General features: G+C 42.8%; 7 protein-coding genes and 1 long non-coding RNA gene across 21 annotated transcripts; 1 reads left to right on the top strand and 7 right to left on the bottom strand.

The window, feature by feature from the left end:
- Positions 1-11,579: 11,579 nt before the first annotated feature.
- Positions 11,580-25,684, bottom strand: RNF138 (ring finger protein 138). 3 transcript variants are annotated; one of them, XM_054985521.1, is made up of 8 exons: positions 25,611-25,684; positions 22,886-23,012; positions 21,497-21,662; positions 20,546-20,661; positions 18,012-18,083; positions 16,044-16,149; positions 13,457-13,564; positions 11,580-12,391 (listed from the first exon to the last, which is right to left on the bottom strand). In XM_054985521.1, exons 2-8 carry the CDS (start codon positions 22,990-22,992, stop codon positions 12,323-12,325), a joined length of 744 nt encoding a protein of 247 aa, XP_054841496.1. In that variant the 5' UTR covers positions 22,993-23,012; positions 25,611-25,684; the 3' UTR covers positions 11,580-12,322. The 3 variants fall into 3 exon arrangements, with proteins under 3 accessions (XP_054841496.1, XP_054841494.1, XP_054841495.1); XM_054985519.1 differs by lacking the exon at positions 25,611-25,684 and adding an exon at positions 24,848-24,963; XM_054985520.1 differs by lacking the exon at positions 25,611-25,684 and adding an exon at positions 24,848-24,963 and having other exon boundaries at positions 18,012-18,077.
- A 4,418-nt stretch (positions 25,685-30,102) lies between these two features.
- On the bottom strand, positions 30,103-43,011 carry RNF125 (ring finger protein 125). Its single transcript, XM_054985876.1, has 6 exons — positions 42,815-43,011; positions 36,939-37,092; positions 35,852-35,946; positions 34,878-34,968; positions 32,411-32,518; positions 30,103-30,201 (listed from the first exon to the last, which is right to left on the bottom strand). Exons 1-6 carry the CDS (start codon positions 43,009-43,011, stop codon positions 30,103-30,105), a joined length of 744 nt encoding a protein of 247 aa, XP_054841851.1.
- Positions 43,012-47,769: 4,758 nt separating this feature from the next.
- LOC129333053 (uncharacterized) lies at positions 47,770-55,943 on the bottom strand. 2 transcript variants are annotated; one of them, XR_008597388.1, is made up of 4 exons: positions 55,747-55,943; positions 55,262-55,351; positions 52,945-53,036; positions 47,770-48,474 (listed from the first exon to the last, which is right to left on the bottom strand). It is a non-coding gene; the product is annotated as an uncharacterized LOC129333053 (long non-coding RNA). The 2 variants fall into 2 exon arrangements; XR_008597387.1 differs by lacking the exon at positions 47,770-48,474 and having other exon boundaries at positions 51,487-53,036.
- An 89-nt stretch (positions 55,944-56,032) lies between these two features.
- Positions 56,033-150,643, top strand: TRAPPC8 (trafficking protein particle complex subunit 8). Of its 9 annotated transcripts, none has more exons than XM_054984369.1 (32): positions 56,033-56,431; positions 58,955-59,149; positions 63,629-63,712; positions 69,283-69,372; positions 70,070-70,244; positions 72,601-72,754; positions 76,748-76,838; positions 78,651-78,904; positions 87,902-88,017; positions 89,650-89,800; positions 90,285-90,385; positions 91,389-91,494; positions 92,340-92,360; positions 93,124-93,255; positions 97,804-98,028; positions 102,969-103,077; positions 113,294-113,488; positions 113,623-113,753; positions 114,043-114,117; positions 118,059-118,185; positions 119,891-120,048; positions 120,558-120,997; positions 123,307-123,454; positions 129,755-129,851; positions 133,485-133,553; positions 133,640-133,680; positions 134,876-135,061; positions 136,865-136,966; positions 138,117-138,164; positions 145,744-145,889; positions 147,264-147,353; positions 149,644-150,643. In XM_054984369.1, exons 1-32 carry the CDS (start codon positions 56,275-56,277, stop codon positions 149,876-149,878), a joined length of 4,449 nt encoding a protein of 1,482 aa, XP_054840344.1. In that variant the 5' UTR covers positions 56,033-56,274; the 3' UTR covers positions 149,879-150,643. The 9 variants fall into 9 exon arrangements, with proteins under 9 accessions (XP_054840344.1, XP_054840343.1, XP_054840346.1 ...); XM_054984368.1 differs by having other exon boundaries at positions 78,648-78,904; XM_054984371.1 differs by lacking the exon at positions 92,340-92,360.
- A 15,734-nt stretch (positions 150,644-166,377) lies between these two features.
- Positions 166,378-168,765, bottom strand: LOC129333943 (cation channel sperm-associated auxiliary subunit delta-like). The gene has a single exon (XM_054985874.1). It carries the CDS (start codon positions 168,763-168,765, stop codon positions 166,378-166,380), a length of 2,388 nt encoding a protein of 795 aa, XP_054841849.1.
- Positions 168,766-177,343: 8,578 nt separating this feature from the next.
- On the bottom strand, positions 177,344-179,647 carry LOC129333113 (cation channel sperm-associated auxiliary subunit delta-like). Its single transcript, XM_054984530.1, has one exon. It carries the CDS (start codon positions 179,645-179,647, stop codon positions 177,344-177,346), a length of 2,304 nt encoding a protein of 767 aa, XP_054840505.1.
- Positions 179,648-196,681: 17,034 nt separating this feature from the next.
- TTR (transthyretin) lies at positions 196,682-225,404 on the bottom strand. Of its 2 annotated transcripts, none has more exons than XM_054985466.1 (4): positions 225,304-225,404; positions 200,767-200,906; positions 198,629-198,764; positions 196,682-196,899 (listed from the first exon to the last, which is right to left on the bottom strand). In XM_054985466.1, the coding sequence occupies exons 1-4, from the start codon at positions 225,304-225,306 to the stop codon at positions 196,792-196,794; spliced, it is 387 nt and encodes a 128-aa protein (XP_054841441.1). In that variant the 5' UTR covers positions 225,307-225,404; the 3' UTR covers positions 196,682-196,791. The 2 variants fall into 2 exon arrangements, with proteins under 2 accessions (XP_054841441.1, XP_054841440.1); XM_054985465.1 differs by lacking the exon at positions 225,304-225,404 and adding an exon at positions 202,118-202,241.
- An 11,577-nt stretch (positions 225,405-236,981) lies between these two features.
- On the bottom strand, positions 236,982-283,540 carry DSG2 (desmoglein 2). 2 transcript variants are annotated; one of them, XM_054984728.1, is made up of 15 exons: positions 283,379-283,540; positions 273,623-273,658; positions 272,377-272,505; positions 270,760-270,921; positions 270,436-270,580; positions 258,892-259,058; positions 257,678-257,812; positions 257,365-257,550; positions 255,220-255,482; positions 247,601-247,743; positions 246,096-246,323; positions 245,099-245,329; positions 243,240-243,367; positions 242,245-242,607; positions 236,982-240,042 (listed from the first exon to the last, which is right to left on the bottom strand). In XM_054984728.1, exons 1-15 carry the CDS (start codon positions 283,427-283,429, stop codon positions 239,107-239,109), a joined length of 3,303 nt encoding a protein of 1,100 aa, XP_054840703.1. In that variant the 5' UTR covers positions 283,430-283,540; the 3' UTR covers positions 236,982-239,106. The 2 variants fall into 2 exon arrangements, with proteins under 2 accessions (XP_054840703.1, XP_054840704.1); XM_054984729.1 differs by lacking the exons at positions 270,760-270,921; positions 272,377-272,505; positions 273,623-273,658; positions 283,379-283,540 and having other exon boundaries at positions 270,440-270,516.
- Positions 283,541-288,358: the final 4,818 nt, after the last annotated feature.

The raw sequence follows: 288,358 nt of genomic DNA, 5'->3' as shown, positions 1-288,358 counted from the left end.
TATGCTTCCAGCGTCAGTGGTCCCATGCTGCCTCCTAAAGATTAAGGTGGGTCCTGAGTAGACATGGGCATGAACAGCATTACGAACAGAAAAAACAAACAGGCCGCCCGGCTGCTCATGAACGGGCTGTTCGGGAGGCACCATTCCAGCCGAACAGGTGGTCGGCGTGAAGCCTCGTTCGTTGCGCTCGGCCGCTGTTTGGGAATCCGGACACTCAGGCGCCTTCAATCAATTGCCTCGGCAATGGAGGGGGGGGGAGTGCCTGAACTCTCCCTCTGTCTCCCTGGACACCCCAATCAAAGCCCAACTTAGCTTGATGGGCAGGTCTTCCTTCCAAGCGTGGAGCTGCAAATTGGTAACAAATGGTAACATGGGAGCAGACACCAGGGGAGGAGGGAGTGGGGAGGGGGTGTTCTGTGGCCATGGGAACTCCAATCTCATCCCTGCAAACCCTGTTAGGCAGTTCTGACTGCCAACCACAGACCTCCTGCATTTCTTAATCAGACCTATGCTTATAAAAGGGCACTGCGCTCCTGGTTTCACTTTCAGCAAGCAGTGGAGTGGGAGTGAACTGTTATAGCCTTTTGGGAGAGAGACAGGGAGAGTGCATTGGAGCTGGGCTTTTTTCTGTGTGCGGTGGGTGGTTCCTCTGGTTCCAGGGCTGCTGCCAGGCCCTGGAGCCAAGTTCAGTGAGCACCTTGGCTGAGGGCTCACCCTGATTATTACTGCCAGATCTGGTCAGGTCTCTGGAAATGCTGGGCTAGGGATCTAGCCCCAGCCTCTGGTTCCAGGGCTGCTGCCAGGCCCTGGGGCCATGCTCAGTGGGCACCTCGGCTGAGGGCTCACTATTATTAGTACTAGTGCCTGATCTGGTCAGGTCTCTGGGAGTGCTGGGCTAGGGCTCTAACCTCAGCCTCCGGTTCCAGGGCTGCTGCCAGGCCTGGGGCCAAGCTCAGTGGGCATCTTGGCTGAGGGCTCACATTATTATCAGTGCCTGATCTGGTGGTCATACTTGTGGGTGTGCTGGGCTAGGGCTGTAGCCTCAGCCTCTGGTTCCAGGGCTGCTGCCAGGCCGTGGGGCCAAGCTCAGTGGGCACCTCAACTGAGGGCCCACAGTGTTCTCTCCTTTTCTGTCCTCCTTTTCTGTCCTCCTTAATTCTAGTTTGGTGGCACAATGAGTCTTCCTGTTGTGGTGGCTGCCACGGGTGGTTGTGGGGTGAAGTGCAAATGCAGTCCTCCTGGTTTACTTCTGGAATGCAGTACTTGGTGTGGCTCAGGGGCAGCAGAGAGTACTCCCTCTCCCCTAGATTCACCTGTGGGGGCTGTAGAGGAGGCCAAAGGTCTTTCCGCTGGGGGGAGAGGATCTCTCTCAACATTTTGAGGAGGAGGTGGGTGACGGATCCCTGGAGGAATGGTTTGTGTTTTATGAAACAGTCCCCCCGTCCCCATCCCAAACTCTCAGTGGTGTCCTTGCCTGCCATCCACACCTGACTCTGTCGTCCGTGGCCAGCTCCACAGAGCAGCCTATAACTGTTCGTCTTCCTTCCCCTGGGACAGTCAGTGGTCCACGTTTCAATGCCTCCATATGGAGGCACTTTTGGGCCCTTCCTAATGACCCCTGTGTGGTGCGGTGCCATGCCTGTGATGTCCTGGTGCGCAGCAGCAAAAACCCGAAGCACCTGTTGTCGACGGCCCTGACTCGGCACCTGAAGATGCACCACTCGAGCCTATGGTATCCGTCCTCGCCCAGTGAAACATCCATTGGGGGGAGAAAGGGGGCAACCAGCTCTTCTGAGCGGGGATCAGTGGGAGGGTCACCAGAATCCACCCCAAGAAAGAATCCTTGCCCTGAGGTTGACGCTGGTGGGAGCGGAGCGCTCAGGCAGGCCACGCTTGCGGAGGTTGTCCCCTAGGAGTCTGGGACAGCGCCGCTTACAATGGCGAGGTTGAGGGCTCAGGAGGCGGGCCTTCACATCTTGGCAGAGACGATTGCCCTACATGGATTTCCCATATCCATCGTGGAGTCCATGGGGTTCTGCCGGCTACTAAAGCATCTAGCCCCTTGATTCTCCATGCCGTCGCCGTGCACCCTTGCCCGTCAGGTCCTGCGGATATCTTGAATGAGGGCTGGCACATTTGGGTCAGGTTTAGCCAGGCCCACTCCAAATGCTAACAGGCTTCTGAGGCCTTCCTAGGCCTTCCTGGCACAGCCAGGTCATCATGATACCTCCTTTCTGCGAAGGCAGGAAAGTGGGTGATGCTAGCGGCAGCCTCCTTTGAGCACTTGCGCAACAGCTCAGGAGCTGTTGCACATGTAGTTGAGCCTCATGGTGCCCCTATCCATTGCAAACACTGTGCCATCTGAGCAGGGGGGGAATGGGTCAGTCAACTCATGTCCTTCCTGCAAAGGCAGGAAGGTGGCTGATGTCAGCTGCTGCTGCTGTCCCGTTTCTGTCTCTCCCTCTCTGGAACCACTCTGATCCATCCAAGCAATGTCCCCTGTCCTATCCATCCCCTCTCCTGTCCTGCCCATCCTCTTCTTTCCACGAAGGCAGGACGGCGGGTCATGTCAGCCGCCGCTTCACAAGGGACTATCCTGTTACTGCTCCCTCCTTGGTCATGAGGGACAGCTCGGTTGCACAGCCGATTGTACTGTATAGGGATACAGTCGGTTGCACAGCATGGCAGCTCCCCTGTCAACGGGACTGACTGGACCCCTTTGAGCTGGGTAGGAATGTGTCCTGCGACTCCCGTCCTTTCTGCAAAGGCAGGAAGGTGGGCGATGGCAGCTGCTGCCGCTGCCCTGTTTCTTCCTCTTCCTCTCTGGGATCACTCCAACCCCTCCCAACTACCTCTTGCTTGGGAGCTTTCCAGTTTCTGGTCCATACCTTTCCCTCTCAGGTACTGCCACGAGTCCCTTCCCCACCACTTGCACCACCCCATACCCTCCTTTCCATGACAGCATGGAGGTGGGTGATGCCAGCAGCCACTGATTCGGTGTCTTCGAGGCCCTGTCGCAGGATCTTCCAGGTTCGGCTCATTGCCACAGCCAGAACCCCTTGGCCCCCCTCTCCTACCCTGACCACTTCATCTTCCCTCTTTCCTCCTCTCCGTATTGCCACAAGTGCGTTCCCTACCACTTGCACCACCCCATCCCCTCCTTTCCATGATGGCAGGGAGGAGGTTGATGCCAGCAGCCACTGATGGATCGGGATTTTCCAGGCCCACTAGCAGGATCTTCCAGGTGTGGCTCGTCGCTGCAGCCAGAATCCTTTGGTCTCCCTCTACGTAACCACTCAGTGGCCACAGTCATCAACCACCTTGCTGCATAAGCGGATAGTCTGTCTGCCTCTGATCCGGAAGCCTGGCGGGCAGGCACATGGGGGGTGCTGCCAGTGAGCAGCCAGAACCCATGCCCTCTGAGGAGAGGCAGCATGCCACCGCCTCCCTGCGCCTGCTAGGCCTGGCAGACGCAGTCTTCAACCACCTTTCTGCATAAGTGGATAATCTGTCTGCCTCCAACCCGGAGGCCTGGAGGGCGGGCACATGGGGGGTGCGCTGGCAAGCTGCCAGACCCCCCGCCCCCTGAGGGGAGGCGGCATGCCACTGCCTCCCCTCATCTGCCAGGCCCGGCAGCCGCAATCATCAACCACCTTGCTGCATAAGCGGATAGTCTGTCTGCCTCCAACCCGGAGGCCTGGAGGGCGGGCACGTGGGGGGTGCCGCTGGCGAGTGGCCAGACCCCCCACCCCCTGAGGGGAGGTGGCATGCCACCACCTCCCCACACCCACCAGGCCCGGCAGCTGCAGTCATCCACCACCTTGCTGCATAAGCGGATATTCTGTCCGCCTCCAACCCGGAGGCCTGGAGGGCAGGCACATGGGGGGTGCCACCGGCGAGTGGCCAGACCCCCCACCCCCTGAGAGGAGATGGCACGCCACCACCTCCCTGTGCCCACCAGGCCCAGCAGCCGCAGTCATCAACCACCTTACTGTGTAAGCAGATAAGTATCTGCCCGTACGTAGGCCTGGTGGGTAGGCACATGGGGTTGCTGCTGGCCAGCAGTCAGACCCCCTGCCCTTGAGAGGGGAGGCGGCCCACCTTCAGGTCTACCGCATGGGGCCAAAGTGAACTGGATTGGAGAGGGTGGCTCCGTTTGTATTGAGAGAGAGTTTCCTGGGGGTGTTGAATTTGGTAACGTATAACTCCAAGATCCATCCTGCAATCTTGACCAAACTTGGATGATGGCTGGAGAAGAGCCTGCTGCATATTACCTGTGAATATGGGCTCTCTAAGTGCTAAGGGGGCCGCTCTGGCGCTGACGAACACTGAACACGTTCAGTAATGGGACACTTTCAGTTCTGGTCGGCTGTTCGTGTTCGTCGTCGGGAACGAACACTGAATAGACTGTTCGGGCTTTTCCCCCCATTCGTGCCCATGTCTAGTCCTGAGTCTTGAAAGGTTGAAAACCGCTGATCTAGATGACCATAGCACATTGCTTTCATCCTTCAAGTAGTCCCACAACAACAGCTTGTATTTCACAACAGCACAAGTGGTTTCAGTCGTTTTGATAAGATCAAATGCAGAAAGTGTTTCTTGCTGACCTAATCTGTGACTTGGGAGCTCTTGTGTGGAGTCCCATAGCAGTCTATGTTATTGTTGTGTTGGTTAACATCTATATGAGACCACTGCCTGAGAGAGTCCAAAGGTTTGGAGATGGCTTTCATTGATATGCTCATGACAGTACAGAATGAGGCAGCATGCATATTAGTAAAGATAAACCATTTATGCACAGAGGTGGTGGTGGAGGAGGAAAGTGCTATCAAGTCATAGCTGACTTATGGCAACCTCGTCTGGGGTTTTCAAGGGCAAGAGACTATCAGAGGTGGTTTGCCATTGCCTGCCTCTGCAACACTGGTCTTTGTTGGAGGTCTACCATCCAATTGCTAACCACGGCTGATCATACTTAGCTTCCAAGGTCTGATAAGATTGGGCTTGCCAGGGCTATCCAGACCAGGGCTTTAGATATATTACCCCAAGTTTAAAATGTGGTGGCCATTCGGTGCCTAGAGATGTGAAGCTCTAGTGGGGGAGGGGCAGAAAGTAGCGGGGGAGGTGTTTTCTGGTTTTTTTTCCCAAGGACTTAAAAAAAATTCTGATGAAAAAAATTGAGACATTTTGAGGTGCACTGGATAAAAAAAACCAGTGTTTTCCCCTCCTTTTGTAATGAGCAAAATGGAATACAAAGCTTTACTCAAAATACGTAGTATGGAAATTTTAAGCGCAGATTATACAAGTTTTTTGTTAAATTTTCAAACATAAAATTTGAGTGCCCATCGTGGTATAATGCTCTGAGTGTTGGACTAGACACACTCAGAGCAGGACACCCAGGTTTTGATTCCCCGCTGGCCATCGAAGCTTGATAGCTGAACTTGTGCAGCCTACAGTACCTCAGATTGTTGTGAGCATAAAGCAGAGGAGAAAAGAATAAGGCAAGCCACTTTGCATCCCCCCCCACCCCCCACCCCCGGCCGGGGGGAAAGGCAGGGTATAACTGATGTAAATAAATACACAGAGGTGTCCTGAATTCATAAAACAGGCAGGCTATAGTTTGTAGCAGCACTTCATCTTCTCAGAATAAGCTAGCTGACAATTAAAGAAGCAGCATACCTGACTGGAGGAAACTTTTAAGTACGTATGATAACCAGGGTGGCAAGCTGCTCTTAGGGTGTTTCTGGATGTACAACTAAACAGGAATATAATCATAGATCAATGAAGTAAATAGTCCTCTAATGAAGAAACAACCAAACAATTCACAGTTGCCAAGGAGTTTTCAAAAATTCTATTGTTGCTTATTATCATTTACTACATTTATTGTACCTTCATCTTATTCCAAAAAAAAAATCAATCCCTTATTACTGTCTCCTAGCAGGTTTGAAATATGTTCAGCAGTAAAGTCCACATTGAGCCCTCCTACTTGGTCTGTATTGTCTTTTTAGAGTAAAAGCCAAATAATTTGGCAGAAAAGTTACAAGGGCAACCAATAACCTTTTTCAATCAATTTCTTTCATATTAACAAATTCAAAGAAATAAATGAGACCATAAAACTGAAAATGGAAATATAGGCACAGGTAAGCCATGCAATCAGTTTAGCGCAGATAGCTAAAAGTCTGCTCATAAAACCAATCACATGGAATGGAATGAAATACAAATGCTGTATCAGGGCACTTTTAGATTAATCATTGCCATATATTACAAATTACCTTCTTTTTCAAATACCAGCTACTTTGTAGTAAATATGCAAGATCAGAAAATCATAGGGTTGAAAGGGACATCCAGGGTCATCTAGTCCAACCCCAATATAAGTAGTTTTGATAATCCCCCACCTCAAAATGATTCTGCTGATCGCACTGCTCTTGAACTTGGCACAACAAGCCATATCTTCTGTAAGAGCCATTACAGTGCTTAGCAATGGCAAGGGGGAGGGGCAATGGTTAGTACCAGGAAGAACTCCAGGAGCACCCATTTAACTACACACAATATCCTTAATGCTACAGGTGTGATCTTAATAGAACGTATGAAACATACACACACAGCTTGTCACTGTAATGCTATAGAGATTCCCATGTCAATCCAGATTCACCAGTTTACCTCACAAGATGGACAAGTCTGGAAATCTTGCTGTGCAGCCTAACAGCTGCAATTTCAAGGGTCATGTGGGATAACAGGCCAGCACAGGAGTCCTTGTGGAAGTCAGGGTATTTCCAGCATGCTGACTTGGAGAGCTGTCCCAGCCATACATCCTCCCAATTCCGTTGTACACAACTCAATCCTACAATTCTATCTTGCATTCAGTAACACTGGCTGTTCTCACTGTGTAGCATTCTAGCAGTATCTAGCATCATGACAATGTTTGGGAGAAAGATGCCAGCCTCCAGGTGGGGCCTGGGGATCTCCTGGAATTACAACTAATTTCCAGACGACAAATCAGTTCCCCTGGAGAAACTGGCTGCTTTGGAGGGTGGGCTGTATGGCAAGATGCCCTGCTGAGGTCCTTCCCCTTCCAAACCGCAGCCTCCTCAAGGCTCTACCCCCAAATCTCCAGAATTTTCCAACCCGGAGCTGGCAATCCTAATTTGTGAAGATGATGAGACTGGACATGCAAAACAACAAAGAGATTTGGATATGCTAGCACCAGCTGGGTATGCACCATGGATAGAAAAGGCTAGCAATGTTTATCATCATTTCTAATTTGCCTCTGATGTTAGATGTATATTTATCTAGTTATGTGGACTTGCTGGGCAGAGGTAGTCATGAGGCCAAGGCAGCCACCCCAGGCCCCACTCTGAGCAGGGCCCTGTGCTGTTGGCGAGAGGAGAGCACCAGGAGCTACCAGCTGCCACCCTAGCTACCTGCACTGCCCATTACTTCACCTCCTGGCTCCCATGCTGCACTGCTTGCTCCTTACCTTTTGTAGTGCTTGCAGGAGAGGGGCAGGCAGTGGAAACCCCTTCCCATGGCACAGAGGCAACATGCAGGGAGGCAATCAGTTGGGTAGTGGGGTGGGGAGGCCTCTGGCCTCCAAATCCTGTCTTCAGCCTCAGAGTCACCATGGCAAGAGGCAGCTGGTGGGGGGTGGGATGGGGAAACAGATGAGCCAGTGTGCAGTATGCTGCTGTAGGCAATCAGTTGGACAGTGGGAAATTCTGATTACCCTCTTTACCACTGCAAGAGACACAGCCAGAGGTGGGTGTGAAAGCCAAGGCAACAGCCTTCTTGCCTATGGGATTCCTCCAGCTTATTGCCCACTGGCCACCTCCATCTGCTTCCCAAACTGACCCAGCCTTCTTTGACTTTTGGATGCTGCTGGAGCTTTGCCTACTTGTCCTCTCAAACAAACATCAGCCCATGCACTTTGTTTTTTCAGCAGCTCACTCTGGAGACCGAGTGACTTCACTCCGTTTGCAGCCCTGTTTTAATTTCCTCACTGCAGGTTCCACTGTTACTACCCATCAGGCAAGCTCTGCTTCTACAGCAGATGAAACCATAGCAGAAAGTCAAAACTGAGAGGAGGAGCCTCTGAGGGACTCCCCTGCCTTGTTCTCTTCAAAGGAAAGGGCGTGGGAATCCCAGCTAGCTGCTTTTAGTAATACCTGAGGTGTGAGGTGGCAACGTGGCAGGGAATCAGTTGGGCAGTGGGAGGCAGGAACTGGCACAGGGAGGGATGCAAGCACCCACCCACCCCCACTACCAGTGCACACACTCTTTTGCTGCTCCTGTGACACAACAAAGGCTGGCAGGGGTCCCATCCTTGACTTTTGCCCAGGCCCCCAGAATCACTAAGATCATCCCTAGTGTTGCACATTAATCAACCTTGACAAAACTTTCCATTTATTACATAAACACATTTACACGAATTATGCCTTTCTAGCTGACATGTTTATATAAAAGAAAACTAACCAGTTAGAAGACTTGCACAACAAGTTAGATGACAAAATGGCTCGTTATTTTAAAAATATTTTAAAGACGTTTCTTTAAAAGACCCTGTTACCCTCTAGTGGTAGAAAGGTATTATAACTACCAGGTTCTGGTTATGAAAATCATGGAAAGAGAATGCAATCACCCAATTGCTTAGAATCAAAACTTTCAAAAATAAAGTTTTCTGGTGTGCTGGCCTATGAGACCCACTTGTAAAAGGTTATTACCAGAAAACAACCACGTGAAAACTTAAAATGTTTCTTTGGCTGAATTTTAGCAACATGATCACCACTAAGTCACTAAGTCCTTATGGAATTTACCATTTTCCAGGGTCCAATCCTATGATTTTAAAGGAAAATCAGAAGTTTATTTCTTTATTCCAACCTTACTTTTGCCAGCCAATAAGTACACAGTGTTCTAATTAAAAACTGTATTTAAAGGTAATCTAACTAACTGTGATAAAATATGAAAGATGCACAAACCCCATTGGTATAAAAGCTATTAAAAATAATTAAGTATACATGACATTCCTATTCTACTTAAACATGAGAATTAAATCAAATTTTAAGGCTCTTACCCAAGCATATTTTTACACCCTCACTGAATCCAGATGTGAGCAGTTAATAACAAGGCGTGTGTATGTGTGAAAAACCACATTCCTGCTGAATTGTGTTTCATGATGTTCCTCTGAGCATACAAATGATACTACAGGATTAATGTACATGCTAAATTACCAATTACAGTGTCAGTATTCTGTTCCCTGGGATTTATGCTGGCAGACCATTGACTATTCATAAAAAAGTTACTTCAGAACTGGTTAGTGCTAGCTGAATAAACTTCTCAAGGACACTAACTGTGCATCAGAAAAGTTGGAACGAAAAATGCCTGTTTGGATTTGTTACAGGAAGTTATAAGCAGATTCAATGAGCCATTGCTAATGCTGGCTAATTTATGCTAACTAATGAAGCGAAGCCTATAAAAATACATTCTACATACCATAGATAATTTAAATTCCACAACTATGGGGATCAAGGAAATCACATCAGTCAACAACCCACTCAGTACCTTTGTATAGTAACCAAATTTGATTTAGATCCTTACAATGGATTTTGCAGTAAATGACCTTCATGACTTTAGAAAGGAATTAGATAGGTAGGAATTCTCCTGTTATACAGGTGATTCTGGGATCTAGGGACAACACAGCAGAAGCTGCTTGAATTCCCAGATTCGTAAGCAGGGAGAAGTGCAATGTTTGCCTCCATTCCTACCCCTCAGTCTGTAACACTGCTTGTTTGTAAGCCATCAAATGCAAGCAAAACTTTTGTTCAGTAAAGGCTAGTGGCAGCTGCCTTGTTACCCAGGAGTCAGGTGATTACAATATTTAGCAATGAGTCAGCAATATCATTGGTGAAAACTACATTTTGGAAAGGCAGACCGATTACCACAATCCTAGTTACTGCCAAGATCTGCATTTAACTATGACTAGTAAACATCCCTGTGGGTTACAGCTATGCCAAGTCACTCTCCCTTTCCTATGACCTCTTTGCCTTTGACTTAGTCCCATGATAAGACTTTCTTCTCTATTCCAAATGTAGCTGATGGGGCTGTTTTTTGGAGAACACCGTGTGTGTGTGTGTGTTAATATCTTCCCTCCCATGTTGTTTTCCTGCTGAAAATATCTGAGCCACTATTTTACTTCAACAAACATCCCCAGAAGTTTCATTTGGGAAAAAAAAAGTCTTTTAAAATTATCTTGGAACTAAATGCAACATTTAGTTCAGCTGTAATCCGCCCAGGAAGAGGAGTCCTAACTAGAGATGGGCACGAAACGAACCACAGAACAAAATTCCATATGGAATGGCTGGTTCGTTTGCACCAAAATGTGTTCCGTGGGAATATGTTTTCTGAAACAAATTTTTCCAGCCGTTCCGTGGGTTCAGAGTTTCACAGACCCCGCACCGGTTTCAGCCCAACGGCTAAACCCAGTGCAGGGTCTGTGAAACTGACAGCCCATTTCTCCTGCTGCCCAGGCTGCCTGTTTCACAGACCCCGCGCTGTGGGTCTGTAAAGCAGACGTCCCGGGCAGCAGGAGAAACTGGTTACTTTAAAGATTTCCTGCACATTGACAAGTTGCACATCAAAGACGTAGGTAGACTAGAACCTTTCTCCTTGACTTCTAGCCTTGTGTATGCAGTGAGAGTTCATTTTAGGGGATCATTTAACCATGCAATCCCCACTTATAGTTTGAAACTAGGAAAAAGGTTACTAGTACTACTTCATTCTGCCACATGTCCCCTTGCACACAGCTGAGCAGTGATTGCGCCATGATATGGAGACTTTAAAAGCACATTCTGCAATCACAAGGCACAGGCTGCCTGTCTATGTAAGGTGGTTATTAGCTGCCCACAGCTCCATCATCCCAGAGTGTGCTCACATCATAATCTTTAATTTGTTCATCAACATGAGTGCCTGCAGGTACTACCTCACAGGCAAGCACCCACAAATACAGCAAGGACACCTGCACTTCCTAAGGCACATATGTAGAATGAGGATAAGTTTGCACATATGAAATGGACAGCCCGGGCAGCAGGAGAAATGGGCTGTCAGTTTCACAGACCCAGCGCCGGGTCTGTGAAACTGATAGCCCTGTTCTCCGGCTGGCCAGGAAGCAGTTGAAAGGAGTTGTCTGTTTCAAACGCCCTGCACCGGCTTCAGCAGCCGGTGCAGGGCGGTTGAAATGCCATGGAACAACGAACCACAAACTGGGAAAAGGTCAGAAGTTCGTGGTTCGAGGTTCTGTGGAATACTACAAACCACGAATTATGTGGTTCGGATTTTTTTGGTTTGTGCCCATCTCTAGTCCTACCAATATTAACTAACACAATTCTTTTAGCTGAGGCTACAGTTAGTCAGTACCCAAATACACACTCCTAGTTTCTCACCTTAAAACAAGGCTGTTACATCCCATGCAGGATAACATACGGAGGAAAAATATTAAGTAATTCACATTACTATTCAACACAGTAGATTGGGGAAATGGTTCCCAAAGATAAAACAGCTTAAACAATATCTTATTTATTTACATTGTATGATGCCTTATAACACCTTTGTTACTTACTTGTGAATACAAACCTACCTTAAAATCTAGAATTTACTTAAATAACAGCATTGAATAACAAGTATTATAACTATAGTTGTGACATCAGAATGATTCTTGCCTCTAAAACAAGTAAAATTTCTTCGCTTCCAGCTATGTACTGCAAGTAGAAATTTCTAATTATTATAAAGCCTATCTTGCCTTCTAAAATCAGAGTAACTTTTTATTTACCTAAGGCGTTAATATTCAACAACACAGGAATTAAGTAACGGAGAAGAATACAAGCAATTATCTTTACACATATACAAATTACTTTTCTCCCATACCTGCCCAATGCAATTCTACAAAGAACTGTGTACAAAACAGACACTTTCTCTAATTCTTTGCATTCCAATAACAATTCCAGATCTTACTCCAATGTAACCAAAAACATTTTCTAGAGTATATTCTATAACAAACCTTTAAAAAAGCAAAAAAGAAGAAGCTCTAAACAGCTTGATACCAATGGCAGTCGTATTTTTGTCCAAGTATTTGTGCTATTTCTACCATTTCAAAGGAAAAACATTCTATACTAAACTGTAACATTAAAATGCCCCTTGTTGTGTTTGTTTAATTAAAAAGCATTTAAAATGAATTTAAAGAAATAATAACCACTGTCCAATGGGATACAGAACTCCCTTTTATTAACTTTTAGACCACTGAAGCAGCTTCCCCTTCCCAGCAGACAGCAGTGACAACTTAGAGACTTCAAAGGTTCACTTGACAAGATTCTTCAATGGCATTTTGAAACAGAGTTTCCTCATCCAGCTGAAGATTCTAAACATAATAAAATATTTTGTTAGAAACAACACTTCTGAAATTAAAACTGTTTCACTGAATGTAATGTGTTCTTTGCATTGATAAATAAATGGATTCTAGTGTAAACATTTACATAACACATGGCTAACATTTTTTTGTAAGTAATTTCTGTATGCCTTACAAAACAGATCTTTCTTCTATGTCAGTTTCTTTTGAGATCTTTCCCCTTTGACTCCAATCTTTAATCTATTCCTCAGTACTAATTTGCCTCTTTGCTTTTTAACCTGCTGTATTTTTCCTGACAGATATTTATTTGCTTTTATATTATTTACATTATGCCACTTTCTTACTTCTGCTGCTGCCTGGCTCTATGGTGTAAGCATGTTAGTAAATACTAAAAGTGAGGATATGATCGTTTAGTGAGTGGGAGAGAGGATGTTATGTCCAAACAACTAGCAGAGAACCTAGGAAGTGAAAGATTCAAGTACATCCTGGACTCAAGCTCCAACCAATTAACTTTAACTGCAGAAAGATTTCAAGACCAAAACATTTTGGGTACATGCGGCATGTTTAGGATGGAGAGATTTTTTTTCCCAGAAAGAAGGTGGCATGAAAGAGAGATCTCTGCTTGCTGCAGTATTGTTGCAAAAGCCTGTTATCAGAGGACAATGGAACAAAAGAAATGTGTGTGGGGAACAATCACTCTTCTGCTGTCTCTTACTGCTACCGACACTGGCTAGTTCCTCTTAACTGTGGGAAGAACTATTCTACATATAAAAAAGCAGCAATTTCCTTGTGATGAAAAGTATCTAGTTTATCATGATTACTCTATACTGAAGGTTACTCTATACTGAAGCTATTCTTCAGGTACCTTTCTAGCCTTTCTGCAAAAGCTAGCTAGAAATGAGATTCCGCAACTCACTAATGCAAATGGTAGAACTTTTAAGACACGCAGCCAACTATACCTAGAAGACTGCAGAACATCCATGCATCAAAATTAGCCAAGGATAAAAAGAGGCCTATTTCAGTCTTTCAAAGAAGGAAATTATATCATTTAAAAAGCAAGAACAGAATGTTTCTTACTGTAAAATCCCCATAGTCAACTTGATGCCTTTGATTTAAGTGACTAACAAAATCTCTTGTGACCTGAGTAGGATCTCCCCACGGAAGAGATACACAAATTGGACAGATCTAAAAAGAAAAAGAAAATCAAATCTAACGGATACAAGCTAAATGAAATTCTGATTGGATTCTTATTCACTATTATCATATAATATAAAGGATTTATCATATAATCTATAAATAATTAAATGTTGTATAAATGTTACAATTTTCCATAAAATAAGCTTAAGTAGAAATGCTATGAAACTGAAGAGAGGCTAATAGAAAATATAACATTTACAAAGAAGTAATTACATCCAACTTTCTCTACAAGGCTTGAATCCATACTAACTCTTCCAAGAGCACAAGTCTTTGCACCTACAACATGATTTTCCTACCTTCCCCCTTCCCAGGGCAGCCCAAATCCCCCCACCCCCAAATTTGGCTGCTACAGTACTATTCTGAGAATGCAAGAACTTGTGCTCATGGAAATGCTAGTATGGATCCAACGAAGCTATGCATTTACTATTTCAGTTTCTAAACAAAATACTACTTGTTTCTTTGCGCCATAAGTGTGAGCATTCTTTTTATAAAACTAGCCAAGTAATATGACATATTAGGCAAATAAAGTAAAAACAAAATGAATTTCTCGCTCTAAACGTATCCACTTTAGCAAAACAGGATGTCAACTGAAAACACTGTCCAGTCAAAGCTAAACACTAAGTGCATAACTCTTCCACTGAATTCAATGTTGCTTTATCAGGGCTGTATTCCAAACCAAGCGTGTATCCTTTCGGGAAAGGGAGCTGACTTGGGCATGATAGATTTCTTTCCTCTATTTATCTTTTGAGGCAAACTAGATTCATCTACACATTACAGAGCCCTCACGTTTGTTGGCGAACAATGTAAGGACTTTGTAACATGTGCAGTGGGAGTTTTTCTGTTAAATACTACAAGCCCTTAGGAGACGATCCAGCTGCTTCTTCAACAGTACCCATCATTTTTTTCCTACCTCATTTGACTCTGTAGTTAAGGGCAGATGGAGTGAGCCCTGGAAACTATGCCACTTGTTTTTAGGAAAGTTTACTCTTTACTCAGGTCTGTACTTCAAGATCTAAAAATTCTAAAAACTAATGCTGCCTTCAGCTCTAAAATTGTTCCTCCCATAAATTCAGATGATGTGAATAACTGCGCTGAAATCATCCTTCACCAGAGGCTTAAAACTTCAGCATTTGCACTGCTTCATACCAAAATTATGGTATTCACAGGATCCAGGAGTTAGTAATAGCATCCTGTAGAGGTCTGTTAAATGTGAATTGTACCAAACCCTTGAGACAACTCAGGGCCCTATTAGTTCCTGTCAAACTTCTTGGGAAAAGGGTCTCCATTAGGGGTGTGCACCCAAAAAAGATTTGGGATTCAGGAATTCGGAACGACCCGAATCCTGAAGCAGCTTCGGGAAAGCAGTGGGGTGTTTGAAAGCAACACTTTTTTCACCACTTGCAAGTGGCAAGAAGTGTTGCTTTTAAACTTCCCGCCTTGCCGCTTCCCCCCCACCCCGATGGGAGGAGGAGAAGGGAACCCTCCTCCCCTTCCCATCAGGGGGAAAAATTGGTGGGGCAGGAAGTTTGAAAGCAAGCAGCACTTTTCTTGCTAATTTCAATGCAAACAGCTAGAAAAGTGTTGCAGGAACCCTCCTTCTCCTCCCACTGGGGGGAAAAAGCGGTGGGGCGAGAAGTTTGAAAGCAAGCAGCACTTTTGCAATGCAAACAGCTAGAAAAGTGCTGTGAGTGCGGCTGCTGCCGCTTTACCCAAAGCTTCTCAAAGCGATACAAATTGCTTTGGAAAGCTTTCCTTTGGGATTCCCAAATCGGCTCAGCAATGCTGGGGCCAATCGGAGAATCCCAAATCTTTCCAAATTGGGCCCGATTCGGGTTAAAAACCCAAACTGTAAACCCGAAGTGCACATCCCTAGTCTCCATTGCTACTTTCCCCCAATGCTTTAGGGAGTGTAAAGGTCTAGCTTCTTCTGTGAATCTGCCTATGTCTGAGGATATTCTGGCCTATTCATTGGAGAGCAACACAACAAATGACCTCCTGCTCAAAGGGGGCAAAATGAAGATCTGACATGAACTGTAGGCCTCACTCTAGGTAGGACATTTGGTTATGTCAGATCCCATTTCTATATTTGCATCTAGATGCCTTTTGCTGTCCATCTTTCAGTAAAGTTGGATTATCATGTGTTTGATGTGCTAAATTCAAGCCAATATGTTGTCTGCATTAACTCTGTTTCAAAAGTTTGGCCTCTTGGTCTTGGAAATTGGTTGGAAAGTCCCGCTTTCCAGGAAAAGGCTTTTAGCCCTGGCTGCCCAGTTTCAGAAGAGAGACCTAACCCAATTAAGACCATCTTCTTACCTATGACAACAACAGAAAATCATCAAGAAAGAGATTTTCTCCAACTCTCCACATATTTGAATTAAGAGTATTTTAAAAAGCAACCTCATATTGTGGAAATATGCTGTGATAAAACATTTACAAAGATTAAACTTGTATATACATATATACTCACTACTGCATCTATTTGATAAAGATGGCTGCTGTTGCAATGATCCAATAAGCGCTGCCTTGTGAAATTGGTTTCTTGACACAAAGGGCATTTGAATGTGGGCTGTCCACTGGAAAAAAAATTAACAAGACCCACATGGATGAAAAACAAGGGACTGGATTTATATTCTATTTGTTTTAAAAAGTGAGAAGAGTTGTCATTTACAAATACACAGGCAGAAATTGCAAAATAAGGTTACTACGTTAACTTCCAAGATCCACGAAGCAGTACATACATAAGCTTGGGCCCAGCAATGAATAAACAGAGACTTAAATAGACTTAGTTCAGTTCTGCTTGCACAAGATCTCATGCACCACCTGCTGTATTCATCTCTATATATTACAGTGCCCATAAACTGGCTGCAGAAAATTCTGGCATGCTCCAATGGTCAAGATTTTAGAACCTAGACCAATCAGGAACTTCAATGCACTTGGGAAGGTGGGGGGAACTGAAAAGGAGCTTTGTTTCTCTGTGCAAGTCCCATTCATCCATTTGCTCCAGCTGGGGTGGTGATAGTAGAAAGAAAGTCATTTACTTCCAAATTTAAGGAAGGCATTCACAGAACTAAGATTCAAACAGATGTCTACAGCATATCTTGAGGGCAGGCATCAACATAACCCTATTAAAGATGGACTGTATTTATGTCAAAATGGTTGTGTTGAAGATTACTGCTGAGTTCTTGAGCATTAACTGTTGTGTTTTCTGTCCATCACTGTGAATGTTACTGCTGAGTTTTTGTGCATGGATTGCTACTGTCAATATCCTTATACATGGTTTACTCTTTTTTTGTGCATTACTTTCATTGTCTCTGTACAACACTGCTTTCATGCTCAGCACACCTTTTTCTCTTCTCCAGTCAGAGGTTTTTCCTTCTGTTTTTTGTTTTTGAAAATTTAACTTCATTACTTATTGAATTTCCTATTGTATGATTCCCCAAGAGGGGCTTTTTTGTCTTTTTATCTTCCTCAGTACACTGGTTGGTCATCAAAGAATGTAATTGTTTATCTGCTGTCTGGTAAAGATAAAAATATCTCTTATAGGGTTGCATCAAAGAAAAGTCAAGCAAGGTATGTGGGGAAAGAGGTCTAAAATTCTGTTTTTATTTTAATGTATGCAGTGTCTTTAAATGTGTGTATGTGTGTGTGTGTATGCATGCATGTACACACGACTCCTGTTTGGATGTGGAGTATTGTACTGCTCAATCTGCAGAAGGACAGAATTGTGGTCAAGAAAGTAAGGCAAAGGGCAGCAGCAGGGAACCTATGCTGTAAGCAAACACAAAGTGTTAAAACTCTGTTCTGTACTGTCGCAGTGGCCTTAACTACAACTTCTTTGCTTTTTGGAGCATGACTAAGTTTCTTGGTAAAGCCACAGAATTATATCAATCCTCTATATTGGGGAAATGACCTTTCTATAAGAAACACAACAGCACTCCTGTGAAACACAAAAAACTCACAATCTCTTAAAACTCCTGACTGTATTATGCAATACCTTCAAGTAAGGGGTTCCAGTGCTCAAATAGGTTGAGAACCATTATTTTCCAAACATTTTGGATGCTTAAATACATGCCTTCCATGCCTGAAACATACAGTAATAGAAACCTATACAGAGATGAAGCAAATCACGGATGCTAGAACAAATCTGAGGGTGGGATGTGGAGGGATGAAAAAAAGGATTCTGTTCTCAAAAGATTTCCTACCTATATGGAAAAATCCCCAATGCTGAAATAAATGAAGAAATATTTGCCCATACACAGCTGTATATATACGTATCAAAGGCTATGCACACACATCAGAGCCACCGGACCAGTTATGTTTTCAAATCTTTTCGAATGAACATAAACGTTTCCTTCATCCACTCCTCCTCCTCCCCCCCTAGTCATAGAACCAATATCTCAATCCAAATAATTATTGTCTTCGAAGATTATCCTACCTTGCATCTTCTTCAGGAACTTGTTGATTAGAATTTTCTCCAATTTCCGAAATAGAAGACTCACTTCTAAAACTTCACATAAAAGGTGCTAGTTTATTGTTACAGAAGTGCTAAAATCCTATACAGTGTTATAAACAGTAAGCCCTACTAAATCCTGTGGGACTCGCTTTTGAATAAACATTATTAGAATAAGACCTACAAAAATGTTTGTTCTTCTTGTATTATAAAGAATCTCACAGTTGATTCTGTGAGATTGCTTTCAAGAAGTCCTGGGCAAGGCATGTGCATGTGATTGCATTTAAAGGAACAGAACTGTAAACAAAGCCACACCTGGGAACAGCTGGTAGCAACTCCTCCAATCCCAACAGCACTTTTCCAGATGGTATAATCACAAGAATCTATAGCACTGTGCCATGCAATTCACATTCTTATTTCTCCATTTGTCTGTGTGCACAGTTATAGGATGGGGCTGCTTGAATGGATGGGAAAATATCTGTGCAAAGCCACAATAAAATCTGAAATAACTGAAACATCATATGTGACCCGGGGGGAAAGGCCTTTACAATTTATAGAACTGACATCTAGCTTGCAGAAACAACCTAAATAATGTTCTGGAAGATTGAAATGTCCAGCTGGGTTTTGAGTATTGTGATTTTTAATGTCAGATTTATTCTTTTGCACAGAGGCTGACCTGTCTGTCCACTTTAGAGAGTGAAAGGGCACTGCTAACATTTGATAGCATATATAACATTGGAAGATGAACAAATGAATGACCCTGAGATGGTACAACTGGTGTTGTTGAGATATAAATGCGCCATAGAAAAAGCCTCTCTTTGTCAAATAGATTTTGTTTGGAGGTAGCATTTTTCTTGAGGGGGAGTTGCCGATTTGAGGTCATCTATGATAAGATTAGTTTTGGAGCTGCCCTTTCAGGCATTTTCTACATTACTGAAAGCAAGGCAGAAAAGGACTATTTATCTATAAGGACAGAAATCTTCCCTAACATTCACTAAAGTAGGCACGTATCAGTCTGATAAGAAGAGCACTGTATTTGAAAAGACAATGGTTGAGACAACTCTAAGGTGGGGGAAAAACCCCTACACCCACAATGAAAAATGAATGAAAAATATATTTTTCGAATACTCAGACAATTATGCGCCAAATATACATCAAAATGTAACTGCATCCAATGACTATTTACAAGAAAACATAAATAGAAAAAATACATGAGGTATGGTAAACATCATAAAAAACAGTTCCAGATCACAAAATCATTGGATTCATTTACATTTTGATGTATATTTGGTGCATAATTGTCTAACTTTTCTAAAAATAATTTTTCATTCATTCTTCACTGTTTGTGGGTGTAGGTTTTTGTTTCTCTTTGTGTAATACTTTTCATAGGTGTTTGAAGGGATACCTTTTACTTTCCTTTAAGACAACTCTAAGACACATTTTGCAGAATGTGTCTGGTCAGGACTGTTATCCTCCTATGAAAAACTCAAGAGTCCATCTTTAATTTCTAGCTATCTGGGGTAACAAATGTAATTAAAAAAGAATTCTCCATCACAGTTTCAAAGCAAAATAATTTGCCCAAAACACATTACTGAAACTATGATAGAAGTGGGAATTAAATCCATGCTGTCCAGATTTATGTATTTATGTCTGTTCCAATCCAAAACCCAGATTTATTTATTTATGTCAATTCCAAATAAATGCACTCAAAAGTCAGATTTGTAAACCAACATGTATATACTTGGAAGTAAATCACATGGAACCCTGTGAGACTTCTGATTAATGGTCAGTAGGATCTATGTATTAAAAACTCTGAGTTCCAAAGTCTAAATAGAGAGATTGAGAACTTACTCTAATGCAGTTCTAGCAAGATCTCAATTGAAGCATATGTAATCTATTTTTGGTGTCATAATTAAACCATCTTATTATGTTTACATTTCAAGACAACCTAAGCTACTGAACCTGCTTCTCCATGCTATTAGCTGTTTCTAAAGCAGACAATCATGTATCTAATTCTGAACCTGTGTGGACATAAAAAGCCAGAGAACGGGACCAGGTTCAGATATGAGGATCTTCTGCAGATCTCAGGGACCCCCCAGATTTGCAGAAAATTCTGAAAAAAATGAAGGGGGGTTTAAATCCCACCCCCAAGAGAGGAAAGTTGTCTGTGCTTGTGTAGATGACACAAGGAAATGTCCCCTTCAGGGTTGCTGTGCAGCAGGTGGGAGAAGCAAAACCACCACGTGTCAGGCAAGGGGTGGCAACTAGACATGTGTCAGGTAAAGGGGGGGGGACTAGAGGAGAGCTGTACCTATCACTGAATGAGCCAGGCAGTTGTTGGAAGCAGCTTTTCTGGTTGGCAGGCTAGCTGGCAAGTGGACAGCCCAGCAAGGGAGTGGGAGGGCATGAAAAGGATGTGATCCCCCCACCCAAATTTCATGTGTCTCTGCATGTGTATAAAAGTTTGAGATTTTTTAAAAAGACACAAATTTATGAAGATACTTGCAAACATAAATTACCTGTTTCCTGTTGAATCTTCTGATAACTCTAAGTTTGGGATTAAAGAAGAAACGCCATATTCATCTTGATACTTCTTACATGATTTATAATGCTGTCTCATACGAGAGAATCTTATCTGTGAATAAAGAGATTTTAAAAGGCAACAGGAGAGGTCACATTTCTATATTTTCAGTTAAAGGGCCTCAGGTAATAGCTCTTAAAGATCTTTCTCTGCAAGACTCCAAAAACTACCGCCAGCATGAGAGTTTATGTTTTTGCTGCCAGTTCAAACAGTTTGGTGTTTTAAATAAATACAATATTAAGAAAAATAAACCAATGATCTTACTTGCTATAAAGTAAATTCACATGTTAATCTAGAAAAAAAACCACTTCCATGAACAGAAAAAAATAGAAAATAAAAGAGAAAAATGCAGGATTGTGTCAATTAGTTGATGTAAGATTCTACAAAATGTATTATGTTACATCACATCCCAGCTAGGACGTAGCGCACAAACTGCTCTAATTCTTTTCATCACAATGTTTTTGCTGAGCTTAGTTCAAGGAAAGTATTATAGTATTTTATGACTTGACCGTCAAACAACACAAGGGAGGATGGCTAAAGTTAAAGTATGTAAGATTTGGTTGCTATTTGTACAGTGCATGATTACTTAACTGCAGTCAAGTCATTCAAAATATAAAATGGAAAAATAGATCTGGATATGGAAAAATGGCTGCAAGACTGTTTCTGCCCCCAAATAATGGTTTTAATTTGCATAAGTTCCCTGATAAGTCATGGCCACAACAAAAGGCACTGTACCTATACACAATACAGTCTTTGTTACGTAGAGCCAGAGTCTGCTGTCTCTCAAGAGCTTCATAATGCAAAAAACTAGTTGCATATAATGACACAATACCACCTGTCTGCCAAGAAAAATGATTTTTGCACACTTAGAACTATTCAACCACTCCACCTGTTTGTCACAGCATCTACAGCTCCCCACCAATTTCTTCATGTTGTTTTCAACATCTAAGGCTCTGTTAGGACGTGCTTTTTCTTTTCTGGTCACAATTCCTCGGCATAACGGACAGTGTGTTCCACCTTCTTTCATAGCCATTAAGAAACATTTTCTGCAAAACCTGAACCCAAATATAAATCAGTATATAAAAGAGAAAAAGTGTGCTTTTTCTTCCAATTCTGGAATTATAGTGCATTCTGCCACACTCCATAAATCATATACATATAAAATAACAAGCTGTCAAATTTCTCTGTAAGCAGTTATCACTTTCTTACACTAACTTTTAAGTAAAATTAGGCTCAGTAAATCTGGTGTAACTTGAATGTTGATCAACATAAATATTTTAAGTTATACTGCTTAGTGGCTGGGAATTATGGCATGAATTTACAATAACCTGAGCTTTTAAAAATAAATATACATACTTTGTATGTGGTTGTGTGTGTGTATTCGTGCGTGTATACACACTCACACTTTGTAATCAGATGAATTATCAGATGAATTATTGTAATCAGATATAATGCAGATCTAAGAGAGTTCAAATCAGCATTTTTATATGCATGTGGATCTCTTATGTTGTAATACACATCATAGACAAAACAAAACCTAAAACCACAAATTCTTATGGCAGTACATAATAAATCTTTTTGGATGAAACTAAAAATTACTCTGTTGTATGGGTTCACAATTGGTTTTATGTTTTTTTAACCGCTGTTTTATGTTTATCTTAATTTAATTGCTGAGGATGCAACTTTAACAAGTCAACTGGCATGGGGTACAGAGGTTTCTTAACCCACTCCTCTCACACAATTTTTAAAGTGAAAATCACCCCCCCACACGCTGCCTTTTTGGTTTGTTTTTTCCTTATAAGTTTAAGAAGTCCTCCTATCCCTGCCCCAGTATTTTGATTCAATTTGCTGCCTTGGAGGAATATAGCATGTAGTTCTGCTTTATCCTTAACCAGAGCTCAACAAATCCCAGGCGCCAGGTCACCATGACACCTAAAATTTAATTGTGCCTAGTATTTTCAGCAATGATTTTATTGTCTCTCAGAAATTCTCATTGGAAGTACAAAAGGTTGGATCCAACCAATTTTTCTGCTGGCGAAACAGAGAGGAAAGATTCCTTCAACCATCAAAAGAGCTATGTTTTGTTTCATAGGACCTAAATGAACAAAAGTCACTGGGAGTGGGAGCTGTAATAAGGAGAAGAATTGGACATGATTGAGCAAAAAGCTGACTAGATCAAACATTAACTGCCAGGATAACAGCTAAGCTGTGAACCTCCTGGAAATGCAGGCTGCATGCCAAGAGCAGAGGAAAACTTGAGACATGGGTAGATACCTACACATGCTGACAAATGGAAATTCTCACTGGTGTTTTAAACACATCTTGGCAGACAGGGCAGTAATAATCATCTTCATTGAAACAAATTGTGGCAGGTTCTTCATTCATGGCAGCAAATAACAGTCTTTCTGAAAGAACAATGAAAGAAAAATATACAATTATGCTATAGGCATAAGCCTATGTATGGTCCTTCCATATGTAATTGTTTTAACATTTCATTTTGTTCATTTTCCTTTTATTACTATTTACACTTTAGAAGCACCAAGAAAGAATTTTGAGTGATTATGGTATGGAAGAATTTTTAAAGTATGAATATGAATTTGGGACACACACTGCTCCTATTCTTTGAAAAACTGCAGTTTTCTCAGGATTTTACATATGGACAGGGCCAGCGCCAGAGGTTTCAGCGCCTGTGGTGGCGGGCGCGCACGCGCCCCACGGGAGGCGTGATGACGTCATCGCAGATGTCATCACGCACCACAGGGGGGCTGGGCTGCGCGTGGACCACCGAGCACAGAAGCTGCGGGCTGCTGCTGGAGCAGCGCGTGGAGGCTGCTCCGTGCGCTGCCCCAGCAGCAGCTCACAGCTTCTGCGCTCGGCCGGGGCGGAGGAGTGCGCAGTGGAGCTGAGGTGGCTGGCTGCAGCAGTAGCTGTAGCCAGCCAGGCAGCCCTGTGCCGCCGCCGCCACATGCCCCAGCCGAGTGCAGAAGCTGCGGGCTGCTGCTGTAGCGGCGCGCGGAGGCTGCTCCGTGCGCCGCCCCAGCAGCAGCTCACAGCTTCTGCGCCTGGCTGGGGCGGAGGAGCGCGCAGCTGAGCTGGCGTGGCTGGCTACAGCTGCTGCTGCAGCCAGCCAGCCAGCCAGCTCCGTGCTGCCGCCGCCGCGCGCCCCCGCTGGGCGCAGAAGCCGCGAGCCGCTGCTCGAGCGGCGCACAGAGGCTGTGCCCAGCTGAGGTGTGTGGCGGCGGCGGCAGCAAGGGTATGGCTGGCTGGCTGGCTGCAGCAGTAGCTACAGGCGGTCCTGTCATGCCAGCTTCGCTGCGCGCGCCTCTGCCCCCAACACCCCCTCCAGCGCCCCTCCAGTGCCCGAGGCCACCGCCTACCTGGCCTCCATGGGCGCGCCGCCGGCCCTGCATATGGAGTGTGATGGTCCTAAAAATAAGATTAAAAGAACTGAAAGTAGCAAGTGGAAGTTTAATTAATGCATCATAAAAAGATTGGATGCTGATAATCTTGCCCCGTTTGTCCTCACATCCACCCCATGACTGAAATTGCCAATGGAACTGCTCTGGATTCTGTTCATAATGGACACTAGTTATATTCATTAAGGTACAGGGCCTTTTTCTATGCTGACACTGTACCTCTGTAACACCCTCCCTTCAAAAATAAACAATAATCTCATGGCACTTTAAAGAGGAACAACCTTTCATTCTACCATGTTTATGGACATACCGAGCCTATGAAGATAATAAGTTGTTAACAGGGCCACTTGTCTCAAGAAACCCACCTGTCCCTTTCTTCTTAATGTTTCTTATACTTTTTTTACTGTGTTAGGCCTTTGTAGGCTATGCATTTTACAGATGTTTGCTGAAATTTCATGAGCTCCTTATTTTTTGTTTTCACGTATTTTCAAGACAGTTTTATTGTTGGCGTTGTTTTGCTTTTTAAATTGAAAGGCAGTACATAATAAAAGTAATTCCATCACGATACCGACGGGGCAGCACAGCCACGGCTTGTGCAACGCGCACAACGAAAAGGATCTGAGGGTTGAGGAAGAGAAAGCGCTCCTTTGCTTACGGTACCCGCCAAAGCGCAGTCACACCTTCGAAGTCCGTTGAAGCCAATGGCCGGTTTTAAATCCGTTTTACAACGGCAGCGTTAATTCTTCCCTACTTCGCGGAGTCCCAGAGACTCCGAAATATTCTCGCTTTTTGCCTGAAGGTTCCGCTAGGAGGCAAGATACTACCTGTTGCAAGAAAGGGAGATTCGCTGGCAACCGGGCCGAGATCTTCAGGGCTCTCCCGTGTGGGGGCTGGCAACCCCCCACCATTCTCCATGCGGCTGTAGGGCCGCCGCCTTAGCGGCCTCCCTCCAGCCCGCGGGGGCGGGTCGCCCGGGCAACAGCTCCTCGCCTTGGCGGGAATTGTTAGTGAACAAGAGTGACGCCTCCTCCCCAAAGCCGCTTCTCGCCCTCCCTCTCATAACCGCGCTGGTAGTGCGAGACGGCGAGAGCTTAGGTGAACCCCAAACAATTCAAGTCCTACTTCTCGGCACAGACCGGGGCAGTTACAGTTCTCGTCGGACCCTGCTGAGATTTCAGGCCGCTTTGTGGGAAACTTGCACATACATTCTGCAAGCATTTTGTTTATGGAACTTTCACTGGCCTGTACCCTAAAGTCCCTCCTAAGCAGACGAAATGGTTCCGACGCCTGTCAAACCAGAACTATTCACGAAGCCTACAATTAAATCAAGAGTCTCTCAAAAGCCGTAGGGCTCTTTTCTTCAAACTCAGTTTTATTGGCTATGCTTTGTAAGAACGAAGGCACTGAAAATAACCGACAACCGTTATTTTAAAATATCAGCATATTTAAAGCAATCCCGCAGTCCTGGGGTTTTTGAAAAAGTGACACCCAACCTATTTCAAGAAAAATAAAACTATTTCCTTATCCTTTTGATCCCGTCACCCAAATAATTCTTCACATGAACAAGTCCCCCCCCCCCCCTTTTACCTCGGGGATCTGTTCTTTGGCGGCTCTACATCAGTGTCAAAAAGAGAGGCCGTGCTTAGCAGAAGCGAGACCGGTGTTCAGATGAACCAGGTACGCTGCTCGGGAAAACACTCTGCTAGGGGGAAAAAAACCAGGCAGTCGTCCGCCTTGTAATTTCTGGACGTGGCGTGGAGCATTGTGACTGCCCTCTAACGGCTACTGGCATGACACAATAAAATGTAAACTTGCGATGCAAGGAGAAAGGGAGGCTGTTAAACTGATGGATTCCTAATCAAAGCTTGGCTGCCTTCAGCGCATCGATAAAGGTATTTAACTCCTACAAGGCAAATCCTGGCGGGAGAACACCAGGCCTCGCCTGGAGGCTGGCAACCCTAGGGTAGCACAGTAGTCACAACGTGATTAGCGGCGCAAAATTACGGCCTATTACCTACCGGCCCATTCATCTATGTACACTACTAAATAAAACTTGAATTCTTCAAGGCACTTTATGTTTCTGATGGCTACTGCAACTGTTCCTTCCTCAAATCCTAGTCTGATGAGATAATGGAAGAATCACATCCTCACATTCCAACTTTTACACAGTTGTTTAATGTAGGAGTGTTTGTATATGAGGTAATACTTCATGTCCATTGAGTATTAGGTGCAAAAACTTAGTTTCCACACCTTCTAGTAATAAGTATGCCTTAGGTCATGTATATTACTGTATTCTTGGAGTTTCAGAAGTATTGTGAACATTTGAGGGTTCTCGTTCACACCCTTTCTGAAAATAGACTTTAAAACATCTCCCTTTCGGACTTCTGGGTAGGGTGGAAATCTCTTTCCCTATCTGGAGAGTTTAAGTCTAGATGATCACATTTTTCTAGTAATGCAGGTATCTCAGGATCCCTTTAAATCTTACCTTAGCCCTATGGTAACCACCTTTGTGATTGACTGCAGAATGACTTGGATAAAGTTTAAACGATCCTACCACGTGGGTCTGCCCACTGAACCAATACTTTCCCTGGATGCCCAGTTAGTCAGCAGGAACCAAGTGACTGGCCCCACCCATGAGTCTTAAGCCATTCCAATAATTAAGAGCAACTTATGCGGGGGAGGGGGGACAGGTAACTTACCTTAACAGTTGTTCTTCAAATTGTCATCTGTCCATTTACACTGATGGATTTCCCACACTATAGAATTATGCTGTGAGCTGGCTAGTAAGCACACACACACACCCCTCCGAAGTTCAGGGTTCTTTCAACCATAGCAATGACTGCTTCATCAGCTTTCATTACAGGAGGTTCACTGCTGGAACTATGCAGGGCAGTTGCCTAGTCCCAACAGTCTGCTTTGTTAAGCATTATACCCTTGATCTCTGGACTAGAACTGATGCATCATTAGAGCTAGTAAGGCATGAACTACCCCCCCTCCTAGAGAGACAGTTTTAGACTATATATGCCTAGAGGGGGAAGGGAATTATGCCTTCTCACTCAGTTACTCTAAAAAACAGTACACTGCAAATTCAAAGTACCCTGTTGCAGAAAAGGTGGCTGGGTTGTGTGAATGTGCTAGTTGGTTTAGCCAATAGAACAAAATCAGAGACTGGCGCTGAGCAGTTGAGGAAGAGGCTGGTTGCTGGGGAACTTGATAAAATCGTCTGTGCTCTTAACACCTTGAATAAGGGCTGTATTTTTTAAGTTGAAGACTGAAGACTGGGTTCCAGTTTGTTCCTTTAATCAAGAGGACTGTATTGAAAGACTGGTGCTTGATGGACTTTACTCACCCCGAAGTAGTATCAAGCAACCACCAGTTACTTGACTGAATTCTAATACATCCTTTGAACATTTTTGTTCTATGTTACACCTATGTGTTTAGTTATAAAAATCTATGTGGATTTGTCTGACTACTGAAACGCTTTGACTTAAAGACATTTCTTAACTTACATTTCTCTTGCAAATTTGGTTCCTAATTTATCCCCATAGAACCTATACAGAAAGAGGTTATAAATGCACAGAAGGCTACATCTCCCCCCTGCCCCCAAATAAGTTAAAGGTAAGTCTCCATGCATCATACTGATGGATACAGACTAGCGAGCTGATGTATCTGGAGGTGGATTCCTTTTTTTGTTGTTGTTGATGAAATAGTGAAGAACAGCAAGTCCAAAGGTAGAATGCTGGGTTGAAGCAGCCACTCTGTATCACTCTGGAATCAGAATTCCTCCTCTACAGGTCAATAAAGTGGCCACTGCTCTTCTGGAATGAGCCCAGATCCTCTGCAGAGGTGGCTTATACCAGTTTGTAGCAAATCCAGCAGTGTGTAATACAGAAGCCACAAAGAAATAAAAGTGGCTTCCATGCCATTAGGATAACATGTACCAAACAACCACATATACCAAATTTCATGTGTCGCAGTTATGTGAAAGTATCCTACTCATTTTTGTGTCCTCAAATGTGAATGACACAGTCAGTCATACTCAAGCCTCTTATAAAAATAATATATTTTCTATTATTTCACCATTTCAGACATCTGTGTACAAATCTGCACTTTAATCCTTACAAAATATATTTACAGTTAAAGGTGTTTTGAAAAATAGTATACAGTATTTATTATATATATGTCATATTAGTTTGCTGTCCTACCACGATGTGATATTACAGTTTGTATTAGATCTGGATCTGAGATACCGGTATTCAAATCCCAATGCATCTTTGGGTGACCTTAAGCCAGTTATTCTCTCAATCTCATCTACTAATCAGGGTTATAAGGACAAGGGAACCATGTATGCTCTTCTGAGATCCTAAAGAGACAGTGTAGGATAAATGTTCGAGGTGACATTTAGTTACAGCCTAGAACAAAGTGAAAAGACATTGTCAACATTATGTTAGCTCTTAAGTATTATTTTAACTGCTTCAATGATGGCTTTTCCTTACTGACAATGTTGACCAGATCTTCCAAATGCTACCAATAAAATATAAAGGCGCAAGTTATTTTACTGAAGTCACCATGACTATACAGTTATTTAGTTTTGTTCCCCACCCCCAAATTCTAGTCAGTGATACCACATTTTCAAAAGTAAATAATTGCTTGCTCTCTGTCTTTGGTATTGCAACATTTTAAAGATCTCGAAGACTCTGGCCTGTTCTTAGAAAATGCAGTCACAAGATGCTCTGAGCTTTGGTCATGGTTGTAAATTTAGATGAAGGGTTTGTTAGTAACTTTTGCTACAAGAGAAACCTAAAAGAATTATTTTTCAGAATGGTTTCAGAGAATTTAGTTCTTAAAATAACATTTATTAGGTAAGGCAAATTTTTAATTTTGATGGTTAGTTTGAACTTTCAAGATAAATCTTTTTGATGGCTAATGTTACAGTTATTGGTAAATGAATCTAAACATTCATTATTGTGGAAAATTTGGGCATTAATTATAGTTTTATAATGATAACAGAGGATACCTGTAAAATATAACTCGCATCATAAACCACTAAACGGTATCAAGTATCAAAATATAGAAAATAAATATTAAATGTATAGCCAAACTGTAGTAACAGCAGAACTGCATAAATATATTAACTGCCTGCCTTTTTATGGAATTGATGGAACATTGTTGTCATTAGTGTATGTGGTAGCCAATCCTCACTGAGATCTTATTCTTTTAGTCTTTGCTTGGACATCAGATGGGAATACTGACATTCCAGCTAAGATCCTCTGAACAGTTTTAATGACATATTATTATCTACAAATGAAATGAATGCATTCAGATGCACTTGAGTAGTCTCAGTGCAGTGATCTCTTCATAGTAGTTGTGAAGCTGTGCCATTTGCTTTCCTGTCTAGATGCTGGTTCTTAGCAGTGCATCACTGTGAGGAGGACCCTTGGATGTATGCAGCCTCAGCATGTCAATTAAGATTGCCAGATCCCTACACCTCCCCAATTGGGGGGGGGGGGGGTAAGAGACCTGGCACTTAGCGAGAGTCTTCTTCATGCACATGGTCCCTTGATTACGTCACTTACAGGAAGTGATGTCATCATGCCAGCTATGGGCATGCTCCCACTCTTTGTGTGGGGCCAAAATTTGGCTTGTTTAGGGCCAGTTTTGGCCCTAGCAAAGCGCAGGAGCACACTCACGGCCAACGTGATGATGTCACTTCAGGAAGTGATGTCATCATGCCCCGCTGGGAGTGCACTTGGTGTGCACTTCTCCAGGTTGCCTGTCAGTGGCAGATGATCGTCAGGGAGTTTGCTACCTCCTCCTACAATCCTACAATCCTCCTACAATCAGCAGGCAACAGGGCAAACCCTGGGAGACTGGCTGCTGCTGATGGGCAACTAGGAATCCTAATGTCAACAGCCTACCAAAATTACTTCTACTGTGGTTATAAAGGGAAAAAAATCAATTATGCCATGCCAAAATATAATCTGGTATTCCAGAAACTAAAGTATACTTCTAAAGGAGAGCAGTATTGAACAACCAAGATTTTAATTCACAACATTTGGCACGTATTCCAATACTTTCGTTAGGATTGTGCAGTATTTGCATTATTCACATGAACATACTCTATAAAGGATCGGTCTAGAACTCTTTCAATGAGGGCTTCTTCTACTATAGTTATATCCTAAAACAATAAGAAAAAAATAAGTCAGACATACTGGTAAAAGAAATTAAAATCACATTAAAGCTGTAAAAGTAGTCCTATTCGTTGGTAGTAATAACAGTCCTTATTACTTAGCAGCACCCCACCACCACAAACATCAGTCTCAGATCTTAAAGGTTAAATATGCTTGATTTTTAACAAACATGTGAATTAAGTTCTCTTTGCAGTGTTATTTACAGAGAAAGAGAAGCCATATTGGAATGCAAGCCCTGATCATCAGGGTGTGTATGTTAATAAAAAGAAGCAGGATGCTATGGGAATGCTTACTCCTACAGTCTGGAACTCTAATGGCCCTTAAATGAGTAAAAGGAAGACCTGATTTAATGTGATGATGGCTAAGGAAAAAAACACTTCCCTAGGACTTTGCAGGGGCTCACGATCTTGTTTAAACTGTGCTGCGACTTGTGCAAAGCACAAGTATGCATAGTTAACTGCAAAAGCTACAGACAGTTTAAGGTTACAGGCAGTTTAAACAGGATGGATAACCCATGCAAAGTCACATGTGAGATGATTTTTGCTTCTCTGGCCTCATGCTTAAATTGGGCCTTCGTAGGAGCGATGAGGGATTATGGTCTCCCTGGGCTTTCCCAGGTTCTTCATTTGCCCTGAGAAATTTTCACTGGGCAATTTCCACTAGCACAGCTGCAAGATATCCAGAGTAGTCTTCTGTGTTGCCAGCAATGATCATGTAATGTCAGTTCATCAGATCATTTTCCATCTTTAAAAGTGTTATCTATTGAACCCAAAGCAATCAATTTAATTGATCATTAGGAACTTAGCTATGTACAGAAGGAGGCATACATCTTTCCTCATGTCCCAGCCAGCTGGGATCCATCCAAGGTGGGCTGCAGAAATACTTCCTCTGTGCCCCACCTTGGATCATGCCAGCAGTGGCAGTATGGGAGGTGGCAACTCAAGGTGGCCCAGTAGCTTGAGTCAGCATTGGGGCCAAGAAAGACAGATACAGAAAAGGTTTCACTTATAAAGCATTATAGCCTTATTAATATATTCATGTAAGTTAGAAAACAAAACAATTGCAATCCATTTAGTATCTTAGGTAAATCTATTACATGTCAATCATCACTACAAGCCAAGCTCGCCAAGCAACTTCTTGGGAGTGGCATTGTGGGAGGAGATGGCAAGTGTAGTTTGTGCCTATCGTTGCTTTCTGTACCAGTGCCACTGCCAGCTCAAGTCCAATGTGAGTTGTGGAGGTGCTTCCTCTACACACTGTGCTGTAGCCTGCCAGAGAACAGTTGAAGGAGACTTGAATCCACATCTGTGGAGAGTATATTAACTCCAGAGCTCCTCCCAGTCATACTACAGTGCTCCTTCCATTGTACAATGCTGAGTTCACTTTGGCCCTCCCCCTTTGTGTATTCTGTGAATGGGCAGCTGCAGCCTGATGAGGAGGAGAGAGAGGTACCATATGGTACCATGCACTTTTTGACTGCCTCCATCTTTCTGTCATGGGGGTGTCAGCAACATGTTTTGCCATTATTGGTGGCTTACAGTTGATTTATTATGAACTCCAGTGCAATTGCTATGATCTCTGTACCTTGTTGGGGGAATTTATGTCATATACTATCTCTGTGCAGAGTAGGCATAGGATGTTGGCTAGTCGTGCTACTGAGGCAGTGATATTGGTGTCTTAGACTAGATTGTTAGTTGTGGGCAGCTGATACTACTAACCTAGTATCAGCAGGGAAGATGGCTGCACCAAATCACTAACTTCTGACTTCCACCCAGGATATATACCACTGGGACATACTTGGAAGACGGTTGCTATAGCTTTGGGCCCTCTGCTTCCTTATGTGAGTGAAAAGTTGGTGTATCCCTGATCATTCCCTGTCTTCGCTTTTCTTGTCCTCCTTTATCCACTAGTTTCCTGAGATCTCTGGTCCATTGATTTCAAAAGCAAGGAGTAGATCAGCATGAGAGACTGGAATATTCTTTCATTCATTTTTGGATTGGTGGGCAAACTATGTTAGAGCTCTTGTGTAGCTCCGTTAATGGCTGCTTCTCCAACAAATTCTCTTAAGTCTTTTTAACCTTTCGAATTCCTTAAACATAATATCCTTGCAAATTATGAATGCCCTTATATGGAAAGGAATGTAGATGAGAAAGTCTTAGCAACAGCTTAGGAAAAGCAACCATACAATTTACTCACAATGTAGTCTTCATAATAGAATGTGTGTCTGAGCTGAAGGTGTCTTATAAAATTTCTGCTGTAATAACTTGGACCACCATCCGGTAGTAAACGACAAATTGGACAGTACTGTAAGCAGTATAATGGAAGAAAGTAAATATGCTAAATAACAGAAAGTGTTCACTATTAAAATAGAGCAAAATTATTATTATTATTGCTAGAGAAAGAGAAATGTGAAATATTTGGGGCAATTCTAGCTAGAGGGCCTTATTTGAGTGACTTGAGCACATTTGCTACCAGAACAATATGCTTTCTGTCAAGCTACTTCTAATTAGGCTAATCCTGTTTTGTATATAACATGTCTTGTTTACCTTTGTCTCATACTTCAACTTTTTTTTTGCCTGCAAGAGATATATATTACTAGCTATAGTGGATGTTGACAGATTTTTCTACAATAAACAACTATTCAGCCTGCAGAATCACAGTTTTGCTCCTGTGTTGCTAAGGTAGCACATCACAGAGGAGGCTAAGTCAGAGTCCTTCTTCCTTGATACACCACTTGCCACATATCAGAAGGAAGATTACATATGCAACTTAACATGTACGAATTCCTGTCTACAGTCCAAGACTGTATCACATAATATTTTTGAAAGCTCTGTCAGATTTTCACACATCATGCACAAATAACATATGGCCCAGCAGAACCATGCTGTGTGGCCCACACAGCCCCAACCTAGGAGTCTGGGGGAGGGAGGTGATGGCATGATAGTATTCCAACCTTGCCTCCCAAGAAATACTCCCTATATCCCAGACTAGGGACACATTGAGAAGGGTTTTTTGGGGGTGGGAAGGGGGAGGAGCCAGCAGAGTGCCAACTCTTAGCTGTTTCTGGGCTGTATAGTGGCATTCCGACCTCCTTCACCTGGGAAATGACTCTGTTGCATCCCAGGAACTTGTGTTTCAGTCACAAGCCCCTGAGAAACAATGGAGAAATTTATTCCTGGGCATCAGAGTGCCACCTCAGAGCTAAGACCAGCTGAGAAGTGGTACTGTAACCTCTTTTCCTCAGTAGTTTCAGCTCATAATAGAGCTAGGTACTGGCTTAGAATGGCCCACTTATCTCCCATCAAAATCCAATATGGTCTTTCTGCTTAACTTGTACACCCCCTTACATCCTTCAGTGTGAGGGTTTTTTATATAATTTTGACATTTCAACTTTACTTAAAGAATTTAAATGCAAAGATGTCCAATTAAGCAAGCATCATCAAGATATCTCATTCTCAATATGACCCCTTCTATGGATACTTAAATAAGACGGGTCTTTCCACAAACCTGGAAAAACCACCAGGTTTGCAAAAGAATTTGAAATCTAAAAAAGGGGGAGGATCATAAAAAACCCCAAAATAACAAAAGTAGCACCTATCGCTTTAAGAAACCAGTGCCCACAGAGGCCACTGCTAGGCAACCACAACAGAATTGCCAGCATTCAACCCCTGGTTTATGTCAGTAAAAGGCCTGGCAGCCAACACCGTACAACTGGGCCTGGCTCAGCCCAGCTGCTGAAACCACACAGAATTTTTCCAGACAGACTGCAAGAGGGAAGGAAGGTGGGAAAGCTGAAGACGGGCACATAAAGACAGGTTGATTGGTGGGTGGGAAGGAGAAGAGGAAGCAGGAAAGGAGAGAGGCTATAGGGGCTTTCAGGGAAGGGAAAGAGGAAATAGTGGGGGTGGGGTAAATGTGATGCCCCCTGCAAGTCTTTCCATATTCCCTATGTGCCTTATTTAGTCAAGCCTTTAAATAAATGTTCCCCAAACTTCTGATAGCTCAGGCACCTGTTTTCTCTGAATAAGAGCTATTTTACTCATAGTGTAGTGCTTCGAATGTCGGACTAGGATCTAGGAGACTCAAGTTCAAATTTCCACTCTGCCATGAAGCTTGTTGGGTGACTTTGGAACAGTCACTCTTAGCTAAACCTACCTCACGTGATTACTGTGAGACTACAATAGAGGACATGAGAACAATCTATGCCCCTCGGTGCTCCCTGAAGGAAAGGCAGGAAAAATGTACAAAATAATAAATAATGAGCTAGCAGAGGAACTAGCTCTGTTTTTCTGAGGGTATACCTCCTGATCAGAAGAAAGCAAGTCCAGAGTCATTCAGAACTTCCTTTAAGAACAGGCAATTATTCTGCATCTTTACACTAGAAGAAATCTGAATGTTCCATTGCTAATAGAGGATTATTGGGAGAAGGCAAGGCTAGGAGAGAGACATCAAGCAGCCTCCTTTACAAGTTGGTGCTTTATGAACACAGGACAGGAGCCTTTAATTATGTATTTCTTACTCTCTAGTAAGGCTGATAACACAAAAGAATATCATAACTATGCATATTTATGGCACATTACTTAATCTGCAAACAATCTGCTCGTTCTGAGTGATGTAAACAATAAAATTAATGCATGCATAGACCTAAGTATAAGATAATTACCACTGCTCTCCTTTCAGATCTGTGATAAGTGAGATAATGGTCCAGGAGATCATTTTCATCCAATTCATACTGGCAGAAAGGACAAGGATATCTGAAAACCACAGATATTTATTTATGAAGACTAATTACATTTTTCATTGTTTGATCTTTACTACTCTCTTCAGGTAACAGTTAAAGTAGATGGTGAGTCACTCTACTCCTGATAATGGCTTTCTGCATCCAACAAGTATGAGTTTAGAGACATATAGGAAGGGGTAGAGGCAGTAGAGAGACTCTGCTGTGCCCCCTGTCTTCCACTTATCCATACTGGCCCCAACAGATACTATACTAATGTTTTCTCCCAAAGCTTTTGGTTTCATGATCATGGGTTATAATGGTTTCTTCAAAACTGTTTGATATCACTCAGTACAGTAAGATGCATACAGTATAACAATGCATTTTCTATCTGTTTTTCAAAAGACATCCTTAAGTTCTCTTCCTTCCCTGCAACTCCAGATTGCCACCTCTAAGATATGTTACTATAATATGCTGTACATGCAGCTACATACATGCAGACACTTCAGCTGATGGAATGGCCTTACTTCCAATCATCACAGGATAGCAATGCATTACAACAGCAGTCCTGCCCTTAGATTGATTTGCTGTTTCTGGGTACAATTAAGATACCCTTTTTGTCCTTAAAATTTGGGGCCAATATAGGATGTTTTAAAAAATTATATTCCTCTGGCTGTAGTTATTCCTTGCCCTTGAGACTTGCCTAGATACCAACATCTAAGCATCTTACCAAAGTGCTGTAAAACATCTCTATTTGGGCTGGTGTTCCGTGTCTGAAATTAAAATGCATATTTTTCTGACTTTAAATGATGTTTATACCTTGGTTTTAATCTTTGTCTTTATGTACCCCAGGCCATTGGGATAGAGGGAAACAAAATATACATCAGGTTCAGAGTAGATTTTAATAAAGCATATTTTACCTTGTTATTGGGTATTCAACCTCTTGTAAAGGTCCATATTTCTCTATATATTGGGCACAGGTCCTAAGGTGGGCTCTCATTTCACTGAGACACACCTAGATAATGTTAAGAAATATCTTATATTCAGAGTACGTGTTCTGTAAGAAAATCCTGTTCATTAAAGCTCTGAATGGCTTCAGGCCATGTTATGAAGAACTGTATCCATCCATACTGTCTAGCCCACCAGTTAAGATCCTCTGCTGAAGCCCTGCTCTCCGTGCCTCAGCCTTTACAAGTAAGGCAGATGTTGACCGGAGACACAGTTTCTTTAGTGGTGGCACCTCACCTATGGAATGTTGTCCCTCATTAGTCTTGCCTGACAGATACTTTACTTCCTTGTAGGCGCGAGGCTAAAACATTCCTTTTTATCCAGGCTTTTAACTAAGGAGTTTTGTCTTTTAACCATGTTATGGTCTGCTTCTGGCCCCAGAACCGTTTTATCGACATCATTTTAGGCTGCTTGGTGTGCATTTTATGCTGTTGCTATGCCCTGGCTTGTTTTAATAGAACTGGCTTTTTTTTCAGTTGGCTTGTTTTAATGGCTTTGTTTTTAATAGTTTTGTTTCAATGGTTTTGTTTTAACTTGTAAGCCAACTTGAGCAAGTCTTTGGAGAAGAAGCATATCAATCAATCAATTACTGATTGTAAAACATTATTCAGAAATAAGTCACATTTACTAACATCCCAGCCCTGAATGAAATAAATGAAACTTTTGTGCAAGTTTGTCTAGGATTTTAGCCTAAAATTATATTTGAATGGGAAATCTGAAATGTAAAACTTTTAACATTCACTGAATAATTAAAGAAAAGTAGAGTTTCTAGTATAATTTCAAATGCAATATAGGATCAGTTGCCATACCTGAGGTACAGTGTATACTGAGTTTGCTTACCAGCTGCTCCTGTGCATATTTACTCTTAAATAATGTTGACTTAATTCAATAGGACTTGCTTCCAAGAAAGTGTCTATAGGATTCGTACCTTAGAAATCCCCTAAATTTCAGAATGCCTAAATCTATAGAACACTGTAAAGAATATCTGTAGTTACTTACCTCTGTATCACATTCTGTACAGTTTTGGTATATATTTTTCATCATCTTAGTAATATCAGTGGCTGGAATTCCTTCAGAATGAAGATAAGCCCGACAATAAGGACAAGTCCATGTATTATTCCTTAAACTTGTTGCAATACATGAGTGACAAAATCTGATAGAGAAATGAAAATAAACAGCATGATTTCCTCATAAAGATCCACTTTAAAGAAAGCAATTTGAAATTTGACACAGTTATGGTCACTAGTGGATATGACCTTATATGATGATAGGTCCCTAGTGGAGTTCTTGCCTGTTAATCCTTTGTTTGCTTGGGTATCCCAATCTATAGGACCACTGATAACGTGAGGTTACTGAAGATAGTGTGTTCTCTTATGGGGCTATCTGTGTATTAACTAAAGTTACTCATTAGCATCTAGGTACCTACGTACTACTGATGACAAACTATACTATAGCAGGATTTGAGGCCAGTGGCACCTTAGAGACTGACAAGATTTTCAGTTTTTAAGCTCTTGAGAGTCAGTTCCCTTCTTCAGTATCTGCTGTTCTACTGCAGACCAACATGGCTACCTACCTGAAACTACTATGTCTTTAAAGCACCATGGGAGAGATGAAGGGTTGCAAACGGAACATGAAGCACGATCATGGCAAAGTTAAGCCCTTTTATATCTCATTCATTTTGATGAGGAAGTAGTTAAGCATGTACTTTACTGTTCCACTAATCAATGGGGTCCTCAGGTGTTTAACAATGACTGGATTATGCCAACAGACAGAAGTTTGCAAGTTGTTGTCTAAAAGTGGGTGATTTTGTTGTGCAAACATATCTAGACAATTACTAATTCACAGGACTAAATTGTTTACATTGATACATAATTCCGTGATCCTTAACAGGTCTGGAAGAAAATGCAAAATTCTTTAACTACACCTCCTGCACTAATGGCCGGATTCAAACCGTCGTAAAGAATACATGCAAATTAAGCCCATTTGCTGACAGTAGGAACTGAAACTGATCTTATTCAGCATTTGACAAGATGAAATCAGGTCTTGTGGGCATCATTAACACCAAACACATAAGAAATAGTATGCCAGATGAATGAATGCTTGACAAAAGGCAGACTGTCAGGGACAGTGTCCACATGGCTCTCGAGATAAGGCTAGGAGCATGATGAAAGCTTTTATTGATGTTTTGTCTAAGCCTGCTGCAATGAAAGCTGGAGCAATAAACCCAAACTCATTTTTAAACTTTGATTTTTTTTTACCATGGTCATTCCCACCCACTTGCAAGTTAAACATGTAACAATGGTGCCTCACACAAAGTAGTTCCTCAGATTTATTGTGTTGATCTGAAAGTGCTTTAGCATCAGTGGCAGCTCTCAATCACTACACTGTTCTGAGAAGTAATATCGACACAGACCTATGCATATTTGACTAAACATACAGACAGTATGGTATGGCATAGTGGTTAGAATGTCAAGGAAAGACTGGAGAGACATAGGTTCAAGTCCCTCTCAGCCATAATACTCAGTTGGTGACTCTGGGCCAGTCAAAGTCTTTCAGCCTAATCGACCTCACAGAGTTGTGAAGATTTAAAAAAAGGGGGGAGAGGGAGGAACTATAGTATCACCCTTTCCAAGCCAAGATTAAAATGTAATAGATGGGGCATAGTGGCATATCCATGTACAAGTACATAAAAACAAACACTGTGAAAATCAAAAGAAGCATTTCAGGCACACTGTACTATCTTAAAAACTGCAAAAAGAAGAGATAGGTGAGTTATTCTTCTAAAGGAATAGTGGGAAATACAGGGAAAACGGCTGTCAACACATTGGGAACAACTGTGTCAAGTTTCTACTGATAGAAATGTATAATATGCCTATAATAATTGCCTGTTACTAGTTAGTAGTCTACACAGTTGGTTTGAACACATTTCAGGACAGAACATGAGCTGGCTTAAAATTATTCAAAATCTTTAAATTAATTCCTCTTTGTCTATACAGTAGAAATATATTAGCCAGATTCAAAGGGTGATGTAAGGTAAATGTTACTTTGGTAGTTGTCATGGAAAGTGATCTAGCTTTATGAAAGGCAAGATAAGGGTCTAAATTCAGTATCTGTGCATACTCCAGGCTCAGTTATGGCAATCTGTCTAGCCCTGAATGTTGTAAATAAACCAAGACTTATTTAACATTTCCCAAATCTTTCTTTCGTACAATATGATATACTAAAGCTGCAGACCTGTGCATACTTACTTATGAGTTAATTCTGTTAAACTTAACAGGTAAACTACTAAGTAGATATACACAGGGTTGGAGTATGATTCTCAAAAACACAAGAAATTATTTTAATATTTTTAAAGGTTGTGATTTTTGTACTCTATACTTTGATAATCCTTGTAGCACGCAGTTTTGTATTCATTTTTTGTCCCTTTCCTTTGTTCCTCTTTTTTCTTGATTCCCTTTTCAGTTTTAATAAAATAAAAAACTACTAAAAAAGCACAGGAAATGAAATATGACCACAAATGAGAGTCCATGGCTGCAGTCCTAAGAACAGAAGAGATGCCCTGCTGGATCAGACCAATGGCCCATGCAGTCCAGCATTCTGTTTTATCCAGTGGCCAACCAGTTTCCCTGAAAGCTGAACAAACAGGGCACAGAGGCGGAGGGCTTCTCCGGATGCTGCCTCTCACTGCTGATATTGAGAGGTTTATTGCCTCTGCATACTGGGGCACCCTGTAGTCACTCTGACTAGTAGCCATTGATGGACCTATTTTTCATGAGTTTGTCCAATCCCCCTTTAAAGCCAACTGTGTTGGTAGTCATTCCTACATACATTGGCCATGAATTTCAAAACGTAATCACTTAAGTGAAGAAGTACTTCCTCCTGTCCGTCCTGAATCTGTTACCCATCAGCTTCTTTGGGTGTTCCTGAGTTCTAGTATTATGAGAAAGTTCTCTGTCCACTTTCCACCCCATTCATAGTTTTATAAACCTCTATGATGTCTCCCTTTAGTCGTCCTTTCTGTAAACTGAAAAGCCCCAGACCTTTCAGCCATCCCTCATAGGAAAGGTATTCCAGCACCTTAATCATCTCAGTAGCTCTCTTCTGTACTTTTTCCAGCTCTGCAATATCACTTTTGAAGTATGGCAACCAGAAGTGTACAGTGATTGATACAGGGGCATTCCAATATTTGCCCATTTTATTTCCAGCCTCTTTCCTAATAATCCTCAGCATAAAATTTGCCGTTTTAATGCTACTGCATGCGGATTTGATATTTTTACTATGCTGTCCACTACAACTTCCCAAGATTTCTTTCTACTGAAGTCTCTACCAGTTGAGACCTAGTTTTTGCTCTAATGTGCATCATTCTGCACTTACCTATAATAAACTTCATTCACCACGTTGCTGCCTGCTCACCCAATTTAGAGAGATCCTCCTATAGCTCTTCCTATTCTGAATCATTCCATTCTGAATCATTTGATATCATCAGCAAACTTGGCCACCACGCTGCTCACTCCCAATTCCAAATTATTAATGAACACATTAAATAGCACAGTCCATGTGGGACCCCACTGCTGACTTTCTCCATGGGGAGAACTGCCCATCTATTCCGACTCTTTGATTCCTGCCTTGACAGTAGGCCATGCTGAAATCAGGAGGACTGACTTCTGAGAAAAAAGACACAGGATCAGACTTTAAGCCTGACCTCCATTACTTGAACAAATTGTGCCCCTGTCCTCGAGGGGAAAGTGTTCAAAGGACCTTTTGGCGAACAATCAAATTTCAAACTGCTTTCAAACAGGTCTACATTGCCCAGGAGCTTGCCCACCCACACAATTTAGATCAAGGTCCACTAGTTGTCTCCAAAGACTCCATTAATAAACCAGATTCGGAAGTGAAGTACTTGACATACTCATGAGATAATAACTTATTAGAGACCTGTAGCCAATATCTTGGCTAGTAAACTGCAAAACATTTCTGCCTTAACCCTTCCTTTCCTACCTGCCACCTAACTACCCAATCAGCAAACTATGGGAGAATCTTCCTCTCTCCCATCTCTATCTCCTCTTCCTCTTTTGCTCATCCCTTCGTTCTCACACTAATCTGTCCTCACCACCTTCTTGCTCATTTCTCCCCCCCTGCTTATGCCTATCCTCTCACCACCACCTCTTTCATTTCCTTGCAATCTGCCCCTTTCTGGGTCTACCTCTAATGAGAACCTACAATGTGGGGTCCAGTTTTTTTAAAACCATGACTGGCCATCTTCCTGCTTTTTCCATTGTGGTGACTAGCAGTGCAGTCCTAGTCAGAATTACTTCCCCTTAGACTGGAATAACTCTGTATATGATTGGACTGTAAGCAAAAGGAAGAAAGGACAGAGGAGTGCCTGTACCTCTAACAGTTGCACAGAAGAGGGAATTTCTATTCACGCAGGTTTTATAAAACCCTAAACAAAAAAGACAGTAGAAATGGCACTGCTGCTCTCCACCTGAGGTATGCTCATGGATATATCTGGCGGCCCTAATCCTCTTGTCTGTCCCTTACATCCCTTGCCTTACCAGATGGCCACCCTCCTTTCATCCTGCAATAGCGAGAGGGGGACTTGGCTACCTTCAAAAGGCACCACCCCATCACTAGCAATCAGGATAGGTGGGGCTTTCCAAAGATAGCTGAGTCTGGGGAAGAGGGGAAGAAGGAGGGGACAAAAAGAGGGGATTTTAAAAGGGAAAGCCTTCATTTCTAGACCGCCCTGGACTTTAGTGGTGATAGCACAGCAGGAGCCTCTTCCCATCCTTGCTGCAACTGTTGGGTCCAGTTTCCCTTGCAGGGGCTGCTAGGCACTGCTTCTATCATTTTTAGATTTCAATTTTTTTTAGCAAAGCTGGGCCTTTTTGCTTGTGCTATCTGAGCATGGCCCCAGTCTTGGAAAGGATGGAATCTACATCAGTGAATACAAGTGCTGGAGGGAAGAAGTGGATTCCAAACTGTGGAAATGATGCCCCCGTGTTTGGAATCCTGTTACAAACAGTTTTCATAATGAATTTGTACTGGAGATTTTCAAATCTACAAGAAGTTTCTTCCAAGACTGTAAAAACTTCCTTCCAAAAATCCTAGACATTTATTTACCAGTAAGAAAGGCAATATTAGTAATCTGACACATATACTCACTTGAGGCATATTAATATATGGTGACAACTTATTTTGGCACAGAAATTCAACAACAATCTCAAAATCAACATCCTACCACATGCACCTTCCTTAAAGTTTAATTCTACGAAAACATTATAGAGAATAAAAAGCGAGAGAAATGAATTTGATCAGAAAGCCTTTTAGCACAATTGTCCAAATTGAACTGATCACCATATTCCCCCCTACTTGGTTTCTGACCTGAATCCACTGCTTACTGGCTCTTAAACTTCAAGTTAAAATTGTTTATGTTTTATTGCTACTTTTACATAGTGCTAAAGGGTTTGTTTTTTAAAAAATTCCTCGTTCCTTGCTGAGATCTTTGTTTCCTAAATCCCAATGAAACCATCTGCCTTACTTTAAAAAAACAGTTTGGTTGTTACAAAAATTAGCATTACCACCAGCAGAAGAAATTCTATAAAAATGTTTTAAATCAACGGAACAGGAAACAAACACCTTGGAATTCAACAGCACTATTTTAAAAGAGACAAAGATTAGTTTTATAGAGGTACACATTTTTATGCACACCCATCTGGAAACCTCTTAATTTCCACATGATTGTGCAGCTCGGGCTTCACTTTATTCGTTCGTTCGTGTATGTTATGTATAGTCCGCCTTTCTCATTAAGACTCAAGGGGACTACAGAATACTTTCTTCCATCAGCCAGAGCTTATGGGGGGGGATGCACTTACACGTGGCCACATCGTGTCCTCATGGGCTGGTGGAGCACTTCCAAACAAATGGAGCAGTCAAACGAAGGGCTCTGCTGCGGCGCCTCCTCCTCCACAGTCGTCCCCAAAGGTTGAGGGCACTGGATCCCTTCCCGATGGCCGCGGGCATCTGGACTGCTCGCCACCTCCCGGCCTTCGCTGCTCAAAACGGAGCCCATCGTGGCGCCGGCTGGTGCGGTGGTTGCGGCGCTTCGATCCGAGGCCGGTCTCCGGGTTTCGGTTTGTTTGCAGCTGGTGAGGGAGTCCCGAGTCTCACGACTCTTCTCCGGGCGGGCTGAACTCTCGGAGACCGCGCTGGGGCTTCTCCACTGCAGCTGTCCGGTCTGGGGAAGAGCGATTGGCTGGCGCAGAGCCCGCCTGAGCCGGCGCGGTGAAACCTGACACCTCCAGCGGCACACTGGAGGGGGTAGGCGGGGCTGGTTTGTTTTCTTGCCTGGACTCTTCTGAAAACTCTGCAGGATGCGCGACTCGCTGTGGCTCCTGCAGAAACGGACAGGAAAGGGGAATCGTCGTCTCTGGCCAGCACGTTGCTTTCATAAACACGTGGAAACGCTGGAGAACGAAGACCCAACTCACAGGCCTTCAGTATATCCTCATCTCTAAAATGGGAATGTAACCCACATCAGGGGACGATCGTGAAGATATGAAAAGCGCTTTGCACTCAGATGGAATATGATCGCCGCTTAATGATCCACTATTGGGAAGCACTCAGTGTCTTCCTCTGCCCTGCTACTTACACAGGAGTGGAGACGCCACAGTGTTTTTCTCGGCATGAAGTCTGATATTTGCACAAGTCTCAGTGAGAAAGACTGCTATAAAGTAAACCCATAAAAGTTTGGAGGAACTATTAAAAATGTGCTAGCGTTTGGGCATGCAAACGTTTCAAAAGTGTGTGTTGGGGGGGGGGGGGAATAGATTTTTCTTACCTCTCCCCAGATGAGCAGAGATTGGTTTTCACCACGGTTGCATTCACTGTTGGTGTCAAAATGCCTCTGCCATTACAGGGGTCACACACTGCCACTAACATGACAATGGGAAATTAAACAGGAGAAAGTAGTAGATCCAAGCGTCTCAACAGGGAAAGGACAGTATGTTCAGATTATCCACTTTCCCCCATCTACTTCTAGGCACTACTTCTCCATCCCAGGGGAATCCAGGCGTCCAAATAAAGTATGCAAAAGCAATGCTGTTACAGAGTGCATAGTGCCATTGACATAGATCCAGAGGAGTTAGCCGTGTTAGTCTGTAGTAGCAAAATCAAAGAGAGTCCAGTAGCACCTTTAAGACTAACCAATTTTATTTTATTGTAGCATAAGCTTTCGAGAATCAAGTTCTCTTCATCAGATGCATCAGGCATCTGATGAAGAGAACTTGATTCTCGAAAGCTTATGCTACAATAAAATAAAATTGGTTAGTCTTAAAGGTGCTACTGGACTCTTTTTGATAGTGCCATTGAGTATTTTTAGTAGTTTTATGGTTGTTAATCACATTCTTATATAAATATAAACAAATAATTATGGAGGCAAGTGATAGATCTAGAGGTACTCAACGTTTTTTTAACATGTAAAGTGGCATGATATAGTCTGGGTGCTTATATTTCCAAATAATTGTCTTTTGAAATAGCTTTTTTAAAAAAATTCAGCTTTGCCATCTTTGAATCCTTACTAGCATAGATTATATATCACCTAAACATTTGCATTTCCTATATACTGCTTTTTTTTGTTTTGAAATATTGCAGCCTGGCAAAACATCTACCTTCAGTGGAACAGTTCCTTGGAAGAGGATTGTGTGACCCAAAAGCTTGCTTCTGATATTTTAAATGCTGGTTGGCCCAAACAAAAGTGGAAGCTCACTTGCTGTATTTCTGAGTGAATCCAATTAGAATTTAACTCAGAGTCAAGTTAGAGGTGCAGGTTTTTTAAAGAGTTGGGTCTGGATTCCCCAGACCCAACTTGGATTCCCTGCAGGTACACAGCAGCTGTGGGGAATGGTTGTTTTTTTTTAAAAAAGGAGAGCCCAAACAGCATGAAAATGCCACAGTGAGGGAAGGAAGAGCTCCTGCCTTTCCCTGCATCAAAATAGCACAGTAGGAGATCCCCCCCCCACATTTTCACTGTTCCCTGCACACAGAATACTCCATGTGGAACAGCAAAGACAGAAACCCCTTCCCTACTTGCTATTTAGTAAAATGGCTTGGGGGAAGGGAGGAGCACGCCCCACCCCAGCAGTGGCATTCTGAGGCTGTTTAGCTCTCCTTTGTTTGTTAACAGCCATTCCCCACAGTTGCTATGTGGCTGCAGGGAACCCAAGTTGGGTCTGGGGAACCCAGACTCAACTCTTTAAAAACCTGCATGTCTAAGCTTGACCCTAACTGATGCTCTGTGAGGTATTATGGAAAGTGGTAATGGTTGAAACAAACCCCTTCAAAATCTGCCCTGGATTCTATAGGTTCTCAGGAACTAATTTCCCCCCTCCCTTATTTTCATTTAACAGGATGTTTCTGGTCTCAACATCCAAGGCTTTGTTTGTTTGCTTGTTTAGGTTAATTTACAAAGTCTTGTTTTTCTGCATTCCTGAGGAGTCCCCCTGAGTAGATGAAGGTTGCCTCCTTGTCTGTGGGAAACCCAGTTCTGCTGTTTTTGTGATTGGCATAAGGACCAGTCACTGTACAAGTAGATCTAGATGCCGCTTTGTAATGTTAATTTATGAAAAATAATTTATGAAAAATCAAGTTCACCTGATTACTTGGAACACTGCCCTTTCATTACTGGTGCACTTCTCAAACTCACATGAAGGTGGAGCTGAATTTGAAAACTAATCATCCAAACGTCATCAGGTAGCAGCTTGAACTAAAAGATTGTTCTGAAGATTAGACTCAAGGCTATCAGGAGATTCTGGAAAATTTGTAACTACTGCTTTTCAGTCTTTTTTTCTATACTGCTAGAATTTGTAAAGAATGGACATTGCTCCTACACCCCACTAATCTCAAGTTCCAAAACAATGTTCTTAACACATATCTGCCCGTCTCCATGCAGTCAAAACCAGATGCAGGTGTTCATTTGGATGCACATTCCTTTCAGACGGCCATGAGGATTCCATTGAACTGGCTGAGGGAGTCTTTGATGAAGATGGGGCTGTACACATCTATCACAGGCCAGCGTTTTGCATGATAGTTTATCGGTTGCTACAGCTTGAATGGAGTTATTGTTTGGATATAGATCAAGATGGGTAGCCGTGTTTGTCTGTAGCAGTAGAAAAGAGCAAGAGTCTAGCAGCACCTATAAAACTAACAAAATTTGTGGTAGGGTATGAGCTTTTGTGAGCTACAACTCACTTCTTCAGGTATCTGAAGAAGATATCTATTGTTTGGATAGAAACCCTTTAAAAGCAGAATTTGAGCAATGTGTTCAGGGTTGTATCTCTTCCACTTACGACTGGATTTACTGGGATCAAAGTCACAATCCTTTCTGGAAGGATTGTCAGATCTTGGAAGCTAAGCAGGGTTGGGGTTGACCTGGGTTAGTAGTTAGATGGGAGACCTCAAAGGAGGGCCAGGGTTGCAGAGGAAGGCAATGGCAAACCACCTCTGGCCATAAGTCTACTCTGACTCGATGGTACTTTCCTCCACCACTGAGCAAAATCTAAAAATAAAAGCAATATTATTTTTATTAAGATCTGTTGGGATAAACACAATGTGAAAGCTTTCAAGAAATCTGTAGGAAAATGGTCTGTTCCTTTAACAGAGGTTCAATGTGTGGGAATATGGGGAAAATGGAGCGGGGAAATGCCTTTTCACAATACCATGATGTTATTTCTGCCCCCCCCAAACGGAAACATTGTTGCTGCAAGATGTGGTAAATATAATAGAGTTGGGGGATTTCAAGAGTGTTGCATGACACAGTAACTCACTTCTGTTTTTTTAAAAGATGGAAATGGCATTGTGAGATGTCATTCCCTTATTTTTGCCCACTCCCAGATCCTCCTACTAGTTGAACTAGACATGACATTGGGCATGAAATTGGTCTGGGGTCCATGAACTCAACTTGTATGAGTTTACAACCAAATAATGTTAAACTAAGTTGGTGATTCGAATCACCAAGGTTTGATTCGAATCAGGACTATGACACCAAGGGATAGAAGGCTTCAGGCTTCCTCTCCACACTGTTTACCCATGGCAAAACACTCCAGGGGATGTTATGTGCCCCATGCAGTCCCATAATGAGGCAAATAGCACAGCCCCTGAGTTGTCGTAGAGTGCTATCCTACGCAAAGTTACATCGTTCTCAGTCCACTGAAGTCAGTGGACTTAGAAGTGTTTAGTATGTATTTAGTATGGCACTTCCAGTAACTGAAGCTGTACAAAGGGCTCAATTCTGTAGTCTATGAACAACTAGTACTGTTCTAAGAATTGAAGATTTGGTTAGCAAGACTTTGTTTCTGCCAGACATATACAAAAGTGTCCCTTCCTGTGTGAATTTCCCATACATTAACTAGAAATTGCAATACTGAGTAGACGGATAAAGGTTAGCAAGATAATTATGTAAGGCATAAATGAGAGTGAGATGGTGTATCTTTTGCATATGATCACTGAAATCCAAAGAACATTTTTCTGGGATTAAGATTCATTAAATAAAATGAGATTTACTTCTTCATGGACCTGCTTAGAATTGTTCTCCATGTGGCCTAATGTTGGTCTCAGTGACAAAAGTGTCATTCATACTATCACCATATGGCAGATTTATTGCTGATGCTGCTGTTGGAAGGGCTGTGGCACTGTGCTTATGCGGGACTACAATCTGAAATGTCACATCATACTGAATAATTGACACGTCTAGGAGGTCAAATCAAAAACCCATTGCCTTTTGGGGAGGGGCACCTTTAGCTAAAAATCCCTTCAATTTCCCTCCAAGTGTTGTGCCCACATAAAATGCAAAACGTACTAAACCAATTTGTGTAATTAAAAAGCCCACATCTGAAATGTGCTCTAGTATTTTTTAATTCACTCAGAGTGGCTACTCAACTTCAGAATTTAGAATGAAGTATTTTCTTACAGCTTTTACACAAACATCTGACCCAAGGCATTCAAGGTCTTCTGTGACATGTGCAGCTGAGCAAGTGGTATCCAGAGGAGTTGTGATACCTGCATCAAGAGCTGGACCTCTGATGTCACAGTAGACCTTGGAAGCTTAGGGCTAAGTGGCTGACTCACTGGCAGGATTTCACATGGGCTACTCAAAGCACTTGGGAGACTTTATCCTCCTGTTATTGGAGAAATGCAGTTTTACGTGCACTTTATCAAATCAACTGACAGCCATTTTAGAAGTTGGATTTAGATTTAGATTTCAGTACCCCTGTATTTTTGTGTGTGTATGCATCCTACGTGCAGATAACGTCCTATTTGCTTAACTGCCTGGGGACGAAATAGGTGAGGAAAAGAATGCCAGCTAGAACTCTGAAGGCCACTGTGAGGCTGCACTTTCTCTCACTGGCGAAGAACATCATGGCATAGAGAATGCTGGCCTGGCCACAGCCATTGAACCCAGAAGGAGCATCTGCAGGGAGCTTGTTTCCCATCTTCCTGCCAGAAGGTTGGTTAACTACCAGTTGCTCTGGAATCGGAGCTGTGAGGGGAAAGACACTATGCTGTTGTTAAACCGCCTTGGAAATAATGTGATAGAAAGGTCTGGTATAAAACTTTTAAATCAACATGTTTGTTTATTAATTTATTTTAAAAGATTAAACTCTGCCTTTCCTCTTGGCTTGAGGCAATTTACAGTAATAATTAAAACATTACAAGTCAAAACCAAAATAAAGGAGAGAATTGGTGAGCCAAATGCAGAAGACAGAAGGTTCTCTTGGCCACTGTGCTAACCTGCTTTTCAAACAGCAAGGCTGGGTCTATGAATGCCCCCCAAACAGTTGTCCTGCTCTGAAAAAGCCAATTCCACTCCATTCAGGAGAAGTGGGTCCACTTCAGCTTTCCTGACCAGCATCATCTCTACCTTGCCTGGATTCAGCTTCAGCTTGTTTTGCCTTAGCCACCTGACCATGACTTCAAAGCACCAGTTCAGAATAACAATGGCTGTATCGGGATCTGCATATTGATGGCACCCAGCCCCAAAGCTGTAGATGATCTCATTCGATGGCCTCATATAGGTATTGAGAGCATGGGTGAGAGAACAGAACCCTTTGTAACACTCCACAGGACAAATCCTACCTAGATGATTCTGCTCCTTCATTGTCTGATAATACAAAAAAGACCAAAACTGCTTAAGGGTTTCTCCACCCAAAATATCTTGTGGATATTATTGGTACATTTTAACCTTTCCTCCTTGTACATAAAAGTGGAGGGAAAGCCATGTCAGTTTCACCAATCTGGCTTTCTCACCGAAGAGAAGCTTCCAAGGCAATCTCTGCAAGTTTGACTGAAGTCCATTTCTTTTATCATCCCCTGTTCTCAGGAGAAACTGACAAGGTCTGCCATGCTCAGACATCAGCTGTCCTCTGCTTTTATTGCCTTTCCATAAAAAGTGCATGTATATCACCATAGTATTTTAATTAAATATTTTATTATTTTTAATGGCAAAGCGCCAATAAAGTTACTAACAGTCATAGATCCAGATGAGTTAGCTGTGTTAGTCTGTAGTAGCAAAATGGCAAAGAGTCCAGTAGCACCTTTAAGACTAACCAACTTTACTGTAGCATAAGCTTTCAAGAACCACTTATGCTTATGCTACAATAAAGTTGGTTAGTCTTAAAGGTGCCAATGGACTCTTTGCCATTTTGTTACTAACAGTGTAATCCTATGCTGAGTCACTCCATGATCTCAATGGGCTTAGACTGGAGTAACTGCATAGGATTGTGCTGAAAGTTTTTCCTAGGTTTCACTGCAATGGAGAACAGAGGAAGTGATGGTGAGGATTGGTGGGGCAAACTGGAAGGATACCTATGAGGCTGCATCTAGGAAATAAATAATTTAAATGACTCTGCCATCTACTCAACTCAGATAACATGAGAACAGATCTGTATAAAGAGATTGCAGTGGTGCATCAAAGTATAACGAAAGAGAGGTCTGACAAACACCCATAGCCCATAATTATGTTATTGTTAAAAATATTATTCTGTCTCTTAGTAATAACTTGCAAGGTAATTTGTCATATAGACTTGTAGAGCTAGGCAGAGCATGCATGTTACTTCCATTCTGCAGTCTGGGCTCAATTCACATACAAAGCCCTTCATGGCCTTGGTCCCTCATATCTGCAAGATCGTGTCTCTCCCTTACACTCTGCTAGGACAGCTTTGCTGATCTGAACAGGGTCTTCTGCAGATACCACCCTGCAAATGGGTGAAATCAACAGCTGCCTGTACATGCACAGTTTCTGTGGTAGCTCCCATGATATGGAATGGCCTGTCTGAAGGTCACGAAAGCTCCTACTTTCTTGGCTTTTTGCAAACTATGCAAAACTGAATTATTTGGGAGGGTTTTTACTCAGATAGTAGGCCTGTGCTGTAAGAAATGGATCAAACAAATGTTTTGGTAAAAATATGGAGCCTGTAGACTATACTACTGGCTACTATCTGTTGGTGTAGATATGCTCCTACTGGAAGTTCCTGTATTATTGAATATGTTCATGTCAAATGATTTATGTTTTGTTTCTGCAGTGTTTCATATCTGTATTTGGTTCTATGCTTGTTTTCAAACGTCTGCAATCTATATTCTATTGCAGGGATCCTCAACCTTTTAAAGTCTACAGGCACCACTGGAATTCTGGATGCAACTACAAAATTGTTGCCACAAGAGGCAGAGCCAACCACAGAATGTCACGGAGTAAGGTTATGCATAATTTTAATAGTGACTTCAACATTTCAGGCAGAAGCTCTGTTTAACAGGATGCCATTTAAAATGAACATACTGTTTAAAAATATTTTGTTATACACATTGCTTACCTTCAGTCTTACAGTGAAGATTCTTGTATTGTGGTCACAGTTGCTGCCAAAGCAACTTTAAAAAAATCTGCATAGTTAATCAGATCTCTAATGGCCAACCAGAAGCCTTGCTAGACAAGAGCCCACCTGGCCATGCTCACTTTCTAAAAATACTTGGCGGACCCCAAGAAAGGAGTCGGTGGGCACCATGGCACCCACAGGCATCAGCTCTATCTATTGTATTGTTTGTTGACTGTACCAGCCATTTGGTCATATTAACTTGCACTGTGTAATCTGCCTTGAGTATCAGTGAGAAAAGTGGTCTATAAATAAATAAATACAAAGAATAAATAATTAAAATTAAAACAAAATGAACTATGCAGAAGAGCAAAAACTTAAAATGGATCAGTTGAATCATATGACGAACTGGGCTTATATTAGACAATGAGAGTTTGGAACTATGGATCTGAGGATTGGATCCAGATTTTCCCGCTAACAGAAGGGGTGGGATAATTTTCACCAGTTCCCCCCCTTTCTGCAGGTCCCTGATTTGCCTCTCATGCACTTCCTGAGGGCCCCTAGTCCCCTGGAGCAGCTTTTTGGGTAGATCATTGGCCTGCAGTGTGTGTGTGAAGGGGAGGCAAGAACGTTCTGTTCCACTGACTGAAGTGCTTTGTGATCGTGGAAAACTTAGTCTGGATCCAAGATTCATTCCAATGTTTTATTCGGTATTTACAGGATAACTTTTGATCTGATTTGATTAACAGGTTTTGATAAAATAGTTTCCAAAATCAGTCACTGTATGGTGAGTTTACTCTGCCATTCTCCAAATTTTTAATAGAATAACCAGAAATTTACAGAATTTTCCTCTTCTTAACTACTTCCTCTCATAAGTCTATTAAAACATCCGATTTTTAGTCAAACCATTTTTAGGAGTAATTTCATAATCTGTGTATCAACATGGATACAAGGAACAATCACTGACAGCTGACATATGAGGTGCCGCTCTGTCTTGTTCCCAGCTGCCAAGTGAGAACATAAAAGGCTAAAATACAACAGGGGATTTCCTCACATCATTTTCTTGCAGTTACAAAACAATTATGCAAATCTCCCCCATGCCTGATAACATGGATTGCTTTCTCTAATCTAGAAAGGCATTGTTTTGTTTTTAATTCAAATCTTACTTAGGTTAGGCTATTTACCTGATTCTTTGATCTTTGAATTTTTATAGGGTATTTTAACAAAAAATATGCTATGCAAAATATACCAAACCAAGTGAAATGTACTATGAAGTAAAACACAGAAAGTTGTAGCAATTTGTTTTTCTAAATTTTTATAACTCACAGTCAACATATGTTGCCACAGAGATATTCCTTCCACATTTCCTGGAATGCAGGTGTAATCTTTAACTTTTACATTGTTTACTGTAAAGAATCAGGGTCCTGCAACTTCAGTCTTTGTAGGATCTGTTTCATGGATAAATTAGCTAAAGGACAACTACTATGGAAAGACATGTAACAAATTTACTATTAGTGTAGGAAGCAATACCAGATAACTCTAGTCTTATAAACCCTAATGAATATATAAGATTTATCCTAGGGATAAAATCAGGCTGTTTATTAACTGGCCCAATCAGCAGGGATTCTTATTTGTTTTGTTTTCCTCCCAGATTGTGTTTATCTTTAAATTCTACTCCAGTGTCTCAATGAGAGTAACACAGTTTGAAGGCTTTTCACCGCTACAGAGAGTGGGATATTCAGACTGTAATTAAACGAATTGCAGAGTGTGGGCCATGATTTGTATGTGAGGGGGAATATTTTAAACTTCTCTACAATCATTTTAAGAAACATTTGACAAAGATGATGGCAGAATAAAACAAAACAAGCAATGTGTATTCTATGACCAATGATAGCTTTTCATCATTGCCTACAAGTATAAAAAAGCTGCTGTGTGTATACAAACTAATACCATTTGTGGAAGCCATTTTAAAATTGCGTACTCTGTCTTGAAATAGGGTCAGAAAGGTCACACAAATAGAGGAAGGGGAATGAGTGATAACCAGGCAGAAGCAAAGTTTGCTTCAGTATGTTTATATTTTCTGCCTGGAGACAACATTCCCACCAACAGCCAAATTTGTTGCTTATATTTTGCCCAGTGACTCTCACTTGTTACATGCTGCAAATTCTTTGTTTTAAGACACGGTGTTCTCCTGTTCTACTTGATCTTCATGTAGCTGGCACTCAAGGGTCAGGGGGTCCTGCATGGAGAAATCACAGGTGTGTTAAACAAACTTCCAGTTTCTTTAAATCTACCAATTGTCATTATTTTATTTTGCTACAACACTTTTAATTGTATTTATCCAGTACGGGCATTGTGCTAGATACTGTGCAAAGCATGGTCCCCAAAAGATAAATCTGCATTTCTAGGTCACTCTTTCACAAGCAACTTCCTGCCATTTTAGCTATCTGTATATTTTGGATTGGGTACAGTTAATTTATCTATATAAGTTTCAACTGGGTGGCTATATTTACATTGCATTGCAGCAAAACGAAATGCAAGAGTTTAATGGTGCTTAACAAATGCATTCTGGCCAGAGACCTATGCATGCAATATTATCATGATTAACATAGACTGACTGATTTTTTTATAGTGAAGACTTGTTAATTAAGAGTAATACTTCCCACACTATGAAGTCCACAAAAATGTATGTCACAATGAAGGTCTTAACACAGGAACATTATTCTGGATAACCTTTAGTTCTTATTCCTTGACAGAACAGTATAAAGCGCCTTCTTGTGGTGTACAATGTAACTTTGCCAGTGAGACATTGGGATCAGGCACACTTAACAAATTTTATAATGCTAGCAGAATGCTACCAAACAGCAGGGATCTTTTGCCTACCTTGATTAACAAACAAACAAACAAACAAACAAACAAACAAACAAACAAACAAACAAACAAACAAACAAACAAACAAACAAACAAACAAACAAACAAACAAAATATGCTTTTCATGTGCTATCAGTATAAAAAACCTTTTTTTGCTTTAGTTTGACATATGAAACTGCCTTCTACTGAGCTACAGCATTGTTCCATGGAGTCCAATAGTACCATCTTTGGTGTGGGTTGGGTCATGGACCAGGGAGCTGGGACTGATTGCTTTGAGGGCATATATAGAAAATGTGCACATGTCATTGTTTTAGTGGAGTGAAATAGTTGTCAGTACTTGAACTTCATTTTAAACTATGCAGCTATTTAAAAAAAATATTGCAACTGTGAAAGTCTTAACACTATCTAATCAAGAGCCAGAAAATATAATAAATTTTGCAGCAGCTTTAGGACCAACCGTGGAAGACAGCTAGATGTATTTTCTAAAGCACTACAACAGTTTCCTTTTGTGGATTGTCTCTCTCTCTGTCTGTTTTGTAAACTTTGCCTCATTGGCCATAGCTCCTGGGAAATCAGGAATGGGAATGTAGGATGAAAACAAAACCATTTTTCAAAGGAGACAGGAAAGGGTGGAATTCCAGAGGGTGAGCCATATTGCTCTGGTTCAGCAAAAACAAAAAGAAGCCTTTTGGCTCCTTAAGATATGAGAGACTTATCAGAGTACTATGCCACCAGATATATATTAATAGGAAGTTTAACCCTTGACAAGAGAGGGCAGATCACTTAGTAAGTAGGGCTGTCATGCCTAAAAAAAGTAAACTCAGCTAAGAAGCAGGATACAACTTCTAGCTTAGTTTGCCTTTGAGAGCCACTTACTAACCCTTCCAAGCTTCTTGGGAAAAGACCAATCAAAAGAGATTGTATCTGCGCATGCGTCCTCGATCGGTTGGCCTTAGCACTAGTCTTATCTATCTCATGCACCACTTTCATCTTGACTTGACACAGACCCTCTGTAGTTTCTGTTTTATTATTTGTTCAGGATCTCTATTTTACACTGTTGGAAGGGTAAGAAAGAGTCTGTTAGCAAAACAAACAGGACAAAGTGTCAGTGTTTAATCAAATTTTCCTCATCAGGAGGAGAATCTCTTTTGCTGATCTATTTCTAGTGTGGCTGTAAAGATCCTGTGCGTAGTCAGAAGTCCTATAGCATTCCCACTAGCAGTATATTCCAAGGAAAATGTCCATGGGATTGTAGCCTTGTAGTGCAATCCTGAGAAGTGTTACAACCTTCTAGGTCCATTGTACAAACATGTTTAGGATTGCACTGTTAGACACACAATCACTTTAAGCCAAACAAGTTCATTTGCTAGGTTTGTATGCTATGACAGTTGTTTTACTGGCTGTTCCCATCTTAATAACAACATGGGTGTATGGTATTTTATTTGATGTTCAGTTTCGCCAATAAAGATAAGTACGTGGGTGGTTCTTACATCCTTGCAGAGCACACTACCTATCAACCTCATCCCCCATTAGAAATGCGGGAATATTATCACAGGTCTACACTACAGAGTTGTTGCTAACCACAGTCCTTACATTCTCGGCACCCATCTCCAACTTGTATTTGAGGAGTACACTCCCCGGCTAGCATGAGACATGCCGTTTTCCAACCTCTCTCACGGACACCTTAGGGGGAAAAAAGAAAGAGAAAATACTGGATAGTTTATTGGTCCACTCGGAGCGTAGGAAGCAACAGCAAGGTTTTTTTAAAAAAAAATTAAGAAAACTCAAGCTATCGGAAGGTTGAAAGAGCAGGATTTTTAATCGGGGTGGGGGGCAGGGTTTGCGACAATATGGTGCTTCCGAGTACAGCTGCAATAAAATCCTGAATTTCTCCACTGCTTACTGTGAGCTCTGCCAATTTTTAATTCCATGACCAGGAAACAAAAAGGATGACGTTACAAATGTCTTGCCAATTCCTGCTGGGCGATTTGGGGCGACCGGGAAGAGTGGGGTATGGGGACGAGATGCGAAGTTGTCACTTCCTCCAAGGGAACTGAACAGTGTAGTCTGGTGATCACCTGTAATTCCGAGAGAACTCCAGGCCCCGCCTGTTGGTTGGTACCTCTATTGCCAACTCCGTCTTGGGAAATTGCGGAAAGGAATTTGAGGGCGATGTCCGGGAGGGGAGGGATTCCAGTGAGGAGGCGATGCCACAGAATCCAGTCTAGCAAATAATTTGAAAGTCCGCTCTGGAGGCAAAGGAACTGCCACTCTAGCACTTCCGAAAGCGTCTCTGATTCCCGGAAGCCGGTGCCTTCCGGCACCCCCTCTGTGTCACGTGACTGGCACCAAGGGCTGCCGGGATCGGGTTCCCCGGGTTCTCGGGAGTCTTCACGTTCGACATGGCGATTCTGGGCGGCCGTTAAGAGCCCTGCGGGGTGGCCGTTGAGAGAGCGGGCGGCGGCGGCGCCGAGGGCCCGGGGCTGCGCCCGTAGGCGGGGATTCAGGTCCAACGCTGAGGAGAAGCGAGCGAGCGAGCGGGCCGGGCGGTCCTCGCCTCGCTTGAGCTCGGCGGGCCGGGCCGGGCCGCTCTGTCGGCCGGAGCGATGGCCCAGCGAGTGCAGTCGGTGCAGGAGTTTCTCCAAGACTCGTTCGTGCCCTTGGTGGCTGCGCTGTGTAGCGAGGAGGCGGAGAGGCTCACGCGCAAGAACAACCTGGGCTTCTGCGAGCTGGTGAAGCCCTTCTGCCGCCTTACCTCCGAAGGTCGGTGTCACCCGCGGTGGGCGCGGGACGGCGTTGTTTACAGGGCCGGAGGGGGGGGGCGGGGGAGCGTAAGCCCTGTACAGCCACGGTGGGCGCGGGGTGCGGATGGAGGCCGGAGGGCAGGAGGCCACAAGCTGCTCGTCCTCGGTGAGGCAAGAGACCCCCGCCTTTACCCTTGGCTGAAGTTTTGAAGATGGAGTCCGGCCTAGCCAGGTCGCCTGCCAGGTTCTGCTTCTGGGAAAGCCGAGTGCCTGGTTCTCATGGGCCAGTGGGATCTTGTTTACTGTGGAGGAGTGTTGCAACTGACTATCACTTAAAATTATTTTATGTATATTAGAGCAGTTCTGACTGAAGCGTCTGCTTTGGATCATAAACAACCATATCCCTAACTGCCTGTATTTATGTGCCACTGGCAACGTAATAGACCGAGACAGATACAGTTGGCAGCATTGAACTCCACTCTTCATGTCAATTTGACAGGCCATGTTTCAGCAGAGTATAGGGTGTGCCCTGGTTTTAGATTGTGAGGTGTGTGGAAGTGTTCTTTCCTGATTAACTGCAGTTTAAGGAGTGCCCTCCGTGGGACTTTAATTGTTGTGTAGAAGAATTATATTATTTTGTGGCAATAGTAATGTATCCATTCAAACCATTAAGATAGGCCAGCATGGATGTAATCCTTGATAAATGTCTTCTGCATAGGTAATGTTTGAAGGAGGTATAGGTTGCTAGATTATGGCTGTTGTATCCTTAGAAGATACATTTAACTCACTCTTTCTAATTGGGAATCAGTTTTAAATTTCAAGTACTGTTGACTTATTTGTGATTTGCTTTATAGCAACCATAAAACGTTGTAGTTTAGTTCTCTAGATTTACAGTATAATCCTAACTAGAATCACACCTTTGTAATAAACTTCGAAGGGAGTAATTCTTCTTATGATTGCTTTGTTAGTTTATCAAAGTATATTACTTTTATTAAATATACATCTGTCATAATAAAATACAGATTTCTTCCATATGTCTATGATTATTATGATAGTTACTGTGTAAATATACCATATTTCGTAGCAGAGGACTTTTGTGTGTGTGCTGCTTAAAGTGTTGCTGTGACTGTGCCAGGCAATGTGTATTCCTGCACATACAAACTTCCATTCCAAAGAGGAAGTTCTCATATCACTCTGTGAAAACATAACTCCTCCTAATAGTTTTTTTTAACATTTCATACCTACTTTTAACAATTATTTTTGTATTGGGATTCACCAGGAAAAATGACTCTATTAACATAGAATGTTTGGATTAAAGAGGGTTTAAATGTTCTTTATCCAGATCTGTAAGTTTAACAATGTTTTAAATGGCAGCTGTTGTTTTATAGTGTTGAATGTAAATTACAAAAATTAAGAGCACCATCCTAATGCTTTTGAAGGAATTTTTTGTCCTTTTGACATGAAATTGTGACATAGAATTCTAGTGATAGATAGGCATGGATCAATCCTTGATCAGGCATTGCTGCTCTTCTTTCAAATATAGAAATAATGGTTATAATCCTATATGCATAGAGAGCAGAGTGTTGAGCAGTTCCTATAGAAGTCTCGCATAACTCTTACTGTACTTGCCAAGCTTTGCTTTCTGCTGTTGAGCTACGCATGCCTGATGTGACCAGGAATTTCACATCAAACAAAGGCCTTCTGCTTCTTACCTTGGGGACCCTGCAGACCTGGCACATGTCTCTTCTCCAGAGAGTACTGTATATACTGGAGGCCTGGAAATAATGGGCTTGCTGATATTACTAAGTGAAATGTTTGATTAGAATTGCTAAGCTGAAGTGGGGCCCACCTGAAACAACAGTAGTGGCTAGTTCTAGCGTGGTGGGAGCTTGATTGGTGCAGGCAGATTCTGCGTGGCTTCCATGATCACTGCTCTGTTCTCAGTGTGTGCCCTGTTGCTGCCAGTGCTTTCAATAAGGAGAGGAACATCTGTTGCCCAGAATCTTACAAAGACCTGAAGATGTCTCTGTTGCTTCCAGGAAAACTTTACTGTTCAAATTCTCTGTTCAGTGGTACTTTCTTAGAATGCTGTATTTGATTTAGGTGGACAAAATAAATAAACAAAACAACCTTTTACAATATTGATAGGAAGAATGTTAGAAAGGATAAGTGTATGTATGACAAACAACTCAGTGTGCCACAAAAAATTTCTGTAATATTTGTTCTGTTGCAATTCCCATTACTGAAGCCATTGTTCTGTTTGCAAAGCATATTGACTCTTTAGCAGTGGGATATCTTTGGTGGAAGCAGCAAGTTAAGTTATGTCTGTATAATTCTGTCCCATGTTTGAATGTCCTGTGTTTGTTTCCAGGTCCACAGCACTAACAATAACTGAGACAACTGAATTCTCATTTTGAATGTTTAGTTTAGGCAGGTCTTTTCAGTGTTTTCAAGTATATACAACTGAAAGATATTTCATCTGATAAGTGATAAAAAGATTCTTCAGAATGTACTAGACTAACACACCCTTTTCTCATTATAGTGCACATGAGGGATCCCAACAACCAACTTCACATAATCAAAAACTTGAAAATTGCTGTCAACAACATTATTACTCAGCCTTCTCAACCAGGAGCTATTCGGAAGCTTCTCAGTGATGTTGTGACTGTTAGTCAGCCTGCCGAAGGATTAGTAGCTAATGTGATTACTGCAGGAGATTATGATCTCAACATTAGTGGTATGTAACCAGACTTACTGAAAAGTGTTAAAGCCTTCAAAGTTAATTTTAAATGGATGCTAAATATATGTTTAAATTTTACAGTTTTTAAAAACTGAATACTGCATGCTGTTAGAGTGTATGATAAATAACCGAGTGTGCAGTTTTTTTGTGTGTGTACTGTTTTTGCAGTAACAATCCCTACTGTGTTATAAACATAGAATCACATTTTGTTCAACTTTCTTTTTTCCCACAGTTGATCACTGCTTGTTCACAATGTTGTAATTCTCATTCTCATGTCTTTAAGGGCAGAGCTAAATATTACAGTATATGCAGAAGTTTGCTGTTAAAAATGGCAGCCTGCATTGAACCTTATCTTATTCCCCAAATGCCTGTTAGGTGTTTTTAAAGACTGGCATTGGCATCGGTAGCTTGCTGTGCCCCCTACTATTGCTTCTTTTTGTCCACTGTATCTTAGCAGGCAAGCAAGTGGCAAAGGGAGGAGGTGCTGTTGCTTTATGTTCATTTGCCTTACACCCTATCCCTGTGGTTGGACATGAGGATTGGACTCCATCTGGGCCCAATCCTCATTTACCCGCAGAGTGGATGAGCATGTGCTTGAGTGGGCTTACTGCTTCTCTTCCTTGACGATCTCATTGTCACTGAGGAGAAGCAGCAGTAGCCTGACGATCTGCCTTTAGTTCTGTACTGTGAAAGATATTGGCAAAAGTGTTTAGATCTATATTTCCATAGGAAAAAAGACCAGAAGTTCTTTTTAATGCTGATTTCACCTTCATTTTCAAACATCTTTTTACATTCTTCTTTGCTTTAAAGTTTATAAGAGACAATACATTTTAATTGATACATTTTAATGGAATGTAAACATTTGTAGAAATGTAATTCTCTTCTGACTGTTTTTGCAAAGTGCAAATGGAAATGTGCTGTATCTGAATATTGAAGAAGTGAAATCTGTACATCTTACATTTGTTGTGCAGTAGCTATTTCTGTGAATGTATTGATATTCCCCACATTACCTTTGTTCTTTATCACTAAGGTGAAACCTAGTTTATGCAAGTGGTATTATTTTGAACGTGGAATACTAAGTACTAAAGTATCCAACAAGTTTTGCTTGTTGGATAATTAATGAGTGGTTTAGTTGTTAAAAATCACAAGAAAAAGTAAGCATGCCCACAGCTATTCCTAGTTTTGTATGCCTAGGATTTCATAGTCCCAATGAAATTGTTACTGCCTGTTCACTTGAAAGTAAATTCTTTTAATTTCATTGGTATCAACGTGCATAACTTTTTTCAGTTGCCCTAGTATCTTATGGTACAGGGGTGTTTCTCAAAAAATGTTAATATTATCCCCCTCCCTGGGATTAAAGTAGACAACATTTTGAGCAAGTAAATGTGTAGGAAGTCATATATGAGAGTAAAAGCTCAGAATCTAATGGTCTAAACTAGCGACTTTCAGACTGTTTGGAAATGGGATCCACTTCTAAACTCTCTAAAGGCTCATTACCAACCAGCAAAGTCAGTCACTACTCCCTCCCTCCTGCACGATAAAGCACAGGAATCTCACATCACTTAATAATAAAGTTTAGAATTTACCTTTTTATAATTATGTAGCACTACTGAGTAAAAGACTGTGTTTTGTGGTCTGTTCACACATTATTCAGAGGTAAACAATTTTCCGTTGACCTTTCAATGGTCTCTTCTTCCAGTTCAGCATTTTCCTCCTTCCTTGTGATTCTCTTGCTAGGGATTTAGAATCCTCTTTTGCAGCTTGACCCACAGTATGAAAAATGCTACAGAGTATCTGCAATATCAAATTAATAAAAAGTGTGCATAATCTATGCCAATGGAAGAGTTTTCATTATCTTATATACTGATAGCCAAGTGGCCTTGATCTGTGGATACTTAAAACTGGAGATTAGAGCCATGGATGGCCAGCCCAAGATGGATCTTCCACCATACCTGAAAAATGCCCCAGGTTTGCAGAAAATTCTGAAATCTTTACAAAAAAAAATTGTTGGGTTAAAAAAACCCAAAGTGAGTTTAAAAAACCCAAGGTGATAAAAGGAGAGCCTGTAGCTTTAACCAAATGCCATCAGTGGCTGTTGCTAGGCAATCATAAGTTTAGACACTCTTCCATACTTGGTTTCTTTCAGGAACAGAAAGGGAAGGGGGCAGGGCCCTTTCTAGGGCTGTTTTGACCTTTGAGGGAGGATTCAAAGAGACCAGGAGCACAAGCAACCACCGCCCAACTTGAACCACCTGGCTTGCATGACTAACCCAGGACTGGTTGCTTGCTATTGTTCAACAGCAACATGCTCCCCCCCCCCACACACACACACTAGCGTAGTGTAGTGGTTAGAATTTCAGAATAGGATCTGTTGTGGAAGCTTACTGGGTGATTCTGATCCAGTCACACACACTCATCCTAGCCAACCTCTCAGGGTGCTTGTGAGGATAGTATGGAAGCAAGAGAATGATGTAAGCTGCTTTGTGGAGAAAGGCAGTATATAAATGAAACAATATATGTAGATAAAGATGGGAGGGAAGATAAAGTTGTTCAATGGATATGAAGGAGAAAAGGATGTAGGGAAAGGTGAGCATATGGGGGTACAAGGGAGAGGGAAAGAGGAAATAGTGTTGGGAAGGGGATACAGGAGAAAGGAAGTTTACCCCCCCCCCCAAATGGGGGACAGAGAAGGGAAAGAGGATATGGTGGGGAAAGGGAAAATGAGATCCCCCCAGTAAGTCTTTGTGCTTGTTCTCTTCAAGATCTCTTAAGTGTTGCTGTTCACTTCTGCAACTTTGGCTTGTTCCACAAAGAATTAAATCCAAAGATTTTTTTACAGCTTGTCCATAGTTCTGAGAAAAGGTTGGTGTTTCTCATTAGACTGAAATTCCCACCACCACTGGAAAAGACAATAATGCTAGGAAAAGGTGAAGGCAGGATGAAAAGATGAAAGAGCCAACATGAGATGGACTGCCTTCATAAAGAAAGCCACAGCCTTCAGTTTGCAAGACCTGAGCAAGGCTTCAACTATTTGATGTTGGAGGTGATTAATTCATAGAGTTGCCGTAAGTCAGAAGCGACTTCATGGCAATTAACACACACAATATGGTTTTTTTTTTCAGCCAAAGAGCCTTGCACTGAGCTTTGTGTATGTTGTGGCTTCTTAAATCCCCTGCTTGTGATATCCTTGATTCTTGTGTCACCCAAGCCATTGCCCCTGAAATGGCAAGTGGCATTGAAAACGGTGTCTAATCAAGTCAAGTATTTTTCAATTTCATTTATTTCAATGGAAGCTTGCTTCTTTCTCCCCTTAAGTTTGGTTGGGTTGTGCCCACTCTTTAATTTGTGAAGAAGACTTTCTGTTGGAGGAGGGTTGTAGAATGAGAGACTATAATGGGCACATAAACTTTTGTGCAATTTTAATGGAACTTTGGGACTACAGCCTATAAAATCCACCATGCTATTCATATAGTTTTGCGTTCTGCCATTCTGTATTCATCAAGTAGTTTTCACAGAGTTATCTTAATAGCTCATTAGATTGAGAAATACTAACTTGCTCCAGTGAACTTTATGGTTGAGGAAGGATTTGAACTTAGCCATTATATCACCATGTCATAAGTAGATGGTAGTATCTCAGACACATCATTAAGTGCAGTTGACTTCTATTAAAAGCAAGTAGTGGTAGTGACCCACTGAACAACATTCTGTTTTTGAAGTATCACTTTCTTAGGTAGAAAAGCATCTGCTAAGCACAGTTTTCATTGTTTATTTTTTGCCTATTGCTTTTGTTGTAGTTGGGTAATTACTAGATAAAGGAGAAGTAATCTTCAGAGGTGCATTTATTTTTGCTTACAAACACAGATTTATTAGTTTTGGGATGTACTGGTGCCTTCTTGGAACTCATGATGATGATATATAACTTCTTCCTAGCTGATATTTTGCTTTTGCTGGGAACTGTTTGTGGATTAAAAAAAAAGACTTTTGAGAGATTTTGAATGGTCATAAGTATTCTTTGAAATAAACAATTGAAAATGTTACTGGTGTACCTTCTGAAGCAAACAACTGTTTAGAATCTTGTAAAATTACTAAGTAATGGTATGAAATCTAAAACATGTAGTTTAAGACTACATATTTTGCAGAAGGTGCAGTGAAATATTCATTGTTTGTAATAAAAGTTTAAAAATGGGTAATGTCACTGAATTAATTTACCAAGTACACCAGCTGTTTGAGGTGCTTTAAAGATAATAGATGAGAATGAACAAAATGTATTACAAATGAAGTTGATTTGCATTTATTCGTATTTGGTTCTGAAAGAGTCTAATTTACAGAGAGGATACAAAGAGTTTGAGCAAGTATTTTAAAATTCTCATCTTAAATATATCTTATAAGTGTGAGACAGGCTACCAAAATCTGGAAGAACATGAGATATATGAAGATTACCTACTTAGTTTAATAATTCCATGTTTTCTCTGTCAGATCGCTCAGTTAAAGCTAGTGTTCCTTGGTACAGTAGTTGGAAAGACACACTGATGGGACTGAACACATCCACGTTTTATTCAGGTATTCTTTGTTGTGTGACTGGTGTGGGTTTCCTAAATTGCCCTGTACTATTTAATGTAACCCATCCATCTTTCCTTTCCATCCTTCTACAATGTAGCACTTCCCTTGAAATAGAATCTTTTTCTGGAAATAAATATTGGTGGTGGCGGCTGTATGATTTGTCTTTTGTTCATAATTCTCTTCTCTTGATGCTTATTTAAACTTTATTGTATTGTGAGCATTCCTTATATTAAAACACAGAGAATACAATTCTCTCGCTACGTACACAGTGATTTGGATGAGCATGTTGAATTTTATACTGTCTTCATTTTCCAGAAATAATTCCCACATTTTCCTTGTCCTAAATAATTTCTGTGTGCCAAGTAGCAATAAAGGGATTGTGGTGTTTGGATAAGAGAAATTTTCCTTTTTTATCTTGTAGAGGCGTAGTTTAAGATCTCAGTTTGTTTCATTAACACATTTTTGCTTTTTAGGGTCTTTCAGTTTATATAAAAACAAATGCACAGTTGTTGACTACTTGTTGCATGGAATTCAGACAACTTCTATTGAGGAAGTAATGTTTGTGATATTACTGGTGATGAACAATTTTCCTTTCTTGCCTTTCCTCCTTATTTGTGTAGCATTCAGCTTACAAAAATTGACATATGTACACTGCCCAGTTCCTGTGGGTACTGTAGCAGACTGATCTGTAGGCAAAGTCTTTGGAATTCCCTTTCACATAAGCAGCCAGGATAAGTCTAAAGGCCAAGTTGGGAGACTGGATGTCAGAGTGAAACTAGAAGTAGGACTTAACAGTATGAGTTGGTTTCAACTTGCATGCAGCATTTTTAAAAGTTTTCTCTTTAAGTATGTCTTCAAATATTTCTTTGAAAATTCAGTCACATGTGATTACTAACAGTCATAAGTACATATGTGCGCTTCTTGAGCAAAGGGCAGTTTGAAAGAGAAAAACTTGGGCTGTAAATATCAGTTTGAGACTTGGCCTTAGGGAAGCACTAACACACTTTTGATGGTGAAAGAAACAGTGAGGTAATAGAATAGTCCTGTAGTGTCCTTTGCTGCAGCAGAGCAGTGATACTGGATGAATCAGAAGCAATGGTCCAAGCCAGACCCCTGTTCTCCACAGGTTTGGCATCTTTAAAAAAATTTCATCAGTGACTACAATCAGGAAGATAGAATGGCTTCACCTTCCTCTAAGCTGGAGATCTTTATGAACTTTTGCTTTCCTCAGCTCAAGATTCCCAATTGCTGTTGTTCATATCGGCTGAAGTCATAATATTTAGGTTATTGAATAGGAATGAGACGCTCTTCCTTTGATTCCTGATTGAATATCTGGGAACTGGCAAAAGAAAAGAGTGTAGTACTACAGAATTAGTCTTTCTTTTCCATGAATGCTCTCCATCTTTTCATTCTCCAAGTTGCTGCTTCGTTCCTTTCTATTAGGAGCATGTTGTCTATATCCAATAAGAATTTAATACTATTGTATTTTTAAAATATATATCTTAACCTTTACAAACACCTTTTGCAAATATTTGTATAAGCAAAAGACATCAGTTTACTGAACTGAAGAAACGTGTCTGTAGATGCAATTCAGTGCTGTTTAAATTTGTGTTGCAATATAATGGGAACACAGGCTAGCATGTGGGTGTGGGGAGACTATATTAGGTTTTGTAGAAACCATACATCTGTTTCCATAGTTGCTGGGCCTGGACATTAGCAGAAGTCAGTGGGGGACTGAGAGCCTAGCTTGATAGTGCATCTTTGGGAGGGGGGAATTTTCTCTCCCTTCTGGTTCTCTATCAAAAATCACATCTTAAATACTGTTACCTCATAAAGTTTATAGGGATTTGGATGTGGAACAGGTTAAGTAAGCCCTGGCCATTGCGTCTCAAATCCCTTTCTCAAGCCTCTGGGCTTTTGTTGCAGGCATATGAGTTATGTAGTTCTACCCTGACAAAACCTATTCCATTTGTGTTGTAATATTCTTGTGAATGTATTCTGTTACAGTTGATGGAGGATGGAGTAGTGTAACTTACTATTGTTTATTTGTATGACCATAAAAATGACCAAATTATGTTTTGGTACAGTGCTGTTTAATTTTAATTTATGTTCTTGATAAACACTGTCGAGTGTGGGGGAAGTCCATTTATGTATTCCTTATGTATTCCAAGTTCTCAGCAACATGTATAAATGCTTCAAAAATGCAATTTTTATGAGGGATGTTTGGACTCCTGCCAGTATGTCTCCCATCCTGTTTGCCAGTGACAATCAAGCATCCGATTAATCAGTGGGCACTTTGACAGTTCACAAGTTGTTTGTGTCTCTTTACAGGAACAAAATAGTAAAAGAGTCCAGTAACCACCTGTAAGACTAACCAACTTATTTGTAGCATAAGCTTTTGAGAACCACAGCTCTCTTTTTCAGATGCATCTGACGAAAAGAGCTATGGTTCTCAAAAACTTATGCTACAAATAAGTTGGTTAGTCTTAAAGGTGCTACTAGACACTTTGCTATTTTGCAACTAAAGACTAGCATGGCTAACTCCTCTGGATCTATTTATAGGAACATATTATTTGGAGCCATCACAAGGGAGAGATCAACTGGGCACTGGCTTCTGATCTCTGCTGGGGAAGTTTTGCTCTATAACAAGCAAAAGTTTTGGGTTTTGGTTTTTTTTGCATTGGCTGTGGTGGAGGATTAACTGGAAGTCAGGTTCTTCTAATCTCCCATTCTAAAAATTTCCCAGACCTACGGACATGCAGCAGATTTGTGGAGAGTTAGTCATCAGAGGCTCAGCTGATTCTCCTTTTCTCCACCCAAAGTTGTAAGCTTAGTCTGTAGAGAAAAGGAGGAGATGGCGCCTGTTCTCCAAAGCCCAAGTTTGGGGTGTGTGTTGGGGGTGGGGGCAGATCACTTCGAGCTTGGGTGGCAGTGAAAAGGAGAGACATGATCTCTTTCTCCTATCTCTTTTGCCACGGGGAGCTCAGAAGCATTGCTTCTGTTCCTTTCACCTCAAGCTGGAGGGGCAGGAAGACCAACATTTTCTTTTCCCTCTCCTTTTCGTGCTGGAAGTTCAAAAGCATTATTCAATCTGCTTCTTTTTTCCTTTTTGCAATAGTGTAACAGTTTTTCTGGGGGCAGGATTGGAAGTTCATTTTCAGCTGAACCTCCATCAACTATGAGTCATCTTCTGATTCCCCCCTCCCCCCTCCCAAACCTGCTATGTGCCTCAGCACAATGGAGATCAGAAACGGATTCCTAGCTGATCTCCCAGTAAGTCAGTTTCTGACCAACAGGCAGTTGCACACTTACTTAGATGCTCTTTTGAGTTGCTCAGTTCAAGCTAAATGTATCCTCGAATGACTCATGGTCTGGTTGTATCAAAGAGGGTATGTCAGAGTGCTAGATATGTTCTATGTGAAGTTTGTATTGCCCTAATTTTTATTGAAGGTAGTGACTATCATAAACAGTTGTGATTTTGAAAAGATTGATATTTTAGATGACCCATAGTTAGTTGAGCAATAAGGAATTAGCACTACTGCTCTGCTGGATGGGGTCCTCGTCCCAGCACTTGCTTACATCTGCTTATTCTCTGTAGCATTCTTTTATTTTGCATAAACAAAAAAATACACATACATTTGCAAATACATTATTTGTTTTTAGGCCCTATATTGAGCTATAGATCTATAGTGCGGCCTCATTTAGAACGCTGTGTGGGACAGGTTGCTGAAGTAGGACCATTGGGTTGATCCGTCAAGGCTTTTGCATTCTTATCCAGCATTGCGGCATGGAAGAGGTGACTGTCAGCCTGATTTCTCAGTGTTTGCAAATACATGTTCAAATAATGCTTCCAGAAACTTGTCTGAGGCAACAAAAATGTATTACTAGGCTCAAAACACACACTTGTGACTTGATTTGATAGTTCAATAGTGACCAAATTTGGTAAGTATTAAAAATTTGCTATATACATAGATGCACTGAGCCAGAGTAACTAACGGTCTACTCTAAAATTATTAGGTTTCCAGTCCAAGACCCAGTACAAAATACTTTTTGAGTCAAGAATAGTATGATTCTTTAGAGATGAATAGCATGCTTTTTGAAAGTTACCGTTTTCTCACTAGAGTATTATGACAAAATATTTTTGTGACATGCTGATGTTTAGGAGGCCTCTGAGGATATAATGGATGGTTAAATTGAATGGCTTAGAAAACTGGTATTTAAATGCCAGAATATTCATAATTCTAGGATGTTGTTGGAACATCTCGATAAATTTGAGGTGCTTATGAGATTCTAATTGGATTCGTCCTGAATCTATGTGTCTAGTATCTTCAAAAATACTGTTTAAGATAGATCGCATCATCATCAAGGTGCATTGGTGGCTGCTCCTTGGTAGCTGCTTTTCTGGTGATGAGAAAAAAATGTAATTGCTCAGTAAAAAAATTCTAAGTAGTGTAAAATACAAATTATTATGCTTTAATTATAATGATTAAGATGATTGGACTCATTATTTTAGTAGCATTGAAAGTATCGTGTGCAAGAAGTTTTAGCTTCCTAAGGGAGGTTATATATAATTTTGGTAAAGGTGCTATTGGGTTGTTCTGTTTAGCTAAGGGAGACACATATTCCATCAGCACAAGGTGCATCTTGTGGACACAAGAGGTTCCTCGGCACTGAAAACCTTCAGCTGTGTAGAGTGGTGGACTATAATCAAAATGTGTTTCTTTATGTACTCTGTTGCCTGTTTATTCACTTTATTTTGAATATTCTAACTAATCTCAATGTTACAAGATTTAAAAATGGTTCCATTATAATTTCAGTGTACAAGTGTGTATATATATATATTTTACAGTGTGTGTGTGTGTGTGTGTGTGTGTGTGTAATTACAGATTTTTATTGAAACTTGAAAAGTGAACAATATACAAAAAAGAAGTTTAAACCTGTACAAAGAGATATATTACATATGCTATTAAATCCCAAAAAACTTAGGTATATTGAGGTTATTAGATTTTGTTTTCTGTGTTTGAACTTTGTTTCATAGAAATATGTGAAAATGCCCCGGTTAAGTTGCAGTTAAAAACATAGTCGCAGAATTGTTCTAGTGTAGTTAAAATTGTACTTAAGTAGTACAGGGTTGTAGAGCTTTCTAATGCTGTAGCACACAATCATGGAATATGATGAGAATCACTAGGATAAATTTTGTAGTGTATTTATAATCTGTAGTGTATTCTGTAGTGTATTTATATATAACATAGGACTATTTATAAAAAATGTTCTGTTCTGCTGAAAATGCTGTAGGATAATAGATTTCTCACACCATGGTATTTCCCCCATTTTTTATCTTTCTTGATCTCTATATATTTATATCTGCAGCTATATTCCTTGTTTATGAATTGCAGTATTTTTAAAAAAGTAAATTGCTTTAAATTAGAGTAGATACTGCTGCAAAAATTCAAAGTAATATTATTGTTGGGCATAATAGTTCTTTAGGACTTTTCCAGGCAGTTTACCAATAATCTTGCTAATTTTCTTACTTTTAAAAGTTTCTATAATATTCATTCAACTTATTTCAGCGACAACTCCATGGTTTGAGGCTTACAGAGAGAGTTTTCTTCAGTCTATGCCAGCATCGGACCATGAATTTCTGAACCACTATGTAGCCTGTATCCTTTGAAATTAAAAGAGTTAATATCTTAATATAAGATACAAGATGAGATTGCAGCTCTTTCTGTCCAAAGTTTTGACAGGTAACTCATGAAAATGCCGCAGAACTGCAAACAAAATTCTCTTCGCCATAATTTTCACTTGAGGTATAAGTCAGGAATAAGCTGTTGGTATAATTTTTCAGGTTATTTGCTTTGTGATCTATTTGACTATTTGCCTCATACTCTTGATCATTTGGTTTTTAATATTTACTCTGTTCGAGAACTTAATTCCAGTTTTAAAATTAACATTGTTGCTAAATATTGGAGAGAGGTAAGAATAATCTTCTGAATTGAAATGACAGATCTCTTTTATCAGAGCTCTAGAGAAAATACTTTGTATGCAATTATGCTGAAAGCTAACACAGGAGTCTGATTATGGTGTGAGATGATACGGTTTTCACAACCATGTTTTTGCAGGATTTTCCTGGGTTAGCTGCCATCTGTGTCTCAGTGCTATGCTATAGAGTGGAGTTACCCTGTAGCAGATCAGTTACTTCATAATTAGTTTCTATCTATTGCTTAGAGATAAGTTTACCCCTGTTTTTTTTAAAACAAACACTATCATTATTCTTGAAACATCATCTAAGGGACCCAGTGCACGCATTAATCTTTTGCTAGCTTGTACACTTGTGGTGCATCCTTAATGTCAGTTCAGGTATGCTTGTTGTGTCATCTAGTGAACTTGAACCTGTGGAACAGTTTCTAAAGCTATCACAAGAACAGCATCGGATTCAACATAGTAATGAATATTCTTATCCAAAATGGTTTATTCCAAACACACTCAAATATTATGTGCTGTTGCATGATGTGAGTGCAGGGGAGGAACAAAGGTGAGTAGTTTTGACTGAAATTTTAAACGTTTTCTGAAATGATTCTTCTAAATTTGGTGATATACAGGTTAAAGCCAAAGATGGTTTCCCGTCAGCAGAAGGAAGAAGGCTAATTTTCACTGAATCCTTTCCCACTACAGAATTTCAGATTGCTTTCCACACTGTTCTTGAGTGTCCTCTGCTCCCCACCTTGAGCAGCATTTAGAAAAGCCCGGTGGGCTGCAGCAGAAAGGGGGAAATCTTTCTCTTTTGCTTGTGGAAAGTGTTGGGATATGTCAGTGGATTCAACCCTCTGTGTATAGAGTTTAACATAATTCTGTGGAAACAACTTAGAATGCCAGTGTTGATGAAATTCCTTTTTACCTTATATGAGTTTGTCATAACAGGAATAATTAATGTAGGGATACATAGCCATAAGCAGTTTGAAGGAGAAACCTTCAAGATTTGTCAGGGGTTAGATTTAAATTGGACAACATGGACTTGGAAATCTCAGAATAAAAGCAGGGTCTCTCTGCCTCAGATTAACAACCTCCTTAGTGGGTTTTTAATAGCTCCCCCCCCCTGCATTATTCTAAATCAATCTGAGCCACCTCATTGTAGTAATCAGGATATAAAAGTGCTTAATAATACACAGGTTGTATTTAGACATCACAAGTAGAGATGGGCACAGAACAAAAAAACCCCGAACTACGTGATTCGTGGTTTGTAGCTTTCCACGGAACATCGAACCACGAACTTCCAACCTTTTCCTAGTTCGTGGTTCATTGTTCTGTGGCATTTCAATTGCCCTGCAGCGGCTGCTGAAGCCAGTGCGGGGCATTTGAAACAGACAGCCCGTTTCTCCTGCTGCCCAGGCTGTCCCTTTCACAGACCCCGCACTGTGGGTCTGTAAAATGGACAGCCCGGGCAGCAGGAGAAATGGGCTGTCAGTTTCACAGACCCCACGCCGGTTTCAGCCCATCGGCTGAACCCCGCACAGGGTCTGTGAAACTGACAGCCCCATTCTCCTACGCAGGGGCTGTCAGTTTCACAGATCCCACGCTGGGTTCAGCCGATGGGCTGAAACTGGTGCAGGGTCTATGAAACTCCGAACCTGTCCATGGAACGGCTGGAAAAATTCATTTGTTCCGTAAACATGCGTTCCCACGGAACACGTGTTTCAGTGCAAACGAACCAGCCATTCCGTACGGAATTTTGTCTCGTGATTCTTTTTGTGCCCATCTCTAATCACAAGCAGACATGACAGATTGGCACCCACCCAAAACACAGAGCATGATTGAAAAACTCAATCATAAACTGTTTTGTTGTTGTCATTTCATCCATCTCCCTTGTTCCTTGCATTGGTTCCCTCATCTTATGCACAAGCTTCTTGTTGAGGGAGTGTTCCTTCATATCTTTTAAAGCTGTAGCTTGTATTATTGTCATTAGCGACAGTTAAATGTCTCCCATCTCTGCCTTTTACCTTGCTTGGGGAGTGCTTTTTCTTTAGATGTTTGTTGGGACTTGTATCTCTCTACTTAATATAATTATTCAGTAATTTTTTCTCATGCTTTTCCTGAGGATATATTTTCTTGTTCAGTGGGCCATTATTTCAAACCTTCCTTTCCCCCTGTTCTCTTACCTTCTTTTTAAGCATTTAACAATGTATTTCCTGTATGACTCTACAGTACCTTTCGTAATTACCTAACTTTGTGAGATATCTAACTCAGTACAGTTGTAGTAATTGGTGATGCTCTATCTTTTGCATTAGTAGTTTCATATTTATAAATCCAGAGCCCTCATCTTGCCTCCATCCACTTCAGACATTTTTTGTTTCCTCCATGTTACTTATGTTTCATTATTTAATCTTTTTATACTGATCTAAGTCTGGGAATGATAAATGACCATTGACCGTTTTCTGATAGACCATCTAGTGTTTATTCATTGCTAGGTTTCCTGCAACTCCTCCACACACACACACACCGCCCAGATGGTTAAGCATATTCAGGATCATGGTGTATAATTGCTTAACATTTGAGAGACTATGCCAGCTGTTGCTTTGTACTGTAAAATACATTGGTATACCATGGGTATTTGAGTTAAAAAAAAACCAGGAAGAGGTAGACCATATACAAGGCTAAAATCAACCCACTCCTGATACTAGTAGTAATTGCTGCTGATTTTATGTATTATTGGTTGCTGTCCAGTTTACTTACTGTACCTCTTTTGAAACAGTGTTTTTCCCTGAAATTTTGTTCTGTGAGCTGTCAGTAACTAGATTCTTTCATATATAATGTATATTAAGATGTCCATATAAAGATGAAGCAGAATTTCCCAAAATTATATGTATGAGACTGTGCCTATTTAATGCTTTTAGGGCTGATTCAATTTATGAAGAAATGAAGCAAAGATATGGGACTCAGGGATGCTATTTACTTAAAATAAATTCTCGGGGATCTAACAGAGGGGCAGATGAACAAATTCCTGATCCTTGGAGTCAGTATCTTCAGAAAAGCAATATTCAAATCCAGGTATATTTGATTTAATTATTTAAAATGAACAGCACAACCAATGTTTTTCTGTCTCATGTTAAAGGTTGTCTTTTCCATCTGTTGTGTTTTTTTCCACACAGTTTTCTTTAATAAATTACTTTGCCCTGGCAATGGTGGTATGAAGCCCTTCCTCCATTATTGTTATTCATTTCTGGTAGTTTTTAAAGGCTTGACTGGTTAAACAATTCTATAAACCAGGTGAAGTCACATGTTTTAGCTCTGTTTAACTTCATTTTAAAACATGATTCATGGCAGCTGATGTCTCGGAAAAGTTGAGCTGTTAAAATTCTCATTCACTCTGCTAAGCCACTCATTCCATACTTTCTGTAGACTTCGCTAACACAAAGCTTTTCTTACTTGCTCCAGCCCAACTCTGAGCATAAGAAAAGCCTGCTACTTCAGACTAATGATCCATCTAGTCCAGCACATTGTTTCACGCAGTGGCCAATCAGTTGCCCTGGAGGGCCAAACAAGTGGGGCATAGAGACCAAGTACTCCCCTTTTACGGTTTCCCAGCACTAGTATTCAGAAGTAAACAGGTTCATTATCATAATCTGGATAGGCTGAATCTAAATGTTTTGTTTACTCAGCTGGCTTGGTTCATGAAGATGTAGGTGTAGAAATTTGAATTAAAATTAATTTTTATGCCTGAATTCAATAATGACTCAAAAGGCTTAAAATGAGTAAGTTCTGATTCTTGGGCAGGCTTGTAGCATTAAAAAAAAAAGGTTGTGGTTGGAGGGAAATGATCCAGTGCTTGGGAAGCCATTAGGGGTGTACACCGGGGAAATATCCGGTTTTCCAACTTCCAGCGGTGGCCAGCAGGGTGGCAGGGAAGGCCGCAGGTGGCACCGCCACTGCCCACGCTGCTGCTTCGGCAGCCAGCAGGGCAGCAGGGAAGGCTGGTGGCGGCACTGCTACTTCCACCACCGCCAGGATGTCACAGGTAAGTGGGGTGGTGGTGGAAGGGAGCCCTTTAAAAAGGCCCCGAAGCTTCCCGAAGTGATCCGAATCGCTTTGGGAAGCTTTGATTCGGTATTCCTGAATCGGGGCCATTATACTGGCCTTGATTCGCAAATACCGAATCTTTACGAATCGGGCCCGGTTTAGGGTTTTTTTCCAAACCGGGAACCTGAAGCTCACACCCCTAGAAGCCATCCATTCTTCAAGGTAAAAAGCCTGCATATGTGAGATTCTGGTTTGTCCCTAGTTTGGACAGAAAGTAAGGAGGAAATGCTGCTAAAACGTAATGTTGTAAGGCCTGTGGCAAAGGAAGTCCGGTTTATAAGATCACTGTGGCAAATAATTTGGTCACAACTCTTGATACATGATAGTGACTCTTAGGTATTTGGTGACTGCTGCAGAACTGTGTATGATGACTGTGATGAAGTTGTAAAAATTATATCCATGATAAAATTCCATGACCTTGTTATGCATTTATGTAAAGCAGTACAACCAGCAATCCTAATTTTCAGTACTGGTGGTAGTATATGGACAGGATTTCAATCCTTCTTCTCTTCATAGTAGCTCAAAGGGTAGCATTTGGGATTTGCATCCAGATGCTTTCAAAAAAGTGCCATAATTTTCACAGATATGATATAAACTGTGCCAGGTAGAGAGTCATATACGTTGCACAAATGTGCCAGCTTCCACAAGAAGTCCATCAATTCCAGTTGGACAACTGTATCATTAAAGGTTCAGATGAAAAGTTCAATCAGGTTGATCCTTATTTCTCCTGCCTTTACAGGCACGTTGCAATTGTTCAGGCTAGGTAAATTCTAGTCTCCTTCCTATTACCTTTTGAAACTAACTAGAAATTCTTGGGTTATATTAGTTTCATTATTTCTATTAAGTTCTTAGTGCTTTTTAAAAAATGTATGGCCTAAGCCACTATTTTAGCTGTTCTGTTACCCAAATAGGTGGTCTCCTAATTAGTTGGGGGAATTAGCTTTAAGAAGACAAGTGAGAGGAGGTAACTAGGATTCTCTACCTATATTTATGGGGATTATTCCTTAGAGAATTCTTAAATAAATCAGGCATGTTTTCAACTGGAAAGGTTTTTATTTAAAGAGAAATAAAAAGGGCAATGTATGAAAACCACGCACAGCAAACATACTAGGCTAACTAAGAAAATCAGGGAGGAAAGGGGGAGAAAGCAACTTCAGGGAGAGCGATAGTTACCAGTCTCGAAAATAGAGGCCCATGAAGACAGCAGCAAAATGAGCAGCGTTTCACAGCAAAAAGAAGAGACTCAAATGGATTTGGGGTTTATGGACGAGTCCCAAGACACTCACACAGTGGCTAGGAAGTCCAGTTTTAGGGCAAAATGTTCCTTTGGTCTTTGCTCCAAAAACATTAACTTAATGAGTCGTCTGGAGGTTGGACAATAAGTTGGTAAAATTTGATGGTTCCTATCTGAGGTAGACTGTAGATGAAAAAGTGTTGATAACCCTTTAAGCACCAGTTGGGAAAAGCTACCAAGTTTGTTGAATAACTTGTTTAGGGTAAGTGAGTGCAGGGAAGTGAGATTGGGTATTGATGAGATAAGTCATGAGTTTCCTTGGAGCCTCATTGTTCTAAGTTATACATCTCTCTCTAGGGTGTGGAGAGGTGTCAGTCAATCCGTGCTCTGACTCTGGTAATTTTCCAGGCTTCCACCGGCTTGCATCTGCTCTGGGCCAAGCAGTGCCTTGGACTTACGATATATAAGGAAGGGGTGTTTATGATCATCCATAAAGTGCCCTCTTAGTGTGATGAGGAATCTGACTGCTAACAGTTCAACATAGTTCTTTTATCCCTCTTTCTTATCCATGTTTACAAATGTATGGAGTACTTAACTATGTGGAAACTGTGAACATGTGCCTGGAGGTAGTTTTGGGATGGATGAGAGCTAATAAGCAGAAACTTTATCCTGACAAAATAAGAGGTGCTTCTAGTAGGGAGAAGGTTTAACCCATGAATGGGGATATTTCATGTTCTGAATGGGGTTATACTCTCCCTAAAGAAACAGGCTTGTAACTTAGGCTGCTGCTGGATTATCCTGTTGGTTAATCAGGTGGCAACGGTGGCCAGGGGCTGTTTTCACAACATTTGGCTGGTGAACCATGGCCCTTCCTGGGTGAGAAAGATCTTGCCACTGTGGTGTATACCCTGGTAACATTTAGATTAGATTACAGAATTGCACTGTATTTGGAGCTGCTCTTGAAGACTGTCCGGAAGCTTCAGTTGGTACAGAATCTTGTGGCCAGAGTGTTCACCGGAGTGGGTTTCTCAGAAATATCACTCCCATCTTGTTCTATCTACACTGGCACTCAGTTTACTTGTGGGCCCAAATCAAGATGCTAGCATTGAAATTTGAAGCCCTATATAGCTTGGGACCAGCATACCTTAAAGGCCATATTCTCCCATATGAACCTTCCTGTCTACTCCAGTCATCTTCAGGAGCCTTGCTTCAAGTGTCTGCACTATCTGAGGCTAGATGGGTCATGGCCCCCAAACGTTGGAACTTCCACCCCAGGGAGATTTGCCCATCTCTCTCTGTCATTGTCTTCCACCAGCAGGTGAAAACTTTTCTGTTTCATTTGGCATGCCCCTACTGGTCTGCCTCCCTGGTTCTGTGTCTGTGTGTCTTTATTGTTAAATTTGTTTTAATGTTTTAAACGTTCTAATGTCTGTTGTTCACCACTTTGGGGATCCTATTTGGGTGGAAAGATGGAATATAAATGTTTTAAATAAATAAACTAACTGAATTTCAAATACTGATCCAGAAATTGAATGAGCAACAGATAGAGTTTTCTTCAGAAAATATATTTTGAATATATTCAGTAGGATATAGAGAGCATTTAAATGAAGTTATAAATACTTAAAATGTAGCGTTGGGGCAGAATCCTTTTGTAAACACATTAGTAATTACCAAAGCTTCAAATATTTATAGAAAGTTGAAGTTCTTTTTCTTGTGTTTTATTCTGACAGGAATCTTGTGAGGATGGCCCTTATACAGTAATTTCAAATAAAAATACTGATCACTTTATATCACTGGATGGATTAGGAAATGATTCCAAAGGTATATTTCTTTTTTATAACAATTCAGGTTTTTTTTAAAGTCAAATGAATCATCATTTGAATACTATACTTCTCTGCTTAATCTTGTCAGAATTTGTTCTGCCTTCATCAAGCTATAAGTGTAATGGGTGTAGTGTGTAATGAAAAGAATGAGCTATGAGCTGGAAGTTACTGATTTCTAATTTCAACTCAACCGCAGTCTTGTAAAATAATCCTATGCAAGCCATTGTGTTTCAGCCTTAGGCCCCATCTGTAATATAGCTTTAAACAATATAAGTTCTGGCCTGTTTTACATGGTTATTGGGATGGATCCTTTTACTCTTTTCTGCTAAATGACAAAGCCTTTCTCCACCACAGCAAACTCCTTCCACTAGAACACCCATTGTAAGGATTATTCAGGTGTTACATAGGAAGAGCTTTGAGCTTTTAAAAAATAGTAGTTATTGTTGTACTGTTGGCTTCCTATGAAATTACTGGAGCTTGTGCTTCAGCAGAATTGATTATTCAAGGAACCCTGTGCTTCCCTTTGAACTTGAACTGATCAAGAGTTGTAGTATCACACTGATCAGCTCCCTTCCAAGTCCTGTGAATTTGAAGGTTATGTGTTCTGATCTCACTTTGGCCTTCTATTGCAATTATTTTCTATCAAATAAGATGCAAGATGAGGCTGTGTGTTGTATAAAAATAGAACTTGCTGAAAGAGTTAGAGCAGAAATTGAAAGGAGTATTGTCATTGGAAGAGGCGTTGCTATTTTCCAAATCTGATGTGACTATGGGAAGAAATCCCCACCCTTCTCGCAAGTTATGCTTGCTGCATCAAAGCACATGGTCAGATTAATGATCTGGCAAGTGAACTCGTCAACCCTTACTGCTAAACAAAACCTAAGACATCAAAGGCTTATTACAGTAGTGGGGTATAATATTCCGTTATGGAAGTAGACACACAAGTAACTGTAATCTTAAACTTCAGAAATGTGTTTAATTGCAAATTTCAATAACATTAGGCAATAAACTCACAATTGCCACTATTCAAGGCATCATCTTGAATATCTTATTCTGCTAATGTTCTCATTAACATCTTTTGACTGAGAGTCCTGTTTAGTTTCTTGAGAGGTAGTATGCAGGGTTGCTTTAAATGGTTAAACAGAATTTCAGTACATATGTAATGACATAATGGTGGCCAGTAGGTTAGGAAGGTTGGCCACTTGACAGGTATCCTTGTTGGTTTCTGTCTTTTTCACAGTGCCTGTGGCTGTACGTTGGCAGTAGTTTTGTCTACAAGTCTAGCTATTTAACATTCATAATTATAAAAATACCCCCAAATGATGCCAGCATAGCATAGGAAAATCTAAAATGTGCTATAGATAAGCAAGCATCTTCTCATTTTCCAGTTTGGTGTATGTATTTGAATAGTTTACAGCTACTTTGATTTAGAGTGGAATGACAATAGATATATAGTATGTTATATGCAGGATATGAAATGCCTTTAATATAATGATTTAGGATTAGATCCAGAGAACGATGAGTAGAGCTCTGCTGGTAGAACTGATCCTTCCTGCCTCACTCCACCTACTACAAGCTCTTGCACTGTAAAAAAAAAACACCCTGGTCTTGAAGGTCAGGGGACCCTTCATCGGAGTATGAGATGTAGTGTGGTGGACTGAGCCCTAGTGTACAATACATGAAAGTAGTGGTTCCTTCAGTGCGTTAAGGGGCATCTTTGTATCCAACCTAAGCATTCCTATTCATTGCAGTTCTGATTATCAGTGTTTGGTTTAATGTGTAAGTGATGATGTAATTTGTTTTTCAGTAGATGGTTTATCCAATAACTTTAAGACACATCCACTCCAGTTGGATCACACTAGTGACAGTGGTTGCTTTGATGGCACTGATTATCTAAAATCAAATGCGTCACTACATGAATCAAAGAAGTCAAATACTGGGATGCCACACGGCATGTGTTTGACACTTACGGATCACGATCGAATTCGACAGTTCATACAGGAATTCACTTTTAGAGGACTTTTGCCACATATAGAGAAAACAGTCAGGCAACTTAATGACCAGGTAAGTGTTTCTCCCTCTCAAATTGAATGTTAGCTTTTGTGTCATTGATAAACTCAAAGAGATTCATGAGTATCTATAATACATGTGCAGCCCTTCTTATTCTTATTTACTTTGATGCAAGTTCCAATGAATTGGAGGCTTACTGCTAAGTGAGTTTAGTACTCAAGGCTGGAATCCAAATGTCTGTACACACTATACCATGTGTGCACTGGGACTTTCTGAGCGCTCATAAGATCATGTTTGTCTGGTGGGTTCAAATCCCGCTATTCCTCTTTATAAAAACCAGCATAAAACAATATTTAAAGTTCTGTGATGAAAATATTTTTCTGCACACACAATTCTCTTTTATTTCAATTAGAAATGAAGTTATGTTATTTAATTACAAGGTCAGTTTACAGAGGCTTTTAAATTTTGCTACGCACCACTTATGCACCATCATTGTATTACTAAAGCATGCTTGCAATTATTAGTGAAATCTCAAAAATATTAGTCCCTAAGAACAGAAACAGTGATCAGTGACTGTCAGTGGACTTAGACTGGAGTAACTCTACTTAGGATTGCACTGTGTATAAAGATCAGTGCGTTCTTCAGCAACATGTTTCCTAATTAACTTCTGTTGTATGGTGTAAGATATTTGGTTAAGTTTAGCTTGATATAAATGACTAACAGTTTCCTAGCAGAATCCTTTGCAGTTGTCTCAGTCCTAGTGTTGTTGTTTTTTTTAATTTTATTGTCATGATACAAGCTAATTATATATGGAGAAATTTTTAGCTCAGAATTTGACTAATAAATACCCCCCACTGCCTTTTTCTAATCCTATATATTTTATATCAAATTTAACACAGACCTATATTCCTAATACAAAAACAATTACAGGAAACAATAAACCCTTGCATTCTTTTTGGCACATATAGGAGAGGGAATTAATTTTTTTCTTTCCACAAATTTCTGTAATAGAGTAGGCAAACCCTGAAATTTAGATTGCTGGTTTGAGATAATGAGCAAGCATCCAGTAGCACCTGTAAGACTAACAAAATTTGTGGTAGCGTATGAGCTTTTGTGAGTCACGGCTCACTTCTTCAGATATCAGAGATTATGAGTTGGGGTTTATAAAGGTCCACTGTGCATTTTGATAGACCTGCTCTACCTTGTTTCCTGGATTCTTCTACTGATAGTTTCTTTCTTCTACTTAAACTAATTCAGATAGTTTGCAACTGTTCTTATGTCGTTTATCCTATACTTCAGTTGTTCCCATATTCTGTAATACTTTAGATTTCAATAGTATTACTGCATATCTAAATAATAAATGAAGGGCAGAAAGAAGTTCTTGTAGCTTGCTACAGGATTTTATTATTGTTCTTGAGTTATCTTAGGGGATCAAAACTGTGGATCAATTTATGTATTTATTTATTTAATTGCATTTTTAGACCGCCCTCCCCATCAGATGGGCTCAGGGCGGTTTGACAACAAATTAAAAACAGTAAAAACATTATAAAAACATTAAAACATCATATAAAAAACCATTAAAATTGGCGGGTGTAGTATATTAAATATTAAAATGCAGCATTGTCCTGCATGGGTGGTGGAGGGTCATCAGTGGTATGGCCAGCGAGAGGACAGCCTAGCCCCCACCCACCAAATGCCCGCTGGAACATCTCCGTCTTGCAGGCCCGGCGGAAAGATAACAAATCCTGCCGGGCCTTAGTTTCCTCAGACAGAGAGTTCCACCAGGTCGGAGCCAGAACTGAGAAGGCCCTGGCTCTGGTAGAGGCCAGGCGGACCTCCCTGGGGCCAGGGACCATCAGCAAGTTCTTAGTGGCTGATCGAAGCGACCTCCGGGGAACATATGGGGAGAGGCGGTCCCGAAGGTATGCTGGGCCCAGTCCACATAGGGCTTTATAGGTCAACACCAAAACCTTGAACCGGACCTGGTACTCAACCGGTAACCAGTGCAGCTGACGGAGGATAGGTGTTACATGAGCCATAACTGGTGCTCCGGCAACCAGCTGCAGTTTCCGGATCAAGCCCAAGGGAAGCCCTGCGTAGAGTGAGTTGCAGTAGTCTAATCTGGAGGTGACCGTTGCCTGGATCACTGTTGTGAGGTCATGGGTCGATAGGTAGGGGACAAGTTGTCGAGCCTGTCTTAGATAGAAGAAAGAGGATCTAACAACCGCTGCAACCTGTGCCTCCATAGACAAGGAAGCATCCAGGACCACCCCCAGGCTCCTCACTCTCGACACTGGCATAAGTGGTGCTCCATCGAGAGTGGGGAGCCAGAGTCCTGCACCCATGGACCCTAGACCCACATGCAAGACCTCCGTCTTCAAGGGATTCAATCTCGGCCGACTCTGCTTCAACCATCCAGTCACAGCTCCGAAGGCATGTTCCAGGACATCTGGGGCAGAGCCAGGCCGTCCGTCCATCATCAGATACAATTGGGTGTCATCTGCGTATTGATGGCACCCAAGTCCGAAACTCCGTACCAGCTGGGCGAGGGGGCACATATATACATTAAATAGCAGAGGGGAAAGTATTGCCCCTTGAGGGACACTGCACACCAACGGGTGGCGGGATGACAACTTCTCCCCTAGTGCCACCCTCTGTCCCCGACCGTGGAGAAAAGAGACAAACCACTGCAGAGCTGTCCCTCGAATCCCCACATTGGCAAGGCGGTGGACCAACAGGTCATGATCGACCGTGTCGAATGCTGCTGATAGATTTAATAATATCAGCAGTGCCGACCCGCCTTGGTCCAGCTGTCTACGGAGATCGTCCATCAAGGTGACCAGCAATGTCTCCGTCCCATGTCCCGGACAGAAGCCCGACTGGAAAGGATCTAGGGATGAGGAATCATTCAGGAAGACCTGCAGCTGCTCTACCACCGCCTGCTCAATCACCTTACCCAGGAACGGGAGGTTCGAAACTGGGCGGTAACTGACCGGGTCGGTAGGATCCAAAGATGGTTTTTTCAGGAGAGTCCTAACCACAGCTTCCTTCAACGCTTCCGGGAAGATCCCAGTGCTCAGAGACATGTTGACAATGGCCTCCAGGGCATCCCATAGCCCATCTACGCTGGCCTTCACCAGCCACGAAGGGCACGGGTCCAAGGAGCATGTGGTAGGCCTAACTGCTCACAGGATCCTGTCAATCTCATCCCCAGAGAGCGGACTGAAATGGTCTAATATCATCCCAGAAGGCGGCCAAGGGGTCTCCAGTTCGCACACTGTGCTGGGAGATCACGGCGGAGAGACAAGATTTTATCAGCAAAAAAGCTCCCGAAAGCCTCACAGCTAATATCCGAATTTAAATTTTGACGGTCCCCTCCCGATAAGGAGACCAGAGACCGAACCACATTAAACAGTTTTGCTAGGCGTGAGCTAGCTGATGCAATGGAGGCTGCATAGAACTCTTTCTTTGTAGCCTTCACTGCCATCTCATAGGCCTTCATAAACATCCTACAAGATGCTCTTGCCTCTTCGTCACGAGTCCGCTGCCACACTCGTTCTAGCTGTCTCAGCTCCCGCTTCTTCCGACGTAGCTCCTCTGTATACCAGAGAGCTAGTTTGGTACGGGGGCGGAGAGGGCGACGGGGGGCGATTTCATCGATGGCTTTGGAAAGACGGACTTGCCAGTCTTCCACCAGCTCATCCAATGAGCCGCCAGGGAGCATCGGATTCCGCAGAGCATTCTGGAAACCAATTAGATCCATAAGTCTCCACGGGCGAGCATAAATAAGCTCACCACCCTTGCAGGGGGGAGGTGGGATATCCAGCCGAGCCTTCAGGACCACGTGGTCTGACCATGGCACCAACTCAGTTGTTTCTAGCACCACATCCATCCCCATCCCAAAGATCAAATCCAGCGTGTGGCCTGCTTGATGTGTAGGGGCCGAAACAATCTGGGAAAGTCCAAGTGCAGCCATGGAGGACACCAGGTCCACAGCCCGACTAGAGGTGTCATCGTCAGCCTGGACATTGAAGTCACCTAATACCAATAGTTTTGAGTGTTCCAAGGCCCATCCAGCCGCCACCTCTAGCAGATGTGGCAGGGCTGGTGCGCTGGGTGGCCGGTACACCACACAGATGGCCAAACTTTCCTCGGCACCCCACACTAGACCTACACTGTCAATGCCGGAGATCTCTGGGATGGGGAGCGGCCTGAAGGAGAAAGACTCTTGGACAAGAATCGCCACCCCTCCCCCCCCCCGGCCTCCCGTTCGGGACTGATGAAGGACTGAGAACCCAGGTGGGACTAGTTCATTCAGGGCAACCATCTCACCCTCCCTCACCCAGGTCTCAGTCACGCATACCATGTCAACATCATTTGCCACAAAATAATCGTGAATGTTCTGGTCTTGTTATTTATGGACCTGGCATTACACAACATCAGTGTCGAAGGGGGGCTATATTTCCTAGCTCCACACTCAACTTGCCTCGGGATGGGACGCAGGTTAGAAGGACATCGAGCCTCACCATATCTCCGTGTCCTTCTCATCCTTCCCTGGGTCCCACCGCCATACCTCCCTCGTCCCCAGAGGACCCGGATCTCTGGCCCCATGCTGACCACTCTCCACATCCGCCACCCTGCTGCTCACACCGCTTGTCCAAGCTACTAGCTCTCTTCAATTGCAATGCTAATCACAATATACAGACATTAATCAGTGGGGAGTGCCCTATCAAATAATAATAATAATAATAATAATAATAATAATAATAATAATAATAATAATAAAGATCCAGACCAATGCTTCTCTGCCCATCAATTAATACTCTTATGTCTGGGTTCTGAACCACAGCCACATTTAATACTATGGGTGGAACTACAATACCCCCTGGCCAATATCCTTTCCCACCCAACAAGTTTTACATCAATTCAGTTCCCTACCCAATCATACCCACGACTATATATATATTTTTTCTAAGTTTGCAATATTAAATTAAGGCCGCTGTACAAAGAGTATGACCTATAATATATAAAGCAATCAGCAATTAGTTGCTGTGTGCCAGTGGCTTCCCAGCACTCAATAATTCTTCTTATAGATGGGTCTGAAACCTTAAACAGTTCAATAGCTCTGCAACCCTCCCCCCCCCAGTTCTTCAACAAGTCTGATAATAAAGTGCTTTGCACAGTCCCATTCAAGTCTGACTCTCAGGAATCTCCAGTAGTTCTTTTAGGGCTTCAGTGTCTCTAGCAACCTTCAAAGGCCTCGGCAGTCCCTGGATATTTCCTGGATGCCTTCGGCCCTCCTCGGCAGTCCTTGGGCACCTTCGAAACTCCAGGCCCTGCCCCCGCAGGCAGGCCTTGTCAGCCACGTCTTATTTGAGGAGGTCAAGGCCTACTTGGTATAAAAAATGCAACACTTTGATTGTTTAGTGACAAACTGCTCTGACCATTTCTTACAGTTCTTAATTAAATATTGGTAGCATAGGGCCTAACCAAAGCTTAATTCAAATAAGACACAAGTGTAGCTACTTGGTAAAGTAGAGACTTTGGCAGTAGTGGCTTTGGTACTGTGGAATGCCTAAATGGAGGTGGTATATAAGGCTTCTATGTGCTTTCCAAATGAGTTGTAAGACCATTCTTTTCAGGCAAGCATTTAGAAAATGTAAAGGAGTTATATAGCTGTTTTTAAAAAATCCCCTAAATTGTCTGGTGTTTAATTTGTATTATTTCCTATCCGTGGATCAGAATTTTAAACCATCTAGAGCTGCTGTGGTTAGCAGGAAAGGCAGCATCTAAATAACCTTCAAAACTGGCTTTCTCTTTAAAATTCTGGTCATCCTTGGCTTCTAAATAGCATTAGAACCATGGAACAGTCATCCAGCATATACATCCAGCAATGTACAATGTTCAGATCTGCAAGGAATGACCATCCCTTTCATTTTATGCTGAAACTTAATGGTTGTGATTAGGGTTGTGCGCTTCAGGTTTTGCTTCGGGTAAAGTTACCTGAAGCAACCCAATTTGGAATGCTTCAGTATTCCCCGAAATGGGGCCAGCATGCTGGCCCTGCTTCGGAATACTGAAGCAGAGATTTCCGAAACATTCGGAAATGCTTCGGAAAGCTTTGGGGCTTGTTTAAAGGGCCCCACCGCTGCTTGCAAGCAGCGGTGGGGCCCTTTAAACATTAACCCCCCACCTCCCCCACCACCTACCTTGCGGTGGCTCCAGACTGGCTCCTCTGCCGCCGCCACGCTGCCGCCTGAGCCTGTGGGATGGTGAGGAAGGCTGGAGCCTCCTCCTCCGGCCCTTCCTGCCCCTCAAATGGCCGCGGCGTGCCAGCACCACAGCAGCCATTTGAGGGGCAGGAAGGGCCAGAGGAGGCGGAGAAAGCCCTTCCTGCCCCCCACCGCAGTGCGGTGGCTTGGCAGTAGAGGAGCTGGCTGGCTCCAGGCCACGCAGCCATGTGCTGCTGCTGCCCAGCTGATAACCCAGGTAAGTGGGTGGGGGTTGGAGGGATCTCCCCAGGGTTGCGTGGGGGGTGGAGGGGTCTCCCCGGGGTGGGTGGGGGGTGGAGGGGTTACCCCAGGGGGTGGGGGGAGTTCCCCCCCTCTCTTCAGTATGCTCTGAATCTTAACGGAGCATACTGAAGTGATTCCCGAACCCCGAGCCGCTTCGGATTTCAGGGTATTCCGAATCGCTTTCCTGCTTCAGGTAAACTCGAAGCAGGAATACTGAATCTACCCACCCATGCACAGCCCTAGTTATGATCTGTTTTACCAAACTCAAAGCAAAATGGAAATTTAACATGTGTGTGTGTGTATTGAAAACATACATACACACACACAGCATTATTTATGTTACATTTAGGTTCCTGTCACTAGTTAAAATTTATAAAATGTATAACCCAAGCAAATGAAAGCAAATTAAAAAACAGGAAATCACAATTTTACTTTTTCTATTAAGAAAAACACAAAATGTGTGTGTGTGTGATATGTTTCTTAATAGAAAAAGTAAAATTGTGATTTCCTGTTTTTTTATTTGCTTTCATTTACTTGGGTTATACATTTTATAAATTTTAACTAGTGACAGGAACCTAAATGTAACATAAATAATGCTCTTTCTTTTGTTGATATTTAATAATCTGATGAACTGGTAATAATCTGGTAAACTGTAAAACTAATTGTGCAATTAATATACTTTTTGCTTCTTTTCTCCTTTTCATATTTGTAGGGGAGCTGATGGCACCTTCTTGGATCTCCGGCGGGGCTGTAGTTTCCCCAAGGAGGTGTCAGAAAGCAAAATTCCAAAAGACTGGCAAGTTAATCTTCACTGGCCAGAATAGTGAGCTACCTCCAGCCTCTTTCTAATCCATATTTTGAGACTAAGAGGCAAGCCTCTGTCCCTCTGGGGACTAACAGATGAAACCAGCCTTGCAATATAGACATATTGCAGGCTGGATTCAGAAAACAAGTAATGTGTAGTTTATGGCAAATTGGCCGAGGAACTGGATTTAGAGTGAAGCTGCAACACTTAATAACTCTACAGCAATATAGTTAAATGAAATTTTTTAAACAAAATGCAAATAAAAAAATAGAAGTGTGCAAGCAGGAGAAGCAAAAATAACAACAGGTTAATTAGCTAAACTAACATACACTTGAAACCTATTCTAGATATTACCTTTCAGCAAGTCTCAGAATCCAAATGGCAGCTTTAGGCTTTTGGGTCCAGAAGTCCAGAGAATAAAGCAAGATGGACGCTAGCAACAGGAATCCACAAGTGATATAGCATACAAAAGCAAAAGTGTTCCCAAATGAACAAAACAGTGTTCCTTCAAAAAGGAGCATTCCCAAGGAGGTGGGAAGATAGACTAAAAGACAGGTTTTTAAAGCCAACTGCCCTCAGCAGACCCTGAGATCCCAGCTGCCAGCTGGTGATGGGCAACCTTGTGGCAGTTTGCCTGGTTGTCTGCCAGTCACCAGTGACCAATGGGAGGTTGCAGGCTACCTGGCAATTGCCTGCCACTGGCAAGCACCACAGGCACAAGCATGGCTCTACACTCCTGATGGGCATAACGTCACTTCCAGAAGTGACTTTGCTTGGGGCCAGTTGGAGTGCCATGCAGCTGTTGTGATAACATCACTCCTGGAAGTGATGTCATTGCATCAGCTCCAGGAGCATGTCCTATGTGCATGCACAAAGAGTCTCCTGCTGATGAGTGCTGGGTTCCCCTCTCCTTCCAGAACGGTATGTGGATTTGGGAACCCTAAGCAGTCCCCAATGACTTAGCCAATCAGAAAAAACATAAGCTGTGATGACAAGCTCTGCAGTCACCTGCCTTCACAGATGGGGGATGAATTCATCACTCCCTCCCATAATGCTACGCGTTAACAAGATAGAAGGCTGGTGCCAGCCTCCTTCAAACTTTGTCCTTGAGAGCTGTTAAGATTTAGCACCTGTGGTACCAAGTCCTTGTCTTATCTGGCTGGAAACTAACAGTGCCAGCCAGCCTTACTCCAAAAGAAAGACTTCACTTTCTGCAGGACTACTAACTAGATCTATAGCTAGGTATTTGAACTGAATAAGAGACAAACTAGATAATTGAGTGGAAATAAGTGTGAATAAAATTTTTTAAAGTACCATTTGAATATGTCACTAAAGCAATTCAGAGTTGTGTTCATATTTGCTGACATCCTTGACTATAGAGTGGAAATTAAATTCTAAACAGGTCTTTTATGCTTAATTTTCTTAGTGTCAATAAGACCTGCTTTAGATGTAAAAAATTCCTGGTCTCATAGCCTCAATTAAAATACTAAGACTGCCTCTGTTGCTGTGCCACTAGTTTCCCACCCTTGCCAGTTTTAAGCCCATGGGCTCTTTTTTAATTTATGAAAAAATAAAAGTTATATTTTAAAGGGTTCATTAAAGCATTTCAGTTCTTCATTTTGAAAAAGAAATTAGCAAGGTTTCCATAAATAGGCCTGAAATAAAATCTTAATATATAAATAATTCTGTTACAATTTGAAGATACTGTAATATTGCCATTTTATTTTTCAGTTGATATCCAGGAAAGGTCTGAGTCGGTCGTTGTTTTCAGCAACCAAAAAATGGTTTAGTGGCAGTAAAGTTCCGGAGAAAAGCATAAATGAACTCAAAAGTACTTCTGGTTTGTTGTAAGTAAATGAAAAAAAACCCTGAAGTATTTGACTTTTATTAGATTTTGCTTTGCTACAGTGTACTTCCTTGTTATGGTATCGGTTACTTGTTATGGTATGTGCTAGTTTTTTACTTGTTATGGTATGTGCTAGTTTTTAAAAAAAACAAGGCTGTTGACTCTCTACTAGTTTTAATCATATTTTGTTGTTATCCTGTTTTTTCTCTAAGAAGCACTGTGGCATACATGGTTATCCCTCCTACGTTTTATTCTCCACAATAATGCTATAAGATGAGTAATGGTAAGAGAGAGTGAAGGGGCCACAGTTACCAGTGAGTGTTATGGTGGACTGGGGATTTGAACTCAGTTCAAGTTTGACACGTTACCATCTACACTGCATTCTTCAGTACCATAAAGGTAGTGAGCGTAAAATAATTAAATAAATTGCCTTCCACTCACTTTTATTTTATTGATTTGTCATTCATAGTCCACCTTTCTCACTGAGACTCAAGGCGGATTACACAGTATGAGATTAGTACAATCCGTATCAAGGTCATTTCCACACAATATCAAGGACATTTCGTAAACAATGCCATAGGGTAAATAGATACAAGTTTAAAAGACATAGTATTAGCAAGAATCCAGTACAAAGTAGAAGAAAATACTGAAACAGAACATAATCACTTCTAGGATTGACTTTAGACAACTTAAAGCTCAGGTAGTACATAGGAGTACGTTGCTAAAATTTAAATACTGTTAGCTAATTAATAACTTTTTAGGGTGATGGGGGGGGTTGTAAGCAACTTCAAGTAACAGTCTTTGCCAGTTACACTGATAAAAGAAAGTTGTCAGAATTCGTGGTACTGTACAGTGTCAGGTTCCAGGTATATGCACTTTACCTCATAGGGTTTTTGTGAAGATAAAATGAGTAAGAGTTGGATAAAAGTATATTTTAAAACAACAGAATATCCACCTGTCTGAAAATGTGTTTCCACAGTTTATTTTTATTTTATGCAACTGTTTTTTAAGATTGCAGGGCCATTTGTGCCACCATACTTACCTTTATTTAGAAGTTTTATTTTACATTTTGATTGTTTTACATAGGTCCCTGAATTCTTTGAATTTTTATCTTTATGCAGTTAACAATACTTGCCTAAGCTGATTTGAGTTGGCAGGTTCCACCTTCCCCAACCCCCGCAATTTGCCATTGGGTAATATCATTTACTTTAGAGAAGCAGATATAGGGGAGGGCTTGAAGAACCTAGAACCCAAAAGCTATTCTTAGAATCTGTCTTCCTCAAACATTCCTGGAAAGGGTGCCTTTGCATTTGAGGGGAACTGAAATCATATATAGATGGCTGGTGGTAAGAATCTTTGTTGAAGGACAGATCAGAGGAGGAGCTCAGCAAGATCTAGAATGTTAGGGAGATAGATTTCCAGATTCTTCTAGTGAATCATTGTTTAAGCAGTTTATTTGACATTTGATCACCATTTCTCCCACTTCTGTTTCTAGAGACATCAGGCAATTAATTGTTGGAAGCAGACCATAAAGTACTTTGGCCAAGGTCTAGTGCTTATGAATGTAATGTGTGATGTTCTCCTCAAATTTAAGAGATTTTTGTGTGTGTGTTTGTATATGCTATATTAATAGGTATCCCCCAGAAGCACCAGAACTTCAGATCAGGAAAATGGCAGATTTGTGTTTCTTGGTACAACACTATGAACTGGCATATAATTGCTATCATACAGCAAAGAAAGATTTTTTGAGTGATCAAGCAATGCTTTATGCTGCTGGAGCACTGGTTGGTACATCAACATTATTATTTTAGAAAATGAATTGCCTGTTTTCTTTTTATAAGTGACCAATTTGTCAAGAGCTGAGTATCAGCTGTATGAGTTTCCTAATGAATTCAAATTATTGTTCCTCTCATGTAAATTATCTCACTGAACACTGGGAAATAAACTGATTATTCCAGATTATTGTAATTTACTGTTACAAAATGTGGTGGCCACTGACATGAAGCTACACATTACATGTAGTTCTGTGTTGCATACTTTTCATTTTACACATAATTTCTGGGTCTTGATGTAAAGAGGAAAACTGGAGTGTGGGGGAGAAGGTCTTCTTAATCCTTTGCCCACAAAACAGCTTTTCACTGAAAATTGCTTCATAGAGTATGCATAAAAACAGAAATATTATTTACAAAATTAGTTGACATAACAGTAATAGGTATGTATGTGGCCTGTGTAGCAACAATAATGTTGAAGGTAACTTTTATTTTGTAGGAAATGGCTGCAGTAGCTGCTTTTCTGCAGCCGGGAGCACCTAGACCGTACCCTGCTCATTACATGGATACTGCAATTCAAACCTATAGAGATATCTGCAAGTAGGTTGTTATTTATCTTCGGTTTTTCTCAACTGAATTTTTAAACTTTCCATTGAATGGCTGATAATATATTATTATGCTGTGTAATAGTAACAATATATAGTTTCTAACAGTTATTTCAGCTATCTATGCAAAAGCCAGGATCAAGTTAATTCTTAGCCTTCCCAGTGGCAAAAAGATATTCTAAATTACCATAATTAGTTTCATAGTGAATTCTCTGTTGTACTTCTGTTCTGCCAAAGAAGAAATGTAGTTACAATAAAAGCTTTCTTGTCTGGCACTTAATTATCTAGAATGCTCAGTTAACTGGTATTTCTCAGAGGGCATGCTCTTCCCTCTCTCATCCCCGGCACCCTTGCATCTTTGGGTGCGCATGCACTCCACTCCCTCCTCTGCAGTTGGCTTCCTTGATGCCTTCAGCCATTGCAGGGCTTTTGACAGCAGGCGTTGCCAGCTGATGTCATACTCAGGTGCTTCCTTCCTCCTCAGGCTGCCTTGAGCTGTTGGGAGCCAGCCCTGCTAGAAAGTTACTGGGCAGATGAATCACTTGCTGTGTAGGATGGCTCCATGGCTCAGATAACTGGGGAAGGTTCTTGTCAGGTATGGAGGCTGTTGCTATGGTATGTCTAATGAGGTCAGGTTTGATTTCTATGTATTCCTCTGGGTAAGGGGTGGAGTAGAGCAATAAGATCTGGAATATTTGATTAACCAGCAATCCCCTTTCCCAATGAGTGCTGGATAACGTTTTTACTGTAAACTATATGCATATAGATACATATATCAAATGTCCATGGCTTCATACTGCAAGACAGCTGCTGAGCTTGTATGTTTCAGGGTTTGTTAGCTTTCTTACCATCCCTATCCTCGAACCATGAGGCTACTGTACAAGAAGTGCTATGGCGATGCTGTTAACGTAATTAAATATGACAAATTCACATACTAGTCTTTGTCAGGTGCTATTAATGGAATGTATGTAACTTGACTTAAATTTCATGCCTTCTAGGAACATGTTGCTGGCTGAGAGGTGTGTGCTGCTTAGTGCTGAAATATTAAAAAGCCAAAGCAAATACTCAGAGGCAGCTGCTCTCCTGATACGTTTAACCACTGAGGTACAGACGATATTATTAACTGTTTTCTGTATTGAAACAAAATGGTGTTTAACATTTTAAAAATGCTTTTTAAAACAAAAGTTCCTAGTAGAAAGGAGGATTACTGCCTGCAAGAAAGGTTTATTGTATGCTTGGTAGTAATTCTCAGGATTTTTGTATCTTACTACTGAAAGCTATGTACCCTCATGTACTTTCTCATCAGCTGCATTTTAAAAATCTCATTTATGTGTTCTGGAAGAAGTTTGTCAGTTAAAAGTATATTTTTTACAGAAAGATGCAGTTATGTATTCTTATTTGGGAAGAAAAAATACACATACAGAATGAAGACATGATATTCGTAGTATAAGCACTGGGGGAATCAGTTGAAGCCTTCTCCTGAGGATTGTTGTCTTCATTACTTCTCTTTTATTTTAAATTCATACATATCTCAAGTAGTAGCAAAATATTCCAATATGAAAAACAAAAAAGGCATATTTTCTGTTTAATAGACTTGAAATTAAAGAAGTCAAATAATTCTTCAAATAGCCTTGAAGTTGCAATTATTTGCTTTGCAGTTGTGAGATTATTTTATGTAGGTAGCAGAGAAAGAACTACCCAGGAATTATCATGTTAGAAGCTTTTGAACCACTTAGGTTATATGATATATTGGAGAGATGTTTCATTTACGTGTTCATTAGCTGAGATAGATCTGTAGATCCGATTTTCTTGACATTTTCAGAATTATAGTTCAATATTAGTTTGTGATATTCAGTCCCTGTTATTCCCCCTCTCTTTTTTGTTCTTTAATTGAAATGTCTTGAAGCTTACACTCTTGTTTTTTAATTTTTCTGTGGAAAAAATGGCAGCAGAGCGCTTGGATGGGAATGGTGAGTGATAGAAATATCAGCTTGAATAGCTGAAGGCTAGGTAGTGCTGAAATTTGTTGTTGCTCATCTGTATACCATTCTGTTCTGGTACTGAATGCAAATAACCATTTAAGATAGAATGTGGATTTATGTGATTCTGCACATGGGCATCAAAGCATGTATATATTGGAGAATAGTCTTCCCTTACTGAAAAATTGGTAAATGAAGCACAAAAGGACCATCATTGCTCTTTGCAATGCCCAAACACAGGAGGAAGAGAAATCTCTATGAAAGGCTGCTTTTCAGATTCATAGTCATTCTTGGCTTGGAAACAGCTCTACATTGAGTCTACAAGTATTTTTCATAGTGCAAAGTATGCTGCCAAGTGTTGAGGCACAGACAGCAGACTTCCTTACTCACAATGTAACTTGGAGATCAAAACAGTCCAGACAAAAAATAATTTCAGCATGCTCCTCCTTCTGTCAATTTTTATATAGTAATAATCACAGAAATAATTTCTGTAGTTCTGATTTGGAACCAATACATAGGTTATGTATTAGGTTTGGCTGTGGTGGTGGTGAATTCACTGTAAATTCTTACAGCAGAAGTTAGATGTTCTAGCTGATGAAGACTTCTAGAGCAATCATGTTTTCATGACATCAGTAATATGACTCCTACTATAGTTTTGGACCAGAGAATTCTCTGATGATATTTTGGGGATTGTGGGTATAACTGTGCTTCATCATTACTTTATTGAATCTTTTATCGCTTGTGCTTTTAATAGGATTCAGATCTTCGGAGCGCACTGTTGTTGGAGCAGGCTGCACATTGTTTTATAAATATGAAAAGTCCTATGGTTAGAAAATTTGCCTTTCATATGATACTTGCTGGCCATCGGTATAGTAAAGCAGGACAGGTACATTTTGATTATTCTGGGGGGGGAAATTCAGATTCTGTCATTTTCCATTTGGCTTGGTTGATGCAGTGGGGAGCAATTATAGATCTGACAGTTCATTCACATTGTATGTTCCGTGGAGATGATTTGTCTCTATATCTTTGCAGTATGTTTAATGCTACCAGTTTTATATTTTTATTACTCCATCATCTTGTCATGCCTTGATTAAAATTAATTTTTAAAAATGAAAATGTTGAATATTTGGTATACTTCAGCAATTACTTTTATTTTTCCAGGATTTTCAGTACTTGAATATTGCTGTAGTTGTGGAGATAATATACTTCACACATCTTAGAAGGGAAAACTTAAAATGTTCAACTGAATCATATAGGGAAGGGAAAATAAATACTCCTAAAATGACTTGCCAGCTTGGCCCTGGCTAGTGAAGTGGACCAGGATTAAGGTGTATTGCTACCTTGAAGAACAAATGAAACTTCATCAAGTGATTAAGAGCAAGGCTAGCCAAATTTCAATAGTAGGTTAAATCTACATTCCAGTCTTAAGTTGATGTGAAGTATAATTTATTACAGTATTTCATCCAAGTTTATATTTGACTTTGGACAAAAATGGTTATATATTATAAAAGTCTAAGAAAGAGAACTCTGTAGCTCTTTAAGACTAAGGTTTATTGAAACATCAGTTCATCTTCATTTCCTTGTGTAATCCCACATTGGGACTGTGCAGGCCCGCTGCAGAGAAAGGTTTTGTAGATTTAAGACTGTCTGAGGAGGGACCTTCCTCCACAATGCATGCATGGTTTGTTTCCTGCCAAAATGTTGAATGTTGTGAGAGAGAATGTCCCCATTCCCTCAGTAAGCAGGAGATACCTACATTTAAAATGTAGGGAGGTATGTTACCAATATACCATGCTACCCCTTTGGGTTGTCATTTGAACCACAGGTTTTTACCAAGTGTATGGCAGTTTTACTTGCCTCTTTGAGATCCCAAGGTTGTCTGGTCTATCCATACTTGGATGATTGGCTCCTGGTTGCACAATCTGAATCTCACCATCTCGACCACATACATCATACATATGGTATCCTTTCTAAGTCTATTGATTAATTAGGAGAAGTCCAATATCATTTCTACATAGTGTATCTAATTTAATGGAACAGTTTTGGACTTTAGGGTGTTCAGGGCCTTCCTCCTAGAAGACAGGACCCAGGATGTAAGGTTTTTTCCAGGCACATCCAGTTCTGCTGCTTCCCAACTGTGTTTATGATTCAGAAGCTGTTAAGCCTCATAGCTTTAACTGTTGGCAGTGGTACCCTTTGCACATTTCTGTATGCTTCCACCACAAAAATGGTTCCTCCAGAGATACGTTCCTGCTGTACACCCTTAAATTTTCCATCCCATAGTTATTCTCAAATTCCTTTTATGGTGGTCCACACTCACTAATTTGAGTCAGTATTGCCCTTTTTGGTTCTAGCATCCCAACGTTGTAGTAACCACAGACTCGTCCCTAATGGAATGGGGGGCACATTGTGGGTGTTCTTCTCCCTCAGAGTCCTGACTACTTATCAATGTACTTTGAGTGATATGTTACTCCCTTGCTTCTTTTACAAGTACCTTGTGAATCAAAAGGGTTCAAGTACATACAGACAACAACACCACCCTATCTGAACAAGCAAGGGGGGATGGCATTGCTGAAGCTCTGTGCCAAAGCCACATTGCTGTTGGAATGGGCGATCCTCAACAACATCTCTCTGCCATTTACATAGCAGGCACTGCGAACCACAGGGCAGACACTCAAGCAGGGTGTTCCTCGCATCATGAATGGACACTCAATAATTCATCCTCCCTGTTTTCTAGCAGTGGAGCTTTCCAAATGTAGACTTCTTTGCTGAAGCCCTCAATGACAAGATCACAGAGTTCTGCTCCCTAGCAGGCATCGACCACAATTCCCTAGGAGACACCTTTCAAATCCTTTGGGACAGAGTCCTATTCTATGCCTTCCCACTAACCACACTAATTTCAAGTGTACTCTGGAGAATCCAGCATTACAACTGCACTGTATTCTCGTTACACCTTTTTGGTGTCATCAGGAGCTGTTTTCACCCTTTTGGATATGGGTACCTACCTACCTTTTGGATATGGATACCTACACCTGCCCCCCACTCCATGCCGGACCTCATGCACAGGGGCCACATTTTCTACCACAGTGTAACCACATTCAAATTCACAGCATGACTACTAACCTCCGCCCTACCCCAATAATATTGAATGCCTGCACATCCTCCACTTGGGCCTCCTGTGATCTCAAATGGAACTGCTTTGAAAACAGGAAAAAATCCCCTTTCTCATAACCCCCACCCCCTATTTATTTCCTTTCTATCCAGAAATAAGGGTTGTTGGCATCATCGATCAAAATCTTCTTTGCTGCCATATCTAATCTTCATGAACTAGTAGATGGTAGAATGGTCTTCTCCCACGATGTTTTAAGCAGTTTTTGAAGGGAATCTTTAATACCTTCCAAGTCCTAGTCCAGCACTTCAGTGGAGTCTCTTTAATGCTGACACGGCTTATACTGGCCCCTTTTGAGCCCATGGTTTTCTGCTTCTTACCATTATAGTTATGGAAAGTTGCTTTCATTGTTGCCATCACATCAGCTAGATAGATGGGTGAGTTAACTGCACTGAAAGCTGACTCTCACTCATGACTATCCTGAAAAAGTTGCATTACACCAGTGTGGAGTTCCTTCCCAAGGTTGTCTCCGCATTTCACTTGTGCCAAAATATCACATTGCCTTTATTTTTTCCAAACTCTACTTTGCAAGCAGAATATTCTTTACACAGATTAAATGTTAAGAGAGCTTTATTATTTTATCTGCACAGAACAAAGACTTTTCGAACATCTCTCTCTCTCTCTCTCTCTCTCTCTCTCTCTCTCTCTCTCTCTCTCTCTCTCTCTCTCTCTCTCTCTCAAATGCATTCAGAGTCCAATGTGTCAAACTGGTCAGCGTATATCGTGGAAAAAATGAAAGGCATGGGTATATCTGTGGACTCACTGTCTATGTTATCATCAAATGCTGCATTTCATCAAGTTAAGAGTAGGTTGCTAGATATTGAGCACCAGAAGTTATATAGCCTGGCTACTAAAACCTGTTCTCCCCTGAGCTTTGAAATTCCTCTCACTGTAGGGAGGATGGCTCCATATTTATCTTCCCTTCAGGTGCCACAACTTCATAGAGCATTTTCTTTGGCCAGGTTCAATGCTATGTCTTCGGCCATTCTACATGGCAGATTTAACAGGATAGACTATTCAGCTAGATGCTATTTATGTGAACAAAAATGTGTTGAGTCAATTACACATGTTTTGCACTGTCATTTCTATGCTGGTATACGTCAAACATACTTAAAATCTGTTTTAGCTAGTATAATGAATTGGTCTGACTCGCTCAAGGTATATAGACTGTTGAACGATTCCTTTCATGACGTCACCAAAAAGGCGGCTAAGTTTCTCCATTCTGCTTTGAAGTTGTGTCAAAGAATATCACAGAAATAAGCTCTAAATGTATTTATGTATTTGTAATGCAGTATTCTTTTAACTTTGTTCTTTCTTTTTTGTAAGTGGATAACTTGAATTGCTGCTATATGCCAATAAAGGCTAACTTGAACTTGAACTTGACTTTTTGAACATTCAAAGAACACTTTGTCAGTCAGGTCTCAGGGGCCAACCTGCATTGGCCCAGACACTATCCCAATGGACAGTGGCAGCCATCAAACTCTGTTACACACAGGCTATGGTCGGCTGTCTGATTCCAGTAAGGGCGTATTCCACCAGGCCACATGCCTCATCTACTGCTTTCCACTGAGGTGTTCTTCAAGACATCTGCCAAGCTGCCACATGAATGTTGGCCAACATCTTCATCAAGTATTATTCTGTTGACACGAATTCAAAAAAGGAATCCGCTTGTAGGGATGGCTGTGCTACATGCCATATTAAACTAAAGTACTCATTGCCTCCTGTGTTGGTCAGTAGCTTGTTATACTCTCGGTGTGGGACTGCACAGGGAAATGATAAAGATGTGGTACCTGTAACTGTTGTTCATCGAGTTGCCTCTGTGCAGGCACAGATTCCCTCCCACCTGCCCATCTGTAAGTGCTATGTAAGTCTAACTGGCCTCCGGCAGCTCAGGAAAATTGAGGGAACACAGGCGCTCTCCCTCACAACATGCATCGTTTTGATGGGAAACAAACCACAAATGCATTGTGGGGAAAGAACTGCCCCCCCTTTCTCTGTGGCCAGTCTGTACAGTCCCACTGTGTGCCTGCATGGAGGGAACTTGAACAACAGTTACAGGGAATCACAACCCTAGATTTTTTTGTGTCAGATCCACTGGTCTGCTAAACTTAGGCTTTAATGAATCTGTTAGGCCATATGTTTCCACAACACTTCTTATGGTGATATTAATACATGAGATCTTTTTATATTTTGCATTAGAATTTTAATCTTAAGCTTTAACTACAGTGGCTGTATGTGATAGTGTGTTTGAATTTTATTTTACAGAAGAAACATGCTTTGCGATGTTACTGCCAAGCCATGCAAGTTTATAAAGGAAAGGGTTGGTCACTTGCAGAGGATCATATAAACTTCACTATTGGCCGCCAATCTTTTACACTTCGACAACTTGAGAATGCTGTATCTGCCTTCAGGCATATTTTGATTAATGATAGCAAACAAACTGCTACTCAGCAAGGAGCCTTCCTTCGGGAATATCTTTATGTTTATAGGGTAAGTTCATCCTCTGAAGAGTTTTAGCCTTTGAGCTAACTTTTTAAAACAAACATTCTGCAATGAAGTCTTTGAAACCATGGATGTGTAGCATTAATGATAAGTTGTCTTTATGAGTCCAACTAGAATGCTACAGTATTACTTGCGGCATTTGTTGTGGACACTTACTCAGGTACAGCCTACGATATTTTGGTGTCTAAAGTGGAAAATCCCAATGGCACCTTATTCCCATGAATTAATTTGCAGCACTATCTGACAGGATTCTTCACACACCAGCCATTTCAGTACAGTTTGCATAGCAAAACTTCCAGTTGAATTGTGCCTCTGGATCATATCTGAATGCTGTGCTTATGATACTGAAAATCTGCTATTGGAAACAACCAACTCTTGTTGCTTCATGGAGGCCTGTCACCAACTGCTTTTGTGAATATCTTTCTGTCCACCATTGATTGTTTTATTGGGTAACATATTTTTAAATGATTGGCTCAATGTGACAGTCTTAAATGCATTACCAGTCCTCAAAGATGACTAATTGTTCAGTTACAGTGTTTTGAATTCTAAATCCAAACAACCACATAACTAATTCCATGTGCTTAATGGGACTTTGGTGTCTCAAACATTGTCCTGTGTTGTTAAATCTTTTTTAAAAATATGGGAGTTTGAGGCTATATGATATGAGAGTCTGTTAAGCATGATAAACATGATCCCTCCCTGATTTAATGGAATTTCTCTGTGGTCTTGAATTATGCATTGAAGTTTGCAAAGTAGAAGTGGATTGATACTATATCATCTTTGAAAGTGCACTAGTAGGAGGACTGGAGCATTTAAATTAAACTTGTGAGTTGGTGTGGGGTAGTGGTCGAAGTGTCAAACTAGTTTCTAGGACACCCAGGTTCAAATCTTCACTCTGCTATGGAATTTTGCTGGGTGACCTTGAGCCAGTCACTCTTTCTCAGACTAATCTCAGACTCCATGCGAGAATCATCAGAGCCTGGGGTGGGGCCTATGCACAGGACGTGGCACAGGATTGGCCTCAGAAATGGAGGGAGGGGGGGTTAGTGTCAACCATGTTCCCTCCATGGGATGGGCTCAGTTGTCTTGCTTATGTCTCTCTGGCTTACCACGCTCCTTCGCTATCCCTTTTGTGCACTCTCCAGCCTCTCCCTCCTACTCCTCACCGGCCATCCTGACATTTGCCCTTATATAGCCCTTCTGGAGGCAATTCATGCCCTTCCCTCCAGGTTTCACCCTCTTGGGGCAGTTTCTGCCCCCTTCCCCATAATGGCCTGGCCTGCCGGCTGCTCCTGACCCTGCAGTGGTGTTGGCTGAATCTTAGCCCCTCACAAACCTCACAAAATGATAAAGGTAGCATCTGTAGCTTTAAAAAATAAGTGCTCTCAGTGGCCATTGCTAGGCAACCACTACAGTATTGCCAGCCTTCAGGTCTTGGTTTCTATCAGGAAAAGATGGAAGATGCACAGGACCCTTTCCAGAGAGAGGACTCATTGGGGCCAGGCCCAGGAACAACAACAGGCAACTTGCTAATTTGCAGTTTGCAAGATTCACCCAGTACTGGCTGCTTGCTACTTTTCAACAGCAACTATTCTATGAAAACCAGTGTTGTATAATGGTTAGAGTTTCATGTTAGCTGGGAGACACAGGTTTGAATAGCCACTCTGCCATAGTGTTCACTGGGTGACTTTGAGCCAATCATACACACTCAGCTTAACTTACCTCACAGAGTTGTTGTGAAGATAAACTGGAGAAGAGGAGAATGATATAAGCTGCTTTTGGTCCCCATTGTGGAGAAATGAAGTAAATAATATAGCTGAAGGTGGTAGGCAGGTAAAAAGGTTGGTAGGTTGGTAAGAAGAAAAGAAAGCGGGAAGAGAGAGATTGGGGCTGACAGGAAGAGGAAAAGATGAAATACGGTAGGGAAGATACAGGAGAAAGTGAGGTGACCCCCCAAAGTCATTGTGGATTCCCTACCACACAACTGGGCTGAGCCCTGCCCAGTAGTTGACACTGTACAGTTTTCTCAGGGAGAGACTGCTAGGAGAGGGAAGGAGGGAAAGCTGAAGTCAGGGGGCAGATAAAAGTTGGTTTGTCTGGTGGGTGGAAGAGAGGGGAAAAGGAAAAGGGAGAGGCAGTGGGGGCTTTCAGAGAAGGAAAAGAGAAAATAATGGGAGAGAGGAAAAAGATGCTCGTCACAATTCCTTGCATGTTCCCTGCTTTTTGTGAGTATGCATGCGTGCATGTGCTTTAGGTTCTTACCTGAAAATGTTCACACTGCACTTTTTGAATATAACCTTTTATTTCATTCATTCAGAAAGGGAATAAAGCATAGTATAGCAATGTTTTCCAAAGAAGGAGAATCCACCACCTCCCAAGGAAGCCTGTTCCGCTGAGGGACCCCTCTGTCAGGAAGTTCTTCCTAATGTTTAGCCGAAAGCTCTTTTAATTTAATTTCAGGTCGTTGGTTCTGGTCTGACCTTCTGGGACAGCAGAAAATAACTCTGCACCATCCTCTGTATGACAGTCCTTCAAGTACTTGAAGGTGGTTATCATATCACCTCTCAGTTGTCTCCTCTCCAGGCTAAACATTCCAAGCTCCTTCAACCTTACCTCATAGGACTTGGTCTTCAGACCCCTCACCATCTTTGCTGCCCTCCTCTGGACATGTTCCAGCTTGTTTATATCCTTCTTAAATTGTGGTGCCCAAAACTTAACACAATATTCTAGGTGAGGTCTAACCAGAGTAGAGCAATACCATCACTTCTCGTGATCTGGACACTATGCTTCTGTTGATACAGCCCAAAACTGCATTTGCCTTTTTAGCTACCATATCACTCTGTTGACTCATGTTCAGTGTATGGTCTACTAAGATCTCTAGATCCTTTTCATACATACTATTGCCAAGAAAAGTCTCCCTCCATCCTATAATTATGCATTTGATTTTTCCTACCTAAATGCAGAACTTTGCATTGATCTCTGTTGAAATTCATTTTATTTTAGCCCAGTTTTCCAGCCTGTCAGGATCATCCTGTATCTTTACTTTGTCTTCGACCGAATTTGCTACCTCTCTCTATTGAGTATCGTCTGCAAATTTAATAAGCATTCATTCTATTCCTTCATCCAAAGAATTTATAAACAAGTTGAACAGAACAGGTCCCAGGACTGATCCCTGAGACACTCCACTTGTCACTCTTCTCCAAGAGGATGAGGAACCATTAATTAGCACCTTTGGGTGCGATCTGTCAACCAGTTACAGATCCACCTAATAGTAATAGGATCCAAACCACATTTTACCAACTTGTCAACAAGGATATGATGTGGAACCTTATCAAAAGCCTTACTGAAATCGAGATACACTTTGTTTACAGCATTCCCCTGATCCAGCAAGGTAGTAACTTTCTCAAAAAATGAGAAAGTTAGTCAGACATGACTTGTTCTTAAGAAAGAGCCATGCTGGCTCTTAGTAATCACAGCCATCCTTTCAAGGACTGACTGATGATTTGTTCTAAGACTTTTCCAGGTATAGATGTCAAACTAACAGGTCAGTAGTTACCTGGATCCTCCTTTTCCCCTTAAAGATGGAGAAAACATTTGTCTGCCTCCAATCTTCTGGCACCTCACCTGATCTCCAAGAATTCTCAAAAATAATGTACAGAGGCTCAGAAATTACATCTGTGCATTCTTTTAGTACCGTTGGGTGCAATTCATCTGGCCCTGAGGATTTAGTTCCTTTTAAAGAAACTAGGTGGTTACGTACTACCTTTATGCTGATCCTAGGCTGTAACTCCCTTCCCTCATCATGTGTTCTGTTATTGCTATGTTGAGGACCATTTCCCTTGCAGGAAAAGACTGAGGAAAAGTAGGAATTTAGCAGTTCTGACCTCTCTTCATCGCCTTTGTGATTTTATTTCTTCACAGTAGTCATGTGTTAATTTCTACTGCATTTGGGTTGTTTATTATTTTGGTAGGTTATTTTAATTATTGATTGCCTTACAATTTAATGTTATGAGAGCTGTCTCAAGCTGCTTTGTACTAGAGAAGCATAAAAGAAATTATAACGTGGTAAAAGGTTTGTTATCCAGAACTTGATTATTCAAAATGCTCAATTAACCAGTATTGCCCTGAGAACAAGTTTCTCCTTCTAAGTAGTTTGGACCTAGCTTGTTGGCTTGGATCCAGAAGATGAAATAGATCTCTGATTCTGCCTCCTGCATCTTGCTGTCTGTATGCCTTCTGAAATGCTGTTTTTCAGGGCTCGGGACCGTCGGAAATAGTATGGAAGGTGGCTGCAGCAAGAAAGAATCATAGAGTTTAATTAATAGCACCTTGTTTCTCCTGTCAGAGGGAGAACTATACCTGACTCCTCTCTGCTTGGCTCTTCAGGGCTAAAACATTTACTTAACATTGGGTTCTAATAGGGCTTTTTTTAGTGTTTAAGCCACTTTGAGGGCTTTATAAATGAAAGAAATAAATTTATGACTCTCCTGTTAACCCTTCTCCAGCATGAGCAGAAGTTTCCTTCAGTGGAACTCAGCTCAGTATTGAGTGAAATTCTTTTTCTTTGAGTTGTAAGACTATAAATATAGTGAAACTCAATTTTTAGCCTTCTATTTAAATTTTAAAAAGTAGCAGGCTCATAAGTGAACAAAACCTGTTGTTAGGATGACAAAAGTTACATTTATATAATGAGGAATAGGCTCATCAATTCTGTGTGCAAATCTCTTTTTATATTATCATGAAATGTCTCCAGTCCAGTGTATACTTTGCTATATTTTTCTTTTTAAAAGAACATTAGTAGTTCCTCTGAATTCCTGTATCTCTGCTCCCTATACTGCACGGTCAGTTTTTCTATTATTCAGTGCCATTTGCAGTTTTTATTTGCCAACGATTAATTCTTAAGTTGTCTTTTCCTTTTTTCATTTCAGAATGTAAGTCAGCTGTCACCTGATGGACCATTACCCCAGCTTCCGTTACCCTACATTAATAGCTCTGCAACACGAGTTTTCTTTGGACATGACAGACGGCCTGCAGAAGGTAATACATATCTGGATTCTTTTAAAAAGATAATCAGTTAATTAGAGTAGCATGTAATAAACATAGTTACATGCCAGTTAAAGCATATAGAACTAAGCTGTATAATTCAGAACTTTCCGAACCATCTAAGTAGATCTAAAGCCTTGCTAATAGTCATTGCTTAAGAAAAGCAGAATATTATTTGGTACTCCTTGATTGCTATGATCAGTGTGGTTTTTAATGCGAGTTGCTTTAATGAAGGTAGCACCAATACAGGAATTGAATGGAAAATTCTTCATGAAATAATGTTTTTGTTCTACTATTACTGTTTTCTGTTTTTGGTTCTCTTTTTCTGTTCAGAGTTGTGCCAGGAGGTATGGAGCTGCACCAGTACCCGTCCCTCATGCCATACACATGCGAGGGTTGAGTACTGCCTAATTCCAAGAGAGGTCCCTCTCCATGCTCTCTTTTCTGCATAGTGTAGTCTATAAGCAGCTGGTTTAAGTGGACACTTCTCCAACAATAGATGTCTCAATTTTTTTTGCCCATCTCATTTCTTCAAAAATTCTATTTATTTATTTTAAAATAAATTGAAAGTATTTATTTTTGAAAGTAAGTGTCCTTTTTTGCCTGCTTCATACTGTATCATTAAATAGACATGGTTAGTATCCTATTAGATAAAAGGTGAAGCGTATTCAAGACAGCCCGGAAAACCCAGAACAACCAACGTATTCAAGACAACTCACTTCCTACCCTGGTGTGCCTCCAGAGGGCGCTAATGTGGAGGGAAGCCCAGTTGAGGCAGCCAGAACTCCAGAGAGCGTGCTGCAGTGGGTAGAGTAGAGCAGATGCCAATGCTCGCCCCCCCATCTGATCAGGAGTGAAGCAGGCAGCAATGCCTGCTCCCCATCTTCACGCAGCTAGGATCAAGAGCAGAGAGGGGGCAATGTCTACTCCCTGCTTTCACCCAGTTGGGATCAGGAGCGGAGCAGTTGGCAATTCCCTACCCCTGCCTTCATCCAGCTGGGATCAGGAGCAAAGCAGGTGGCAATGCCCACCCCCTGCCTTCATCCAGCTGGGATCAGGAGCGGAGCATGTGGTTATGCCCATCCCCCACCCTCTCTCACCTGGGATGAGGAATAAAGAAGGTGGCAATGTCTGCCCCCGCCTTTACTCAGAAGGGGAGAAGGTGGCAACGTCTGGCCCCCTGCATTCACCCAGATGGGATCAGGAGTGGAGCAGGGGGCAATGCCTGCCTACCACCCTCACCCAGCTGGGATCATGTGTGGAGCAGGTGGCAATGCCCACCCCCTGCTCTCTCTAACCTGGGATGAGGAGCAAAGCAGGTGGCAATGCCTGCCCCCACCTTCACTCAGCTGGGTTCAGGAGGGGAGAAGGTCGCAATACCCACCCCCCACCATCACCCAGCTGGGATCAGGTGGCAATGCCCGCTCCCACCTTCGTCCAGCTGAGATCAGGAGTGGAGAAGGTGGCAGTGCCTGCACCCTGCCATCACCCAGGTGGGAGCAGGAGGGGAGCAGGTGGCAATGCCCCCCCCACCATCACCCAGCTGGGATCAGGTGCAGAGCAGGTGGCAATGCCCACCTCCCGCTCTCTTTCATCTGGGATGAGGAGTAAAGCAGGTGGCAATGCCTGCCCCCACCTTCACTCAGCTGGGATCAGGAGGGGAGCAGGTGGCAATAGCCCCCCCATCACCCAGCTGGGATCAGGTGGCAATGCCCACTCCCGCCTTCGCCTGGCCAAGATCAGAAGTGTAGCAGGTAGCAGTGCCTGCACCCTGCCATCACCCAGGTGGGATCAGGAGGGGAGCAGGTGGCAATGCCCACCCACCCAGCCTTCACATAGCTGGTATCAAGATTGCAGCGGGAGGCAGTGCTTGCCCACCTTCACCCGGCTGGGATCAGCTGCGGAGCAAGAGGAAATGCCCCCCTTCACCATCTGGGATCAGAAGCAGAGAAGGTGGCTATGCCTGCCCCCCCTTCACCTGGCCGGGATCAGGCAAGGAGCAGGTGACAAAGTCCACCCCCTTCACTCGGCCGGCATCAGGAGCAGAGCATGAGGCAGTGCCCATCCTTCTTCACCCAGCCTGGATCAGGCACAGAGCAGGAGGCAATGCCCACTCCCCTTCACCCGGCCCGAGTCATGTGAGGAGAAAGTGACAATGCCCACCCTCTTCACCCAGCCAGGATCAGGAGCGGAGCATGAGGCAATGCCCACCCCCATTCAACCTGCCGGAATCAGGCATGGAGCAGGTGGCAATCCTCTCCCCACTTCACTCAGCCAGAATCAGGTGCAGAGTTGGAGGCAATGCCCTTCCCTTCTTCACTCAACCGGGATCAGGAGTGGAACAGGTGGCAATGCCCACCACTGCTTCACCCAGCCGGGATCAGGCATGGAGCAGGCGGCAAGGCCCACCCCTTCACTTGGCCAGGATCAGGAGTGGAGCAGGTGGAAATGCCCCCCCCCATCCAGATAGATTTAGGTGTGGAGCAGGAGGTAATGCCTGCACCTCATTCACCCAGCCAGGATCAGGCGCAGAGCAGGAGGTGACAATGCATGCCCCCCTTCACTCGGTCAGGATCAGGTTCAGAGGAGGTGGCCATGCCCCCCCTGCTTTCATCCACCTGCCATCAGTGACAGGAAGAGGAAATGCCCATCTGCCCACCCTCCCCTTTCTAGAGCCCGTTGTATTTTTTACCACAATGGGCTTTGTTGCTAGTAGAGTGATAAATTCCTAACTGACCACGCTGATACTCTTATGCTACAGAATGGGCATACTTACCTAAGAGTAAGGCCTGTTGAATGTAGTGGAATTTTCTTCTGAGTAAATGTTTGGCCTCTTAGTGATAGGTTTAGAAATGATCAGCACAAGAAGTGGCCACAATTCCTATGTGATACATGGATGTCACGCACCCGTAGCTTGCACAGAGCTTTGGAATTGTACCTATTTGAAAGCATCCTTAGGCAATATGTGCATCAACAATTTGTCATGCAGTATGCTGCTCTGGATGTTGCAAAGCATGGGCACAATCAGCACTACTGGCTGTCTGGGAAACTAGATGATTTTGTTCTTTCTGAAGGACTCCCATTATCCTCAGTGCATTCCATAAATGTTTTTATTGAAAGCATGTGGATGCATAAGTGTGAAAGTGTTCTATTCAAGCAAAAATTAAATATACAAGGATACAATGCTGAGAGGCTAAACCGTGTGTATAAAGTGAAATGTGATGGATGTTGGTGTGGTTGCAGATTTACAGTCTACAGATCCTTAAGCAATGTCGGCATTTGTATGTAGAGGTTGGATTCCTATGTCTTTAAATACATATACTGTAGTTACAGTTCTTTATTCTTATGATCTTACATATTTAACATATTTTAATCATGTATATGTCCTGAAAGATTTTTTAATAGAAATCTTTATGTATGAAAGTGTGCTTTAAACACTTCTTTTTTTCTCATCAGATTTTTGTATGAAGCTGTTTAGAATGTTATCTCCTGATTTTTAGATGGTTGATGTATTGATTTTATTATAGTAATTTAAAATGTATTGTTGGCTAGGGTCCAAGGTGCCATGAATAGTTTTTATTTCATCTTTTCTTGTAGCAGCTCCTCAGAGTTATAAGATTCTCCAAAGCACTATCTCATGAGACATAAGGAACTACCGTCTCTGAAGGCCAAGTCATATATATACACAAACTTGTGCACACACATTCATAGTCCCCTTGGATCTTGGCAATTGTTTGTAAACATGTTGTTAGATTCTTTGGGAGTCCCATAGTTTAAAAAGTAGGGTATACATTAGATATCAGCAGGCAAGCTTTTGTCTATCCCAAATATGTGTAATTCTTGCTATCTTGCTATCTTGCTATCTTACAAGATAGCTCTTGCTATCTTGTTCATCTCCCTTGCTGATCCCTTAGATCGTCGTCGTCCTTCTGTGCAGCCCCACATTGGGGACTGCGCAGGCGCAGGCCAGCCGCGGAAAAGATTCTCTTAGCTTCTAGAAATGTGACGGGGACGTTCGGGTCCACCGCGCATGCGCGCCGGTGTTCCCGCCAATTTTGAACGTAGAAATACCCGAACGTCCCCGGCATTCCCTCAGTTCCTTTTTCGCCGCCGTTCGAAAAGGTTCTTTAGTTAGCGTTCGTCTCTTTGGAGTTTTTCCTACTTGTGAGTTAGTGTTTTCCTGATCCATCTGTGGGAAACACCGTCGGAATGTCACAAACCTCTCTCTTTAAAAAATGCCACCAGTGTGGCACAAAGATGACCCACTCAGATGGGCATGACCTGTGCCTTATCTGTTTGGGCGAGGGGCACGTCGTGGAGCGCTGTAAGTTTTGTATGGCCTTCACCCCGAAGGCGAGAAACGATCGCAAGGCCAGGCTTCGGGCGTTCCTCTGGGATGCGAACCTTCTCCCCCCCAAGCCATCTGGCTCGTCTGGGAGCAAGCCCAGCTCTGCCGCTCCTTCGCCGGCTCCATCCTGTAAGTTGCCGGAACCGCTCCCCTTGGAACCGACGGGACCGTCCATTCCGGAGGACCCGACTGGCTCCGGTTCCGTGCATGGACCGTCCAGCCGGAAGACAAAAAAGCGTACCTCGTCAAAATCTTCTTCTAAACCTTCGGCCACCGAGGCTTCTTCGGAGCCCCCGCCAAAAAAGGCAAAGGCCAAGTCGAAATCCAAGAGCCGTGTTTTATCGCCGGCCCCAACTTCATTGGCCGGTTTGCCTTCCAGGCCTGGCCCTCCTGACGTGGACGTGAGAAGTCTCCTCCACACCCCGTCGCCTCTGCATACGCCTCCTCCAGTGATTTTGGACGACTACGAGTCGTTTCCTTGCTTCTCGGAACCGTTCCAGGAGTTTGAACGCTCCCTGCCTTCCGCTCCGGTTCCGTCCGAGGTCTCCGTTCCGGCACAGCCCGTCTCGTCAGTTCCGGCGCCATTTCGCCGATCCGCCCTGATGCCTGCTGCTCTACCTCCTTGGCAGCCTGTCCCGGGCTTTGGGAACGTGGCCTCCTGGCAAGATTTTGTGGCTTGGGTCCAGCAGTCTGCCCCCTTCCTGCCTGGTCCACCAGTGCCCTTGCCCTCGGTTCCGGCACCATCGACCCTGCCTCTTGCTCCGCCTGCAGCTCGGCCGCATCAACATTCTTCGGCTCCCGAGCCTGGTTCCTCGGTTCCGGCGGACCGCTCTTCGGTTCCGATGCAGACCCCGGCTGCATTCTCAGAGTCCGAGGATGAAGAGGGCCTGGCGTCTCCTTCCGAGTACTCCTCGGACGCGGCCTCTGACCCTTCCCCTGATGACACTTTGGGAGAGCTCCGTTCGTCGTCCCCTAATGACGACTACAGAGTATTCGCGGAGCAGATGGTTCGGATGGCCGCAGCACTGGAGATCGATGTCACCTCCATGACCTCCAAACCCAAGAGCAAGCTGCTGGAGGACATTGTACTGCCTTGGTGGCGTTCCCTCCTGTCGAGGACCTCGTCGACAATGCCCTCGCGCTCTGGCAGACCCCTGCTTCCATGCCTCCTACGGCCAAGAAGGTCGAGAAATATTATTGGCTGAAACAGGAGGATTGCCCGTACCTCTTCGCCCATCCGAAGCCGCCTTCCATCGTGGCCGAGGAAGGTCAAGCTTGGTTCCGACGCGGTTCCTCTTCGGCTCCGTCGGATCGAGAGGGCAGAAAGCTGGATGGCATTGGTCAGAAGATGTATTCTTCGGCTTCCCTGGGGTTCCGTATCGCCAATTTCCAAACGATAATGGGCTCCTACAATCTTTTTTTGTGGAAGCGACTGTCCTCTTACCTCTCTGACCTTCTTGACGATCGCCGTAACTTAGTTAAGGCTCTCCAGGCTGAGGCTCTACGGTTGTCTAAACAACAGATGACAGCTGGTAAGGATGCCGCCGACTCTGCGGCACGGGCAATGGCATCTTCGGTGCTCTTGCGTCGGCACGCCTAGCTTCGATCTACGGCCCTGCCTCCCGAGAAGAAGGCCAAGGTGGAGGATTTCCTGTTTGAGGGTCCCCAGCTCTTCTCCGAGAAAACGGATGAGTCCCTTTCCCTGATGAAGAAAAACCAGCAGACAGCCAAGTCCCTCGGGGTTGCGCCTTCGGCTCCACAGTCGGGTCCGAGATATCGGTACGGCAGGTTCCGGTCCTACCAGTCCCCCTACCAACAGTACCAACAACGCCAGGGACGGTTCTTCTCAGGCCAATCCTATGGCCACCGTTCCTACTCTGGCCAGCAGCGCCATTCTTCGAGACGCTCCGGCCGGTCCAAGGGACGACAGCAGCCTCCTTCGCCCAAGCCCTCGACCTCTGCGCAGAAGCCCACGGTCTTCTGACTGGGCCTGGACGCTCCCCAGTTGGCCTCCAAGGACTCTGTTGTTATTCGGTTCCTGGACAGGCTTCGGCCTTTTTTGCCCCGTTGGCAACTTATTACCACTGATACCTGGGTCCTCTCTATTGTGGCCCGTGGTTATAAGTTATCGTTTGCCACTGCACCCCCTCTCTCGCACCCCCCTCATTCTACTTCATGTTGTAATGTTGTTTTACAAAATAATGTTTTGGAGTTGGTGAACAAAGGTGCTGTCTGGGTGGTTGATGTCTCTACTTCCCCTTGGGGGTTTTACTCGAGATACTTTCTTGTGGATAAGAAAGATGGGGGGTTTCGGCCCATTTTGGATCTTCGGGGCCTTAATGGCTACTTGAGGGTGGATAAGTTTAGGATGCTGACTCTATCACGAGTTGTGGAGCTCTTGGAATCAGGCGTCTGGATGGCCATTTTAGATCTCAAAGACGCTTACTTCCACATTTCCATCTTTGAGGGCCACAGGAAATATCTCCGTTTTACATGTGGAGGCGCCGTTTATGAATACACGGCCTTGCCTTTCGGCCTGGCCTCGGCGCCCAGGGTATTCACTAAATGTATGGCTGCCGTGGTGGCACATTTACGGTCCAATGGCTGTTTTGTCTACCCGTATTCAGATGACTGGCTCCTGGTGGGTCCCTCCGCTGACTCCCTCCGGGACTCTATCGCCCTCACCTTGTCCGTGCTGGACGGACTGGGGCTGGTTGTTAATTTTGGAAAATCTGTTTTGTCCCCGGGTACAACCATTAGGTTCATCGGGGTCCATTTCGACTCTCTGCAAGGCCGGGCCTATCTACCCCTGGACCGCTTGCACAGGCTGTCCTCCCTGGCCCGTCACTTCGTACATAACTGGTTCCAAACTGCCCTCCTGATTCAAACGTTGTTGGGCCTCATGGCCTCCTCCACAGGGGTGGTATTTTTTGCACGCCTGCGCATGAGGCCCCTACAAAATTGGTTTGTTCGAGCTTTCAACCCCCTTGCTATGAACCAAAATCAACGGTTCTCCATCCCTAGGGTGGTACAGCGGTCCTTGGTGTGGTGGACTGTCCCTCAGAACTTGCCCAAGGGTTGTCCTTTTGGTCCCTTCCTGCCAAGGGTCACCGTCTTTACGGACGCTTCCAATCTAGGCTGGGGAGGGCGTTGTGGGCGACTGTCAGCTCAAGGTGTTTGGTCCTCACTTGAAGTGAACATGCACATTAACCTCTTGGAGCTTAGAGCGATCCGTTACTCCCTTGCTTCTTTTACAGATGTCATTCGGAACAGGAGGGTGCAGGTCCTGTCGGACAATACCACGGCTTGTTACTATCTCAACAAGCAGGGAGGAACGGTCTCGCTCAAGCTCTGCAGGGAAGCAACTACGCTCTGGAACTGGGCCATTACCAACAACGTCCTGCCCAAGGCCGTTCATATTGCCGGGGAGAGCAACACAGCAGCAGACACTCTAAGCAGGGTGTTTTTGCCCCAACACGAGTGGTCCCTCAACAGGGCTTATCTCCACGTAGTTTTCCGCATGTGGGGCACCCCGCTCATCGACCTCTTCGCCACAGCCCACAACAAGCAGGCTCCCCTGTTCTGCTCCCGGGCTGGAATTGGCCATCGTTCGCTAGGGGATGCCTTCCAGATACCCTGGTCTCCGGGGCTCTTTTATGCCTTCCCTCCCTTCCCGCTCCTTCACAAGGTTCTCTCCAGGGTCAGAGCCTTCCGAACCCACTGTATCCTGATTGCCCCTCGGTGGCCTCGCCAGGATTGGTTCCCCCTTTTACTCTCCCTGTCACAGGGGCGCTGCCTCCCGCTGCCACACGCCCCGGACCTATTACTCAGGGGCGGGGTCTGGCATCACGATGTGGCAGTGCTGAATCTGAATGCCTGGCTCCTATGCACTCCAGAGCAGGCCTCTCTTCTGGGGTGCTTGGAGTAATCTTGAATGCCCGTAAACCGTCTACCAGGTTGTCCTATCAGAGAAAGTGGTCACGTTTCTCCAGGTGGTTAGCCCCCAAAGGGGTTAATTGCCCGCTTCCTGTCATTCTGGACTACCTCCTGGACCTGTGCTCCCAAGCTCTTGCGTTCTCCAGTGTTAAAGTGCACATGGCTGCTATTTCGGCCTTCCATGAGCAGATTGATGGGAAGACTGTTTTTACACATTGGCTGTCCAAACAGTTCCTGAAGGGCCTATTAAAGTCCTTTCCTCCTAGGGCCCATCCTACTCCCCAATGGAGCCTGTCCCTGGTGCTCTCCCGTTTGATGCTCACCCCTTTTGAGCCTCTGTCTACCTGTCCCTTGCCTCTGCTCACGCAGAAGGTGGCCTTTTTGGTAGCAATCACGTCGTCTAGACGGGTGGGGGAGCTGTCTGCTTTGAGATGTGAGCCCCCCTTCCTGCAGTTTTTCCCCGGTACGGTCATGCTCCACACTAGCATGCAGTTCCTGCCCAAGGTGGTCTCCAAATTTCACCTGCAGCAAAAGGTGGTCCTCCCTTCCTTTTTTCCAAATCCCTCCTCGCCAGGGGAACGAGCACTGCATACATTGGATGTGAAACGTGCTTTGTTGTTTTATTTGCATCGCACCAAATGTTTCAGGCAGTCTCCTGCCCTGTTTTTGTGTTACTCTGGCCCTCGCAAGGGCTCACCAGCTTCTGCCCAGTCCATCTCTCGCTGGATTGTGTCTACAATTAAACTTTGTTATCAGCACTCTGGAGTCCGATGCCCTCTGTTGGTCACTGCTCATTCTACTCGAGCACAGGCTGCCTCTGCTGCCTTCCTGCGAGGAGTGCCGCTTCGGGACGTCTGTCAAGCTGCAACGTGGTCCACTGCTGACACTTTCATCAAACATTATTCTGTGGACGTGAATGCGTGCTGTGAATCAGCAGTTGGCACGGCTGTCCTGCATTCTTTATTCAAGTAGACACTCCCACCCGCCCCCATTGGTGAGATGCTAGTTATTCTCCCAATGTGGGGCTGCACAGAAGGACGACGACGATAAACAGGGTTTCTCACCTGTAACTGTTGATCGTCGAGTCTCTTCTGTGCAGACACACATTCCCTCCCACCTGCCCCGCTGTGAGTGCTTGGTTTACTCGACAGTTTCTCCGGCGGCTCAGGTGAACTGAGGGAATGCCAGGGACGTTCGGGTATTTGTACGTTCAAAATTGGCGGGAACACCGGCGCGCATGCGCGGTGGACCCGAACGTCCCCGTCACATTTCTAGAAGCTAAGAGAATCTTTTCCGCGGCTGGCCTGCGCCTGCGCAGTCCCCAATGTGTGTCTGCACAAAAGAGACTCGACGATCAACAGTTACAGGTGAGAAACCCTGTTTTTCTCTAGCTTAGACTCTTGCTGTTTCTCAAATTCCTGATACTCCCTTTCTGCCAGTAATATAGACTTTGTTCAGATATAATGGCAGCCTATGTTTCTTACTATATGAATATATCTGTGAGCTTTGTCATCTTCTGGGTGTTATGTCTGAATCTGAGAACTATGATGCACACCTTCCTGGCAAATCAGTACTGAGCCAGAGCTTAGGATCCTAGTATGTAGAGTTTGCCAGTTGCCATAGAAGAATGTCATTAGATAGCCTTGCATATGGAGATATGGAAAAGTGAGAGCTTCAGCATCCCCCATGGTGATTTATGATTCGTAATTCTGTTATGTTTAAATCATGCCATAATCTTTCCTGAAGTGAACATGTACAAAATAGGTATCAGAGAAAATTACATTATGCCGTAATTTAATTTCATGTTCTCAATTTTAATTTAGACATGATGTAAACAAGGAGGTAGAAATTGAACCTGTTTTTGTTTGGCATTCTGTGCAGCACTTAAGTGATTTTGTCTTTTTTAATATATGTATTTACAACTAGGTGAAAAACAGGCAGCAACACACATAAGCCTTGATCAAGAGTATGACTCTGAATTTTCACAACAGTGGAAAGAGCTTGAAGAGCAAGTTGTGGCTGCAGCTAACAAGAGCACTGTACTGTCAAATTTCCAACCAACACAGTATTGTCTGAACAGATACTCGGATAATTCTAGGTTTCCACTTGGCGTAGTTGGAGGTAAAATTTGAATACATATATTGATATTGCTGAAATAAAGTTGCTTTATGGAATATAACTGCAGTTTTAGTCTTCAGTTATGATTGACTTGGCTTTTTCTCACATCTTGTAAAAATGACTTTTCTTTGTCATAGAACCAATAACTGTGGAAGTAGCTTTTAGAAATCCATTGAAAGTTCCACTTTCGTTAACTGACTTGTCACTACTTTGGAAATTCCAACCAAAGGATTTCAGTTCAAACAATAACGGAGAAACAAAGGAACTAGTAAGTAGTTAGAAAACATTCTATAGTAATATTTTGTGTAGTGTCAGTGATAAATGTTATTTCGTTCTTACTTTTAAACAGTGAGTTGGTATGTGCCCTTATAATTTGATATCCTAATTACTTATTAGAGTGCACACTCCTTCCATCTATACTCATGTTTCTTTTTTCAAGGATGATTAGCTTAAAAGTAAAATGCAGTGTTCTGAGAGATAGTACTAGCAATAGTTTAGCATTGATAAATAGTGGTGTATTTAATGGAAATGTTTTTCGGGTTCTTTTTTCTTTTTAGATAACATGTGGGAAAGATATGATTGGAGCTGAAGTAATATCAGAATTTTTGCTTAACAGTGAAGAAACAAAAATGGTAGGTAACAACATGAAATGTACCCATATGAGTAACATAATTGGTCAGATGTAAACTGTGTAAGTTAAATTACTGAAGCCATCTTCAGTGTGTAAAACTTTAATATACTTTAGTACACTTTCTATTGATGGTGGTGATGGAAAGTGATAGCCTACTTATGGCAACCTCTGCTGGGGTTTTCAAGGCAAGAGCCTAACAGAGGTGTTTGCCATTGCCTGCCTCTGCATGGTTTTCCTTGGTTGGTCTCCCATCCAATTACCAATCAAGGCCAATCTTTGCTTAGCTTTTGTGACCTGGCAAGATCAGGCTAGCATGGGCTATCCAGGTAAGGGTATGCTTTTTATTAGAAATTATATTTTTGCAACAGAGGTAAAGTTTATTCTATTAATTCAAGGTTCTTTCTGCATCTGGCTAACCTTTTTATTCTATCTTTAACAAAAGGTTCAGTTCTTTAAAAAGTTCTGTTCTTTAAAACATGTCTTCAGCCTCTGAATTAAAATGGAATATGGTAAAATGGTTGCTCACACCTTTTGTTAGTTCAGACTTTATATGAAACCATATTTTAAACTAACTCTAGTTAATTGTCTGAATGTGAGTCACTACAATAATTTGGTTAGGGTCCATTAAACTATGATATGAAGCTGATTTAAATAGTTTTGCATTATGAACAAACACAACACCTTGTCTTATTCCTCACTTGTTTACTTCTTTTCATTTTTTAAAAAATATCTAACATAAAAACTACAAAAGACTACAAAAGTATAAGGGGTAGAGAAAAAAAAGGGAAGGGGGGGCTGGGGGAAGGGGAAGAGCAACATACAAACGCTACACTACATGTCTTGTATTCCCTTCATGCTGCAATTTTTCTTAAAAGTTATCTTTCTAATATGCTATCAGATTGGTAGATCTTATACAATATAGACTATATTCAGGATCAGGTTTTCTCCCCCCCCCCCCCCCCCCGCGTCTCGGTGTCAGTTCTCTCTGCGCAGCTGGGGCAGCTGCGCCCGCTCTCTCCTCCCCCCCCCACTTTCCCCTTCAGACTTTGGACTTTCTTCTTGCTGGAACTCCTGATGGTTGAACAAAAAGTCTGTCAGCTGCGCTTCCGATGTAATCTTGTAGGTTTGATCCTTATATCTAAACCAGACGCCTTCTGGAAACAACCATTTATATTTTACATCACATTTCCTCAAGAAAGCCGCAAGTCCTTTATACTTAAATCTTCTTTTACGAGCCAAAAATGAAACATCCTTCAATATTTTAACCTTGTTGCCCAAATAATCCAAGTCCACATTGTACGAATTATATAAGATGGTGTCCCGAGTCTTCTTAGATGAAAAGTCAATAATAATCTTGCGAGGCAGCTGACGCTTCATTACATACTTTGAAGATGTCCGCCGGACTTCCAAAATATCGCTTTTTAAGTCTTCTTTAGGTGCCTTTGCGAATGGCGCCAAAAGTCCAGACACCAGATCTTTTAAATTTTCACTTTGCTCCTCTTTTACATTCTGAAGACGCATGACCGTTTGGGCACGGTCCACTTGCAATCCTATTATTTGATTCTCCAAAAGCTTCACTTCCTTACTTGTTGCTTTCATGAGTACTGCGTTCTCGTGTGCAGACTGCTCTGCTCCGGTCGCTGTTTCTTTAATGGTTTTCACTTCACTTTCCACTGAATCAACCTTTTGCCCCATTTCATTCAGTTTCGCTACAAAGGGCTACACAGCATCAAAGACTGCTCGTCTCACCATCTCTTCCAAAGTTTCCCCCTTCCCCTGTAACGTCGCCATCACCGATTTACTCATTGCTGGGCTCTGCTTTTTTGTCGCCATCTTAGGGGGGGGGGCGCCAACTAAGTTCCAAAACTCCATGAAGGGGAAGAAATCCGCGCCTTCTTAGCTTCAACTCCCACCAATCCTTCGCATACGCTTAGAAATCAGAAGGGATTCGCTTACTTACAGGTTTTCACCTTAAATCTGCTTATTGCCGTTCTCCATGGCCCGGCAGCACGCGAAGTGCTGCGCAAGTCTGCCGGCCTCCGTTGGAGCAAACGGGCAATTTACCCCCTGCATTGCTTTCAGGGGGTTCTTCCCACCGCGCTCCGGACCCTGCCTCCCTCACTGGGAGTCCTGGGGGTTAACCCTTGCGGGTCAACTGCCCAGTCAGGCTGCTCGGACGTTTCCTCCCGGACCTGCAGAGAGGAGCGTCCGACATGGCCGGGAAAACGAAACCAAATCCCTCACTTGTTTACTTCCATGCTCTATGACTGCATCACCTACAAAGTTGCCTTGCAAGAGAAGCTCAAAAAGGAAACTACTTTTGTCTTCAGCTGGCTCAAGTGTGGGAAGTGTGGGATGCTTTTTCTTTTTGTCTGCAACAGATTTCCACCCTCTCTTTCCCTCCCTCACCCACTTAAAGACCCAGTAATGCAGTACACTCCTTCCATTTATAACAAGGGAGAAAAAGAAGTGCTAGTAAAATACTAAATAATCATTTGCTTGGGTTTTTTTAAACCTTTGCCTTTTGTCCTTCAATTCAGCCCCTCTTTACTGAAAACCTCTCCCCTCAGCTCTCTAAAAACTGCAGTTCACTCTGCCTCCTCGGGTATGGCTATCGCAGGGGTGCCAGGTCCCTATACCCTCTCAGTGGGAGGGGGGACCTGGCACTTACCTTATGCTGGCAGCATGCTCTTTTTCACGTGCACGTATACTCTGGTGCCTGCACAATGATGTCAGTGCGGGGCTGATTCAGCCCGTTTGGGGCCCAAATTGGCCCCAAACGTAGCGCAGGAGCACTCCTGCGGCCAGCGCAACGACATCACTTCCAGGGGTGATGTCCCTTGGTGCCTGCTGGTCGCAGGTGACCTCTGGGGGGCTTGCCAGCTCCTGCTGATCTCTGGTGGATTGGCAAGCAAGTGTGCAAACCTCCAAGGAATCTTGGCTACTGTCCAATCAGAGCAGGCTCCATTCACCTATCCACCCCCCCTTCTTCTTTCCGTAGATGCCTATATTTAAACTCACAGTAATTTTTTTTAACACCCTGATTAGCAAGCAAAAATAAAATCCAAATTAAATACATTATATGCAAAACATTACATGCTAGCCATCTTAATAGCCTGCAGTGTGGCAAGGGTTTATCTTCTTTTGGGTACCATGAAGCCGCATGGGGTACTAGTTGGGTCTTTAGTGAAAGGATCTATAGTACTAAATTAGGAACTGGTGCTACAAGCCAAGATTCATTGATCATCTGTGGGCTGATTGCTGGTTTCTTAATTCTAAACTTATTTAACAGTCCGATGACTCAGCAGTCTTGGACAGAACCAGTCTTACAAAGATCACCCTCCATTACCATCCTCATATAGGAGCCGTTGCTGGTTTCACAAACTACTCATAGTTGAAATAAGCTTTGCATGTTTTTATTTTTACAAAAGTGAGTATGTCATGGTTATCATAAAACGTTAAAAATATATAAGGTCTAACCCCATCTTTAACTTTAGTATTCCATGCCATTACAAACACTTAACCATTTTTCAACAAGATTTCTTCATTAGTATGTTGATTTGGATCTAAATTCTGGAAATGCAGTCATTCATAGGTGGTGATGGTTGTGTGATTTCTCTTGGGAAGCAACACATTGTCATGCTGTTGTTAATAAACTGTTACTTTCCCATCTGTGGCTAAGACTCATTTTTTTAGATAACAGGGCAGCATAACCATGCTTTAATGTTGTGTCTGAACCAACCCTGTGTGCTGAATATTGCCACTAATTTCTTAAGCGCCCTTGTAGAAATAATACTTCAGTCAAACCAAGTTTAATTTCAAGGATAGGCTTTTAATAATGATAAATGTAGCCATTTGCTTTTCTGTGACTAAAATGGGGCATAAATGTAAAACAAGTGATCTGTAAACTAGCAACAACAAAAATTTAACATATCTCCACAGGCAAGACTAAAGCTCTTTCCCCATCAAACAGGGGAGCTACACATTCTGGGAGTCGTTTACAATCTTGGCACTATTCAGGGCACTACAGTGCTAGATGGAATAGACTCTTCAGTTGGATTGCAAGCAGGTAAGGCTGGGGTATGTTTCCAAGGGCAAGGTGCTAGTAGCTGTCTGTGGGACAAAAAAGAGGGCCATGGGTGCGTATTAATAATATGGAATGTAGCCTACAGAGCAAATTCTTACCGTTTGAGGCACTCTCCTTATGGATATGTACTTCATTCTAAGGACGACACTGTGAACTACATATTTATGTATCTAATTCTGATTGTGGTTCTAGAATACCTATCAAAATTCATATGTAATATAAGGGGATTCTTCAGCAAACCTGGGGAAACCACCAGGTTTGCAGGAGGGAATAATGGTGTTCAGATATCCCCAAGAAAAAAGAAGTGTTGTCTGTGAAAGCATCACAGTCTGTGACATCACAATAAAATCATTCTGAACAGAGACAGTAGTAACCTGGTGAGAGACAGTTTGGTGTAGTGGTTAAGAACACAGGACTCTAATCTAAAGAACCAGGTTTGATTCCCCACTCCTCCACTTGAAGCCAGCTGGATGACCTTGGGTCAGTCACAGCTTCTAGAAGCTCTCTTAGCCCCACCCACCTCACAGGGTGATTGTCGTGAGGATAATAATAACATACTTTGTAAACCACTCTAAGTGGGCATTAAGTTGTCCTGAAGGGCAGTATATAAATCGAATGTCTACATCAGCAGACAGCACTCAACAGAATAGCATATAGTCCCTGTCCATACCAAAGCATTTCTCTGAGCTATTTCTTACAACACAGCCCTATAATCTGGCCATCTTTCAGGCAAGTCTAGTTATGATAAGGCCTTTTCTGTGGCTATATTTACTTGTTTCTCTAGCAACAGCACCACATCTAGTATATCCCCATGGCTCTTAACTGAGTTAGCCAGGGTCAGCTGGACCCCATCAAAGGTCAGAAGCATAATGTCCTTCAGGGTCTCTGCTTTTCTAGTCAATATCACTTTCATCTTGTTTAGGTTCAATTTTAATTTGTTTGCTTTCTGCTAGTTGATAAGAAGGGAATAAAGTCCATCATGGCATTGGCACCCATGTCCTGGAATTTTCAGAACTACTCTGAATCTGTGTTTTTTCAAAACTCCGCTTAGTAAAACAAGGAGAACTCCCATCTGTAGGCAGGTGAAAATATCCACACCAGAACATTCTCAGCGATGGCTTTTATCTAGTGGAATGAATTCTTGCATAATGTTACACGGGCCCCCTTGCTACTATGCTTCCACAGTTGAATTATTTAGACACACTTTTTTGTTTTGGTTTTGTGCAGGTCATTGATTATAGCATCGGTTTGTATTTATTCCACTGTTTTTAGTGATGGTGTTATAATTGAATGTAGTGGTTTAGTTTTCTCCAGTTTGTAACTTGTATCGAGTCCTTCAGGAGAGAGGCAGGCTAGAAGTAAGTAAATAAAAATATCCCCAGATTACATGAAACTATATCACATGAAAATATGTTATCCGTATGTGGTCAGATCTCAGCTTACATATTACATATCAAAGGCTAAGAGAAAAGAAGTTGGAACCTTGTCTGGCAATTAGGCATATGCTCTTATTTGTGCTTTTATTCAGATAATGGTGTTTCCCCAGCCAACTTAGATTGACATTATAAATAGCAGCAAAATATTTTCACAGTTTTGTAAGTTTGGGTAATTATTTTCATTCTTCAAATATCAATTGGACCCCATCTATTAATTGCTGATCTTCAAGATTCTGTGTGTTTGTTTTTAGGGAAATACATTCCTAATGGAACATCAGTTAGAGGCCGACAAGATTTGGAAATCCAGGGTCCTCGCCTAAATAACACAAAGGAAGAAAAAACATCTATTAAATATGGACCAGATCGACGTTTAGATCCCATTATTACAGAGGAAATGCCTTTGCTAGAGGTACAGATGATGGTTAACAATGGCGTTAAAGAGAGAACCGCTGCTTTTGAAATATATTAATGTTCTTCTACTTCTGATTTTCTCCCATATCCACTGCCTCAGTTTAAATCTGCAGTTGCTACGTTCTACTCAGAGAATAGTAGGACTTAAGCCCTGCTTGAATGAAATAGATTTCAGGTGCAAACTAGCATAAGAGAAATCTTTTCCCCAAAGACCTTATTTAATATACTACTGAAATGTGAATTTTGCTAAGATTGTCTGAAAAGAAAGCTGTCTAAAACCAAGGAAAAAGTATTCTGTCATCTTGGTTTCCTTTACGTCCTGGGCATCTGTTTTTCACTGTCACCTCTCACTTTGTGCTATTAAAAATGGCAGAAAAATGTAGAAAGCCAAAGTTATCTGAACCTGAGCTTGAGTTTTTTTTTTAAAAAAAATGGACAAATTAAGTGCACATTCCCTTTGTCAACTTTCATGGATTGTTATATTAATATTTTTCTCTTTCAATGCAGGTATTCTTTATCAATTTTCCTACTGGACTCCTTTGTGGAGAAATCCGAAAGACTTATGTAGAGTTTATGAATGTAAGCAAGTGTCCTCTGACTGGACTGAAAGTTGCCTCTAAACGACCAGAGTGTTTTACCTTTGGCAGCAGCAGTACCGTTTTAACACCATTAAGTCCATCAACATCCGAACACTGCAGTGCTTACAAGACTGTTGTGAAACATTCTACCTCTGTAGGTTCACTGAGCTCTTCAGCTTCTTCTGTAGACTTTGGGGCTGGAACAGGAAATCAGACGGAAGTGATAGATGTCCCCCTTCCTGACTCTGTTCTCCTCCCTGGAGCTTCAATACAGCTCCCCATGTGGTTACGTGGGCCGGACGAAGAAGGCGTTCATGAAATACATTTTTTATTTTATTATGAAAGTATTAAAAAACACTCAAAAATGTGGTAAGACTTTTTAAAGCTTTTTTTGTACTTTTATGCTTTAAGCTAATTTAATTTTAGATGCATTGGGTTGATGTCAACTAAGATCTGAGCCAACTGATACATGACCTGAAGGAGCTCATGAAAGAGGGAACTTTTTTGAAGAAAGATGTGCAATACCAGGAGGTTCATTAAGGAGGGAGAATTGCTTGCTCTTGTACAAATTACAAGAACAAAACATGGTAGGATGATGGTTGTCTCCAAACATTTTCTTGTTTATTTGTATGGTCATTGTTATGACCTGTACTTTCTTTGGGGTAGATTTTTCTTTTAATCTTCCCCTTACACCCTCTGGGTAGTTTGCTGCCACCAGGAATATATTATTCCAAAATATTTTATTCGAATTTCCCCTTTGGTTTTTTTTTTTTTGAAAAATTTTTTATTGGGTTAGGATCAAATGTTTACACATTACAGTCAATATTCCCATTTCCCAATTTCTAACCCCCTCCCTTTCCTCCCCCTTTTTGTTGACTTCCAACAGTTTTCCAACCCTTTGTCCCTTTTCCCTTACTCCTTTTAATCTCCTCTATCTAACAAATATATATTCTCCCTTTATTCTAAGCAATACTTCTTTAACTATTTTTAATACTCTGTACCCTGACTATGAGTCCCATTTTCCATAATGGATAAACAATTTATCCCATTTTTCATTATTTCACTTTCAAATATTTCTATATATCATAAACTATGTAAACCATACATTCATATAAATCAACCAGTTTAACTTATACTCTATATGTTATTCATTCTATCTTCTTTCTATTTTAGTTATATTTGTTTACATTAGTATTTCTATTCCCCTTCAGTCATAAGTCTATATATGATATCAGTTCTATAGATCATAAACCATATAAATCATACATTCATATAAATCAACCAGTTTAACTTATACTCTATATGTTATTCATTCTATCTTCTTCTTTCTATTTTAGTTATATTTGTTTACATTAGTATTTCTATTCCCCTTCAATCATATGATATCAATCAATTTGACTCATATACAACTTCAAATAAACATATTCAGTTTGGTACACTGTACGGAATCAAAAAGAAAATATTATTAGTTAATCAATCCTTATAGTTAACCCTTATGATTAATTATTTTCTATCAATATTCTATTTATTATTCTATATATATCAATCTAATATCATAACTGCTTAGAAATTCTCTTTTACCTCTTCTCCTCCCCGGTAAAGTCACCCCCCTCTACATTTTATTGTACTTCAGTAGTTCTCAAACTGCCACAGTTCTCCTCCCACCTCCCATTTCTTCTCCAAATATTGTTTCAGCTTCTCCCAGTCTGTGTGAATTTCCCCTTTGGTAACGTGTTTAAGTGTCAGGCTCCTTCGTGGTTCTTTGTGGCCCTGAGGATATGAATGGGATATAGCAATGACAGCTATACTGGGATATAACAAAACAAAATAAATGTTTATTTTTCAAGAAGCGTATTGGTTTCATAAAAGTAGTTCTTAGTTCTTAAAGTTACTTCATTTACTCTCATTCACACAGATCTCTTCCAAGGCTTCACACACAGTTAGCCTCTTTCTCTAGGCTCTATATTTGTCTCACAGAAATGCTTAAAACTCCTCAGGCAGCACACAGCTAGCCTCTCTGACTCTTATTCACAGAAATATGAAACCTGCTTAGGCAGCACACAGCTGGCCTCTCTTTCCCTGACTGAGTGTCCTTTCACAAACATGCTCAGTTCAGGTTCCACACAGGTTATATTTCTCTCATAAACACTTCAACATATTCAGGCAGCACACAGCTAGCCTGCTTTCTTCTGACTGAAAACTTTCTCTCCCTACTATCAGTCTCAAACTGCATTCACTCCGCCCACACTCTCAGTCATCAACCAATCACATCACTCACTCTTCCCTCTCTCACCCCCACTCTTCACCTAGCTCAAACCAAGCATTTAAAGACACATGCACCCATTTACTTGAAATCATTACAGTCATATAGCCTGTAGAAGTTCTTGTAGGGGCGTGTGCTCAGATGTGAGGGAAAAGGGACTGCAAGTGTTCTTTATCTCTTCTGCTGTTATTGGTCCCAAGATAGAACTGTATTTTTTTAAAAAAAATCTGTTAAATTATCTTGTACAAAAGCTACAGCTTCTGGTATATTGTTTTTATAATTTGTTATTCATTTTCTATCTTTAGAGCATATGATGAGGCCTAATACGGGACCATTTGTGTGATACTAACTGCTGAAATATATATGAAGGCAATATGGTGCATAAACTAAAATATAAACTGTTTTCTTTTTCTAGTCACAGAGTATTGAGACACACGGCAGTTATTTGTACCAGTCGATCACTGATTGTTCGAGCTACTGTGTTTCGAAGTAATGCTCTTGAGGATGAAAAAGGTGAAGGTGACAATATGCTAGTGTTTGTGGATGTGGAAAATATCAATACTGTAAGTTTGCTCAGAATTGGGGTAACATTACTTGTAGCTTTTTAAAAAAAACCCAGAGCCTTTTGTCATTACAGCAAACTCCTGCATGATTTTTAGAATTATGTATAGAGTTAATCTTAAAGTCAATTGAGCTAAACTTGTATTCAAGGCATTGTAAAAGTTTGCAAATGAAATTCCATTTGATGAGATCTCAGTATAAATTAGCTGCAGTATAATTTTTTGGCCTTAACCTTTTCAACGTTTACTTATACTACAACGATGTATGAGATAAAATAACACTTAAGCCCAAACTTGATATTATGTGTAAAACGTGGCTGCCACAGGGACTCACAGCCAGACAGCACTTGCAAGTTCTCCATGGAAATTCAACTCAGAAGTGGCACGGGCCTGATTCAGATCTCAGTATGGAGCAGTGTGCCCTGCCACAAAGCGATTCTGAGTCTGTAAAATGGTATGGGGTGAAGCCTCTCCTCTGCACCACAGTCACATTCTTAGTTTGGTTCCTGCAGAGCATCAGAATGGAGTTCTCATCAGGGAACTTACAGCTACTGTCCTGCAAGTCCCAGTGACAATCAGGAGTTAAACATGATCTTCAATATCCAGTAGAACCTTAAAGACCTGCTAGATTGCATCTGATTCTCAACACGGTCCATCTATGGATACTTAAAGCCAGAGATTGGAGCCATGAACAGACAAGACAGATCTTTCTACAATCCTGAAAAAAGCTCCAGGTTTGCATAACCCCACCCCACCCCTACAAATCTTTTTAAAAAAATCATATTGGAAGTTAATCACTCCCCCCTAGATGCAATGCCTCTACTTTTATGAAATAAATGTTCTCTTGAGGTCTCACTGGCTGTTTGGAGGGTTGCTAGGCAAACCATCACAACATTACCAGTCTTCAAACCTTAATTTATGCCAGTAAAAGTAAAAGAGGGTGTCTTTTCCAGGGCCATTTTGACCTTCCAATCCACCCTTCCTTCCTCCCCCCCACCCCCGACCTGGAGGGAGGACTCATTAGGGCTGGGCCAAGCAGCAATCACAAGGCACCTTGCTACCATTCAGTTTGTGCAACTTACTCAGGTGTGGCAGTGGCTGTTGGACAGCTTGATGCCCCACAAATTGCCCACTGGTAGCCTCCAGCACAACTTGTATGACTTGGCCGGGCCTGGGAGCTGCTACCACACAACTCACTGGAGTGACTTGCCACCACCCGATTTTTGCAACTTGAGTAGACTTTTCCTAGGGAGAGGCTGCCAGGGGGAAAGAAGAAAGCTGAGACCAATTGTTATGTAGTGGTTAGTGTCAGACTAGGATCTGTGAGACTCAGAGCAGAACCACAAGTGACAAAAGGCACAGATTAGACACTTGTCAGCTTCCCTCAAGTTTTGATGGGAAATGTAGGCAGCTTGGCGGAATGTTGGACAAGTGACAGTTGAAAAGTCCATTGGACAGCAGTCAGAGAGCCAAGCTGCAAGACCAGGACGCCTACATTCCCCATCAAAACTTGAGGGAAGCTGACAAGTGTCCAATCTGTGCCTTTTGTCACTTGTGGTTCTGCTCTTAGGTTCAAAGCTTGCTGGTTGACTTTGGGCTTGTTGTGAAGATAACATGGAAGAGAAGAGAATGTCGTAAGCTGCTTTGGTGTAGTAGTTAAGAGTGCGGGACTGTAATCTGGAGAGCCGGGTTTGATTCCCCACTCCTCCACTTGAAGCCAGCTGGGTGACCATGGGTCAGTCACAGCTCTTCCAGAGCTCTCTCAGCCCCACCCACCTCACAGGGTGTTTTGTTGTGGGGATAATAATAACATACTTTGTAAACCACTCTGAGTGGGCATTAAGTTGACCTGAAGGGCGGTATATAAATCAAATGTTGTTGTTGTAGCTCCTTCTGACTCCCTGTGCCTAGAAGTCAGAGGAACCCCTTACCTCACAATAAACCCTGGAAAGACCACCAATCACCCTCTCCCAGATTCCAAGGATGGGATACTCACAAGCAAAACAACTAAGCTTGGAAAAATTAGTACTTTATTAAACAATTTTATTAAATTATCACATTTCAGCAGTTCTGAAGCATAAAACAATAAAGCTATCTGAGCTAGGTCTTACAACTGTTACCTGGAACTGAGTCGTTCTTTAGCTTGTCTGCACAGATGGTTTGAGTAGCAACCATCTACACAAGCAAGGCGCCTAAACTCATCCAGTTGCTATTGTCACTGCTGTCCTCTCATCATTATGCTCCTAGTTAGATCTTAGGGCAGTTAGAGGCTTTGGGCTTGCATTGACCAATCAGGAGGTCAGTTTCTGGTAACTTTCCAGAACACTGGTTCAAGTGCTCTTCAATCCCCCCTCCCGACACTAAAATCAAGCTGTATCACTCTCTGGCTGAAATGCCCTTGAATGGATTGAATTGGAATGTCTTTTACCCAGGTGCACTGAGTTAGCAGAACTGAGTTCTGAGCTGTTTCATTAACTCGTGATGCACCAGGGCTCTGTTGCATCACAGTGGTTTACATCATTCTCCCCTCTTCCATTTTATTTTGTCAACAACTCTGCGAGGTAGGTTATACTGAGAGAATGTGAGTGACCCAAGGGCAGAGCAGGGATTCAAACCTGGGTCTCCCAGATTCTAATCCAACAATCTTAACCCCTATAACACCACTTGCATCTGATGAAGAGAACTGTGGTTCTCAAAAGCTTATGCTACAATAAAGTTGGTTAGTCTTAAAGGTGCTACTGGACTCTTTACTGTTTTGCAACTACAGACTAACACGGCTAACCCCTCTGGATCTATAACACCACTGGCTCACAAACACAGAAAGCTGCCTGATACTGTTAGTCCATTGGTCTTTCAAAGTCAGTATTATTTACTCTGACTGGCAACATCTCTCCAGACCCTCAGGTAGAAAGGTCTTTCACATCACCTACTACTGTAACAGACTCTCTTATTCACACCTTACCAAAGCTTCCACCATCTCAGAAGAAAGATTTATCTTTTACTGTTGGATAGTTTTCAGCATTTTGTAAGGCCTGTCAAACAGAACTGCTTTTTGAACAAGTTCTGCTAATTAGTACATTATTTATAGGGTCCTTTTGCTTTGCTCCTCCTTATCAAAGTACACAGACACTTTTCTAGAAAATTTTTATTAGGTGAGAATATTAATATACAACTTTCAAATAGCATCTCATTATCCTTTCCCCCACCCTTTCCCTCCCCCCCTTTTCCAAGACTTCCAAAAGCTTTCCAACCCTATAGCCTAATCTATTCCCAATCTGTCCCCTTTTTCTGTAACTCCTTATCTCATGTTTACTTACTCTTTTATTCAACTAAGCCCTATCTATTAACTTCAAAAATATTGCTATAAACTTAAAATCTATTATCTATTACTTTATATTAGCTCCACATATATTTAAATTTAAACTAACTGTCGGATAAAATATCTACTTTAGTAATTCTAACAATATCTATTAACTCTAAGTCCACTTACATTTGGGCTAACAATTAGCTAATACTTCACTTCATATGGTAAAGATTCTATCTCTTCTCATAACAAATCCATTCTAATAATTTTCAAATTGCCATAATTCCCCCTTTACGTCCCACTTCTTTTCTAAATATGTTTTCAATCTTCCCCAGTCCGTAAAAAATTCCGCTGGATTCTGATCTCTCAGCTTCCTTGTCATTTTATCCATTTCCGCCATGTACAGCAATTTATGCATCCAATCTTCAGTAGTTGGTATTTCTTGCACCTTCCATTTTTGCGCATATAAAAGTCTTGCTGCCGTCGTCATATAGAATAGTAATGTTCGGTATTGAGTAGGAACATCTTCCATGCTTAAGTTCAATAGCAATAGTTCTGGGTTCTTCTTTATTTGAATCTGCAATATCTCATTTATTACCTCTATAATATCTCCCCAGAACTGTCTGGCTATTTCTACACAGACACTTTTCTAGAGTTTATTTCTTTTATTATTGGAATTACACTCTCGTTTTTTAGAGAAGCAAGATATCAAAATATATATGGTCATTAATATAAATCCTACAAAAATACAACACAGAAAAGCAATAAGAATTAGGTTTGCTAACATTTCCTAATTAACTCTAAGTTTAAAACAATCAAAGTTTCTACGAAATGCATTAAGATTCCCATAGCAACGGTAAAATTCTCACCTAGACTCTCTTGAGATTTCTTCCAATCAGAACTCTAACATACTATCTGAATTTTATACATTATCTTATGCAAATATCTAAGATCTTTTTCTTGTGATAGCATAAACAAACTATGATTGGTTTGATGCTTCATTAAATATTTATAATTTCTATTGTATAACCTTTTAATTAGCCAAAAATGATGTTATAGCCAACTTGCAGAACAAAACTATAAATCTGTGGGAAATGACAGAACAAGTTAAGTTGGTAGATCACCATTGGTTCATTCTCTGATAGAAGAACATTAATCTAGATACGAGTCCACTATTTTTAATTGGCTGTCAAAGATGAAAGCTACACCTGTTTTGGTTGTACAATTCTGTTAGAAGAAACTCAAGACAGTTCATTCAAAGTGCAGAAGTTCACCTAGAATACAAGTGTACTACTTTGTATTGCTTAGTATTGCTTATTGCAACCTATATTACTGTGACAGTACCTGATCCTTTGAACTAGAGATGCCAGGAACTGAACTTGGCCGTCCTCTGCACACAAGATGCTATTCCATTGAGCCACAGACCCATCCTCTGTCATTTTATCATAATTTAGCAATCATTTTGCAGCATTCAGTTACATTATATAGGTTATACTTGTTCAACAATTTGCTAAGAACCTGTTGTGACAGGTTTTTGTTTTAGGGATTGTACCTGGGGAGAGATCAGTTGTGAACCTTGGACACATGCATTGTACTAGGAGCAGAGAGAAGTGAGCAACCAAACCAGAAAACTCCATGTGCTTGACCCTTTGAGAATAAAACTTGTATTAAAAAGTTTTAATCTCTAGAGCCGGGGTAGATTATCATGGTAAAATAAATATGGGGTCTACTAGTTCAGATGTTCACTTTTCCCTGATCTCTCTGAACACAATCCTGGAAGGAAAATAATGTTTAAATAAATCTTCATTGCTTGAGTTTGTGCAGGGTGAGCAGTTGTTTAATTGGTTGTTGTGGGTTTTCTGGGCTCTATTGCCGTGGTCTTGGCATTGTAGTTCCTGACGTTTCGCCAGCAGCTGTGGCTGGCATCTTCAGAGGTGTAGCACCAAAAGACAGAGATCTCTCAGTGTCACAGAGATCTGAGAGATCTCTGTCTTTTGGTGCTACACCTCTGAAGATGCCAGCCACAGCTGCTGGCGAAACGTCAGGAACTACAATGCCAAAACCACGGCAATACAGCCCGGAAAACCCACAACAACCATCGTTCTCCGGCCGTGAAAGCCTTCGACAATACAGTTGTTTAATTAGTTGTTCCATTAAAAGCCAGGTACAGTAAATGTTTTGTTACCAAGTACATACAGGGAATGGAGGTTACTGCTCAATCAAATGTGCTGGATAATCAAGCTTATTGCTCTGCTGAGCCTTAACCGAGAGGTATTCACAGCAATCAGACATCCCATTAAGAACACTACCATGACAGCCCCCATGCCTGGTGGGACCTTGGCTCTTCTCGTTGAGCTGTGATGGGAGCCATCCTCTCAGCATACAAACAAGGAGGCCAGCTACCCAGAAGTCCTCTGACAGAGCTGGCTCAAGGCAGGCTGGGAGGCAGGCGCTTGAGAATGATGTTGGCTGACAACGCCAGCTGGCAAAAGCTTCACAAAAGCTAGAGACATCAAGCAGGCCAACTACAGAGTCCTGAGTGGGGCATGCATGTGCCCAAAGACACAGGGTTATGGTGATTCAGGGGAGGAGCTTGTCCTGAGGCTGTGTCAATTCTGGATAACCAAGTGCTGGATAACATAGATTTTACTGTAATTTAAAAAATCAGAGATTAAAATGTTTTAAATGGATAGTGACTGCATTTGTTACATTTAAGAGGGAATAGTGAGAGCTCCAGTTCCTAAAAAGCTTGGGACTGTTATGTCATAAGGTCACTGATTCTAACCAGGCATTTATGTGTTGAGCAAATGCAGCTATATTAGAACTGAGACCATGGGCACCCTAATAAAAATATACTCTCCCTCTTGCTTCTGATTGGACTGTTTTTGTGCTGCATTAACCTTCTTAAAAGGGACAAAAAATTGTCTAGCTTATATAACAAAAACCTGGCTCTTGAAACCAATTACTTACATCTTTCTGTTTTCTTGGGGATTTCTTAGAGTGAAGCTGGTGTAAAAGAATTTCACATAGTACAAGTGTCTAGTAACAGTAAAAACTGGAAGCTGCAAGAATCCATAAATCTCTCTGAAGACAAAGGTTTGTGCATTTGCAATTCAAATTCTGTTTATACATTTATGTAAATGACTAGCAATAAAGCCTGTTGTGGTAAAAAAACACACAACTGGCTCTAGAAAGGGGAGGGTGGGCAGGTGGGTATTTCCCTGCTCCACTCCTGATCCCAGCCAAATGAAGAGGCGGGCCTTGCCACCTGCTCCATGCCTGATCCCAGCTGGGTGAAGCGGGGAGTGGGCATTGCCACCTGTTCCACTCCTGATCCCAGTTGAGTGAAGAAGGAACGGGCATTTCCTCCAACACTGCACCTGATTCCGGCTGAGTGAAGTGGGGTGGGGGCATTGCTGTCTGCTCTGTACCGGCTTCCAGCAGGTTGAACGAGCGGCGAGCATTGCCTCTTGCTCCACACTTGATCCAGGCCAGGTGAAGTGGGTGGGCATTGTCACTTTCTCCTCGACTGATCCCGGCTGAGTGAAGGGGGGCAGGCATTGCCACCTGCTCGACTCCTGATCCTTGCTGGGTGAAGATGGAGGTGGGCATTGCCTCCTGCTCTGTGCCTGATCCAGGCTGGGTAAAGGGGGATAGGCATTGCTTTATGCTCTGCTCCTGATTCCAGCCAAGTGAAGGGGGCAGGCATTGTCACCTGCTCCTCACCTGATCCTGGCTGGGTGAACAGGGGCAGGCATTACCACTTGCTCCGCTTCTGAACCCAGGTGGGTGAAGGTGGGGGGTGGGCATTGCCACCTGCTTGACTCTTGATCCTTGCTGGGTGAAGATGGAGGTGGGCATTGCCTCCTCCTCTGCGCCTGATCCAGGCTGGGTAAAAGGGGATAGGCATTGCCTTATGCTCTGCTCCTGATTCTGGCCGAGTGATCCTGGCTGAGTGAAGAGGGGCGGGCATTGCCACTTGCTCCACTCCTGATCCCAGCTGGGTGATGGCGGGGGCAGGCATTGCCACTTGCTTTGCTCCTCATCCCAGGTGGGTGAAGGCGTTGGCATTGCCACCTTCTCCGCTCCTGATCCCAACTGGATCAAGGCAATTACGGGTAGAAGTAGCAAGAAAGGACTGACGTCCCCGTCATGCAAATTAACAATAACAAGTTAGAAATTAAATAAACAGCATTAAGAACTGTATAATTTAAATCCACCTCTGAATTCGGGCTGGTGTACAAATAAATGCAATTTATATGGAACAACAAAAGAAACAAAATGTATTAGAGCTAATACATCGTAGCTCAGTCATACAATCATATGTACAGAGTTCCAATTTGCAACAATTGTTGCTGATGCAAGTATAAACCACAGATGTCCGTTTGGAATGTCTATATGGACTTGAAAGTATATACACGGCTTCAGTTGCCAGCGTGAAAGGAGGATTCCCAACTTCTCCCTGGGCAATCATCAAATAATGTGAACTTCCGACAGGATTCCGGTTAATGTCCTGTTTCATGGTCCTCTTTATCACAGCAAATTTGCTTATTTCTGCAAAGAAGTATTATATGAGGAATCTGCCGAATTTACAAATATAACACATGTTGTATGACATAATTATTTCCTCTACTCACTGCGTCCCAGCACGTAAATTCACGACCGCAGATAATGCTTGGTCTCTGGCTGGTGAAGCCCACCTTCACACTGAACCCTTTTAAATGAGTGTTACAACCCTTCATATACATCTTTAAAGGTGCAGAGTATCACCACACGTTACATACCAAATACATATACAGCATTAATAGGAAACCATGTCCCTTCATAAACAGAATTCAACCGAAAGAGTTCATAAAAAACAAGAATAGTCGATATTGGTATTCAAACCACATGGTCCCGTGCAATCTAACTTGAACGCCCAGTACGCTTCTCTTCTCAACAATACATTATTGGAATCCTTTGATCTATCTGCTTTCAAAACTTCTATAACTGAGAACCTGAACTGTCTCTTGTTAGTATGATGGTCCAAAAATGGTTTGGCAAGTGCAACATCTGTGATCTGGTGTCCACCGGACCTACGTTTAGAGTTAGTTAGACCCTTAGGGAAATCAAACTCAGGCATTTCTCCACATGCAGTACTACAGGCGTCGTTTACATAATTGAATGCAGCTGCCCCCGTATTTACATAGGGAGTACTAGCAAAGCAGTTAAGATCCGCATTCAAGAACACATTTCCAAATCTCTTGTGGCACCACTTACTCAACATTTTTTGGACCATCATACTAATGAGTACAAGCTGCCTTTTACACTTTTTAAAATTAGAAACAGTAAATTCTTCTAAGCGAACAGGAAGAATGTTGTAACATATTACTTTGCATCACATTGTATTTAATAGCTCAGTAAGTTATTTAATAGCTCGGCAAGTCTTAGGTTATGTCTTTTGCCTGCCTTGAGAGGTTGTAAACAAAACCCAGGGATAAATACTCAGTAGAGCCAGTTAAATACAAATATGAATACAAAGTGAAATTCTTTTAGACGTTAATAAGTGCAATGCAAGAAAAAAACAACACAATTCCATAATGTACAAATCTAGTTGAGAAAATTTAAATGACCATCGTAGTCGGGTAAGTACAAGGAACAGTCTTAGTCAATTTCTACAAACCGTGCTTCCTAGAAACAAAAAGACGGCGCTGGAGACAAAATGAATCAAATAAGTGTCCATTTGTTCTCAGCTCTTCTAGAAGTCCCAGTGTCCGTACAGTCCAAACAGCTGTCAAAGATGTAAAAAGAACAAAAGTGGAATGGTGGTAGCAGTAAGTAATCTTCTCCGTTCGTTCTTGTGTATGTGGAAATAGACAGATGGTTCCCAGGAACATGAGCAGTCCTGGGTCGGCCCGATAAGCGGCCAGCAAGATATAATTAATTAGCTTGTTTCATCTAGCCAAGATTTCCTCAGGGGCCATGACGGCTAAGTAATTCTTAAGTGCAGTATTTTCTCAGCACTGCAAGGTCAGTCAAGACGGCATACCCCACCATCATCACTGAATTGAAATACTTAACGTGCTACTTGTTACAACCAACCTTAAAGGAATAGTACCCTGTATAACCACACTGCATGCCCTTAGCTGATTAATTTGATCTTGCCGGCTGCTTGTCGGGCCGACCCGGGACTTCTCGTGTTCCTGGGAACCATCTGTCTATTTCCACCTATTCAAGAATGAACAGAGAAGATTACTTACTGCTACTACCATTCCACTTTTGTTCTTTTTACATCTCTGACGGCTGTTTGGAGTGTACGGACACTGGGACTTCTAGAGGAGTTGAGAACAAACGGACCTTTATTTGATTCATTTTGTCTCCAGCGCCGTCTTTTTGTTTCTAGGAGGCACGGTTTGTAGAAATTGACTAAGACTGTTCCTTGTACTTACCGGACTATGATGGTCATTTAAATTTTCTCAACTAGATTTGTACATTATGGAATTGTGTTGTTTATATCTTTCGGTTGCACTAATTAGTGTCTAAAAGAATTACACTTTATATTCGTATTTGTATTTAACTGGCTCTATTGAGTATTTATCCCTGGGTTTTGTTTACATTTTGTACTGGTTCTGTGTTCCCAGGGTTGCCCTCGGGTTGTCAGTAATTTGCCTTGAGAGGTTGGAAAAGAATTTGTTAGCGGTCGGACTGATGTTACATAGTTATGACATGTTTGGTCATTTCTTCTATTAGATATTAAGCTGGCTAACAGAGAGAAAGGAAAACTGTGCTTGAAAGCAGTAAGATGCAAAAATTTATTAGGTAAGTGTTTATTTTTTGGAATAATCGTTCCTAATATTAAATCACATTTTGAGGAACTGACCCTTTCTTTTCTCTTCTTCTCTTAGAAAATTATACATTTGCAGATATTATTTTTGGAAATGAACAGGTACATGTCATCATTTAGCATATGCTATGCTTAGTGTGAAAAAAGAGCTTTTGTTTCTTATTGTGATATTCTGTGGGTGGAAAAATCCCCACTAAATCTGTATAGGGGAAATAGTGCAAGTCATTTTTTTAAAAAAATCCAATAGTAGATGTGTCTTACGTCATTTGTTCACTAAGTTCAGAAATCATGTCTGGGAACATTTTAAAATGCTGTTAATTAATACACCATGTTCTGCATGATACACATTCTGAATATGGCAACACTCTGGTCCTATTAATGATGTAAATGAGTCTTCAGAGCTGCTGCAAGTATAGTGTTTAAGTAGTTGGGTTGCAAGGCAGCACTCTGCTCATTTGAATCCCACTCCTGCCATGAGCTCAGCAGGTGGCCTTGGTTAAGCTACTCCTCTCAGCCCCAGCTCTCCAGCTGTATTGTGGGGATAGTAATAACACTGACTATGTTCACCACTCTGAGTAGGCACTAATCTGTCTAGAAGATCAGTATATAAGTACACTGTTACTATTATTATTATTCAAGGTCTTGGGCTCCCCCTCCTTTCCTCATATGTGGGGCGCACTTCCTGGTTTCATACTAACTACAGTTTCTTGTGATGTCTGAATTGGGCAAAAGGACAAATTGTGGTATATTTCTTGCTATGATCTGGTCTTCTGAAAGTAGCTTAGTCCTGGTTTAGAATACAGAGTTGAGACCAAGAAGTTCTAAAGCAGTTTATCATTTTTCTGGGTTTGAATATCACAACAAATGGTGATTTGTATCAAACTAGGAAGTCCTCAGTCTGCACCACATGCATGGCTGAAGGAAGGAGTGGCAGGAAAGTTGCTCAGTCCAAATCAAGGTATGTTCATGATGTCTGAACACAGACTCTGTATACACTGTATTTGAGTTTGTATCTGAACTCTCTTCCCCCACCCCCAACCAAACTGTTGTAAAGCTCATTAAAAAAAATCTAGAGTTGGGGGTGGGGGAATGCACACTGAAACAATTTCCCCCCTTTAATTTTTTCTTACTGAATACCTGTTTTTGAACTTGGGGAACTTGAAGAATAGTTTGAGGGTAACAACATATGAAAGACAAGAGTGCATGAAATTCTTTTGAGTTATAGTTTCTGTTTCTGTTTGACAAATACTTTACTAGGTATTTTAAAAAGCAACATATAATATACTGCTTTTTATAGATTATCAGTTCCACTAGTCCATGTGCAGACTTCTTTTTCCGAAGCTTGCCTTCTGAATTTAAAAGGACTCAATCACAACCCAGTATGCATAATTCAAAAGGAACTGCAAAACCGACTCTTGACAACGTTGTTAGACTGGTACAGAAATGTAGTGAAGTGGACTTGAATATCATTGTACTTTGGAAGGTATGTATGAGGATATTATGTCTGAAGTTTTTCAAAGAACTTGATAAAAGTTATATAAATCTTAAATAAAAGTGTGTATATGTAAGAAGAGTAGGACTGAATTGCATGAATCTCTTGTTAGTGGTAGGCTCTTCCTCCAGTGGAAGAGGCATGTTCTGCCAGAAAATGGCTCCACCTTTAGTGGAATGGACCTCATAAGATCAAAATCTTTAGACTGTTTTCAAAGACTAAGAAGGAAAGCATTTTAGTATTTTTCTGTTTAAAAGTAGCATCATGAGTATAAGCTAAAGGCCCAAAAGAACATGTGATGTAGTAGACACATGAGCAAATCTAAAAATGCTTTGTTATCTGAGGCCCAGTCCCCTTCTATGCAACCATGATAGAGCAGCCCCAGGGCAAGGCACAGCTGAGTGGGTCCCACAGACAGTGGAGGATGCAGGGGAGCAGGCCACAGGAATGCAGGGTGCTGGTGATGGCCCCAATGCCAGCCTACCAGGGCTGGAAGCAGGAGGAGATGCTCCCCATGATACTGCAGACCTGATCAGCTGGCTGGCAGGCAGAAGGAGAGAAGTCTGGCCAAATGTCCCAGCTGGGGGGGGGGGCAATGGAGGATGTCTTGCCTAATTAGAGAGGGATCTAAGCTCCCTGGCCTTTGTGCCTGTATGAGCATGGCCACAGCTGTTGGGGCAGGATCAGGAAAAGGCCTCCTGGGATGAATGGGGAGGTGGGGTTGAAAGCAGCCCCTGCATAAAGGAAGCAAAGGAGGTGGCCTGGGAGGGAGGAGAGGTGAGTTCCCAATCTCAGGGTATGGAGTAGAAAAAAAACCCTAAAAGGCACCATTCCTCACATCTGGAGGCATCTGAAAAGGGACAAGGCTGAAGGAGACTGGAGAGGAGAGCTGGAAGAGCAACTGTGCACCCCACTCTCTTGTTGTAACACTATCCACCTGGAATAAACAGCATAATCTAATGGCAGTAGCCTTCTGGTACATTTTCTTTTCAGGCTGAGGATGGACAGGCAATACAGTGTACACTTGCCCTGACAGCCCCCACATCTTGTCTAAATAACTTAAGAATTGCCCTAATTATTTTTATTTAAAGTTGTTAGTTTCACTATTTTAATAAATATTTATTAAATTTATGTCCTATCTTTTCTTTTTTAAAAAAATGAAGTTTCCTACAGCAGGAAGAAAACACAAATTGAATAAATGTAAGCTTTCATAAGGCTGTCTGAGTTTTTTTCCCAAAGGTTGTATAAGTTCAGTGTTTGCTAATGGTATGTGGATGAAAGCAAGAATTGTATGCGTTCCTTTCTCCAGAAAATTCAAATCTATCTTAAATATTTTAATATTTGCACCCAGGGGGTTGAATCCAAGGGAATCCTGCCAAATGAGGAGTCATCTTCTAATGGAAGGAAGTCCTTGGATCCAACCTGTTGTCTTTGAACTATTGAGATGGCAATACTGGAGTAAAATTACATGAAAATATCTTTTAAATTAGGCACTTAAAAGGCTATTTATATTTACCAGTTATTTTTTTAACATAAACATTCAACTTATATGTTGCCTTCAAGGAGCTTAAGGTGGGGTAACTCTTCCACCATCTCACAACAACTCTATGAGTAGGTTACTCTGTAAGAGTGTGACTGGCTCAAGGTCACCCTATAAATTTAACGGTGTAGTAAGGATTGAATCTAGGACCTCCTGATCCTAGTCCATCACTCTTTGCCCTTCACTCTCAGTTATGCCTTATCTCTCACAAAGTTTTTATTGTGATATTTCTCTTTCATTTTTGTCCTCTACAGGCATATGTTATAGAAGATAACAAGCAGCTTATTTTGGAAGGCCAGCATCATGTTGTGCTTCATACAGTAGGAAAGGAGGCATTTTCATGCCCACAGAAGCAGGTATTATGGAACACATTTCTTTTTAGTGTTTAATAAATGTTCAGTTTGCTTTTCAAAATGATCTTGATGGCATTTGGTTGTAATACTTTAAAATGTTTAAAAATATACTATTTCTTAACTTTTGTATATGTAACCCAAGAGATAAAATATTTTAATTTTACAAGAATACAATGCAGCAAAATGTTAGAATAATATTAACTACATGAATTTACTTCCTAAATATATAAATAAATGAGGTGTTTGTGAAAAATGTATTTGTAGATCATAAACCAAAAATACATTAATCTGCATTAATGTTAAAATACATTGATAACAAATAAACATAATGGAATAGTTATTTTGAACACAGTGTTCATGATGTATAAATGTGCTTTCAAATCCATATTAAGTAGTTTTCGTGGCTTTAACATAGAGCTTGTTTCCTCCAGGCCATCTATGCATAGTGATAATTCATGTTACCTATGGGTAAAATGTAAATCTTTCACCTTACAGTCCAGACACTGCTATCTGTTGCAGTCCAAATTGAGATTGGGGAATTTCTATATTGTCAGTCTTCTTGTCAGTCAAACATATGTTTTTATATTGCTTATTCTAAAAGGGCTTCACTCATCTTCCAGGTTATTTCAAAAACATTATGTCGGGGTTGCTCCCTATGTGGCTTTCAAGGCATTTTCTTGTAGCTCTTCTTAGAGTAGAATCTGGTCTGTTGAAATGCTGTTGATGCACGTAGGTGCTCTTCCTTTAATCCTCCTACATGCCAAATAAATGTATTTCTGTTGCCTTTCTCTATAGACACAGCTATTTGGCTTACACTGAAATTCTGAAAGCAATACCTGAAGTCTTGTGACTTCAACAGGCATGTCCCTGCAGTTTGGTGTTGTGTGGAGACAAAATGCTTGACCTAGCAAAATTGGGTATGCTAATGTGTTCAATAGTCTCAGAGGATGTTGTAGTAAAATAAACATCCTAGTATTCAGAGGTGTTTTGTTTCAGAACATGGATAAATTTCATCTAAGCTTCATGGCTGTAGTTGTTGATAGACCTATCATCTGAACATATTGCTGTCACTGCCACAGCGCAAGCATTGACCTATCTGCCATGACCCCAAGATTGTTCTTTGATGGTTACTTGGCTTAATTTTTTTTTACAGGGTTTTAAAAAAATACTCAGCAATTCTGACTGGGAAGACTTGGAGCAGGTATTGGAATCTAGAGGAAAGGTCTATTTCTGAAGTATCTTACATACTAATAGCGAAGTGACCCTAATCTGTGGATACTTAAATTTGGAGATGGGGGGCCATGACTGAACAAGACAGATCTTCCTACACACCTGAAAAATGCCCTAGGGTTGCAGGAAAATCTTTTTAAAAAATACATGAGGAGTTTAAAAAAACCTCAAAACAGTTAAAGGAACTCCTGTAGCTTTAACTAGATGCTCTCAGTGGCTGTTGCTAGGCAACCAAGTAATAGGTCAGTATTCCAGGCTTGGTTTATTTCAGGAAAAGGCATAGGAAGGGGCAGGACCCTTCCAGGGCTATTTTGGCCTTTATGGGAGATTGATTGGGACCAGGCCCAGAAACCACCATCACATGACTTAATACCACATGACTTGCATCATTCACCCAGGCGTGGCTGCTTGCTACTGCTCAACAGCAGGTTCCCCCTAAAGCCAATGTAGTAGGGCTTGCCAGGTCCCCTTACCTGTCCAGTGGCAGGGGAGGGGGTGGGGGTTAACCTGGCCCTTACCTTTCTGATATCCTCGCTCTTGCGCAAAGCACATGCTTCTGGCAGGCGCAATGGCTGCTGCATGCTGGCTTGGGAGGTTTATTTGCTTCCCAGGCCTATTCTCCCCACCAGCAGATAGACCCACAGGAATAGGATGACATCTTCAGAACTTCACAGAAGTCTTGGCTCAGTCAGATGGAATGCTGGGTGATGTAGAATATCATGCAGAGCTATGCATTTTAACTCCATTCAGTCCTCAGAAATGAGTTTATCCAGTTTTCCAAGAGTCCAGTATCCACCAAAGTATCATTGCATGCTTTTGGCCAGCCATTACATAAACTAGAGCTGCTAGAACCAGTGCTGACAGTTACTTTCAGGTTCACTGTCCGTCTTCTGTGCAGCCCCACATGGGACTGCGCCTGCGCAGGCCTGCTGACCGGATTTTTCTTTACTAGCCAACGTCCACTAGGGGGCGCATGTACACACCAATGCGCATGTGCGGCTTTTCCCACCCGAGCGACATTGGGCGACGTCGCCCCCTTCCCCTCAGTTTCTTTGCCGCCGACTGGTGAAGATCTAGCTGTCTGCTGTTAGAAGAAACGCCATTTTGAGAGAGAGATTGTTCATTCTTTCTGTCAAGTATGTCTGAGAAGTCGCAGTTTAAGCGCTGTTCGACCTGTTCGACGAAAATGACGAGAACGGATGGTCATTCCGTTTGCCTCGAGTGCTTGGGTGAAGGACACATCGTTGAGAGATGTGAGCATTGTCAACGGTTCACGCCTAAGGCCAGGGCTGAGAGGGTGAACAGGTTGAATGCCTTGCTTTGGAGGAGGGCTATGCGGGCATCGGGAGCCCTGATACCCCTGGGGGGCCACCGCCAGTTAGTCGGACGGCCAAAACCCCTTCGGTGGTCGGACAATCTGACCACCTCGGAAGCTCCGCTTCCACCTCTCGCTCCCGCTCGCCAGATTGGATCCGACCAGCCCCGACTCCGACCTCGGATCCGAAGGATGCTTCGGGCTCCGCTTCGGATCGTAAGCATCAGACCCCGAAGTTGGATCCAACTCGGAAGCGGCGACACCGCTCCAAGTCCCCGACGAGGTCGGAACCGCCCTCCACACCGGCTCCGAAGGTGCAGAGAACTTCATCGGATCCGAACATCCTGGCCAGATCGGCTCCTGAACCATCGGATCTGACGCCGGCGGAACCAACATCATCGGTTCCGAAGCATACAGAGCCGACTCGCCTCAGCCTCGTTCCGAAACCTAGTACCAGGTCGGAACCGAAGGCTTCGGATCCGTTGCCTACTTTGACACCGCCGGATCCGATGGACCTGAGTCGAAGCACCGATCAGGGCTTAGCCTCCAAGGGCGAGAAGAAGGCCAAAAGGAAGTCGAAGCACAGACAATCGACTTCCGTCCAAACTGATGAGGTGCTCTGGGAGAAGCCCATGACTCCTTCACCGCACCTGTCGTCTCCGTCGTACCATTCCTCTGATGGTGACAATGACCTGCCCGACGCTCCACCTCGTGTGGCCCATAAGCGGTCTTCTGGTGACTACGCTGGTAGAGAGGATCTACCTTATCGATGGCCTAGAAGTGGATATGACAGGGAGGGCTCCCTTTATGCGAGGTCTCACGGATCCTATTCTCCATCCTTTGGAAGAGAATATTGGGGTGACGCTCGGAGTGAGTTCTCCCACTATGGTTCTCCCGGGCATGCTTCGCCCTACCGGCAGCCTGAGCCTTACCAAGGTCCAAGCCCTAGCCCTCCATCTGACCCGTCACCTGATGACATCATTATTGGGACTGGTCGTATTTCGCCTTCGGAAGATTACCGGCTCTATACTGAGAAGATGATCCGAATGGCCCGTTCTTTGGACATTGAGATTTCGGCTGTAGACCCGAAACCAAAGGATAAGATCCTGCAGTATGTCCAGTCTGGGAATCCTCCAACCATTGCATTCCCGTTTACTGAAGGTTTGGTGGAAATCATTACTGCAATCTGTGACAAACCGGCTTCCATTTACCCAACATCTCGTAAATTAGAAGCTCTGTATAAGACAAGGGATGATATCTGTACGTATCTCTTTGCACATCCACCGCCTTCTTCCCTCATCACTGAGGAGATGCAGACCCGTCAACGCCAGGGGTCCTATGCTGTACCCATCGACAAAGAGCAGGAAGCTCGATTCGTTTGGCAAGAAATTATATTCCTCTGCTGCCCTGACACTCAAGATCTCTAACTACTTGGCCATCATGGGTGCCTATCAGATTTTCCTATGGAATCGCATGGCAGTCTTCATGGAAAAGCTTCCGGCAGACCAGAGGGTGTTGGCAATGGTGGTGCTGGATGAGGCCCTACGACTATCGCGACAACAGATAAATGCTGGCCGCGACACAGTTGACACCTCTGCAAGAGCATTGGCATCATCCATTGTGCTCCGCAGACACTCGTGGCTTCGCACAACTGCACTGCCTGTCGAGACATGAAATAAAGTGGAAAATCTGCCCTTTGAGGGTCAGTCTCTGTTCTCATCTAAAACGGATGAATACCTGTCGCAGAAACGTAAAGATCGGCAGACAGCCTGTTCCTACGGTATTCTCCCAACCAGGCCATTCACCGAGAATCGATTCCAGTATCGTTCCTCGCAGGGCTATCGTGGTCGACAGCAGAGATATCAACCGTATCCACGCTATGGGTCCTACAGGCAGTTCCAGCCGCCTGCAAGCTCTTTCCAGCACCGGAGGTCTAGCTACCGCCCACATCGCGGTCAACAAGCCCACGATGCCAAAGAGTCAGCAATTCAACCTAAACAGTTCTGACTAGAATTTGAACAATCTGTCGTGTTTAGTAACAGGTTGGCTCAGTTTGCCTCAGCATGGGCAGAGATTACCACTGATAGTTGGGTGCTTAACATTGTTACAGTTGGTTATAAAATTCAGTTTGATGTTTACCCAGTGTTGTCTCTTCCTGATCACTCAGCACAGTCCTCTTCTGATAAGTTACAGGCTGAGGTTGTAGCGCTGCTGGAGAAGGGGGCCGTACAGGAAGTACTCCCTCAGGACCCCCTCTTGGGTTTTTACTCTAGGATGTTCCTTGTAGACAAGAAGGATGGAGGTGTGCGACCCATCTTAGACCTAAGAGAATTGAATAAATTCATTCTCGTTAAGCGGTTCAGGATGCTTACCTTAAATACAGTCCTCCAGTTAATGCCTGAGGACATGTGGTTCGCCGTCCTGGATCTCAGGGACGCATACTTCCACATTGCCATCCACCCTAGTCATAGGAAACACCTCAGGTTCCTTTGTAACAGTAAGGCCTACCATTATCAGGTACTCCCTTTTGGATTGTCAACAGCCCCCCGGGTTTTTTCTAAATGTATGGCTGTTGTAGTGGCATACTTGAGGGAACAGGGTTGTACCATCTATCCCTATCTTGATGATTGGCTTTTGGCAGCACCCTCTGCTGATGCACTCCTGGCCCAAATTAATAAGGTGATGCTCACCTGCTCCAGGTTAGGACTTTTGGTTAACCTCAGAAAATCTAACCTTACCCCGTCCAGGAGAATACTGTTTATCGGTATGGAACTGGATGGCAATGTAAATAAAGGTTTTCTGCCCAGTGAACGTGCACTAAAGATTGGCAGGATGGTGAATCTCTTTTCGAGATGTAGGTTCCAGTCGGTTACCGCTATCCAGAGACTGCTAGGCCTTATGGCCTCTTCTACGGCAGTTACCCCTATGGCCTGGTTGCATATGTGACCTCTCCAGCTGTGGTTCCTATCTGTTCATGATTTTGAACACGAATCCCAGAACAAGCGGTACTCCATCCCTAGAGGCGTTCTCCGTACCTTACGATGGTGGCTTGACGAGACTAACCTCCTTGGGGGTATTGCATTTGGGTCCATCCAAACCGAGATCACAATCTCGACTGATGCCTCTGCGATAGGATGGGGAGCCCAGTGTGGAGCCCTTAGGGCACGTGGGGTTTGGTCGGAGCAGGAAAGGGAGGATCACATTAACCTGCTAGAATTGAGAGCGATCCGTTATGCCCTTATTGCGTTCGCAGACACGCTGCAGCAGAAATCCGTTCAGGTACTCATGGACAATTGCACCACGATGTTCTACCTGAACAAGCAAGGGGGCACTACCTCCAAGGCCCTCTGAGACGAGGCCGTTCGGATTTGGGAATGGGCCATGGACAGAGGCGTGTTCATTCATGCGGTCCATATTCCTGGCACCACCAATGTCATCGCAGACAAACTGAGTCGTATGCGATCCGACAGCTACGAATGGACCATAGCAGACGGCTACCTGAACGCCATCTTTTTGGACTGGGGGTCCCCACACATAGACCTCTTTGCATCGGAGGACAACAAGAAGGCCCCACGATTTTGCTCCAGGGGAGGTCTAGGTCACCACTCCCTCGGGGACGCGTTCCAGATACGCTGGACAGGGCACCTGTTTTATGCCTTCCCTCCGTTCCCGCTGTTGTCTCGAGTCATCAGCAAAATTCAGAGGGATGGGCCTCACATGATTCTAGTGACACCCTTTTGGCCCAGACAAGCTTGGTTCCAACATGTCATGCAGCTTTCACAGGGGTCATATTATCGGTTCACTCTGAACCCGGACCTTCTGTCCGACAAAGGGGTTTGGTATCACGACCTGCCCAAACTGAGCCTCTCTGCTTGGCACATTCTGGGTCGGAAGGGATGTCTGACAGAGTAGCTGAGATTTTGCTGAATGCACGTAGGGACACTACTCGCAGGTCATACTCTGCTAAATGGAAGCGTTTTGAAGCCTGGGCTAATGACAAAGGGGTGAATGTTTGGGATTGCCATCTGTCATCTGTGTTTGAGTTCCTTCTGTCTCTAAAGGATGGGGGACTCTCTAATTCCTCTATTAAAGTTTATTTGGCAGCTATTTCAGCCTTCCACCCTAAGATAAATGGGAAAACGGTTTTCTCCCACAGTTTGTCGAAATCTTTTTTAAAAGGGTTGTATAATATGTTTCCACAAGTCAAGGAGATTGTTCCCCAATGGTCACTGCAAGTAGTATTGGCGGGGCTTATGAAATCGCCCTTCAAACCACTGGCTACTTGTGAATTAAGATGGTTGTTCTGGAAAGTGGCTTTCTTGATAGCCATTACATCTGCCCGCAGAGTTAGCGAGTTGGTGGTTCTAAGGTGGGATCCGCTCTTTTTGAAGGTCCATCAAAATAAAGTGGTTCTGAGACCTGACCTTCACTTCAGACCTAAAGTCTCCACTCAATTTCATACCTCACAGGACATTGTCCTGCCCGTATTCTTTCCTGACCCTACTAATAATTCTGAAAGGGCCCTACATTCCTTGGATGTGAGAAGGGCTATTTTATTTTACCTTCAACGTACTTCGCAGTTTAGATGTGCCAAACAACTGTTTGTGTGCTATTATGGGCCCAGGAAGGGAAAAGCTGCTACAGCTCAGTCAATTTCCCGCTGGGTTACTCAGACTGTTAGGGCTTGCTACTCGCATGCTAAGTTACCTTGCCCTTTGGAAGTTAAAGCTCATTCCACCAGAGCGCAAGCTGCCTCTGCGGCCTTCCTTAGGGGCGTGCCCTTGCAAGACATCTGCAGGGCTGCAACGTGGTCATCTTCTGACACGTTTGCTAAGCATTATGCACTAGATGTGTGGGAAAGGAAAGAGGCTGCTGTTGGTCAAGCAGTGCTTCAGTCTCTTTTTCAATGAGAACACATGCCCACCTCCTGGGTAAGTGGCTTGTGAGTCTCCCATGTGGGGCTGCACAGAAGACGGACAGTGAAAACAGAGTTGTGCTTACCGTAACTACTGTTCATTGACGTCTTCTGTGCAGACACACAACCCTCCCTCCTACCCCGCTGTGTTCTTCCAGATAATGTGAAGGCATTTGGCGGCAAAGGAGAAACTGAGGGGAAGGGGGTGACGTCGCCCAATGTCGCTCGGGCGGGAAAAGCCGCGCATGCGCATTGGTGCGTACGTGCGCCCCCTAGTGGACGTTGGCTAGAAAAAAAAAATCCGGTCGGCAGGCCTGCACAGGCGCAGTCCCATGTGTGTCTGCACAGAAGACGTCAATGAACAGTAGTTACGGTAAGCGCAACTCTGTTTTCTTCAAGTTTTTTCATTGTCCTCAAGAAAACACTGGAGTAATCCTTGATCTGAAATGGCACAACCACTGATCAAGAGTTGTGTTTCCACAAATCCTCAAATCAATCACCTTGGCCATTTAACACAACGATTTCTTCATAGATCTCTGAGGCATATCTTCATATCCCAGTCCAGAAGCTGTGCAGAGGTTTCCTCTGATTCACATAACCAAAGGGCCATTTCTAGTGCCTTGCCATTCAACCTCACCTCCTTCCCAGGGTGATCACACCCTGGGAAGTAGGATGTAGCCTACCTACATCCCCAAAGGAGTTGTCTTTTTTTGTATTTGTAAGGTTGCCCAGCTGTTAAGAGGGAGTTCTAAGTTTTGCTTACTATTGTTATGATTCTTCAGAATCATACATTTGTAATCAACCCAGACAAAACCATGCTAATGTCAGGCTTGGAGTGCCTAAGTACCTAAGTATCTAAGGAATAAAGCAGTGTTGATTAAGACAGACAATACCTCAGACAAGGCATATATATAGTGATATAGGGAGGCACAAGTTCTAGCTCACTGCCCAAGGAGATCTCAGAGATTTTGAACTGGGTAGAAGTCTACTTATAGTCAAAGTAGAACACTTAGCTGGAACGGAGAACACAGTGATAGATGGCCTGAACAGGTAGAAACTAGACCATTGATTGAGTTCCACTCCGGACTTTCTACTCAGTAGGCTTCATTCAAATATGGCTTTGCTGTGCTTGGTCTGGGTGATAAGGGAAAGCCCTTCTTTTGTTGCTGCTGTGTGGTGTTATAGGAGATACCTTCCCATCTCAAAAGGCTGCCCTACCCCAGAGCAATTAAAGATGAAATCATGATGAGTTCTAATTTTCATTTCTCGAGTGATTGCTTCTCAATTTTAAAGAAATTACTTCAATATTTTTTGTTTCAGGAGTCTCCAGAGATGGCTCTCTTCCATTTTTTTCGACCAGAATGCCCATCAGGACCTGTAAAGCCATCTCCAGATCAACTGTCCAGCCTTATTAAGACTAGTCTTCATTATCCAGAAACCTTTAATCATTCATTTCATCAGAAAAGGTTTGAATATGATTGGGTTTTAATTTATTTATTTATAAAATTCCTATGCTGCCTCTCCAGAAAACCTGCTTGGGGCCGATTACAAAGTACACTGCATTAAAAAACATAAAACGCCATAAAAGAGACATCAGATTCTCACCTGCCTTGTTGGCTCCTGTGGCCCATGCTGTGATAAGCCTGGCCAAGTCATGGGGAAGAGGGTCTTCTTGGTATAGTACAGAAAATATACTGGGTGTATTTTCTAATCTATGCATTTAGCTGGCTAGCAGTGGCCAAGGGTGGGAGGCTTGGTGTCAGAAACACATGGGACACATTCTGCTCCGAGCCATTCTGCTTGAGCCATCACCAGCCAGCTGATTAGAAGAGGGATAGCTGGGCTTGGAGCTGAATGTATGCAGGACGTGCTTCTGCTCCAAGCCCAATCCCCCATCACCTGGTCAGTAGCACTGGAGGAAACGTGGACCAGAAACTTGGAAAAGAAAGTATGTCTTGTACACTTTTCATTCCAAATCTCCCTCCCCTACTCATTATTGGCCTGCTCCAGCCAAGTTACTATTGAGATCTCTTGGGAGCTTATTCAGCATTTTTTGGAGTTGCAATATCTGCTGTTGTGCGGATATTGCTTGTCTGTTGTTTGGCTTTTAAAAATCACATTTCTTTGTAAATAAAAAGCCCCCTCATATTTACATGACCCCATTGTGTGGATTTTTGATACATATTCTGAGGCAATGATCAGAACCAGATTTTGGTTGTGAGGGGAGGTATATGATTGCTTTCCAGACACCTGCCCAAAGTAGCTTTGTAAATCATGCTCTCTCTCTCTCTCTCTCTCTCTCTCTCTCTCTCTCTCTCTCTCTCTTACAAAATAAAATGAAGCAGGAACTGTCAGGGAACTGTTTTAATGTTTTGTCATTGTTTTGTGAGCTGCTTTGAGTCTCAAGTGGGAAGAAGGGAAGCATGACTATGGATCCCACCTAATATTTGCACAGAAGCATAGAGGAGGGGCAATTTCCATCTAGTCCTCCTTCCTTTGGTAGCTCAAACTCTTCCTCCTCTAAGTGCAACTTGAATCTCTATGCCTAGCATTTGCAGGAATATGACGCTCTTACAGTGAGCGCATGATTGAAGTATATAAGTGATCATGGGCTAAGTGAATATCTTTTTATAATTCCTAAGGAAGAACCACAGAATTATAACCTTTTAAAATGAATATTGGCATTTGTTTACTAAGCATTGGAGTAACACAGGTATTGGCCATAAGTCATATGTATTCACACATATTTCACTTATATAAAATAAAAAGTTAAGTAGTGTGTTCTACAATGAAGCCAGATTAAGTATTACAGAGCTAATAACTGCACTTTTCTTTTGCAGCCTTTGTGTGGTCCCAGTCACTCTCCTACTTTCAAATTGTTCTCAGGCTGATGTTGATGTGATCATCGATCTGCGACATAAAACAACAAGGTAATGTCCTAAAACTGAAGTTTTATTTTAATAAAGGACATTATTTTTTAGAGCACAAACTCTCCCTATGTGTTAACAAGTGCCAAGAAATTTGCTAGTGTCTGTCAAGTGTGTCTTTTAGTATGGCAAGAGTAGAGTACCAGGGGAAATTCCTCTCTGTTCTCCTGAGCCTATAGAAAGGACAGGCTCTCCTTCTTAAGAAGAGACTTTGGTGCAGTGATACTCATTGGCTTGGGAGCAGGGTTACCACGACTCCTGCTATGGCAGAAGGTCCCCCTGCTGTGGTGGAAGACCTCACCTCCAGCTGCCACCCACTGCTGTTTCTCACCTGGCTGGTGGGGGAAAAGGCATCCAGGAATGGGGGAGGCAGGCTGACAGGCATGCATGCATCTCCTGGTGATTATGTAATTGCTACATGTTCAAACGTAGGAATAATTACAGGGGAGCCACCCTAGAAAAATGCCTGAAACTAGAGACTCGCTAGTCTCCAGGGAAAAAGTCAATTATATTATAGAAATTTTAATAATATAGAAATTTTAATGAAGTGCAAGTGCTAACTAAGTGCAAATTGATTGTGAAAATTCATAAGCTATCAGTGTACAAACATCATACATCTATAAATTCCCGCTTCAGATTACAATGATATATTAATACATGGACAATAAATAACAGACACACTAATCTGTCAGGTGGAATACAATTGTAGGTTTCTTCTACAATGCACTTGTATGAAAGTGCATGCTGCAGTGGAATAGTTCGGGCTATTAGTGTGTCGGTTGTTTATTGTATTCCACCTGACAGATTAGTGTGTCTGTTATTTATTGTCCATATTCATGTATTAATTATATCATTGTAATCTGAAATGGGAATTTATAGATGTATGATGTTTGTACATTGAATAGCTTATGAATTTTCACAATCAATTTGAACTTAGTTAGCACTTGCACTTTATTAAAATTTCTGTATTATTAAAATTTCTATAATATAATTGACTTTTTCCCTGGAGACTAGTGAGTCTCTAGTTTCAGACATGTTCATACGTATTCTGGTAATGAAAACATTTATAGTTATATGTTTAATATTAAATAGTGATATTTGTGTGTGTGGACACGTGCACAAGTTTGGGGTGGTAAACAGGCCATACAGTAGTCATGTGACTCTTGATGGATGGTAATTGCAAATGGGGCTCTATGTGAGCTGTGGAGTGAGCATCACTACTTTGGAAACTATTTGGTAGTTTTCAAAGTCTCTCTAAAGCCAGTGCTGCAAGAGAAGTCTAGGGCTTGCAGTCTAGGGCTTACAATACTAGGGCTTGTACATGATATCAGCCAAACTCACCTCTTAGGGGAAGGGACAGAGTCATGCCCAGCATGAATTTTGGCTGATTACCAAAATGTTGTTGTTGTTATTAAAACCTTACAGCTTGGAAACCATTTGCACAGAATCTTTGTAAATTGTAGTTGTTTTTACAGGGTTTTGCACTCTTGAGGTGTTTTTCTAAATACCCCTACTTGAATCAAAGGTCTGTTAAAATGTATATATTAAAGATTAGATTGCCAGTTTTTAAATGAGTGCAAAATGTTGCATATGACAAATTCAGCTAATATTGAAATTGTTGGAGTTTAAGGGATTAATTTGTCTGGTGTTGTCCAGTACACAATCTCCTATTTTATTTGTGGTGTATTTGTTAGACTGTTGGACTAAACCCGCTTGCCATGAAATTCACTGGGACACCTTGGGCCATTCATTCTCTCTCAGCCTAACATACTTCACAGAGTTGTGATAATACAGTTGAGGAGAAAACCATACATGCTGCCATGATCTCAGGCAGTACTAGTCATATATTGGGGAAGATGGTGCCTATACTCATTCAGCCAAGAAATACACCCCCAAGCATCCCCCTCTGCCATTTCACCACAATTGCAGGATCAGGATAGTTGGGTACTTAACAAGTATTAGTTTTGCATGAGCATCCATTCATAAATTTGTGAAATAGGGGGAAATAATGTGCTAAAAGTGATGAATTTACAGTAATGCCAATTGAATTCTTCAAGCAAATTGCAGCAATAAAAGTAATTAAATGTTTTGGAGTGCATGCACTTGTAGGTGCATGTGTCCTCTCTCCCTTTCCTCATTGGCTATTTGCTTTAAGTTCAGTTGGTTGTATTTTATCCTAATATGGTGCGGTGAAGGTCTTGGGGCGTAGTCACTTGGAATGGGCTGTGGGTTTGTACTAATGCTCTCCGACATAAGTACGAGAAATGTGACTTTTGTTCCTTCTGTTTTTCAGTCCAGAAATGCATGAAATTCATGGCTCATTTACATGGCTTGGGCAAACCCAGTACAAACTTCAGCTGAAAAGTCTGGAGGTATCTAGTCTGCAGTTAAAGGCTTGTTTTGTACATACAGGAGTTTATAACCTTGGAACCCCACGAGTATTTGCCAAGCTTTCGGACCATGTTACTTTGTTTGAAACAAGTCAACAAAACTCAATGCCAGCACTGATTATCATTAACAGCATTTGACTTGCTGCGGGATTATCTCAAAAACCAAAAAAGAAAGAAAATTCTGTTATTTACTGCATTTTTTTGAACTTTTCAACCTTGACGTGTAAAAGATGTAGATAAAATACCAACGTTCTAAGACTGCTTGTCTACTTCTGTTTCATAATGCCAGGCACGTTGGATTTAAAGTTGATATCCTTTTTTCAAGTATTTCATATGTTAAATACAAATACTCCTAATACAACTTTGACTCCTCATAACAGAATTGGGAAATCCTTATATACTGTCAACTCTGTCAAAATGCAGCTTTACTGCTGTTGAAACATTACAGCATGTGTTAATATTTGTGGCTGTATTCGGCAACTTAGGACAAAGATCTTTGTTGGCATTTTTGCTCCAAAGCCATTTTGGTGATTCCATTGTTTCTGTGAAGTTCACTAGGATATAAAATATGAAGCCTATCCCGTTTTTTATTTTTACTTTAAAAATAAGATGGGATTTTGTCATGTTCCGATAGCTGGTTCTCCTTATAACTTGCATATAACTTCAACTCAAATATTTTCAAATAATTTTTGAAACCAGTGAATATCTTCATTCATCTCAGTACAAAATGCACTATTTCACAACCATGAAATGTTTGTCATTTAAACTTATTCACTTTATTATGTAACTATAATAATTCAGTTGATCTCTCTAAAAAGTAACCATTAATTAAGCTTTTCAGAAATGTATTATATTTATAACACGTGCTGTAAATAGAATAAAAAGTGCACCATATTTATTGTACTGGTTTCTTTATGATTTTTTAAAGAGGCAAGAAACTGAAGTAGTGCCTGTTAATACTAGCTATAGTTAGTGCTGATGTAAGTATCACTGCTGTCATTGATTTGTATTCATCTTTCTAATCAGAACATGCTTCTAGCCTTGTAATGTAATCCCAAATAACATTTTTATAACATTTGCTGTTGTTCTGCCCTTACTACTGTGGCAAACTACTGTCACTTAGTGGCTTGAGAATGAGCTGGAAAGCCCTCGCTCGTCTCACTTAAACCATTAGCTTGCTAAATAAGGGCCTTGGCTAAGGTACTCTCTCAGCCCCTTCCCCCATCTGTAATATAGGGATAATACCAATCTACCTGTCAAGGTCATAGTAAGATTAAATGAGAATGTAAAGTGCATTACACTATAATGTACTTCATTCATAGTCCGCTGTCATTGAGACTAAAGGGGGATTACACAATTAAAAACAATGCAATAAGGAAAATATAACACAATTAAAAACGATGCAAAAGTTATACAAACAACTGTACAATAAAACCAGATTTCAAAGTTAAGACCACATAGTAAAGAATATAAAGGAAAATTGGCTTATATTTCAGACATTACTCTGGCTCTATTCCTTTTATAGAAATGTTTTCCTGAATAATTTCATTTTACATATTCTGTGGAATTATAGAAACTTTGGGATCCTCCCAGACCTCTTCAGGCAGGCCATTCCACAAGGTGTATGTCATAACAGAGAAAGTTCTGGTATGGGCAGCTGTTGATGCTACCTGTTTACAGGGTGACACCTTTAAAAGGTTTTGCAAAAATGCTGCAGTTGAGCATACTGGAAAAGACAGTCCTACAGATGTATGTGGAGCCTAGATCATGAAGGGCTTTGGTGGTGACAACCAGTATCTTAATTTGAACCCAGTAATCAATGTTCCAAACACAGATTAGGTTTAATATTCATTTTCCAACTAGCTCCTGATAGTACTTGAACTGCAGTGTCCTGAACCAATTGGAGTTTCCTATTTTATTTATTTATTTATTCAATCTAGTCCGCTCTCACCACAAGTAGATCAGAGCGGATCACATCAATTTAAAATACAGAAATAAATAAAATACAGAAATACAGAAATAAACAATTAAAACTGGTAACAAAAAAGAGCCGTTGCAGTTTCATAATCCACCCTCAGCAGTGCACATTGCACAATCCCGCATATAGTCATAGGACCCACATTGGCTGATGGCAAACAACAAATAAAACAAGCAGAGGCTGGGAGGGGATGCTCCCCCACTTGCAATAGGAGGTCGGAGAGGAGATCCATTTGCCTCAACCACCAAAGGTCTGGTGGAACGTCTCCATCTTACAGGCCGGCGGAATGATAGTAAATCCCACTGGGCCCAAGTTGTCTCAGACAGAGTTCTACCAGGTTGAGGGCAGGGCTAAAAAGGCCCGGGCCCTGGTCCAGGCAAGGCAGACCTCCTTGGGGCCAGGGACCACCAGTAGATGTATTTCTGCTGAGCGGAGCACCCTCCGGGGAATATAGGTATGCTGGTCCCAGTCCACTAAGGGCTTTAAAGGTCAGAACCTTGAACCTGATCCAGAATTCCACTGGGAGCCAGTGCAGCTGTCGCAGAACAGGTGTCACGTGACCAGAATGGAGTTCCGGTCAAAAACGCACCTCTGAATTCTGGACCAATTGTAATTTCCAGAGCAGGCCCAAGGGCAGCCTACCATAAAACAAGTTAGAGTAGTCCAACCTGGAGGTCACCATTACATGGATCACTGTCGCCAGGTAGCAGGACAAAAAGTAGGGGACAAGCTGCCTGATCTGATGAAGATAGTAAAACTCCGATCTGGCAACTGCTGCGATCTGGGCCTCCATTGATAAGGAGGCATTCAAGACTACATCTAGACCACACCCAAGTGGCACCCCATTGAAGGATGGAAGCTAGATCCCCGAACCTGATAGCCCACAACCTAGGTACAGGATCTTCATCTTCATTGGATTCAACTTGAGTCTGCTCTTTGTGAGGGGACCCATGTACAGCATGTTAAAATTGCCTTGAGGTTACTGTGGTATTACCTTAAATTGACTATATCAAGGTAGGAAGCCATTCTCTGGGCTAAATTAAAATGGAAGAAAACATTTTTTTCATTGGATTAACTCGTTTCTACAGCAATAATGCTGCATCCAGTTTAACTCTTAACCAAGTCTGCAAGGGTCAGCTGAAGCACATCAAATGTAGGAAGCACAAATACCCTCCAAGACCTCAGCCTTCCCAACCAGCATCACGCCTCATTCTTGTCAGTATTCAGTTTCAACTTGTTCACACTTGTTCGTTTCACCATAGTGGCCAAGCACTGCCTTAGGAGTGCTACAGCAGCACTGTGTGTCATCAGCATATTAAAACATCCAACTCTAAAACCACAAGTGATCTCTCCCAAGGGCTGCATGTAGAAGTTAAACAGTATGTGGGGTTAGGATATCCCTAGGATGTCCCAACACTGAAGACAAGAAGTCATCAACAGAAGCTCACTGAGTATGTTCCCTAAGGAATGATTTAAGGCAGTCAAAAGCCCAATCCTTGGTAACAACTTCTGCTTGCAGACATCTCAGCAGGATGGCTTGGTCCACTTTATCAAAGGCTGCTGATAAATCTAGTAACAGCAACAGACAGGCACAGCCTTTGTCTATATTCAGACAGAAGGGCAACTAAGGTCACCAGTGCCATCTCTGTCCTGTAACCTGGCCTGAAATCAGACTGAAGGGGTCTAGAGCCAATATGTCATCCACAAAGACTTGAAGGAATTCAGCAACCACTTTCTCAAATACCTTGCCCAGAAAGGGCAGAATAGAGATTACTAGCCACATAATTTTTCTTGAGTGAAAGTTTTTGAAGTCACTGATGGATATAAATTATTATTTGTGCTAAATATTATCCGCATAATAAAAGGGTGAGGTGGAGGAATACCTGTAGATCCCTTAAACTGAATTTGTACAGAGTTTAGACAAAACTTTGCCCAGCCATGAAGGTGCAGCCTGGCATAGCTGGAGCCTCCCTGCTTGTTCTGGCTATTTTATTGTATGTATGTATGTATGTATTTATTTATTTATGTTTACTTCTTTTATACCATGCCTTTCTCCACAATGGGGACTTCTACAGCTTCCCAAAGCCCTCTTTTTAAATATTTTTCCAGCAGGGACACAGAGTCACCAGGCTGTTCATATGGCTTGTATTTCCTAGTTATTGTCATAAAGAACCTTACCCAGAGGTTCACTTAGTAAATTTTAAAAATCTATGGTTCATCTTCATGCCGTCTGTGTTGTCCCACATGGGACAGTGCAGGCCAGCCACGGAGGTTCAGTCTGACAAGATTTTCTAGAGTTTTCCTAAGCATGCTGATTGCTCCCCCACTCCTCTTGTCGCGAGCCAGTCTTTCCTGCCCAAACCAACATGCGATCAAGGGTGAGCACGTTGCTCCCGGGTCTCTCCTTCACTGCCATGGACGTTAGATATGTTTGCTTTCTGCTCCAGAAAAATCACCTCAGGCTGATTTTTCTGGGCATGTCTTTGTCTTTGTGAAGAAAAGTTGTTGAATAAGTAAAAATTTATTTCTTTCAATGACACTTTTTAAGAAATGCAGTGAATGTGGCATGGACACAATTTGTGCCTTATTTGCCTGGGGGAGGGGCACAATGTCATGACCTGCAGGGTCTGCAAGCAGTTCACCACCAAGGCTTGCAATTAATGGGTGGCTAGACTTAAGGCAGCCCTTTACAAGAAGGTTTGAGGGCTCCTGAACAGCCTCCAAAGCTTGGGGGAATGGAGAAGAGGACTTAAATATCCACTTTTTCCTCTTCAGTTCCACTCATTCCACCATCAGATCCAATTCAGAGCCAAGATCAGCTTTGGCTCCACCTCCATCTTTGGACCCACCTCCAAAAAAAAGCCAAAAAGAAACTAAAGCATGAGAGTAAAAATGCTTCTGGTCGTAGATCGCCTCATAAGAGACATGTCCAACAGGGCATCTGGCTTGGCTCTTTCCACTCCTCTGCATACTTCCTCATCTGCAGAAAGGACAGTGAAATCAGAGCTCTCTTCAGAGGATGATACAGTTTCTGTCCCTCCTGACTCCCCGCCACTATTGCAGGCTCACAGAGAACAGCCAACCACGAACATGTTCGTGAACAGGGCCATGTTCATGGTTGTTCATGAATCCCTGTTCGTAGATGGCAACAAACAAAGGACATCATGTTCTTTTTTTTTCCTGTTCGTGCCCATCTCTACTCACAATGGGTACCATGGAACCATGCACAGTTCATGGATCTGAAGTGCAAGTATTGGCTCCTGCAGTTCCAACTTCTAGCTCCTTACTGGTCCCTTTGTCAACATCAGTTCCAGTGTCTCTGTCTGAGTGCACACATGACTCCAACACAGATGATGATTGAGCTCCTAGCAGATCTGAATGTGGTTCCGATGTAGTATCAGATCCGTCCCCTGATGAAACCGTAGGAGATCATTGTCCTCTCTCTCCATCGGATGACCTTAAATTATATTCTAAGCAACTCATCAGAACGGCAAAATCTTTGAAATTGGAAGTTATATCTTCTGATCATAAGCCATTGGATCATATTTTGAAGGCTCGGTATAATAGTGACTCAGGACCTGTAGCCTTCTCTGTTCTACAGGGATTGTTAGACATAGCATCTGACATCTGACTGAAACCAGCATCTGCAGCACCATCTACACGTAAAAGAGAAAACGTACTGTGTATACCATGTCAGAGAGGGTGGATGTGATTTTCTTTTTTACCTACTCTCCCTGCAAACACTTTAGTAGCAGAGGTATTGCCCTCCAGATTCAGACCTGGTAATCATATTGCACCACTGGATAAGGAAGGTCAAAAACTAGATATTTTTCTTTCCAAACTATGTTCATTGTCCGTCTTCTGGTAAACTACTCGGCCATCATGGGAGCGTACCAGATCTTCCTGTGGAACCGAGTGGCCGTCTTCCTCGAGAAGTTACCCGATGACCAGCAGCCTTTGGCTAAAGTCATTATGGATGAGGCCTTGCATCTGTCTAGGCAGCAGATTAACACCGGCTGTGACTCTGTCGATACAGCAGCCCGATTACTCGCGTCAGCTATTGTTTTGCGCAGACACTCCTGGCTCCGCACCACGGCCTTGCCTGTGGAGACATGCAATAAGGTAGAGAACCTGCCCTTCGAAGGGCAGACCCTGTTTTCCTCTAAGACAGATGACTACCTGTCTCAAAAGCGTAAAGATCGCCTCACGGCTAGATCCTATGGCATTCTTCCTTCCAGACAGCCAACTGATCACCGCACCCAATACCATTCCTACCAGAACTACAGGGGGCTCTACCAAAGGTTCCACCCGTATCGTCCTTATGGGTCCTACAGGCCTTACCAACAGGCTTCTGCTCCCTATCAACGTAGGAGGCCTAATAACAGGGCCCGTCGCGGCCAGCAAGGCTCAGCTCCTAAGGAAACCCCTGGTCAGACCAAGCAGTTCTGACTAGATGACGGACGGTCTGTGGTGTTTGGGGACAGACTTTCTACGTTTGCGCCGGCATGGGCCGAAGTTACCAATGATAGTTGGGTTTAGAGCATCGTTTCAGTTGGCTATAAAGTTCAGTTTGAAAGTTACCCTGAATTGTCTCCACCTGATTTTTCTCAGCAAACCTCTTCCGACAAATTGCAAGCCGAAGTGTTAGCCTTACAAGAGAAGGGGGCAATTCAAGCTCTTCCCCCTAATGCTTCCCCTCTGGGATTTTACTCCAGGATGTTCCTGGTGGACAAAAAAGATGGTGGTATACGCCCTATCCTCGACCTGAGGAGGTTGAATAAATTTGTCAGGGCTAAAGAATTTAGGATGCTCACGCTGGCCACTGTGCTAAAGCTTATGCCAGATGGTATGTGGTTTGCTGTCCTGGACTTAAAGGACGCATACTTCCATATAGCTATTCACCCAGATCATAGAAAGTACCTTTGATTCCTTTGCGGAGACAAGGTTTTCCAGTACCAGGTTTTACCCTTTGGGTTGTCCTCCGCCCCCAGGGTCTTTACGAAGTGCATATCTACTGTGGTGGCTTACCTTAGAAAGCGGGGTTGCATGGTGTACCCCTATCTTGATGACTGGCTTCTGGCTGCGTCATCGGCTGAGGCCCTTCAGGCACAGATAGAGAGTGTCGTACGCACCTGTTCCCGTTTGGGGCTTTTTGTTAATTTTGATAAATCTACCCTTCTCCCCTCTAGGAGACTTACCTTTATTGGTATGGTGCTGGATGGAATTGCCAATAAGAGTTTCCTCCCGGTTGAGCGGGCGCAGAGGATCTGCAGGATGGTTGCCCTTTTTAAGAGGTGCAGGTTCCAATCCATGGCTACCATTCAGCGCCTACTGGGGCTGATGGCTTCCGCTACGGCGGTCACCCCCTTTGCCCGCTTACATATGAGGCCACTCCAATTGTGGTTCCTATCCGTCCATGACTTTGAGTTAGCCTCACAGAACCAGAAGTACTCGATACCTAGGGGGATCATTCGTTCCCTGGGTTGGTGGGGCGTGGAGTCCAATCTCCTCCAAGGTGTTCCCTTTGGCCCAGTACAGGCCCAAATTACCATTTCCACTGATGCGTCTAATGTGGGCTGGGGCGCGAAATGTGGATCCCTTAGGGCCCGTGGCACATGGACTGACTTTGAGCAGGGCAGTCATATTAACTTAAGGCCATTCATTATGCCCTTATCGCATTTACAGATACACTACAGGGGAAATCAGTACAAGTCCTTACGGACAACAGTACAGCCATGTGTTACCTGAACAGACAGGGTGGCACGACTTTGCGGGTCCTGTGCGAAGAGGCAATCCGCATCTGGGAATGGACCCGGGCCAGTCACACTCACGTCCAGGCAGTGCACATTCCCGGCACTGCAAACATTGTTTCAGACAAGTTGAGCCGCATGGTGCAGGACAATTACAAATGGACTTTAACAGACTGTTATTTGAACAAGGTCTTCCTGATGTGGGGGTTCCCGGAAGTGGACCTATTCGCTACAGAATCCAACAAGAAACCCCCCCTGTTCTGTTCCGGGGGGGATTAGGTCTCCACTCCTTGGGAGACGCCTTTCAACTAATCTGGAGGGGTCATCTCTTTTATGCCTTCCCCCCTTTCCCGCTGATATCAAGGACCGTCAGCAAGATTCATTGGGATGGTTCCCAGGTGATCCTGGTGACCCCCTTCTGGCCTCGCCAGCCCTGGTTCCAGCACGTGCTGTCGCTGTCCCGGGGTCAGTCTTACCGCTTCGAGCTCAGCCCAGACCTTCTGTCGGACAGGGGGACGTGGTATCACGATTTACCCAGACTGAATCTCACAGCGTGGCACTTACTGGGCAAGGGGGAGTGTCGGATAGAGTGACTCAAATTTTGCTTAACGCTCGGCGAGACACGACCAGGAAGTCTTATGCCGGGAAGTGGAAACGTTTTGAGGCCTGGGCTGCCCTAGGGGACTAAATGTCTGGGACTGCCAGTTGGCATCTATTTTTGAATTTTTGTTGACCCTAAAAGATGATGGGTAATCTAACTTGTCAGTTAAGGTTTATTTGGCCGCCATTTCGGCGTTTCATCACAGAATTGACGGAAAGACAGTCTTCTCTCATAGTCTGTCTAAATCGTTTCTGAGAGGGTTAAAGTTTTCCCCAGGCCACTGCTGTTGTGCCCCAATGGTCCCTAACGCTGGTTCTAGCAGAACTTATGAAGGCCCCTTTTGAATCTCTAGCGACTTGTGGCCTGAAATGGCTCTCCCTTAAGGTCGCCTTTTTAGTAGCAATTACTTCTACAAGGAGAGTTAGTGAACTGGCGGCCCTCAGATTTGACCCTCCATTTGTTAAGATCCACCAGAATAAGGTGGTTTTGAGACCTGATATTCGTTTTCGGCCCAAGGTGGCAACCCAATTCCATACTTCACAGGATATTGTCCTCCCAGTTTTCTTTCCTGCTCCGACTAGCGCTGCGGAAAGGGCTCTACACTCTTGACGTGCGTAGGGCGCTTTTGTTTTATTTGAACCGTACAGCTGCCTTTAGGAAGGATAAGAAGCTGTTTGTCTGTTACTTTGGTGCTAGACAGGGTAGGGCTGCCTCCTCTTAATCCATCTCTCGTTGGGTATCTCTGGCTATTAAGACTTGTTACTCTCAGGCTGACCTGCCTTCTCCCTTGGAGGTTAAAGCACACTCTACCAGGGCACAGTCTACTTCGGCAGCCTTCCTGAGGGGCATCCCGCTGCGGGACATCTGTAACGCCACTACCTGGTCTTCCTCGGAGACGTTTGCAAAGCACTATGCGATGGATGTCATGGAGAGGAAGGATGCCTCGGTGGGACATGCTGTTCTCCAATCTCTCTTCCTTTGAGGGACACACCCAGCTCCGAGGTAAGCTACTTGTTAGTCTCCCATGTGGGGATGCACAGAAGACGGACAATGAAAACAGAGTTTCGCTTACATAACTGCTGTTCATTGACGTCTTCTGTGCAGACACACAACCCTCCCTCCTGCCCCGCTATGTCCTTCCTGACCTGTATTTAGGGTTGGACGGCGGCAATGGAGAAACTGAGGGTGAAGGGGCGCCGTCGCCGGATGCCATTTGGGTGGGAAAGCCCGCGCCTGCACAGTCGGCGGACGAGCGCCCCCTAGTGGACTCTACTTGGAAGAAAAATATCCGGTCGGCAGGCCTGCGCACGCGCAGTCCCATGTGTGTCTGCACAGAAGACGTCAATGAACAGCAGTTACAGTAAGCGAAACTCTGTTTTCCTCAGGTTTGATTGCCTATAAAATAACTAAATATATGGCTATAATGAGCCATTACCAAATGTTCCTCTGGGAATGTATGCAGCAACATGTGGACTCATTGCCAGAGGATAAAAAAGCTTTGACAAAGGTTATTCATTCTGAAGGGTCAAATTAGCGAAGCAGCAACTCAGTGCAGCAAGACATTCCGCGGAATGTATTAGTTGATCTATGGCATCTGCTGTCATGCTCAGAAGACACTCTTGGTTACTCCTCAGCCCTCCCACATGAGTCAGGGGTCAAGCTAGAAGACCTCCTTTTTGAAGGAAGGGAATTGTTTAGCTCCAAAACCAATGAGTCCTTGGCTAGGATGAGACAAAATAAGATAACAGCAAAATCTGTCAGTGTCGCTGCCCCCTCTCCTTTCAAGCCCAGATATTTTCTGAGGCATTCTTATCAACCACAATACCAGAGGTCTTACAGATATCATGCACAGTCTCCAGGCCTCCTTTCTCTGCTTGCCAGCACTCTGCACAGTCAGGTGGAATAGAAACAAGCAGGCTGTACACCAACCAAATGATCAACCTCAGAAGGGGAAGAGTCTGCAATGACTAGACGATACCCCTTCTTTTGGTAACAGGCTGGCCCCTGATCTTACAGCATGGCATAAAATCACAAGGGACTCTTGGGTACTTTCTCTCATAGAAAAAAGGTACTACTAGAGTTTCTATTCCTCACCCCCCTTTGAGATTGTTTTCTGCTGCCGTTCCTTACTCCCCCGTTCTTGAGGAGGAAGTTTCTCACCTCCCTCAGAAGGGAGTGATTCAGCCAGTTCTTTTATAAGAAATAGACCAAGGGTTTTTTACTCTAGATATTTTCTTGTAGATTAGAAAGGTGGTGGGAAAAGACCTTAAACACCTGAACAAGTTTTTAAAAGTTTCTAAGTTTCATATGTTATCTATTGTTGATATTATTTCTTTGTTACAAAGAAATGCATGGTTCGCTGTTCTAGATTTGAAAGATGCTTACTTCCAAATCTCCATTCATGATGATTGTAGAAAATTCCTCTGGTTCCAGTTTGTAGACACTCATTTCCAATATACAATCTTACCTTTCAGGCTTGCCACAGCACCCAGAATATTTTCTAAGTGCATTTCAGTAGTTGTACAGTATCTCTCCCTGAACGGCTGTAACATTTTCTTTATTTAGATGACTGGCTGATCATAGCCTCTAGATATAGTGTTAGCTACCCTTTCCAACTTGGATCTGTTGGTTAACTGGAAAAAGTCTCAGCTGGTACCATTTCAATCAATTCAGTTTATTAGTGCTATTTTAGATTCCACACAATGTATGACTTTCTTGCCTGTCCAAAGAGCTCAAGCTATACAATCTTTAATATCACAATATACTCTGCACAGATCCCAAACAGACCATAATATCCAAACACTCCTTGGCCTCTACTATGGCAATAGTGCCCTTTGTGAGGCTATATTTTAGGTCCCTTCAAAATTGGTTTATATATAAATTCAAATTCCAATCTGATTCTCCTTGGAAACAACTCTTTATTTCCAGACCTATACTTATCTCGTTATCCTGGTGGTTGCAAGACTCAGACCTATTTATGGGAACCTCTCTGGGGCCTGTATCCCACGACATTCAGCTTTTTGCAGATGCTTCCTTGCATGAATGGGGAGCCCACTGTCAGGGGCTACATGCGGTCTTATGTCAAAAGAAACTTTCACATAAATCTCTTAGAACTAAAGGTAGTCAGGTCTGCATTAATTTCTTTTGCAGTTCTCCCAGTACCATGGCCATGGTGCCAAGGCCAGCCCAAGTGACGCTTAACAGATGCTGGTGGTGCAGGAGGGGGCATACAGGGGCAGGGGTTGGTGCAAGGCCATGGACTGCTGACAAGTCCACGAATAACCCCTCAATGCATTCCATCTGCCCATCTATTTCCCCAGTGACAGCTCCCAGATGTCTGTGGTGTCCAGTAGCTGTCCTCTGAACTGCTTCAAAGCTCTCCAAGCATTCCTGACCCCTGGCCACAACACCCCTTCACTCAAGCTTGGTCTCCAGCCACTCCCTTTTGGGAGGGTGGGGAGAAATACTGTGTGGCCTCAGTTCCTGTGTCTGAGGGCCTGGCAGCAGCTCTGAATCTCCAGCCCCTCTGGTGGCAGCCATCTTGAGCTGAGCAAGGGTACACTGTGACTCCAACAGCCTCCCTCCAACCCCTGTGGCCCCCATCTGAGAATGTGGAGTCTGCTGCAGTGCCTCATCCACAACCACTTGCCCTGAGGAGTCCCAGATAACCAAGATTCAGAGGATGTCAGGCCTACACAGCCTGTCTCAAAGGGGTGAGGACATGAGGACCTCAGTTGGTGGGGCCTGCTTGAGCTTCACATAGGCTCATGGCCATGTCCCACATCAACAGCCACCTCATCTCTGTCCCCGTCTGTCCCTGCAGCTGCTACATTGAAAGTAGGCTACCCCATCACTGGTCTCCATCTCCTCTTGGTTCTTTGCTACAGTATGGGGGGGGGGGAGGGCGCAGCCCTCTGGAGGATAACAGAGGGGTCAACAGGGATGGTCAGTGGGGCCACGATGGCACCAGTGGCCTCTTTACCAGGGTCCACAATCCTGAGCAGGATGCATCTCTGCTCCCTCACTGGCCTCTGCACCCAATGGCCTGCCATTGGTCTCCCCACTGAATCACCTGGCGGGGCGGGGGGAGGCAGGAGTGAATGGATGGGAAAGGATGGGACTCTTGCTGCTATCCAAGGGCTATGAGGCCAAATATCCACAGACAGCACCTTGACATCACAGCCTGCCACCATCATGGGCAGGATCACTGCTGGCAGCGTGGCCTCAGCACTGGGCAAACTTTCCTCCACTGCCCTCTTGTAGGGGACACCCAGTGTCATGAGGGAATGCACGCATCAGCCAAAAGGAGTTGTTTTACTGCTTCAGAGCAGATATATCTGTCCAGTCACTGTGGGTCAGGGCAGAGACCTTCTCTGCCATCATGTGCCAGAAAGCGCAGCAGCAAACAGCTGTAGAGCTACCCTTGGCAGTGATGAGTGCCACACTGCCATCCTTTACCATCAGCCCATATCAGCATCTTCTCTGTCTCAGTCCAGTTAGGCTGCTGGTGGGCATTGCCACATACAGGGTGTGGTATGGCAATGCCACCATGCCACTGGGGAATGCAAGGGCAGAACCAGACACATTGGAAACCAATTTACCACAAAATACAACCCTGACTCCTGTTGGCTATGAAATGGATACAGAGCAGCAGCAAAGCACCATTGAGGCATGACCCTCTTGGGGATAGTGGTAGGTGGCTGTCTGGGTTCACAGGAGCACTGGCCATGGGCCCTGCAGTACAGGGAGGCTTCCAATGCACCATCCTCTAACCAGCTCTGCTTCCCAAGCCACCAGATAGCCCTCACAAGAATGGTTTCGTTTCCTCCCACCACTCCTGCCAGCTTTCCAGTTGATCCATCTCCAGTCTGTGCTGTGTATACTTGGGTGGCACAGCAATGCCGCAGGAGGCACCATGCCAGGCACTACCATAAACACATCAGCACCCTGAAGCTCCCTGATAGTCCCTGCCTGGAGCAGTTCCTCCTGAACAGGATGGCCATCCAAGTACTCTGCAAGGAGCTCAGCCCAGTTCTGCAGGCAGTTCCCATCCCCAGGGCCCTCCCCATCCTGCAGAAGCTACTACTGTCCCTCTACTTTCTTGTCACAGGATCATTCCAGACAGTCAGGTCAATGTACTAGAGATGCCCACAGCTTCCTGGATGCCAGAGCAGGCTGAGCTGGTCACCCTTTATGCTAGGTTTGCCACATTCACAGATTTCACAAACCTTATGGCAGCAGTTGAATGCTCATTCCTCCCTCCCCCAGGAGGAACCACAGGTCTACCCCAGCCAACACTGCTTCTACAGCCTGGATGGGCAGGCCAGTTGTAACTATCAGGTCATCTTCACAGACCTCATGGCCAACTCCCAGACAGTGTGCACAATGCACACCATATCTGGTCTCAACTGCTTGCTGATGCCTAGCCACAGGACAAAAGCTGGTTGCTGGGTCAGTTCCCATTCAGAGAGGAGGGCTGTTAGGCAAGGATGGGACTGTGATGGCTTTCTCTGCCACCTGCTGTGCTCATATCTGTACATACCGCATGCCAGTGGATCATACTGGGAAGAGCCAGTGGATCATGCTGACCATAACCAGGAGCACTGTTGGACCTGCATGCTGATTGACCTTCTGAAGATGCACTATCATGCAGTCCCTGGACATCGCCAAGCTCTTCACTGCATGTGTTATCCACAACATGGCCATCAGGCAGCAGCTGCCACTGCCCACATGGGGGTCTGGGAACGTGGGGATGGGCCACTGGAGCCAGCAACAGCAGCCAAGAATGTTTGGGCTGTTGTGGAGCAAGTCTGAAAACACAGCCAGTGACCATTCAAGGGTGCTCTTTTGTCCATGGTCAGTGCCCCCAGCCCATGGTGCTGCATCTGGTTGGTGGATGGGTAGGGTGCTGTTACCTTGCTCAAGGAGCCAATGCCGTGTTGTACCCCTATGTGGTCTGTGTGGTGGACTGCTTTCTCCCCAAGCCCGCATAACCCCTTCCACCGATGCCCATAGCAGAGATGGATCAGATACTTAATGCATCCATCTCCACTGGTGCACAGCCTGCTGCCTAGACCCTGCAGGAAGAGCTGTATTCAGACAATGAGGACAGGGCCGAGATTAATTGAGACTGAGGTGTCCACAAAGTGATGGGGATTGCCAGAGCCAGTAGAGCTTTCAGGGATTGCACAAGGGTTGCAGTCCATTGTCCTCACAAGCTCATCCTTTGCTAGGACCACCAACACGCTGAATCCAAAGAGGGGGGTGGTCTTAGAAGCAATGAAAACCAAAAAAATCACAGGGACCACAATCCAACAATGAAGTTTTATGTTCAGAAGTACAGAACTAAATTTCACACTGCACAGTGAAGAATAAATCAATTTTGGCCGGTGAGTCAAAAATTTTTTAACTGTAAACTCCTGGCTGGAGGTGGCAATGTGCTTGCCAGCTTCAGACTATCCCGTTTTGCACCCGTGTGCTTCTTCTAAAACCACTATATCTGGAATTAACATACAGGTAAGGTATAAGTGCGTATTCATCTTATAAACATTGTGACAAAACACTTTGTAAGTTTTACAATCAAATTTATGCATACATAAATTTCTACTGTAAAATAAAACCAAGCCCCACATCAAGGAAAAACTCACTGAGGTTAAGTCATCCACAATTTTCCAGTCACATTTAGTATGGTCTGTCTCCAAAGTATTTTTTCACTTGGTGAGGTAACGCGGGATGGAACTGCTATTTCAAGTCATGATGTTTAAGTTAGACACACCTACTTTATGTTCTGTTAAAGAGGCAGTATCGTAATTGACCAGTGGGTAAGTTACCAAAACTTAAATGTGATGTACAATATTTTAGTGCAACCAAATCTTACAACACATCAAATCTTGCAAAACATGACGGACCTAGAAAGGGGGTGAAATCTACCTCATTATTCAGCACTCGCTGTGTGGCCTATTGATGGCTGTTGCACGGCTGCCATATGATGGAAGACATCCAGGGGCAATGGAAGACATTCATGGATACTTGCTGGGGCCACCAATCCATGAATTAGCTGCTAGACCTCTGCCACACAAGACTTGAGCCAAGGCCTATAGCTCCTCGGGATCCTCTTCCACTTTGCAGGAATGTAGGCTTACCGGTGTCTCAGTGGCAGCAGGGGATCCCCTGCTCCAAGCCTCGACCCCCCCACCCCCACTCACCTGGCTAGGGGGGTGGGAGTGCGGAGAATGGGCCTAGGAGCTCTGGGGCATGCAGAACTGCGCTCCAGAGCTCTTCCTTGTCACACCGGGAATGGTGAAAATGACATCATTCTCGGTGTGACAAGGAAGATCTTCCTTGCAGTTATTAACATATCTTCTTGATACCATTTTAGCAAGAATTACCTAACCATCAGTAATAAATTTACTACCTTAATGAAGAGCTATGCCCATGTTTAGGACTAGCCATTTCCACATCAAGTCATTCACATCTGTCTTCCTATCGAGTCTTGCCAAAACAATCCCATGCCTCTAGGGGCCATCAAAGATCAGCTCCAGGGTCCAAGAAGTTCTCCATAACTTCATCTGGCTTGGACCCATTTATAGTCCAATTACTGGGAAAGGATTTTTTCTCTAAAATTCCATTTTTCCTACCATGAAACCATCCAAGTATTATGAACTACATTTCATGTGCCTAATAGTGTATGTTTTCATTCGGGAGAGCAGGAACATAATGGGGTACAGATTGTACATTTTTAAACTTTTGAACTAGAGGGTAGTAAAGTGGAAGCATATATAGAATCAGTGCATAGAATTTACTCCATGTAAATACTCCAATGTTCAAAGTGGCTTTGGGCTAAAACAGATGATAGATGTTTTATAATAGGAAAATAAGACTTGGTACTACGTTTAGCAGATTTCTGGCCACATTTAAAAATATATTTGCATTTCATTTTTTTAAAAAAGATTTAATTTGACAATTCATTTGAGAGAAAAGATATAGAAAAAATGTCCAGAATTTCTTATCAATGCTAGTAAAATATTTTTTTTACTGATACAATTCTGAAATGGAAGTGACTTGAAAAGAAGCAAAACAAAACATATGCTAAGAATATTATTAAATCATTTATAATTAAAAAGTCAAACAGCAAAATGGTTCTTTTCAGCATTTTATCTGTAAGATCACATTCATTTAGAAACAAAACACATCGTTAATATTTGTTCACCACACAAAGAATTTAGTGCTCTTACATTAATACAAGTTTGATCATCTCTCCTAAAACTGCCTATTTTGAGCATGGAACTTCAGATCTGAATTATTAGGTCTAAAAGGTTTTAATGGCTGCATTTTCTCTCAAATGTAATAATTTAGGAAAGAAATATCCCATCAAAATTGAACCCAATATAAGAATTAGGACACCAATTAGCATACCTATAGGGTTTATCTGTGATTTTGGGTGGGCACCAAGCACGTATACACTGAAAACAGTTGATAGTTCACAGTAACTATATACTGTGTCTACAACAATGACTTTGAAGACATATATGCCATTGTACTGTGAAAATATTATCCTATTCTCTTCATTAAGGTTTAGAACTTGGTATTTTAAAGAAGATGCTACTAAAGGTCCCTCCTCATTGGGCACCTTACAATTTCTATAGCTAATTCTGTTCCATGAAGTATGTGGGTCTGGATAAGGTTGCATTTGAAAAGTTCTGGTCCAGTTCTGAGGCTGTGAGATACATTTAGCTTCTGATGCAGTCAGGAGATAATCATAATTATGCATTCCATTTATTTCAAACAGTACAAAGTCAGCAGAAACATATTCCACAAATTTATCATCTTCCCACAGTTCAAGTACTGGAAGCCATGGGCTATCATAATACCAGAGAATTGGACATCCTAAACGTTTATAAGGGTAGGAAATGTTAAGGTCATCTTGATCTAGATGCTGTCTACCAAGGAATGCTGGATCATATATATCCCGATGAATTGTATAATAGAAATTATTCCGTAGTCTGGCTTCATGTAAGAATCCTTTGTTGCACACTGTTATATTTTTAAAAGGTCTAATATGTTTAGTAGGTGGACAGTCCATTGCAATAAGAGCTGTCAATGGATGCATGTCAATGCAGAATATGCCTTTGTTGTAGATGTCCACAGTGAGGGTAGAAATTCTTGTATGAAAAAGGTCATCCTGAAAGCTACGTTCAGCTATGCTTGTGAACTGCTGTTGTAGCGCTGTAACTTGTAGGCAGTACTTAATGTTTCCATCATAGGTATAGCCATCCTGCAAAAGTTTTGCCTGAAATCCCAGCACATGTGGGTTGCTCACAGTTACATATGGGAAAGCCCCAGTGCCTGGCTTGGGCACAAATGTGATGTTAAAATGAAGCTCCTTCTTCATGTCTATATAGTACATTTTGTTATGGAAATCACCACTGAGGATCTCTACAGGACAGGGCTGCAGGTGTGGCCGCACATTCATGAGCCGATCCTGTAAGTTGATGGTGCATTTGTGAAAATTATAAAATCCAGTTTCATTGCTGGGGACAGGATTGAAAATGGTAAGCATTCCAGTGGTATCAAACATTAACACATCACAGTGGGTTGCACTCTCACTACTATTTCTCTCTCCAATTAGCACCATTTTTGTGGAGACTATATCCAGCGTTCCATAGAAAAGCTTCTGATTCTTGGTGAGGGCTGCGACCTCACTGCTGGTGACAGCCACATTACAAATACCTTCTTCATACTTAGGGAGTGACTCGTTAACGTACTTCTCTGTGGGAAGGACAGAGATGGGTTCTAAAGTCAGTCCATTGTTGAAGGAGAACACTAAATCATGTTTAGTCCAAAGCATGATAAAACCTCTCAAACCAGGAGGCATTATGCTCAAAACACTCTCATTTTTGTAGGCTCTCAATGAGAAGATGACACCTTTGCGATTGTTCATATAGCTTGTGCCACTGTATATGAAATAAGCCGACCCATTACCATTATTCTCAGTTTGATTGAAGAGCATTCCAGTCTGTGCTATTGAAACAAAATTGTAGGCTGCAATAAGGATGCCTTTAGGGAATGGGGTAATGTAGAACTTAGCAAATGAGTAACCTCCATCATCTGAGTAGAAGATGTTGCTTTCTTCAGCTATATTCCCTGAGTCATATGCCAGAACATAATTACTGACTTGATTACAGACAGGATCACTTGTAGAATAGCAGCAATCCATGTTTGTAATCTTAGTAATGGGTTTATTAATCCCATCTGATATTAACCAGGTTTTCCATTTATAGAAATATATATAGACTTTTCCATTTATCACTATGAGCACTCGAGAATTTTGCACAAATGTAGCATCACTGACTAAAGCAGGTGGAGTCACAAGATTATGTAAAATGGTCAGTGGCAAAAGACTACTTTCAAATCTATCCAAGCTGATGAATACTTTTTCCCCAAGGTACAGAGCTGGAGGAATGCCTCCAGAGAAATACCGTCCACATGAGTGCTGTATTAGAATGGGGTCAGATAGATTGTAAGAGAGATAACTACCTGCTAATACTGTTGTTGAGTGGAGAAAGTCACTTGTATAAACAAGTCGCTCTTCACTGCATTGCCACCAGCCACCATTCACCCTACCTGTCCACAGCAAGAACTCTACTAATAGGATAACATGGGTGTCTGAGTTGCACAGGGCTGTTTTTTTATTCATTCTTTGTTGTCAGTGATAACATAACATCCTTGTTAATTGTCCTGCTTTTAGTTCTACTCAGACCCAGCCTCCAACTGTTGTTCTAACAGCAAATTCTGAGAGACGGTTGGCAGAATAAGATGGGGGAGGGGTTGTGAAGGGATTGTCACATGATGTTCTGGGTGGCTTCATCGCTGACTCTATATATACACCATCACAGACAAGATTATTCTTGCAAAAATGCAACACTCCTGCCCTCTTTCCCACAAACCAACACTCTTATATTCTGGAATAACTACCCCCTTCACTTCCATTCTCACAGTCTCTAATGTGAATTAGAGTCCCAATTTATCTAGAAAGGTAGAAAACAGGAAAATAGCTTCCAGTCTCCTCCTTCAACCATTCTCCCCTTTTTGTTTTTGTGTTGTATTGTGGGAGGGCGGAGGCTTTAAAAGGCTACTTGTGATTTTTGAAATTTGTTGTATCGAAGATATTGGAAGGATTATAAAGATTCAGGGAGCACTCCTAAAGATGCTGTTATGGGGCAGGTTTGCAAGCTTATTGTTGAACCAGAGAATCCCAATGTGAGAACAGAGTTTCAATGTCAAATCAAAGAATCCCATTGAAAATTGTGTTACTGAAGCAAGGTGTGTGTGTGTGTGAGGCTTGCTGAACTGCCGAGTTTAAAAGGTGGCCAGTTAAGGTGGCTTGAAGGAGGTCCATTGGAGCCCAGGCATTGGGAGAGGGGAAGAATGGCTGTTGGCACCGTGGTTCTCTCATTTTTTGTGTTTATTTGATTTGGAGTTGTCTTTTGTGTTTGTGGGCATTTGCAGACATGCCACAGAACCTGGTAGCATGCAGTTTCTGAGTGAGGGTCTACTGGGGCTGTTGCATGTCCTTGCACTGTGCTGTGAAAGCTGCCTAAATGTGTCTTTGCTTTTTCTTCAACAAATGTGGGAAACAAGGCATGCTTTGTGTTAGTTGTGTGCAAGGTAAAGGAGGAGATCTCATAAGGCAAGGCTCTACTGGGATCTCTTCACTGGGGAGGCCATACCCTGTCATCATTGGGTGAACCCATGGTCTAATGACTGGTGGGATAACTTCATAATGTAAATATGGGATGATGAGCAGTGGATTTCAAACTTCCAGATGAGCCATGCTACATTTATGGAGATTGATTCAGCCCTTAAAGGCGCAGCTCCTGTGGCAGAGCATCGTCATGCAGAACCTATTCCTGTAGAGAAGAGGGTTGCTATTGCACTTTGGTACCTAACGAGCCCCAACATATACCAGGAAATGAAGCAGCAGTTTGGAGCTGGCCTCTCCATCATGGGTGAAATTGTCCTTGAGGTTTGCTTTGCTTTTGGGGTTGAGTTACTGAAAAGACAGTTTGCTGAGGCACTGAAACTGGAAAATTAATTTTAAAAATGTTATTTTAACCTTGTTTCATTGATGAATCAATCCAATGATAGTCTGTTTGCCCTGGCCTCCATCTTGCTGTTATGTATCTGGTATGCTTTAATTCTGGTGTAATTTGTAGATGATGTGGGCTTGTCATTTTAAAAGACTGCATGAATGGGAGGGAACAGAGGGGTCTCTTCATGGAGATGGCCCCAGTGCTAGGCTAGGCTCAGATTTCTCCAACAACCTGCTCTGCTGAGATCAGGGCCCAGTCAGACCTACTATCCTTCTGCTGGGCCTGCAGACACATGGCTGAGGCTGGGCCTTTGCCAGCCTGAAAAAAGGGGTGTATAAAATTCTAATGCTCCCTGTGAAGGCTGTCCACCATCCTGTTTTTAAATTTGTAAGTCTGATTGCTGCTGCTGTATGACTAGAAATATGCTGCTGTTTTAATGATGTTTTAACGTAGATGGAACTTTTTATTGTGTTTTAATAGGTCGTTATCTGCTCTGAGCCCACCTGCGGGGAGGGCGGAATAGAAATTTTAAATAAATAAATAAAAACCCCTCCACCTGTGTCTGCACTTCCCTTGGGAAACATATAACCATGATTGAGGGAAGTCCTCCAAGAATACATGCAATAGTAAACCAACCAGATGCAACCACCTTGCATGTCCTGTGGAACCTAGAAAGGTCTCTCCAAGCAAGTGTGTCATCAGACAGAGCATTCCACCAGGATGGGGAAACCACAGAGATAGCCCTTGACCTGGTTTTTAATTGTTAATATATAATATTTATTGTGTTTTTAATGTTGTAAACTGCTTCAGGCTTTGTTTTGAGAGAGAGGCATCTAAATAAAACAAAACAAAATGAGGAACTGCCAGTGTTCAAGGACATGATGGAGCCAAATATGAATGTAATGAAAGCTATGGTTCAGGCACTCCAAACTCTGAGTGAGTTGATGATTGTGCAGCAGAAGGCATCTAAGCACACCACCAATGCCCCCACAACCCCCCCCCCATGTTTTGAAGAGGATCCTCACAGGAGGTCAGCACTAGTAGTTGTACAGCAACCCATGACATTGCTCACAGATCTGAAAAGCATTTGTGTGTGGAGCACAAAAGGAAGTGTTACAGTGACTATCCCCATAGTTGCCTCGGTGATAATGTACCAATCTGGAAATCACTTTAGTGTCTCTGGTTGTTATGCAATAAATTAAAACACAAAATGTGAAGTAACACCTCTGTGTCAATGAAACTTCCATTATGGTCAATGGTCCCCTGCAGCAGCAAGGAGCAAAACTTCTTTCAGTTCCCGTACTGATCCATTCTTCATTCAGGGACATGAATAGGAACACGAGTCCCATTAATGGTGCCAATGCAATGAGGGAAGCCAAGATGATCAAAGCCATTCATTATCTGATGGTGGAGGAAAAGTAAAACAGGAATTACTTTTTGATTCCACAAAAAAGAGTAGTAAAAATTCACATAGAGAGGAACCAATGCACCCTACCTCAGTGGCCCAATGTTCCTCCCCAGTCCTCAAAACAGCATGGAAACATACCCAAAGGACACCACCTGGAGGTTGGCAATCCTATAGGGTAGGTCTCCTTGCTGGCTGGACCTGCCCAGTGCTGGGCTTGCTGTGCCCAACTTCAGCTATCTGTCCTGAGATCCTTCTCCTCAATCTGGGGTCTCCTGGAAAGCCTCCAGAGCCCTCACCATCTTTCCCAAGCTAGTGCCTGGTTCCTCTGTGTTCTGTCCAAGGGATCCAACCTCCTCTCAGATGCTGCTTCTTCAGCCTCCTTTGCCTGGTCCTCTGGCAGCCCTCCTGGTGGCTGGACACTCAAACTGGCCTCTGCTGCTTCCTCACAGCACAGGCATCCTCCCACTGCCTGGAGGGCCATGCCTCCTCCTCCTTTGCTGGCATCTCACTGTTTTCAAATAGCCTGCTGGCTGGGCCAGTTCCTGCTCCCTCCCCCCACCCCCACCATGTCAACATCGTGTCACTGTGTCACTTCTAGCTGGGCTGCCAGGATTGTGCCATCAAGACTCGGGCCCCACAAGATGGCCCAGGCAGTAACAGGAAGCATCTTCTTGCCTCTGGTGCAACATGCCTTCAAATCAAGAGGTGAGTTCAAATGGAACTTGAGCCAGGGGCTTTTGAGTTCTGAAGGCCGTAGCAGCTCATTTCTGTGACCTGACCGTGTAGGCTATGTACAGATAATGCATGTGTTTTACTTAAATCTGCTTTTAAAGTGAAATGGATGTGCTGGTCCCTGTATTGGTTTAAGTATGTGAAAGGACAGAAGCCTCTGTGGAGCTTGTCCTCCTGAACTCTTAAAAAAAGGTACTGTATGGCATGGATGAGGGGCATGGGAGGACATGGGAATCTATGAAAAAATCAAAATCAAAATGGGAGTCCTTGGGACTAAGCAGGAACCTGCTTTCTCCCCTCCCCTGCTATTTCCTTTTCCCCTTCCCTGAAAACCCCCACAAACTCTTTTTTCCTGCTTCCTTCTCTCCTCATGCACCAGCCAACCTACCATGATCTGCCCTTTCTTCTTCAGTTTTCCCTTCTTCCTGTCACCTGGCAGCCTCTGTCTGGGAAACTTGTGGCCCAGTTGCATGATGTTACTTTCTGAGCTAGACCCAATTGCATGGTGGGGAACCGGCTAGGACTTGCAAGGGGCACCTGATTTTACCCTGTATCTCCTTGCAAACATTATTTCCTCTTTCCCTCCTCCTGGCAGCTCCCATATCCTCCCCCTTCTCTGCTTCTATCTCACCTACCAACTAACCTTTTATCTGCCCCCCCACCTTCAGCTATGTTTATTATTAATTTACTTAATTTATACCCCACCTTCGTCCAGAATGGGAATCCAAAATAGTATTGGAAATAGTTATATTTTGTTTACTAGCAGAGTTACCCATTCAGAAGCATTTCTCCAATGTGCAGTTATTAGGTCCTTTGACCTCCTTGGGGAAGCATTCTCACTTTGGACAAAGAGAGGAATCTTGATAATCAGGCAAACAGCACACACGTACGCACGCACGCACGCACGCACGCAGAGACATGCAGCACCCACCAATGTCCAGGCATGCTGAGCTGCCTATTACGACAAGCAGTTTACATCATTTTGTCCTCCGTTTTATCCTTACAACAACCCTGTGAGCAAAGGTGGACTGGAAGTGAAAAACCCTGGAAAAGTCCCCCGCCCCAGATCACCTTGGCCCCATCCCCCAAAGGAGGGAAGGAGAGAGGAAGTGAAAACCTGCCTGATCCTGCACTCCCAAAGGGGGAGGGAGGGAGGAAAAGGCAGCCTGTCTATCCAATTGGTCAGGTGCTGCTTTCCTCACACAGCATTTGAGTAGGCAGGGAGCCACTTCCTGCATCTTGGGCACTGCCTCCCTTGCCTCATGTGGGCAAGGTGCTATCTCTCTTGTGGAGGCTCAGCTGTGCTAGCCTCTCACTTTGTGCAGGGTGTGGGTGGGCTGGGTGCTGTCTCCCTAACCTTCCATGGGCCAAGCCAGGTACTGCCTCCTCCCCACCTTCTACAGGGCTCAGGCCAGGCAGGCTGAACCTCCCCTGCCTTGCATGGAGCTCAGATGGGCCCTGCCACATTTGATATATTTGATAAATCAGCAGAGCAATATATATTATGTAAGCAAGATATTTCAAATGTACTTGTACATCATGATCATAATTAAATGTCCTAAGATGTCTCAAAATCCTGGATAGGTAACTAATGACCAAAAATGTTGGCAAAACACACTTCTGTGAAAATTTTTATGAAAGCTGATGGTTTTTGGCAAGCCCTGCTAATTATTTTTGATAAGTACTCTGCAAATGTTTTGATGCCTCATTCTCTATTGGATGTAAGAGGAAATTAATAGAGAAGCTATCTGGCAGAAAGAAAAAATAAGATGTTCCGGACATAAAGCTAGATCTGCTAGCACTAAAAAATGAGGGTTTGACAGGCCATAATCCATAACGTAGTTTATTGCTTTAGAACACAGCCAACATAACATTGAACTCTGCCCTTTCCGTTATTCAGCAACTCCAGAGGCTGAAGAAGTCCAAACAACCTTAACCAAAGGGACAACACTCTCAAACCTGCACGACACCCACCTTCTCTTAGCCAATGTAGCCCTTTATCCAACAAGGTGTTACCCTTTCCTGTTTAGGTCTTGGAATTACCTCCTGTCAGGAATAGGATCTCCAGGTGATTCCACTTCAGTCCCTTCTACAGGCATAATAACAGTCCCAGTTCCTGATAGATCTTGTGATTGAACAGGGCGTCTAGAAGGAGGAGGAACAACTCCAGAGTGCTCCACTGGTGGTGGTGGTGGCTTCTGAGGACTCTGCTGTTATCTCTCCACTTGAGGACAATCACCTTCTCAGTTGAACTACATTCCAATGCCATACCAACCCCCTGCACATTTTGTAGGACATAGGCTCAATGACCACAATGACGGTAGAAGGAACCATTTTGGATCGGATCCAAGTTTCCTTGCATAAACGAATTCCTGAGGTACAAATGAAGGGACAGCTCTGACAGAGAAGTATCCAAAATTTGTTCCTGTTTTCCTGTAGATCCTGCATTAAATCTATATGGGGGTGGTCAAGGCAAGTTTTGATACATCACCCCATCTATAATTTAGCAGGACTGATTCATGTTGTTGAACAGGGAGTAACATATTCAGCAACGGCATATCGTTGAATCTGCTTCAAAACATCCTTTGTGGTTTGCACCATCTGTTCACCTTGGCCATTGGAATGGACCAATGATGACAACTCTAATCAGGTTTCTGCCTGCCAGTTCCTAGAATTCTCTGAATACAAATGCAGACCCATTGTCTGAGAAAATTGTGTCAGGAAACCCATGGGATTAGGTTACACAATGTTGTGATTGTTGCTGTTGATGTTTGGGATGGCACTAAGGCCACTTTGAGCCATTTAGAATAGGAGTCAATTATAATCAAAATATTCTTTCCCTTGAATGACTTGAAAGATCAATATGAATCCCTGACCAAGGCTTCTTGGTCACTTCCCAGAGAAAAGAAGATGCTCTTGGTGGGTTATACCTAGTAGCCTGGCATGTGCTGCACTCCTTAACAGTTTTTTCTCCATGTCCAAGTTAATTCTAGGCTGCCAGGTACAACTCCTAGCTAGTGTTTTCATGTGAACAATTCCTGGGTGTGCAGCATGCTGTGTGAACAAGATGGTTTGCTGACACTTTTCTGGAATGACAACACAGTTTCTTACAGCTAGCATCCTGGTGGATTTTGAATAGCTTTGAGTTTCTCTGGTAGTTCCTCAGCAGGCCATCCCTTCCATACCCAGTTTAAGATATGGACTATGTGGGATTCCAGTCAGTCAATATCACAATTTGATTGTCCCGGAGAAGTTTGCCTGGGAGGTTTTTCAGCATCAAGACTTCCAATAGAGGAGATACCTCTGAGTCAAGAATATGAAGTGACAAGTGGCAACTGACACAGAGCATCAGTGATTATCCTTCCTGGTTTGTAGACCAACATGTAATCATAAGCACTAAGCAGACTACTCCAGTGCTGCATACATGGTAAGAGTGGGTTACTATGGGAAAAGATGATGGAAAAGATTATGGAAATAAGCAGCATCTGAGTTTCTAGGGAATTTGGGAATAAGAATCCTAGGTATCTAAAATCCTAATATCAGTTGACCTGGGATTTATATTTATCAAGGCATCTGGTTCCTTGATGCTGCTGAACTACCATTTGAAGCGCTGGATGGAAAATGAGGAAGCAGGAATCTTCTCTCTTCTGGCCCACTCACCTGACTGCAGACCTTATAGTTTCCATGAGTAAATGTAGCTGGGCAGTATGTGTGCTTGTGTGAGTGAGTGAGTGTGTGTGTGAGTGCGCGCGTATAACTGCAGAAGAGGGAAAGAACTGAAGGGAAAGGAGTTCTTCTAGGCTCAAGATCATAGGGCTCATCTTCATATAAAAGACAAATGTTACAATTCACTAGTGTTCATACAGCCTAAGGAATATGAACTTTGGTAGTATAAGTAAAACGAGAATCCATTTTTTTTTTAGCAAACTAAGCTTAAAATTTTTATCATAACATTCATACTATTCCTGAAAAAATTACAAAAGTTATCTAAAATAATGAGGTACAATTGTAGTTAATGCTGAAAAATTTTCTAGTAATAGACAAAATAGTCGTTTTTTCTGCAATGTGTTGTGCTCAGTGGTTTACAGTTATGCTTTAATGTAGTCTTCTCTCAAATACTAAATGCAAACAATTAATGCAGTTAACTTGTCTAATCCTGCTGCTTTACTTTAGCTGACGTGGTGTAAAGAAGCCTGAGAAAAAACAGGTGAGCAAACTGTGCTGCTCTGTCCCATGTTCCTGGAAGTTTCCTGCTCCCTCATTTTCCATCCAGCACTTACAAATGACATAAATGACACAAATAAATAACATAAATAAAGAAAATGGACACTTGTTTGGACTGGTGTTGTGGCTCCTACGCTATTAAAATGGAATTGGGAGTAGCACAATGCCTTCAGTTGTGCTAACAATTTATAATCCAGGATATGAAATTCAGTATTCCATGTGCCTGATCCTGTATGTTTTCATAAAGGAACATAATAGGAAGCCATATGTTCTTTCATTTTTGTACTACTGCATGACAAAGTTGAAAAATGTTTAGAGGCATACCATCACATTTATCTAGACTAGGATATATTCCATGCTCATTGTGCCTTTGGGACATATTATATATCCAGAAAATAAGATTTGGGACTGTATTTAGCTGAATGTTTAGGGTCACATACAGAATTATGCCTACATTTTAATTTCCCCCGCATATTTAATTCAACAATTAATTTGGTCTTGGAAGTGGGAAGAAAGGAGATTCAGAATTTTATTTGGTCTACTGGGCATCATTCTAAAATGCAAGTAATTTGAAAAGAAGAGTCAAAACTATTATGGTATACGCAAAAGATTTTATAAAATAAATGACAATGAAACAAACTCAGAATGGAGGGGGGACGAGGGGGGACACATCAAGACGGTTCTTTGGGTATCTTGTGTCTAATATCTCACATTTATTTTTAAAAAGTACTAGCCCTAAAAATTAGTTAGTTAACAGATTTTTCCCCATCAGTGCTCAGTTTCATTAAACAAGGCATTCCCAGTCTAAAATATTATATCTAAAGGGATTTCATCTTTGCATTTTCACTCAAATGTAGTAATTTAGGAAAGAAATATCCCATCAAAATTGAACCGAATATGAGAATCAGAATACCAATCAGCATACCTGCAACATTTATCTGAGATTTTGGGAGGGCACCATGCACATAGACACTGAGAAGAGTTGATAGTTCACAGTAACTATATATTGTATCTACAACAATAACTTTGAAGACATATATGCCATTGTACTGTGAAAATACTACCCTATTCTCTTCATTGAGGTTTAGAATTTGATACTTTATAGATGGTGATTCTAAAGGTCGTACTTGACTGGGAACCTTGCAACTCTTATAGTTTTTTCTGGACCATGCAGTATGTGGGTCTGGCTGAAGTTGCCATTCAAACATAGTGCTCCAGTTTTGAGGCTGTGAGATACATTTCGCTTCCGATGCAGTCAGGAGATAATCGTAATTATGCATTCCATTTGTTTCAAACAATACAAAATCAGCAGAAACGTATTCCACAAATTTATCATTTTCCCATAGTTCGAGAGTTGGAAGCCATGGGTTATCATAATACAAGAGGATTGGACATCCAAGAAGTTCATAAGGATAAGTAACATTACGGTCCTTCTGATCTAGATGTTGTCTTCCAAGGAATTCTGGATCATATACATCCTGCTTAATTATGTAACTGAAACTATCCTGCAGATTTGTTCTGTTAAAGAGTCCTTTGTTGCACGCTGTTGTATTTTTGAAAGGTCTTATATGTTTAGTAGGTGGACACTGCATTGCAATAAGAGCTGTCAATGGATGCATGTCAATGCAGAATATACCTTTGTTATAGATATCCACAGTAAGGGTAGAGATCCCTGCTGAGATTCCTTTCTCATAAAGCTCAGCTTCAGCCATGTCTGAAACATATTGTTGTAGCAATATAATCTGTAAGCTAAATTTAATGTTCCCATCATAGGTATAGCCATCCTGCATAATCCGAGCCTGAAATCCCAATATTTGAGGATTGCTCAGAGTCACATATGGGAAAGCCGCAGAGCCTGGCTTGGGCACAAAAGTGACATTAAAATGAAGCTGCTGTTTCATGTCTATATAATACATCTTATTATGGAAATCACTACTGAGGATCTCTACAGGACAGGGCGGCAGGTGTGGCCGCACATTCATGAGCCTGTCCTGTAAGTTGATGATGCATTTGTGAAAATTATAAAACCCGGATTCATTACTGGGGACAGGGTTTAAGATGGTAAGCAGTCCAGTTTTATCAAACATAAGCACATCACAATGTGTGGAAATCTTACTACTGTTTCTGTCTCCAATGAGCACCATCTTTGAAAAGACTATATCCAGGCTTCCATAGAAGAGCTTCTGATTCTTCGTGAGGGCTGCAACCTCACTGCTGGTGGTAGCCACATTACAAACACCTTGGTTATGCAAAGGAAGTGATGTGTTTGGATAGTCTTCTGTGGGGAAAACAGCAACATTTTCTGTAGTCACTCCATTATTAGAGGATAATAAAAACATATTCTTGGTCCAAAGAATGACAAAACCTCTCAGACCAGGGGGAACTGTAATCATAAGTTCTCCCACTTCATTTGAGTCAAATTGTGTTCCATAATAACTGTATAAATTCTCTATGGAATAGTATAGGAAGTTAGCAGTTGTCATGTTAGCTTCAGTGTTGCTGATGAGGAATCCAAGCTTTGTTATGGAAATGAAATTGTAGATACTAACCAGTGTGCCACTCAGGAACGGGATCATGGGTAAAGCATGAAATTTGTAGCCTCCATCTTCTGAGAAGAAAATGTGGCTGTCAGAGATCAAGTTGCCTTTATCATATGCCAAAACAAAACTACCTATGTGGTTGCAGTTAGGGTCACTTGGAGCATAGCAGCATCCAGAGTTCGTGATCTCAGTAACTGGGCTATTGATTCCTTCTGATTGTTTCCATGAGTCAAATGGCTCATAAAAATAAATAAAGACTTTCCCATTTATTGCTAATACAATCCGAGTTGCCTGCACAAAGATAGCAGAGCTGACCAAAGCAGGAGCTGTTGCAAGAGTTGTTGGAATGGTAAAGGGTAGAAGGCTACTCTCAAACCCATCAAAACTTAGAAAAACCTTTTCCCCAAGGTAAATGGCTGGAGAAATGCCACCAACAAAATTATTTCCACAAGGGTGTTGTAGTACAATAGGGTCAGCACCCCTGTAAAGAAGCTGCATTCCTTTTGCTACTATCCGTGAATGGAAGCTTTGGCTTGAATAAACCAGTCGCTCACGGCTGCATGGCCACGAACCATTATTCATCTCAGCCAAACACAGCAACAGCTTCACTAAAAGGGCCAGGCAGGTGCCAGACTTCCACAGTGCTAAGGTCTGAATCATTCCCTTTGGACAATAATAATAGGTGGATGGATTCAAGTACTTGCAGCTGTGGCATCTCTCAAAGTTCTCCTCTCAACTGTTGCTCTGGCAGCAGATTCTGAGAGGCAGTTGACTGTGTTAAAGCAAGATGGGGGAGGGGTATGAAAGGGGCAGTTATCTGATACTCTGGCTGTTTTTGTGAGGGCTGTTTGCGGTGCATGTGCTTCCTACTGCTCTAAATTTTGCAGCAGACGAGTGTGGCTGACGAGAGGAACTGGGGTAAAAATTCCGATGGCACTGATCATCCTGCGAACCCATGCATATAGGCAGGTCATCTGATTTTTTTCATATTTTATTTATTTATACATATGTACATACGTACATACATAACAACAACAAGAACAACATTTGATTTATATACTGCCCTTCAGGACAACTTAATGCCCACTCAGAGCAGTTTACAAAGTATGTTACTATTATCCCCACAACAAAGCACCCTGTGAGGTGGGTGGGGCTGAGAGAGCTCCAGAGAACTGTGACTAGCCCAAGGTCACCCAGCTGGCTTCAAGTGGAGGAGTGGGGAATCAAACCCGGCTCTCCAGATTACAGTCCCGCACTCTTAACCACTACACCAAACTGGCTCTTAACCATGGTACCAAACATACATACATACATACATACATACATGCTGTGGTTTCCTTCTCAATGGGGAGCTGCTTACATCATTCTCCTCCATTTTTCCTCACAACAACCCTGTGAGGTAGTGTAAGTTCACCCAGTAAGCTTCCATGGTAGATTGGGGAATTGAACTTGGGTCACCTAGATCCTAGTCTGCTACTCTTGTACCACTCAGAACCAACCCAACTATGTTTGGGGAGGGGAGGGAATTTTTGTTTTGCTGCCTGTGATGCTTCTTGGTATCCTGCTTGTTGCACAAAAGTGCCTTCCCCCTTTGCTCCTTCCAATTCGCCGAGCAAAAGAGAGATGAGACAGACAAGGGTGGATGTAAAGAACAACAGTATATTTGCAAATAGGGTACAGGCTACAAGTAAGCTCAGAGTGTACCAGAGAACAAAGGAGCACATGCTACTTTTAAGGGCTCATGACATCATTTTGGAGAAACGAAAGTCACATTCAAAATAAGCATCTGATCTTTTTATACCTTTAGATTGGGTATTCTCCATTTCTCACTCTCGCGACAGCATTGCACACACACACACACACACACACCTCTCCAAAGGGGGGGGGAGAACTCATAATTCTTCCTTTGTCTCTACCCCTGCCTCTGCATCACAGGAATGTCCAGTTATCTATCTCCTGAAGGCTAAACTTCTCCCCTCTTCTTTGGTATGTAGGCAGAGAGGCCCTGCGGGGACTAGTTATTTAAGACATGCATAGAAAATACATTTTGCGTCTCTTACTCGTGTAAATTCATGATTACATGATTGATCCAAGGTCTCTACTAAAATTTGCTAATCCCACATGCTGACCAGCAACAAATATTTCCCCTCAGCGTACAGACAACAGAATGGAAAAGATATAGTTTCCTTCTGAAGCTGGAATGCAGGCAATGCAGAAGTAAAACATTTCTGCTGAAGTAAATCACTTTCACCAGAATGTGCCCTTGATGTGGCTTCTGCCACATTTGTTTCCTGTTCACTACAACTGATGGCAGATGAGGTTCTTCTGACAAGGAAATGTAACATTTCCTCACCACATGCAGGAGATAGCATCCAATACTTAGTAGCAGGAATAATTATATCACAGTTATGATTCTGCAATAGGGGGAATGTGTACTGCAGGGGGTGGGGGAACTTCTTTCAAAATAGACATGTGGAAACAAGAATCCTTTTTTCTGTTTTAGAACAAGTCTCTTACTACTAAACCACAGAGCTGTATTTAAGACAGCCATTCTCTTCCACAGCTGATACTTTACAGGTAAACAAGCTTCTGACTGAGAGGATCAGAAAAAAGGTTTATTTTTATTCCAGGTATGTGAAAACCATGTTTCCAGCTAATAATCACTCAGTATTGTCTTTAAAACATTTATTAAAAATCAATCAAATCCTGAAACAGTCAAATATACACAAATCACATGTAAAAGAAATAAGAAGCTGATAAGCATACATGTCATAATCCTTTATTTTACATACATGTATATCCTGACCTGGATAGCCCAAGGTGAACCTGACCTTGTCAGATCTCAGAAGCTAAGCAGAATTGGCCTTGGTTAGTAACTGGATGGGAGACCTCCAATAAAGACCAGTGTTGCAGAGCCAGGAAATGACAAACCACCTCTATTATAGTGAAATCCTAAACAGAGTTACACCAGTGTAAGCCCATTGATATCAGGGTAAGCCCATTGATGACGTTTTGTCATCAAGCAGGCCATAGCCACCCCAAGAGTGCTCCTGTACTATATAGAGGGCCCCGATTCAGCCCGGATAAAGCTGATCGGGCCTGAATCAGCCCAGGATGGGCCTCTTTGCCGTGGGGGAGCACTCTCTGCCTGGCGGGGGCCGAATCTGAGCTGTTTCGGGCACAAATTGGGACAAAACAGGCCCAAAATGGCCTGGCCTGGCCTGGAAGGGCTGCTGTTTTGGGCCCAATCCTAGCCATTTTGGGCCTGAATTAGCCCCAAAATGGCCAAAAGGGGCCCAAAATGGCCAGGATTGGGCTGCTGCCAGGTGAGGGAGTGTTCGCTGTCCAGCAGAAGCCAAATCCTGGCTATTTCAGGCCCAAAATGGCCAGGATCAGGCTGCTGCCAGGCGGGGGAACCCTCCCCTGCCCAGCAGCGGCTTGATATGGGCCGTTTCAGGCCTGATCTGGATCCAAAAGGATCCAAAATGGCTAAAACAGGCCATTTTAAAAATACCCACATGACACCAGTCACGTGGGTATTTTAAAGATGAGCCAGAAAACCATTCCAGGGTGTTCCGGCTCAAAAAAAGCCCTGTGAATACTAGATACTATACTTTCTTTTCTGACAGGTACCAAACATTCAAGGATTGATATGTGCTGGATATCAAAAACCTTAATTATTAATCTAGAGCACTGCAAAGATAGAACCCAAAACCTTTGCAGATCAGTTAGTAGTAACTAGGGAACAAAACAGCAGGGAACTGGTAGTAATTAGGGAACAAAACAGAGGCAGAAGGAGAAGATACAAATGATAATCTTTTATTACAAGAAGACAGTAAAATGGTTGCTATCATCATATAATTATTACTGTTTACAATAGCATTGTTTATTATATTATATATTTACTTTTTTCTTTGCTTTTTCTTTTGATGCAATTATAATCATTTTTCTTTTCTTTTTTCTGTTAAATTTAAATGTATATAAATAAATTTTATTTAAAACAGAATTTATACACTGCCTTAAAGGACCTGTGGCTATGGCCCATGCAAAGTAGCTTAGTCCTTAACCCTGAATGGCTCCACCCACTTTCAATGTAGCAACAGTCAGACTACAAGGCCTCTGTTGGACCCAACATACTTGCTTGGCTCCAATTTACACTTGGGGAATGTTAGAAGAGGAGGACTTGATATTGTCCCTTTCCTCAGGTTTCAGAGGGGGACAAACCAGAGAGTTAGAAAGATAGAAAGGTTAGGGCATCTGTTTACTGTTTACTCCTTTACTGCTCTGAACTATCCTTTGATGTGTAGATGATTAATCTCAGGACTTCCTCCTCATGACATGTTTCTCTTTCTCTCTTTGTCACACTTCTTCTTTTTCTCTCCATCTTGTACCATGGATGCAGGTCCTGCCATCCATGTCCATCAGACTAGATAGGTAAATAGATATCTCTCTCCACGTTCCTATTGAAGTAGGCAGTTGCTATAATAAAGAATTCTTATTGCTTTTCTAAACCTAAGGCAAGTGTAAGTTTGTTACTTTCTCTCTCACACTCACACCAATCACCATGCTCCAACCACCTATTATGTTTTCTTTGCAATCTATGCTACTCTGTTAAGGAACAGTTTCTGTTCTGTTTAATAGGGGGAAAGTGAGTCTCTGTTTTATTTTATTTTTCGGTTATGTTATCATTACATTGTATTTGGAAATGGAACAATGGGGAAGTGTAGATCCTATGTTTCCTTGTTAAAATTGTTTGTTTGTTTGCTTGCTCTTGCTGTGCTCTGCTGTGGTTTTTGCTGGATGTGGGATGGGTCTATATATCCTTGATTGAGAACAGTTAGGTTTTTCATGGTACACTTTGTGTGCGTGGGGGCTGCTTCAGCTACTCCTAAGCTCCTCTTTCAGTTTCCATCCCATTTTTAAATGGTGAGGTGGTATCTATTGAAGAAAAGGATAATTCCTAAAATGGCAGCCTGGGTGCTGTCTCTGTGAAGCAATGAGAAAGCCCATCTACATGAACAAGATTTGGGGGTGGGGTGGAGAGTGCAGATCAGAGGCCTTTTTAAAATTTCCTTTTGCCCTATGTGCAGCTCAGAGAGAACGTTGTCAAAGAATGTGCACTCTGTACATGTCCATGCTCTTCATTTTGCTGTTACTTAAAATGATGTGGTACAGTTTCAAATGAGCAATCAACTAGTGAATGCTTAGATAATAAATTAGGGGGGGAATTTAGTAGCACTTTCAAAACTACTGCAAACTACTGTAGGATTTGGGGATTCCTTTGGTAGATAGATATTTTGTGTCTTCTTCAAGCCAGTGATTTCCTATGTTTGCTGAAGTGGATGCTGAACCAGTTCCTTTTTAAAGTTAATGAATGACCCAAGCAACCCTGTCTATATTCTAAAGAGTTGGTCAAGTAGGTGTGTATTGACAATTGTTCACCACCTAGTCAGCTACAGCTAACATGAACTGGTTTCAAACATATAATAGTATTATTGCACTGTGGCTTACTTCGTCTGGTGGTTGTTTGGATTAATAGCTATGGGCACTGTTCTGAATTGTCTCAAAATGTGCTTCTACTCACTTACAGGATATGAATTCGAAGTGAGAAGATTGTTACTAGTCTGAACTCTGTACATTGTTCAAAAATGGTTTGTATTCTGTCCTGGTTCAGACTTCAACCATGCATTTACCAAATGAAGGCATCTGTGATGCCATAATTTAGTAAATTTCAGTACTAAGTCACCCTTATGAATAAGGCACAAACAAGACTCCTGTAAATGAAAGTCCAGAAAAACCTTTAAAATGTTCCCCTACAGGCTTTTCTGTGTTGCCTTTCTTAGTGTCACATTTATGACCGGTAGTTTGTCTTATGAACATGATATATTTATAGATCTTAAAATGACTATCCTAAAAGAGAATTTCAAAAACAGTACACAGCAGGAGATCACTGAGATACTACTATAACAACTGGCCAACTTTCACCTTTTCCTAGGTTTGGCCCAGCCCAGGGCCATTGTTATGGGGGTGCCCAGGGGTGCCAGGCACCCCTAAATTTGTAGGGAGCCCGTCCCTAACCCCCCATGGGGATTTAGATAGTAGAGGCCCCTCCCTATGATGTCACCAGGCCCCGGTTCTTTTAAGGACCTAGCATAGCAATGTGTCTGGCCCAGCCCCAGCCTGCCCCCCTCCCCATAAATTGGAAAGTCTACACCCCTGACTGGACCTCCCATTTTGACGGGTATTGGAGCTATACTCAGTCACTGCCCATATGAGAAATGTTGGATTATAGGTTGCAAGGTTTGACATTTAGTCATTATGGGGTGTTTACCTAGTGTTATATTGTTTGTATTGACCTGGAAGAGAAACCTGGCAGAGAGCCAATAGCCTTATCTAACTGAAAGCACAGGAAACTGAGATGTGTTTATAAACTGTTGTTAGTCAATAGGTCAGGTGATTTCCTTTCCTGGGGTCAAGAAGAAAGAAGAATCTGCATTACTCATGCTTGTTTAAGTTTATACTCCATAGTATAAAAGCCTCCCCCGGCTGTAAGTAGTAGAGAAAAGAGCACCTACTTGGGGAGGCCATGAAATCCCCCCCCCCAAGTGGGAGCAGGCTGTGCCTTGGTGGGGGGTGGGAGGAAAGGTGGGAGAAGGGCCCCTGAGGGCTGGGGGGCATTTTGCATGCAAAATGCCACCCCTGGCAAGACAAGCCTCCCCCAGCTGTAAGTAGTAGAGAAAAGAGCACCTACTTGGGGAGGCCATGAAATGCCCCCCCAAGTGGGAGCAGGCTGAGCCTTGGTGGGGGGTGGGAGGAAGGGTGGGAGAAGGACCCCAGAGGGTTGGCAAAGGAAGCCTGCCTCTTCATTTTTCCCCATAGGAAATAATGAAGAAGAAGATGAGCAGCAGCAAGCTAACAATATGCTTACCCTTCCCTTTCTTATGCGAGGATAGGGGGACCTGGTTTGGGGGGCCATAACATGGCCCCCCCAAAGTCCAATCGGTCTGAAACTTGGGGGGTTGTTAGAGAGGAGTTAGCGGAAGGTCCCCACCAATTTTGGCTTGATTCGGTGGGAAAATGCCTCCCCCAGGCATCCGGGAAGATGGAGGCATTTTCCCATTGAAAAAACCTGAAAGAAACCCGAAACAAACCCGAAACGCTAAACCCGAAACGGCTAGCCGTTTCAGGTTTTGCTATTTCCGAAACAGATTCTTGTTTCTGGTAAACCCGAAACAAGAAACACGAAACAGAGTGCCTTTGCACACCCCTAGTCACAATGCTTAACCTTAGAAATCAGGTATTTCTCCTCCTGGGGGGGATTGTTTTCATAAGAAGTTTTTAACAGAAATGATTCACTTCTAAGAAATTATATGAATAGGCTTTAATATAGTTGATTGTATTATACTAATTTCCTTTAAAATCAGGTTGTTTTTGTAAAAATAAAAAAATAAGAATCTGGTTTTTGAAAACAAATTAATGCTGCTCCTGTGAGAATGCATTCATATGCCCATTGTAGGCTCAGCTGTGAAGTCAAACAAGATTGTGTTTTCTCTTTTATGAAAATAAAAGGTTTTGCAATTTTGTTTTTCATGGAAGAGGAGACACAGCATTCTCACATGAGTTTCCTGCTCTAACACTAAGAACTTGGTGTCAACTTGACCAAAAGCCTGAGAAAATTTCAAGAAAGATTTAAAATTGCAATATTTGGGAGGGGGCCATGTTATGGCCCCACAAAGAAGGTGTCCCTATCCATTGCCAACCTCCATTGTTCCTTAGGAAGACAAACTTTCACATCAGAGAATTATACTAAGAAAATTTTAATTTAAAATACACAAAAGCATATGAAGCAAGGGGCACTCTTGCAACTAGAAGTAAACTGACCCCCCCCCCAATAACCAAACTGATGCAAGGGGGACACCTTCACACCGGAGAATCACACTAAGAAAAATTTTCCCTTCCCCCCAAAGAGAAAAAAAACCACTCTCAAACCAGTCTCCATTCCCTATGGGGAAAACTATGGGGCTTTCTAAGTGGCTGTGGGTGGCATTTTGCAAGCAAAATGGACCTGGACTTAACTGCACCTGATGACTGCACCTGGATGAGACTACCCCAGACACTTTTAAGATGTGAAAATAAGCAGTATGAAGTATAGATTTATTTTATATAAGAATATTTTTAAATATTAACATTTAAGGAATATCTTTAAATTCTTAAATTCTTTGTTCTGGCTTAGTAATTATATATCACAATAGCCAGTAAACATTGGTGTATCTTTGAAGTCTTTAAAGATATCTAGAGTTGTTGGAGTTCTGGTGAGGAGAGCAAGGAAGGTGGATGCCCAGCTAGTGAGCTGAGGGACAACACTGCTAATTTGCCGTGTGGGAGTTTTTTCCACTCGACTATCTGCTTGGATCAAAAGACAGATCGTGAGTTTATCCTCCTCTGCATTCCTAAGACTGCTTGCTGGGGAGGGGCTTTTTTGCTGAGACAGAGGTTTTGGCATTGGTTCCTGCTGCAGCATTTGGAATCTGGGAAAGTTATCTTCACTCATAGCAGTGTTGGTGCCGATAATCGACACCAAGCTTTCTGCTCCTCATTTTTTATGTTAGAAGAAGACTAATTTAAGTTAACGAAGAGAGATTTTCTCCAAGACAATGAAATAACATCCTTTGGGGAGAAAGCCTTTTTTAAAGGAGATATAAAGGACGTTTGAATAAATCTTTCTTATTCCAGCTTTTTGGAAGATTAATAGACCTGGGAAGTGAAGTCTAAGGACTGAATGTTTGTTCAAGATTTATTAATGTAGATTTGGACATTTTGAGGGGGAAAGTACTTTTGCGATTAAAAGCATTGCCTAGTAAAGGAACGGTTAAGCTGGGAAAGTGAAACTGGGGAAACAACTGTTCGTTTTGGCTATCAAAGATAAGAGCACCTGAATGGAAGACATCCCAGCACAATACAGGACATTGTTATTTTACATGACAGCAGCAGCCAGACTTTTGTATGCGCAAAAGTGGAAAGTACAAGAAGTGCCAACTATCGAGGACTGGATTTATAAATTGCTGTACATGGCGGAAATGGACAAAATGACAAGGAAATTGAGAGACCTTGATCCAGGACAGTTTAACATGGATTGGGAGAAGCTGAAACAATATTTGGTGAAAAAATGGGAGGTGGGAGGAGAACTGTGGCAGTTTGAAAATTACTGAAATACACCAAAAGAAGAGGGAAGTGACTTTACCGGGGGGAGGAAAGTTAAAGGAGAAATTCTAAGCAATTATTTTATTTGACTATTACATATAGTATTAAGTAATAGAGGTGTTATTATAAGAATTATAAGGATAGAAATTAACTAGTTTTATTTCTGGCAGATAACTGTATAACGGAGAAATTACATAATCAAAATAGAATGAATATAAGAAAGGTGGAAAGAAATATATAGTAACATACAGAATATAAGTTAAATTGTTTGACTTATGTCGAATGAATATAGTGTTTATAGAAGTACTTAGAAATATGCAGAGTATGGGTCAAATTGATTGATTATTACCGGCAGACAACTGTACAATGGAGAAATTATATAATCAAAATAGAATGAATATAAGACAGGTAGAAGGAAGTAAAGAGTAACATACAGAGTATAAGTTAAATTGATTGACTTATATTGAATGTATACTATGTTTATAGAAGTACTTAAAGTTATGTAGAATGAGGGACAAATTGTTTGTCCCATATTGATGAGACTAGAATGCGTAAGATAGAGTATAGAGTACAAAAATTAGATAAATGATGATTATTATTAAAGGATATATGCCAGGAATGTAATATTTAGTTGATAAGTTAAGTGGGAAAGGGAACAGAGATAGCACTGTGTTATAATAGATAAGCTTAGAAGAGAGTGAAAGTATATGTTTAATAGAATAAAATAAGTTTGAAATGAGTAGGGGGAAAATGGATAAGGGGTTGGAAAACTGTTGGAAGTCAACAAAAGGGGGGGAAGAGAGGGGGTTAGAACTGGAATATTTAAAGGAAATTGATTGTAATGAGCATAATATTGATTGATTTCTAATCCAATAAAAAAATTTTTTAAAAAAAGATAAGAGCACCTGGACTGTGTTATTGTTTTCTTTCTGTTGCTATGGCAACGGGACTTGGAAGAGATACTGTTGCTATAGTGAAGGAGAGACATTACTAAGAGAATTTTAGACGTCTACTGCCACTCTGTGGCACCTTCTGGCAACTACAGAAATATCTACAAAGTTATGACAACTACAAAAAATCCTTGCCGTGGATCTCCAGATCTTCCAGAAATGGAACAATTTCAGAAATATTTTCAACAAATGACTGATAAGATGGATGAGTTGAGGAAGAATTTGGGGGCCAAAATGGATTCCCTTGAGAAACAAATAGACAAAAGGATTGTTACTTTGAGAGATCAAATGACAGAGCAAGTTCGAAAATTGGACCAATCTATGAAACAAGTCTCTGTAGAAGTGAATCAAATTAAGAAGAAAGTGGAGCCAGTACAAAACTCATGATAGTCTGATTAAAAACAATTAGACAGCTTGGCACTGTTAGAAATGCAAGAAAAAGAATTTGCCCTGAGGTTTAGATCCATCCCAGAAGAAGATGGTGAGGACATTCTAGACAAAATGACTATGGCTTTGGCGGAGTTTTTGGACTGGGATCAGGATGCAATGCAAATGGAAATTGATTGCATATATAGAATTAACTCTAAATTTGCTAAAATGAGAAAACTCCCAAGGGATGTGCTGGTCTACTTTGTAAAAAGAAGAGTGAAGGAGCAAATTCTACAACAGCACTATACCACAAAATTAATAATTGGTGGTGCCCAGATTATAGTTTTGAAAGAAATTCCCATCCGATTTCTGCGTAAATGCAAGGATTATAGCTTTCTGGTGGAAAAGCTAAAACGGAAAAATACTGCTTTTCGATGGGATACCCCAGAAGGTGTGATTTTTACATTTCAAGGGCAAAGATTTAGACTGAAGTCAGTACATAAAGCCAGAGACTTTGTTGAAAAATATAGGCATCAATTGGAGCAGAATAAAGAGGAGGAGGAAGTAGAGGCCCATATTTATGCTCTACACTTTTCCATATATTGGGATTCCGTCCCCCTCCCCATTTTATTAAATTTTAAAATTTCATGGCACTATGGATTACAAAAGTTTAACATGGAATATCAATGGAGCAAATTCAGCCCAAAAAAGGAAGAAAATTTTTCACTACTTAAAGAAACTAAAATATGATATGATTTGTTTGCAAGAAACCCATATTAGGAGAAAAGATATAAATTTTTTGACATATAAAATTTTGGGTGAAGAATTTATAGCAGCAGATATCAAAAAGAAGAATGGAATTGCTTTATACATTAAGCCACATTTAAAGCCTAAATTGATTATGAGTGATGAGCATGGAAGATATGTGGCGGTAGAAATTGATGTACAGGGGACAAAAACATTGGTGGTGGGTCTTTATGCTCCAAATGAGAATAAAACTGGATTTTATAAAAAAAAATTGGGGATTGTTTAACAGATCTAGCATACGAAAACTATTGTTTGATGAGGGATTGGAATGGAGTAATCGATCCAAAGATAGATAGATGCTCTGAGAAACATATTAAGATGAACCAAGGTAAACTACCTAAAGCCTTTTTTGATCTAATGGACAATTTGGATCTGATTGATTTGTGGAGACAGAAAAATGGTAATGCAAGAGAGTATACTTTTTTTTCCAGAAAGACAGATCTTTCTCAAGAATAGATATGATTTTGACATCAAAGGACCTTGCCACCATTGTGGTTAAAATAGAGGTTCTACCTAAGACGTTTTCAGACCATAACTCAGTATCCATGACTTATAGGGGGAAAAGGGGTACCTTTAGGTGGAGATTAAATGAAGCCCTATTACAAAATGAAGGGACTATCAAAGACTTTAAAAATAAACTAAAAGAATATTTTGAATTAAACTTAAACAAAGGTACAGATATGAGAATGGTCTGGGATGCAAGTAAAGCATATATTAGAGGTTACCTAATTCAATATAATGCTCAACTGAGAACAAAGAATCAAGAGAAAAAGCAACGTATTTGGAGGAGATAAAGAACAAAGAAGAACTCAAAAGAGCTCCTAGAAATACTAATATACTGCAAAATATTAAGATCTTACAACAACTATCAATGTTAATGTCAAGAGAAATGAAAATTAAATTGAACAAAGAACATTTGAATATGCAAATAAGCCAGGAAAATGGTTGGCTTATAAATTGAGGAAGGAGAGAGAAAAGAGAATGATACTGAAAATACAAGAGGTGCATAAGGCATTAACAGACACTGCAGATATACAAAAGGCATTTTATCTATACAAATCTGTATAAGAGTTGTGATGTGTCAGTGGAAAAAATAGATGAATATATTAATAAACAGAAGTTACCTAAGATCACGGAACAACAAAGACAAATTATGAATGGACCTATTAACAGTAAGAGAAGTGGGAGAAGCCATAAAAAAGAGTAAGTTGGGAAAAGCTCCTGGACCAGATGGCCTCCCAAGTAGCTACTGTAAGTGTTTTGAGGATGAACTTCTTCAGCCTTTACAAAAGACGGTGAACTGTATTTTAGGGGGAGGGAAAATGCCAGACTCATGGAAGGAGGGCAACATAACACTTATTCCAGCAGAGGGACAAGATCACACATTGACAAGAAACTACAGGCCAATATCACTATTAAATAATGACTATAAGCTGTTTGCATTGATCTTGGCAGGAAGACTTAAAAGTATCCTACGGGACATTATTCATGAAGACCAAAGTGGATTCCTACCTAAGAGGCATCTGAAGGACAATGTAAGCAGGGCCAGATCTACGGTTGCCAGCGCCCAGGGAAACTGTAGTCAGGATAGTTGCGTGCGCAGATAGCACGCGCGAGCTCCTGGCGCTGTGTGATGATGTCACTCCCGTGACATCATCATGCTGGGGTGCCCCCCGTCCCCGCGGCAAGCCGGCTGTTCCAGCGCGCTGCGGAGCTGGTGGCGGTGGCAGTGCGAGTGGCTCGGAGGCTGCCCGCGCCGTTCACCTGCCCCGCAGGACAAGGGGGGGGCGGCTTGCCGTGCACCCCTTGTCCTGGGGAAAGGCAAATGGCGCTGGCGGCCTCCCAGCCACCTGCGCTGCCTTTTGCCTTTCCCTCAGGACAAGGGGCGGCCGGCTTGCTGTGTGCCCCTTGTCCTGAGGAAAGGCGAACGGCATGGGCGGCCTCCGAGCCACTCTCGCTGCCACCGCTGCTGCCAGCTCCGCGGCGCACCGGGATAGCCGGCTTGCCGCAGGGGTGGGGGGGAAAGGCGAATGGCGCGGGTGGCCTCCCAGCCTCCCGAGGCAGGCAAAAGGCAGTGCCTTTCCCCAGGCAAGCTCCCAGGGCTGGCAGCACGCTCCTGGGGCTGGCAGCTGCACCCGATGCCCCCTCTTTGGTGGTGCCGGGGGCAGACTACCCCCCCTGCCCCCCCGTCGATCCGGCCCTGAATGTAAAAACAGTATTGGATATCCTGGAATATATAGAAAAACATAATGAAAGACAAGTTGCTTTGACTTTCCTAGACGCCGAGAGGCTTTTGACAACTTAAACTGGAAGTTTTTGTTTAAGATATTGGAAGATATGGACTTTGGGGACAATTTTATTAAATGGACTAAGTCAATTATACAACCCAGACTGCACGGATAGTTGTGAATGGAGGGTTAACTAAACCATGTGGAATAGAAAGAGGCACAAGACAAGGCTGCCCGTTGTCACCTTTGTTATTTATACTGATGCTTAAAGTTTTGAATAGGGACATAAGACAAGATGAAAGAATTTGAGGTGTTAAGGTGAAACAGGAGAATTTGTTGGGAATAATGGACAGCCAGTTGGAAAAAAGTTTTAGAACACTGTTTTTATACTTTATTACAGCAGCAAGAGTACTTTATGCACAAAAGTGGAAAACTACAACATTGCCTACAGTGGAGGAATGGTTGACAAAAGTTTTGGAGTTTGCGTTAATGGCAAAACTTACTGCATTAATTAGAGAAAGGACATTAGTTAACTTCTTGACTGAATGGAAACTGTTAATAGACTTTTTGCATGAAATGGATAACAAGGATTTGATGACATCTGGATTTATGGGTTAAGAAACAGGAGCGATAGAAAAAAGAGGGGTTTTGTGACTTAGAATAAGTGGGACTCTAGAAATGATATATACTTGTTGCAGAGAAAATCGGAACTCAACTTGTAGTGTAATTTAGGGTTTTTTTTCTTTTCTTTTTTCTTTTCCTCTTAATTTTTTAGATATATGTATTGTTAGTGTGTTTAGAACTGTGGTTTTTTTCTTGTTCTCTATGTTTGTTGTTTATTGTGTTGTGGTGTGTAGTTTATAGTTTAAATAAAGAAAATTTTAATACAAAACATATATATCTAGAGTTGTTGCAGAATGAGTAATTCTGTTCTAAGGCTGAAATTGACTTTTACTTATTGCAATGAGCCCCTACAGCTCTGTCAATGCTTCATAATTTCTTCACAGATATAAACTGTTAAGATATTCCCATGAGCGTCAGTATGTTGATGGATTGAATAATCTAATATATTCTCCAGCAAAATTATACTAGATTGCTTTTTCCTCCTTCGGTTGTTTCTTGTCAGCAGATTGTATACAAATATAACTGTAAACCTTATACCAGAACTAGCTCCAATTCAAGACTTTTAGTGGAATGGCAATGTAAATTACTGGACCAAAACTTTATAATACTGGAAGATACTAGTTTGGTACTGTAAACTGCAAATCAGAACTTTCTGAAGATTTTTAAGAAAAGAAGTCAAATGATTGTATGTATGACCATGTATACTTGAAAAGAAATCCTAGTGACTGCTATTTAAGATATTTACATCATGAAACATATTCACACCTAGTTTGATCACACTTTGTCTGTCTCAAGTTGCTAATCTATGCAATAGAAAACAAATCTGTAACCTGTTTAAAAGCCTGTAACAGCCTCTTCTAGGAAGTATTGTGTTTTCAGCAAACTGTAATTAAAATGAAGACCTTTGTATTTTTGTCATGTAAATATGTGTTGAGTCAGTGTGCTTTTGAACATGATCATATTCAAGGTTTCAGTTTGCACTTGAGAGTACTTGTGGTCAGTCTCTTCAGGTTTGTGTTTATTGACTTGAGAGAACATGTAAACAAATGATTCTAGACAGTGTTTGCCTTGTTTAAAATGAAGTACCTACTTTTAAGTGTTGATCAGCTATGGTTGTAAACTGTTTATATTAGTTCTGAATAGACATGGGCACGAACAGCATTAGGAACGGAAAAAACCCACGTTCATCTGTTTGTGAACAAACCATTCATGAGGCTCCATTCTAAACGAACAAGTGGTCGTTGCAAGCCTCGTTCGTTGCCTTCATCAGCTGTTCATCAAGCCAGACAGTCTGGCACCCGCAATCAATTTCCTTGGCAACCGGAGGCAGGGACTGAATTCTGTCTGAACTCCTTCTGGCTTTAACCCTTCAAAGTACTTCCAGCAGAGAGTCTTGTTTTTGCCACTGTGAAGAGAAAATGACTGCAAAGGGGAGACCCATGGATGATGCCTCGTTCTTGCCTTTGTCAGCCATTTGTCAAGCCAGACAGTCTGGGGCCTTTCAATCAATTCCGCTGGCAACGGCAGGGACTGAACTCTGTCTGAACTCCTTCTGGCTTTCCTTCTGGCTTTAACCCTTCAAAGTACTTCCAGCAGAGAGTCCCGTTTTTGCCACTGTGAAAAAGAAAATGACAACAAAGGGGGAGACCCATGCATCATGCCTTTCCCGGGGTGCAATCTCTCTGAAACTTTGGGGGTCTTCGGAGGACAGTGAGGACTATGTCCCCGGCAAATTTGGTGGGTATGGGACATTGGGAAGGTCAGTTTGTGGGGTTTAAAGGGCCCTGCCCCTTGCATGTGGCAGGAAAGGGCCCTTTAAACTATAGCTGATAGTTTAAAGAGATCTTTAAGGGGTCACAAACAATGATCAACAAACATGTTTGTGAACAGGGTCATGTTCGTTACTGTTCATTGTTTTTTGTTCATGGATGGCAATGAACAACGAACAACTTGTTCAGGGTTTTTTTCTTTTCGCGTCCATATCTAGTTCTGAACTACAGGCCTTCAATATACTTAAAAATAATGTTAATATTAACCTTTCTAGGAGTAAGATTTTAAATTCAATCCTATTTATCATAATGCTATTATTCCTTGATAGTATTTGAAGTAATATGCATATTGCATGAACTTTTATAAAGGCGAGTGTGTGTGTGCGTGTGTGATGCCTTTGGGTATAAAATGAAGTTTTTTGTTTTGCAGAAAATGTAACCCCTAATATGATGTGCATTTCTTCTTATTTCAATACACCATTCTGGAGCAGATCTTAATACACCATGTGCCTTTAAAAAGGAGTAAGTGAAACTGAGCCATTCAAATTCTTTTTCATCTGCTGAAGAAGCTGAATTTGTTATCTAATTTCTGGCAGTATGCAGTTAAAATCTTTGTAATTTAAGGTGGTATTTTCAAGCTTAAAAGAAAATGCACATCTCAAGAAAAGCAATAACACCAGTGTAATTAATGAAGTCCATTTGGAATATCAATATTTGATTCCAATTTTTCCTGGTCACCCTGTTTCCTCGTATTCTAAGATGAAATTTGCATAGTAATGACATTGTTATCCTCCCTAGGATATCTAACAGTGCAATCGTAAGAAGAATTACTCCAGTCTAAGCGCATTGACTTCAATTGGTTTAGACTGGTGTAATTCTTATTAGGGTTGCACTGTAAGTCTGTTTTTGAATTTAGCGCAGTATAATATTTCTGGATTATGCGCAATCCAATGTGAATTATTTTTTAAAAACCCTCCATATCAGAAGTTGGCAGAAGTAGAGTTATGTGGGAAACTCATTAAAAGCACTGAAACAAATGCTGTTAATTGTATAATTATGCTCATGTTGTGATACTTTATTTTGCTTGTTAACATGTTTGTATTTTTAAAATTTGCTTTTGAAATAAAGTGTCCTATAGGCTGGTGTAGTGCTCGTGATATAACACAATTTTTATAATCTTACTATTAGGGGCATAAAAACTAAATGACAAACCTTGTATCAAACTATAATGTGTAACTTTCTTATTTTCTTAAAATAGGCTGTAGAGGTGCTCTGAATTTCTTATTTCAGTTCTCATAATTTAAATGAAAAATATATTTCATACTTCAGATAAGGTGAGATTTATAGTGAATGTTAGTCTGTGGGTACTACCCTGCTACTACAAGAGAAACATGGAAGCTAGACCAATGTGACTGTAGTGGCTCTCCTCTGCACATTCAGTCTATGTGTAGAAGAGTTGTGTGTACAAATCAACTGGCTATATGTAATGGGATCTGATATGCAAATACAAACAGTAATTTCCTGGCTGGTAAACATTTGTTGTGTTAATGTTGAACATCACTCACATGTGTATACTTTTACACTCTGCATACTCTCACACTCAAACAGTTTAGAGAAGTAATATTTATTGATACATTTCAAAAAAGTTTTTAACCAAGATGTCAGAGACATGCTACTTTAGCAAACAAGTCATTGATTATACAAGTTAGCAGCATCCTTTTAAAATAATCCTACAAAAAAGGAGCAATGGAGAAACTTTGTAAGAATACTCTGGGATCTCATTCCTTTGGATCACTGACAACAGCTGTGGTTGAATAAGAAAATGGACTGAGAAGAGCAGCAATGGTGTAATGACGGTGACCAGAATCATTAGCAATAAAAACCACCTGGAAAAGAAAGGAATACAGTGCTGAAGAGGATTATTAATTTGCATTAACTACTCATAATCAGTTGCCTTTAAGTATAACCCTTCCTAAAGTACACATAGAAGTCTAGCATGGTTGTACTTCCCATTCATTTTAGTAGACTCCTTTACACAAAGGATTATATATGCATTGATTTCCTCCATTAAATGAATAGAAACAATCTAGTGAGTGGGGAATTTGGTGTGCACTTCAGAGTCCTCAGTTATGAAATAAATGGTGGGTGGGCATAACCGTTTAAATACTAGTTAATATAAATCTAATGCAGAAAGACGGGCACACTGCAATGTTGTTGAATCACCCTATCCTATCTAGAATTATTTTGAAGATTTTTTTTTAGAATTGTCCTCTGTAGCAGTCATTAACGTTGATCAGTTAGAGATGAACCTTATTTTCAAAACACGTTTATTGATAACAATGCACAAAAAGATTGGGTTGCTTCTTGGAGTTTGCTAGCAGCTTTTTTAAAATTCTAAAACTATGTATGACAGAGTAGTATAAGAAAACAACAGTGCTGGCTTAACTACCAAAGAAATTAATGTTCCAGTAGCCATATTACTCTGTTGCAATAAAAATAAACATCTCGTCACCCTAATGACTAACAAGTGTTTATTCTAGCATAATTTTTTGTAGATTAGAGTTGGTTTATGTATGTACTGGGGTCCTCTGTAGTTAGACAATGGGTTGGATCTAGCATAAACTCTCCATCTTAATCCTCCGCCTTCTCACCTCAGCCCCAACCCCCCCCCCCCCCCCCGCAAATGCTGCTTCTATGGGACAGGGGAACCACTGGCTACTTCTGTTTACAGAAATTTTCTGCTGGATTCAACCACAGACGTGAGCTTTCCCCATATCTTTGCACTGAATTGAATCCAGACTAAACTGGAAATTTCTACCAGTTGTCCCTTTCCACTTTAGACCCTGCACATGTCTTCTTTGAAGTTCTATATCCTGCAGGAGGCTGGATGCAGGATTTTTGCTGATGAAAATTTAGTCTTGAGCCATCCCATAATAATAATAATAACAACAGTAAGAGGCTGGTGTTCTGGCAAACAAAATGGGGAGAGAAAGGAGACTAGGGTTGTACTGGGATGGGTATTCCTGGAGCATGTCAAGCTGCCTTAGACTTGTCTGGTAGCTGGGCTAGTTGGAAGGAAGTGACAGGCACAAGCCATGCTTGTTGCCTTCTCCACACCAGTTGCTTGGACAAAGATCTGGCCTTGGGTGCCAAGCAAAATGGTCTGCCACTGTTGGTACATGTGCTAAGGGTTGCCTACCCTTGCAGTAGAACCTCCCCTTTGCATGGGTCTGTGTTTGTGGAAAAGTTTGGGGAATGCTTGCATTTTATTTGTTCATTCGGTGTAATAATGCACTATGATTCCTTTCAACTTTATACTCAGCAAAAGAAAAAGGGGACATGATTTTTTATAGGAATTGTGGCATAGCAGGATGGATATAAAAATGCAATAGTTTATTGTTCTGAACCATGCGAAGGGTAGATTTGCATGAAGACTATGAAGAGGACCAGATGCATTCTTTTGAAAATGTAACAAATCCCTTAAATCTGTTTGCTCAATTTACAACAGTGATTACTGGACCATTATTATATTTGTCATCTTAAAAATGAACAACTAAAGGCTAGAAAGCATCTTTTTATTGCACTTTATGTGACCCGTCCACTTCAAATACTCACATCGGCAAATTCATGGAATGGAGAAATACCAAGTGCCTTCCAGTAAGAGCTTGTATCAAACTGCACCTTGTACAAACCTTCTACAAATTGTTCATCTGTTGTAAGCTCATGAATTTCTCCAAATTCATTTGTTTTTCTAAAATGCAGTAATATATAAAATAGTAAGAATGGTATCCACGCATAAACGACGTATTAGTTAGTCCCATAATAACAATTCCGTTACAGCAATTCCATTACAACAATTCCAGGCACATAGAAGCTTTTGATACATCCATGGGCTTCAGAGTCCCTTATTTGGGCATGCACACATTTCTTGCAACATCTCTTTGTTCATATAGCACCATCTGCTCTGTCCAAATGAAGGAAAAAACAGTTCATGTGTAGCTAATTCTTTATACATATTGTAATTCTGACAGGGCACAAGATTTGGGACACAGATCCTAAATTTCATATGTAGTAGTTGCTTTTATACACATTCTGTGGAATAGAGAAATGCTATTTTTCTCTTTATGATGGTCATGGTCAGAAAAAGTCTCTTTCATACAACCGTTGATGATATAGGCTACAATGCAAATTTTGTTTAAAGAACTTTGCTCTGCTTGCTTTCTTACAATTAAGTCCCCTTATGTTCAGGAAGCCTGCTTCTATAGATCTGCTTGAGTTTCCAGTCACATGCCATGCAACAAATAACTTGGTTTTAGCAGCAGTCACTGCATAAAAATATAGCAGCTACTTACCACTGGATTCCTAACAGCCAATACTGTGTTTATTTGCATTATGTAGACCATATAAGATTGGGTCATTGTTCTATTGGAAGGCAATATAACTATCACTGGCTTGTGTAAGTGAGAAAAGGAATTTAATGGGAAAAGAGAAGTTGAAAATTAGACAACAGCAGCCAAAGATGTATAGCTCAGCTGTGCATAGATTCCCCCCCCCCATAGTTTAAATGCAGTAGATGGTATCTAATTATAGGTTAGTAATTTGCATAGATTATGTTTTAGCTTTTTCCCTTTTAAGATTATTTTGTGGGGGATTTTGTGTGGGATCTGTCATGTTTAACAGTATGTTAACATATTTCAGGGTTAAGCAATTCTGTATTTCATTTTCACATTAATGTTTGGACAATTGTTGTAGGATTTCTAAAAGAAAGATGGAGTTTTGTTTGAATTGCTGAAAAGTGTATGATGGAAGGAATGATCATGGACAGCTTTTGCATATGAAATACAAACAGTGTTATACTTAGTATTGATGGTGTCTATAAACAGGAGCTGGACCTCGTTCCTTTCTGTCCAAAAATGTTTGACTGATCCTGCTTACAGCCTATTTACATCTTATCTATTACATTGGAAAGATCATTCTTGTCACAGGTTCATTTACAACTTTGGATAAACGCTAGAAAGCCGTTTGGGAAATCTGTTGTGTCAGTAGCTATAGCTATGGGAAACTTTAATGCCAAGCTGTCTAACTGTGCACTATTGTCTGGATGAATCTGAGAACTCTGAAGTAAGTGGTGAACAACTTGCAGGCTGTATGAAGCTGCCCACATTCCTGTAAGAATACTAAAAATCCTCGTTATTTTTTTCCAAACTTATCTAGTCCTTATGGATGCAGATAACTGTTTGGTGATATTGATTATAACATTTCCAAAGCAGTCCTTGGTTCCTATCCTTTTGCTGAAATGACAGTCTGTGGTGAGGATGGAATATAATAGTACTATCCTCATGGGGTAAGCACATGTGCATACTCCAGGACACACACACGCTCTTGTTGCTGGAGTAGAGATAGTGTCTCAGTAGTACTAAGGGGAAAATGATCCATGTGTACAGGTAGGGGGCTACTTTTGACCCCCCCCCCCAGGGGCCTCCAATTACCCTCATGTTGCCCTTGGAGGTTCCTGGTCCCTGAGGAGCAGCATTTTGGACTGCAGAGGGGGGTAGGGAGAAAGTCACTCTTCCATGTTCTCATCACTTTAGAAAAATACTGATAACTCATACAAGCCTTTAAAGAGAATTTGAGACTTGGAAGTGGAGATTCAAGAATGATGCATTTCTACCGTATATTTATACAAATTTGCAGGCAGGCCTAAGCAGGACTGCCTTTGTTCTTCAATGTATTTTGTATGCAGTACAACTTACCCATTAGCAAACTCTTTCCAGCTTCCATCTTCTGCTTTCTTGAACACTCTTACTACTATGCTGGTGGCCGGGCTTCCTCTAACTGCATCCAGAACTTTCACCATAAGAGGACACTTAGAGTCAATGGAGCCATGGGAAACCTCAGTAACAAAAAATACCAATCAATTTGTGGTCCAGAGACACAGACTCCAGAGCCTATTTTGTGAATCCAAAAGAGCTTTATAATTTATTCAGCTGTCTGTATTTCTTTGAACTTAAAAAAACCTTAAGTTGGACTAGAGGTTATTGCATTTATGTAAATATAGACAATAAGGAAAGGGTTGTGGCACAGTAGTAGAGCATCAAGTTTTCATGTAGAAGACCCCAGGTTCAATCCCTGGCATTTCCCATTAAAAAGGACCAGGTAGTACTAGTAGGTGATGTGAAAGACCTCTTATTGAGAACCTGGAAAACTGCTGATGGTCAAAGTGATCTTGCTTAGCACAAGGCAGCTTCATATGACATTGTATATGCTAACGAACAACATGTTAACTAAAGGCATTTAAAAGCAAACAAGATCAGGCTTTGCTTTTAACAAATACATTTTTGCAGATATATCTCTTGAGCTGAAGGAAAATGCCAGCTTCTTCACCTACTTCATACTGAAGACAACCAATCCTTAAATGAAGCTTGAGTTACTAATTAATATGCTGCATTATGACATGACTATTCCTTGTCTTTTGTCAGAACACTGAAATTGCAGAGAATCAAATTTATCTAAGTAAAATGTATTTCTGCTTTACAAAATCAAAAGATGAGAGGATAATTTTTCATTTGCTACAGAGAATACATTCATATTCTTGAAATCCAGGTATTTGCTCATAAAGCAATTACTCAAGATATTACAATTCAGGATTTTAAATTATTGTGTGGATCCTACACACATGTTTAGAGAATGTTTTGAAGCTGTTTTAAAATGATAAAGAACTAAATATATTGACTATCGGAGTACCTGGAGATCTCACTGATAGTAAAATTCTTTGCATGTAGTACAAAGGAAGGGTTTTGGATTTATGGGTAAACGTCCCCAAACCACTGATAATTTGATTGAAGGGGCAAATACATGGTAGGTAGCACACACTACATATGACAGGCATACCTCATTATCCCAAACAAAACTTTTTTAAAAAAAAAAATATATCTCTAAATCAGACTAGTACCAAAGTGAAGAAAGAAGCATATGACTAAAAGACCTTAATGAGGTAGCCATCAAAGATACAGGCTGTGTACAGTAAGGATTTTATTATGCAGTTGAAAAGATTGTATTTTTAATTCTATGTAGTCATCATCATACCACGAATGCACTACTTACCAGTGGTACAGCTCCAGCAAGATACACCACTCCAGCCAAGCAAATGAGAAGCAGAGAGGAAGAGGCCATTGTATGTGCAGTCAGTGAGCCTCTGCAAGCAGCTAAGAGCTGGTGGGGTTTGAGATTTTATACTCTACCCTACTACAAAATAGGCTACTTATCAGGTGCCCGTATGACTCTAAACCTGCTGATTCTGATTATTTACTTAGTAAGCAGTCCAGCTGTGCAGTTCTTCCATTACTTGGCCTCTCACAGAAATCCATGGGATTATTGCATGTGGAAGGAAGGACTGCACAGGCATTGGGAATAAGAGAATCAGTAACCCACACAACCATGAACCTTGCCTACAGGGATTAGGCTGTTAAGACATCAAATGTGAAAAAACGAAGCAACAGTTGTTTGCTTGGATATTACTAACCACAGAATACCCATAATACATTGTCAGCAAGCACACCATAGGCTTCCTGCTCTCTTTTGTGGCAACCTACAGTTTTGTTTAAACCATACTTGTATTCTTCTCTGATAATCAACTTTAACTGGTATACTCGGTATGGTAGTTGTTGCTTTAATGTAGTACAAGAAGTATATTCATGATTCTTCACATTCTTTTTAATTATAAAATGTCATGGTTTTCTTCAGGCCTTGCCCATACAAACTATTTAGGAGAGTGTATTTAGTGGCTGTTGATCCAGAGAATGCTTCGGGAAGCTTCTCCTCCCCCTCCCATCAGGGGAAATAAGTGGCAGGGCAGGAAGTTTGAAAGCCACCCTTTTCATGCCGCTTGCAAGCAGCAAGAAAAGGGTGGCTTTCAAATGCCCCGTGGCTTTCTTCCCCTGATGGGTTGCTTTGAGCTTTGGTGCGCTGTGCTCCGTAAAGATTCCTTAATCTTTATGGAGCATACTAAAGTGATTTAAACACCCAAATCCCGAAGCATCTTGCTACTTTGGGATTCAGGTTTTCCAAATTGTTTTCCCGCTTTGGGTAAATCCAAAACAGGAAACTCGAATCTCTTGTGGGTGCACATCACTAATAGTGACATTGCTATACTCTGCTAGTTAATCAACATGCCAGATTCATATTAGCTACTGACTTGCTCTCTTCTTCCTTCTGCTATTAAGGTGATCATCAGCCACAAGCCAACAGAATATCAAGGGCCTTCACACATTATTCCTTAATACTTTTAATGTTAGTAGTTGTTATAATAATAGTGCTATTAAAGAAGAGGGATGTATTCAGTTTGGTTTAGTTACTATGTAGATTCACATCCCTACTAAATAGTGGGAAGTAGTGTTGCAGACGATGGTAGTTACACAGAAGCAAATGTCAACTGATGGTTCTGTGTGAAACTACTGATTCAAGTTGTGTCTGTGTTATTAGGTTTTGACAACAACAAAATTTCTAGATGCCATAAATGACTGTGCCTGGAAACAAATTACTCATGGAACTAACTAGCAGATATGTTACTGTGCTCAGTTCAAGGTATTAGTTATTACATACAAAGTTCTTCACGGCTTTGGTCCGACATACCTACAGGACTGCCCAGGGCCGGAGCGCCCATAGAGGCCAGGTAGGCGCGGGGTGCCAGAGAGAGCACCGGAGGAGGCGCGGGGGGCAGGAGCGCGCGCCACAAAGCAGCAGCCTCCTATCCCTCCCACCGCCGCCGCCGCCAGCACAAGCCCCCGGCTGGGTGCAGCCAGCGTCGGCAGGCATCTGCGGCAGCGCAGGCAACCAAGCGGGAGAGCGATCGCGCATGTGGGGGGGGGGGGGTGCCCGGCTGGCCGGCTGCGAGTGCCACAAACCCTTGTGCCGCCCCTGGGACTGCCTTCCTCCCTATTTTCCTCCATGGCAGCTTCGCTCATTTGAACAGGGTCTCCTGCAGGTGCCAGGCTGCACACAGGTGAAGTCAGCAGCAGCCCATACATGGGCTTTCTCTGTGGTGGCCCCTATCCTGTGGAATGACCTGCCTGAGGAAGTCAGAAGATCCCCCACTCTCCTGGCCTTTCGTAAACGATGCAAAACCGAACTATTCAAAAAGGCCTTTTACTCAAATGGGAGGGCTGTATTGTAGGGATGGGGTCTCAGATGCTTTGCTAATGAATTAGGGACCACAGACTTCATCACTATATTGCCTTACATATTATCTGCTGCTTTAAATATGTACTCCTATGTACCACCAGTGCTTCATGTTGTCTAATGTCAGTCCTAGAATTGATTATGTTCTGCTTCAGTATTTTTTCTACTCTGTATTGGACTCTTGCTAATACTATGTCTTTTAAACTTGTATCTATTTACCCTATGGCATTGTTTATGGAAATGTCCTTGATACTGTATTGAAATGTACTTTTTACTGATTGTACTAATCTCATACTCCTCCCTGAGTCTCAGTGAGAAAGGCAGAGTACAAACAAACAAACAAACAAACAAACAAACAAACAAACAAACAAACAAACAAACAAACAAACAAACAAACAAACAAACAAACAAACAAACAAACAAACAAACAAACAAACAAACAAACAAACAAACAAATGTGATTGGACTTCATTCTGATTGGTTTGAGATGTATTGTTGAACCAGTTGGGACCAGTGAGTGACCACGTAGCTATTAAGTTCTGCATTTAGTTAAACAGAAAAATCTCCCAAAGCAGACACTTCTACATTTGATTTCAGAGGAGATTTCCTGGTAATGTGGGAATTAATCAAAGGGAGTATAAAGATAGTAAAATCTCTTCAGTGTACTTGTAAGTTATTTAAATTCATAGAATTGAAGTTCAGAGAGAATATACACTTCAGATTAGGAAACGGTATCATCAAAACTAGGAGGGTAGTAGTACTGGCAGGTTCCTGGCAAAGTCTCATTATGTATGCAGCCAGCTGGAATTGGTTGGTTAAAATAAATGGGGGAGGGCGGTCTAAGGCAAGCCAAGCCTTTTCTTCCCCTTGCTTGATTAAAGATTGGTAGTCACCTTCCAGTTTGGTGTAAGACTGGCAGGACTCTAATCTGGAGAACCGGGTTTGATTCCCCATTCCTCCACTTGAAGCCAGCTGGGTGACTCTCAGTCAGTCACAGTTATGTCAGAGCTCTCTCAGCCCCACCCACCTCACAGGGGGATTGTTGAGGGGATAACATTCTTTGCAAGCTGTTCTGAGTGGGCATTAAGTTGTCCTGAAGAGTGGTATATAAATCGAATGTTATTATTATTATTTATTATTTCTGTCTCGATGCTTTGCTTAATTCCTAAACCTTTTAATTTTGAAACCAAACAAGTCTTCTCTTTTTCCTTTCTATTATTTATTTTCTCTCGGGAAATAACATTTTGAAAGAAGTACACACAACCACGTCACTCACTTCCTCTTTTCGGGAATATGAGGGGTGGGGGTTCAAAGGGAGGACACTGTTGTGCGAAGGCATGGCAGGAGGCAGGTTGTTATGAAATGCCTTTGACCATAAGAGTGCTCTGTATTGAGCAATTTCTGCTGTGTATGTTTGCAAATGGAATAAAAGTACATGGTTTAAAGATAGTTGTCTGCCCTATTATCTTTTAAAAATTCCTCTCTGGAGAAGCTGAAGTCTTTGAAACCTGTTCCTGCTTGATGAATTATCACTAACAGGAAGAAAAGTGGACAGAGGGAGGGAAGAAAAACCGACTGGAATACAGTTTGATCCTGTTGTGTACAGCTGTCTCTCTCTGCAGGAAGTTGAGAATGGGTGGTGCTACTGAACAAACTGCAATTTCTGCATTCCAATTTACTGGCAAACTGTGGTATACAAGCCAGATACCAACTGGTTTAGGTTCCTTGTTTAGCATCCACCAGCAAATCACTGTATTTCAGACATCATGATAAACCAGAGTTTAATCTAACAATGGTTTAGAAACTATGGTTTATTGTGACATCTAAATATGGCAATACCGACAAAAAGTTTGACAAAGTCTCTGGTAATTTTGATTGTCTCTTTCCCAGTTTGCAATGCAGGTATTCAAAAATTGAACTTACCTTGTTGAGAATGACCATTTGCTGTTGAGTTGTGTATTTAATAAGGATCATCTTAATAACTCTCAGCATGTAGATACAGTGAATACAAATGAGCATGAGCACATGTAATGAAGGGAGGTTAAATGGGTAAGGCTCAAAATGAGAGAAAAGGCATGCACCTTTCTCCACCCAAGTAGGATTGAGACAGCCAAGGGAATAGCCTCTTTTGTAAATTGCTCTTTTTTCTGTAGGGTGCATAGGTTGACAGATGAAGGAAGGAGGCAACCATGAAGAATATTCATGAACAAAATATTTGCAATCCAATTTTGAATGCTGGAAAAACAGCTGACCATTTTACAGTGTTCAAGATACTGCTCTTTACTTGTGTGATCCACTTGCCACCTGTCTACAAGGTTCATCCAGCATCTAGCCAGGACCCAAAGATCTGCTTAGGCTGATGCATAAGGATTGCCCTAGCCCTATGAAATTTGTGATTCCCCCCACCCATGAACCCCTGCTCCTCCCATGCCATATTGCTCCAATTGCCATTTTTTTTAAAAAAGATGGCCTCTTTTCTCATTGAAGAATTGAAGATACGTGGTCAGCTTTTGAATTCCAGCCATCATGCTGAAGTCATAAAAATAAATCAGTCAATTTTCCTGGTCATTCAGCACATCTACATATCAGAAACTGCTTTAGAATCTCCTCTTAGATTCTAACATAGCCTGTAGTTCAAGAAAACAAGTCCCAAAGCCCCTTGAGCTCACCAAACAAATTTCACCATTGACTGGGTTCCGAATTGATTTGTATAGTATATGTGCTATGACAGAGTCAAAACAGGTGAAGCACTGGAAGATCTGTGATTGGATCCTTCCACTGTTTTAAAAATGCTAATGGATTGTTGATGCGCAGGAGTGAGAAGAGGGGATATAACTCTATTCACATGTGTTTTTGCTAATTGAAGCTGTCCCCCATTGCTATTATCCCTCAATGGAAAATTATGTATGTTTTCCTTTTTCTCATCACCCCCCCCCCCCTTGAGGAATAACTGCAGTGTAGGAAGGTCAGTTTCAGTCAGTAAATCTATATGAGAGGGAGAAAAGTTAATTCCCCTCCCCACAAATGTGGATGTAATACGATTTGAACCCCTATGTGACTTATATTAGCATTATAAAATGTTCATTGTCCTTACTATCAACACTGGCGTTGGACACCCCTTGCAGGTCCTGACTGAAGAAGCATAATTCATGCCTCTCCTTTCTGCTTCCTTCTAGAATCTCCCATGAAGAAATATAGAGCCAGCCTATATATGTATTTATGAGCAATATGAAAAGAAATAGAAGATTAACCAATGTTCCTGCTCTTGCAGAAATGTTGCATTATTCAGTAAATGCAAAGATATTCATGGTATCTGATTTTTTCCCTTTTCTTAGCCTCTGTCCAAATATCACCAAGACATCTTGTCATGTAAATGGACAGGTCTAAGATATTATCATTGTATATTCACTACCAGCTTTGTGTATTCACTTACTACCAAGACAAGTCTTTAATCCTCTGACTCTTTAGTCAATTTTATTTAAAATATTGCTTTTCTACAAATCTGATATGAGAATAATTCTTGTTTTATGATGCAGATTCTATTGAAAATCTCCTTAGATCCTATTGAAATCAATGGGTCAAGTTCATTGCTGTCAAACAGGGCCTTTATGCCATCCAGAGCAATCTGTGCAAGTTCCACTGAACTCCACGTGGCAAGCTAGCAAACTGTGTAGGAAACGGTGAATTAATCTCTGCCTAGACTCCAATACACACATGCTCCTACTTGTACAGTTAGTAATAGCTCTGTGTATGCAATTGAAAGCATGTGAAGCAAACAGGAAAGCATTTTCACTCCATGAGTGTACTGAGACTCCTCAATGGTACAATTAGGTAATTTTAGACTCTGGACTTAATGGGCTCATGAGGGCTCCACTTTAGATTGTAATATGTAGTTCATATTTGAAGCTGCAGCTTGCTTTTGCCTCACATTCACTGAGCTTGTTGAGCCTCAGCCCTCCACCTCAAAGTCTGGCTGTTATGGCACCACTGGATCCCCATCATACAGAAGGAGACCCACAATTACTGTGGACAGACTCCAGTTCTGGAACTGTTATTTAGATCACCAAAAAGGTGTCAGTTCATAGTCCAATGGCATTTTGTATCACCAATCTAAGGCGCTAGTTTGAACTGGTGAACTTGAGGGATAAGGATTTGTGTGTGTTGAGGGGGGATATGTGTTTATGGAAACATGGATTAAGCTGCAAATATTTAAACACCTAGTGGATTATCTGGATTCCAGAGTATTTGAAGTCCACCCACTGTGAGTTAGAATGCGAATTTCAAATAACAGGACCTTCTTGGAAGTCATTATTGTTCTTGAAATAAACCTTTGCCTATTAAATCTTTTGTTTACATCAAAGCTGTTTTCCAATTACTATGCACTCACATATCCTTAAACACATACTATCTACTGCTGTCTTATTTTCTAAGTTAATATTTTTGCATATATAATGTACAGAGGTTCAATAGTAAGATGCCTGTCACCTAATAACACAGGTTGGATTTGAGATCTAGTGTAGTGTCGTGGTTAAAGAGTCAAGTAGACAGGTAAGATCCAGGATCTATTTGTTGTGAGGATAAAATGGAAGAGGAGAGGAGTATGTATGCTGCCCTGAGCTTCTTAGAGAAAGGGTGGGATATCAATATAGTAGATATATCCAAAAAATTCATGGAATAAGCTTTTGATAACTATCTAATTTTCTGATTTTGGGAATTTGACTCACCCTGCGGCTGCTTGCAGCTCAAGCAGGGAGTCAGCTTTTGCAGCCCTGCCGGAGGTAAGGAGGCAAGCTCCCTTCCTTCCCGGGCATCCGGGGCTTTGCCTAGGGGGCAGAGCCAGGAGCCGTTTTCTGGCAGCTCCGCTTTCCCCCGACCGCAGTTGAAGATGCGCTCGGGAAGGTGCAGCAGCATTTCTGCCTGCTCTCTTCCTCGAGTGCATTGGTTCAGGTCGGGCTGGCGTTGGGCCCGGTGGCAGCGTCTGTGGCATTTTTCTGGCTGCTTCACTCGGCTGCTTTTAAATGGCCATTCCTCTCGGCGGTGGCGGCATTCTGGTGGCCGCTTTACACGGCCGCGTTTGACGGCCGCTTTTCTGGCGGCGGCGGCAGCATTGGATCGTCAGCTTCCCACGGCCGCTTTTGGCATGGCCATTTTCCTGGAGTTGCTCTTGGGGCTGCGCCAGTGTTTGCTGGATCTGCGGGGCTTGCTGGGTGGTTGTGGCCTGAGTCAGGGCCGGCCCTACGGAGAGCTAGTGCTCACCCCCCTCCCCGGGCCCTACTGAGAGCTAGTGCTCTTGAGAGAGTAACAGAGTTTGGGCGGCCATTGTTCCCCACTATCTTGCCCCATTGGGAGGCTTGGGTTCCCCTTTCGGGCAGGCCCAGTGGATTTGACAATTGGAGTGCCTGGGGGGATAGTTGTGGAGGTTTACTCGGCTTGACGCCCTTGAGCTGTGGCTAATAAGAGGCATTTTGTGCTACAGTGCCACCAGTAGACCAGTAGTCAGGCTTGACAGTCCTTTGGGTGCTGCTGTGCCATCAGTGGTTAGACTTAACAGTCCTTTGGGTTCCCGCTGAGTTGCCATTTTAAAGCAGCTTTTGGTGGCGGCCATTTTTTGATCTCCCCCCCCCAAATTGGGCTGTAGTGGCACCACCTAGTGGCTGCACAAAGTTACTGCAGGGATATATTTCCCTTGTTGGTTAATTGACTTGGTTGTGAACTTATCACTTTTGACTGTGACCTTGACACTTCTGGCTAAGTTTCTGGACCAGAGACAGTGCTACTTAATAATAGAATGCCTCCTAAAAAGGGTAGTGGGCCATCCAAAGGTAAGCAGCCGGTTAAATGGCCTGTGCCAAAGAGGCCACCCCCGGTGATGTCGTCCTCAGATGATGATGACAGCGGTCCCACCAGAAAGGAACTCCTGGAGCGTATCGCTGCATTAGTGAGGGAAAGGGGGGCCGCTCTGGTGGTGGCAGTGGTGCGCCCACGCCGGGCGTCTAAGAAGGTGCCTAAAGAGGTGTTTTATAATGACTTTCTGTCTCGCCTTTCTGCCCTCGAGGGTTCCTCTTGGGACATGCCGGGTGCTGGTGGCGGAGGCAAGGAACCTTTGAACTCTTTGGCTGAGGTGGAAGTCGAGCCGGAGGGTATGGCGGATGCCATAGCAATGGAGCCACCTTTTAACGATGGTAAGTCATCCTTGCCTCAGCAGGCAGGCGGTTGGCCTTGGGGTTTTTCGGGGCCCCGGGAATCCCATGGTCTTGCTGATCAACCTCTGGTCTATCCCTCTCCAATTCAGGGCTGGCCGCCATGCCCCTCTTTTTCTATGGGCTGGCCTTCTGCAGGATTGCCGGCTTGGCCGGGGTATGTCTCTGGGTCGGGCGGCCAGCAGCAGCAGCAGATGCAAGTTTCACCTGCGTGTGGGGGTGCCACTAATGTGGGCAGCCAAGTCTTTCCACTCCCTCCAGCGGGCTGGCCATTGGGGTATGGCTCACTGTTGGTGACTCCTTTTGGATTGCCCACTTATGGCACTGTTCCATATAGTGCCTTGCCCCCTGGGGATACGGCATTGCCTTTGGGTGACCATTTGACACAGGCCACCCGAGAAAAAATTATATGGGGTGAGTACGTGGACGTCTTTACCCTTCCCTTCTCCAGGGAACTGGTGAAGAAGGATAAAGATGATCTTGATGACAGGGATAAGGAGAAGATCCGCCGCCGGTGGATTGACAAGACCTGGGCTCATTGGTTGCCGGGTTTCCTGGTTTATGCTTGGGTTTTGGCCAGGGCGCAACCACACAGGGCACTTGCCCTTTTTCAGTATATGAACATCATATACAGGGGGTATACGGATTTTGAGGGGGCAGTGTGGTTAAGATATGATGAAGAGTTCCGCATGCGTGTGGCCTTGACCCCGAGCCTTCCCTGGGATCAGATTCTAATTCAGCTCTGGGTGCAGGTTATGGCCCCGGCCAAGTCCAACCTCGGGGATAGGACTGACAGCGGTCACATGATTATCCGGCCCACTTTAGGCCCAGGTTCCTGCACCTCTGCGGGGCAGCAGGTTCAATTATGGCTGCTCTGCTGGGACTTCACGTCCAAAGGAGTTTGCAACAGGAGAGCGTGCAAGTACAGGCACAAATGCCCTGTATGCGCGGGACCCCACTCACATTCAGCCTGCCCCAAGGGAAGACAAGGTGGAAAACGCTTTGGGGGCAGCAGTGGCCAGCATGGGTCTGGAAAAGAGGCCCAGTCCAGTAAGGCTGAGGGTACTTGAAAGCCTGCTTCAGGTGTACCCGAGGTGCAAGGAGGCAAAATATCTTCTTTTGGGTTTTAGGTTTGGGTTTCTAGGGCCCCCGGACGCCTTTCATGGCAGCCAACCTTACATCGGTGGCTGGCATGGAAGAGGTGGTCCGACATAAAATTTTAAAGGAGTGTGCTGAGGGCAGGGTTTTAGGGCCTTTTGATGCCCCTCCTGTCCCGTCCCTGAGGGTTTCCTCTTTGGGGATGGTGCCAAAAAAGGCTCCGGGGGAGTTTCGCCTCATTCATCACTTGTCTTTCCCCAAAGGGGGCTCTGTGAACGATGGCATTCCTGATGAACTCTGCACGGTGCACTACACTTCCTTTGACCAGGCGGTCAAGGTTGTGCACTGGTGTGGGGTGGGAGCCGAGTTGGCAAAGTGCGATATCAAGTCTGCCTTTCGCCTGCTCCCTGTTCACCCAGAAGACTTTGAGCTCCTGGGGTTTGCATTGGAGGGCAAGGTTTATATGGACAGGGCCCTTCCAATGGGGTGTTCCATATCTTGCTCGGCTTTTGAGTGCTTCAGTTCCTTTTTGGAATGGGAGTTGCGTCGCCACTGTGCCTGCCCAGACACCATCCATTATTTAGACAACTTTATGATGTCTGGGCCAGCTGGCACGGGGCAGTGTGCCAGGCTATTGGTAGGGTTCATGGAGCTTTGCAGGGAACTGGGGGTCTCCCTAGCTCATGAGAAAATGGAGGGACCATCTGTTGTCCTGACGTTTTTAGGAATTGAACTCGACACAGTTCAACAGACATTAAGGTTGCCTTTAGACAAGGTGGTAGACCTTAGAGCCAGGTTAGAGGACTGCTTGGGTAGAGACAAGGTATCTCTCCTTGAGTTGCAGCAATTAGTTGGCCATTTGAACTTTGCCTATAAGGCGGTTGTGCCTGGGAGGGCTTTCCTCAGGCGGCTGTGTGATGCTGCACATTTTGGTCATTCACCTTGGTGGTAATGACCTGGGGTTTATGCGGGGCAAAGCCCTGTCACTGCAAGTAGCTGAGGACCTGAGATTTATAAGCAGCCGATGGCCAGGTGTGCTTATAATTTGGTCAGAGACGCTACAGAGACGGGTTTGGCGGGAAGCCTTAGATCCCAGGGCAATTGAGAGGTCCTGGCGTAAGGCTAATCACGCCACCAAGAAGTCTTTAGGGCAAGGCTGGGGATTTATTTGCCACACCCCAAGATTAGGGCCGAATTTGCCCACCTCTACAGGGGCGATGGTGTACATATGTCACCTGAGGGTAATGAATTCTTTCTAGATGACCTGCGGCAAGGGCTTCAGTAGGCTTTAGGCCACCTGCGGGGCGCAAGGGTCTAAGCAGAGGCTTGACCCTGGTGGTGGCAGGAGATTTTGGGAATAGGGTGCGGGATGGTGATCACCCAGTGGCAATTCCCCAAGGGTGGGGAACAGGGTCTGCCATTTAGTGCGGTATGCTTGTTGACGGCTACCGTAGCACTGGCAGAAGCCTGCGGGGATCCCCAAACACAAGGCCTTCCCTCATGCTGTACGGCTGCGGTGTTAGGTGCTTGATGGGGGGATCCATTGCCTGGCTGGCTGGGTTGCAGCCATTCATGGGATGGCCTACACTTGGGGCTTTGGGGCTCGCCCAGACAGGTCAAGACAGTAGGTCCAGAGTTGACCCCATGGCTTGACCTATATTGCTTAGTTGGCCCTTGCCTGGTTTATGTTATGGTCATGTTAATAAACGGCCCTTTAATCCAAGCCTGTGTCGGTCTCTTCATTCTGGTTGGGGTTGCAATATATATACACAGACATGCAGAAATGCATCTTGAAAACTATAGCCTATTTGTCTATTAACAAAAATGTATCTTAAAAGTGGCATAAGGAATAACAATTATAACCACAATAGCAGGTTAATCTGTGCTAAAATACCTGCCATCTTTGGTTTGATCCTGACTGAGCAGGCTGATATGACCTTTCTCACAAAGGCCCTGTTTGATGAGTTAGGTTAGGTTAGCCTATCTCCACAAAGTCCAGCCATGGTCTTACTGTACAAGCTTAGGGGATGAGGGGGTGCAGTTGCTGTGGTCTTTTAGAAAAATTCCTCTGTCTGGCAGAGGACTAGATTTGAGTGGCACTCTCTCCCCCCCTAATTGCATCTTCTCTGTCCTCCCCTCCTCCCCCCTCCTCTTCTATATTTAACCAGTTTCTGTACCATGCATCTGACGAAGAGAACTTGATTCTCGAAAGCTTATGCTACAATAAAATTGGGATAGGTTACAGTACCATCCACTTTACACCCTTCCTATCTCATGAGGTTGTTTTTGATTTGGTATTAAAGACCATGAGGCTTTTAGTTCTGAGAAACTTTGACACCCAAGCCAAGGCTTTGTAGATTTTATCGCTTCATAGCTACCATGACAGCCAAAAAGGCTATGCCAGAAAATTGTGGTTCCTGTTCACGTAGCAAGATACATTCTGGTTTTGTTGTACCATACCAGATGGATGGTAATTTGAAAGTGGGGAATTGTCAAGAGTGTCCTTGTTGTTATCTGGTGACCCTTTACAAAAGTAGGGTAGGTGAGATGGTTTGATTTGCCCTCAGAAGCTGATGGTACCAAATGGTTTCTGGAGGTTTCTTGCGGTGTTTATGGCTGACAGTACTGTTGATTCTATCAACATTCTGGTTTATTTCTGGAATATGATGGTTGACAAGATTGCTCTTAGATTTCCTCTTTCACTGTCTAGAACTAGATTAGCTTGCAGGTGGCCAGGAAGGTGGGCAATGGCTTGAAGCAAGAGGAGGAAAATTTTGAATGAGTTCAGTTGAGCTTGAGCTACAGCTCCTCTATGGTAGTGTTGCCAGTAAAGAAAAACTACTTCATTACCTGTTCTGGCTGCCCTATCTGTTTGGAAGTAATATGTCTGCTGGAGATGGGGCCTTTTCTATGATTGCACCACACTTAAAAGATCTCCCGCCTGAAGATTTTATTTATTTATATTTATTTCATTTATATCCCTAGGGCTCAACAGCATGATTAATAAAACATCTTAATGAAAACAATATGAAATTACTGTTTAATTGTAAATAAGGCTAAAACCCACCAAATTCTTCCCCCAATACAACTTCAGTCTCAGCCTTAATACAAATAACACACTGATAAGCAAGAATGAATGATACCTCCACAGAAAGTTCATTGAAAAAGAAACATCTTGCAAGCTCTCATAAAAGAAAGCAGTGATGAAGCTTTTCAAATGTCCGGGAAAACACAAAAAGGCCTGATTTCTGGTGACAGCCAAGCAAACAACATAGAGAGAAGAAGTGCATGAGACAGATCTCAGGGGGTGCACATTGCAAACCAGAAGCGGTCCTTCAGATATTCTTAGCGCATTACATTTTTTAGGTGAAATCTTTCCTGGTAGGTATACTTTTTAAGCTGTTGTAAATGAGAATGACAGCATTTTTGTAAAAAAATTTGCTTGTTTAGTAACTGGTCTATTTTGAGAATCTGAAATATTTCCCAGTAGATGTTACCTTTCATTAAGAAATATCTTTAAAAGTATGGTACTATTTGTGTTTTGTCTTGACATGGAAATTTGTATTGTATTCCATATTAATAGATTTAAGAAAAAAGAAGACATTATTATCAAATTTTTTTGGATTAGTTCTTTCAGGTAAACCCACAAATATTATTAATGCAGATGCTTGCAATAATATACACCCACTTGCTTAAAAATAAGCCTCATTTATTATAGTAGGGCTTATTTTCAGCTAAACATGAAAATGGTTTCTCTTTAAGTGTGTTCAGGAATCGGACAAGACTAGAGATTCGGTTTCGTTTTCCCGGCCATGTCGGACATTCCTCTCCGCAGGTCCGGGGGGAACTGTCTGAGCAGGCTGACTGGGCGGTTGACCCACGAGGGTTAACCTCCAGGACTCCCAGGGAGGGAGCCTGGATCCGGGGCGCCACGGGAAGAACCCTCTGGAAGTAATGCAGGGGGTAAATTGCCCGCTTGCTCCAACGGAGGCCGGCAGACTTGCACAAGCACCACATGTGCTGCCGGACCATGGAGAACGGCAATAAGCAGATTTAAGGTGAAGACCTGTAAGTAAGCAAATCCCTTCTGATTTTTAAGCGTATGCGAAGGATCGGTGGGAATTGAAGCTAAAAAGGCGCAGACTTCTTCCCCTGCACCGAGTTTCGGAACTTAGTTGGCGCCCCCCCCCCTAAGATGGCGACGAGAAAGCAGAGCCCAGCAATGAGTAAATCGGTGATGGCGACGTTACAGGGGAAGGGGGAAATGTTGGAAGAGCTGGTGAGACGAGCAGTTTTTGATGCTGTGCAGCCCATTGTAGTGAAATTGAATGAAATGGGGCAAAAGGTTGATTCAGTGGAGAGCGAGGTGAAAGCCATTAAAGAAACAGCGACCGGAGCAGAGCAGTCTGCGCACGAGAACGCAGTACTCATGAAAGCAACAAGTAAGGAAGTGAAGCTTTTGGAGAATCAAATAATAGGATTACAAGTGGACCTTGCCCAAACGGTATTGCGTCTTCAAAATGTAAAAGAAGAGCAAAGTGAAAATTTAAAAGATCTGGTGTCTGGACTTTTGGCGCCATTCGCAAAGGCAACTAAAGAAGACTTAAAAAGCGATATTTTGGAAGTCCGGCGGACATCTTCAAAGTATGCAATGAAGCGGCAGCTGCCTCGCGAGATTATTATTGACTTTTCATCTAAGAAGATTTGGGACACCATCTTAGACAATTCGTATAATGTGGACTTGGACTATTTGGGCAATAAGGTTAAAATATTGAAGGATGTTCCATTTTTGGCTCGTAAAAGAAGACTCAAATATAAAGGACTTGCGGCTTTCTTGAGGAAATGTGATATAAAATATAAGTGGCTGTTTCCAGAAGGCGTCTGGTTCAGATATAAAGATCAAACTTACAAGATTACATCGGACGTGCAGCTGACAGACTTTTTGTTCAACCATCAGGAGTTTCAGCAGGAAGAACGTTCGAAGTCTGAAGGGGAAAGTGGGGGGGGGAGGAAAGAGCGGGCGCAGCTGCTCCAGCTGCGCAGAGAGAATTAAGACCGAGACGCAAGGTGGGGGGTAAGAAGTTCTGATCCTGAATATAATCTGTATTGTATAAGACCTACCAATCTGACAGCATATTAGAAAGTTAATTTTTAAGAAAAAATGCAGTATGAAGGGAATACAAGACATGTAGTGTAGTGTTTGTTGTTTGTATGTTGATTTTCCCTTTCCCCAGTTCTCCCTTCCCCCTTTTTTTTCCTCTCCCCTCCCCTTTATACTTTTGTAGTCTTCTGTAGTTTTTTATCTTAGATATTACAAAATAAAAAACGTTATTAAAAAAAAAAAGGAATTGGACTAGACTAGCAAATGAGTTCATTAGCCTGTAAACCATAATGCCATCTAACACGTTTGAAACCTTCTTCCAGGTTAAGGAGCCTTCCAACTTAAGTGACTTTTCCAGCAGAAGTGTTAGGCTGGAGGAAGGCTTCTAACATTGCAGAATGGCATGGTTCGTTAGATCAGTATATTCAGCAAGCTTATGATAAGAGAATTCTATTCACACTTGCAAAACAGAGCTATCATTTTAATACCATCTGATGATCTTAACAGCATCTGATGATTTCATGAAAGCTTATACATTTTGTTAGTCTTAAGTTGCCAATGGACACCTTTTATTTTGCTGCTAAAGACTAACACTCGTCTGAAATTATCAATTGCTGCTGTTACTCTGTTCAGGCCTTTGGATCGGGCAAAGTATACATTTGACTGAATGAATATTCAAGTAGAATTTGTGTTTGAACACTGAGATGCTGTTGAAATGATTTTTTTTAACCAACCCCTTGGAATAATTTAACTAACAAGGTCAGTGGGGGCAAACAATTGAAATCTAACACTGCTGTTTTCTCTACTGCTTATCTGGTCCCAGTAATTCTATTAGATTATACATTATTAGATTATATCATTTCTATGTAATAAACATTCAGGCCACTTTCTCAGTCTGTCTAGACACATGACTTAGTAAAGTAAATCAATGTGCAGTGCCAGCTGAATGATCTCAGCTCTCCTCTTAACATATTGGTATTTGTGTTAGCTGCAGCTGACTGTTAAAATCCCATTGTCTTGATGTATTTAGAAGTGATAGTAAGTAGACATGGGCATGAACCAAAAAAATTTAATGACTCTGCGGTTCGTGGTTCGGTGCCGATGACGATCCCGAAGTCGCGAACCGCAATGGACATTTCCCGTTTCCGAACTGGTTCACGGTTTGTGGCGCTCAGAACGGCCCCTGTTGCACTTAGAGAGCCCATATTCACAGGGAGTGTGTAGCAGGCTCTCCTCCAGCCAGCAACCAAGTTTGGTCAAGACTGCAATAGGGATCTTGGAGTTATACCCTCTCCAATCCGAGCCCCCAGGAAACTCCCACAAAAATCCAAGCACAATTATACTCTCTCTGTCTCTCCCCAAAGGCTAGCAAGTAGCAAGCAGCAGCTCTGTCACACTCCACTGCTAGCTGAAAGTGAAACCCAGCCTGGGAGCCCACTGCTATTTGTAAGCTGAGGACTCATTGAGAAATGCAGGAGGTCTGTGTTTGGCCGTCAGAGCTGCCTATCAAGGTTTGCAGGGAGTGGCCATGGCTACAGAACACCCCCCCTCCCTCCCCAGGTGTCTTCTCCCAACTTGTAACCGCTTTGCAGCTCCATGGTTGGAAGGAAGACCTGCCGATCAAGGTAAGCTGGGCTTCCATTCGGGTTTTCAGGGTGACAGAAGGAGTGCAGACAGAGTTCAGGCATTCCCCCCGGCTCCGTTGCCAGGGGAATTGATTGATGGCGCCTGACTGTCTGGCTTCCCGAACCGCAGCCAAACGCACCAAACAATCACGAACCGCCGGATCGTGATTGTGCGAACGCCAATTTCATGGGTTTTTGAAGTTCGTAATGCGGTTCGTGCCCATCTCTAATAGTAAGTGTTGTGCTCTACATAGGCCTTGTGTTGAAGAGGTGGGTGGGCTTCTGTAAACGCCTGCAAATTAGTTGCTGAGATACCCTCGTTAGAATAAATAAAATCTATTTTACTGAGCATTTATCAGTTTGAAACAGACCCACTGAATGTAGCTTGAGGACATGTAGCTAGGGAAACCTGCATGAATCATGTGCTTCAAGATTTGCAGCACATTAAATCATGTAAGATGTGATCTTATGCCAATTTTCTCAGCAATAAGTTTCACTGAGTCCAGAGGACCTTACTTCTATCAACTAAATGGGCAAAAGATTTCAGCCATAATGATAGTTTCATATTTTCTTTCATGGATTGCTTTCTAAAGCTGTTGTTATTTAATTCAGTTGTGCTGTGTTGGATTGCTGTTATTTTCATGCAATGCCTGATGAACAACTGGTGGAGATTTGGGCCCAGGTGCTGTGGGCTTGTATTTTACTTGTTTGCTGTGCTTACTGCTTAGTTAATGCATCTGTTGTGGGAACTTAATTCTGGTGCTTAATATAACTACAAATAGCCACATGGAAATGGCTGATTTGTTTGTGCTGCAGTCTAATTTTTTTTAGCTTATCTGGATGTTTCTTCAGACCGTGGTCAGGTTGACATGTGCTGAATTACATCAGAAATCCATGGGCACTACTGACTACACTGGTGAACACACCCAGTGGTTTGTAACCCTTTAGTAGACCCATGTATAGTCACATCTTAGTCTTGGTATAGTTTCCTAATATATACATGGAGCTCATCCATCTAGAGCAGAAGACTCTTTTACCAATTACGTGGCATCAAGGAATGCTTAAAAATAGCGTTTTAGTGCAACATTTTACATTGCTTTGAATATTTTTTGTTGTGCATGTACCTTCCCCCCCTGCTGCTTGGGAATTGTAATGCAGATATGGCAGAAGGCAGCATTGCACCTAGGCAACTTTGCAGTACTCTTTTTTTCTACCATGCCTGTTATACATCACTGTGACTCTTTAGCCCATGTTGGCTCCTTGTACATATTCAACATCAACCAGTATGACCCGCCCCCATAATATAGAAGGTGGAGGCCTTGGCAGAATTTCCAATTACATTTACAAGGAGCTCAGATCAGTTTCAGCAACCAGAGCAGCTTCATCAGGATGTGAAGGAGTGAAAGTAAGCAAGTTCTGAGCATGCCAATAAGAAGCCACTGCTGTTCACAGCAATACAAAAACATTGCATAAACTCGAAACAACATTTGCTTTTAATAGCAAATGGAGTAAATAATTTTGAGGTGAGACAAAATAGAAATAAGTATTACGTGCAACAAAAATTCATCTTACTCAGTTATATCATGAACATCATGGCATCACCAAATTACCAATGTACTTTCAATATTTGGATTATTCTAAATGTGGTCTTTTCATGAGATGCAAATCTTCATCAAAATTAATTTAGGATTTCTGGTTACCAACTTATGACTCTATTCATCATCAAGTCTTATGTGGGAACTGCTCAAGTGCAAGCCAGAAGTGAAGATTTACCTCAACCACAGATGTTGCCCTTAAGGAAATTAAAGAGGCTCATGTCACAGCCAAGTCTCTAGGCATCATCCCAGAGCATCCCAATCCTTGGTACTTTTCGCACTCGGTTTTTAGAGCGTGTTTGTACCTTTCCACATCCCATGTTCGCAAGGTTTTCACGCTGGGTGATTCCACACGAGTGGTTTTCCGTGCTTCAGCTTCTAAATGATCTCGATTTTTCTTTGCCTTTCCACATGTGGGAAGGTGATCCTAGCAGCAGCTTCGAAGTCACTGCAAGTTTTGTCTGGTTTTTCTCCATCCTGGTTTTCCCCTACTTATTTGTCCATTCGCTGCAAATTAGGGCTTTTAATCATGCGAAATTCTTTATCTTTTTTTTTTTTGAAATTTTTTTTATTAGGTGAGAATATTAATACATACAACTTTCAAATAACATCTCAATATCATTTTCCTCCACCCTTTCCCTCCCCCCTTTTTCAGGACTTCCAACAGCTTTCCAACCCTATATCTTAATCTATTCCTACTCTTTCCCCTTTTTCTATAACTCATTATATCGTGTTTACATTCTGCTTTGTTAAGCTAAGCTCTATCTGTTAGCTTCAGATCTATTATTATTAACTTAAAATCTGTTATCTATTACTATCTGTTAACTTCAGATATATTTAAATTTAAGCTAACAATTAAATAAAATATCTACTTTATTAATTTTACCAATATCTATTAACTCCAAATCCACTTAAATTGAAGCTAACAATTAGTTAATAATTCACTCCATATGGTAAAGATTCCATCTCTTCCAATAAAAAGAAACCCATTTTAATAATTTTCGAATTGCCATAATTCCCCTTTCACGTCCCACTTCTTTTCTAAATATGTTTTCAGTCTTCCCCAATCAGTAAAGAATTCTGCCAGGTTCTGATCTCTCAGCTTTCTTGTCATTTTATCCATTTCTGCCATGTACAACAATTTATATATCCAGTCTTCAATACTATTTCTTGCACCTTCCATTTCTGCGCATATAAAGGTCTTGCTGCCGTCGTCATGTAGAATAGTAATGTTCTGTATTGCATAGGAACATCTTCCATACTTAAATTCAGTAGCAATAGCTCTGGGTTCTTCTTTATTTGGGTCTGCAAAATCTCATTTATTACTTCTAAAATATCTCCCCAGTACTGTCTAGCTACATCACATGTCCACCACATATGATACAATGATCCTTCATGCTTTTTACATTTCCAGCATTTATCTGACATATTTGCATTTCCAAGCGCAATTTTCTTAGGTGTTAAATACCATCTATAAATCATCTTATAGACATTCTCTTTAATACTGGTACAAGTTGAAAACTTCTATATAGTTTCCCATAAATATTCCCATGACTCCATTGTTATTTCTTTGTGACAGTTAATTGCCCACTTCACCATCTGTACTTTGACTGTCTCATCCTCTGTATACCACTTCAAAAGTATTTTATAAATTTTAGATATCTTCTTTTTACTTTCTTGTAGTATAGTCTCTTCCAACTCTGAGTTTTTCCATTTGATTCCTCCTTTTGAACAATCCGAGTTGTAAAGGTCTCTAATCTGTCTATATTGGAACCATCCATAACAGGAGGATAACTCTTCCTCCGTTTTGATTCTTATCGTTTTTTGTTCCATAATCAATATCTCTTTATATGGTAAACATTGTTCTTCATTATAGATAGCTCTCGGATCGAAATTCTTTATCCGATGTTCTCCCCACCCTTGCCCTTTTCTCCTGCCCTTTGAATCAACTAAATTTGATTGGTCGATCATGTTTTCTAAGCCACACCCACTACCGTTTCCCTTCCCCTCTTGTTTCCCTCCTTTTTAATTTTTTTTAAAAAGTGTTGCAATGTTTCTACATGTCCATGCAGAAACATATCTGCAGAAACAGAATGCAGAACGAAATCTAAAGCACTGCGTCAGGAATACAAGCGTGTGGTAGCTCATAACAGTCGTTCTGGCAATGCACCTGCTTCCTGCCCTTTCTACTACCAGCTGAACTGAATATTTAGGGGCGATGCAAGTATCAAACCTTGTAGCGTGGCCCGGAGTCTGTCATTTAGAACAGTTGAGGTGGCTAGGGAAATGAGTGTGGCCATCATGGAAGAATGTCAATAACCAATACTCATTCCACGATAGTGGCAGGGAATGCTCTGACCTATCCTATGTGTTTGTTTGATACATCGTTTATATGTAGCAACAGGTTTTTTGAAAAAAATAAAAATAAAATGGAGAAGATGCGTCTGTCGACGTCCCCCACAAAAACCGATGAGGAAGAGATTTTTATGTGAGCAAATTACACACAATGGACTTGGAGCATGGGGAAATGGAATGTCAATGCGAAGCAACAGCATGAATGTGGGATCGGGGAGTGGTGGATTCGTAAGACTCCACTGTGGCACGACTTCTGAGAATGTCCGATCAAACTCGATCATGCGGAATAGCTCACTTTCAAAGCAGTCATGGGATGCAGTCCTGCTTTTTGTCCGCTGTATCCCCGATTTCCCCCCCTGCGGACATACCGCGATGTTTTTCTAAGTCCGCTGCTGACTGGCAGCTGGCCCGCATTTTGCGAATGTGAACACTTTTGCCCCATTTTTGCTTCTCTCCCCCCTCCTTTTCCATGAGAGCTGATTGGTTTGTGCAGAATTAACCATTCCCACCCTCCTCAGCTCTCTGAACTCCTTGTCCACCATTTTTTTTAGTAAAGCGAGGGGAGGGTCATAAGGCTGCTTCTCCATTGGTTTCCTTCCTCCCAGTATGCATGCACTCTTTCATTTTTTTCCCAAAGCCAGGAACGATTCCTAAGCTTTCTGCTAATTCCCTGCTAGCTTTAAAAGCAAGGAAAGGGTTAAATAGCTGCTTTCTCCTTCCTCCTTTAGGGTATGCACACACACACTTTTTTTTAAAGACAAGAATGAGTTGCAACGTTGTATCATTGTAATGTTACTGCACTTTCTTCCTGGCTTTAAAAACCAGGAAAGGATTAAATGGCTGCTTTCCCCTCCCTCCCAGGCATGTTTCAGACTTTGCCAAAGAGGAAAAAAACCCAAGCATTTTGCATAGCCCTTCAGAAACAAAGCCTCAGCTTCTCCGGAGGGGATGAATCGGCAGCATTTTAACCCTCTCCTGGCTTGATTAAAAAAATTAATGAGAGTGGTACATGTTTTTCCCCAGAACTCTGCCACCAATTGCCTCTCCAGTGGGCAGGAGAGAGCCCAATCAGCAAAAGGAGGGATGGGTTCCAACATTTCAACATTACTATGCATGCTCAATTTTTTTAAAAAAAATGTGACATGAATTGCAAGGCCCGGAAAGCCTGAAACTGCACCAAGGTTTCAAAGTGGGTTTGAAATGAAGCACAGACGCCAAATCGAAACTTCAGTGGACAGTGTGAAATGAACGGGTGCAATGCCGAAGCCACTGAGATCGGGGCGAATGTCATAAATCGCAGTTTAAACCGTAAGTGCGAAAAGGGCCCTTATGAGCAAAGAGGTTCTTCCAGACTGTATCCTGGTTATCATCAGAGATAATCTAGGTACTCTATGCAAGAATCTTTCCCACCCGTACTCAAGCCCCCCATAATCAACTAATCTGTAGATTTTATTATTCTTAGCCCAAAGAAAATCTTTCTCTCAAAGATTCTCAGAGCTCAGGCAAGCAGGGTTTTTGACGGTCTGACTTGCCTCCTAATTGCCTGGCTTGCTTTATTCAAAAATAGAAGGCTATTAGTTACTCAAGAGTAAGCCTCTTACTGTTTCTCCTGCTTCTCCAACCTTGTTACTTCAAGAAGTCAAATCTCTCTTGGCAAAAGGTGTTGGAAGGGGGTTTCTCCCAATATTTTACAGGGCACAAGAAGTCGGCAGGCAAGCATCCAGTTCTGGATCTGCATTTTTTTGTTGTTGCAAAAAAGTTTCATACGGTTTCTCTCAGAGACATCTTGTTTGGCTTACAGTCATAGATCTTTGAAATCTTTACTTTCATATCTCAATAAAGTAAGGTTTCAGAAAATTCCTTCATGGTGTTGGAACCAGATGTACCTATATACAGGCCTCCTGTCTGGCCTGTCCTCTGCCCCAAGGATATATACAAAGGCAGTTTACAAAGGCAATTACAGCCCTGTCCGGGGATACTCTGTCTGCCCAAAGATTTGTTATTCTGAAAACCTTCCAAGGCTCAGATTTGCAGGTAATTTCTATTGGCAACCTCACCCCCAAGGAGGGAATCAATTTACCAACTTGAAGTTTCAAACTAACCTGTCAACTTTGTTACAGCTATGGGCTTGTGTGAACAAGAAAGGCTGTTTTAGCAGATTACGTCCATAAACTTTATGTACTGATCTATTGGGGTGGATCTGACTCTTATCCTAAAACTTCACTAAACAAAGTTTGTTTGTTTAAAATATTTATACCCCACCTTTCCTTTTAGCTCAGGTTTGAAGCCTTCCTCCAATCTAAGGAGTCACCCTCCCCCTGGAGGAAAAGTCATGCTGGAAGAATGCTCCTTAGTCTGGAAGAAGGCTGCTTGGATAGGTGGATGTACCCCACTATCTCCAGGATGCTACCTGTTTGGTTTCTGGAGTTGCACCTTCTTTATATTAGCTGTAATGAGCAAGGTTTGAGTCCAATTAGCACCTGGAAACTTTTGTTGTTCTTTACAGTGCTGCTGGATTCAAAACTTGTTCAATATCTGCTTCTAAATGACAAACAATGCTTAATTCAACCAGCAGGTTTTCAAACTTAGCTTGCTTGCTATTATACTGCTGCTTTCCTCTCTCCTGTCTTGATTGAAAGTCGTATCTTACTGGGGGGGTTTTGTGCCAAGTTCTACAAGTACTTACTGTTTTCCATGAAATCCTTTATTTGGCTTGAAAACACTAAACCTCTGAGAAATAATCAAACAAGCTTAACTGCAGAAGGCAACACATACTGTGAATATTAAAAAAGGATTACAGGAGGTGAGAGGTTTCTTTTTGTTTTTAAAAATAAAGTTTGCAGAACCAAGAAGGGAATATTAATGGAAGCCTTAAGGCATTAAGACTCAGGAAAGGTAAGGGTGATGTGGAACAATGAAATCAATTTCAAACTAGCAGCCCCTTCATCTTCTATTGTTGTGCTTCTCTGTTGCGGATTCCTGTTAATTAGCTGGCCACCAAAGAAGGAAAATCACTGAAGTTCTTTGAGTTGCCAGTAAGGTTGCCGACAGACCTGAAAAAATGTCTAATGTCTGGAAATGGGCAGCTGAAGCTTTTCACAGTAAGGAGATAAATAACATCACTTGGTAAATAACATACCATTAAGCCTTCTGTAAAGGGACAGGACACTTTCCTCCAGGCAGCTGGCAATCCTTGATTGGCTTCACATCAAGGACTTGCATATATGGATCCTCATAGTAGCATTGCACTGGCAGTGTACCGTGCTTGAGGTTTATGCAATTCTGGGGTTGCATTGATTCTGTGTTTGGACTAGCATTGGCTCATCTGGTTTCAAGTCATTTGCATGATCTTATCTGATGAGTAGACAGCCTATCAACTTCCACCCAACATGGTTATAGCTGTTAGAATTTTATTTGTGATAAATATATATGTGTTATCAAGTCTGAACATATTAATAACAAACAACTGATTGTATGGCACACCTCACATGGCTTTGTAATAATTTCAAGTTACTTCTCAGCTATGAACATGTTAGATTTGCTTATCTGTTAGGACCTATTTGCATAGTCTGCTCAGTATGTAGACTCTTTTTCTTGTGGTAGTGCATGGAAGCAAATCTCAGGTTTGCAAGCCTGTCTGAATATGTAAAATGACATATGTGATTAGGCCATCTGTGCATATCCCTACATGCCTATGCAATCCTCCCTTTTTTCTACAGCAAATGAATCACATCCCTAAGCATGATTGAATTGCATGTGTGCGTGTGCATGCATATACATAAACAAATGCCACCTTTACTCCTGTGCCTTGCAGCTTGTTATGTAAGCACTGGGGAGAACATGTGAACCAGCTGTCTGTATGGTAAAATAAGTGTAGTGGTGCCTATTTCACAGGAACTGGACAATGTATAAATCAGAATAAAGGTGGCTTCAATTATTAATTCTGTTGCTAAGTGCTAACCAAAGGAGCTTAAAAGATCATAACTTGAATTAGATAGGCAGCCAGTAACTCTGTAATTATAAATTTCATTTGCTGTGTGCAATTCCCCCACTTTAATATAAATCTCATACTTACTCACTGGCATAGATTAAGTTTTCAGACAGTCAGCCTGATTTCCCCCCATTCATTTTTTCAGGACTATTATATAAAATGACTTTTCTTTTTGAAAGAGAAGGCCAAACAGTTTTTAGAGTCTCAGGCTTGTTACTGTACGTCAGTCTGCCTAGAGCCTGGTGGGATAGCATGGGTCGACTGTCAAGCTTGTTGAACAATGCTGATTATGTCTTTACGAACCAGATAACTTGCAGTGCAATCTTATGCCAAGTTACTGATATCTAAGCCCACGGATTTCAACAGACTGGAGTAACTGCAAACAGATGCACAACTTTTAGCAGTCCTGGCTCCAGGCTCAAAGACACTTAGTTTCTTCCTGAACGATCCATCCAATCGTATCCCAAATACATTTTAGTTTTCACAGAACACTATTTTAAGTCTCTTTTTATCCGCAATAACGTGATATCCTTCTTGCTCATAATAGATGAGGGGAGGTAGCTTGTTCCTGCATAACCATTTGAAAATGTCTGCTACTTCTAATATTCCTGAATGGGACCACAGCACTGTCAGTCAGTATCAGGGCTGCTGAGAACATCCATAGGTCCCCAAACAAAGACACTCTTTCTTCCTTCATTCTTCAAAAGTACTGAGTCTGACACAGATGCTTGATTGCAAGTAGACTGCAGCCTTCATCATTATGTTCTCTGTGCAATCCCACACTGGCCATCCATGGAGATGAAAGCTTTCTTCACTTTGGATAGCATAAGGAGCACTCCCTCTCCCACAGCTTGTGCTGGAATTTCCTGCCCAAACCAAAACCTGACTGGGAAAGGAGGAGTGCTGTTTCCCTCAGTTCTTCCTTTGCCACTGTAGAGTGAAGTTTGTCTTTACTGTCACGTGTTCCTTAAAAAAAAAGCTATTTGTTAAGATCTTTTGAAAAAGAAGTGAAAAAATGTGCTGACTTTTCTAAACAATGGCCCAAATAGATTATCATAAATTGTGTGTCATATGTCTGGGTGAGGGACACTGTGGCTCTTGTCCAGACTGTCAGCAGTTTACACCAAAAGCTCATAGTGACAAAGCTTTACACCTGATAGATGCTTTTTTAAAGTCTTTGTCAGCCTCTAAAGCTCCCTCATCTAAGCACCCAGCAGACTTGTAGAAATGACTCTGGATTCTTTCAGTAGCTTCAGCACCATGAGTTCAAGTGTTGGAACTGACAGGCTGGTTGTCTCTGAGGGAGGCACATTTAGTTCCCAGAAGCCTCTCAGAACCACCACCAAAAAGTCAAGGTCTAAATCTAAACATAGGTCTAGGGAGACCAGCTCACCAGTTACAACAGTCACCACTGTTTCATCTCATGCTCTCCCCTTGTTTGGACAGGCTTAGCTGTCCTATCCTTTCAGAGTGAGAGATCCGGAGTCAACTGCCGGCATCTCCTGTTCCAGCCATGGCTCCCTGCAAAGGTCTCATGCTCTAGCACTTCATCTCTAGCAGGGTGTGCACTGGTTTCCTCTCACAGGGGCTTTCTTTGTCACGTTTAATGTATGTTCTATATGATTTTAAGTAGGATGGGTCTGGTAAATTAGTTCCAAATATTCCTGCTCTTCCATGATTTGTGAAGTTGAGTCCTCATTTCTTTGACTCAGCACCCTGCCCATTAAAACCTTAGCCTTTACCACTCTAAAAAAGACCTTTGTTTCCAGTCAGAATATGGATCTGACTTACCTTTCCGATCCATGTTCAGATAACACTGTCAGTGACAGTCCTAGGCTTGCCCAGTGAATAACTCTATCTTTATGAAGATCAGTTACTGTTGTACGGTATGGTCTCTAGAGACAGATGTATCATGCACTGATCCCAAACCTAGGGGTCTGAGTCTTCCAGTTCTGTATTCAGACTAGAAATGGGCACGAACCTGAATATGAACCAAAAAAACCCATGAACCAACCCGGTTCGTGGTTCGTGAACCAGTGGTTCGTGAAACGAGTTTCCATGAACTTCCATGAACTGGTCTACTGGTTCATTTGGTTCATTTTAAAGGGCAATGTCCCTTTCCGTGCCACTGCAAAATGGCAGGGAAAGGGGCATTTAACCCCTCTGGATCAGCTGGCAGGCAGCGGGGGGGGGATTTCCCCCTGCAGACTGACAGCTAATAGTTTAAAGGGCCCCTTTCCTGCTGCTTGCAGGGGCTGGGGCTGGGATTTGTGGGCTTTGGGCCGTTTAAAGGGCCCTGCTGCTTGCAAGCGGCAGGAAAGGGGCCCTTTAAACTATCAAGGGCCCCTTGATAGGCTGATCTGGGGGTTTAAATGCCCCTTTCCCTGCCGGAAAGGACCATTTAAACCCCACAAACCACGAACTGGTTCGTGAACTTGCCCCAGTTCGTGGGAGTTCATGGTTCCTGGTTCATGAAAACTGCATGGTTCAGCTTTTTCATGGTTCGTGCCCATGTCTAATTCAGACACACAAGGTCCCATTGCCTTTCCAGTGCACCAAGGTTTTCTGGACATTGCCTTTGGACTATGGTCTAAGCCGTTTTGGTTTCGTTTTCCCGGCCATGTCAGACACTCCTCTCCGCAGGTCCGGGAGGAAACGTCTGAGCAGCCTGACCGGGCGGTTGACCCGCGAGGGTTAACCCCCAGGACTCCCAGTGAGGGAGTCAGGGTCTGGGGCACCGCGGGAAGAACCCCTGAAAGCAATGCAGGGGGTAAATTGCCCATTTGCTCCAACGGAGGCCAGCAGACTTGCGCAGCACATCGCGTGCAGCCGGGCCACGGAGAACGGCAAAGAGCGAACTAGGCGAAAGCCTGTAAGTAAGCGAATCCCTTCTGTTACTACAAGCGTATGTGAAGGATTGGTGGAATCTGAAGCTAAGAAGGCTCGGGTTTCTCCCCCCTCACTGAGTTTCAGAACTTGGTCGGCAGTCTCCCCCCCTTAAAATGGCGACGAAAAAGCAGAGTCCCGCTTTGGGCAAGTCAATCTCGGCTGCCCTGCAGGGAAAAGGAGAGTCTCTTGAGGATCTGGTGAAGCGGTCGGTGATTGAAGCCATAAAGCCCTTTGTTGACAAGCTAAATGAAACAGATCAGAGGGTTGGCTTAATTGAGAGCGAAGTGAAAACCATTAAGGAAACAGCGGGGGGGGGGCAGAGAAGTCTGCTCGGGAAAATGCATCACTCGTGAGGGCAACAAACAAAGAACTAAAGCTGGTGGAGAACCAGCTGATCGGGCTACAAGTGGAACGAGCACAAACAATTTTGCATCTCCAGAATATGAAAGAGGAGGAAAATGAGAATTTAAAGGATCTGGTCTCGGAACTTTTGGCGACACCCGTGAGGGCAACTAAAGAAGAGTTAAAAAGCGCGATTTTGGAAGTCCGTCGGGCTTCTTCAAAATATGCAACGAAGCGTCAGCTGCCTCGCGAGATCATCATTGACTTCTCATCTAAGAGGATTCCGGACACTATCCTATATAATTCATACAATGCGGATCTGGACTTTCTGGGTAATAAGGTTAAGATATTGAAGGACGTTCCATTCTTAGCTCGGAAAAGAAGATTTAAATACAAAGGGTTTGCAGCTCTTCTGAGGAAACGTGGAATAAAGTTCAAATGGTTATTTCCGGAAGGTATCTGGTTTAGTTACAAAGACCAAGTTTACAAGATAACATCAGAAGATCAGCTAAGGGACTTTGAGGGTCAGCATCAAGAGTTCCAGCAAGATGCTAAACAAGAGGAAAAGGATTCCAAGTTTGAAGCGGGAGGGGAGGAGGGAACGAGCACGGCGACTGCAGCTGTTCAGAGAGAACTGCGTCTGAGGCCCAGGGGGGGGGGGGAGGAAGACCTAATCTTGATTATAATCTGTATTTTGCAAGGTCTACCAATCTAACACTATTTTACAAAGTTTTGATTTTAAACAATGGCAGTATGAAGGGAAAGCATTATTTGTAGATGTAGTGTCTGTGTTGTTATGTGCTGTTTTTTTTCCTCTCCTTCCCTCTGCCCCCCTTCTTTCCTTTTGTATTGTTAGTAATTTTTTTTAAAAAAGGACTATGGTCTAAGCCTCTGGCCTGTAAAGTTGTACAAAATCTGTCAGGAGGGATATGCTTATCAGTCCATGCATCCTGCCTCCAATTCTAGCTGTTGAATTGATGTAGTCTAGAGACTAGTTTCCACTCTGTCCTTTCATTTGGGAGGGATGCAAGCTTAGGTGGCCTGGCTAGGAAGGTATATTGCTCCTTGGCCCTGGTGCTTCAGGTATTCAACTACCAAGCAATAATGTGCCAAGTTTCCTAGAATCCTTACTAAATGACAAGAAAGGGCTGGCCAAGGTGATTCAGACTGAGGTCATAAATTTACTTCATTTATACCTCACCTTTCTCCCCAATGTGGACCCAACGAAGCTTACCTTGCATTCCTCTCCATTTTATTCTCTCAGCTATCCTGTGAGGTAGGTTAGGCAGTGTATGACTGTCCCAAGGATACTGTGGCTCCACAAGGGGGCAATATGACATCATAGATGCCTTCTGGACTCAGTGGTGCTCATTGAGGCACCCTTTATTGCCATAAACCAAATCCAAACAAGTCTCCACACAAGCACAGTTCTCCACCTGCTCTGCCCCTTTAAAATCTTAGGGGTCTGAACTTTGCCCCAGCCATGGGCCATTTCCTCTAGGTCTGATGAGTTCTGGTTGTCTTATCTTTCTGAAGGTCACAGCTCCCCCTCTAGGCCCCCAGGTCTCTTTTCAGCCTTTCCTAGTCAGTTTGCCTTCCTCTCTATTTCTGCTCCATTCTCCCTTGGCATCTCTCTTTTAATCTCTAGGGCTCTGCTCATGCTGGCCAAGCCCAGCTTGATGCTGGGCTTTGTCAACTCTGTTGATCACTTAACCCCTTCTTTGCCCTGCCACACCCTGGCAGAGTTTGCAAAGGGCTGCCAGCCTTCACCCTTTGCCAAAGTCTCAGGCTGGCAAAATTCTCACCACTTTGCTCAGCAGCTGACTTGGGGGGTGAGTCTCCTGCAGCTGGTGCATCCCCACTTCTGCTGGGGCCATCATGCTGTTACTGCCATCCTGGGTGGTGCCTCTCCTTCTCCTGCAGCAGCTGCTGCCTTCTGTCCTGTAGGATGAGACTCTGCTGGCTGCTGCTGCCACCTCTGTGCTCCAGTCACTCAGCAAATATCCATGGGAAAGTGCAGATTTGAACCCAGGTGCCCCAGAGCCTAAGCTGGTACCCACTACAGCACACTGGCAAAGCAACAAATACATTCAGCCAGATGTTGCTGATTGCTCAAGTTGCTTCTGTGCATCCTCCACAGGACTATGTTGGCATGCCTGGCTCAGGTACTCTGCCTTATGTCTTTGGGTCTAGAATAAATGATTTTCTCTTTGAGGGGACAGACCTCCTCTTTAGCAGCCAAACTGATGACACTCTGGAGAGAATGAAACTAAAACAGGCTGCTACCAAAATCTTTGGAAGTGGTGGGTTCAACTTCAGGCCCTCTGCCTGGATGCAGAGGTACTTCCCCAGACATCAGGCTGCAGCCCAGGACCAGCTTTTCTACAGGTGTCATCCCTCTCAGCCTCCCTACCCCCCCTCATGCCTCTTACATGGCCCATCAACACCAGAGTTAAAGATGGCAGTCAAAATCCAGGGTCAAGCAACCTGGGCAATATCCACGCGGCCAACTGCCTAGGTTCAAGTGGTTTCTTGGACTGGACCATTCAATGGGCTCTAAGCTTTTTTTCCAGGACAAAAAAGTGGGAGCTGATTACTAAAGATTCCTGAGAGTGGTTTATAATTAAATGAATACTTTCTGGAGTTTAGGTCACTAGAGCCTCCACCAATTTGAACAGTTCAGAAACAAGCAGTTAGATCGCCCTCAGAAAGATGCAGTGAACTTCCCTCTTCTGAGATGGGTTTAGGATCCCTCCCTCCCGTTAGCAGTCAAGCCATACCCTCATACTATTAAAGGACAGCTTATGAATATGGACATATCGTAAGCCTTTTCCCCACGTGCTCCAAGCACATGGCACATTGCCTGGCTAAGCAGGACAGTTCCCAACTCTGACTAGAGATGAAAATTACTGAAACGTGACTCATGAGGCAGGATTGGCTAGCAGCCCCACACCCTGATGTGCATGGATGTAAAGACAAAAGGTCTTCCAGGAGTTTCTGAATTAATCACTCACACCCTGCTGATCTTCCCCCTCCCTCCTTCCTAATTGGAGTTAATCAGGGACCTGATAAACTCTTTCCTTCTGCTGATCACGGGTCATCAATCATTTTTTTTAATCTTTAGTTACACTCGGGAAGGTATAATCAAACCTTTCCCAAAAATGGGAAGCACAAATACTGGATGGGGGATACACTTCTGGGCAGTAGTATATGTGAAAGGGATCTTGGGGTAAGAGTGGACTGTAAACTAAATATGAGCAGTCAGTGTGATGCGGTGGCAAAAAAGGCTAATTCAGTCTTGGGTTGTATCAAAGGGGGCATAGAGTCGAAATCGCAGGAGGTCATAGCCTCTCTCTGTACTGCCTTGGTCAGGCCACACCTGGAGTATTGTGTGCAGTTCTGGAGGCCTCACTTCAAAAAGGATGTGGCCAAAATCGAGAGGGTGCAAATGAGAGCAACGAGGATGATCAGGGGTCTGGAGACTGAGCCCTACGATGAAAGGCTAAGGGCCTTGGGAATGTTTAGTTTGGAGAAGAAGAGGTTGAGGGGGGACATGATTGCTCTCTTTAAATATTTGAAAGGCTGTCATTTGGAGGAGGGCAAGGAGCTGTTCCAGTTGGCAGCAGAGGGTAGGATGCGAAGCAATGGGCTTAAATTACATGCAAAAAGGTACTGGCTGGATATTAGGAAAAACCTTTTCACAGTCAGAGTAGTTCAAAAGTGGAATCAGCTGCCTAGGGAGGTGGTGAGCTCCCCCTCACTGGCAGTTTTCAAGAAGAGGCTGGATGAATACTTGTCAGAGATGCTTTAGGCTGATCCTGCACTGGGCAGGGGGTTGGACTAGATGGTCTGTATGGCCCCTTCCAACTCTATGATTCTATGATATATGATTCATTTTATGGTCTCATTTTTGGAGACAGTCATTCATCTATTGTTTTGGGCAGAAGATGCCATCTGCCCCAGGGTACGTTCCACAGAATAATTGGACTGCTCTGCCATGTGCTCTCTGTGTGTGTTCTGGCATCTTATGCACACCCTCAGACACATGTCTGAGCCTCCTTCTTCTTGCTACAAAGTGCTGGTTGCTCAGCTGCTACTCTCTATGGACTTTATCTTGTTGACTGGTAAATATCACCCTACCCTGTATTCCTTTTCCTTTTCCTCCCTATTTTCCAGTTAGCTCTGTGTGTATGCTATGTGTGATTCTTCATGTGTTTGTTTTTGCTGCCCCTTTAATAAAAACCATTCCTGTTGAACACATGCCTGATTCTTTCAGAGAGTTCTCTAAGGGAACGATTCTGGTATACATCGGTGGAGATGCTGCTAGTTACCCCCCTCACTGCTCCTCCTTGTATGCTAATTCCCACAACTCACAAGGAGACCTCCATTTAGGGTAACACCCTCCCATTACTTTTTAATCGGTGAGAGTAAAAGACCTATCATAGTGATGTAGTGGTTCGAGTTCTGGACTGGGATCTGGGACACCTAGGGATCTGAATACATACCTGAAAGTATCCAAAATTAGAATGGTTTCCCTATTCAGTATTCTCACATTAGAACTATATAATTGTTTTGCTGCAATAGACTTACAGGATACTTACTTTCATGTGCTGATGTATTCACCCTGTAGAAAGTTTTTGAGATTTCAGTGCATTCAGATGCATTTTTTCAGTCTACTGTTCTCCACTTTGGCCTAGCATCAACACTCCTGGGCTTAAGTGTATGGCCATGGTGGTAGCTCACCTTTGGCTGCATGGTAACAATATTTATCCCTCTCTGGATGACTGGTTATTGGTTATAATACACTTTGGTTGAAGCATATAGACCTGGTTTTCCATTAACTGTATAACAGAAGAAAGCTTTGGTTTTTTAAAAAAGAATTAAACATAAATAAATTAATGAGAGTAGTAGAGGAAGATTATGTCCATGATCAATGGTCCTACTACAAACACTATCCAGTGGGTGCCTGGTCTGCTGGTGCAGCCTCATGCTGAGCAGCCGCTGCCATTTAAAGGAAATAATGCTTCACCTAAGTGTGAAATATAGTGGAGACTCCATAAAAAAAAAATCTATCCTCAAAATCTCATGCTTTGGAAATCTGTGGGTCTTTAAAGTGTTACTAGACTTGGATCTTATTTATTTATAGTCCATCTTTCTCACCGTCTCAAGGCAGATTACACAATGTAAGATGAGAAACACAATTGCAGGAAGGAGAATCCTGTCTGTGTAGAAAGGCCTCCACCTCAAACATACAACCAACAACCACCTTCCTTACCAAACCATCCCATTGTGCTTCATATTTGAGGATACTAAATTTTAAGCTTTACTGACTACTTCATCCCAGGCAAAGCCAGCTACACACAATCCCAAGGAGGGTTGTGGAAGGAAGATGAGGCATTGCTTGCTTGAGAGATTATCCATTTTAATGGACAGGTCCTTTTCGTCTCACTCTTAAAGGACAATGTAAGAAACCTAATATAGTTACCATAATTTTTCATTTCCTCCATTTTTCCTTTCAGAAACAAAACCGATTATGTACTGCAAACACATTAAACACAAGTCTGTGTCCGAGGACAGTTTTCAGTCCTACTCTTGCAATAATTGTGCCATCTAGTGGCACAAAGCAGAAAGTATGTTTTTCTGATTTGAGATTTGAATTGGGACTGTGAAGAGTGCAGGCAGAACTGCTTAACATTGAGCTCATTTACTTTCTTCCTAGTTAATATAAATCCTGAGAGATGGAAGCTGCTGCTCTATTTCTCCTCATCAATGAAGCATCTGGAACCAAACTATCCTAGCTGATACAAGCCTCAGGATTCTTTGGATACTTGTAATTGGATACATTTATAGTGTTCTTTGAGACATTCCATCTCACATTATAATGTACCCTCATATCAAATCATATAAGCAGTAAAAGTATCATGAAACGCCATTAAAAGAGGAAGTATAAAACAGTATTAGAACACAGACCAGCATAAAGCCTAACAGCACAAAGTAGCATAAAATGGTATAGAACAGGAAAGATGTCATATAGCAGTGCTAAAACTATGACAGGAGGCCCTAAAAACCAAATGCTGGTAAATATATGGGAGAATAAAGTTTTAACTAGGCACCAGTTAGCAGCTTTGGTGCTAGATAGATGGCTTAGGTGGAGGGCATTCTGGAGAGTTATTCACATTTTTAAAATAATTCCTGATTTCTGTTGGTCAACTTTTATGGATGGTGAATTCTTTGCCACTTTGGCTTCTCCTTGACCACTATTAAGGGCCAGAAGGGTCTTGTGAACATTAAGGGTGCTGAATCATGATGTTTGACACGCACAAACTACATGCAGTGTTAATAATGCAGACTTAGCAATTTTAGTAAGATGTTTCTATTTCCCTTGAACTGTTTGTACAGTTCTTTCACTTCTAACTTTTTAAAGAAACGTTCCTACCAGCTACAATTCAGCACACACAGTGAACCACACTTCAATGGGGCTGACGATGCCTAAATCCATATTAGACCACAGCTGGCGTATCTGACAGGAATACTGTAAAGGAATGCAGCAAGCCTGCTTGCATACTATAGGAATGGTATCTGGACAATATGGATATAGGTGCAGTGAGATATTGCTACCACTGAAGAAGTCAAGCTTCAATTGAGGCCTACAGTTCTCCCAGCTCCAAACGGCAGATGGTGGCTCACATGACCGAATTTTTCTCTATTCAAGAACTTTACATTAAAAAGAAAAACCTGACATGCCAGTTAGGAGGATAGGCTGGAACCCTTTCCCCTGACATTTTCTCCCTTTATGTGGTAAAAATGTTTCACATAACTCTTTTTTGAGTCCGAAAGGGTACAGCACAGACACAAGTTTCCCACCTCAGTGAGAACTAGGCCCTTGTTTCAATACATCCATTAACTAAATGATTAATGCAGCTTGTTCCGCAGTGAAAGATGTCAGTTCACTTCTGCTTCTTTAAACATAAAAGACTACAAACAAATCATGGATGATGCCTTGCTACTCTGCAATCCCAGGCATTCACTTGGCAATCCTCCTCTTCTCCCCACTAAACTTCCCAAGTAATCATGCACAGAATATTCTACAAGCTTCCTGAGGAAAAATTTGTTTTCCAAAAACAGGTATTTGCTAGCTAGCTGCCAGCATCTTTGCATTTGTCTTGTTTTTCTTAGTTCCTCTTTTTGTACCTTTGTACAAAAGCCTCTGTTGGCTTGCCATCATCTGTAGCAGGTGCATGTGGAGACGGATCAGGTGGAGGGGAGCTGCTGCCCCTTGAGTCAGATAGACACAAATGGAGCTGCAGGAGGAGGGAATGTGGTTGAACAACTGAGATTACTCCTTCCTCCATGAGTTCCTTGTAGGTCCCTTGGGGAGGGGGAGCCCAAATTGCTGCCATCACTACCACATACACCAGGACAGCAAAGGCAGCGGCACTGCAGGTTGCTGGGCAAGCAAAGCAGCAGAGGGTAGTTGGGCAGACAGAATGTTGGGGACGTGTCTTAGAGAGCTGTCTCTTTTGTATACGCCCTATCATTCTGGTTAGCGGTCTGAACTTTTAGATGGCTGCGTTTTATGAAAAACAAACTCACTCTACATTTTTAATTTTTCACCTTTTATTTCAAATTTTACAAAAAGTATAGCATACCCCTCCCTCATGTATGATAACAGTGCAAAACAAAGTCCAGTTATATAAAAGATATTACAAAGGTGGATATTCAGAAATTCATGAGACTCCCATTAGAGAAACAGGCGACAGAAGGTACTTGCTTATTCTGGGTAGGTAGGAAAAAAAGGGAATGTATTTATTATTCCCATCGATTACTAGTAGGGTTTAATCTAAGAGTGGTATTTATTAGATGAAAACATGTATTTAAAACAGTAAAACAGTTTTTTAAAAGTTACTTAAATACATGTATTTTATTCAAACATGTTTACCATGATCCACTCTTTCATCTCACTTATTTTTTGCTTCTTTCAACTGTATCTGTAGAGACGGGAACTAACTAATGGCACCCAAACACATTTTGGTGACTGAGTGGGGATCTAAACACAGGTCTCCCTGGTCCACATCCAGAAGTGCATCCTTTGCACCATCTGTGTGAAAATAAATTTGATCTATTGCATGATTGTGTCCTTTTCAAAAAGCAATCCCCTTCGCTTCATAGTCCAGTGTACACTTACACTTTTAGTTTGCATTCACAGAATGAAGGAAGCTGATCCAAATGCACAAATAAGCATGCATAGATCATACATAGAAATGGTTGGGGCATTCTTTGCATACAGGGATGTTCCCTTCATGCCTCAGAGCTCATGTGGAGTTTTTAAATCAGGATTCGTTACTGGCTTTGGTCTTTAAATATGAACATTCATAGTTCTCAGCAGCATGCCACGTCTACATCTCACAAAAAGAGCACAGCATCTGTTATCTGTACAAAGCTTACTAATCTCACACTTCCTGAGTGCTCCTTGGGCAGCAAGTACTGGAAAAGATCTCAATAATTTTCCTCATTCTTTGCAATGGTTTCTGTGATGTGTACTAAGGAACATCAATCCCCCACCCCAGTGCCTCCTCTGGCCATTTCTATAATAACAGTAACAACAACAGTGCATTTTTATACCACTCTTCTGGACAGATTAGTGCTCCAATCAGAGTGATGAGCAAAGTCAGTGTTATTAGCCCCACAACACATCTGGGGAGCTGGGGCAGACAGGAGTGGCTTACCCAAGGCCACTTGATGAGTTCACAGCAGTAGTGAGATGTGAACTAGCGAAGTGCTGCACCACAACTTAATTACTTAACCACTATGCTACACCAGCTACATCTATCTGCACAGAGTATAAGTTGACCCACCAATTGCCAACTCAGAAGTGAAGTAGGTGGATGCATGGAAGGGCTGATGTACATCTGTGGGTACTGTGGGCAGAGAATAATACCCGCCCTAGGCATCCTCAAAGCAATCCATCTGCAAAACTAAGGGATTTTATCATATTAATCAACGACCCTATGCATATCTGCAAGATACTCAAGCTCATCTTCGTGACTGGTAAAGGTCTATGGAAATAAGACTGAATCAAATTACTTTTTTCAATCCACCTATTTTTACATGTGTATTTGTTTCTAAATGTGTGAAACCTTGTAGCCTAAAAAAGATGAAATACTTGATATTTTAGCAGACACTCATAATTCCTGTTGCTGTGAAATAGTCTCATCCGCAAGTCAGTTAAACCAGATTGTTTTGTCAGTTAAGACAATTCAACTTTGAAGGCAATATGCATACTAAATTAAAACTCAAGTTCTTTGGCAACTGCATATTCCTAGGACTGTAATCTTAAACACTATGGATTAAATCATATGAATTCACTGTAACATAATCTGGAGTCAATATGCTCAGGATCACACAATAAGCTAGTGAGAAACTGCTGCTTAAAGTCTGCTGCAAGCCAGTTTAATCTAACTGGGCTATCCCTTGGATCCTAAATATATACAGCTATGCATCTGCATTAAGAGACATGTCTCATTAATACCATTATTTTCATCTAACATGTATGTAGTAAGTGACATGTAAGTAGCTTCTTGCAGTGGTTCTTTAATCCTGACACATTCTTTTCAAGAAAGTACTGTGGGAAAACTAAAACAACCTATTCAGGCCTTGAGAAAACAAACGGTTACTATTATTAATGTCAACTGTAACTACAAAGTGATGAAAATAGAGTGTTTAAGAACGTGAATATTGCACAGAGCTGTATTTTGTGAGCCTTGAGGACTTGCTCAAGGAAGAACCAGGGGGAAGTACTTCCTCTGTGCTGACTTGGTGAAAAGGAGGATCTGAGATTAAGACATGTTCTTGCCTATCACTGCCAGAATATATGGCTGATTCTGTCATGTTTTGTGCACCTGCAGCCTGCAAACCAGGAGTGGGTGTAATCATTCTTTCAGTTACTACCACATTTTGTCCTTCTAATAAACTCGGGATACTTAAGGAGGCCTGCAGGTTAGAACTAGGTACAAGGACCCTCTCCCTTTCTCTCACAACAACATACTTTGAATCTGGGAGATCCTGGAAGACTTCATGTGGCATTTCTAACACTTCCTGCAAGCTGGAAGCAGGAGCAAGCACCCTCTCTGTCACAACAACATTTTCCTTCAATTGAGGGTCTAGGGTCACTGTGGAGGGTGCTGCCCCATAAGATGTTTCCGTCACAACGACACTGCTGCTCACCATAGGGTCAAGTATAGGCTTAGCTGGCTGGAGGCCAGACCTAGATGCAAACGTTGTCTCCGTTACTCTCGCTTCTGTTACAGTGTCTGCACCAAAGCCTTTCATGGGTTCAGGGTGTTGGTAGCTGGATCCTGAAGTATAGCTGTGCTTTGAGGTCAAACCATGTACATCCAATTCATCCACCGTTTCTTTCAGGATTTCAGAACTGTGCTGCCCTGCTACTGTGCCCATGTGCTTGCCCGCGCAGATCTCAGCTAGAGTCTTAAATTTATCTCCTAAGTCATCCAGGAAGTGGTCATCAAAGTCATCCTCAATGAAGCTGCAACAGCCAACAGAGCCGTGGATAGATCCTCCTTCCTCCTCTTGAGAGTAAACTAATAAGCAGTCTTTTGCAAGCTGACCTTCATCTTCATCAGCAAAAGCCACATATTTCTAAAATGAGGGAGAACAACCAACACGATGAATGTCCACATTATGGAGATTGTAATTTTATTTCACTAAAGAATCAATCAATATCAGTGTTACATACCTCCTTTAAAAGTACATTATTGTTAAAACTGACAACACTCTGAAATCATTCTTGAGCCTGGCAACTGGCAGGATGGTCGGGGGTAGGCAAATGTGTGTGTGTGTGTGTGTTAAGCAACATCAGTTACACTGTGATGTCACTTCTAGGTAAAACCCAGAACAGATGTTGTGGCATAGCTGACATCACTTTTTAATTTTTTTTTCTCTGTCTGCCATTTGGAGTGACAATGGGCAAACAAGGCTGTCAGTGGGTTGTAGTATTCCTTTGTCTTAGATTTCAGTCCGAGGACCACAAGTTGGTAGCAGAATTTCAATATAGCACATTAAGAATCTAATAAGTATTTCATTCTGTCAGACTCCAGTTTCCTATTAATTATTAACCCTTGTTCATTTGCCACTTACATGTCTTCCACATGCTATCTGCCCCAAGTTCAATGCTTTTGGGAAGTGTTTTTTTCCCCTTCTTCTTCACAGCATCATGGTGTGGGTTTCCCTGATTTTCCTCTGATCTTTCTCAAACCTCCTTTGTTGTAAAGTTTGGGGAAAGACTGCAGTAAAGTCAGGATAGTTGCTGTGTGTGCAGGAAAATCTGGATTTTCGGGCTCACATGGCTGCCATTTTCCCTCCCCCTGCTACCAGGAAAACTGTTGCTTCTGCACTTAATCTGCAGCTGCATCAACAAAGGGGAAACCATGCCTGTGTAGGACAGTCCTTTTTATTATTTCATACTTTTCGTTTAGTTCTTTTGTCAAGATTTAAACAATCTGTTAACACTACAGAGGTTAGAATCAACATATATTACGTACAGCCCTGGCGCCAGGGTTTCTGGCGCTGGAGGCCAGCCTTGCGCACGCGCGGCCCCGGACTGAGTGATGACGTCATCACACAGTGCCGCCATTGGGTGGCTGGGGTGGAGCGAGGAGGCCACCCGTGCGCCACCCGCTGCCGCCTGTCGTTCCTGGCCCATGTTTGCTGCACCTGCCTGAGGGCGGGTGGCGGCAGCAGTGGCGGGGCTGGCCGGCGGCGGCGTGGGACGTGCGCCTCTGCCCCTGGGGGCCCCTCCAGCGCCCCCTCTGGCCCCACAGTGCCCGCCTCATGGCCTCAACAGTGGCGCTGGCCGATTACGTATATGTATATCGACGTATATATTGTTTATATAATTCCTAAAATGTCAATCTGGCTAACAAAGAGAAACCATGAAATTGAAGAAGCTGATTGTGTTTATTTGCTTATGCAAGTCACAACTACAACTGCAGTTGTCATGAACCGCTTTTAAAGAGGACTGAAAAAAATTCCCGGCACAGGTATCTATCAAGAGCTACTAGACATCATGACTGGATAGAACATGCACGCTCACAGGCAGTGAACCTCTGATTAACAGATGCTGGGAACACACTGTAAGGAATGGCCAGCATCTTCCTGCTCTTTTGTAAATTCCCAGAACAACCAGGTTATCAGCTGCAGGACACAGAATGCTAAACTAGCAGATCCAGCAAAGTATTTGTATTTATTTAGTTAAAACATTTCTGTGCTGCCTTTTCACCCAAACAGGTTCCCCTAGGCAGTGAAAGCAAAATATTTCAACATTAAACAGCATTCAATTCAATCAAAACATACAGACACACATAGGGAAGAGGGCCAATAATAAGTTACTGGGGATATACAAACCCCGCCCCCCCCATCTTCACCCAGTAGTGGAAGACAATAGAGGAAGACAGATGGATCTCCCTAGGGAGGGAGTTCCAAAGTTTTGGCACCATGACCGAGAAGGCCTTTTTTTTGGATTGCCACCCATCTAGCCTCAGGTGGTGGGGGCAGCCATAGCAGGACCTCCTGCAGTGGATGAGTAGGTTACTTGCAGAAGCCGATCCTTAAGTTATGCTGGTCCCAAGCCATACAGAGCTTTTAAAGGTCACTATCAGCACCTTAAATTCGGCCCAGAAGCAAATTGGGAACCAGTGAAGATGGAACAAGGCTGGAATGATGTGGTCTCTATGACCCGCTCCAGTCAACAGGTAACTCTTACATGCTTAGTTTTATGACACAAAACCAAAAGAGAAAAAAAAAGTTTAGATAGTCACATTCTAAAATAATCAGGAATCTTACATCATTAAAGTAGCTCCTTAAGAACTCCTCGTTCATGATCGCTCCAGTTTCCATGGCCATAGCCCCTCCGGCACCCATAGTTCCTCCAGAGCCCATTACCATGGTACCTCTGGTTGCCAGGCCTCTTCCAGCTGCTGTGGCTGATACACCTCCTGACTCCATACCTCCATAACCTGAACCAGACAAAAGAGCTCTTTGCTCTTCCCATCGTTCATTCGTCACTTTGACGTTGTTGTAATGTTCTTTCATCATAGAAGAGCCAGCACCCAGAGCAGCTGCTGCTCCTGCACCTGTGGCTGCTCCAACTCCCATATTTGAGGCTGAGTTGTCCAATTCAGGGGAAGAGATGAGGTTTATGATTGCCTAACATCAAAGAAAGCAATTAAAACACAAATGGAATTCAATTCAGTCATGAAGTAACACAGCAGACTGGGCTGGAGGTGACTGGAGGCTAACCAACTCATTATGAGATATTTTATGTGCTTTGCACTAGGAGAAAAGTAAGAACAATTTTATTATTAAAAAACCATAAGAGAATGTGTATTACAGGAACAAACACCAAAATGTTCAGGTAGATGTACTTCTCCCAAGGCCTGTTCAGAAAGGCTTAAAGCATTGCTCAGACATTCTCAGGGCATCCCAGGCTCCAAGAATATCTGCTAGATGAGTGCAGCTTTTATGCTATATTTCTTCCCACACACTTCAGTTTAGGGGCACTAGCAAAAATGACAATAGCTACCTTATTGCCTGATCCTGCTTACGGTTGCTAAGAAATAAGATCCAATTCTCAACAAACAGCAGATGCAGGGGTTTGGTGGGAGTTATCCAATGTGTAAATTTGCTACTGCAGGGTTTCCTAAGTTAGCTGCAACTGGATGGCGCTTTACACAATAGCGCCTGTATATTATTGTAAGTAGCTTCTAGCACTGTCTAAAACTAAGTAAAAATTGAAATCCCAGGGCATGAGATACAAAATGAGAGTAAAACAAAGAAACCTTGTTTTCAGGAGCTGCCCCTTCACTGTTCCAGTTACGCAACATTTCTTCGCTGTTGTCAGGTATTGCTGCAAAGCCTTTCATTGCACCTGACCCAGAGCGACACAGCAGCAACAAGAGAGGCAAAACTGTAAAAAAAAAAAGTGTATCTATGAATCTCCACCAAAGATATATTTAAAAAAAACAGGAAAGGCAACACAAAACATGTCTTAATTTGTCACAGCACCTCCTGTATCCATCCATTTTAGACAATCAAATCTTTACAGATAAACATCCGAGTTGAAAAGGACCCATACCCAACCCAAACAGGAAAAAGAAACAACAGTACTTGGTAATGTTTAGAAATCTTAGGATCTCACCCTCTGGCACAGAGGGTGGATGGGGTGGGAACTGTCTCTCATTTTACATATATGAAGAGGACTGTGTTGATAAGTCTGTCTTTACAAAGGAGAATACTGTACTCCCCCCTGCCCCCGCCAACGCAGTTGCTTGGGTGAATGGCCAAAAGGATGTGGCCGAAACCAGTTATGCGGACTTGGGAAGAGGACAAATGTTAATGCCCCCTCTGACATTAGGCTGCATCTGCTGTCCTCTCTCAGTGGTATGGGTACCACAATGAGTAGCATGACAGGAAGACTTGGGGCCAGACCAGATAAGATATGTGAGATCTCTGATGAGAAAAAAAGATGAAATTGCAACATCTTTAATTTTTTCTTCCAAAGCAATTGTGTGTGGGGATAATTTTGATCGGGGATAGTGCCGCTCAGGAAGGAGAAGGCTTAGTTGAAAACCCCATGTCATTTCCCATATAGATATCCTCCCCACCCAGCTGCTGTTAACCCCCTATAGCGAAATGTGGAAGGGGCCTATGTATTGACATGTGTAAAACCACAGGCTCTAGTCAGAGAGGCTCAGCATAACTTCCAGAGGTCACAGGAAAGCCAAATATCCTACACCTTACTCAATTTATTTTCCTTCATATGTTTATTAATAGCAGGGTTGCCAGCTCTGGATTAGAAAATTCCTGGAGATACTGGAGGTGGAGCCTGAAGAAGGCAGGGTTTCGGGAGTGGAGGGACCTCAGCAGAGTATAATGCGATAGAGTCCACCCTCCAAAGCAGCTGTTTTCTCCAAGGGAACTGATCTCTGTGACCTGGAGATCAGTTGTAATTCTGGGAGATCTCTGGCCACCACCTAGAGTTTGGCAACCCTAAGTTGTAGCAGGATTGTGCAAAAGAACGAAAGAAAGAAAAAGAAAGGTACAACTGCAGAAATCATTCAGACTGCAGAATTCAGCTCTGTTTGGCAGAATCTTGATCTTACCTAACTACTCAGTACAAAGGCCTGTTTCTGTGAGTCAGCATCTTCACTATCAGCAGAGCATTTTTTTGCCATAGAGGGGCTTCCAGTGGAAGTCAGAGAACTGCACCCTCTTTGCCCATATTCAGGAGGCCTTGTGAGACTATTATTTTGGAGGGGGTTTTGCTGACTATATTTTATCTGTATGAATTATGGGGTTGCTTTTGGCTGCTGTCTTCATAGATAGTGTTTTGATGCTATTTCTTTAGTCAATAATTATTTATGAGATCTTATAATTTTAACCGTATGAGAACTTGTTACATAGTATTGTGACTTGGGCCCACTGTAATGGAAAAACTAACCCAAATCATTTTAAATACAGCTTTTATGCCTTCTTGATTTAAATGGGACGAAAAGTTAAGAAGGAATTTTATTTTGGTTAGATCATTTTGCTCTAATTTACCAAGTCACAAGCTCTTCAGTGAAGAAACTGTTTCAGTGCCTTGTGGAGTATAGAGTGTATCTTTAGTACATATGGAATAACAACACTGTTTACTTACACAACAGCAACAAGAGTGCCAGGATCATCAATGCAACCGCAGCAGGTCCCAGGACAACTGATGAGCCAACAGATCTCTCCCCTACGCAAACACCATCTCTTCCACAAGTACAAACAGAGATGTGAACAATTTGTTTGTCAGGACAGCTGAAACCCTGGTTATCTTTTACTAAAACTGGAATATCGTATGTGCCAGGACGTATATCCACAGGTACAAGCTGTGCTCTAGATCCTTCCCAGAAAAGAAAAGAGGGGAAAATACCAAAAATAAAGCAATGGACTCCAAAGTGGTTGAAATCAGAAATCTCTTTTTAGTTAACCCAGATTATAACTGTAGAGCTGTGATCAAACAGTGTTACAAATTTGATGTAGTGGGTCCACTGCTACATCGAGATGCTCAGCCTTTATGGGTGGTTAAAAATGCCTTTTTACTAGCTTAGGCTGGTGCACCAGCTGCACCCTTTCCTATAAAAGACTCACCTAACAACAGCTGTTCATATACATGAAATTGCTCTAATCTGTTTGGAAACAGCATGTAGTTGGGCAGTATCACTGCCCTCTCCACATATTTATTAATTTATGAACACTTTCTTAGCTCATATTCCAGCTTCATAAACTACCAAACCACCAAATCAGATAGGTAGCAAGCTAGTCTATCAAGAAAAAGGGCAATCTTATGGTGTAGTGTTTCTCACAAAGGGCTGAAGCTACCTCTGGAGATACATATACACATGAAGCTGCCTTACACTTGGTCAGACCTTTGGTCTGTCAAGGTCAGTGTTATCTGCTCTGACTGGCAGCAGCTCTCCAGGGACTCAGTTCTTTCATATCACCTACTATCTGATCATTTTAACTGGAGATGTTGGGAACTGAACCTGGGACATCCTGCCTGCAAAACTGATGTTCTACTACCGAGATATGGCCCCTACTTTGAGAGAAATTGGAAGTAAATTTCAGATAAAACAACAGCAAAATATATTGTATTGACTGTTACTTACCATCTACCTGGCCAATTACCCATTTGTCTGACATTCTCTCAGGCTCATCAATGATACTAAAAGTGAAAGGACCACTATTTGGATGAGCATCTTCATCTTCAACAGTGATGTTAGTGAATTTTGCATCAGAACAGATAGTTGTTGCTTGCGTTGTAATAGTTGGACAGTGGAAATTAACATTCTGTACTTGAATAGCAATGGTACCTGTTGCAGTTTTTGAAGGGAAGTCTGCAAAATATATGAAGCAAAAATTGTACTTCACTGTATGAAAATGGAAAATATCTTTATTGTTTAGAAGTTAATTAGATTTCCTGAGCATATAATACCTTTTAATGTGAATTCAATACTTAGTTTTGGAATATTTACAATTTATTTTAATTGCAGACTGGGGCTTTTTACTAAAGGACACAGACTTCTCACCATATCTATTTGGAAGTAATCTGAATCGGAGCGGATTCCTGCCAATGTATTAATCTACTTCCCTGGACCTCAAGACAAACCAGCCAAAATTACAATGCCTCAGGATTTGTGATCCAAATAGAAAAAACCCACAAGTTGGTCCCACCACAAAATAATATTATCTTACTATATTTTCTTATTTTGTAAAGCATTACAGAAAAATTCCTGTCAGAAACTGCATCTAAATCAAAGAAAAAAGAGGCACAGGGAGACAGTCAAGCACAAGAAGTGGCTGTTGAGGAGAATCCTAGTCAGGAGTTAGAAATAATGAGAATGAAAGTTGAACTGACATGAATTCAAGCAGAAAAGGAACAACAGTTAGCCAAAATTCAAGCAGAATAAGAATTGGCTGAGAGGGCACAGCAAGAGAGGCTCAGCCTAATAGAGAACATGAAAAGGAAATGTGAAAAGCAGATAGATATATATTTAGTGATCTTGAATTAGGAGTTCTCTCAACAGTGATAAAGCATTTACATTTGTGAGCAAGTATTTTTTTTCATGCTGAAAGCATGATGGCTTTATCTTTTATTAGCATGTTTGCATCTGCTTGGTACCAGCCATGTATCAAGCGCTCCACAAAATAGCAAAGGGACATGGTCCTTGCTCAGCATCCACAATTGCAATCACCAGAGAACAGGATGCTCTGAAGCAAACAGATTGCCTTCCTGGAGCGCTGATATGCTGAGATCAGGAGAAGGTAAGCAACAGAACACTTTCCAGAGCAGTGGGAAGGAATCCTGCTGCTCCTTGCATTTTCCATACACTAATTCAAATTCGAACAAAACACCACCTTTCCATACCTGCGAAGAGGACTGGGCTGAGGGGCCACCACTATTAGTAGCTGGAGGTAACTACAACTATTGGCTAGCTAACCAAACCAAAAAATGCAAGGACTGCCCTGAGTCTTTATTCAGATAGCTTACTGGAAAGACATTACTGCCATTTCCAAGGCTAGCTTTAGGCTTTAAACAGTGGATAAATAAGCATTTGCATGAATTAAATGCTGATCATTCTTTGGGAATAAGGGAAAGGGAGCCATCACTTACCTTCAGTTATGGCCAAAATTGTTGCAATGTAACTACCATTGACAAGAGAAGATGATTCATATCTAGGTACTTTAATAAGCTTGATTTCAGCAGTTTTAGAATCTATTGTAAACCAGTTTTCAGTATCACGATCTTTGGCATACCTGTACAGATTTTTAATAGGTGTTAAACTGCTTAAGACAATTAGTATACAAAGCCAATCTGATACATATACACACAGAGCATGTTTGTTTTGTAAAACAGTGACCGTTTCCAGAGCATTCTTCTTCTTCTTCTTTTTTTTTAACGGACAGCAATTAGTGCCAGTGTAGTAAGAATAGGGGCAGCAGGTTCTCTGGATTCCCAGCTTTCATTTAAAAAAGTAGTAAGTCTCCAGCCCCCTTCCTTGCACAGATATGTTTTCCCTTATATCTACACAAGGGAAGTGACCAGAGACTTACTGTTTTTAAAAAGGAAAGCTGGGAATTCAGAGAACCTGCTACATCTATCATGACAATGCTATAGTGCTATAGTGATATTTTTGTGCCAATTTTTAAAAACCCGCAAAAGTCCTGGTGGCCCAGGCGAGGGGTAAGGGTAGTCACTTCTGGTGCCATAAGAACTAGAGCTGTTTGAAATGGCCACAGTGATTCACATATGGTTCATAAACAGATGCAAATGCTGTTTGAAACTGCCATTCCCACATCACTTAATATGAAGTTAGGGCAGCTATGGATAACAATTGGGTTAAAATCGAAATCTGAAAGGGGACTAAGCCTCAGGTCCTCTTTCTATATTACCTTTTAAGGAAATGTAAGTATGTGGGCACACACAAACACATATACTTAGGATACATGGTAACATAGCACAAGAGGAAACTCGTGGAGGTAAATAATTATTTCCAAAATTCTAGATTTGTGTCATTTATTTATTTACACTATTTATAGTCTACCTTTCTCACTGACTCAAGGTGGATTATATAACATAAGTCAATACAGTCAACAGCTGGGGCATTCAATAAACAATACAATAGAGTATGGATGGCAGAAACTTGAAACAAGCAGAAATCTCATACAGGACTGTAATAATGTTCAACAAAACAAGCAATCCGACACAATGTAACAACAGTAACAGACAGTGCACAATAGTAGTATAGTCTCTACCCCTTTATCAAAGCATCTCCTTGAACCTTTTCCTTACAGCACAGCCCTATTACCTGTGTAAGAAGGCCCTCCCAGATAATTTGGTTTCACAGTCTCCACAATAAAATAAATAAATAAAATAATAAATTCACATAATTCAGGCAACTTGCATAATGTTGCCTACTGTGCCAGACAATAATAGTGCTATCTGAAGTAGTTATACTCAATTCTAAGTCCAAGGGCATAATTCTACTTAGGATGAACTGTGAATGACCATCAAGATTATGGGAGAAGGAGTAGCTGCAAAGGGAATGGAACTACAAACTACAAACCATACATTGTAGACAGTGCCATTCTAAGCAGGTCTAACCAGAATCCTATGGAAGTCCACTCACTTGAGCTTATTCCCAAGCGTTTTTAGATTTCACTGACAGTTACTGAATTTACAAGGCTGAAACCCAAAGGCAATGAAATCACAAATCAGTGGTATAAATGACAAAACAATTATAGTACATCTTCCTACGGAATTCCCATCTGATATTAATTGCTACACAGTAACTTGTCTTTGGCTGTATTTGCACATCACAAATAAATCTGTTTGTTTCTAATGAGAACAAGCCAAAACACTCATACTAGCATACTTCCTCCCTCCTCCTCCCTGTGCATGTGTACTGTGCTGAAACTGTGAGCCAGGAAGTGTTCAATAAACTATTTGTTATGGCATCCAAACTTGACTCTTCAACAAATTGCAATCTGTGTCTAATTTGGATGTCGCAACACCTTGTATTTTATTTATGATATCCTGGTTTGCAGTTCTACCTCACAGGGTTATTGTGAAATTAAAACAGAAGAAGAGAGAATGATAAAAATTACTCAAAGCTTTTTGGAGGAAGGGCTATGTAAAAATGTACTAAATGAATAAACAAACAATGGGAAAGCTTATGTACTAAGGGCGTAAAATTTACAGCAAGCCAAACACTTAGAGAAAATTGGTACAAGATGTATTTAAATGGTACATTACACCAAAACATATTGAAAAAATGGATAAGAAATATATAGGGTCATGCTGGAAATGTAAAGAAACAGACGGCTCCTTTTTCATATGTGATGGCCATGTAAAAAAAGTTAAAAATTCTGGAAAGATATACATGCCGAGATTCAGAAGATTTTAAGAATTAATTTTGCCATGAAACCTCAGACTATGTTGCTGGGAATAATACCAGATAATGTTGACAGAATACCACATGAATTATTTTGGTATTTGTTGATGGCGACAAGAGTAGCAATGACAAGTAAATAGAAAGAAGAAGACTGCCCAACCAGAGAAATTTGGAAGGATAAAATGTCAGAATATGCTGTGATGGCAAAACTGACGAATTATATAAATAGAAGGCCAATTAAAGAATTTGAAGAGAAATGGGGAAAATATTTCACTTATAATGGACAAAATTTATAAGAGATCTTAGTCTTGTAAATTTGAAAATGATTGCATATTGATATATTTTTAAATTTAATTGTAAAATAATTAGTTATAGAAAGATAATTGGTAAAACAAGTAGATAATTGCTAGAATAGACTGTATAATATGGAAATACTGGCATACATTGTTATTGATAAGTAAAGTATATGGTAATGATAAATAGTAGTAAAATAAGGATCTTTTCTCTTTCCTTCTCTTAAGGAAATAAGTTAGAAACTTTTATAGTACTTTATATTAATACTAAAGGCTATGATAATCACTTGCATTGAGTAATACACAGTGTTATTGTTAATAACTAGAGATGGGCACGGACTGGCAGTCGCCTACGGACCACTGTTCGGGGTTCATGGGCTTCCATGGACCACGAACTTTTTAACGGACCGGTCCGGTTTGAGAACCAGTTCGATTGAGAAAGGCCTTGTTTTTCCCACAGATTTTCACTTGAGTCGACTTTCCCCACCAAAGGTTCTCATGTAACGCTCCTTGATTATCACTTTTCCAAAGAGACAAACAACTTCCCTTCTCCTATTCTGACTGACCCTTACCCGCCCTTGGGGGAAGGAGAGAGACTTGTGCTCCTGTCCAGGAAAGGTGGCTGCCCACAAAACCCACCTACATGGGGCTGCATCAACAATAGATGCCCTCCCTGGGGGCGGAGAGACCAACTCTCCATGATGGGAAATGAATGGATGTACTTGAGTGAAAGCCAACTCCGCAACAGGAGATCATGTAGCAATTCAAAGGCCCCTTGCTGGAATGGAAGGCACGGGAGGGATGGAAAGGATGTCTTCCACACCTTGAGGGAAGGAAACTTATGCTACCCTGTTCAGAGGGAGCCTCTTTGGGAAGTGGACAACAAGTCCCACCTCAGTGACGTGGTGTGTCACTGGTAGCAAGCAAGCTGACCTGGGCCACTGTCCTCCTTGTCACCGGACTTTGGGGATTGACCCTCAGAGGGGCCCTTGCGCTCTCAGGAGCAGGATGGTCGGTCGCCGACGAAACCCACTTCGCCAAACGTGATGCAGTCTATCAAGGAAGCTCATCATGTGCCTTAGACTGTTTTGTTAATATACAAATCATAATGGAAGTAGTAGAGTTTATAAAGAATAAGAGGAGGTACTTAGAAGGTGCCAGGGACAGGGCTTGTCGTCAGGAGAGGATACCAGGGACAGGGCTTGTCGTCACCAGGAGGGTACGAGGGATAGGGCTTGTCATCAGGAGGAGGATACCAGGGACAGGGCTTGTCGTTGGGAGAGGATACCAGGGACAGGGCTTGTCGTCACGAGGAGGAGACGAGGGACAGGGCTTGTCGTCACGAGGAGGATACCAGGGATAGAACTTGTCGTCACGAGGAGGATACCAGGGACAGGACGTGTCGACAGGAGGAGGACACGAGGGACAGGGCTTGTGTGTCTGCTTGTTTGGGTTGGGGAGGGCTCTGACCTGGGCCACTGTCCTCCTTGTCACCGGACAAATGCATATTCCTCTGGCCACAAGGAAGACCTCCTGCCAACAAGACCTGCCTCTGAGATGTGGGGACTAGACATGGGCACGATCAAAAAAACAATCCCGATTAAGCCAATCGTGATTCCGCGGCGGTGCCAGACCCAGGTCACCGATTCTACCCGGTCAAGTCCTGTTTCCGAACAGGAATCAGGAAGGCCAACGAGGGAAGGCGCACCGCGGTTTCCAGCGCTATAGGAAAGGTTGGTGAGGACAGCGGCTGCCGGGCCTGGCAGGCCTGGGGAGGCGGCGGCGAGCTGCCTCCCCTCAGGAGGCAGGTGGTATGGCTGCTCGCCGGCAGCACCCCCCATGTTCCCGGCTGCCGGGCCAAAGGGGAGCGGGGCAGCGGCTGCTGACGGCGGCTGCCAGATCCGGCAGGCCTGGGGAGGCAGCGGCGAGCCGGCTCCCCTCAGGGGGCGGGGGGGGTCTGGCCGCTCGCCGGTGGCACCTCCCATGTGCCCGGCCGCCGGGCCAAAGGGGAGCGTGGCAGTATTCCCCGCCAGGAAGGGAGGTGGGTGAGGATGGCGGCCACTGGGCCCGGCAGGCCCAGGGAGGCGGCACTGAGCTGCCTCCCCTCAGGGGGCAGGGGGTCTGGCCCCACAGGAGTGGGCTGGTACTGTCACTGGGGGGGGGAAGTTGACATTTGCCTGGTGGGCGGCCAGATTCCCCCCGCTATTGGGTGACCACGTCTTAGCATGCTTATGGCGGCAGCTGACCTCACCCACCTTCCTGCCTCGCCAGAAAGGGGCAGGGCGTGTCACCATTGGGAGGATACGAGGGACTGGATGTGTTGTCGGGAGGAGGTGGAGGACCATGAAGTCCCACAGATGCTTAGTGTCCTTAACCGACGGTCCCACCACCGAGGAACATTTTGGCGGCGGCTGCCAACCTCACCCATCTTCCTGCCTCGCTAGAAACGATGAGATGGACAACAGTCATGCCTTAGCCTGTTCTGTCATACAAATTATACTGGAAGTCGTTGACTTTATAAAGAATAAAAGGAGGTACTTAGAAGGTGCCGGGGACAGGGCTTGTCGTCAGGAAGAGGATACCAGAGACAGGGCCTGTCATCAGGAGGAGGATACTAGGGACACTACGTGTCATCAGGAGAACGCCAGGGACAGGGCTTGTTGTCAGGAGGAGGATACCAGGGAGAGGGCTTGTCGTCACGAGGACGCCAGGGACAGGGCTTGTGGTCAGGAGGAGGATACCAGGGACAGGGCTTGTCGTCAGGAGGAGGATACCAGGGACAGGACGTGTCGTCAGGAGGAGGGGGAGGTTCCCCACGTTCCGAATGGGCTAAAATAGTGTGCTGGTATTCTCACCGAGGGGGGGAAAGGAGGCCACATTCACCCGGGGGAAGCCTGATCCCACAGCTACCAGGTGACCACACCTGAAGCCCCGTCTTAGCGTAAACTTGGCGGCAGCCGACCTCACCCACCTTCCTGCCTCGCCAGAAAGGATAGGAGGGACAACAGTCGTGCCTTAGACTGTATGGAAGTAGTTGAGTTTATAAAGAATAAGAGGAGGTACTTAGAAGGTGCCAGGGACAGGGCCTGTCATCAGGAAGAGGATACGAGGGACAGGGCTTGTCGTCAGGAGGAGGATACCAGGGACAGGACGTGTCGTCAGGAGTAGGATAACAGGGACAGGGCTTGTCATCAGGAGGAGGATACCAGGGACAGGACGTGTTGTCAGGAGTAGGATAACAGGGACAGGACGTGGCTGGAAATGTCCCCCAAAGTCACTCACTATTTAGGGAGTGAAAGGCTTAGAAAGAAGTGAAGCAGAAAGAGCACCCTAAAACATGCTGCCAGTGGTCACAAAGTGGGTGTTTCACAGAGGCCAGTAGCAGTCTTCCCCTTGCACTTCAAAAGCCAGGCTGGAAATGTCCCCCCAAGTCACCCACTATTTAGGGAGTGAAGGGATTAGAAAGAAGTGAAGCAGAGAGAGCCCCAAAATGTGCTGCCAGTCGCCAGAGAGTAGGTGTTTCACAGAGGCCAGTAGCAGTCTCCCCCTTGCACCTCAAAAGCCAGGCAGGAAATGTCCACCCAAGTCACCCACTATTTAGGGAGTGAACGGCTTAGAAAGAAGTGCAGCAGAGAGATCCCCAAAACGTGCTGCCAGTCGTCAAAGAGTGGGTGTTTCACAGAGGCCAGTAGCAGTCTCCCCCTTGCACCTCAAAAGCCAGGCAGGAAATGTCCCCCCAAGTCACCCACTATTTAGGGAGAGAAAGGCTTAGAAAGAAGTGAAGCAGAGAGCCCCCCAAAGCGTGCTGCCGGCTGTCAAAGAGTGGGTGTTTCACAGAACCTAATAGCAGTCTCCCTCCCCTTGCATCTCATCAGCAGCCAAGAAAGAACGTGGGGGAAAGAAGGCAAGAACTCAAGCAGACAACGCCCAAAGCTGCCTTGCACCCACTGTGGGTCTGTGAGTGGGTGGGGTCAGAGCACAATAGAACCCACCGGCAACCCAGAAAAAAGGAAGAGATTTTTGGGGGGCAGGGGGGGATTAAGGCCGAGAAGAACCCAAGGACTCAAAAAACGCAGAAAGAAATCAGAGTAACCCGATAGTACGGTAAAAGGATTTTTTTAAAAGTGCTCTCAAGAAAACTAGAATTGGAAGGAGAAAAAAATTAAACAGGAATGGAGAAAAGAGAAAGCTCTCTTGCATCTGAAGCCCCAAAGCCCCAAGGCACAAGCCACACTCTCACAAAAAAAAAAAACCTTCCCCACAGCAAGCAGTTGCTGAGCTTAGAAGCTAACTTGCGTCCCCGCACCAGCAAAATGGAGCGGGGCTTCGCGCGCTTTGTCTTTTATGCAGAAAGGCTGGGGGGGCTGACAGAGCTGCCAATCAAGGTTTCCTGGGCTATGATTGGTGTGTTCCAAACGGGGAACGTGGCTCCACACCGTTGCCTAGGAAATTGTTTGAGCGGGAATCCTGGCATGACAGGCCAACGGACACATGGACAGAAAGCCCCAATGTTCGGCGCTTTCGTGAGAAAAATACAAGCCCACGGCCCGCGTGTTCGCAAAGGACGAACTGGGTAAGTTTGTGATGAAATTAGGTCCGTTATGCGGACCGTGCCCACCTCTATTAATAACCGTTACTGTTAAGGTTACACTGGAGTAACAATGAATAATGCGTCTTCTATTATTAAATAACTAGCAGGAATAGGTTTGAATTTTATATGTGCAATATTAGTGGGAAATCATTTTAATTACTCCAATATTGATAAAGGTTATGATTTTGGGTATTTTGTATTTTAACAATCCTTGTAGCACATAGTTGTATATTTGTCTTGACTGTCTACCCTTCCCCCCTCTTTTTTTCTGTATTTTTTGTTTTAAATAATTTTTTTTAAAAAAACTGTACTCAAAAGCAGGAAAGAGGGAGAAAGTGCTCAAATATGAGGGGTTTGGCTTATTCTTCATCAGAAGTTGAGCTTTGTTTATGACATCTGATTGCAGCTAAAATACACTCTAAGTGGTATTTCTGGTAAACATAAGGAATCTCACCTGATGCGTTGTGCTATTTTTCCAGTGTCTTCATCAAAAGCCTGAAAGCTTCCAATAATCTGGTTCACTTTCATTGTTCTGTTTGCTTTAATTACTAGAGTTTGGGGCTTAAACACAGGACCCTCTTTCACATTTATCACATTAATTTTAACTGGAATTGGTTGTGCTTGGTAACCACGACCAATAATTGATTTGTGGTATGATGCTTTGTTAGACACAACAATATTTAAGTTCATTGTTTGTAGTTCTTCATAATTAACTTCCTGCAAAGTGAATGAGAAAACCCTCATTGTACATACACTTCAATTTCCACACAGGATAATGTTAATATACAGATTTCCCTGTTAAGCATAGTGAATTTGGTCAGAAACGGTGACACTAAAAGCATCAAAAATTAATTTTCCCACTTGATATTTTATCATTAGAAGTAGAGCTGAGCAAGTCTTTTAGCTTTTCAGAGTAGCCACGTTAAGTCTGTTGTACCAAAAGAAGTCCAATGGCACCGTAAAGACTTAACACAATTTACTCCAGTCTAAGTTTCTCCGTGACTCAGAGATTTCATCACATATATAAAGTGTGCATCTTTGCATGAAATGTATATCCATTGTTCTGGTTGTATTTCTGTAACTGCTAAAGACTGCTCCCCAAAATATCTTGGACACTAGAAAAAGCATGCAACAACCCCCAAGGCACTAGTTAAAATATTATTTTAAAAACTGGTGTTATTGTTCATTGCCATGTCTTCTGTGCAGTCCCACATGGGAAATGCACATGCACAGGCCAGCTGTGGACATTCTAAAGCTCTTGACAGCACAAGGAGCTCTTCTAGATGGTTTCTCACAAAACAGGCCTATACAAGGGAGGACAGTGATTCTCTCTGTTTTCATTTAGAGCTGCTGAAAGATGTCTCTTTTTGTCTGTCCATTCCTGACTAGGTTTTGTAGAAGATTTTGTGGTCTGTCACCTCTGTAGACCACCCCCCACCCCCCGCCCTCATGGTATAGTGGACTGACTTCTGCAGCCTCATGGCTTTGAAGGCCCTGTCTAAGAAGCGTCCCCACTGTGGAACCAAGATGGCCCAGCTGGACTCGCGTGCTTTGCTCTGGCAAGACACATGACAGCACAAAGCACAAAAGATTCTGTACAAAACATTCATCTGTCTTCACTGATAATAAATAATAAATAACTTCTAAAGATATTACAGCAGTTTTTCACTGGCCGGGTACCTGTACCTGTGCTGACCAGAATTGATCCCTTTGTAATTCTGAGTGTATTGCTTGGTGGGGGAGCTCTATGAATATCAAATTCAACAATATTTGAAGCTTACAGTATCTATGTGAATTCATCCTTTATTAGGAAACCCTGCCAATGTTAAGTGGGTGCCACAGACACTGAGACAAACTGAGAACTTCAGAATCAGAGAAATACTGTGAACAAAGCAGCATTTAGAGTGTGTATTCTGTGGCTTCATAATGCCAGATCAGTACAAATTATGGAAGCTTGGCCTTTGGTGAGCTGAGTAGTCCATTTGCTGAACTCTGGCTCTGGCTTCCAACTCAAGCCACTGACATCAGGTATCTTATCATTAAGTCCGAACTGGGAAGGCCCACATACACAAAAATGTGTTTGGTTCAAAATCACTCCTGCTGAAAACAATAGATGAGCTAGGTTCCTAAAAAGTAGAATTGAACACAACCAAATACAGAGAAATTGTCTGTGAATTAAATGATTACTACAATGGCAGGTATAATGCCAGAAGTTGTAAACAAACGGCTAAAATGAACTGTTCTGATTCAAACTATCTTCTTTCACAAGTTGAGGGGATACTGTTGGTCTACAAGAGCCATTCCACACATAAAGCATCATGCGATTCTGCAGTACTGTTGGGACAAAAAAAAGACCAATCTCCTGTGCTGCTTTCTGTGCAGACACATGATTAAAATAGCAATATGATGCCACTAGGCCCCCATCTTTCCCCACATGGGCTGTTTTATATGCAATAAGTCTATCCACTTCTGAAACCACATCTGCAGGACAGCCTGTTTCAGAATGTGTTGCTCCCCAACACAGCAATGTTTTGTACCGAAGCTTCTCTGGATGAGAACCAATGTAGCAAATGTCAATTTCCCCACACTAGATACTGACCTTAAGAAGAGTTAGAATTCCTTCATTGGTTTGTGAATCTGTTTCTATATGGAAATAGCCTCCTTCATTGCCAGACACAATTGTGAAATGCGCCAGCCAGTTGTCAGTGAATTCCTCATCTCTGTCGAAGACCTTCAGGCGCATAATTTCCACATTTGCCATATTTTCCTTAACACTTCCTTCATACTGTGAACAAACAAACCTCTTAATCTCTCTTCCTTCTTCTCAAGGCAGTCACAGCTACTCATAAGTTATGACAGAGAGACATTATGACATGTTACTAGACACAAAGCTTTCCAGTCAAATTACTTACTGTGGCTTTCTCAAGAACCGGAATGTTGTCATTGACATCTAGAAGTTTGATCTGTACAGTGGTCTGTTTCCCTAACCCCTGTTCAGAGCCACCTCTGTCTTTTGCCTCCACAGTTAAAGAGTAGCTACTGTGCTCCTGCAAGATACCCAAACAGTATAAGCGAGGTGTAAAAAATAAGCATTGAGAAATCTAGATTAGAAGCATAATGATACTAGTTATACACAAAAGTGCTGCCACCACTGCCCAGGATTCAAACACAGCAACTGTGGGAAGTGCTGCTCACATCCATCTTTCTTTTGAGAATTAGGCATGCACAGGGGATGAGCCTTGCTGGTAGTCAACTGGATCCCAGGAGCTCTCTGAGGCAGGTTGGCAGAAGCTGCTGTGGATGAAAACTTGGGAAAGGAGGAGTGTATACCAGAAGCGCATTTGGCTTGGTGACTTGAGTGCCCTCAAGTCATAGCTGACTTATGGTGACCCCTGGTGGGGTTTTCATAGCAAAAGACTAGCAAAGGTGGTTTGCCATTGCCTGCCTCTGCAACCCTGGTCTTCATTGGAGGTCTCCCATCCAATTACTAACCAAGGCTGACCCTGCTTAGGTTCCAAGATCTCTGAGACCAGGTTCACCTGGGCTATCCAGGTCAGGACAGCATTTTGGCTTCAGGTAAGATAATACAGATTGAAAAACAAAAACTATGTAATATTTTGTTAAAATTAAGATTGACAAAATAACACAAAACACTATGTAAGTTGAACGATAACCAGCCAGCCCAAACAAGGTTTAATTGTGTTTCTGAACAATGCTCATGCTATGTTGACCCTTGTGCGTGTCATACTGGAAGGGATTTCAAACACTGGGGAGGCATCCACTGGGGAGATTCTTTGGACATAATGCAGGGAAAACCTTAACTCAGGAATAGAGTGGCTCTCAGATCTCACAGAATACAAGAGAGTATGTGGGAGGAGGTAGCATGCGGCTTTCAAGCCATTTGGGCTTTTATAAGAAAAAGAGCACATTATACAGTGCTAAGAAATCAATGGAGAGTCAACACAGTTGCTGGAGCACTGATATGGTAGGTCACTGGGGGTCTGTGAACAGGGCATCAAGTTTTTAGGCCATTAAAAGTCTCAGTTCTGTACAAGTAATTTTTAAAAAATCTGAAGTATTCATATTTCTCTCTATAAATAGATATTTAAAAAAAGAAAGAGTGTACCTCTCTATCAAGCTGCAAGATTGAAGTCTGCACCACTCCTGTTGCTGGGTTAATAATAAATGCAGTAGGCTCAGTAGGCTCTTGAGAAACAATCCTGAAGGCAATTTTGGAGTTGAGGGTATTTGGCTCATCTGCATCAGTTGCGTTTATCTTCATCACAATAGTACCTAAGAATAAAAAATAATACATTTAAAAAGAATATACTGTTATACACTACTGCTTGCCAAGCTGTTGCAAAAATTTCAAATATCACGCATGTTACATTTCTAAATATTGTAATGCACATTCTAAGACAGTAGTTCTCAAATTGTGGGATGGGACCCAAAAGCGGGTTCTCTCACCGGTGGGTGGAGGAGGACCAGAGTGCCCGGAAAGGGTGGCTCTGAGAGGCTTGATGGCAAATCATGGCATCTCTCTGCATAACATGCAAAATGATGTTGAAATATAGCCTGTTGCTCAGTAATGCAGGAATCATATCTCCCTGAGCTGAAAGAACTGCACTGGTTGCCCTTTGTTTCTGGGCACAATTCAAAATGCTGGTTGTATTTGAAGAACTGCTTCCTGCAGTACTATCCAATCCACCAGTTAAGCTCCTTTTCCCAAGGTCTGTTCTCTACAACCCCCACTTACAGAGATGAGATGGGTGGTGAACAAAAACAGGGCATTCATCTTCGTTCTTCTGTGCCTCCACACATGGGGACTGCGCAGGCGCAGGCCAGCCGCCGGAGAATTTTCTAGAGCTTCTATGGCTCCGAAGGGGCCGTCTGTCGCGCGCCTCAGCGACCGTTTTCCCGCCCAAACGGTCACGTGATCCTCCAGCGACCAACGGCCCCTTCCCTCAGTTCTCTTCTTGCTGCCGCTTGGAGAGAACGTGAGCTTGTGCTCCATGCTTTGTGCTTCGTGCCTTTCTTCTGACTGATTGATCTTGGCTTTTTTGACTTCGGACTTCTGACCTCGACTATTCTTTGGATCTCGCTTTGGACTTTGACGTGGACTCGGTAATACGACTCGGACTGTTTTGACCCTTCTCTCGCGTGCCCCTGAAGATGGCCTCTACGGCTCTCTTCAAGCATTGCCTGCAATGCCACACTAAGATGGCCAAATCCGATGGCCATGATCTGTGCCTTTTTTGCTTGGGGGAGACCCACAATGTGTCGGCCTGTAGGATCTGCCAGGGTTTCACCAACAAGGCCCGGCAGGATCGCAAGGCCCGACTAAATTCCTCGCTGTGGCAGAAGGTTATGTCTGAAGGCACCCCGTTACCTCCGCCCAAGGCCGGCCCTAGCCCCTCTGCCGAACGGTAATCAAGAGCTGGCTCAGTGGCCTCCACGGGGTCGAGACCAAAACCGCGTCCCCCGAGTGCCTCGGCGTCGAGAGCGGCCTCTCCAGCGCGGCCGCCCCGGAGCGCGTCGTCTACCAGGTCGGATCCGAGACCAGCTTCGGAACCGAGGATCCTGGTACCGAGTCCCCGGTCGGAACCGACGACCGGTTCGATCCCGATCAAGGCGAAGAGGTCGAAGCAGAGGTCCCCTTCGAAGTCGAGGAGCGCGTCGGTTCCGAGGTCGTCTTCTTCGGAACCAGCTAAAAAGAAGAAGACCAAGCATCGCCGGTCCCCACGTCCCGCTCCGCAGGAGGAGGTCATCGTGCTCCCGCACACGCCTTCCCCTCATCTGGGTTCCCCTGAACCAGAGGAGATCTCCGAACCGGTGCCGGATCCGATGGCGTTCGAGACTGTTCGGGCAGAGTTTTCCTCGGGACCGGAGCCGAGCCCATGACCCCATCTGAGTCAGCCATCTCCCGCCCATCGTTCGCCGAGGTCGGAACCGAGCCCGTCTCCGCATCGGAGTCGATCTACCCCTGCTGTCGGTCGCGAGAGGCGTCGGTCCGGGGACAGTGTCCGATCCATCCGGTCCACTGCGTCCCGACATCGCCAGGCCTCCTACCTTCCCCCGTCGTACCACTGTCAGTGGGAAGGGGCGCCTACGGGTTTCTCCGCATCGGAGCCGAGGCCTTCAACATCACAGGCATGGTTTCCACCTCCGGTCCACGGTGAGGGATCCTGGCTCGGTTCCGACGAGGGGGACGTCGAAAGCCTGGGGGACTACCAGTCGGAGTCCTGGTCTGAGCCATCGCCCGCTGATGATGTGGTGCCTGCTACTGGTTCACCGTATGAAGACCTACGGATTTACTCTGACCAGATGGCACGAATGGCTCAGGCCTTAGAGATGGACATCTCTTCGGCGGCCCCCCAAACCAAGGACAAGCTCCTCAAGAGGATTTATGGGGACAACCCAGCGTACCTCGGTTTCCCCATGCTTGAGGGTATTGAGGAAATCGTGGATAGGGTGTGGAAGGTGCCCTGTGACCAGCCTCCGACGCCCAAGCGAATAGAGCAGCTGTATAAAATCAAACAGGGCACCTGGCAGGCGTTGGTGAAGCACCCTCCACCTTCCTCTCTTGTTACCGAGGAATTCAACCCCAAGCGGTCGGGCCACACATCTGTGCCGGCCGATAAAGAAAGCAGGAAGCTTGATGCGCTTGGCAGGCGCCAGTACACAGTGGCTTCGTTGGGCCTGAGGATCGCCAACTACCAGACCATCATGGCTGGTTACCAGCTCTACCTCTGGGAGAAGTTGGCATCCTACACTCGAGACCTCCCACCTGAGCAGAAGGCTGTCGTCTCCCTGTTGCAGACAGAGGCTGTCAGGCTGTCTAAGCAGCAGATGAATGCTGGGAGCCACGCTGCTGACACTGCTGCTCGGGGAATGGCTTCGGCGGTGGTCCTCAGGCGCCACTCCTGGTTGCGGTCTATGGCCCTGTCCCAAGAGGTGCGTTCCAGGGTGGAGAGCATGCCATTTGAAGGGGACTCGCTGTTCTCCAAATCGACTGACGAGACCCTGAAGAAAAAGGAGGAGGACCGGCAGACGGCGCGGTCCTTGGGGCTGGCTCCTGCGGACAAGCCCACCTCCAGGCCACGGTATGCTCCCCGGTCCGGCCCTTACCACTTCCAGGGCAGATACCAGCAGCAGTGGCCGGGCTACCACCACTATCCGGCTTACCAGCAGCGGTCATACCCTCCTGCACAGCAGCAGAGGAGGCGTCGGCCTTTTAAACCTCGTCCGTCGCAGCCACCGGCCCAGCAGAGAGATCAGCAGGGCGCCGGGAGGCAGTACTGACGGGTCGCGCCAGCCGTATCCCCGAACTTCTCGGACAGACTGAGTCCACTCCTCTCTGAGTGGGAGTCAATAACATCTGACTCATGAGTCTTAACAATTGTTGAAATGGGATACGGGCTGGAGTTCGTTGAGCTGCCTAGGTGCAGTTCACCCCTGACAGCTGTCAATAATACTATGGCCGAGCTGGATGCGGAGATTGTGTCACTCTTGGCCAAGGGTGCTGTGGAAGAATTGCCCTATGAGGACTCTGTAAAGGGGTTCTTCTCTAGGTTCTTCCTGGTCCCCAAGAAGGATGGGGGCTTACGTCCCATTTTAGATCTGAGGGGCCTTAATGCCTTCCTCAAGGTGACCAAATTCAAAATGGTTACATTGGCGGCTGTGATCGCCTTGCTGAAACAGGGGGATTGGTTTGCGGTCCTTGACTTGAAGGACGCATATTTTCATGTGGGAATACGGGAGGAGCACAGGAAATACCTGAGCTTCGTTTACCGGCAAAGGGTTTTCCGGTATAAGGTGCTCCCCTTCGGCCTGTCCACTGCCCCACGAGTGTTCACGAAATGTGTGGCCCCTGTGGTCTCCTTCCTTCGGGAAGAGGGCTGTACCATCTTTCCGTACATCGATGACTGGCTCATCGTGGCTGAATTGGAGTCTAGGCTGGTGCAGGACATTGGCTTGGTACTTAGCACTTGCCAACGCCTGGGGCTCCTGGTGAACTTTGAAAAATCCAGACTGGTGCCCAACTGCAAGGTGTCATACATTGGTGCACTATTAGACTCTGTGGAGGGTAAGGCTCTGCTCCCCTTGGAGAGGGCTCGGTCCCTAAGGGGTCTGGTGTCCATGTTTAAAAGGAACCGTTTCCAGTCTGTGCGCACTATCCAGTGCTTACTAGGGCATATGGCAGCGGCCACCTCTGTGGTGCCCTTTGCTAGGCTGCGTATGCGCCCTCTCCAGAACTGGTTTGTGCGGAGGTACGATGCTCTGCTGCACCCTCCGTCCCTCAAATTCTCTATCCCGAGGGTCATCCTCTCCTCCTTGGACTGGTGGCTGTCTGATGACAACTTGTTTAAAGGGACTCCCTTTGGGTATCAGCACCATGACGTCACGGTTACCACTGATGCCTCTCTGTTGGGATGGGGGGCTTACTGTGGTGATGTGTCTGTGCAAGATGTCTGGTCTGAGAGGGAAAAGACCCTCCATATCAATGTGCTTGAACTAAGAGCCATTCGTTTCGCACTTGTGTCCCTTACAGCACTGCTGAGAAATCGTCAGGTGTTGGTGCAGACGGACAACACGACTGCCATGTACTACGTGAATCAGCAGGGGGGCACAGTGTCCATGGCCCTGTGCCGGGAAGCCACGCTCACTTGGCAGTGGGCTATCAGGAACGGTGTGTCGCTCCGTGCTATACACGTGGCTGGGTCAGACGATGCCCGAGCAGATGCCCTCAGCAGGGTCCCTTTGCTGGACCACGAGTGGGAACTGAACGTAGAGTGCATTGGGCCGATCTTTCAGATGTGGGCTCATCCAGTGATAGACGTGTTCGCCACTGCGGCAACCACCAAGGCCCACACGTTCTGTTCCAGGGCAGGGAGCGACCCCCTCTCTATTGGGGATGCCTTCCAGTTTACGTGGACGCAGGGCTTGCACTATATGTTTCCTCCATTCCCCTTGATCCCCAGGGTCCTATGCAAGGTAGAGGAGGACGGGACAGACTGCATCCTGGTGGCCCCCTTTTGGCCACGGCAGGTTTGGTTCCCGAAGCTCCTGCGGATGTCCCAGCGGACATATGTCAGTCTGCCCCCTCGGCAAGACCTTCTCCTAAACGGGAGCCTAGTCCACCACGACCCCAGGAAGCTGCACCTGACGGCTTGGCGGATCGTTCCTCCCCTATAGGTTTTTCGGATGAGGTACAGAGGGTCCTCCTGAATGCCCGTCGACCATCCACTAGGTGCGCTTATGCGGCCAAGTGGCGCAGGTTTGAACTTTGGGCACTTGCTAAAGGAGTGGTGCCTGACAGCAGCCCTTTAGGGGTTGTATTCGAGTACTTGTGCCACTTGCAGGGCTTGGGCTTGAAGGTTTCCACCCTCAAGGTCCACCTGGCAGCTATATCTGCTGCTCACACCCGAGTTGAGGGTGTTACGGTGTTTTCTCACCCACAATCCCGCCAGTTCCTTAAGGGCATGTTCAACCTTTACCCACCTGTGTCGACGCCAGTGCCTCAGTGGTCGCTGTCCCTGGTGCTTTCACGTCTAATGTTGCCCCCATTTGAACCTATGGCTACCTGCCCCTTGGATGTCTTGTCTTACAAGGTGGCATTCTTGGTGGCTGTGACGTCGGCCAGAAGGGTCAGTGAGCTGTCTGCGCTGCGGTCTGACCCTCCTTTCCTTGTGTTTCATCCCAACAAGGTGGTCCTGCGTCCCTGCCTGGGTTTTCTGCCCAAGGTGGTGTCCGCTTTCCACCTCTCACAGGATATTTCCTTACCTGCATTTTTTCCTCACCCTTCCTCTAAGGGGGAAAAGGCCCTCCATTCCCTAAACTTGAAGAGGGCCATAGCCTATTATCTGGATAGGACGAAGAGATTCCGGTCGAGCCCTCACCTGTTTGTGTGCTTTGGGGCCAAGGACAAGGGTAACAGGGCTTCTTCACAGACCCTGTCTAGGTGGATTGTAGTGGCCATTGCCAAGGCCTATTCCCTGGCAGGGTTAGCTTGCCCGCTTCATGTCAGGGCCCATTCTACGCGGTCCCAGGCATCCTCCTCGGCGCTGCTCAGGGGTGTGCCCCTGGCTAACATTTGCAAAGCGGCCACGTGGTCCTCTGCAGATACCTTTGTCAGGCATTATGCCATAGATGTAAATGCCGAACAGGATGTGTCGGTGGCCAAGGCTGTCCTGCACTCCCTTTTTTCCTGAGGGAGTTTTGGGGAAAAATTTTTTTTCTTGGCGTACCTGCTAGGTACCCTTGAGTGATAGAGTGTATATATGTATATTGGGGTGTATATATGTGTACATATTGAGTACTTATGTACCACTACACAATTTACAGGGATGTATATATGCATATCTGTTTGTTGTTGTTCTTGTTGTTCAATAAAATTGTGTTGGACTTCACCCCGCCTTCCTTATTGCGTGAAGCTTGGTACACTCCCATGTGTGGAGGCACAGAAGAACGAAGATGAAAACAGGGTTAACATACCTGTAACTTATGTTCATCGAGTTCTTCTGTGCTGACACACAACCCTCCCTCCTACCCCGCTGTGAATTCCAATGCACAACAAGGTGATGGCTGTAACGGAAATTGGTGTCTTTAAGGTGTTATGGCTGAAGTGTATTGGTCAAGCGGCGGCAAAGGAGAACTGAGGGAAGGGGCAGTTGGTCGCTGGAGGATCATGTGACCGTTTGGGCGGGAAAACGGTCGCTGAGGCGCGCGACAGACGGCCCCTTCGGAGCCATAGAAGCTCTAGAAAATTCTCTGGCGGCTGGCCTGCGCCTGCGCAGTCCCCATGTGTGTCAGCACAGAAGAACTCGATGAACATAAGTTACAGGTATGTTAACCCTGTTTTTTCAGTGGTGAAAAAATACTTTTTGAATACCTTCCCCCCTTGAGGCTAAGATTGCTAGCTCCCCTTACTTCCAAAGCAGGAGATGGGGTCATTTTGCAGGCACAAAGCCTGATCTATTGTCCTCATACATGCACAAAGCGTGCACTCTGGAGGCCCTGGTAGTATCATGTTCAGTTGAAAACCAGAAGTGATGGGTCAGCCCCAACCATAGCATTTTTGCTCTATTTAATTTAATTTAATTTATTATATTTATATTCCACCCTCCCCGCTTTTGCAGGCTCAGGGCGGATTTGGGTTGATTTGGCCCCACTGAGACCTTGTAGTTTCTGGTTTGAACTGGAAGTGCATCACTGGGGCCTCCAGAGCATGTGCTCACACCACTTCGCCTCATGCTCCAGTGGCTCCTAGCTTGCCTCCCCTTCCTTTCCCCCTCACCAGCTAGGTTAGTGTGGCTGCAGGGTAAAAGATAGGGGCAAGGGATCCCGCGCCCCCACTGGGGGGGATAGCACCCCTACCTGAGGCTTACTTAGCACTTACCTTTCTGACCTTTGTGCTAGGCCAACATACCTTTTTACCCAGCCTTTAAACTGAGAGATTCCATCTTTTAAAACTGTTTTTATGGCCTGCTTGTGACCAGGGGCATTTTCTCTGGTAATACATACTGGTACTGAATACTGGCACCTTTTGGGGGGTTCTCCCAGGTCCTGGGGGGAGGGGACTGGTGGAAATAGGTACAACCTCATATATGAGTGCTGGCACTTCTTTTAAAAAACAAACAAAAAACCTATTGGTTTTATTAATATAATCTCATGTTGTTGTTTTTATGGTTTTATTGCCTTATTTTTGTGAGCTACTTTGAGCAGATCTCTGGAGAGGCAGCATATAAAATTTCTAAGTAAAAATAAATAATATTTATAAAAACTAACCATGAAAAATAATATATGTACACTTATTTCATGGGGCTTTGGGTGGGGGTTCGGGGAGAGGAAAAGACAGAACTAAAAGGTAAAGCAGGGGGAAAGAAAAGGGATAGAGAAAGGAAAAAGAAAACATTTAGGGAGGAGAGAGTAGAGATCAAAAGCAAGTGTAAAAGGACTTAAAAAATTGGCCCCCATAATTCACATTCTATACTGCAGTTTAACAGGTACATGAAGGAGCTCCTCCTCCAATGGCGACTGACTGAGGCTCATTTTTATGAGCTCTCTTGCTTCTTTCTGCTTTTAAGGGCTATTATAGCCAGGCAGGACTGTCTACACAGTCCGAAACCTGCCTCTTATCAAGAGGCAGCCAGCGGCGGCATCAGGTTCATTGGGGAACTGTTTGGCTCTCTTTAATTAGAGAGTGGGATGCTCCCCGACTCCTGAAGATGCAAGAAAATCTCGCAAAGCAGAACTGAAGTGGCCAAAAGCCAATTAAGTCAGCCTGTGGGGCTTTTGTAAATGTAATTTAACTGTCTTGTGCTAGGACCTATTCTCTTTTTCTTCCGTGCTATTCAAGAGGAACAAAATTGTGCTTTATTTCTCCTCCTTTTTCTTTTATTTTCCACCTCTGGAAAACAACAAAGATGTCTGCTACTCATCTCAGCATCGGCACACTAAGCAAGACATTCAGATCCTAGTTGGACATTCAGTAAGTGAGTTATAAAGTAATTGGGATTTCCTCTCTGACTGACAAACCACTGATAACTACAGAGTGTTCTTAATTACATTTGGAACTCAGCTTTAAAAAAATGGTTCAAAGCTATACTTAGGGCTTTTGCGGTGATTACAAGAAGGTTCATCATCATCATAATATTCAATTTATATACCGCCCCTCAGAATGACTTAACACCCAGTCAGAGCGGTTTACAAAGTATGTTGTTATTATCCCCACAACAAAACACCCTGTGAGGTGGGTGGGGCTGAGAGAGCTCCTAGAAGCTGTGACTGACCCAAGGTCACCCAGCTGGCTTCAAGCGGAGGAGTGAGGAATCAAACCCAGTTCTCCAGATTAGAGTCCTGCGCTCTTAAACACTACACCAAACTGGCTCTCCACCAAACTTCAGCTATCACATCTAGTTTGCCTTGAATGCATATATGGATATGTACTAGAGGTGTCTGTAAACAAAATCCCAAGCCGCAAAAAATCCCAAGCCCCAAAAAAAATCCCACTGGTTTTGAGCCTTACTTGTAACTCTCAGGCATGGAAACAGTAGTCCTGGCTGCTTGGTAGTCACAGAAATCTTCCTTCATGTTTTTTTCCAAGTTCTGCCATTTACCAGCAATGTAGCATGAGCTCGCCTTTCCCTTGAACCTGTACTGAATTTCACCCTTCCAATCCTGTCTTTGAAAGGGAGGAGTAAAGAGAACTCCCAGCCAACCCCAAAGACAGAGCTGCCAAACTCCTTCCCACATCCTTCCCCCTGCCTTGTGGGCTGGAGAGACCCTAGAATTATCAGTTTCTCGATTTTGACTCAGGAGGATCTGTTTGTTGAGATGTCTTGAGGATCACATAAGTGAAGATACATTCTGAGTCTATTTGCTCGGTTTTTTACAATTATTGGTGATCTAAATAATTATGTCTGTGGATTTTGTCTCTTAACTTTTCTTTTTTCTCTCGCTCTCTTTTTGTTAGCATGTTGGATGAGTTATATAACAGGCAATTTACATGATCTGGCGCACACACACACACAAATAAAATAATAAGACAATCAAATCAACAATTTAAGACACTAAATTTGAAGGTTGAGAATATGTTGAAAGTAAAATGTTTGGAATTCCATTATGGGATAACTTTTAGAGATATTTTTCAAATATTTTATTTAGATGTATCACAGTGGTGAAGGAGAGGAAAATTAATTTTGAAGCTTATACACTTTCAGTGCAATCCTATGGAGAGTTACTCCAGTCTAAGCCCATTGACTTCAGAGGGCTTAGAATGGAGTAACTCTCCATAGGATTGCAGTGTCAGTCACTTACAACTAACTACAATTAATATGATTTATATATCAATATAGACTGGCAGTTGTTGAAGAATGAAATGAGTAATTAAAAACATTAAATAGTTTTTGACATAACATTAAATATATTTAGAAGCATTATAGTTCACTTTTCTCTTTTCTAGAAAATGAAATTGAAGGAGAGGGGCAAAAGTATCGTATATTATATATATACTTTTTGATGTAAACTAATGTTCTTTGTGTAAGGTTCTATGCACTTTTAATTGCTATTTCCTTATTTCTTTTTCTAAATAATTTTTTTTTAAAAAAAAGGTACATGAAGAACACGTTAAAAAGAAAACAATTTGCAGGTTTGTTGCAAATCCTTCTCCCAGTCCCCCTGTTTATACATAGTATTTTACTAGTGAATTAGAGTTTGAAGTGTCAGGAGACCCAGGTTCAAAGCCCCACTCTGTCATGAAGTTCACTAGAAGACCTTTGGCTGGTTACTTCTCTCAGCCTAGCCTACCACACAGGTTTCTTGAGAGGACTGTACCTTTTAAAAACCGTTGAGGTCTTTTGTCAAATATTTATGATGTACTATTTATTGTATTTATGAAATTTGGACATTTATGAACTATTTATGAACTATTGTTGAAACTTTATATATGTATGTCACTTTCACACTTTTGCACACTGCACTTTAATGAATTTATTTACGGTATCTATTGTTTGGAAGACTGATGCGAATTTTTGGGTGGCAGTATTTTCTGTTAGCAGCTAGGTGTGTTCTCCCACATTTTGCCTCTTTTTGAGTTTCCTAACATTTCTGCAAGCCAGATGCCACCATACTGCAGAGAGAGTTTCTGAGTCAACCCTACCGCAGCTGTGCTAGGTTTTACCTGCAGTGAGTTTTCAGCTCACTGCAGGTAAAATTCCCAATTTCATGTCTGCAGTTGTATAACCCATCATTCCACAAAGGACTCTGTTATCTTATTGTGCTTAGTAAGGAGATCAAGCCACATCCAAAAGAGAGTCAACTACCCTCTTCTTTTGCTTTCCCATCATCACAAAAGTATACCACACAGTAGAAGGAAGATATTCATTTTTATAATGCAATGTATCACTTTTATTGGCTTGCATTGTACCATTCCATTCAGAAAAATTTGAAGCCTTCTGCCAGCCTAAGAATCTTTCCTCCAACTTAAACATATTTTCTGATAGTGGAAGAGTCACGTAAGTTGGAGGAAAGTTTCAAACGTTGCTGATTGGAGTAGTAAGATACAGGCCAACAGATTAAAAAACAACAACAATAACTCAAACTTAACAATGGATGATGTTCCTAACCTATGGAAAACCTGATTCTGCAAGTGTGTATGCAATCTCATTGAAATCAGTGAAACTTGCACAACTATAACTAACTAGTGGCTCAGAGTGGGGGAGGGGGGTAGGAAAATAATATGAATTCAAAATAGCTATCCAGAAACGATTATTGGTCTATTTAGAACCAATAAGTCATAGTTCATTCTTAAGAAAATGAAACTACTTGAGCTTACATACTTTCCCCATATCCCCTCATGTGTGGCTCAGAAATGGAAGATTTTCTGATCCATAAGAAACTACGCTTGTCCACTTCATGTTGAAAAATCCTGGAATGTTGCAAAAGAGCATGCCACAGTTTTCCATTTTGTCCAACATGGATGTCATGGCAAGCAAAAGCTTGCTGCAAATCAAGAAGTCTGACCCATACACAAGGGTTAAGGGGAAATGGAGCAGGCAAAGCCAAGGGCTTTCAAGGCAAGGGTCATTCCTATACTGGCAAACTAAAACTTGTCATTTAGTTTGAATGCAATATATGTAAACCAGAATGGAAATATAATTTTAAAACTTACCTACATCACTTAACTCTTCAACAGAGCCCACAAAAACTTCCTCTGCAAACACTGGGCTATTATCATTTATGTCCAAAACTTTAATTCTCAGGTCTAATGGTTTTTCTATGTGTACACCATTCCAATTCATGGCATAGCCTTTCAGCTGGAATAATGATAATATAGACAAATAAGCAACAGAATATAAAGCGAGTTTTTGTAGTTGAAATACACTGCCTGTAGTTACCACACCAAAAACTCAGCAAACAAGGACGTCCAGAGGGCAATGATGACATGACTACGATGGTGCTTAAGAGGAAAAGTGATTCCAGTTGCTTAACTTACATGTAGCATTGGTGTTTGTTCCCGATCAACCTTTCCAGTGATGTTCAGTTCTCCTGTTTTCCCATTCATAACAAACAATCCATAGGGTGGTTCTGTCACCCCTTGTCCAGAAATTGTATAAGTAATAACTACTCCTTCATCAAGTTCATGGTCAGATCGTATCTGTAAGAACATGAGATCAATATTCTGGAAATTAAATGTTTCTGAAAATAAGACAGAAATGCTTTTATTGACAAAAAAGACTAAGGCCACAATATTAGGACACTTTCCCAAAAGTAAGCCTCACTGAATGAAATGAGACCTGCTTTACGATTGCTCCCTAAGTCCACTTAACTGTACTTTCAGATTTCCTATACAGTTGTTTCTGTATAGAGCATAATACTTTACATATACCTTTATTATATTATTTTACAATGCACTGTTAAAATCTCTGATAAATATTTAAAATTATCATTAGTCTATTTAGAAGTTTTCAAATATTTAAACTAAATCAAGCAGACTGGTCAGCAAATTAAGAGGGAAACCTATTGTCCCACTATGCACCTATGTGCAGAAGAGGGGATCCCCACATGTAACTAGGCACTCACTCCCGGTTGATAATGAGAGGGGAGAAGAAAGGGCACCACTCTGCTTTACAGGGACCCTATCTTGGTATGTACAGGAGAGGATGAATTTTGCCTAACTTAAGGAATCTTAGAAGAACTGGAATTCTATACATACTTAATGGAGAATGTTTCCACTAAAACTAATGGATTGAAATTCGTATATTCACTACACAGAATCAGGCTAACCATGACTGTGAGAGTTATCCTAAGCAGATTCACCTACAATCCTATTCAGGTCTATTCAATGGGGACGTACTCCTACGAATGCAACCTGTATCACTGAGCTCAACTCAAAGAGACAATGGACCTTCCAAGTACATGAGACTAACATCTCAACTAAAGGTAAATTTGCTTTGGAAATTTTAAAAATGTCCTCCTCAAATGAGCAAAGTCCCAATGCTATTTCTAATTCTTTGAGTAATGGCTGTATTCTATCTTCTCTACTTATGCAGAGGCCTTGGACAATGGAGATCTGGCAACCAATGCAGGAATATTTCCAGGAATATGGTCACTGGATATCACCAGCAAAGATCCACATCTGTAAGGTGCTATGTCTGAACCACAGAAAAATGGGAAATAGTGGGAGGTAGCAGTTCACAGGGCTGGCCAATCCTCTTCCCTATCAACCTTCCCCACTGTGTGTCACTCATGGCTCAAGGGTGAAAGTGAACAGCTCTTAAAGAAAGCAAAGGATCTTAATGGGGCTGATCTCAGTGGAGGGTCTTAATGTGGTAGGACTGGAGAAACAAAGATCACAGCTATTATATATAAAGTAAGGGCAGAATTTAAAAAATAAGGATAAGGAGTTTGTGCCTGATGCAAACTCACTATCAGAACAGAACACTGTTTACAATTTGCAATTAAAGCATTAGTGAGTTGGCTAAAAGACATTTTCATCCCAGTCCAACTATTTTTCATTCAAAAAGGGAGGGAGGGGGAATATGATGACATCAAAGAGACATGTTTCCATATGATGCCTCCTGCAAGCTCATCAGGCTTTCATTTATCTTACTCTAGCGATTGGATTTCTCTTGGAATTGTCCTGCTCTTCCATGATGACTGCAGGTGGAACAATCCATTCTCTCTTCTGTCTCATTAGGCTGTCTATGTTGGACAGCTGATTACTTTTGCCACCAAGAATCTGCCAGGAGAGAAAAATTTCAATTGCAATTTTGTGGGCAACCTGTGCTAATATTTACAGGTTAACAGCTCTGAGTGTACATGCCTATTTTTCATTTAATAATAAAGTAAGATTATTTCAGAAATAGATAAACAAAAATGTATTGAATACTTTAATGCAGATTAAGGTTTATTTACTTTTACTTTCACTAAAATACTTCAACAGGAAAAAATCTAAAAATGCAAATTCTCACACCAGCAGATTATTGCATTCTATTCTACAAGAGGTAACCAAAGCGTATTCAGAAACACAAACTCATTCGTCCTCTGGAACTTATCTATGCAGGTCTTTGGCATTATATTGCCTTGTTTGCTTTCTTTGCTGGCAAGAATAACTGCTTAGGCTTTATTTATTACGTTGTTTTTTTGGATGCAGAGTACATGTCAGCATATAGGTGGTGTTAGAAGAGGAGGATTTAATACTGTCCCTTTCCTCAGGTTTCAGAGGGGGACAAACCAGAAAAATCGAGAGGTCGGGGCATCTGTTTACTCCTTACTGCCCTGAACTATCCTTTGTTGTGTAGATTGCTAATCTCAGGACTTCCTCCTCGTGACATCTTCCTCTTCCTCCCTTTGTCACACACAATTACCTCTTCTCTCCATCTTGCACCACGGATGCAGGACTTGCAATCCTGCAATCCATGTCCAGCCTTAGACTAGATAGGTAGATAGGAATCTTTCTCTCCTCTTTCCTATCAGAGTATGGAGTTTTTATAATATAGAACTCTTATTTCTTTTCTAAACCTAATCTAAGTGTAAGTTTATTTTCTCTCTCATACTCATACCAACCAACATGTTCCAAACACCCATCACATACTGTGCCCATATATACATATCTTTTAATAAGTTCAGGGTCCAGTTTTTTTTAATAGGTGGTATTTACATTTCAAACATAATTAAAATAACTATAATACTACTTTTTAGAACATCACATGTGTTTTCTCAGTACTGAGAACTGGCAGGCCAGCTAGCAGTCTAGTTTCCCTGCCCATTCATCACTATCCAATTATCTGAGCTACCTGGACATCTTGTATGAGCCTCACTGACATGCTTTATATTACGATTTCATGGTTTCTTACCTCTACATGAAGTCCATTTCCAAAAATTATGCAACTCTGCAAAAAAAAATTTTAAAATTAAAACATACAGAAACACACAACATCCTGAACATCTATTAAGTGGTAATGAAAATCAGTGGGTTGGATCCAGCCAACTTTTTCATTAGATGTGACCAAATCCTCTCTCCTTACTACAGCCCGTTTCACATGGTTTTTCATCATGCATATACCTTGAATCCAGCAAAACTTCTTGGTGTCAAAGGACCCCCTTCATTTTTTAAAAACAGAAAAGCTGGTTGGCTCTAACCCAGTAAATGCTTTTCACCCCTTCTGCCGCCTAATTGTTAAAAATAGATAAAATAGAATGGACTGTTAAGTCTTATTTGAAATCCTAATCAATCTTAGATTTTAACAGAGTCCTGAAATAAAATGCTGTACTGGCTTCTTATCAGTATGAATAAATCTCTGAAAAGTCAGTATTTGTTTCAATTCAGGCTGAGACGGTATAGATCTAACCTGAAAATGGCAGTCCTCATAGGCTGAGTTCCCTCCTTTCCCTCTGCTACAACTTACATGCCATCAGGTTGAGCTGTGTACAGCAAGAAATGGTGTCAGGACAGGGAAATTTCTATTGCACACTGTGGGGGTGGGAGGAAACCTGACACGGGGCTGCCGTTTTTAGTGTCAGCCCCATGGTTCCTAATAGCACAGAGTTCCATCTTCAGTAAAGACTAAAAAATACAGTGATGCTGTGCTATTGAGAACTACAGTTAGTGTTTTCTTTTACACAATTTCATTAACGCAAACTAACAAACTCAAATATAAACATTCATGTTCAAACATGATAAAGACCTTCTGTGTCAGAAATTGAGAAGGAGGGTATTAGTTAATCCCATTTTACTATTAGAAAAAATATCAGCTCTGTATAGGTACCCATATTTTTCTGGTGTGAGGCTTACAGCAGCTGTGAGCGATAAATTTACATTTGGCAGGCAGCAAAATGGAAAAGGGCTAACTGCACACTTTTCTAGCAATCCCCTTGGTCAAATTAACAGGCATACACAGCTGCTTTGAAGTAAAGACATCAGGAGATCTGTTCCTAAGTTGATGTGAGCCGCTTGTAGCTCTTCCCTATATAGCAGTCTTAGAGAACTTGGACCTATGAAATAAGCCAGCACAGTAGCCTCACATATTGCACAAAGCGGGCTATGGATGTATACTGTCCAGCCTGCCAGCTAAGTCTTTCCTCACAAGTCCTGTTATCTGTGGCCCACCTCCAGAGGGGAGGGAGGTGATGACCAGGGAAGGGACTTCTACAGCAGAGGCGCCTCACCTATGGAATGCCCCTTCCATGAGGCTCACTTGACACCTAACAAACTCTTTTTTAGGTGCCAGACCAAAATGTTTCTTTTACCCAGGCATTCAATTAAGGTGGTGGTGGTGGTGGGTTATCATCTGACGTCATTTTAATAGTTTGTTTTTACCTTGAGAACTGTTTTATTAGGTTAATTTTAAGCTGCAAAATGTTTTGTGCTCTTTTTAGGTTCTGCCTGAGTTTTTTACGCTGGGGTTTTAACTACTTTTATTATATGGTGTTTTTATTATGTTTTATGTTGTAAGCCAGCTCCAGCAGGCTCCCCTGGAGAAGCAGCACAGAAACCTTCTAAACAAAGAATCAAGCAAACAAGCAAGCAAACAGAAAAACTGAGCGGGAGCTGAATTGTGAACTTGCCCTCATTCATTCATTTTACTGGTACTTTCTTTTCTTCAAGCATAAACAAAAAAGGGCTTTGTAGCAACTTTAAGACTAAGAGATATACAGAACGTTCTTAAGCAGGTTTACTTATCAATTAAGCTCCACTAAATCAATAGTGCTTACTGCACAGTGTGTTTAGGACTGCAGACTTGCTAAAGTATAAACTTCCATGGGTTAGAGCCCATTTCATCAAACACTGTTTCCCACTGAAATTAGGGTTCTAAATATGCCAAGGAAAAAACGAATTTGCAAATAAGAAGGCTTGTATCTACTTTTAAAATAGTCTCAATTGTTGGTAGTTAAACTTTGCATTTATGGTTTTAGCTTGGGAAGGTACAAGCTCCTATGTGACTGTAAATACTATTTTAAGGACTGCCTATATAACAAGTCTTTATTTGGGCGTCTCCTGTCTTTAGTATAAAGATCTGTGAGTCTATGGTAAAACATTGTTTCTCAAGCCCCAGCAGGCTTCAAAGATGCATTCCTAGCCCAGGGGAGGTTTCTGTACCAGGGTGGATTTATTTTGGGTGATAAATACATTTTCTTTGTCTCACGTCAAATCCTACCCTGCCCTTACATTACAAATAATTCTGTAATCCTGATTCATGCATTTGCTCAGGATTGTACAGGTTCAGACCAGGAAAAAGACCTTAAAGAGGCTTTGGCTCCAAATGAAGGTGCTCAATCCAAAATCTCTTGCATACACAAAACAGTATGCATTCATTCCTATACAGGTATTCCTGCTATGGGCTGTGAGTGACTTGATCTGGGCTCTGAATCTCAAAAACAAGCAAGTTATATCATGTAGAACCAAAATCAGAAAGAGCCCAGTAGCACCTTTAAGACTAACCAACTTTAATGTAGCATAAGCTTTCGAGAATCACAGTTCTCTTCGTCAGATGCATGTAGAACCAACACTCAACTAAACAATTCAGTTACAGTATAGTTTCAAGTGGGTTGCTGAGCAGGTCTGCAGTAGAAGAGCAAGATTCCAGTGCAGTTACACTACAGTAATAAAACTATTCTGCACAAAACTACTTCTCTAGCTTGACTGAGGCATTTATGTGAAGTGGTTTTCAGTCTGCTCTTCTTACTGTTTTAGCAGGAATTTTTTTGATCCTGTCCTGTTTAGGGGAATGGGATCACAAGTGCTGAATGGGACATTTTTTTTTCCTGTTAGCAAACTTTTAGAAGAATACAACGCTGAATATCTTGGGACTGTATGATGCTAGGAGTCAGAAGCAGGCAGCCCCTGGACCAAAGCCACTGGGAAAGATCATTCATAGTTTTGGAGTACATTGTCATCAATACGGTGATGATGCTCAGCCCTAACTTTCTTTGTTCAAACCAAGAGGCACTGCTGTAGCTGTGATGAGCCAGGGCCTGGCTATTGCAGTTAAATGGCTAAGGGGGAATCTACCTTATACTGAATAAGACCGCTGGCTCATTAAGATCAGCCTTATCTACTCAGACTGGCAGCAGCTCTCCAGGGTTTCAAGCACAGGTCTTTCACGTCACCTAATGCATGCTCCTTTTAACTGGAGATGCTGGGAATTGAACCTGACAGTTACTGTATACCAAGCTGATGTTCTATCATTGAGTCATGGCCCCTCCTATACAAGTAAAAAAGTTGAAAATGAATCTTGGTGAGATGAAAGTGATGCTGATTGGGAAGGCTGAGGCCCTAGAAGTCACTGCACATCTCATATTTGATGGGTTCCGCTGACTCTGGCTGACTGAGTTGAGAGCCTAGTAGTTGTACCAGACTCAGCATCACTGTTGCAGAAGCAAATTAATATAGCTGTAAAAAAACATTTTCTTTCATCTTCAGTTAGCCTGGAAAATGGATTCTCACCATGACCTGGCAGATCTGGCCATGTGGATCCATGCCACACCTCAAGGCTGGACTACTGTAATGTGCTCTACATGAGTCTGCCCACAATGACAGCTTGGAAACTCCAGCTGGTTCAAAATTGGGAAATCAGGCATATTACGATTATTCTGCAGTCACTCCTTTAAGCAAAGCCTTTTACCAAAGGAAGAGCCTCGTGGCGCAGAGTGGTAAGCTGCAAGTACTGCAGCCCAAGCTTTGTTCACAACCTGAGTTCAATCCTGGTGGAAGCTGGGTTCAAGTAGCTGGCTCAAAGTTGACTCAGCCTTCCAAGGTTGGTAAAATGAGTACCCTCCAAGGTCGGCAAAGTGAGCAGGGCTCATTTCGAGGGGGAACGTGCAGGAACGCAGTTCCGGCAGTTCCCCAAAGAGGTCACATGTCAGGTGGCCCCACCTACCTGACTCTCGGCCATTTTGGGCCCATTTCAGCCTGGATTGGGGCTGAAACGGCCCGGAACAGGCCTCTGATGGATGGTGGATCACTCTCCCACTCAGCAGCGGCCCAATCCTGACCATTTTGGGCCCAATTTTGGCCCTGAATGGCCAGGATTGGGTTCAAAACAGCCAGGATAGGTGATGTCAGGGGATGTGGCATATGCTAATGAGTAATGCTAATGAGTTCCTCCAGCTCTTTTTCTACAAAATGACCCCTGAAAATGAGTACCCAGTTTCCTAGGGGTAAAGTGTAGATGACTGGGGAAGGCAATGGCAAACCACCCTGTAACAAAAAGTCTGCCAAGAAAACGTCATAATGAGACGTCCCCCCATGGGTTAGTAATGACTTGGTGCTTGCACAGGGGACTACCTTTACCTTTTTTTAACCAAAGCCTGCACAAGGGTAAGAACAATAACTGCCTGTACACAAGCTGTTGTGGCTCAAAGCTGCTAGACTGACTTGCCTGATAAGGCTGGGAAGGCTCATATGCTTCTATTGTTTCACAGAATGTGTAAAACAAAATTGTTCAGGAGGACCTTTTTATAAAGGGAAAAAGATATAGTATTATTTGTCTGTGAAATTTTTATCCTCCTCCCCAATACTGCATTCACTGGATGTATTATACTGTCTTCATTTCATAGCTCTCTAATTGTGTAATCCAGTGTATTGGATGCATTATACTATTTTTTTAATTTCTCTGTTAACCATCTGTACTTCACTGAATTGTATATTACACGTATTTACTTGTCTTTATCACGCTTCTGTGTAATTTTGTAATTTGTCTTAAGTCTCAATTAGTAAGGTGGGTGATAATTTTTTATTTATTTGTTTAGTTTATTTATAGCCTGCCTTTCTAGCTGAGATACAGGGAAATTATACGATATAAGTCAGACTATCTAAGGGAAAAGTATGCTATAAACAATACAGAAAATGAATTACAAGGTATAAAACAATGCTATAAAGGCTAGTGATACCTACAATAGTTACTGAGGTGGACTACAATCCTATCATCTACAATAATAAAGATGCTCCCCAGACTATTCCCTTCTACTACATCTCTTTTAAAAAAATGCCCTCCTGAATAGAACTCAGTAACTCTTTTACGAGAATATTCCTGTTCTACTTCCAGTTGTAGTGCTACCATTGATGATGAAAGTCTAGATCCACCCTGAAATGACTTCACCCTTAGATAAACTCATTGTTTCCTCAGGTTCTGATCTCAATGCACGTATACTTGTATACTGTGCTGGCTATGTAACACTGTGCTGGCATGTATACTTGTATACTGTGCTGGCTATGTAACTTTTGATAAGCTTCAACTTACTTCAAGGACCACGTGTCCAGACATAGATCTCAGTGATGTCTCTCCACTGAATCATCACAATCTCACAGGCTGCAAAAGGTCTAAACCACAAAACTATTAGGAACCCGATTAACATGTAAACACAGAGAAATTAGCAAGTTGCTCTGGAGATAACAATTATTTCTTCTGTTAAATAATCTATTGCGTTAACAAGTTCTCTGCTCTATGAAATTTAACTTAAGTGACCGAAATCAACAAAATTAGTTTTTCAAAATGCTATTGCAACAAGAAGGTCTTTATACTTTTAGCAATATGATTGTGGAATAAACTAAGATCCGGGGGGAAAACAAGATTTTTGTTAGTCCAGCTAAATCTGATTTTCCTGAATCAAATCAAAGAATTTGGGATCCAATTCAGGAACCTGGATCCAGACCCCCAGATAAATCTGGGTAAATCAGGGAAACACGGCTTCAGCCTTCAGCTGGCTCCTTTCTGGGCTTCTCCTATTTTTTTCTGTAAGGGGAAGGGGAAGAGGGAGGGAGGAGTGAGGCAGGGAGGGAGGAGTGAGTGACTAATCCATGCAGGATCTTTCCTTGTCTGCCTGGCTTCTGTGAGGGACACTGGTTCTGTTTGGCTAAGCTGCAACAGTTTTCCTTGCTTCAGTTTGGTTTGGATGGAATTCTGTGTTTTGACATGATTCTCTGGTTTGATGTTGGTCTCCTTGATTCACTTTGGTTCTGGGAGTATTCTATCTATTCCCTTGCTGCAGTTTGTTTCTGTTGGGCTTCCTCTTGCATTTGGGAGTGTGCCTTTGGCCTCTGGCAGCCTTGCTCCTGTGTGTTTTTGCCTGAGAGCCTGCTTGGAAATGTTTCCCCCGCAAAAAACAATGGAGAGTGACTGCACAGCTTGTCCAAGGGGCACTTGGGTTTTGGGGAGATGTCAGTTTGGTTCCATTGGGTTTTCTCTAGGTTAAGGTTGCATTTGGAAGTGTGCCTTTGGCCACTGCAAGTCTTGCCCCTGTGTGTTTCTGCCTGAAAGCCTGCTTCAAAATATTTCCCCCATAAGGAAACAATGGAGACTGGCTGGGAGCACCTTCTTCCCATAGAACTGGACCCTGGGGTCTGATCTTCCTGAAACTTGGACGGTCTTTAGAGGACAGGCAGGAGTAAGTTCCCAGCAAATTCAGTGGAGTTTGCTTGAAAATGCATAGTGGGTGCATAGTGGTTTACCTCTGGAAAAACCACTAAAAGAGCTATAGAAGGTTTATATTTTCCATGACAATATTTCAGTGCTAAATCCAACATGGTTATTATTGGCAGACCAAGAAATAATTCCAAGCATCCTAGGAAATCCAAGGATTATGTAGGCACCTCTTGAGCAAGGAGTAGTGATGTCTGTTCTCTTTCTTAAGAGAAATTGCCTAGCCCATCCATATAAAATACTACATTCTTTTTATTCACTGTAAAATAATATGTGGTGGCCATTAGAGGTTGACACTGGATTACAAGAAACAAAAGCAAAATAGTTATCATTGGAACAGAATTATATGCAGTTTTTTGGGGGGAGATGGGCGAATAAATAAAATGTGTGTAAAATTCAGTAACTGGTACACTAATAGCTTTCATAGAGGAGGCTCACTTCTTTCACTCTCTACAATTACCATGGACAAGTATGAAATATAATATCCCATGCTCAAACACAGTAGGCTATCTTAAACAGCATGATATCCTGGATGAGTCGCCCTAGAGCAGCCAAGATAAACCTAAATTTCTGTTTTAAAAAGCAAAACTTTTGTTGCTGTAATCTCTAGCTTCCAACACAGTACTACAAACATCTTAACAATTTTCCACCAAGAGCTTCTTTATTGCATCAGGCGTTAAAAGTTTTATTGCTCTCATATTTAACACACCTTGATTCCACTGCTTCAGGTTGTAAATATTTTAAAGACAAAAGATCTTTTTAAAAAGAATATGGAATCCTATCTAGTCTAGAAAAGTACTAACCTAAAACAATCCCGTAGATTCATCCCTAAAGAGATAAAGGAGAACAGTCCCTGACAGCCTTCAGTGAGATTTCTGCACTATCAGTACCACTAGCTGAATTTAAAGTCTGGAAAGATTCTCCACAGTTCAATTCTTATACCATTTATAGCCATTCTGTACGCTGTGTATTTAACATAGCCAGCAGAATCCTGGTACAAATGCCTTATTTATTTTAACAAATTCTAGCATGCTCTTCCCCTTCCAGAAGGGGCTCAAGATAGCTTAGAAAACAACCAATCAAGAAACTAATAAAACAGATTAAAATACACAATCCATATAATTAATAGTCATTTATGGAAAGTCCTCTTCAAAAACAAAATCCCGCTTTCTGGTTTTTTTTTCCTGCCCACCTTAAAATGTGGCATTCTACCTACAGTATCAAGTGGTAGATCTCAGAATTGTCACCTGTCTAGAATGTTTCATTCTCCACAATGTGTTTCTGTATGAGATAACCCCAGAATCTGCACTACAAGTATTTTAATGCTGGGAAACAAAATTAAAGGTAAAAAAATTTACATTAAGCCAAAGCTGTACACTATTATTTAGTCAAACCCTGCCCGTCATACATGTTTAAGCAGCGCTTAATTTCTAACTGCAGCACCCTTCATTTTTGAAATTAAGCACTTCTTAAACACATATATCAAAGGGGGCTCATGTACACACACTCATTTTCTTAGCCTGAGTTTTGTTATGTTTTATAGTTGCAGATTCTAGCTTCCTTGTAGTTTTATAAAAATCAGTTTCAGTCTGGAGAAGCATTCCAGACTTACCACAGCACTGGTATAGGTGTGAAGGCTGATAGGGTACAATTCGTGAAAGGTTCTTTATATGTACTCAGATACTCTCTGCTTTATGAATACTTCACATGTTCCAGGGTTGAGTCTTGATATATTTAATGCTTTCCAAGGAAAAGTTATGTCTTAGATTAACCCCTGTGTGGATATTCTGGGGATCAACTCAAAAGACAATGGCTGACAGACCAAATTCCTAAAATATTGCAATGACATCCAAGTATGATGTAGCCCACTCCTGGTCTATGATTCCTAAAAGTTTCCTCATTCCCTGCCGTATGCCAAGAAATGTCTTGTACAGCTCTGTCAAGTAGCAGGCTGTCAAATTATACCCTAAGGAGGTATAGTTAATTATAAGTATCAGGGTGTTGATCCAGGAAATAAATCTATGCAGAACTAATGGGAAAGAAGTATTTTATTTCCTTTCAAAAACTCACAGTTGCGCAGAGGTAAAACAATTTATTTGAACTTTAAATAATCTGTTGATACTGATTCTTATTAGTTTATTTCATCAAGAACTTCAATAAGATAAGGATGTGCAGAACTGTTAGTAACACAGGAGAAAATTATTCCCAAGGGAGGAAAAAATATCAAAATTCCTTGAATCTCATAAGCAAAGAGAAAAGGCTGTGATTGTAACTAGAGAACACTGACAAAAATTTCACAAACACTTTTCATGTTTTACAAGAAGTCTGTCAGCCCACACCTCCCTAATGTTAGCCATTCACGGAACTCACTACCGAAAACAGTCTGAAGCAGAAGTGCCACCTCTTTTCCCCATTTGCAAAAGGGTCCCTGGCTTGATCTCCTACAGGTGATTCTGACTGGCTAGAGGTGACCAGGTAACAGGCTGTTTATAATTTCATTTTATAAACCAGAACAGTCAGAAAGGCTCTCGCAGAATCTGGGGACTCCAGCAGAGACCATCATACTAGTAAGAATTTGTAAGCCAGTTTTTTTAAAAACTTCAGAGAGCAACCCAATTCTTACAAATTAATTCGTTTGGTACCATCTTTTAAAATTAAAGAACGAGTTCTCATTTAAATAAAACCTGACATTCCGAAAAATTCCCTTCAGGTTCCAGATACTTTCTCTCCCAACAGCAGACTTTCCACTTTTCAACATATCTGAAGAAAAAAACCCAGTTTCCCCCGGGCGTTTTAGCACAATGCCGATGTTCACCTTTATCACTCAGTATAGGCGTTTTCAGGCTCGGAGCCATTACCTTCACCGTTGCAAGCGTTCGCCTAGGTTTATCGCGCCTGAATACTGGGTGTGGCGCCGACTGCCAAGAGCAGAAAGCAGACGCTGTTCCAGCCAGCCCCGCTCAACGCGCTCCCCCCTGCAGCGCATTTAAACCGCGTAGAACTCATTCTGCAAGTGCGGAGTTAAACTGCAGTTTGCCGGAGAAAGTTAAGCGCTTCGCGCCGCAGCTAATGATTCGTTTTCCTTTCGCGCTCCTCTTCGAGGAGCCTGAGCTAATTCACTCCGCAGGCTCACTGCTCTAGGGCGGGCGAGCTACAAGGGAATTTTTCAAACAAGATCAACCCAAAACTCACCAAGACGAGCAAGATCTCAAGTCCCGCGACATGAGGCCGAGGCCAAGCCATGGCAAAGCTGCAACGTCTCCCTTCTCCTCGGACTCAAGCGCTGCTTTCTGGGCCCAAAACAACTGCCTGAGCCTTTTCCTTGGGCTGCGGGTAAAATGGGGCCGCCTAGCCGTGCGAGGGAGAAGGACGACAGAGGGGCGGGGCGGGCCGCGCGGCGCGGGGAGGGTTCACCTGGCGGGTGAGGGAACCCCGCCCGCCTTGCGCGTCAGGCCTCGGGAGGGGGCCTTCTGGCGCTCTTTGCCCTCGCCGCTGGAAGTGAGTCTTTGTGCTGCGGGACGCGGTGGCTCTGGCAAGGTACCTGCGGCGAGAGGCAGCTCCGTAATCCGAGCCCTGCAGCGAAGCCGAACAAGTTCTTCATGCAAATAAGGCTGAGGAAATCCCCCCTCCCCCGGCCAGTCTTTCAACAGACGGGGGAAAGTTCGGCTTGTTAAACGAAGCAGTATATATGAAAGAGAAAACTCCAGGACAGATCAGCAGATTAAAACCTCACAAACCAAGATTCTCTCTATCAAGAAAGAACAAACCCAGTCTTTCATGAGCTTTGCGTTTCGTTTCCAAGCTCAAGCAAAGCTCAGCGAGGGCGGCAACCTCGTGTTGCTTCACCCTAGCACATTGCCGCTGGACGTGGAGGCTGAAATCATTTTGAAACCCAACTTAAGTTAGCGGGCAGGGGCAGCACAGGCCTGCCAACTTCGGCATTGGAATTGTCTGAGATCGGTGGTGCCTGGAGATAGCGGCATTTGGGGAGGGGGAGGAGCTCAGTGGGTTGTAATGTCACAGAGGCTGTCCTCCAGAGCTGCCGTTTCCTCCAGGGGAACCTCTCTCTGTCCTTTGGAGATCAGATATGACATGCCAGGACCCTACAGGGTAGGATTGCCAAGCTCCAGATGGTGCTGGAGATCTTCCAGAATTACAGCTGATCTCCAGGTCACAGAGCTCAGTGCCCCTGGAGAAAAATGGCTGTTTTGGAAGGTGGAATCGCGCTCACTGAGGTCCCTTGCCTCCCCAAACTCTGCCCTCTCCAGGCACCACCTCCCAAATCTCCAGGAATTTCACAACCCCACTCATGGGTGGAGAGGGGGAGGACTCCCATCCCCCTGCATTCAATTCTTCCCTTCTCCCCCAACCCTTCTGTCACTCTTCCCCTTCCTCCACCCCTCTCTGTTGCTCACACCCTCTCTTCCCACCCCCTTTTCTGTATCTCATGCCTTTTGTCTTTGTCCCCCAACACGTCTTATCATGCATGATTCTCCCCTTCTTTCTCCCCCATGCAGAGAAGGTGCCAGTGAGGGGAGGCTGTCTTCTGCGCCTTCTCACTCTTTCTTTCACTCTTTCACTCACTCTTTTTCTCCCTACCCCTTCTCTGTTAGTCTTTCCTTCTCGGTCTTTCTCTCACCTTCACTGTCACCCCCCCATAGACTAGGCTGCAAAGAAGACTCCTGTGCCCTCTGCACCCCCCTTGGTTGTTGCCTTGGTGCTGAGAGGGCAGCAAGGACTCCTGTTCCCCTCCCCTGCTCACCTCCAGCAGAGGCTCCCCCTTCTCACCAACCTGTCTGCCTCCACACCTGCCTCCTGAGTAGCATTTTTGCCAATAGGGAAGGGGGGTGGAAGAGACATCCTCTTCTTCACCCCACCTGCCTGACTCCAGCGCTGCCACCTGAGCAGTGGTTTCAGCAGCTTCAAGGGCTTCAGAAATTTGCCAGGGCAGTAAGCTTCCGGGAAACAGCTGTATGCAAGCACAGACAACTGCTCTCCTTTTAAAAGGTTTTATAGGACCCCCCCCCTTTACTTTTAAAGATTTCAGATTTTTCTGCAAACCTGGGGAATTCTCCAGGTTTGGAGAAAAAGCTCCCTTCTGCCCATGTGACCCCAACTCACTGATTTATGTATCCAAAGATGGGGCTGTTAGATGATGTCCACCCACCTTGCTTGTCTTCCACTCCTGACTAGATAGCTTTTCCCAGTTGGCCTCTATTCAGCGCTTTTGGGCACCTTGCTGTTTCATGTTGGACTCTCTAGGATTTCCACTCTTTTCAGAGAGGGTTGTATGTTTTCATTTGCCTCTCCCCTTGCTCCATTTCCTAGGCCTTCTACTGCCATGCTCAGTTGCCTGTGCTACCTGCAAACTCTTTCTTTGACAACACTGGCTGGATTGCTGCTACCATTGCCACCAGGAATGCCACCATTGTGACCACCCACATGCCCTTCCTTAGTGATGCTGGGCATTTGGGAGCATGGGTACAGGGCGGTGGCAGGGGAGATGTGTGGATGGGGGTCAGTGGCTGTGGGTCTCACCAGAAGTCCTGGCCTTGGCAGTTGCCTCATCTAAAGATATGCTGACACAAGTCCTGAATTCCCCATCACTCTCTATTTTTGATAATAAAGTTAGCTGAGTTGATCATCTTGCAGTCCCTTCTGTCTCCGACGCCGTAGGTACTTCTGCTTTCATAGCTGGTGCTTTTGCTTTGCACAGTTGGGCATATGTCTCTGAAATTGGCTACTGTGACTTCCCCTTCTCCAGGGGACAGGACTCCTCAAGACTATCTGACTAAGCACTTGGCACCTGCCCTACTGGTCCAGTCTGGGTCTTCAGCCCACGTTCACACTGCCACACACTTTTTCAGTCAGTCAGTCAGTCAGTCAGTCAGCCAGTCAACCAGTCACACAGCTCTTGTCTTCATGCAGGTGGACAGATACAAGTCTCTTCTAAGGTGCAAGAAAACACAAAGTTACAGCAGATAATAGCTTTTTATACTCAGTCACTTATTAGCAGTTATTTTTGTCTATGAAGCCTGAATGAGGCAGTTGTCTGGCAGCCGCTTCTGTTTTTGCATAGCTGGCACTTCAGCTTTGGCATGTTTTATCACTTGAATCTGAAAGATATTGCAAGCCTGACAATTATTGTATCTGTCAGGGTTTATAAGCCTGGATATTGGAGAATGTGGTCTAAAGAAAAGTTACCCTAAAAACTCCAAAGGTTTGCACTGTGAACAGAAGAATTTGGAAGAATAAGGAATTCAGTAAGGAATTGCTGCACCCCAAAATAATCTCTGGACCATCCATCCCATATTATTCATCTACTGACACGGGATGATGCATCCAGCAAAGTAACATACACTGATGCCTTGTCTCTAACCGGGTTCTCGCACAAAGGGATGTTGGGCTTATTTTGAGGTACAGCAGCCTCCAGTTGCCAATTGTTGCAAATACAGGCTTTGGAATGGACAACAGTACATGTCAGGGTACAATCTTCTGAATCTGGAGATGTGTGATTTGGGATGGTTTGAAGCTTAATTTGGGTGCAGAGCTGTCTAAATACCATCTATATTTGAGGTTGGATTGGAAATAAGGAACTATGCTCTGCAAACAGGAAACTAGTGGTCGCTGGAAGAATAAGTGCTTCATTTTGTCTCCCCTACTGAGATGTTTTCCTGTCCCAAATGGCTACATCACAAGATTGAAAACGATGAGATTTGTGGAGGATGTTGGGATATGTTTCTGGCACCGCTGGCACCCAAAGAATTATTTGGGTTGCTTGTGCATATTACTCATGATTTTATCAAGTTTATTAGTTTCCCACTTCATTGTCTTTTTTCCAAAGGAAACTGTCCCAATCTCTTTAGCCTTTTCTGTCGGAAAGGTGCTCTGGATGATTCATCATTAAAGGTTAAGCCTTTGCATTGGCACAGCTATGGACAACAGCAGCATCCCTATTCTATCTTGCTGTGATCCAGCAAGGCAGTTAGAAATTAAGAACAAGTGGGAACCCAGTAAGGACTTCGGGGGCATCATATTCCCTCCCACACTATTTCTTCTTTCCCTTCCCTGGAAGCCCTCATAGCCTCTTCCCTTTTCCTGCTTCATTTTCTCCTCCCCCCACCAGCCACCCTACCCTTATCCCCCCCCCATCTTCAGATTTCCCTCCTTCCCTACCCTTGGCAGCTTCTCCCTGAAAAACTATGGCCCTATTGGGCGGTGACAGTTTCTGGACTCAGTTGCTCAGTGGAGAACCTGCAAGGGCTTGTGAGGGGTACCTCATTTCCCATCATACCCCTTTCCCCACAGCATTTCCTCTTTCCCTCGTTCTGGCAACTCACACATCTTTACCTTTGGGAGTGTGCCTTTGGCCACTGTAAGTGTGCCTTTGGCCACTGTAAGTGGCCAAACCCGGGCCCAACGGGACATATTATCATTCCGCTGGGCCTGTAAGACAGAGCTGTTCCGCCAGGCGTTTGGTGATTGAAGGGGGCGGTGCCATGTCGGCCTCCCACCTTTGGGGTGGGGAAGGTTCTCCCCACCACTGCACCTTGTTAATTTGTTTTATTATTTGTATATTGATTTTAGTTTTTGTTTTTATCGATTTTAACTGTTCACCGCCCAGAGCCCCTGGGGATGGGCGGTATATAAATTGAAAAAATAAATAAAATAAATAAGTCTTACCCCTGTGTGTTTCTGCCTGAGAGCCTGTTACGAAATGTTTCCCCCATAGGAAACAATGGAGAGTGGTTGGGGGCACCTTCTTCCCATAGAATTGGACCCTGGGATCCGATCTTCCTGGAGCTTGGATGGTCTTTAGAGGGCAGTCAAGGGATTTGAGGTCCTAATCTGAAACTCTAACCACTCCATCACACTGGCTTTTGTGGGGTGGCTGCTGTTCAACAGTAGCAAGCACCTGGGCCTGAATGAGTCACTTAAGTTGGTTGTTAGCAAGTCACTTGGTGGTTGCTGCCAGACCTGGTCCTGATGAATCCCCCCTCAAAAGCCGTAACAGCCCTGAAAAGGGTCCTACCGAACTCCTCCTGCCTTTTACTGACAAAAACTAAGCTTGGAACTCTGGTAAAACTGTTGGGGTGGTCTAGCAATGGTCACTGAGAGCATCTGTTTTTAAAGCTACATGTGCTCCTTTTATAATTGGGGGGGGTTAAGCCC

This window comes from Eublepharis macularius, chromosome 7 (genome assembly GCF_028583425.1).
Source record: "Eublepharis macularius isolate TG4126 chromosome 7, MPM_Emac_v1.0, whole genome shotgun sequence".
NCBI classification, from domain to species: Eukaryota; Metazoa; Chordata; class Lepidosauria; order Squamata; family Eublepharidae; genus Eublepharis; species Eublepharis macularius.
Note: the sequence above shows the minus strand (reverse complement) of the source record. Positions and strands in the feature narration are given on the sequence as shown.

What these genes read in the sequence shown, in the direction of transcription:
- RNF138 (XM_054985519.1), bottom strand. Translation starts at nt 24,938, where the DNA reads ATGGAGAATGGTGGGGGGTTGCCAGCCCCCACACGGGAGAGCCCTGAA. An exon ending in ATCTCCCTTTCTTGCAACAG is followed by an intron (nt 23,013 to 24,847) that starts GTAGTATCTTGC and finishes TTGTTCTTTCAG; the next exon opens with AAAGACTGTTATTTGCTGCC. An exon ending in GTAGATGCTGTGACAAACAG is followed by an intron (nt 20,662 to 21,496) that starts GTGGAGTGGTTG and finishes CTTTATTCACAG; the next exon opens with ATAAGATTCTCTCGTATGAG.
- LOC129333113 (XM_054984530.1), bottom strand. Translation starts at nt 179,647, where the DNA reads ATGAATAATGGTTCGTGGCCATGCAGCCGTGAGCGACTGGTTTATTCA.
- RNF125 (XM_054985876.1), bottom strand. Translation starts at nt 43,011, where the DNA reads ATGGGCTCCGTTTTGAGCAGCGAAGGCCGGGAGGTGGCGAGCAGTCCA. An exon ending in AGGACACGATGTGGCCACGT is followed by an intron (nt 37,093 to 42,814) that starts GTAAGTGCATCC and finishes TTTCTCTATCAG; the next exon opens with ATTTTGTCACTCATGTATTG. An exon ending in GTTGAATACCCAATAACAAG is followed by an intron (nt 34,969 to 35,851) that starts GTAAAATATGCT and finishes TGTGGTTTTCAG; the next exon opens with ATATCCTTGTCCTTTCTGCC.
- TRAPPC8 (XM_054984368.1), top strand. Translation starts at nt 56,275, where the DNA reads ATGGCCCAGCGAGTGCAGTCGGTGCAGGAGTTTCTCCAAGACTCGTTC. An exon ending in ACCTATAGAGATATCTGCAA is followed by an intron (nt 90,386 to 91,388) that starts GTAGGTTGTTAT and finishes CATGCCTTCTAG; the next exon opens with GAACATGTTGCTGGCTGAGA. An exon ending in TTCAGTTGGATTGCAAGCAG is followed by an intron (nt 118,186 to 119,890) that starts GTAAGGCTGGGG and finishes GTTTGTTTTTAG; the next exon opens with GGAAATACATTCCTAATGGA.
- LOC129333943 (XM_054985874.1), bottom strand. Translation starts at nt 168,765, where the DNA reads ATGAATAAAAAAACAGCCCTGTGCAACTCAGACACCCATGTTATCCTA.
- TTR (XM_054985465.1), bottom strand. Translation starts at nt 202,186, where the DNA reads ATGGCCTCTTCCTCTCTGCTTCTCATTTGCTTGGCTGGAGTGGTGTAT. An exon ending in TTGCTGGAGCTGTACCACTG is followed by an intron (nt 200,907 to 202,117) that starts GTAAGTAGTGCA and finishes TTTGTTACTGAG; the next exon opens with GTTTCCCATGGCTCCATTGA. An exon ending in TGGAAAGAGTTTGCTAATGG is followed by an intron (nt 198,765 to 200,766) that starts GTAAGTTGTACT and finishes ACTGCATTTTAG; the next exon opens with AAAAACAAATGAATTTGGAG.
- DSG2 (XM_054984728.1), bottom strand. Translation starts at nt 283,429, where the DNA reads ATGGCTTGGCCTCGGCCTCATGTCGCGGGACTTGAGATCTTGCTCGTC. An exon ending in GAATTCTAACTCTTCTTAAG is followed by an intron (nt 255,483 to 257,364) that starts GTCAGTATCTAG and finishes TTCACTTTGCAG; the next exon opens with GAAGTTAATTATGAAGAACT. An exon ending in GGTAATTGGCCAGGTAGATG is followed by an intron (nt 245,330 to 246,095) that starts GTAAGTAACAGT and finishes TTTTCTGGGAAG; the next exon opens with GATCTAGAGCACAGCTTGTA.